The sequence below is a fragment of the Melopsittacus undulatus genome, chromosome 4 (assembly GCF_012275295.1).
Source record: "Melopsittacus undulatus isolate bMelUnd1 chromosome 4, bMelUnd1.mat.Z, whole genome shotgun sequence".
Classification (NCBI taxonomy): Eukaryota; Metazoa; Chordata; class Aves; order Psittaciformes; family Psittaculidae; genus Melopsittacus; species Melopsittacus undulatus.
The window spans coordinates 17,825,415-18,113,157 of NC_047530.1; the positions used below are offsets into that span (position 1 = coordinate 17,825,415).

Consider the following 287,743-nt stretch of genomic DNA (forward strand, 5'->3'; position numbering starts at 1 on the left):
GCCATTGTCACTGGATGCATCCATAAACACCACCACTGGTATTTATAATCTGAGCAGAGTTACAGGAAATAAAGGCCAGGCTGGTGGGGAGAACACCTCTGCAGGCAGACACACCTGAAGCCAAGTTCTGTGCTCCAGTTCCTACTTAAACCCTACTGCTAGCTGATTAAGGTTTCTCCCCTTGACTCAGATCCTGACTGTTGGCTCCAGTCAGGAGGAAAAAGCTGGGGGCTTAGGGCACCCTTGCTTCGTGTTGCTGTTCTGTGCGCAGCTGCCTGCACCCCCTCCAGCTGCCGCTTAGCCGAAAAACAAGTCTCTAAATGAAACGTAAGTTCTAGACTCTGCTGGTGGGGTCTAGATCGGGTCGGGGTTCTGGCGAGCTGGCCGTGGGGCAGCGGAGCCCCCGCAGCGGCCCTGATCCTGGCTCCAGCACGGAGCAACAGCTCCACCGTGCGCAGAGGCGGGAGCTCAGGACACCGGCTAGGTGCAGTTCCCATCTGGCACGTTTATGCTTTTTTCATCTTGTTTTTCTTCTTTCCCCCCCCACTTTATTATTATTATTATTATTATTATTATTATTATTATTATTATTATTATTATTTAATTTTACTATTATTGAATAAAAAAAGCAAGCCAAGAAAACCCCACTGTTTCAAAAGGCATCTTCTCACCCCCCACACAAGGAAGGGTATCTTCATTATTGCAGAGCTAGAGAACCCACTGCTTGATATTGCCAGAATTACAGCCTGCTGCACTGCATTTGTCAGAGCCTGCAGTAATTCTGCGTGGGCTTGGTTATTTGCTTTTGCCCCATGTTTGAATGCTGACGAGGGACACAGGCTCTCACTAATGACCCTCTTCTGTTTCTTCTGAAAGGACAAGGTCACAGATTTGTCATTGTTTTGGTTTGAGGGCTACAATAATTCAACAGCTGGAGTTTGCCTCTTGCCAAAGCAATCTAAACACAATAAACCACAAAGCCATATTTTGTGCTCACTCAAATATGCTTACTCAGTGTCCAATCCCATCCTTTTGATAGATGTCTATGGTCGGTGCCCAAAACGGCCAGGTCAGGGCTTACCCAGGGTAACCTCGGAGCATTGTGGGAGCGTGTTTCACATCCACAAAGCTTCGCCAGGAGCTGGGGCAAATGCTCGAGCTGAAGCCTGGGCAGTAATGCCTGTGTGATGCTGGGGTATTGGGATATATGTATATATATCACTGATAGCTGTGATGGGGCAGCATCTGAGGCTGCTGCTCCTGCTGGGATGGGGAGAGCTCTAGGCACACCCCAGGGATGATGTGTGTGGGCTAAGGGCTGGCAAACCTCATGTCCCAGGCTGGTGAATTCAAACACAGGGCCATGCACATAAGGAGGACCTCTGGGGCCAAACTGTTCACCACTCCCTGGGGTTCCTGTCTGGCTTCGCAGTCCTGTAAAAGGTAAACCTGCCTCAGCTGGTACATCAATCCTAGGTCAAGCTATGAGGTTATTTCTTCCTATTCTCTGGCCCATCGTTGTCCTTACTGCAGTTGTTTGCAGGGAGGGGAGTGCATTGATTTCTTCAGTGACCTCCGCAGGTACTTTATGTCCATGGATGCCCTTCCCCAGGGAGGTCTGATGGTCAGACATGCCTGCAGCCCCTAGCAAAGCAGAAGTGGGTGTCAGGCCAAATCCGTGACAAAAATCCCATCATGCACCCTCCCATTTTTCTCTCCCCCGAGATGTCTCTGGCTCAATTAAGCCAAACCATTCCAGGAAAGCGCTAAATCCTGCGGGTCTGAGCTCGAGGAGGGAAGCCCAGGTCTTTTGATGCCACCTTGTGGAAACCTTGCTATCCTGCCATCGCCAGCGTCTGGGGACAAGGCTGTGTGCAGCAGGCTGGAGTGTTGATGGCTGGGGAATATTTTGGGGTGAGGTTGAGGGCAGCTGATCTCATTTAGCCTCAGGCATGCACAGAAAAGCTCCTCTGGAGGAAGAGGCTCACCGCAGCAGAGTAGCCATGTGAGGAAGTGCAGGATGGCCCACTGGCAGTTGGCATTAGTTGTGTTGTTATTGCAGCAGTAGTGAGAGGTGACATGAGGCTCGTGAGCCTTGTGTCAGATCAAATGATACACTCATGAAAATCCAGATCAGCTGTTGGGCATGTAAGTGTGTGCTTTGGCTTGTGCTCCTTGTACTCCTCGCTCCTCCTGTGGCAAGTGGCATGGCAAGAAAAGCAGCTGCTCTCAAAAGGATGGAGCGACCTCGAGCAAGCCTTGAACAAGCTTTAGGCACATAAATCCAGAACTGCAGTGAAAACCTTTGTAAGCTCAGCAGCCAGACAACGAGGTCCAAATCCTTGTCCACGCTGCTTGGAAAAGAAAGTCCCCCATGCTTGCACTGCTGCCATGCCTGTGCTGGCCTGGGCTGAGCAGCAGCCTGCTGGCCAAACCCTATCCCATGGAGAAGGGTAACTGGGTAATTCACTGTGGGACCATGTTACCAGGAGTGTCCATGGCATTTTAATATCTGAACAGCATCAAGGTTCTCATTAAATGCAAGCACAGGTGCTTTCAATCCATAAAATCCAGCCCTCAAAAAAGAGGAGGGGCTGTGCATACCCCCATCCATTGCAGCCCTGAGAGCTTCAAATACATTCTTTCCAGGAAAGCACCCTTGCCAGCAGGCTACAAACTGCAGGATGTGGATTTATTCAAGGGTAGGAGGGGAACATCTCTGCTGCTGTTCAATCTGGACAACAGCAAAGTTGAGAATTTTCTTCTGCTGCAGTTTGCCAGGTTCCTGCTTTACTGCCTCCAGTATGCAAAGAATTTGGCTAACCTGCCAGATAAGTCAATGCCTGAGTGTAGCTTCTCTGAAAGGCAGGCAGAGCTTTTCCCAGCCATCACACAGCATCAGATATCCCCCGCATCACAAAATTTGCACAATCCGTGCCTTAAATCTTTCTGAATGTCTTGCTTTAATATTGCTTGATGACATGCCACTCAGTATTCCAGCTCATATCAGTATCTTCTGATACCAAGTACAAGCATCTTATGTAATTTTTAATTTGCAAAGTATGGGCAATGAAAAGTATCTTTAAAGTCTGAAAATAAATAGGAAGATGATGTATTTTTGTGTATTTTCCTGTATTTAACTTCATCTTCCCCTTATGTGGACATGGTCTGATTTACAGTTTAGAAACCACAATAACTTTAAGAACAGCAAAGGCTGCGAATTAAATTACCATAAATCAAATACAGTCAGTAGGACCTGGCTGATTTACGCCCAAGTTGTATTTCGGGATATTGGCTCTTCCAAGGTGCTCTCTCAAACTCATATTGCCACCTGGGGTACTTTGGAAGAGTAAAACCCACACAGGAGGTCAGAAACAAAATAGTTCTTGTTTTCCAGATGCAGACCTGGAAAGCAGCACAATTGCTGCTCTGGGAGGGGAGTCCCAGGGGTGCCACTCTACCATTTGCATGGTTGAAAAAGGGATTTATTGAGAGGATGAGGAAAAATCTGCTAAATTCTGTCCTGTACCATGAACCTGCAACATGTTGGATACCAATAAGTGTGAAATCCCACAGAAAGAAGACTTTAGCAATGCCAAGCCAAAAGCTGTGAAAATGTGACCCTCTGAAAAGTTAGGCTAGGATTTCTTTTTCAGCAGAGGTCAGTCTGTAGCTTGGTATAAATGTTATCATCTGAATATCCCTTGTTTGTGCTATTTGAATAGGTACAACATAATTTCATGTTTTCTTTTCCTTTGAAAACCTTCAGGATTGAGCCACAAATTGTATTTTCACATGAAATTCAGCTCCTCTGCTCAGGAGACCATATAGATGGGCAGTAATATAATATTCCTGCCCAGGTCTGGCAGAAATGCATCTGCATTCATAAATTTAAACATCTGGCTCTACTGCAAAGTAGGTCAGAGCTCATCTGTCACAGAAGGATTCGTCAGAGATAGGGGGAATTGTATTTTCTCCCTTATGTCTCATTTGTTTAGCAGCAAAATAAGAGCAGCCATTCCCTCCATCGGTGCTGGGAGGTGGTGGTCGTTCTCCAAGGGTACAAATATTCCTTTGCAATGGAATTAAAGCATGATTGGTCCCTTACCTGTGTGTCCTGTACAGCTCCCTTTTAGGTGACGCTCCTCAGATTGATCTGTGATGCCACACCAGCCCAGCCTGCTGCCTAAACTTTAGCACAAGCCAATAGGAAGAAAAGAACATGGCATAGTCTGTATATCAACTGGTGCTGTGGCTTCTGCTGGGTGTTCGCAAATGTGCTGTGGGCAAAGCTATCACCCCATCAGGTATGACTGTGACCTACTCTGTGTTGACCAGCTCTGGAACTTCTCTGTCTTTAATCTGAGCATCATTCCAGCCTGGGAAAAAAGGCTTTAAGATAAATTTTATAACTACAGAAAATGACAAGGGAACAGTTTCTTGAATCAGCATCTACTGGAAAGTCTCTCTGACAGCCTACTCTGGAGGGCAAAGCCCCCAGGTCTGGATGTAAGCTCTGTAGCTCCTCAGTGTGGTCCCTAGCATCTGGTCAGCACTGCAGCATCAGCCCATTACCTCCAGCCCCATCAGCATTTGCCCTTCCTCATGATGTCAACAGAGTCCCCCTCACTCCCAGGTTCAGCCCTTGGCACAAGTGTGGGGTATCCTGCCCAGAAAGGTGCAGTAGGAGTGTTTTGAGCTGTGTCATGGGATGTCTCAGCCCAACTGCATTGCCCACCCCAGGCAGCTTCCAGGTGCTGTTCCTGCCCTCACATTTGTACCCGTGCCCCTTTCCAGGAGCATGTCCCAGAAACCCTTCAGGCATGTCCCAGCCTAAGGGAATACCAGAAGTACATACTCCAGTCCATAGACAGCACAGCAGGGCCGCTGTTGTCTTCCAGGCCTGCCAAAACCCCCAGCAATTAAGATCTTTTCCCTGCAGTCAGCAAAGGACTCTGTGGTTCCCAGCGCCGGCAGCCCGGAGCTGACTCAGGGGTAGGTGAGTGCATCAGGCTGAGCCCCCCGAGGGGGGTGCTGCTTATGAAACACACCAGTGGCCGTGCTGCTGGCAGCTGCTTCCCTCTAGAAACAGCCTGGCAGGGGAGGGCTAACCTCTGTCTCCTTCTGGGAAAGCTGGTGTCATTCCCACAAGGGCGCTTCCAGGATAAGGCTCGTCCAGTTTTGCATCCCTGTGCTGGAGCTGGTGTTGAGCACAGCAGGGTGGCAGGGAGGGTAGTGGTGGTTTGGACTCAGAGCAGAGCCTGACACAGCAGTTTGGCTCTGATTTACTGTGGAGTTGAAGAAAATTGGCAGCAATCAGTTCAGGTCTCAGCTTCTAACGAGGGTTATTCAGGTAAAACCAGGGCAATGGGTTGTGAACGATCCTGGGGCCTGAATAAAAAGCTACTGATGGAAGAAGAAATGGGGGAATGTTGAAAGGTGCAGGGAAAGCTTCAGCCATGAGATTGAATGGACAGATAAGGACTAATAAATCCCCCTCTTTCTTTTTACAATTAAGAGGGGTCAAAAGGAAAGTAGGGAGTGGAGCCTGGATGTAAACACCCATCCATCCCACAAATGGGATGGGCTACCAGGCCAGCTTCCAGCTCCTCTTAGAGATTTCAGTTGTGTTTTTTGGAGGAGGCTGGCACTGCCTCCATGCTCTCTGCCAAACCAGAGCCCTGCTGGGATTGCAGGAAGAAACAGTCCCTGCCCCATCCCTTCCCCAGCCTCTACAAACACGGCTGGCACAGGGCTCAGGCATTTGCTGCCTTCAGTTTATTTCCAGTTGGCAAAACAGCTTGGGAGGAGAAGGGCTGGCTCTGTGGAGCAGTGGAAATCTCGCCCTCAGCCCTGCCCTGGTTCTCTCTCCCTGGTGCAGGAAGGAGCAGGCAGGACATGAAACGGGCGTGAGGCATCTGCAGGCATGCGTGGGTCTCACTTAGGGATGGAAAACAGCTATGGAGGAGGCTGAAGTGGAGGATGGAGGGGTGTGGAGAGAGGGAAGGCTGCTGCCTTCTCCACCAACAGTGCCAGCTCGCCTGGAAAACTTTCAACAAAATTTCACATGAACAGTAAAAAGCAACAGAGGGGACCCAGCATCCTTGCTGTGGCCAGGACCAGAGCTGCTAGTGGTCTGTGGGTGCACAGAGGCACCAGGGCACAGGCAGCACCAGCTCCAGGAGCATAGTGGTACCTGGGGACAGACCTCACCTTGGCTTGTACATGAGGTCATGGACCACTGAGGACACCATCAGCTTTCTACAGCAAAGTCAAATTCATTTCAGCCCTAGAGAGGGTCAACCCTTTTTAAAGCGGGGTGAGCTGTATCCATGGAGCTGAAGTGTGGGTATACCCTTCTGGGGGCTGTATCCCACAGGGAAGGCTTGGAAATCAGAGGAGGAAGAGACAAGCCCCAAAACCATAAGAAGATACCTGACATACGCCCTTGTGCACGTATGGCCATGTATTTTCAGCCGTCACCTGCTATGAATGATGGCAAGCAATGTGTTCCTACTCAGGGATAGGGGAAGTCAAGTCACCCCCTGATATACATGTATGCAGATGCTTGTGCAAGGGAGGAAAAAGGAGTGGCAGAAAAAACAGTGAATCAGACAAATGAGCCTATTTTGCCGTTAGGAAGGACAGGGAACAATGCCTGCGACATTGGAGATGTCCCACACTGTAAGTTATTTTCTGGGGGAGGCTGCACTCCATTTCTGAATACAAACAACCAAATTTCTCCACATTAAGACATTAATGAAAGTTTCCCTATGATTTTACAATACTCACTTTCATCACAAGCAGTGAGCAAGCTACAGAATATCAGCCCTGCCTGTGGAATAAAAAATCTGGAAAAAATACACATGCAGAACACTTGGTTTTATTACCAAGTTTTCAAGCAGGAGGGACATGACTTGGTGCCTGCAAAGTGAAATATGTACATTTCTTCTGCTGAATCAAATTCATACTAGATTGGGAGCCCCAGTCCTTGTGGTCAGATCCACTGAGGAGCACCCTGCCCTCATCAGCCCTTGGATGGGGATCCCCATCCCTGTGCATCGTCCAAGAGCAGCTGCCATTTGCGTGGGGATGTGTTTGGTCCAATTCCAGGAGCTGATGTCTGTAGCACCCACACAGCAGCTCTCGTGAAGCCGTGCAGACAGCTGGACCTTGGCCTCAAACTGACCAAAAATTAGTTTGTTTTGGTTCTTCTCAGCAAACTGAAGTGTTTTTCATCTTCCACCCCCCCTGAAACCTTAAGGATCCTGACAGCCTGGGCTGTTGTGTCAGTTGACTTTTTAATCCAAAAATAATAATATTTTTAATGCAAAATCCTCAGCCTGCTCTGTTTTAACTCTCCCCAGAGCCCCGTAACTCTGTGTGTGCAGGGATGCCTTTGTGTCCTTTGGCACACTTTTGCATATGGAAAGAAGAAAGAGCTTTTTCCCTACCTGAATGTTCTCTCCCGTTATTTAACCTCTTTGAAGTTGAGCAATATAACCCCCCCATATCCAGGCACAGAGCTCCCAACCAGCCCTTTTAAAGTCCTAAATGTAAATTTCTCTGTATCCTTACTGGAAATGTGTAAGGCTGCTCCAGACTATTGAGTTGCTCTCAGGAATGAGTGGTTCTTCACGTAAATACCTATGGACCAGGGAACAGGTCTGTCCCATCCACAGGGTATGAGACTCTCCTTGCCTGGGGCTCCCTTGCAGACACAGGGTTGCACTATGCCTGTGGCCATATGGCTCTTGGCACCTCACCAGTGAAAGGGCTCTGTAGGATGGGAAGAGGAACAGGGATGAATGCCAAAGGAATAAAATAAATAAAAATCTGTGCCCTTGCACTGGAATAAATAATTTAACAAGGGAAGACGGGACAGTTCTTGCAGCAAATGCAGGCACATGCTTGTGCTTACCTGAAACTCAGCAGCCATGGTGGGGGATGTGAGACGTCTGTGGGTACAAGAAAATACCCAGAGCCACCACAGATCTTTAATGTGTGATATCACAGTGCCTTTTTCATGCTGCCTCATTTTTCCTCCCAATTAGACACAAAATGGAGCAAAAGCTGGGCATGGGGAGGAGGATTATTGTAGCCCTGATGGCAGCAGGTGAGAGCAAAGCCTCACCCACTACTCTGCTCAAATGCATCCTCAAGAGGGGGCAGTGACAGACCTCAGTCACATATGTACTCTTAGACTGTAGGCCCATGAAGCAGCGTAATGGCCCTGTTCATTTGCTCCATGGCTATGTTGTCTTAGCTGGGGCCCCAGAAAAGCTGGAGAAATATTTCTGGTGAGTAGAAGAAAATGCAGAGAGACATCAGGCACAACATACGTGGGAAGGTGATGAGCATGGAAGGAACAGAGCTAGACTTGGGTGTATTTATCCTAAAAAGCATCAAAAAGAAAACTTAAGTTTTAGTAGGCGGAGGCACTGAATGGCCATGCCTGATTCACAAGATACTCCAAAGCACAACTACCCTGGCAACCAGGTCAGATGGAGACATGGGAAAAGCAGCTCCCAAGGCTGCTAGAGATCCTTCACGTGACCTTGGGCACATCATGTTTGCTCCTTTTAGTTCCTCAGAGGTGGGCTAGCTACTTTTCCCTGGCCTTCTTTACCCTTCTGCTAGCTCTTCTATTCATATAGCAGCTATGCTCCTAAATGGGACGAACACTCTGCTCATCCCTGGCAAGCAGTTAAGATGTCCAAGTGAGAAAGAAAGCAGGGAGGAAGGCATGCTAGAGCACCCAGGCCTTCTCCTCTGCTGGACCAGCTCAGTTTCTTCAGGTGGTGGTCCAGCAGCTGGTCCCAGCCCAGCTACATGGGCTACATTAGTGTAGCCTAGCTACACAAGCCCAGCCCAGCCTGCCTAGTCCAAACACAGACCTCTGCCCAGCTACAACCAGGAGGCACCTTGGGAAAGTATAAAAACAAGCAGTGAGAATAAACATCCGGATGAGGGCTGAGGAGGGAAACCAAAACACTGAGAGAAGCCAGGAATAATAAGAACCAAAAACAAATAGAAAAGAGCTAACAGGAGCAGCAGATCTAAAAATAAAATGAAAGAACAACAGGGTGGAGGGACTGAGATATTTCAGGGGACTGGCAAAGTGTGTAGGGCTTTCAGGGCTCAGTTTTACAGCCGTGGGGCTCAGCTCTGTGGCAGAAGCAGCTTCTCCTCTCACTGCCTTCTCTCACAGATGTTGGGGAAGATGGAGAGAATAGGCTTGGACTCCCAGGAGCTGTCTGGATAGCAGCAATGACAGCAGCCTGCTGCCCACCCCTGCCACATCTCCCCTTAGGGACAAGCATTTTTGCTATGGAGGAGCAGGATGCAGATGTCCCAGGAGCAGATGCCCCATCCAAACCCTTCTCAGGTCCCATGAGAGGACCAACCCACCAGTGAGCTGGCCCATAGGGCTTGACAAGGCCAGGACCACATCTGCTCAACCCAAGCCTTGGGGAAGAACACATGTCTCCTGTACACCCCAGATTAGTGGTGTCCTGGCTAGACCTGAACCCTGGTTATCTTGGGAACTGTCCTGGGATGGCCCTGCAATACAGAGCCATTAACTTGCTCTAACATCTATATCCACAGATGAAACCACTGAAAACAAAACCCCTGAAACATTCTTTATTTATTCAGATTCCCTGAAGCACTTCAGCCCCTCAGGCCTGGATCATATGAAACCAATAGGAGAAAACAAGTTTCTTTCCATCCGCCCAAGGAATTAACTTGGCTTGCAGCAGGAAGGCTGTACTGGACGGACTCTGCACCTGGCTGGCAGTGTGGGGTGCACAAACCTCTGTAGGGCCATTTCAGAGATGGGCGCAGGGCCTTTCAGAGATGAGTTTAAACCTTCTCCTGGGAAACCACAGCAGGGCTGCTACCTGCCACCACATTCTCCAAGCTGACCGTAGGGCTCCTGTGCATAAGCACCTTCCCTCCAAGGAGGACCCAGACCCCTTTAGGACAGAGTCCCTGCATGGGACATTGAGACATTTGCTTTTTCTATGGGGTTTCCCCCATCTTTCACCTGTTGTCCAGACTGGGAAGCTGTCACCATCAACTTTCTCTGTCACCACTGCTCCCCTCACCCTGGCACTGGTGATATGGCATTTCCATGGTGCAACTGAAGGAGCTGCAGGGAGTCTGGGAGCAAGCTGGAATAAAAGAATACACTTGGGCCATCTCTTGGCCTTTGACTCAAAGCAGTTCCCCTCTCCTGAAAGCAAGATGAACTGTGTTGTGGTGCTTCTACCACCAGGCCCACCATGCCAGACCTCCCCTTTCATGGATGCCGTCCAGCTTCACCAGGGCCGCAAGTCCGTGGCCACCTAATTAGAACCAATGGTGAATTGTAAAGATGGGGGAAAATAAAGCAATAAAACCAAACAAAATCAGTCTGGAAGGAGAGCCAAGGAGGCCACGTGCCAGGAAAACGAACCATTTGCCAGTTTGGCACAGAGTGAATGCTTGGCCTGTTGAGATGACATGCTGGCGCAGGGTGTGCTGAAGAGGCACTTACCATTTCAGGGGGAAAACAGAGGTAGGAAAGGGACCAGGGACGAGGACCAGACAGAGCCCGAATGACAACTGAATCCCAAACACGTATTTAAGCGTGAAGATGGGTGTGGTGGGGGATCAAGACACATCCCTGCCAGGGACTTGGCTGGTGTTTGTCAGCACAGCCTCATGAATGACAATACTGCAGCTGCTACAGACAGGCTTCCACCATAACCAGAGCTGGAGATATACAGGGCAAGGGACAGTGCTCACCAAGCCCATTGAAAGCACAAAGGAACAGGAAAGGGATGGGGAGCACACTGTGAAAGGGCATGGAAAATACACAGCCAAGAGTGCACCAGACTTTGGAGTCAAAGGTTCAAAAGATGGTGAAGGTCTCAAACCCCTTTGCCCTGTGCAGGAATGAGACACACAGATCAACACTGGGAGGTAAAGTAGGGGTGCAGGGCAGGCGGATGCCCAGGTGCTCCCCATGCACACCACACCCTGGCAGGGCAGCAGCCCATAGGCCCTCACAGAGGAGGTAGGGGGGCTGTACATGACTTTCCCCACTTCCCACCTCTGCATGCTGGCAGAGGGCATGGGCTGCTTTCCAGGATCCAGTCTGTCCTTGGCTCTTTTCCCTGGCTCCCCAGGACACAGCACAGCAGACAGTAACATGCCTGCCCCTCCGTGGGCTGGTTTCTTATGACCCAATGTAAGGACCCTGTGAAAGTAGCAGCCGTGGCCAAGTTTCCCCTTGTTTTTACTTTCCTGGTTTCATTTTGTCTGGGTCCAAGTGGTGGGTTTTGAATCCAGCCTTTCCCTTCTGTGGCTCTCCCCACTGGTCCCAGCGGTGCTGTAAGAAAACGTTAAGTCACAGGCAGCCGGCACCTCCCTGGCTCTGAAAGCTGCACCCGGCAGGATCCCGGCCAGACCCTGGGATGGACTTGAAGAGAACTAATGGAAATGCACCACTACTTTGAGTCTTTGAGTGCTGGGTCATTCAATGTGTGATTCTGAGCTTTCAGCGTGGGTTTTTTCCTCCCCAAAGTCCCCCTTTTCTGTCCGTGCCCTTCTGGATGTGTGGCCACACCAAGGCTGGGCCCACCGAGCTTTTCCAACAGTTTTTTCTTAAAAAGCCCAGCAAGTTCCTCCACTGGCCCTTATGCACCCCAACCCCTGTCATACACCGACACAACTGCACCCTTCACCCTGCAACCTGCTCAGGATGAGGCTCTTTGTAGCCCTCATTCCCAAAAGCATGTTTGTGAGACACTCATGCGCTTCAGACACTCGCCCTCATGGGTAGAAGTCTGAAAGGCAAACACAGGCTCACTGCTCTCTCTCCACCGCAGCCAGATTTGCTGGGGCTGCGTCCCCTCCCCTCCTCTCCTCTGAGCATTGCCTGCCCAGCTGCACAGCATCCCTGCAAGCCGACAGGATGAGTGACGGGTAAACAGAGCTTTTCCATGGAAACATTCGTTCAACAAAGACTTGCAGATTTTCATGGCTAGTATCTGGTTTCCTCCAAACTTTTTTGTTGTTGCTTCTGAAAGCTGCCTGGCCGGTCTAGGTCTGGCTTTCAGGAGCATTTTTCCCCCTAACGCTTTTCAGCAGCTTGGTTCTCCCTGCTCTTTTTTCTTTTCTTTTCTTTTCTTTTTTCTTTTTGTTTTTCTTTCTTTTTTTTTTCTTCCCCCCCTCCCCTCCCCTTCATCCCTTCCACCACTTCTTTAGGTTTCCGTCCTTTCTTAAAAACACAAATGGAGGTGATGGTGTCTCTTTTGGGCTTTTCTAGAGGGCACAAACTCTCCTCCCTGAGAGATTAATGATAATGATGGGTGACCCAGGAAGGGACACTTGGCTTTTTGTGCTGATAAAACCTTGAATGGGAGAGGTGGGACTAGGCAACCTGCTCTGGGCTACCCCTTCTAAAGGACACACAGAAAGAAGCGAGAGGCTGTCCGGAAGGAGGTAAGAGAAGATGCTTGCAGAGTGCTTGTGTCCACAGGGAGTGATGTGAGAGTGCGAGGACGTCGCCCAGCCCCATGGGCCTATCTCACTCCATCCCTTTAGCTCGAAGCTGCCTTTCTCCCTCTGGCTTCTTCGTGCTTGGCTTGATTTTCCCCAGGCAATTCTGCGCTCATCCTTATGCAGACACGGGTTGCTCCCTGGAGTGTCCCCGGCAAGTGCTCCAGCAGCCGGCAGGGTCCCCGGCACAAGGAGGAGGTGACAGCAGGTGGCACTGCAGCCCCAGAAAAGCGCAGGAAGCTGCTGCCCAGCAAGGACATGCTCCCACCCACATCCACACTCCCACGTACACTCCCACTCCCAGTCCAGGGCTCAGGGAAAGCAGCCCCCCTCCACTGCGGGGTTAACCCCCTGCTATGGGACCCTACCAACCCCCATGATTTCATGCACTATGAAGAAGAAGAGCTTGGGGTATTATTCCTAACCCATGCCAGAGCAGGGTGTCTGGGGGAAATCAGGTGTTTAGTGAGGGTTTGGTACAGGGTAAGTCCTGGAGCAGAGAAACCCCCTCCTTACTCTGGGGGGAGGTATGACTTACTGCTTGCTATCTGGGGTACAAGAGGCTAAACATGCCCTTTGGTTGCAAACAGGGAAAGCAGGAAGAGGCAAGAATTCCAAGAAATCGAGGTAGCCCAGACAAAGTGCAACCACCAGCTGCTGCATAATGGGGGGAGTTAGGGAAGAACCTGAGCTGCTGTAAAATCGTGAATGTGAACATAGAATTAAAAAACAAAACTAAACATACACCAACATCTTTCCATGAACTATACTGATTTATGCCAGTAAATTCATACCAATCCCTCCAGTTGTGCTAAGAACATAACCAGGGATGTGCCATAGCCTCTATTCCCATCCTATAACCACTCTGAATTCAGGCTTTATTTTTAGCCCAGCTTCCTCGGGGCTCTGTCTGATCTGATCTCTCTGGAGAGATTTATTCCTGCTAAATGCCACCCCTCCCACTAGAAACTCCCATTCTCAGAGTGCTGCTGAAGGGGTTGACCTTGTTGAGCAAATTTGAAAGATAATCTGGTGAAATCTGAAACAAAACTGATGGCCAAATAGAGAAGAGAGACACCTAAAACAGCATCCCAGGGTGAGATACACAAGTGGCACTCAGATATCAGAGTAGCTGGTTGGTGGCCCAGAGGATGTCAGGATTGCTGCAGAAGGAGAAGAGGGTGATTTTCTTTCTTCCTTTGATTTGGCTGGTGTAGTATTGCTAAGCTCTTTGTGACTTGCTTTCAAGCAGTTTGCTGTGAGCATTCAGTGTTGGTTAGTGGTGTTTGGTCCCGTGATGTTTTTTCTGGCCAGCAGTTGGTTGAGCTCATGTCTTGTAATTAGTGGGTGGGCTTGAGGAGACCACTGCGGCTTCCGATCTCCCAGGGAAAGGGAGAAAATAACCAGGATTAAGGAATTTTAGAAAATTACAGGCATTTTCATTTCACATAAGCTTTGCCAGGAACACCAAGCCCAGAAGGATGGCTACTGCAGCATGCATTGCCCATGGGCAGGACTAAAGGACTTTGTTTCTCATCATAGTCACCCAAATAACGCTCTGTGTGTGCTTGTGTGTGTGTGCACAAATACAGCGTTGTCTGCCCAGCGGTCCACGGGCCAGCGGTGGCTGTGGGAACATGGTACCTCTACAAGATTAAAGGAATATATTCCATCTGCAAACACAGTTTTACACAGATTTCTTTTTCACAGCAGGATTGCTGTAACTGGAGGACTTGGGGGATGCAGAGGGATGTTAAAGCAGGGGAGCACTGGCTCTTGCTCGTTTTTAAGGAGGCCGATCTGTTGAGGTGACAACACTGTGTGTCCAGACCAGCCCACCCTGGCTGTCAAACCCCACTTGAGCTAATCCCCTTCTTGCTCACATGGTTTTTCCTGCAGCAGAAAGAGACTGAAAGCCAACCGCAAAATCCCCAGGAAAAGGCCAATTTTTAAGCTGAAACAACCGAGCGAGAGCCGTACGAGAAGACATAGTATTTTTCACTAGTGTCTCTATTTATCCCTGGTTTAAGAGTCTGTCAGGAGGTTGAGACCCTAGTTCCCCAGCCTGTCTCATCCAATACCCCAGGGGACATTTCCACTATACACATTCACTCAGCAGCATCTAAAACTGATGAACAGTCAGTACTTGGCACTAAATGCACAAAATAAATATAAATGCTGTTTCAGTTGGGCATCTATGCTCCTGTTTCTGTTGCTTGGTGCCAGATCTGACCATTCTGTTCCCATCTCAGAGGAAGAAGGCTGTACCTCCAGCATCACCAAGCAATCCCTCGCTGCTATGTTTCCAAAATAACAATTTTTTTTTTCTGGCAAGATCTGATGACAAGTTTTGTCTTGAGAGAAGGACGGATCTGACATTCAGAGCAGAAAGGATCTATCACTCAGGCGTTAAGGCACATGCCCCTAAACATGGCTTTTTGAACTACAGTAGACACAAAATAACAATGTCTACCTTATAACTGCAAACACGAATCTAATCCTGACTTATCAGGCAAGTTGTTCTACACAATGGCTCTATCAAGTGCATTTATCTCTCTACATACATGTATATGTACATGATATGTTTATGTATTCTGTCTCTCATTCAGAGTAGGTATTAATCACATGCTGTTCCACCCAAACAATGTTAGAAGTGGCCTATGTCTCTCTGGTGATGACTGCTTCCACCATCACCCATGTGACTCTTGTTTGCAGGCTTGTTGCACCAGAGCTGCCAAATGCTAGCTCCTGGGCCCTAAAAGGAATTTTTGCTCAAAAAGAGCCAGGTTTGGGCAAAAACCCATTGGTTTTCTACAGCAGGGCTTCAGGCAGCAATCATCACCCCATGGGGACATCTCACCCTGGAGGCAGTGCCCTTCAGACATCCCTGCTGTGCTGCATGCATCCAGCACAGGAGCAGCACGCTCCTTCAAACCAGGACTTCTCTCTGTTTCTCTCTCTCCCCTTTCTTCTTATTTAGCAAAATAACCCTGTGATTATTTTTCCACATGAAAGTGTCTGCTGTTCAGGTGGACAATCTGACTCCAGCTGAGCTGCCTGGAATCCCTGTGGTTTTGATTTTCAGTGGAGAACAATCTTATCAGCCCAGATTGTACACAGAGATAGGGAGCCTTCGGGTAGGGTTGCATAAGCACAGATTGCCTCAGCTGGGATGGGGAAGCCTCCACTCACTGTATTTATTTGTTTTCCCCACCGTGGGTTTCAGGTTCTCCTGGTGACCACCATTTCAGCTCTGTTTCCCCACTCATTGTTTGAGCAGCCAAGCCTTCCTCATGGATCACTGGGCAGGAGGTTCAATTTAAATCTGGCCTCAGCCCTTGGCTACTTGCATATTGCCTTGAGAGGTTTCTTGCATATAGGGGATTTTTTCCCCTCCCATTATGGTTATTCTCTGGGCAAGGGTGGGATAGCCCCCAATTTGGGATGGATGTGATTCCCCCCCCTCCCTTGGCACACCCGTTTTGGCCTCTTCCTCTCCTGTCAGCTCCTCTTTCAAATCTGCCAGCTGCGTGGGCACCTTGTCTCCGATTGCAAAGGCAGGATATACGGTTTCCACGGAGGCCATCAGCAAATAGCTGTGACTATGTAATGCTGGCAGAAGAGGCGGAAGAGGACAGAGAGGCATTCTGAGCAAAGCCAAGCCCCAGAACATCACCCAGAGGAGCACCGAGGGGTGCAGACTCTGAGACTTGGGCATCTGAGAACAGCACATGCTGCAGTGTTGACATGGGGGTCCCATCCCATGTCACACAATGTTTCTCTCCCAGGGCAATCCCTTCAGGTGACACCCAAGGGCACAGGGTGGCAGGGACCGAATGCACCCAAGTGACCTTCATGCTGATGCTCTGAGATGTCACTGGGCCCTGGCAGGAAAAGTTACCATACAAGTCAGAGTGTGTCTTTTGGAAAATGTTTTATGTTTGGAGTTAACCCTGCAGTGGCATGGGAGCCACATCATGTATATTGAACTCCTTTTTGCTGTGGGAAAATCTTGGTCTTGGCCCAGTTAGAAAACCTCCTAAAGGCCTAAAGGCCCCTCTTTCTGTCTCTTTTCCTCCTGGTGTGGAGAATTTTAAGAAATCTCCCTTGTACCGATGCCTTCAGAACATGTAACATCACCTTTTTTCTTTCTCTAGGACAGATTACTAAATTTAACAGGTCCGTAAACCAGAAGGGACCACTGTGATGATCTGGTTGGACATCAGGTGTGTCATTAGCCCAGATCAAGCCTACTAAACATCTCCCAGAAAGTCATCACAATGTGGGGCATTGTTTCTCCTCCTTTGAAAATGTACACTTCCCTTTTAGGCTTGAATTGGGCCATGAGTAGATGCAGGGTACTGGGGTGACCAGCTGCTGACCATCCTCACCATGATCACCATGCCTGGTGTCACAGGCTTTGGCCACACCACCGACCCCATCAGCCCAGTACCAAGTTCCCACAGACTGGCTGCAACTGAGCAGGCCAGGTTCTTCCTGGAGGTGTGGAGATCAGAGGCAGAGCAGAGGTGGGGTCTTGAGCGAGCAGCCTACAGCTCTCCATCACCATGCCCTTACTTTGCCTTTGCCCTCCTGGCACTTCCTTGAACCTCATCCAAGTTACCCTTCAGACCTGGAAGCCTCAGAAGCAGATCCTGCACACAAAGGTAATAGATGGAGCTACTACAGCCCATGGTGGCAATAGCTTCTTGGCCAACATGTTGCACTGGGTATGTCTGTCCACTTCATTAGGCACTGTGTCTCCTGGGGACAGCACAGCTCCAGCATCCCCACATCCTTTGCTCGTGCTTTTCCTCCCAAGAAACAATACAGCCTCCCTGCCAAGCACCTCCTGGGCCTTCAGGGATATTCCTCCTTATGCTGTCTCAAGCCTCAGCATCTCCCCCTCCCACAGGGGCAGCAGCAATGCATGTCCCAGCCTGAGCTGTCCCAGCAGTATAAAACCACCATGTGCTTATCTTCCCTGTAACCCAATAGACTCCAGACACCAAGGGGACCAGGGCATCCACAGCTCAGCTCCACTGCAAAGGGCATGTGGTACAAACCGCCAATGGTCCTGTGTACCAAAGGTTGGAAACCACCATACCAGGGGCAGAAATGTCCCCTGCAGCTGAGCACTGCTGTGCCCACACACCATTCCTGGCTCCTGCTCACTTCACTTCTGCTCCAGCAGAAGAGTGACACAGGCAAAGCCCTGCTGAGGCAGGCAGAAGACAGCCTCTGGCTACAGAGAACTGAGCAATCCATAGCCAAATGGTTGGGCAAGTTCTGTGGTTTCTTCATGCGGGCACCTCTGCCCAGGCCCAAAGGGCTCCCAGCTGGTGCTCACTCCCTCTGGCACACTTTGTCTCCCTGCTTCCCAGCCGGCTATGGGAGATTAGGCATATGAAGATCTTAATTCCTTAAATACAACTCTGGTTTGTTTTAGCCTGATACAGCCCTTCTCTTGGATGAAGCACACACCAAGGCTATGCCCATCCACAGCCATGGTGTTGCCAGAGAATCCCTCCCATGCCCACAAAGATAGCAGTATGGGTCGCTGTGATATCCAGCACCCCATACAGGGCAGCAGGAGTGGCATCCCTTGGGACTCAGGAGAAGCATCCTGATGGCTTGCAGATGTGATTTCATTTTTCAGTTGTTTCTAATTCACTTGGGTAGTTGGGTTGGTTATTTTTTAATTCTAGAAAAGAGACAATTTCTTCAGGGAGTGTTAGCCACAAGCCTCATCTGGCATTGTGTTTTAGTCAATTGGTTTTGTCTTGTATTATTAGGAATATTGTATTACATAATGATAAGTTGCATTGACTTATTATGGGAACTATAAAGGGAGGCAGCCCTGGGCACGTGGAGCACCAGCAACCAATGCAGGGCAGCCACCCCTCCTGCTTCATCATCTGCCTTTACTCTGACCTTCAGCAGTCCTGTCATCTCCCTGGGTCTCAGTTTCCCCTCGTTTAAAACACTTCAGCTATTAGCTGAAAAGCTTTTCCATCCTTAAATCAGAAAAAAGAAAGAGTTTTTCCCTTTTCTTCCATCCTAAGAAACAGATATGAGGATCTTCTACACCTTTTCTGTCACTGCTGAAAGCCATCAGAGTCTGAGCAGGTTTGGGACTGTAGCAAAGCAACCCTGATCCTTGCAGAACTAGGCTATGGAAGAGAAGCTTCCCTGCCAATAGAGAGGCAGGGATAGGAAGATGCTGCTCTGCCCATGGAGGCATTTTCCAAAAGCAATGGACAAGTGAAAACAGGAAAATGTAATTGAACCAAATCTGCCTCTTTAACCTGATTATTAGAACTGGGAATACATACTTGAGAAAAAATTCAACCTCTCTTTAAAATCTGGAGAGGTGGGAGCAAATGCTAGAAACCATGAGTGACAAATCCAACTGGAAAGAAAGACAGGGTGGCAGGGGATGGAGTTCAGCTCTGTGCCCTCTTTCCAGACAGCTTCCAACTGCTGTTGGGGGAAGAGATGATAATCTCTGGGGAACCTGGTAATTTGCTCTCTCCATCTGAAGATAAAAGCAAATTTCCATAATCAGAATTGTGTCCAGGTCCAGTTGGGAAAGATGATGGTGTCTCAGTTTGCTTTGTACACTTGAGAAGAACCACAGCTCCTGTAGACTCAGTGTCTGACACCTCTGCTCTTCCCACAGAGCACCTGGTGCCCTCAGAAAACTGACAGCTTTGGCCCCAGCAGGAATAGCAAAATCCACCTTTGAAGATGGATTGATGCAGCCAGGCTGGTCTAGTACTACTTGGCTGTACCCTTATTGCTCCTGTTGCTAATGGCATCCACACCCATCAGGCAGGTTAATGCACCTCCCTCTGAAGGCAGTGTATGCAAGCACCCAGCCTTCGGCAGCAACACCCTATAGTGGGCACTTCCTCAGATGCAAAACCACCAACGAAGAAGCATACTGGCTAGGCAGACAGGGAAGTTTTCTGTCTGTGCCTGTGCAGTGTCCGTGAGCTGCTCTCCAGAGAAAAGTAGGAGTAACCGGGAAGCTCAGAGGTGAAGAGTTATCTCAGGCATGTGCTGTTTTCTTTACAGATCTGCAGAGTTCGAAGCACTTCAATAACAGTTAAACAATTGTTAAATAGTACTTTATCTTCAGGCTGGATAACAGCACAAGCAGCTGCTGGCTGCCTAGTGACAGGCAGCTCAACAAAACCATTCACCCAGGAGGGAGTCTGGATGCCTTGGCCCAGTCCTGCCTGTACCGCACACCCAGCCTCATTCCAGCTGCTGACATTTCCAAACCTGTGTGCTCAAAATGAAGCCCCAGCATCTGGCTGAGCAGGCCTGGATTGCAAGGTAGCAGAGCACAGAGGTCCCCTAACCACATCGCAGCTCCAGGCTCCAGCCATTGCATCTGGGGATGCACAGGCTTTAGGGAGCCAGGCCTGGAAATGCTGTATTTAAATCCATCGGCTGAGTGAACATCGGGCTCCATCCACAGCAGGCCTCTGTGGAGGATTTGCTAGCACGTGGCTCAGGATAGTGGAGGCTGAAATTAGGACCATTCTTGCCCCTCTGCGGGGCTGGGGAGGCAGCAGGGAAGGGGAGCTGGGCAGGGGCTGAGCAGGCGCGCGGCCCATGCATGGCATGACACTGGCTCAGTGAGACCAGGGAAATAAAATGGGGGGGGGGGGGAGGGAGGGTGGAGGGGGAGAGGGCCTGGCTTACTCTCCGGGTGTTTGGTTTTATGCACTGCATTTCCTGGTTGGGGCATCTAAGCATAACCCCTACCCCAGGCTGCCCTCAGCATGGAAGTAGGCTGAGAGAGGCATGCTGCCCGTCTGCCTCCGCAGGAGGAAGAGGCTCTTATGGTAGAGGTGACCTTTCTAAATCCCTGCTTTGGACAGACATTTCCAATAAGTGCTGAAGAAAAGCCTGCCAGTTCCAGCTTTCTCAGCCTGCTCTCCATTTTCCTTCCATCCTCTCCAGGATGAATTTAATCCGAGAAGGTTCCTTTGAGCTTTTGTGTGTTGCTGGGGGAGATGTGGGCGCACAAGGGATCGCATTACAACTTTCATTTCCTGAAATGTTTGAGGGAACATCCAGGGTTTTATCCACACATCAGGCAAAGTTGAGAGCTCGGATTTCAGGTCTTGTCACTCAGCTGTCACCAAACAAATGAGCCTCTCAGAGCTGGAGATGGAGGGAGCTACCTGCTATTCATGACCCCAAAAGCAGGTGATCACTCATGGGAAAAGCAGGTAGAATTAATCATTCCGCTGTTCTCCATTTCCTCCACTTTTTTGGCTGACCTGGACACAGTGTGAAATTTGTCCTGGGGGGTGAACAGGAGCAAGGGGGGGATTAACTCCTTCCTGCCAGTGGAAATACAAAGCAGAGGTGGGTGAGAAACAGCCCCAGGCTGCCTCCCCAGGCTGGCTTTGCTGTGAAAAGCTTGCTGCGAGGTCAAGCCTAATAGAGGAGAGCTCAGCAACCTGCGCCTGGCTCAGCTCCAGGGCCTCCCTGCTCCCACCTGTCTGCCCCGGCCCCTTCCCCTGCAGGAGGGTCATTTCCAGGGAGGGCCTCGGCACCCTCCCTTCCTTCTTGCCACCATTCGCCTGTTGGCAACCTCATCCTTCTCTCTGTGAAGTAAATAGAGGGTCGGGGCATGGAAAGGGCTGTACTGAGCCGTCCTGCTCTGCAGCCGTCGGGCCTGGCAGCAGTCCCGACCCACAGTTCTGTGACGAGTACGGGGAGGGTTTGGGCAAGGGGGACATCCCCTGGCAGCTTCCCACTCCAAAAGTCAGCCCTGCCGTTGCCTGTGCGCAGAAAGTGCATCTGCGCTCTTTGCTTTGGAAATAACCCTGGTTTGTGAGTCCCTGCTTGGCTTCCTCGCTGCTCAGGGCTGGAACCTCGGGCAGTATTTATCCTTCCTCTTCACCGAGTGACTTGGGGAAACAAAACCCAAAACAAAACTAAAAAACCTAAAACAAAACAAACAAACAAAAAAGAAAAAAAAAAACCCAAACAAAAGCCTACACCAAAAAAACGGAGCTAGAGCTTATCCATCCTCAGGACCCAGAGCCCGCAGCTGCTCACCTTAAAAACCTTTCCCCTGTTCCCTGGGTGGATGTCCCTTTATGCCCTAGGGGCTGGGAGCAGCTGCGCGGCTTCGTGGCAGATCACGGAGGGGCTGGTTGAGGCCCCCACCAAAGGCGACGAGGGTCCTCGGCAGGGCCAGGCCACGGACCGTCCAGTCCCTGGGGTCCCCGCGGGTCGGGCAGCGGGGTCCGCCTCAGGAGGCCTCCGGGGCTGGGCTGCCGGGGCTTGTGTGGCCGTGCTTGGGGAGGTCTCCGTGCTCCCACCCCAGAACGTCTGGTTTTGTCCCGGCTCCACCCGCGGTCGCTGATGGGCACAGACAAGCAGATGCGTGTCCACCAGTGTGGCTTGTGCGCCCAAACGCCGGACTTGCGCTCTCCGCCCTGATCCCACAGAGCCACGCTGGATCCTGCCCAGGAGGGCTGGGGGCCCACATCGTCCCAGCCGTACCCCACACCCCCCTCCCCCCCAAAAAAAAAGAAAAAGGATTGTGGGCGCAGGAACCCCTGCAGGAGCTGGGCTGGGCAACGCGATGGGGAAGCCGGAGCCGAGGAGGGCGGTGGAAAAAACAGATCCTAAGCCCCGTCCCGGAGCGGGGTGGGGGGGGGGGGGAATCCGCGGAGGGCCCTGTAGCGTGTCCGTGCTCCCGGGCCTGAGCGGGAGGGACGCGGACCGCACCGGCCTGGCAGGACCCTCCTGCAGAGGGTGACATTTCTCCATGGCCCAAGACCCCGAGAACAAACACGGGAACGACTTAAATAAACACGCACTTAATGATGCAAAACGCTAACGGGGGGGACCGGCACCAGCTGCCGGGCCGCAGCGAGGCCCCGACGGGGCGGGCGACGGGAAGGAGCAGTTCCTTCCCGGCCGTGCAACCCCCAGCAAGCGGCTCTGCGGGTGCCCCATCCCCATCCCCCCTCGGTTAGAAAGGCACCGGTTGCCTCCTCAGCCCTGAAGCGCCCGCCGGGTGGGGGGTAAGGGTAGGCAGAGGGACAGGGGCTCGCTCCGGCAAATAAAAGCGCAGCCTGGGTGTTCTGCCATCAGCGTTGTTTAATTTAGATTGTTTAGGTACAATATAAAATAAACCTGAAAGCACATGCGATTTTTGGTAACAAATACTCGTCATCCGCCGGCTCTCTGCAAGCCGGAGGGGAAAGCGGAGAACGGGGCCAGGCGGGAGCGGGCAACGGGGAGCTGCCGGGGCGGCCCGAGAAGCACCCGTTCGGGGGGAAGCGGCCGCCAGCTCTTATTAATTATTACCCTAATTTTAGCCACATCGATGTATTTCACCACGGATTAGAAGGAAGCCGGGGGTGGCGGGAGCTCGCTCGCTGCCTGCCTCGCCCGGCCGCGTTAAGACATAGGCACTTGGTAAAACTCTAATACTGCAGCTTTCGCCTTTTTTTTTTTTTTAATTTAAACTACATCGAAATCCTTCCGGTAAGGCTAAATATGAAAAATGTAAACGTAACTCCCCTCCCTCCTCCCGTCACAACGCCGGGCTCAGCGCAACGAGTCGCTCCCTCTGCCCCCGGCCCAGCTCAGCGCCGGCCCCGCAGGGACACACCGGGCAGCAGCGGGGATGCGGAGGCCGCCCCGGCCCCTCCGCGCCCGCGGGGCTAGGATTTGTTTGGGTGGAATCGGATCCAGCTGGGGTTGGGTTTGGTTTTTCCTCCCTTTTTTTCCCCCCCTCTCTCTTTTTTGTAATTCCCGTTGGGACCAGCTGGGTTGAACTCGAAGGGCTGAGGGTTTCTGCCGCTCCCTGCGTTTGGCTACGCGGAAAAAAATAAAAAAAAAAAATAAACCCCCCAATCATGGTGATGATAGTGGGACACACTGGGAGGGAACTGAACCAGGAGCCGACGTGAGGTTGTGTGAAAAGAGCCGAGAGTCCCGTCAAGAAGCAGCGGGTGAGCTGTAAACCCGGGTGCTGTCCTCTATGTACAACCCAGAACCTCTGTCCCCGAGCGGAACCGCCGCTCCAGACCCTCTGCCAGCCCGCCGCGGGCCTTTAGGATCCCAGATCCACCAGGCTGGACGTGAGAGGTCCCAGCAGCGAGTCCTGGAGCTGGTGGCCTTGGAGGCTGTGAGGGGTCTGGGATGCGGCCAAGCCGCCCAGGGAGTAGCCGGAGCTCCTGGCGTGGCTGAGGTTCCCCTGCAAGAGCAGGACCGAGTTCTGATCCGGGCTTTGGGGAGGAGAAAACTCTTCCTCGGAGCTGGACATGAGGGGTTTGCTCCCATCCAGAGGCGAGAGTTGGTTCGGCTTGTTGGTGGCCGCGTTGTTGTTTTCCGTGTTCTCCCTGCAGAAAGGCAAAAAAACCAAACCCCACAACGGGGACGTTATGGCGGGCGAGAGGCGCCGGGTATAGGCTCTGGGCTGATGCCCCCACTAAATCCTTCGCATTCTATTTCATTGTGGCAGCAGATGCCTCTCTCCGGAAAGAAAACAAAAATGTAGAACAGCCTAATATTTTTATAACGGACGCTCTCAATTTCTTTTTACCCTCCTAGAAATAGGTGTGCACCGCACAGCTCGGTAATGCGGGTGAGGAGGAAACGTTGGACGGGGGGGGTGGGGGGAAGAATTCTTTCTCTTTTTAACTCAAAATGAAAGCGCGGCCCAGGGACGAGCAGGGTGAGGAATTTTCTCTAAGACGCTCGGCGAGGAGGTTGCTGGAGGAGACAAAAAGCGGGGCGCTGCCCTCTGTGGTTGTCGGCTTCGCCGGGCCGAGCCGCTGCTTCGCAAGGAGGCCACCCGGGCGGCGCCGCCGGGGGTGCCAGGGGTGGTCTCGATACGGAGCGGCTGCTCGGCCCGGCCAGCACGTCCTCATCCCGATCACCCTCCGGTTCCTTCCCTCTCCATCCTGGGACTTCTTTCTCCTTCTCCGGGCTTCGGAGTTACCGTGCCCGATTCCCGGCAATACCCGACCGCTTCCCTCGGAGGCTCCGGGACTGCATCATTCCCAGTTTACTCCGGGCGGCAGACAAGCAAACAAAGACGGCGGAGCGGCCTGAAGAGGCCAGTGAGGGACTTGCTGCTCCCTCCGGGCAGGTGGGAAACGGGGTCCGGTGGATCTCGGGTGGAAAATCCACTCGGGTTTCCGCGAAAGGGCAAAAGGCAGGGCGGTTTGGGGGGGGGGTGTAGAAATGGATTTTGGGGAGTGAGTTATTTTCGTTTGAGGGAGCCGGGAGAAAAGGGGGGGGAGGGAGGGGATGCGGGGGGGTGGCACGTACCTTTCCTTCGCCTCCGCCGCTCGGTCCCGCTGCCTCCGGTTCTTGAACCAGTTGCTGACCTGGGTGGTGGTGAGACCGGTGGCTTCTGCCAACTCCCGCTTCTCCCGGGGGGACGGGTAGGGGTTGTGGGCGTACCATTCCCGCAGCACGCCCCGGGATTTCTCCTTGAAGCAGTAGCTGGTTTCCTCGCCGTCCCAGATGGTGCGAGGCAAAGGAAATTTTCGGCGGACGCGGTATTTGCCGACGGCGCCCAAGGGTCTGCCCCGCAGTTTCTCGGCTTCCACGTAGTGAGCCTTCAGCCAGAGCTGCTGGAGCTTGGGGTGGTTGTGTGGCGAGAACTGGTGGCTCTCCAGGATCTTGTAGAGCTCGCGGAAGTTGCCGCGGTGAAAGGCCACCACCGCCTTGGCCTTCAGGACGCTCTCGTTCTTGTGCAGGTGGTCGCAGGCCGGCAGCGACCAGAGGAACCGGCCCAGTCTCTCCAGGTTCCCCCCTTGCTGCAGCACCTCGCAGACGCAGGCGACCTGCTCCTGCGTGAAGCCAAAGGACGGTAGCATCGACATGGCCGGGCACGGCGGCGGCAGGAGAAGGAGGAGGTGTCTGCAGGCACCCCGCAGGAGCGCGGCTGCGGAGGGGTGTGGGGAAGCCGCCCGCCGGACCCGGTGCCTGTCCTGGTCGCGGCCCCAGAGCGGGCAGACGCGGCGACAGCCAGGTCTGGCGGCCGAGCGGGGATGCTCGTCGCGGCGCCGGGGGGACTTTGTCCCGGCTCCGCCGCCGCCGCGCTTAAAGCGCCCGAGCCCCCGCGCCGCGCTGATTGGGCGCCCGCGGCTCGGCCCCCGCCGTGGCGGGCCTGGCCCGACCCGGCCCGGCCCAGCCCAGCCCGGCCCCCCCCAAGCCCAGCCCGACCCGGCCCGGCGGGCAGAGCCTCGGCACGGGCGGGCGGGGCCTGGCGGAGGGAACCCGGCCCCGGCAGCCGCGGCTGCGCTTCCCGCCACCGCCTCTGCGCGGGTGCGGCCCCGGCCCTGGCCCTGTAGGCGGAGCGGGGGGAGCCCGGCTGCCCGCGCCCCCGGGTGCACCTCGGGGAAGCCGCTGCCGGCGGATTTGGCGTTTCTTTCCCCAACTTTTCTTTATCCACCCCCCCACCTCCTGCTATCCCCAGCCCGCTCCCTTCCCCTGCCAACCCGTCCCCTACTTGATTACCATAATATTGGGTTGAATAAATAATGCTTTAGTGAGGAGCTGGGTGATGCGCGGGGCCCCTGCCCCCCCTCCCCCGCCCGTGCGGCCCTTCTGGCCCAACTCGGCCCTTGGGGAACTCGGGGGGGGCCGCGGAGTCTCGGGGGGGGCCGGAAACAGCGCAGGCAACAGAGCTGCACGGGCCGGCGGCACTTTAATTAGCCTAATCCTCATTTGCACACCTCGCTCAAAAGCAATTATATAAAAAAATTAGAAAACAATTAAGCTCTCTAAACAAAGATAATCCATTGTCAGTAGCAGGGATGGGCTGGGAACTGAGGACAATGCGGGTAGATAAGGGCAGGGGAGCGGTGCGAAGGGGGTGTCATTATGGCTGGATTTATCTTTGATTAGATAAGACGAAACCCGTATTTCAAGCAGGCTCCAGAACACTTTTGATTCGAGAACGAGTTTGCTCCGGGGGCTCTAATAACCATCGCGGGGCTCTTTAAAACCTGTTTGTCTTCGCTAAAGACATTCGGATTTATTTGACTTTAAATGCTCAATGTTAAGAACAGTCTATCCGCGGCAGAGGCAGAGAAGGGCTCTTGCTGCCCGCTCCCTGCCCGCAGCCTCTGCCCGCGGTACGATACGGGAAAGGCCGGTCGCGATATTTTCCTAAATCCGGATTGTTGTGTTTTTTTCGCACGTACTTCGAGGAGCGGGGCTGTTTAAAATAAGCCTCTGCCACCCAGTCTGTCCAGTGACTTTACTATGCGCGCTGGAGTCAGGGCGCTTCTATATCCCGTATCCGTGTGTCTGGTAATTTTCCCTTACCATTTTATTTTAGTACTTATGATGTTGCAGATGAAGTCTTAAAGAGCTGCAATGTCCTCCCAGAAGGAATGTCTGCTTGGAACAGATCCTTATTGACAAGGCAGCTGTGCGGGGACCGGAACGGAGCCTTAAACCCGGCTCTAGAATCAACTAATACCCTAAAGTCTGGAGCAAGTGCGCAGAATTATAATGCCTGGGCTCGCACACCCCGTCCTGGAGGAGCAGCGCCCTGCTCAGCCCGGGAGTTGGGCTCTCCAGTCGTCCTTTCTGTTCGCATTAATTTGTATTCTATCATTTCTTTCTAATAAGGTGCTCAGCGAAAAGCACGGATCTGAACGTTTATACCGTCAGGACGATAAGGAGAGAAATGCAGATGGGGCTGTGGAAGCTCCTTGTCATTTACTGAGAGCTGGTTTCTCTTGCTCTCACGTTTCCCCTCTTTATTTTTTACTTTTTTTTTTGTTTGTTTCCTCCTTTAAAAGGCCGATCAAACCAAACACCGCTCTTGGACTAAGCAAATTATCCCGGTGCTTCCAGCAGTGAAGCGGGCAGGGCGAGGGCTGAGCTTCCCCGCGATTTCTGAGCGAAGCTTTATTTTTCCGTATCACCAAAAATTGACACAAGGAGCGGACAGACTCGCCGGGGTCTACCTGGGAGTTACACACAACAGGCGGGACCCGGTCAGCATCAATGTTAATTATTGCGGGGGGTTGGTTTTCATCAAGAAAAGAAAGATAAATTTGAAACCTTTCACTAGAAAGAAAGGAAAGAGGTACATGAATTCCCAAAGCACCCATCCCATTTAGCCATTGAAAATCACCCAGAAAGAAAATAGTTTCGAGCCACTCTAAAGACAGAAATAAAAAGAAATAACAAATAAGCAAATGCAAATACAGAAATAACAGCAACAACCCATCGGCGCGGAGCCGCAGCTGCCCCTCGGTCGTTGTTTTCGAGGAAAGGAGGGAATAAGGAGCGGCCCGACGGGATCATCACTGTCCCCCGGCACCGGTGGCTTTGCACAGCCAACCCGTTTCTCCCGCCGGGCTGGGGCCTGGCACCTCCGTATCCGCGGAGAGGAGGGGGCCGGCCGCGGGGCCCTCCGCCCGTTGCCTCGCTTGTAGGGGCACCCATCTGCTCGGTTTGTGCGGGAAATTTAATTTATTCGCTTATTTTTTCGATGCAGTGTTATAGAGCGCGGAGCGGGGATGAGGACGGGTCCCGTGCAGCGCTCAGCGAGTTTTCCTTGATTTCGCCAGAAATGTTAAACAAAGCAGAAAAAACAACCCGAACACGACTCCCATACCCCCCAACCCCAGGCCTTAGAAATGAAGCTCTTCCCCAACAAATATATATATATATATATATATATATATATATATTTTCTTTAAGTGTGAGGGTCTGGAGGAAACAAACAGCGCAACAAAATCAAATCAGAGACATTTTTATTTTCCGGAGCCCCGTCTCAGGGGGATGATAACCGGGGCTGGAGCCGGCGGGGCAGTAACACAACGCTGCCGCTTTCCGAACCTTTCGAAGGCGAAATCCAAAACCGGCCCATTAAGTCAATGAGGTTTGTGTTGTAGAGGGCTCCTTTCCCATCCACTTGCTGTTCTGAAAAATAGATCGCATTTCGTTATCTGGAGTGAGGATCTGCAACGTGATACCGGATCCGCGCCGCCTTCTCCGCCGAATGCGCGGGGGAGACAGCCAGCGCCCCGGCTTCTCCCGAACAATAAAGGATTTGTGTTTTCTTTCTCTTCCCCCCCCCCCCTTTTATTATTCTATTTTTTTGATGAGGAAGGACAAACCCCTCTCCATATGCATGGCTCTTCTCTCGCAGAAGCCTTTGGCCCTACGCGCCTGCAAACCGGTGTGCGACCTTTAATGACTCGAGAGTAAATTGCCCTCCAGGCACCTGTAAAAACAAACTCAAGGGGGGGACGGGGACGACGGAACCGTGTCCTAGCCCGGGACCCAGTGCCTGCGCCCCGGGTACTCGATTCCTAGCGCCCCACCCCGGGAGGGCCAGACCGGGCCGGGGCTGCCGAAGGAAGGACCGGCCGGGCTGAGCCGAGCCCAGATGGGCCGGGGGACATGGGGCAGTTTAAGGCCTTCCTGGCGTGGTAGTGGCGAAGGCGATCCCCAAGGCACAAAGGGCTCTTTCTTTGCGCACTTACCGGGACATTTTTCAAAGGATTAGAGGTGATTACGCTTTGGTTTGGGGGTTTTGTTTTTATTTTTATTTTCTCTCCGAGATAAGTCTTTCTGTCCCCCCCCCACACACTTATTTCCTCCTGCTTATGCCGTGGGACACCCCTCCCCATCTTCCCCTTTTTCCTGCTCCCCATTGTACCCTCTGGATGCTGATTCTTTTAAGCTATGAAGAATTTCCTTTTGGGAGGTGAAACCCTCCAGCTCCTCCTGTTCAGAGGAAAGTGCTAGTGATGGTAATACAGGGTGACACTAAATAAACAGTTAGAGCAGAGCTGGAAAGATGGAGTTAATTATCCAGTGAGCTACATTTAAACCGAGACCAGGAGGGGCTGATTTGTTTTGGCGCAGGGAACTGGGAAGGAGACGAGCCACCGAGGTCTCCTTGCTTCTCTTTAGAGGCTTCTTAATTTGTCCTTGCAGTCGCCAGCCCAGGGACCAGCTGCCCATGGCCCGGTGGCATAACCCGGCAATGGGCCGAGGTCCCGACGGCCCCCCGCCCGGTGCCCGCCGCCCGGGAGGGGGCCGGTGCGAGCCGTGCATGGGAGCTGGCTAGCTCAAGGGGTCTGGAGGGAGGGGTTTCCCCACATTTGTTTGCTTTTTCTTCCTCAGAAGTTAAATAAATTACCGTCTCTGCGGCCCGCCAGTGCCTGCGCTCCTCAGGTAAGTCTGCATATGAGCAGCAGCCCCGCGATGTGCTTTTGTGTTTTAAATTTTCCCTCTTTGCTTCTTTTTCTCCTTTTTTCTTTTTTTTTTTTTTTTTTTTTTTAAAGAAGTCTGATATTAATAATCCCCGTATGCCCCGCTTTCCGGGTCATTACGGTACTGCTGGTCTCTAATCAATCCTAATGCGATGGCAATTGGAGTCTCTGATGAATGCATCTCAGGTTTCTTGTAATGGCTCTACCACATTTTCCTGGACCTCCTTCTTTAACCTGAGATGCCAGGGGGACGTCTCCGTTCTCAGCTGCTGATTACTTCAAGATGTTTGGGCTGGTGTGGGGAGAGAGGGAGCGAGGGAGGCAGTCTGCCCCTGAGTAATCTGGAACTGAATTGGATGAGCCGTTTCCTAAATCAAAGGACAACGGCAGGGTTTAACTCCTTTTCTGCACGGAAGCCCACCGGCTTGCCTTCCAGCCGGCACCGGCTACGCTGCATCCCCCCCGTGGGTTCCTGTCCGTGTCCGTGACACGACCCGCGGCTACCCACACACCTCCGGGGTGCTCAGCTCCCTCCGTAAGCTGCGGATCCCTCATACAAAGGCGGACCCCTCATCTCCATCCTCTCACACCTCCCAAGAATCCCCGTGCTGCCGGTTGGCTCCATACCCCGCACGCAGGGAGCTTTGCCCCATGCTGTGGGTGGGAGCTCCAAGCCTAGGATGGGGGAGGAAGCTTTCCGCGGTCGCGCAGGGACCCACGCAGCAGCGCGTTATTACCAAAACTATTCGCATTTTCGCGGCATTGTTTTCCTCCCATTTCTCAGCATAATGGCATTTGCCGTAACCCGAGACAATGATAATTGCAATTTCTGCCCTTTTTTATTTTCTTTTTATTTTTAATAAGCTAATGCAGCTCAAGTTGGGCGCTGGCTGCCGGCTGCCGCAGGCGCGGCATCGATCGCAGACTCCCCGGAGCACCGGAGGGAGGTTCCGCCGAGGTGCGTCTCCTCAGCAGGGGAAAAACACTCTCCGGGTGCCCCTCTGCAGCCCCTCTGAGGCGGAATATGCTCCAATGCAACGCAACAGCTTCGGCTGCGCTCCTATAAAACGAGGGTGTGCTGGAAGGGGGGTTAAGTGTTTAAACGAATAATTCAGTTTCTCCGCCCTTAGATGCGATGTAAAAATTAATCCCCAGCAGAAAAGCAGCGAGCGTTGAAGGCTGTCCCGTCTGCCGCCGGGTCTGGCCCTGCGTGGGGAGATCGGAGCGCGACCGCCGCTGGGATGTCCGTGCAGCGCGGGTGGGTTCTCCCTGTTCCAACCCAGCGGCGCCGCGTGGCCATGGGTGAGTCACTCGCTAAAGCGAAACAAACCATGGACATTGCCTGCCCTCCGCGCACCCACGCGTGGACAAACCCGCGGAACCCTGCGCGGTAACCTTAGGGAGAGAAAGCAGGAACCAGGGGCACGGCAGCCCCCTCTGCACCCACGGGGTGCACGCACGGCGACACCCGCCCATCCCACCCGTGGCAGGGACATTCCCCGTCCGCACACGGGCTTTCCCTGTGCATGGACGGGGCTGAAGCCGGGTGCACGGGAGCGGCGTCCTTCCTTAGGTGATGCTGGGACAGGAGGGTGCAGACACCGGGAAAACCGTGAAAACAACAACAACAAAAAAACAAAACCCAAAACCAAACCAAAACAAAAACCACGAAAAAAAAAACACAGAAAAACCCAACACCAAAACCAAAACCAAAAAAAAAAAAAAAAGGAAAAAAAAGGAGAGAAAAAAGGGTGCATGCAAGGCATTGCAGTGATTTTCTTACTAAAAGCTGGGAAAAAAATTGAGAAGGGGGTTATGAAAGCCTTTCTGGAAGGGGGTTGCCAGGCTTCCCTGTCAGCTCCTGGCACTGCCCAGGTCAGGAAGGGCCCCCCACAGTCAAAGGGGGCAGCCTCCAGGGGGACAGAGGGAACCCCATCACCCACCCCGAAACCTAGGCCTCACCACCTTGTCCCTGCAGCTGCAGTGCGATTCAGGGTGCAAATCTGCCCCTTTTAGGTACAGCTCTGTGTCATCTTCCAGCCCAAATCCATGACCTGTACCCAGGTGATGAACAAAGGTACTGCCTGGAGGTTGGTGGGGTGGCAGTGGGGCGCAGGGCAGAATTTACATACAGGGCTCAATTTGCCTCTGTGCTTTGCATTTGGGCACTGAACAAATATATTCATTGCCAGGAGGGCTGCTGGCTTTAGTTGGGCCAAGGGAAGAGGCACTGTCAACCTCTTGCATGGGCGCAAGTGTGATTTTGGTAGGGCAGCTGGGCCCTTTGGCTGGGCAGCCTGTGGGGATAAGGGGTCGGGGGATGAGGTTTGGGGGCCCATCCTGCACCCTCCGTCTTGGTGGGTTTCTGAGTGAGCTGCGGGAAAGGGACCTTTCACCCCTCATTAGTGATGCCATTAGTGGCTTGGCAGAGCAGAGCTGAGGTCATGTTACATATGGCACACAGTCTGTTCAGCGCCGGCAACGCCAGCTTTGAAATTTTAGAGAGGGGAAAGGTCACCTTGCGTAAGCCGAGGTCTGGGGGTCCTCCACTCTGTCTGCGCCCTGGGTGGGTCTCCATATGCCTCTGTTGTCGCCAGCCTCGCTCAGTCTGGCCTTGGGAGGTGCTCAGCCTGCCTTCTGCCTCCCGAGTTCACAGGGAATCACCTAAATGAAGGGAATACTTTCATGCTGCCTTTCCTTTTCCTTTACAGAAAGTCTCCCCCAGCACTGTTGGGTTGGTTTTTTTCCCCCTCTTTTATCTTCCCAGCCTAAACCCCTCTCTAACAACTGATTATTTTCTCAAACAACATATAACACAGCTTTCCAGGAGAAAATGAGTTGTCTCTGTTTATCAGCAGATCTGCCAGACGGATAAGTTTACCCTTCTCAGACCTGGAGATATAATTTCATAGACCTTCAAAAGTGTAGTGCTTCCATGGTGATTAAAACTTCTCACTCCTGAATCTTGCTGGGGTATTTCAGGTTTCATGCCACTGGGTCTTAGAAAAGCACATCTGTACAGTTGTATTTCTTTCTTCTGAACAGCCAAAAAAAGAACAAACCCAGTATATTTTTGTTTGGAAGTACAGAACACATTACGTTAAATTAGTTCCTCGTGTAATTCACTATGCTGAATTTCAGTAGGATCCTGCTGGGGCTTCATCAGAAATGGTTCCAGAGTTGGTGACTGTGGGGAAGAACTCACCATTTTCCCACTCATGACAGCTGACAGTGTAAGTTGTGTCCCCTCTCAGCCCTGCTGCAGAACCCTATTTTGCAAGCTTTATTTTTTAAATATGCAGGGCCTGATACTTAAGCTCTTAAAGCAACTTAGATGGGCGTTTCTGGCACGCAGCTGTTGCAGAAGGATCTTCAAAAGGACATTTGCTTCTACGCAGGTCATAACTAAAAAGGCTCTAAATGAAATAGATGCTTATCTTCAGAATCCAGAGAAGCTGGAGCTGAACCAAGACGCGGTGCAGAGCCAGGATACACCTTTCCGCCTGCTCCAGTGGGGCATCTGAACAGCCGCATTAAAGGGAGCTCATTCTGATTTCCTACTAATAGGACTCCTTGTGTGGATTTTAATTTTTAAACAGGCATAGTCTTTGGCTGCCTGAAAGAGAGGGCTTGGGAGCAGAGGTATGACACTACTTATTTTCAGAAATGGAGATGCTGAGATCTGCCTATAGTTTTTGACATAAACAATGTTTTTTCTAGCATGGGGCTAAACTGCACTCTTAGTTATTGAGTGCAAATCTGTCGATTTAAATGGAGTTCATTGCAAGTGGGAGTGGGATTTAGCCATAATTTTCCGCTGCTGTCTGATCACTGTAGTCTGAAGAAAGCAACATATGTATAATGGTAGCTGAGATGCAGGAGAGGTGGAAGCTTTCTACCAATGAGAACCACATTAAATAATTAATTCCCAATTGCCTTTCTACATTAGTGCTTTCAGCTAAAAAAGCTGATCGGCTTTGTAAAGCCCCAGGCAACGAAACATTTGGTGCATTGTCAGTCCAAAAGTGGAGGTAATAGATATCCAGGGTGGCTGGAAAAGTGTTACTCTCCATCCTGTCATTTACATATTCCAGCTGTGAAGCCTCATTCCTCATCCCCTCTTTTGCCTTGCTTTAGTTTGACAGGACAACATCTCTTCTGAGGTGGCTGCTGAGGAAGCCAGAAGTGTACTTATTTTACTAAAACGAAAGGAACTTCATGTTTGAGTCTAAAAATGGAGTATATCCCTTTCATCAGCAGACCAAACCTGATAGGTTAAGAAGGAAAAGGTTGAATTTCTCCTTCCTTTCCCATTTTCCTCCTTACCCCATCTGCTGGTCCCCCAAGCTCAGCCTGTCATCTCGGGTCAGGTTGGGATCTTCAGGGCTCGTATATCATTCACAATAAAGATCTTGCCGTGAGAAATGAGTTAACAAGCCTTTTGATGTGCAAGTCATCAGAGACTGCTCTGCTCACCTTCTGAGATAAATATACGTGTGCATGTGTGTATAAAGCTGAAGAAGAAAAGGAAGCATTGGAATAAATTGCCTGGGGAGGTGGGAGATTCTCTGTTAAAAGCAGGTCTAGACAAACATCTGTCAGAAAATACCGCCATCTATTTGATCTTGTCTTACAGCTGGGGAAAAGACTGAATGGTCTTTTGGTGGTGCAAAGCCCTTTCCAGCCCTGAGAGACCATAAGTATATGCATAAATAAGTGTGCATGTGTGTCGGTGATTATCTATCTGTGTGTGTGCATATATATGAATATTCCCACATTTTTTGTGACAAGCTCTTGGCCTCCATTATAGCTTGTGGCAGTGAATCTTGTAGGCTAATTACACATAGGTTTGCTGTCTCTCGGTTTCATTAAATTTGAGTTTCAGTTCCATTTAATGTCCTTTGTACTTTGAATGTATCAGATCACAATGTCTTATCTACCAGCTGTATTTTTCTCCCCTTCAGCTCTTTTAATTCCAAGTGAGGTTCCTTCAATTCTATGAGCTTTTTCATGATTCCATTTACTCCCAGAGCACATCTGTGAACCCACTTGGGGTTACACTTCTTGAGCTAAAGTTATAGATTAGAAACTTTATTACTAGACAAAATAAATGGGTGCCTGGATAAGCTGTTTGGCTGAGCAATAGGACAGCATGAAAGATTTATTTAGGGTTTTTTTAATCACTATTTTTGCATATGATCACTTTCCTAAGCACCCCTGTGCTTTAAAGACAACATGGTCACAGTCGATGGTGACATCTCTGTAACTTCGTTCCAAGCATGCAAACCTCAGCAGGACCCTTGGTGCTGCGGGCTGCATTTGAGGAGTGTGTTGGCAGCTTGCTTATGTTTATGCATGGAGGACAGGCATTTATCAAGGGCAGGGACTTGTGGTCCTTTACACAGGAGTCAATATCAAATGCCTCTATTAAAATTCATTTGAAAGCAAGTTTTATCATTGTGACACATAGGGGCTACCCTAAAGACAGGGTCCTGGGTGAGTCAGCATTGGAGATAGAGAAGCTGTTCCATGTTAGAAAGCTTATATGCCAGGTAGGGGAGAAAAGGATTTACAGGGCTGATGGAGAGGAAACTATAGTAATTCCTCTGTCATTAGTCCCAGAGCACACTTGTGCCATGCAACACTGTGATTCCCTATGGCACTGACACCTCCTAGAAGCTGTGTCCCTGAGCCATGCAGAGTGGAAGCATGAGGTGCTGCAATGAGTTGCAGGGATCAACATCAAACTTTGTAGCACAAAATGAACCCTGAATTTCTGAAGGCAAAAAACTCTCTGTGGTCTATGCTTTTAGCCCTCCCTACCAGTAGGTGACTTCTCTTGCCAGTCTATCTTGTCCTTCCAAAAGCTCTGTCCCCTATAGAAAAAGCATGAGTACAAAGTATAGCAACCACATGCACTAGCTGAAATCACCAGCTACTGCAGCATATATCAGTACAGAAGATTGTACTCTGTGATGACCATGGAGGGGACACCCCCTTACTTCTGCCAAGACCAAAGCAAGGCAGCAGCTTCCAGCCTGGGGACAGGCATGGGCAGTAATCCCTGACACTGCATGAGCACAAGCTGCCAGAACTCATGAGCTTGTCCTTGGGTGAGGTTTGAAGAGCAGCTTTGAGTTTAGCTCACCTTTTTCATGTACCCTCCTGGCAGATGTTGAGTTGAGCTCTTCTGCATGTTCATTCAAGGAATGCAAGCAGCAGGGAGAAGATAATTTATGAGCTCCTTGGGCAGCATGGTGTACAAAACCAGCAGGGCTCTTCCACAGTGTACTACATCTCAGCTCATAGTGGGATGCAAACAAGTTTTGACATCAGCAAAAGCAACTCTTTTCAACCCAGCCTCTGGCAGAACTTGGCTGGGCAGCTGAGTAAAGGGAAAGGTGAGAGAGGGGATTGTGACTGTCCTCTGTGAACACATCCAAGAGGAAAGGGCTATTTAGGGGGAAGGACAAAACAGGCGCAGGACGACGAGCATGGGCTGGCTGTGAGCACGCACAAGCTGGATGTCAGAGTAAGGTCTCCAGTCATCCATATGTGGCACTCTGCAGCAAAGGGTGATAAAAATTGCACTTTACAAAGGACCTCAGTATACATATGAAAGGGCTGAGACAGGGTATTCCCCTTCTCTAACCCTTAGTATTAAAGCATCACTTTTCATAAGGTTTGCTTGCACAGGGTCAGGCAGGCACGACGCCAAAGACAGAACTTCCTGGCCAGCAGGTCCTTATTTGCTGTTCTAGAAGTGGTGCATTTTCATGCACCAGAGGCATCATCCATATCAGATAGTCTTTTCGGAGGAAAGCTGGTGAAGGAAGGGGGGGGGGTTGTCTTCCCCCTTTTTGTTTTCTGCATTCCTTTTGCTGGCAAACCATTACCATTGTGGCTGAGGTGGTTTGTCTGATGCTTCTTGGGTTTGTACTGCAGCCAGCACTTCTGATTCTGTCTGGCCACATATTGTATTTGGCTGGTTGTTTCTCTTTAAAATTTTCTCTTTTGTTTCATTTCTTTTTCTTTGTGGCATTTTAATATCTCACAACAGGCACCTCTACAAAGAGATTAAAGGTCTAAAACTGTACAAGTATTTCATAGACAAGCTTTAACGCAGGTAACAAATAAGAACTCCCTGTAAAAGAGAATTTGGGGAGGATATCTTGAGTGTGGGTAACATTTCTAAAACATTTCTTCCACAATACTGAAGAATTACAAACAATTCCTGAGCAAGAGTACATGCAAACCAGCAGGAGTTACTCAGGTAATTAAAGATTTAAAACAATTCAAGGAAAAACTAGGAGAAAGTGAAGCTATATTGACCTCAAATGGTTCCTACAGTGATGAAAGAAAGTTCATATACATTTGTATGGGGAGTGGATGCAGTTCAACAATGGCAAAGAAAGAGAGGAGCCACAAATCCTTTATGCTATTTATTTGTTCAGCCCTCTGGTAGAAAAACCATTGGAAATGTAGTTGGGGCTGTCTGGAACTGGCTCTGCACTGCAGACCTGGCCTTTTTACTGAGCTTAGTGAAAGCACTCCAGAGCCTTGCTTGGCCCTGGGAGGAGCTGGATGTTCAGCATTGCACAGCCAACAGACTTGTGTAAGAAGCAGGGAGATCAGGAGTAGTTTTGTCCTATTGTGGACTTTTGTAAACACCGTTTATTTCCAACCCCTTCTGTTTGGTGACTTCAAGTAGATCTTTTCCCTCCCTCACCTTACAGGATTTGTTTTTTGGGGGAACCACAGTTCCCAAGTTCTCCTATTATCTTTTGAAACTTTCCAGCTGGGAAGTTTGGGGAGCTTCTCACCTGGCGGGGAGCCTTTTCCTTCTGCACCCATCCTCTCCTGCCTGGCATAAGGAGGGGGATACCTTAGCAGGTGCTGGAAGTCTGCAAGGGCAGGTTGGGAGTGACTGCAGCTCAAAGCCCTTCCCAAGGGCTGGTTTTGGCACGTGCCAGCTTGACACAAGGGCACAGAGAACGCTTTGCCCCAAGAGAAGAAGAGCATAGTCCTGGCTGCATGAAGACAGCTCTCCATGGAGCTAGTGTGCTGCAGGATGGGCTGTGGCTGTGGTTATGCCGAAAGGTGCTCAGTTACAAGGTCTCAGGAAAGTGGAGAAATGAAAGGCAGGGGGATAGGAGCATGGATTTGGAGTAGCTAATAAATGCACAGCTTGATTAGGAAGTCAGAGCCAGGCATTTGAGCCCCGGTCTCCTCTCCTTTTCCAGGTGCTGACCCCTCTTGCCATGACTGTGATGTAGGAAGCAACTGGAGTCCACTATAGGAAAAGTAAATATTGTTGTTTCAAATAGAAAATGGTTTTATTCTATAGCAGAACACAGGGTGCCTTCTCTTTGAGAAGCCACACTGAGCTCAGAGGGGGGGGACTGTAGCCCACACAGCTGCCAATTAAGCTGCTCTTTCTGATAGCTGCAAGTCCTGCTGCCTGGAATATCACCTTAAACCCACAGGGGTTATGTGTGGGGCTGGTGCAAACATGTCCTTTGGTTCCAGAGACTGCCCATCACCTCCTTCCTGTAAGCAGGTCCTTTGCTAAGGTTTGGCTCAGTTTTGGGCATGGTGTCCAGGGCAGGATAAAGTTGCATTGATGGGAGCTATACAGGGCATGTTGCAGCTAGGAGCAGACACAGGAGCCAGTGATGCTGGGGGAAAGGAAGGGTACAGCCTCTGCCTTTTCCTACTGAAGCTGTGTGACCCTTAGTATAATTGCTTTAGCTCTGGTGGCACCATGGTGATTTACAGCACTAATGCTTTGATCCAGAACATGTTGGACCATGGGACATGAATTAAAATGTGAGAGATGACTGTAAAGCACAAGTTTCCATTCATGGTCAGCTATTTAGTGAAGACATGAGTGCAACCAGGTGTGAAGATCTTGCAGGAGATCTGAACAGATTTGTTAGAAAGTGAATGTGAGCACAGCAGAATAATTGCTATTAATAGGATTTACACAGATTAGTAAAATAATCTGTGCATTTCGTATTGGATTTCATATTATGGAAAGGAAAATTAAGCCACATGCCATGCAGACCTTTCAGGCAGTGATTTGTGGGTGTCATCTATTTGTCGGCAGAAGTGACTGCTCAGAAAAGTTATGGCAGCTCCATTAGTGAGTCAGTGACACCTGCTGTGAACCCAGGCAGGGAGAGTGTCTTGTGGGGTGCAGAGCTGTGCTGGCTGATTCAGTAGACAACAAAGGGAGCAGCATCACAGTCATCGCTTATGCAATGGCTCTTAAAGTGCACTACTGGGTGGAAAAGTGTCCAGGCTTGACTGCATCACCACTGGTGCAAAGTGGTCCTCCCAGATCAGCTAAAATTAATAGGGAAGAGAGATGTGAAGAAGAAAGGTTCAAAAGTAATGTTTCTTCTCTAGACATGGCCTGGAGAGGAGCAGATCAACTCAGTAAATGTTATTGAAGTGGGAGGGAAAAAGCCTCTTTAAAAGGGCAAGGGCAGAGTGTTATTGCTGTGCCCTGCTCATGCTCCTCCCGGTGCCCTTGTACAGGAGGTGAGAAGTGGGCAGGAACAGAGAGGTAAGAGGCATTAGCACAGCTTATGGAAGCACCAAGCACCCAGGCTAATTTTGAGATGTCATTTGTCTAAGGGGTAAGTTGAATAGTATCTTAGAGATTTATTATATATGTTACATATAATCACATGTCACATATTTAATTCATTATATTAAATATATTATATATGATTTATATATACTATATATATAGTGTGTATGTGTGTGTATATACACACACATAAAATACCTGCTCTATCAGTAGGGTCTAGCCTCAGTACTTCAGCTGTGCCATCCCACCTGGGTGAATCTCAGCGCAGATGAGAATTTCAGTACCTCTCACCACAGGGGAGGGAAGTGCTGTTACTGCCATTGTATTGATGGGGAGATGGAAATCCAGGACTTCTGGTTCCCAGTGGTTCATATCTGCTAATCTTGGAAGTTATTGTTCAAGTTGCCTCTGAGTCAGGCTTGAAAAATAAAGGATAACCGACCTTCCTCCTTGTGCTCCCTCTTCCTTTGCAAAAATACAAGCTTTTGGAACATTTCAAACCCCATTATAGAATCATAGAATCAAGCCATTTGCTTATAATAATTATGGCTACACTGAAATTCAGGTTTCTAGGCAGATGGGTATTTACGTATGGTGTTGAGCTGGGGCTTTGAGTAACCTGGCATGGGACTGCATGTGCTGCCAGTCTCAGTGGCAGCTTCCAGGCACAGTGTGCTCTGAAAATCCTGCCTGAGTTATACAGGAATGAATTTGCTTGAATTCCTTAAAAACAAAACTGGTCTTACGGTTTATAATACATAATGCATTTGTAATGCTGTTTTGGGGGGTTTGTTTCTAAGCCAGTGAAATGTTCCCTTAAGTTATACAGAGGTGTATTTAAAAAATAGCTACTACATTTACTAATTAGACTGCAATAGCCTAGTAAATTAACCCAGAAGGGATTCACACACATAACACCCCTATGCAGGGAATGACATTAGCTTCTTGAAGGCTACTGTAGCCCTTGTCCTCCTCTTGCCCTTCTCCTCTTGCCTATATATGTAATAATGTTCCAGTTTAATTTTAAGTTTATGGAAATTTGGATCCAAAGGCTGCTTTGACATGTATTCTCCTGAATTTGTAGACCATTTATTAATTTTATTTATGAGCTGCTACCTTTTTGATACCCTGGTTTATTTTCTTGAAGTGTCCTGTTGCACACAGTGCTGTGAGATCCAAAGGTTCGGAGACTGAGACAATGCTGGCTTTGAGATAAAATTCTTATATTCCATTAGATAAATATGATATACCCATATTTATACGTATTCTGGTTTGCAGACCTTCAGCATCTCCAGATTAATTTCTATTTTTCAAATACAGGAACTTAAGAATGAAGTTGAGCAGGAAGCTGTGGCTATACCCCCCACCCCTCACCTACTTCCCCTCTCTCACCAAGTACTAAGTATTGCAAAGCTCATAAATTGTGAAAGCTGGCAAATCAGAACATTGCTTAAATTTAAGACTGAGACTTGGGGCCGGGAGATTTCAATCCTGTATTACCTGGAATATATCATTACTGACAGACTTGCTGGGATTCGGTTTCTACCAGCTATAAAGTGGGATTCTCAAATTATGTCATGACAGCCTAGTTGCCTTTGATGATATGATATGCCATTTGGAAAGGGGAGAACCATTAGATGTGACACAACTTGGCATCCATCAGCCTTTTGATGCTGTTCCATGCCCTGATGAACTGAGGAAATGTGATCTGGGCAAAGCCCCAGTAGGATGGGTGGGAAATTGTTCTGAAACAGTGATTATCTTGTGGTTCCAGGTCAAAATACCATGATATCTTCATCAAGGGCTTCTACTCAGCATGACAGGACTTTTTATTGCTGGATGATATTTTCAGGAATAGCTTGGATGTCGGAAGAAGGTGTGCTTCTGAAATGCAGAAAATACACCAAGATAAGGAAAACTAGAAGTCAAGCTGGTGATTCTGCCTGAGTTTTACAGGGTAGAAACTTGGGTCCTAAAACACAGGCTGTCATGTCTGTAATGGAAGTAGAGCTTGCAAGGCAGGAGGCACTTCTTTTGCTGGTCTTGGCTCCAGTAAAACCTAAGCAGGAGTGCTGTTTAGTTTTGGGTGGCTCCAGTATTGCCTTCCAGTCTTTGAGTCTCTGTTAGCAGCTGCTTATTTCACAGGGATATTTAATTTATTATGGCTTGTAAAAAGATTCTAAGATTTGAGAACAGTTAAGAAATTAACAAAATAGGCTCTACACTGTACTTTAATCTGAGGGGTTAGTCCTCCACCCCTCAGCAAATGACTTCCTTGTTCCTTGTGAGTGCTGTTCACCTGAAGAAGTCTTGCTTTTGTAACCCAAATTATAAAGACTCAGAATTTTTGTGTGAAAATTTAGAAGGAACAGGAGCATTCTGAGCCATCTGTATATTAGCAATACTTGCTGCTGTTACTGGGTAACAAACATAAACCAAGAGCCATTGGTCAGGTAGTCTCATTTGGTGGAACTGATGTTTCCAAAGGAAGAGGATGAAGCAGGTTAGCCCTGCCTTTGGTTTGCCACAGAAGAAACAAAGAGTCAGTAAAGAAGCTGTTCCCAGAAACTAAGGCCAGAGGGGTTTACTGAGACTGCAGCTCTGATGCTGTGTGTAGGAAGTGCCAAATGTCCGCCTGGCACCGCTGTACCATGCCAGTAAATTGTCAGCGTTTCCCTGGCCGAGCCTGGGGAAGGCTGTCTGGCACGGCCTGATCTTTGTCCTGAGACCAGGCATCCTGCAGCACTGCTGGCTGGTGCAAGGCAACCATGCCCAGTATGCACACCATGTCCTGTGCTCCAGGGAGCGCTTCCAGGCAGGCTGGGCTCTTCTTGATAAAGTGGTACCTGGAAATAGGTTGCCATCAGCACCCGCTTCCAGGTACTGTTGGTTTTGGAAGTCCTGTGTCCCACCTTGCAGAGGTGCAGAAACAGCACAGTGTTTAGAAGCTCTTGGGAGAACATTATTCCATTTCTGGGCAAAAGGAGGAGAAGGGCTATTGCAGCCTTCAGGAAGCTAATATCATTCCCTACATAGGGGTGTTATGTGCGTAAATCCCTCTACATGTAGATAATATCACACCCTCAGAGTGTGCAGCTCTCTTGCTGATACTGCTCAAGCAGGCTTCTCCTCCAAGCGTGGCACTGATAGGGCCATTAACCCCTGCTGCCATTCTGCCACAAGCTCTGAGCAAGGGCACAGCATGCTCTTGCACTTTAGCAGCAGGCCAGGAATCTGCACCTGTCTGGGGGTCTTCACCCTCAGCCTGGTTCACTCACTGAGTTTTGGGACCTGGTTCTATTTAGGCTACATGGAGATCACATAGCAGCCTTCCAGTATCTGAAGGGGGCCTACAAGAATGCTGGAGAGGGACTCTTCACTGGGGACTGTAGTGATAGGATAATGGATAATGGGTTCAAACTTAAACAGGAGAAGTTCAGGTTAGACATAAGGAAGAAGTTCTTTACTGTGAGGGTGGTGAGGCACTGGAACAGGCTGCCCAGGGAGGTTGTGAATGCTCTATCCCTGGCAGTGTTCAAGGCCAGGCAGGATGAAGCCTTGGGTGACATGGTTTAGTGTGAGTTGTCCCTGCCCATGGCAGGGGGGTTGGAACTAGATGATCTTAAGGTCCTTTTCAACCCTAATTATTCTATGATTCTATATGTTGCCTGCAAGAGGGAGCAGAGGTTTTCTCTTCTGCAGGTCTACAGTGAGTCTCAAAAGAAAGAATTTTTCTTTTTTTTTTTCCCCAGCCTTAATCTGGTCAGTGCTAGCTTCCACCTGCATGCATACAGCACACAAGACGATGTTTTTTAACACAGCCTGTATATTTGTGTGTCAGTGCAGATGTGCTTGAGTTGGTAATGGAAAAGTGTTGCCTTTTAGAACTGCCTTCTGATAAACCTACATGCTTTCCTTTGCTTAGGGAGCAGTATATAGCAAAATCCCCAGCATCTTCCTAGGACATGAGTATGCTCTTAGTTTGTCATTTGTTCTTGGTTTATTATTTTAAGACACGACTGGCTTAGGACATGCCAAGAGTATGCACAGCTCAGGCTCTGGACTAACCCATCCTCACTTCCTGTGAACGTATCTCTGTCAGCTCCTTGTACTTTGTGGGAGGTGAGTTGAACCTTTCTTGAATTGCCTTGATCTGGAAGTGTGTGGCTTTAGAGGCCTTCAGGGTCCATGTGGGCATCACCTTGATACGGTGATTCAGGCAGGAATGGTTTATTTGAAGCCTGAGTGTTTGCCAGCTCAGTGATTCTGGGGCCGGTCTAGTTATCGATAGGGCTTAGCTAGAGGCTTATGTGGCTGTTGGTCGGCATCAGAAGGTGGCTGTAGACATAGTAAATAACTGAAAGAAGCAACCTCGGCTTTGGCATAAGCAACAAGTCCTCCTGCTGCTGTCAGAGGGCATTGCGTCCGAGCCGGATTTGGCTCCTGGTGAGGCGGAGTGAGCCAGTGGGCAAAGCAACAGGGGGAGTCAGAGACCTGGCTTTGTCCTCTGCCTCTGCCACCACTGCCAGCACCCCCCTTCCGGGTAAACCACCTCTTCTCCCTGCGCTCCTCTCCCCTCCCAGCTCTGGTTGCTTTTATTTCCGTGTACTGTAAGCTCCTCAGGGGACGGGCTGCATTTTACAGCTGCAAGCAGTATAAGGGATACCACTAACACTGAAATAATTGGCTGTCAGCTTGCAGAGTAGAAAAGAAAATGGTGCGGTGTAACATTCTGGAGTCCTTTTGGGTAATAAAAGATCTATTGCAAAGCACTTTGGCTGCAACAACAAAGCTTATTGATTAGCCCGAAGTATTCCAAATTGGGTCTTTCTGCCCGAGAAGTAGCAGGATGAAGAATTAAAGTACTTACACAAGAGAATATTGTACATGAGTTATTGAGTAACTATCAGCTCTGCTCAAGAGCTGCTCAGTTCCTCTGGACTGCTTGCAACTTCTGAACATTTTATCTTTTTTCCTTCAGCATTTGCAGGCGTGTGCCAGCTTCTGTAGCATATAAACTAGGTGCTATTTTTATTGAATCTGGCTTTAATGTAGTAGATTTTTCACACGTGTGTTGGCTTTTTATTGTTGGTCTCATTCCTGAACTTTCTGGCACCTCTAAGTGTAAAGTCAGTTATGCACACATTGTTTGGCAGATGAATTCCTATTTCTGGGAATCATTTTCCTTCTAAAATGTATTTTTTTATTAAAAATGTGATCTGTATCCATAACCGAGATATAATGGCCTAAGACTCCAACCCAAAGATTTCTGCAGCCAGAGATCACCACAACAGGGGATATAGCCCTGCAAGAAGACCTCTGTTTTCCAAGCTTTGAGCATTTCTGTTAAAATCTTGTTTTATTGACTCAACCTCTACCTCTTGGAACTGAAAAATTCCCTTCTGATCTGGCACCGGGGAAAATCCAGCCAGAAACAGACAATAAAACCTTCAGTCTTCCAACACCGTCTCCCTTCCCAGCTCATCTCCCTGCTGTATCAGTCTCACTGAGCCTCTCTACTACCAGCTTTATCCCAGCTACTGCTGTGGCAGCCCCTGGTCTTCTCTCCAGCATCCCCAGGCCCTGTGTGGAAGGCAGGGGGTTGGTAAAGCTGGCTGACCACCCTTCCAAAGGTGCTGTCCCCTTTTTCTCCATCTGCACACAAGCTGTCAGGGAAGAAGTAACTGGGGCTGTGTGTGGTTTTCTCGCCCAGGGTGACCTGGAACACATCTGCAAAGCTCTCCAAAGTAGCAGGAATGTGCTCCGTTAGGACATGATTCATCCTGCATACCGCATGGGTGGCTGCTCAGGGAGAATTTTGACATTTGCATACACTGAGACTTTCCACTTCTTGGTTGCCTTCAAACCCCTGCACTTTGTCTGATGGAGCATGCAGGGCTGCACAGGAGCCCCCATTCTGGAGGGGATCTCTCCCAGGCTGGAGCTGACCCAGCAGGGGCAGTTCTCCCCCTGGCTGCATCATGGGGCAGAAATGAGAGAAGAAGCTGCTTACAGACAGATTGAAGGATGGCTTTAGACGTTCAGCCTCTGCTCCAAGTAAAGCTGGGATAGAGCTGCTGTCCAGGGGTTGACTGGGAATTTGGTATCTGCAGGGCAAGAAAATATCAGTCTAACTGCTGGGGCAAAACCAAAGCGTTGCAAAGTGAAGCACTATGAACGGGACTGAGTCATGAGTGTTGCTTCTGGGAAGGAAAAGGAGTTGGGCAACGAGGCAATTGTCTCTCTCTACCTTAAGGCTGCTCCTGCTTAACTGGATTTACCTTGGCAGCTGCAGAGTGCGAGCTGGGTCAACCCCAGGCGAGAGGTGAGCGATGTTCCTAGGGCTGGCGGCTGCTTCCTGCACTTTGCCACCCAGACTGCTGTCAGCAGTGCTGCATGGAGCCACCAGAACGCAGCTGCGTTAACTGGGAAAGACAAAGGAATGGTGGATAATGGTATGGAAAGGTAATGTCTTAAGTGATTAAAAATATAATTGTCATATACAACTGGTTCTGACTATTTTAAAAAACTGATCTCAGAGACCTGACCTTGCTTCTTATGGTCTAAATACAATTTAAGGGGTGAAAGGGTGGCATGTGCAGGCTGTTACGTATCTCTACTGTAAATGTACAGTACATATATACAGGTTCATGTGCTTGAACTTACTGTTAATCATTTTGGCACCAAAACTGTAACTAGGCAATCCTGGTACTTGGAGCACAGATCTAAAGTAATGTAGTAATGTGTTTAAATCCTTTAATATTGAGGGAACATAAAACTTCAGGCTGTTTTCAAACGGCTGTCAAAACCAAATCTAATACCAAACGCAACATTTAAAAGAAATTTTTCAAACAACACAAATCTAGCAGATAGGAATTTATCTACCCCAGAAGAAACTCTGACGTAGAAAGTGTCCCAATGCTGTGGAAGCCATGAGTAAATATTGACTCATCCTAACTAGTAGGTGGAAACGTATTTCAATAGTATCTATCTAATTATGGTATAAATTTGGTTTAGGACACAGATTTAATAGCTAGGTTTGATACAAAATATAAGATTCATGTTTTTTAATTTAGTATTTTAGAAGCAAAGTTAGGCTTTGCCAAAACCCACTCAACAGAAAATCTCATTCCAGCTTAAGTAGACTTTTGACCAACTTCCTGGTGAGCAGGTATTTCTAGTGGCCATCACCTTCACAATGAGTTGTTAAAAACCACCTCTACCTCAGACTGATTTTCTGATACCCAATTCAAACCTCCCACATTGTAGGCAAACAGAAATATTTACACAAGGTGTGTATAAATATAAAGTTTATTCAGTATAGTGTTTAGAAAAATAAGTTCACATCATCTCAGAATACAAATAAAACACTTAATTGTCCAGGCACAAACCCCTATTACAGTACAACAAACATACATACTTTAGATCTCTTTGGTTGGGTAATTAAGCACAGATATGTTTGATGACACACTCTGGGGTGGCATCACCTAACAGTGCAGTAAAGTCTTCTGATTATTTCCTCCTCTAATGTGTACATTCCGCTTAATTTTATTTTTGTTGTAAGGCACAATAAACCCATATCGCAGAAATAACTGGTTAGTTCTGGACAAACAGTACATGCAGCAGAAGAACAAACATCCTCTGAATGTGAATCCTGAAAGTCAGAAGATTCACCCCTTCCTTGAGTTCAGAAATTTAAGAAGCTACTTTTAAACTATATGAAACATACAAGTAAGGTATAAAATATCCTTCAAGATAATAACTGCTAGGAGATACAGGAAGACTTCAGGTCTCCTTGCTTGCAAAATGTCATTACCTTTGTTTCCAGAGTTATAAAACTACTATTCTTTATGAGATGCTTCTCAATCACAAGCACTCATGCCCCGGAGTCCTGCACACATATTTCATATGAAAATGGAGGCATGCACCTTCCTGGTTGTTCATCTGCCCTTGCTAAGAAAGATGCACAGGCACTGGTTCCTGTGCACACTGGCCAAATTCTGCCCTGCTTTATTTAGCTGAAAACAGTTATTGAGGTGAATTTGCAGGATTTGAAGAATCTGTCCATTATTGTCATTAATCTGGGACTGACAGTAATAACAATAAAGATGGTTCCAGCCTTTTTTTTGTGTGAAGTAGCTTTCTGAATGCATCTTCCTGAATCCACAGGTAGGGTAAAGCAGTAAATTAAAGAGGTATATGCTTTGATCGACCATGATCATTCAGCTATAACTGAGTGTCAGCCTTGTGCACTGGTTCATACTGCCACCATATACTGGGTCAAATCCATCCCTGATCCAACTCCAGTGAAATGAATGGACCATATTCTCAGCTGGTGTGAAAGAACATTAAAGTCAAAGGAACTGTGCTAGTTTAGCCCAGCTGAGGACTTGGCCAATAGCTGTCTGCGATTTATGTGGCTGAAATGTCCTTTTAGGTAAGACCACAGGAATAATGCTGCAAATAGTCCAGAAAGAGCGCCCAATTTAAGTTATTTCTGGCTCTCCACAAAACTCTGGGTGAAACAGAGGCAGCTTTAATTAGAAGTAGTAAAGAGCAAAGGGTTTTCTAACACCATGTTTTGTAGCATTTGCTTAAACTTTAAGCATCTTTTTCAAAGCTGAATCTGGGAGCAGAGAAGTAGTAGAAATTGGCAATGTTTCCTGTAAGATTTCCAGTGGACTTACAAATTGCAAACGTATATGAAGCTGAAATGATTCTTTATTCTCGTCTGTGACAGAGAGGGAGGGAGTGAGGGAGGAGAAGGAACACATATGCCAGATAGACATACCTTCCATTTAAACAACAGAATGTGTTAATAAGGACTGTCTGTGGAGCGTGGACACTCACTGTCATTTATGTGTGTGGGTGATAAGCATCCATACCCCCTAAACACCATGTAAAATCCTCAGTTTGGGGATCAGTGGAGCAATGCCTTATTTACAGCAGCCAAAGATCCAGCCCCAGACGCTTTTAGGGGCTTTGTGTACTGTCTATTTAGAGCAGTGAGCCTGCTTGAGGGCCACATAATAAAAACTGACCCTTATTTTACAGTAGGAGTAAAACTACTATTTAAATATCTATTTTAAAAACACTGTACCGTGCAATGAGTCTTTACATTGTGCATATGTACCTGCAGAAAACATGAGGTTATAACTACCTTAATCTGGAGGGAATGACACTTTCACTGGGAGAAAGAAAAACTTAATAATAAGTTACTTGATAACTGGAAGACTAGAATAGAATAATCTTACTTTGCCCCAAACCACAGCTGTTATGTACATCCTCCACTCCCACTGAAGAGTGGGAAGTCCCCTATTAGAAGTACCAAACACTCCAAAATGCACATCACTGTAACAACATACACAGTTTTCATGTCAACTGTGCTGCAAAGCAGTGAATTCAGAGGCTCAGTAACAACAAATGCAAAGGATGAAAAAAAAAAATAAAAGTAACAGGTACTGGTGGAACACCACAGTCTTTTCAGTTATGAGACCAGATCACATTAACAACTGATTTCATTCTGAAATACTCTCTAGCTTGCCTCCAAATATAGTCTGAGCTTCACCGACCAAACATTAAGCCAGAAACAAGTCCTTCAGAGCCACACAATGCTCTCCATTAACATGACAATGATACACAGTCCTTCCAATTTTCCAAACAGTTGCACAAATCCAGGCAAAGCAGCTACTGTTATTGTCATCATCATCACCTTAGTTTTATGTGTGAAGAAGAGGTGGGAAGCAGATTGCTCATGCTGGAACCCAGCAAACAGATAAACACGCAGAGAGAACTCTGGCCTATCTGGGTCCCTGCTCACGTGGAGATCCCCTGAATGTCAAGGGAATTTGTGCCAGGGGAAAATACAGCTCTATGTTCTGCTTGTGATAATCTCCACTTTAAAGCACTTGCCTTAAACACTCTTTTTGCTTGGGAGCACGTGAGGACAGCCAACTTCTAAGGGGCTGTTTCTGTTTGCAGAGCATCAGTGACTCAGTACAGCTGCACAGTGCACCCCTTGCACACTTGCTCTTCCCCTTCCCTGTACTTTTCCCTTGGTTCTGGCTTGCAGCATGGACTCCAGTGCTTACCAACAGAGCTCAGACTCAAGGTTCCACAGAATACCTTGCACGCTGCATTCAATATAGTGCAAAACAATAGCGAGGATACCTATGCCATGCTCATGGTGCACAGAAAAAAAACATTCCTCAAAGGCTTTCCACAGAACCAGTTAACAACCAAGACAGAAAGAGACTGGGATGTGCTGCTTATCTATTCTTTTTCCTTGCTGTTTTTTTTGTCCTTTACAGTGATCTTGTTTTGTTCTGAGCCTGGTTCAGAACCCACAGAAGCTTATGAAAACATTTTCCATTGCCTTCCAAAAACTTCAGATCAGGCCCCTGACGAAGATGAATACGTGCTTTAGTTATCGTATATATTCACATTAGAATAAAAAATAATAAAACAAAACCACAAAGATTAACGGCATGTCATTTTCATACATCTGCATTCTTATTATTAAAGCTTAAGGATGTGCTTTTCCATGCTACAGAAACTCCTCTGGAGGAAAGGTAAGATCTGTTCGACCTGCCCATAGCCTGCCTGCTTCTGTGTCCCCAGCAAGGCACAAAGATGCGAAAGGAGAGCCATCACCAGCCAAGCTGAGACCACGGCTGCTCCCACAAGCCCTTTGGGGCAGCTGCTGTTCCCACCATCAGCCCCCACGCTGCTTCTTCTGGAAGATTATATAAATGCACACTTGAGTGCACTCCTGGATGGAAGCCTGCTTGCAAGAAGAACAGCTGAAGCCCTCCCACACGGGCTTTTTGGCCAATGTGGTCCACGTAGACATGGGGCTCCCTTCCCTGGCCTACCCATCCAATGTTTCCTGCTCAGCTGCCCGAGGCTGGAGCCAAGACCTCTCCCTTGGTGTGATGGCTCTGCCCATGGTGCCCTGCTGACGTGGTGCAGAAGGACCTATCTTTGGCTCTCTGCACTGCTAGCAAATGTCACTCACGATGACTGAAAGACTTAAAACTCTTCTTACTTGTGCAAGCAGGGGCACTGAAGTCAGCGGGTCTACTTGCAGAAGTAAGGCATCATGATTTGGCCCTGAGGACGGGTATTTGCAAGTCAGTGTTTTTATTCCTCCTGCCACTGTGCTTTAGTAACAAAGATAAGGCCACTAGGAAGAAAGGCACATGGAATTCTGTAAAAAATACACAAAAAGGTTCAACTAATTTGCAAATTACTAACAAAACAAACAAAAAACCCCTGAACACAAAGACAGAGCGGGTAGAGACAGGGGCCTCCTGGGTTTGTGAGACTGGGAGTTCATTTTCTAGTGTCAGTGTGATTAACATTTCACTTTTACAGTCTATTGCTTGAAAAACTACAAAAAAGTAAAACCTTGTCAGAAATAACTATGCTTACTTCCTGCTCAAACAATAAAAATAAATTAAACAGCCAGAAAACATTTTCCTTTTCAATGCATTGTGTCTAAATTGAAAGGGAACATAGACCATAAATAAAATCCATTGTACTAATTTTAAAAAAGTCTCCTTTATAAGAACTAAAACAATATTTACATTCATACTGGAAAGAAAGCTTCCGAGTTGCATAATTAGAGTTTTAAATGCTGTTTTTTCTGGTGCACTGACAAAACGCTAGCTGTAGCACTTACAAACCTGTAAATGTTTGATGCAAGATTTTTGGTTCGAATGCAAGTCTGCTGGGAAAAAGCAAACACACCAGTAACAATATTATTGATGATTTTGTTTCACTTTTTAACCTCAAACAACATAAAAGCCGGTAAGGTATCGTCTTAAGAGTTCCTTAGAAATTTCTCAATGCCCATGAACTAGAAGTAAACAGCAAAAATGACTGCATAATTTCTACCTTTTTGGAGTGAGATTTGTGTTTTCTATCTAACATCAGGAGTGTATACTTACTATTGAGAGTATGTTGTACTATGGAGAGTTTAGTTAAATTATCAGGGTAGTATCTTGTAGTCAAACCTGTACCCATTCGTTCAGTACTTGCTCTGGCATTTTCTTTCTCCTTTAATCTGCTTAAAAGAGAACATTGCACGCAAACCAAGTGCGGCAACCTAATTCCATCGCTGGAGATTCCTCTGTACATTGATGCAGATCACTTAAGTGTTCCTCTGTTTTCTTTAAATGAAAAAAACCCCAACCACCAAACAACAACAACAAGAAAAAAACAAAACAAAAAAAGAACCCCACTTGGTGTTTGTTAGGGCCTCAACAGGAGACTTATCTATTAAAGACATAAAGCAGGGGAAAAAATGTTACAAGTCTTGCATATCTTCATCCATCTGAACTGTCTGCAGTTTGGCAAGTTCTTTTTTGTCCGTTTCCAGTTCTTCACAAACTGTGTCAACGATGTTACTCATAACATACTTGGATTTTGAATCCAGCATCATTAAATTGCCAGTTGACTTACTCTCAGCATTAGGTAAGAAATTCTCTTTGATGTCAGGTACAGCTTGCAGAACTAACCTGTGCTCTCTGACAAAATCTTGATGTACTTGTGCAGAGGGGTGGCTGACACGGTCACCACTTGTAGAAACTATTTCTCCAAGTGTGGGCTGTGCTGTGGAAATGGACAACAAATCTTGACTGGTAATGAGGGAACAGTTCTGAAGGGTTGCATAGTTAGTGTTGCTGATAGATATCACTGTAGAGGTACTGGTCACGGGTGATGACATGGACTGGCTCTCTGAAATACCAGAGTTCAGTTCTGCAGCATTTAAAAGAGTAGGTGGTGTGAGGGAAAAATTATGTGAAGGTGTTACATTCACTAATGAGGAAGCCAGGGACTGGAGTCCTCCGCTGGATATATTTTCAGAAGACATGTTTACATTTAGTTGCGTGCTCTGACTGACTGGCATCAACTGAGAAAACACAAGGCTTCTTTCCAGTCCTTCTTGCTTGACAGAGCCTACTGCCTGGCCTGAATTGGGAACTGTATAAACGACTGCACTTGGAGTGAGGGGACTGAAGAAAACCTTTCCCTGCTGCACTGTTGAAGATTCAGTTGTAAAAGTTCCCCCATCAGATGTGCTGGGACTTACTGAAACATTACCTAGAAGAAGGGAAGCAAAAGAAAGGAAAATATAGATTATAGTTTGCAGACGGTTGTGGAGACATTTTGTTAAGACATTTTAGTCTTTTTTATGTTTGCAGGACACACATACACTATTATATCATGCAGCACAGAATCGTGTTGTTTGTAACAGGTGAGAGAAAATCTGGTACGATGAAATAAAAACTGTTACTAGAAACTGCTTTTAGAAAGAAATTAAAAAAAAAGAGAAAAAGAGAAAGGGTTCTGGTATATTAGGTATCTTTCAGGCTCTCATTAAGGGGCAAACAGTCCTCAGCCATGTGATTAAAATGAACGTGCTTTGGCCTTCACTAGTTGCCACCACTCAATTTCTATCTAAAAATAGAAGCATGAAAGGCTATTAAAGATAGTTCAGTGACAGACTACAGCTTGTGTGTGGGAACTTGAGGCACATCACGTGAAATCCACTATTTCTGGGCAGAACCTACCTAAGCCAACCTGTAGAGAAAACAACAAAACCCAGTAACTTCTATCTGGCTAACAAGGCAGTCCATCAAGCACTCAAGAAGTATTGCCTTTCATCCCACTTTATCACTTATTTCTAAAAGCCTAACCCTACCACATCCATCACGCTGTGTAAAAATCATGCAGCAACTGCCTACACTTTTTGAAAGCCATAGCACTGATGCTGTAGTTAGACAAAGCAAGAAGAGGTGGCCAGAGATAATCCGAAGTTGGTTTTACTGGACATGCCATCTAAGTTGCCACTATAATTCCAAAAATAAGATACACTGGCTCTTGGTACTGGGTCCCAGTTCAAACACCTCCCTCTCACAAAAGCAGTTTAATTATAATTTTAAGAGGCTACAGTTGGAGACACCTAAAGTTTTTAGAATAGTACTGAAGATATATTTCTTCCCTGGGAAATATTTTAGCTCCCTATTAATTTATGGTAACCAATGACTATTTTTTGGAATATGTGACTTGTGTAAACCAGAGTAGAAGTGAGGCGATTTGAAGTTACCTGGTGATATCATTTATTGTACCTTACTTAAAATACCCTACAGCACACTGCAGTTGGACTAAACAGCCAGCTATCCATCCATCCCGCATTAAGAAAACCAAACAGAAATCAAAGCAGCAAATATGGGTCTTGACTTTTCTCTGCACGTATGGTGGGTCATTCTCCAGTGGGAATTCATTATTTTTAGCAATGGGGAAAATTTTCAGAGAGGACCTTACTATGAATTTTATGACTTTCAAACCCAATAGTTCCCCATTACTTAAGGGACAGATCTTACTTTCTCACCTTTGCTGGCTATCAGTTTATGCCTTGGAGCATGTGGATTAAATGGCTTTTGTAATGGCACATGGTATTCAGACTAAATGTCTTCTTTTTTCCATCTTGGTTAGGCTATGTACCAGTAACTTCCAGTGACCATGTGTGTCACATTTTAGGATCTAATAATTGTGCATCCATTTAAGACTTGTTTGTACACCTTCAGTGTTCCTTCTCATATCATAGCAAGAATCACTGCCTCTCTATACACATTTAATTCAAATAAGCTAATGTGAGCACAGTTTCATTTTCATTATAGTACTCACAGCTCCCGAAAGTAGAGAGATTCATTCAAGTTTAATCATTTTCATAATCAAAGATATTGTGGCTAATAAGTAATAAAGCTGTTTGGTTGTGCTTTATAATCTGCTTCAAAACAATGATCTGAGAACTAGGTTTGTACTCCCTGGGATTCTTCCTGGCTGGCTACAAGTTTCAGTCTATGGTATGTTAAGACAAACTCTAAAGCAAACTTGGGGAGGAGCCTGCACACTCGGCACGTGAACCTGCAATGACATATTTCCCTTGGACTGAAGACAGTTCTGTCCAAATACCCTCACATTTCACACCTACAAGCTATTGCTTATTTCTGTTGTTTCCCTGCAGTTTAATCTTTCTTAATTAGAGGACAGAAAATGTACCAGCATAACTGTTTGGTTGTGTTGTGTCTACAGTCATTGAAAATTTGCTTTTATGAAATTATTTGATTAAAAGAAAAAAAAAACCAACCCCAGAAAAAAAGAAAACCAACAAAACAAGCAAAAAAGCCAAACCAACCACCAGAAGAACAACGATGGTAACAATTTCCAGCTGCTGTTAATTTTCATTTTTGTGAGCCTTCTCATTAATTCAGTGGCAAATGGGAAATATTTTTAATTACCAAAACGTGTAAAATTTACAGATATTTGTGAAGGCCGGTATCACAGACTTCTGAGAACAGCACGAGATGAAAGGGGTGTAAATTACCAGACTTCCTTCTCTGCTTTTCCAAGAGGAGCTCAGCCTCATGTCACAGTCTGCTCATGAGCATAACACAATATAACGGAAGTCAAAAGGTATCTTTTGATGTACTGTGCATAGCCATGGTTGGAGGAAGGGTACCACAGCTTCTAAAATGCTAAGTGTGCCTGATTCCAACTTGTTCTCATACCTTTTACTGTTAAGAGACAAAACTTTTACCTTGTGAAGCTGCCACAGAAACAGGAGGCAGCTGCAGAGAAGAAAACCCAATGCTTCCGTTCAGCAGCTGGCCATTTGTTCCGGAATTGGGGATCTGGACAATGCCATATTGGTTTATTTGGACAGGAGCAGTAAAAGTAACTACAGAGCCTCCATCTTGTGAAGCAGCAGTTTGTATGCTTTCCCTTTTCACCTCTGAGCTTGGTATCAATCCCGGGAATGAGACTGGGATGTTGCTGGGGCTGAAGGTGGCTGCTGTGGCATTGGGGACCGAAGCTTGAAGGAGTTTGAAGTCCTTAACATCTTCTGATGAAGATGACAGTATATCAGTAATGGATACCCCATTGCTCACGACACTTGATGTGGTTTTGGGCGAATTTAAGGTAACAGTCTGCGAAGCCCCCACGCTGAGTCCATTGAGAATGACACCATTGGGTCCCTGAAGAAAAGAGCTACCATTGAGAAAGACGGGAGAGGTACTGGCAGGCACGAGGTTTCCATTCAACAAGACACCAGATGAGCTCAAGGCTATTTTAGTGTTTCCAAGCTGCTGCATGTAGACGGGCTCCATGTGGCTAGGAAGGCTGAGACTGGTAACGCCATCAGATGAGCTGGAGAGTGGATGGGGAGATAGATCCTCCTGCCCCTTACTGGATTCATCTTCTGTGCTAGGGTTGCCATCTGACTCACTATGGGAAAAGATGAAGAGATGACATTGCATTACCACAGCGTGCCAGCAAGCTCTGCAGCTTGGAGGGCTCCTTGCTTTGATACAGTTTGTGAGAGTTTTCCGAAAGAGGTGGGTTTTTTTTTGTTTTGCCTTTGCAAGGCACTTTTAAACGAATTTCAAGTCAAGGGGAAGGTTTCTTAGAGAACTGCAAACCAAACTTTCACTTAAGAGAAACTTTACAGCCTGGGTTACGAACATGTACATAAATCTCTCCCCCATCCAAGTGACCGAAGGGGGCTGCCTCGGGCCTCCCTCCGCCGGCCCAACGTGCCCACACGTGTGGGAAGGGCCGCAGCCATTTGGTAAATCCCCGGGCGGCACCAGCGGGAGGGAGGTGAGAGCGAACAGACCGGGAAGCGCCGCCCGACCCCGGGGGCCCGCCACCCCAGCCCGGGGGCAGGCCCGGCCGCCTCGGACTGTGCAGGGGGCCGGTGGTGCTGGTGGGCGGCCTTTGTGCCGCGCCCCTCGGGCCGCCCCAGCCCCTCCGAGCCCCTCCACCGGGGTTGATGTTTCCTGACTGGTCCGCCCTCCACTGCATTTTTCGGTCGCTCCCTCCCCCTCGGCGCTCGCCCTTTGAAGTGTCCTGCGGAGAGGCGGCCGCGGCTGCACAATCGCGCCCTTGGTTGAGAAATGCCTTGGGGCCCTCCGCCACTTTTTTCCCTCCTTTCCTCCCTTCTCCCTTCCTCCCCCCTCGCCTCTCCCCTCCCTTCCCGTCCCTGCCCCGGGAGGAAGGAGGGGGGCGGGAGCGGGGAGGTCACCTCCACCTGCCTGCCTCGCGGCGCCGAGCCCCCGCCGCGGCCCCTCCGCCAGCGGGGAGGGACACACGAGGGGGAGCGAGGATCCCGGGGCGCGGGCGGAGCGGGGCCGGGCGGGGGAGGCTCTCCCGCCCCGCGGAGAGTGAACGGCTGGGGGGCTGGAGGCAGAGGCCTGCGGCCGGCCGAGTCCGGCAGAGCCGCCGCTGAGGCCCGGCGCGGCCGGCCCCGCTTCCCCGCTGAAACCCGAGCCCGGCCCGCTCCCGAGTCAGGTTTCAAAACAGAGCGAGCGGCGGGACCCCACACCCCCGCGCGTCCTGCGGCCGCGTCAATGATTAACTCTGTCAGGCGCGACAATTAAATAAAAACAAGGAGTGGGGGGACACAAACACTCCCCCCTCCCGTCCCCGGAGCCCCCCGCGCCGCCGGTGTCCGCGGGCTCCCGGGACGAGGCGCGGGACGGTGAAAGGGGCGGCGGGGCCGGGAAGTTTCCCCGCGCTGTCTCGGCGCGGCTCGCGTGCCTGCGTGCCCGGGCCGGGTGGGTGTGTGGGAGCGAGGGAGCGGGGAGGAGGAAGGAGGGGAGGACGAGGCGCACAGAAGGTAAGCGCCATGTTTGCAAGGGAAGAAAGAGCCGGGAGAGGGAAGGCAGGCGGGAGAGGGGGCGGGGAGGAAAGTTTGCCCTCACCTTTTGGACTGGGTCTCGGAAGGGTTGCGGTCCCGCTGCCTGCGGTTCTTGAACCAGTTGCTGACCTGGGTTAGGGACAGCCCGGTGATCTTGGCCAGGTTGCGCTTCTCGGCAGGCGAGGGGTACCGGTTCTGCTTGTAGAGCTCCTTCAGAGCGTTGCGGGACTTCTCCTTGAAGCAGTAGACCGTCTCCTCGCCGTCCCAAATCGTCCTAGGCAAAGGGTATTTCCTCCGCAGCCTGTACTTGTCCACCGCCCCCAGGGGTCTGCCCCGGGCTCGCTCCGCCTCGGTGTAGCGAGCCTTGTACCAGAGTTCCTGCAGGAGCGGGTGGTTGGAGGAGTCGAAGTTGTGGCTCTCTAGGATGCTGTAGAGCTCGGCGTAGATACCCTGGTGGAAAGCCACCAGAGCCCGGGCTTTCATTAGGCTCTCGTTGCCACGTAGCAGATCGCTCGGGGGCAAAGACCATAGGAACCTGGCTAGGCGGTCCAGGTTCCCACCTTGCTGCAGCGCTTCGCAGACGCAGGCGACGTGGTCCGGGGAGAAAGCCAGGGGGGTCTGCGAGGAGGAGGAGGAGGAAGAAGAAGAAGAAGAAGGAGAGGAGGCAGCGTGGTGATTCCTGGCCAGGAGTTCCGTGTGGAGCAGTACCTGGTCCGCGGTTCCCTCCTCCGTGGCGGCGGCTGAGCCCGTGTGCTCCATGGGGAACGGGGCCGCGGCGGGAGGGGGCGGCGGCGGCGCCGGGTTGAGGGCTCCAGCCGCGGCCCCGTCGGGGGACACCTTGCTGGCTTCAGAGAGGATTTCCATCACATTTTCCTGCTTGATCTCCACCGCGCTCGTGATCTCGTCCGTGGAGGAGGCAGAAGACATACTTCGGTTTGTTTGGGTTTTTTCTCTTCTTTTTAGTTCCCCCCGTCCCCTTCTCCCCCCTTCCTATCTTTCTGTAAAGTCCACTCCTCCTCCTGTTTTCGGCCGGCTCTAGCCGATCAGGTTTCCTCCCGGCCACGCAATAACCATTAAAGATAGCTGCTATAGCAAAGTAGTATAAACGGGCTCCTCTCCGCAGCTCCCCCCCAACGTGACTCCCAGCCCCGCTGCAATACTATATGGCACCGCAGCCTGCTGGCCCGGCCGCGCCCGCCCATTGGCTGCGCCGCGCCGGGGGGGCGGGGGCTCCCGTGTCTCCAGGGCAACCGTCAATCAAGCGGCCCCGCTCCGCTCCTCTGCCCCCTCCCCACCTTCACCTGGAGAGCGGTGCCCCGCTGCAGGGACGCGCCGCGGGCGAAGGGAGGCGGGCAGTGGCTGTGGGTCCCCTCACCTGCGCTGCCCAACCTCGGGTGGGGAGAATCCAAACTCGCAGGGGCAAGGCGGTGGTTACCCGGGGTGAGGCACGGCACCTCGGTCTCCTGTTGATTATTCATTATAGGGGAGGGCCCCCCCGGTTACAGCCGGAGCTCTCGGGACAGAACACACCGCTCCCCCGTCCCAGCGGCAGGCCTGGTGCAGCTCGTACCTGCTTGGCCCAGCCGTCGCGGCCCTGCCTGCCGCTGGCTGGCTCTGCCTGGCAGTGGTCGTGGCCAGGAGGGGTGCGGAGCGGGGCGGGGCGGGCCGGGCACCACGGCAGGCGGAACGAGCGGGGCGGCGGGCTGTGCCGGCGGGCCCCTTTGGCAGAGGCACGGCGCGGCGGAAGGCGGAAGGCCCGGATGGAGGCAGCGGGAGGGGAGGGGGGGGGGAGGCAGAGGAAGGCAGCTGCAGCCATGGCCATGGATATGGATGATCTGGGCTGTCCGCGGTGCAAGACCACCAAGTACCGTAACCCCTCCTTGAAGCTGATGGTGAACGTCTGCGGACACACGCTGTGAGTAGAGCCGCCGTCCAGTCCTGGGGGGACCGGAGGGAAATGGCCGTGGTGAGGGAAGAGTGGAAAGGCTTCCCGGCCTGGGCACGGGCGTGGTGCCTGGCGGCGAGGCCTGGGGGACGGCGGCTCCCCAGGCCGGTCTGGGGGTGACCCTAGCCTAGCGGGGCTATTGGTTGGCGGCCCGGGCCCCGGTTTGCCTCTCCATGCGGGAGCGCCGTGGCCCATTGGGCTTCGGGCCGGGGCCGGATCGCGATGTGGATGGGTCTGAAGAGTTTTTGGCTGCATCTCTAGGGAAATGCCAGGGAGGAGGGCAACACACAGTACTCGGATCCTGTCCAGAAGGCGTGTGGGGTTCGGGCTATGAAATGGGAAACGTGGAGAAAAATATTTTTCTCATCAACGTAAAAACTTGTTTGTATCTAATATAGTGTTTGGGTAATTAAGGAGGAAGAAAAAAGAGGATTTTTGTTAGTTTATTTGTTCGTTCGTTTTTCTGGCATGTGAATTCTCCTGATGAGTTATGCTTTGTCTGAAGGTCTGATGCTGGTTTAAATGTTTTGAAAATCCCCCTGTGAACCTGTGCTGATGGTGCTGTTTAAGCATTCTTTTTTTCTTTCTTTCTTTTTTTTTTTTTGCAACGAGAGTCATAACTTTTTTTTTTCTCTTTTCCCAAAAATGAACGCTTAGATAATTCCCACCACAGGCTGTAGCTGATGTAAGTCACACATAGTTTGAACTCTCACTTTCACATCTGGATATTTTTCTTAGTTGGTGTGGAAGTTTCAAAGGATCTACTCAAGTTCTTTCTAGATACGTGCAGTAGAAGACTCCTACTGCTGTAGCTGTTTATATTTTTAAACTGCACATGAATTGCATACAGAAGATGCAGCCTGAAAGCTTTATTGAAGTTGACGTAGGTGTTGCAAGTGAACTGGATTGCAACAAAGGATTTATGCAATTTTCTTAGAAAAAAGTGTTAGTTTTCCTTTGATCCTGTTCTCTACAGCCACACAAACACTTCTGCTGCCACAAGTGAAAGTGTGTGGGAGAGTCTAGATGGTTTCCTGGTAGTGGTGGTGTAGGAGAAGGCCCCATCAGGAGTGCTCCTTTGGTGACAGTGATGCTGGCTGCATGGAAGAGCAGCTTTAGTTGGAGTTCAGAAACTTTTAAGACAAGGCTGTGCAGTTTTAAAATGGTGCCTTTATCTTGTATTCCAGTGAAGATCAAAGGGGTAGTGATCTTGATAATCTGCTTTCAAGCTCCTCTAGAGCCACTTCCAGCAGAGGACAGCATGTTTCAGTTTGCTCTCCTACTTTGGTTCTCAGTGTTTGGTTTTTCTTCATAGCTGAGCTTTGCTTGAGAAAATTAGTCATATTTTGTGCTGTACTGGGTCCAACTGCTGACACAGTATTTGAGGTTGATATCTTTGTTTTGGTTTCCTTGTGTCTTCTCAGGTGCATGAAGACTGGCTCTGCTTGCCTCAGCTCTTGTTGTTTTCACTTTTGCATTTGGCAGATGTTTTATCCAGCACTGAATTGCTAGTCTGGATCCAAGTAGCCCTGGGTTGAGGCAGCTAGTGTCTCTGCAGGGTGCTTGCTGGGAAAGGGCTACCAGATTGACAGGCCCACCCAGACTGACCTTACCTGGACACAGCAAGGTCTTCTTAGTCCCTCCTTTACCTTCCCAGCAAAGGGTGTCTGTGCAGCTGAGCATCACTGCTTTAAAGCATATGTGTAGGTAAAGCTGAAGTCACTATGTAAGTAGGATCACTGGATTTCTTTGATTTTGTTGTGATTAAGGTTTATCCATCTTGATGCGGTTCTAGTAGGTCACTTTTACTCTGTCGTATCCTTGCAATACCTCCTTTAAGGTTGTGTTTTTATGATTGCTTCCATATGATGTTACAGACCCTTCATGCTGGAAGTAATTTCTTTGTAATGGTCAATAAATTATTGTAATAAATAATCTAGAAGCTGGAAGCTCAGATGAGGTACCTGTGAATGAAGTATGAAGGGAAAAGTGGAGGTAATTGACATTTGTTCTTTCATAAATTCACCGTGTTTCAGGTATAAGGAAGGAATACTTAACTAGTTCTCAAAGCAAAAGAGCTACATAAGTTTCTGATGGAGATTTACCTTTCCTAGGAACACTATTAGAGTAATTTGCAGTTCTTGCCATTAAAAATCCTAGTTTCTAACCTAAATTTATTTTGTTAATTTAAGCATTGAGTAATTCTAGTGTGTTTTATACACCTTGTGAACTCTTTATTACATGTTTTCTGCAGGAATGTGTCACGTGTTTTAGGGGCTTTCTTTTCGGTGTTTTCAACACAAGAAATCCTGTTCTTTCAGTCTCTTGAGTGATTTTTATTTCTTATATTTTACATTTGTGGGCTGTTCTCATTGATTTTCATGAGTTTTTTCCACTTGGTTTGCATTTTTCTGGAGCACTCGAACTGGACAGAGTGCTCTGAGTCATTAGTACAAGAGGCAAAGTAAAAAATATTTCATATGCTTTTCATATGATACCTGCATTTCATACATCTCAGTAGGACAATGAGTCTTTAAGGATTTTTTAGTTTTTTTCCTGTGTGATACATGTGATTTATGTTTAGCATAAACGCTCGATTCTTTAGCACTTTACCGCTCAGTATATTTCTGGGCAGACCAGTGTTTATATTTCCCTTCACTGTGCTGTTACACGGCTGATTATTCTTACTGTTTTGCTCTGTCAAACTACATACTGCTTCAGGTGACTTTTGCACTTGCTTCAAGTCACTTTGGATTCTAAGTCCTTCCATCCAAATGATTGTAACTGTTCCAGATTATCCTCTGCTGACTGAAGAAAAAGACATTTTTGCCCTGGTATTTTCCAATGGATAATTTATGGACAAGATGTTTTCCAAGAGATTTTTGAAGTTGTTGCTTGTGGCTATAAGAAATCAAACTGAGGAAGAGCAAAATACGGAGCTGCTTACAGTAAATAGCCTCCCCTTTCCCCTCTCCCCCAAGTTACTTTTTATAACAATGGGGAATGCTGAAAGGTTATAGACATGTGAATGGCCTTACTATCTATTTTCTCTCTGACTGAAAAAAAAGCTTAGTTTTCTCAAGATTTGGGTTTCTAATCCTCTCTCAGTCCTTCAGTATGTACTGTATTTGTTTAGATTATATGACTGTCAATTTAAGACTGTCAAGAGTCCAGTAAAACCAAAACTATATTGCCTCTAGTTGCTCTTTTGCTACCTACATGGTTACGGTGTCATTGGAAGAAATTATATTCTTTTGATATGATTTATGTGTGGGATCTTGTCTGCTTCATTATCTTAAATATGCAGGAGATAAGTTGTTTGTCTGGTTATTTTTTTCAGCATCTTCCCAGGGATTGATGGTATCCCTGACTAGTCCATGTTTCACTGTGTATTTGGTTCCTTGTTCTTCTGTGCAGGTGCTTTTGCCCTTCTTCACGCTGTTGGAACATAATGCAGAGAGGAGAGATGATCTTTGATAACTGCCTTTGTCAGTTTTCAAAGGGTAAATGTTATGTCTATCAGATTTGAAAAACCTGAAGTACTCTCTCTTTACTGTAACACCTGAATATAGTCCATAAGTTTATGGAAGCTTCTTGTCTGCAGAAGCATATTGCCTTTATCATCCTTTCTGTTTAGGGTTTACTGATAAACATGTATGGGAAATTTCAGAGCCTTGACTTTGTTGTCTTGGGAGTTTTGGAGCAATTGCTCTAATGCATTTCCCAGTTCTGGCTTGTGTTCTTGCTCATTTTGCTGCGATGTGAGTTACATTAGCCAGTTAATCTGTTTTAGTGAATGAAGATCAATGCAGAAAATGCCACAAGTGCTTTGGAATCATCTGTTAGAGATTTTCCTTCCCATTGAACAGTGAGTTAATGCACTCCTACTTTAACTGCTCTTTCATTGCAGACGTTGTGAAGGAATATTTTCATGTTACCTTTGATATGCCTGCCGGTAGTTTCATTACTGTTGCTTTGACCTTTCCTATTTTGTGAATCCTGCTGTATGCTTATTAAAGGGACCTTTAGTGATTTGATTTGTACTTGTGCAAAATCTCTTGAATTTTAAATCATTAAAGAGCTTATACTTCACTGCAGTGATTTGTCAGTAAGCTTCACATCTTTCTCTGGGGTTTCAGATAGCTTGTGGTTTTACCATTAGTTAATTTTCTTTATTTTGTGGTTCTCTGTTTTGCCTTTCTGAAGAATTGTGAGAGTTACCTTTTTATGCCTTCTGTCAGCCAAGTTGTTTCCACTTTCATGTTCTTAGCTAGTTCCTCCCCTTTGGTTAGAATTAAACTAGAAAAGCCTTCCTTTTAATGTTTTTTTTTTCTTTCTATTATTTTTTTTCCCTTTTTTTCCTTCTCATCTCCTGCATAAACAAAGTTAATCTCAAAGCGTTTGAGAACTTGTTGGGCAATGTATGTCCTGTTTGTTCCTTCTTCTTTGGCAGGTGTCTTCAGTGAAGGTTCTTCTTGCTACAAAGTCTTGTGCTTTGGAGGTTTGGAAATTAATTCTCCTCTTCTGTGCTTTAATTTAATTCTGTCTCATCTCAGGTAGATCCTGTGTGTTACAGAGTGCCTGTGCTGGCCTCATCTTGCTGTGACCTCAGTCCTGCCAACACATTCATTCTGGAGCTCAGCACCACATATGCTCATAGCACTTCTCCCTTGTCCTTTGCATATCTTCCTGTGTCAATGTGCTGGACCCTATGTTGGAAGAGCTTGCAGTGGCTTTCTCCTAATGCTGCATGTTTGCCATGTTCAGTTCCTCTGTGATCAGTGGGGCTCTGGAATGTGTTCATGTCCGCCTGTGGCAGAGCAGGGGTCAGTGCACTGATAAGCACAGCAGTGCTGCAGTGAAGATAAGTGGTAGGCAGATGAGTGTGAGAGGATGAAATTGGACGTTGAGTTTCAGTTGTAAACATCCTTCAGGTTGGGCTTCCATTGCAGTTTATTCTAAGAGAACCATGCCAAGCCTTACAATTACAGGATTTTTTTTAAAATTCTTTTTCCCCAGGGCTTTCTTCTTAGTATTTTGTTTTCCTTGGTTATTGCTTCCTGACCAGTATCTCCAAAAGTGTAATACCATGTGTTTTTGGCATTGGAGTAATGTTGAATAAGCCTTTTCCACTATAAATCTTCCCTGTCAGTGGAAGGGAGGATGATAAATTAGCAGTTAAAAGTTGTTCTAGGATGGGACTTAGTATGGAAATGTTCAGTTCAAGAATAATGAATGCCTTTTTAAGTTTATTTTCTCAAGTATAACTGAGGTTCAAGGCATTGGATACTTGGCTTTAAAGATGCTTTTGTGCAGGGCAGAGTGTGTCTAATAAAGGAGCAATGCTTGATAAAAGTTCTGCAACACATTAGTTTCTAAGGTGCACTGGTGGCTTTGCCTTCTTTTAAAAGTTCACTCTCAGGAATTATATTCAGAAGTCTTTGTGCATGCATGACAGTTTTTGATTATTCTCACAATTCCTAGTGTCTTTTCTGAGCATACAGATGCTGGGTGCATGCTTGCCAATGAAGTTGTAATCCACCTGGCTTCATTTGAGACCATGAATTATCTCTTACTCTGCCTGGTTGGGTTTCATGGCTTGTGTTGAATTTTAGGAGGCAGATTAAGCATAGCCCACTGATTTACTTACATAAAGAGGAAAGGAAATGCATCCACCGAAACCTGCATTAAAAGAATGTTAAGGTTGTTACTGCAAACAGGATTGGATAAAGAAATTTACTGTTGGTTGTAAACTTAGACCATATGGTCTCCAACAATCAGACACAAAAGTCTTAGGTGAAAAAGGTAGTTAACTGGGGTTGCTGGTTCAGCTTTGTTGTCCCCCTGCCTGCTGTAGGAAGGAGAAAGGAAATGGATACATAAAGCTTTTTCTTAGGAGCCAGTCCTGCTGCCCCAGCTACCTATAGAGAGAGGAAACATGAATGTCTGCAGACCAGCAAAAGAAAAGACACTCTTTCCTCACTAATGTCGTGCCAGCTGTTGTATTGCCTCTGGAAAGCGTCTTTCCCAGGCTTGATATCTCTGGAAGACAGGACGCGGGTACCAGAGCAGCCTCCCCAAAAAACTGACAGGCTTGATTTCAGCTGCTGCAAGTGTAATTTGTTTGTGTGCTGCTGCAGTCTTAGATGGTAGTTAATGAACTTGTTCTATAACTGTCTTGTTTGATGTCTTTTTCCTGTCCACAGGAGATTTATGGAAAGGTGTCAAGGCTTCTTACTAAGATGTCATTTGTGCCTTCCTTTTCCCAGAAGGAGATGTGTTTGTTTCTTGCCTTATTTGTTATAAGGCTTCAAAATGAAGATAACATAAAAAAGCTTGCTATCTCTAGGCCTAGCTTTGTATTGCTTGGGGGAGGTACCAGTTCACCGAATTGTGTTGTGGGGATTCTGTAATCTGCCCTGTACCCTGTTATATATATTCCAAGGATTCATTAGGGGGTAATTGTGTCCTCTGAGAAATCTTAATTGTGGTGCTAATGGCTGCTAAAATAAAGAAACAGAGGTAATTATTTGCTTAGTTATTTTAATGTTAGGTGCATTTGGAGTTTTGTGGCTGTCAAGCTCCCCAGGAGCTGGAAGTAGGCACATCCCCGGTGGATTTGGGGGAGTGGGGACTCATGCCAATGCATGGAGCTGGAGTTGTTGGAAAAAAGTTTTGAATCTTGTTTAATCTCCTTCCAAGTGAAAGGATCACTTGGCTTCCTATTGCATTCTTCTCTGCAGTGTGGTTCAAGAAAATGCCTTTCTTCTGAGATGAGGGGAAGCCCTGGAGATTGTGGAAAGTAAAATAAAACTGTGTTTTAGCCAAGTAAGTTCGAGTGAAGTATTCCAACTAGAGGTAGGCAGTGAGGATCTATCAGACCTGTAACTTTTAACTTGAGCATGTGGGAATTAGGTGCTTAAATATGTATTTGAAATTTATTTGACAAACTTTTTTCTTAAGAAAATATCTTAAATGCAAGATGTACAAGGTCAGTGGTAGTGTATTTAAGACTGTCATTTGCAATGTAAAGATTGGCTGTGATGTATATGATTTTTAATCGTATTTTGTTAATACAAAAGTGGGGTGTGGGCTCATGAGTACAAACACTATTTACTGGACTCATGCAAGAGCTAACTCATGGTACTTACTGGATTCATGCATTTTGCTAACCTGGCAGAAAATGAGAAGGTTTTTTGGTAAGTTAATGTGCTGGTGTTTGTACAGGACTAGTGAGTTGAAGTGGCTTGTGAATACTTAGGCATCAGAGATGGTGCAAGGAAATCTGTAGGAACATGCATCCACAAGTAAGGTAAGAATAGGGTTGAAGGAAGACACAATGTTGATTTAGCTTGCACCATTTTGTGAAGCTGCATGCTTAAAAAGCTGGCTTCTCTGGGAGAGCAAGTGCTGTCTTTTGTCTTTTGGCTTATTTTTTGCTGCTTTTGCAGTATCACATCTCAGATTCCTAAGTGGTAGATCCTCACTTGCATGAAAAGTATAAGTAATCTTGGTAGACAGATTTGGATTACATACAGCTGAAAATCTCAACCAGAACAGGAACTTAGTGTGGTCCTAAATGTGGCTACTTTGCTTTGGTGAGATAAGTAATGAAAAACAGGTAATTAATTCCGAGTGATTTACATCTCTGAGAGAATTCTCTTTGTTTCTTCTCTGCGAGTTGGACGACACATCAGGTAAGTTTTATGCTCTTTTGTCAGATGTACCAGCTAGGTTAACTGGTGCTTGTGATGAAGTAAAATTACTTTTTAAAAAGTGGAATAATGTATTCCCTCAGAAAGAAGACTTTTCCCTGACTTCTTGGGGAATAAAAATCTAGGGCATCTTTCTTCTTTGTCTTCTTGTTTTGTTCTTTGTCTGTTTTTTTTATTAATTTGGATTAGATGCTCTTTGGGCTCTGTTCCATCCCATTACTCTTCCAGAGTCTCTCCAAGTTAGTCGTGGGAGGTGATTAAACTATTGCTGAAATACCCAAGAGGTTATTTCCTCTACCATCCAGTTTTGACAGTGAATATTTACTTTAAAATTTGGCTCTGAATCATGATCTTAATACTTCTGATGAAGTGGTGTTAATTCCTCAGTTATTATTATTCTTTTGTTTTAAAACTGTTGTGTTTAGAAAATCTTCTTCTCATTTCTCTGTTGAGATATCAGTTGTCATGTCTGCTTAATAACACTTCTCTGCTTAGCAAAGCTTGCAGAATTCAACTCTTCATTCCTGACAAGTACTTTTCGGAAATTGAAGTTGTGGTTCTGCTCTGAGATGCAACCTTGGCAAAAGGAAAGCTATTGTTTATACCCTGGGATCTCCAATTAGTCAACTGAAAAGTAAAGTATTTTACTTTGATTCTGAAAATTCAGTCTGGCTAAATGTGCAGCCTGGGATCCTGCAAATGGCTATGGGGTTTGGGTGCCCAGCTTGAGGAGTCTGCAAACATGCCCAACCCTTTTCGTCAGGTAAATGCTTACCAAAGTAGGGTTGAATGTGGTAGAAGTCCAGCATGGGAATGAATGGTCCAACATAGGTGTGGTAAATCTCTATGCCTAAAATAAGTGCTTCTCAAAAAGAAGGCAAACATGATAACCTTTTAAACAATTTGGTACTAGGTGGTTTTTTTCTTTCTTATACTTGCATCTACTACGTTAACAATTCAAGCCAAAACAATTTTGTCTTACTTCTGTGTGGCTGTATTAGCTGCCAAATGTTAGTAAGTGATATGCACAGGTTTAATATTTATGAAATTAGGCCAATTTATTCTAGTAATTTTAAAAAGGCCATCTCAGTAATTGTAAATTCACAGCAGAGCAGATCTGCAAGTGCCCTGTTAGAATACTCAGAAGTTGCATTTATGTGTATGCTCTTTGTTTGGGGCACCGGTTGCTTTTTCCTCAGGACATCTGAAGGTGGAGTTTGAAGAAAAGCTAGGTCAGCATTTTGGAAGCTGAACTGATTTCTCCAATATTCAGATCTGGTTAGGAAATTAAGAAATAGAAGACTTCTTCCCTGATACGGACAGGCTATGGGACAGGCAGTGTGCTGAGCTTGATTGGTGGATGCTTAAGTTTTCATGTTGCCGGTTCCCTCTACTTTTGTCTTATACATGACAAAATTAGACTTTAAATGTTGTAGCTAAAAATACTGTAAAGCTATGTTCTAAGTTTTTCTTCTTTTGGATATAACGCATATTGGGGGAGAGAATGTACTGGGAAATTCTTGCAGATTTTTTCATGTGGAATGCAGCTACGTTGAGAAGTGAGAAGAAGATGCTTCTGCCACAGGCAAACAATGAGTAAGTCATCTGGTCTGATCTGGATATTGGCTCCAAATTGGAAAACACGTAGAGAATGATTTTTGCTGTTCCCACAGCCCTGCCACAGTGATGAGTGTTATGGTTAAATTATGTTTATGTATGTGTGGAATTCTGGCCTTACTGTGGGCCCAACAATTTCCTAAACATTATAAAGGAAGGTAAGTGGTTCTGCTGAGAGTTAGGAAATAGTGGGATGAGGCACAGTGAGGAGGAGGTTCTCTGCCCCCCCCCCCCTTATTATTATTATTTTTTTTTTAAAAAGCAGTGTTGAGGTAAAAGTTCCCCAGCCCTAAGAATGTTCCGCTCCCTAGTTTTTATTGATTCTGAGCAGTGCGGCCAGGTTGTCAATCTCACTGCCAGGGTGGCAAAGAAAGACTGCTATTCCTAGACAGCAAAAGGCAAGGGAGTGGTTCGGCTAACGCTGATGCCTTTGGACTGCTGAGCCAGAATGGGAAGTGTTAGGTCAAATTGGGCAGGAAAGTTTGGCACTGGGGTTACCAGTATCACAAGAGTTGCTGGCAGAGCTGGGGTGAATAAGGTAGACCTCTGGTGCCAGGCAAGTACAGGCAGACAGATGTTAAACACCTTTGTCATCCTTACGTGCAATGAGTTGTGTTTTCTGTAAAGAAAAAAGGTATCTTCGTGGGAATTAGAAGCTGCAGAGTCTGCAGGTGTAACTAATGACTAAGTAATCTTCAGTGTGAGTATATGAATAGTCTTGTGTAAATAGAAGAGTTCAGATTCTTCTGGGATTAGCTTTCTGCAGGTTTGAAAAGACTGAAAAATAGTCCTTACACACACTGGACAGCATCAGGAAGGACTGTTGGTGGCAGTTGTATAGTTGATAAACCTGTGACTGATGTGCTGTGAACTGGAGATGGGAAGCTGTCTTTAAATCCTCAAGATCCCTTTGTTCCAGGATAAAAACAGAAAAGTTACCTTTCATTTTGGATATGGTTGTATTCTGTAAAGTGAGAGAAGGAGGCTAACAGGACTGAGGGCAATGCCAAAATGATGTGATGTTGCTGTGAATGTCATCAGCTGAGCAGGCCTGGAGGAATTTAGGAGCTGGAGAAATACTTGGACAATATAGTCTTGGAGCTTAATCTAGAATTGCTGTATTTGAACCTTTTTGTTTCCAGACTTTAAATGGCCTGAATTTTTGCTAAACAGATCCTTGTTTTCTATCTATGTGCGTGGTTTTGGGGAAAGGTAATATAGGACAGAACAGCAGATATAACCAGAATTGTCTGTCTCTACAAGGGCAGTATCTCAATGATGTATGAGCGGAAGAGCCCCTTGGAGATTTGTTCCTAGGGATGAGTTTAGGGAATTCAGACTGCATGGGACTGGGTGGGAACCTTTGTTGCCAGTTTGACAGACCTTGGAAAGGAGCCTTCTCTTTTGGAAGGAGTGTGTGACTGGGAAACATCTTGTGGCTCTTGGGAAACTCTAAAATGCTGTTGTGCAGTTGAAAACGGAATTTGACTCCTGGTCTTATTGTGTAGCAGTAAATGAAGTGGCAAAGATCATGAAGGGGGACTTGCCTAGAGAAAGGGATATCGGGGGTATGACTACATGAGGACTTAAGAGGAGTAGTGATGAATGGGCTGGAGAAGGATTTAGGACTGTCTGGGAAGACTGACAAAAAACTGGAGCTAAGGAACCATAGAGGAAGATGTGAGGTTCTAGGAGGATGAACGCCTGGGGAGTAAGCAGCTGTGAGAAAATTGGAGGTAAGGATAGTGCACAGCTCTGTGTGTGTGTGCTTGCATGTGTGTGAAGGGGGTGTAGGTGTCTAAATGAAAATTAGCTGAGCAGAGAGTCTGTGCCTGGATCCAGAAGTCTTGCTCAGGGAAGAAGGAAGGATGCAGAAGGGGTTGTCACTCCAGTATCTTGCTTTTCCTTATTGGGCTGGAGCAGCACCCAGGATATTTGAGGCACTTTACAGAGCCCCGGGGTGCAGTTGGCCAAGTTCTTGGAGCGCAGCATTTCACAAGGGCCCCTGCTGCACCCATTGGATTTCCCTGCAGGAGCACAGGCTATACGCAACCACTCCTGCATTCCCCAGGAGTTGTGCTTTGAGCAGAGGAAATCCTATATAGCACTAATGCTCTAAAATCACTCAATCACTAAAATCACTAAATCACTCTCAAATCAGCAATGTGAAATTTGGGCATGCTTCAGGCATTAATTATAGTGGCTTAATTTCCTTGTCTGGTAATGTGGGGATAATACTACCTCATGGTGTTTTTGAGAAGGTCAGTTATTTAATGCTGACTATGCATGCCAAAGACAACTGCAGGGGGAAGAAAAAAGTAAACATGTTGAAGCAGGGTTTGAACAGGGCAGAATAAACAAGGATAAACTGGCATTGTTTGAATGTTTGGTAGCTGGGTGCTGCCTATGCAGATGGCTGAAAGGGGTGGCAGTCCTAGCAAGTTCAAAAGAGCAACCCTACATCTTGGTTCCTGGAAGGACACACACATTAATTTTAAGGAAAACCTGTAATACCCACTCAATATGTTGTGCAGGCATGTTAGAGGAATAGCATGATATCAAGGCCTCTACCCCACTGCCTGATGTAGTTTATGTGAGGTAATAGCTTTTGAGGGGAGGGGGTAGGGAGTAACTGAGTAACAGCTGGATTGCATAAGCCTTTTTTCCAAAGGAAACTGAGCTAACTTAATGTGAATATATAATAACTTTATATGGTAGTGCATGACCACAAGAGGGATCAGACCACTTGAATTGTCACTTTTAGGTTTCTGAGTCTGCATTCTTTCATGTAGCTTGGTTTTGGGTGTTTTACATACAGAGATTTTAATTGTCTGATCTGATGATTATAATACTAGAAATCTAGTTGAATAGTGGGCTTGTGCCTAGTTTGTTTTTTGTCCCAGGTCTTTTTCTTGGTTTCAGTCTGCAGTAAGGCTGTGTTACTGCATGTCTTAGGTAGTTTTACATTTCTACTTGCAGAAGAAGTTAAGTCTTGTTTTTGCTAGGTAAGACCTAATTTCCAATACTCTTGTTATGTTTTTGACTTGAATATTTTAAAAACATGACTGTGCCATTGAGTTCAGAACCCGTACAGAGTCTGTATTTTATATGAGCTTGATCATTCAAACCTGATTTCTGGGTTTCTACCAGTTCTGCTCTTCTTGAACAGTAGTTGTGTAATTAGCAAATGTATACAAGATAAATGCTGGTCTGGAAGTAAATCATAATCTTAAGGTCCTTTCCAACCCTAATTATTCTATGATTCATTGAATATAATGACCACAATCACTTTCTCTTACACCTGATTAGTCCAACATTTTATTTTAAAATCCATCAAGTTTTTAGGGATAGGAGAAAGATGCAAAGTTGCCTGAAGGAGAATTACCTCAACTTACTTCGTTCTACTCTGTGTCCTTCCCTCACAAATATAGAAGCAGCTATATCATTGAAAATTTAATGAAGCTTTCATCAGTATAATGCTGTGCCTCTACATTCTCTGAAACGTATTCATATTTAATGAGCTTCTAGTTCTAATTTCAGGTAACAGGAACAACTGAATGTAACCATAAATCTGATTTGTTTGTGAACAGCATGTCCCATGTCATTTACAATTCGTACTCATTGATGACCAGTGTGGTAAAGTATGGGGAGAGTTGTACCTCTGAGCATCAAGCAGCTGCTATTTAAGTTGGCTTTTGACTGCACTTGGTAGTTTGCTAAAAATTTTTTGACCCAGACCTTTATTTTTTGCCCATAAAAATCAGCTTCAGAAAGCAGAAGTAATGACTTTAAAGCAATGAGGTTGTTGTCCCAGTGTCCTAATCGAGTGTTTAGTGTTCTTGTTGGTGTTTGTTTTGTTTGTGTGTGTTTTTTTTTAACTCTTAGCAAGCGTAAGGTTGGTTCCTTAGTTAAAAGGTACAATAGTGGGAAAATACTTTGGATGTGTGAGGGAGCTGGTAATACTGAACAAAATATAGAATTATGTATAATCGGTTATGAAAGATGGAAATAGCCTAGGGATAACTGTGAAAATATCCTACTGTATCCTGGACAGTTTCAGACTGAAGATTTCTGCAAAGCATTGAATGATGCTGCACTGCTAGTCTTGGTTGGAAGGAACATCAAGACTTGTTTTACTCTTTCTTACTGAGAGTGAATCATAATTCTGAAAAGATGGTATTCTTTACCAAATTTTATGCAATAACAACATCTATGAGTACATGATTACATTTTCAATTAGAATAAGAAAACATTAGCATCGAAATGTTGTTTTGATTGTGTGAAAATATTTTATTGTAATATCTGCATTACTTAATTTATGGTCCTTTTATCATTTCTTATAATCATAACTGACATCCATTAATATTTAATTGATATTTTGGAGTTTAATTGCAGAAATGGGCCATATATAATGTGATGCTGTTGAATATAGGAACATAAAATTTAATAACCAAAAACATTTTCTGCAATTCATAGTATTGCCTTTGTAATAATACAAAAGGCAGTGTAGAGAATGGTATTCACTCCACCCCTTTCTTGGCATGCAACTTTCTATATCATCTGTTAAGAAGTCTTTGAGAAAGAAATCATAATATAGTACCGAAAGAAAGCTGTGCTTGCATGGCATGTTTTAGTATCCCAATTGCTTTTGACTGGTCTTATTTTCTTGCATTAGTTTCCTCAGCATTTTACACTATCAGGGCTAATTGGGATTTTTTCCCACATATTTGTTTAATCCAACTTTTAATGCACATTTTAGCAGCCTCACAAATGTAACGCTGAGTGTATTACATGGGTATTCTTACCCTTCCAGGTATGTGTAGCAGCCCCAGGATTTTATTCAGTCTTTCACAAGACTTTAACAGTTGACCTTCATGGTCTCCTCCAAGAGCAGATCAAGGGGAGTTGTCAGACTGGCAACTTTCTGGAGCTGGTGTCCTTGGTGCTGCTAATGCGCAGCCCTCCAAGTGCCACTGGCACAGGCTTGCAGGGGGCGTCTCTGAGGGGCGTCCTGCACAGTCAATTTAAGATAAGGTGGTAGTGGTAGACTTGGAGTTTGTGTTAACGTAGTCACTTTTGATATTTGGCTTGGACTTTATACAAGAGAAGCTGAAGGTGGTTGAGATGAGGGAGAGGTGCAGGGTTTTGTGTTTTTTTCCGTTGCTTTAAATAGTGCCAGTTCAAAGGTCTTAAATGGCTGTCCCTCATAGTCTCTGAGTGACATCAGATCTTTTACTTGCCAGTCTTAATCACTGACCTCTTTTGACTAGGTCAGCTTTTGAGTAGGGATTGTAATAAATGTACCAGTCCAGCTTCATTTTGCAACGGTAGAGGGTTTTTTTTGTGCAAGTTTGGAGGGACTGCTTTAATAAAACACCCATTTATTTTCCTTTCCTAACTTCTGCAGACATTTTTTTTCAGATTTTTTTTTTAAGATAATTTGAGTATTTTACCTAGAATCTCTTGAGGTATGTATAAATTGCACATGAAAGCTACATTCCGAGCATTGTTTCCAAGTTTAGTACCCAGAAGTTAGAAAATGCTAAAAGAAAGATTCCTGTGTGTAGTCTTAGCTTGGTTCCTCTGTATATATGGTAGCATACTATTATTGACATAGAATGCTGTTTTTTTGCCTCGCAGGATCTGTTTTGTACCATATTCAGACATTTTAATGAGTTATTTTAAAATCAAGTTATTTTCTGGCCATATCGAGTATACATAGTGATTTCTTTCCTATAGTACTTTGTGTCTCTGAATGTAAAACCTTTTATGCCTGTGTTTTTCTCCTGTGATGTAAAAACATTGCTACCTCAATCTTACTGATGAGAAAAAGAATTAAGATTTTACAGGGATCTCTAAATTGTCAAGGGTGTTATAAGGGGAATGTTAGAGCTTCTTTCCCATCTGTCCTTCATCTTCAAACAGACAACCTGCTTCCACAGCAAACAAAAATAGCCTTTTGAGAGCCTCATAAGGAAAAATGTTAAACTTAGACTGTGCCAATCCTATGAATAGTTGCTGGATGTTCCAGAAAAGGGTATTTGTGTTAGTTAATGTAGTCATATTTCAGCTTTGCTCTGCAGTACAGTTTTGGAGTTATTTTAGAAGTTTTATTATGTATTAGAACATTGAACTCATAGATGACTGATGAATTGTGCAACCTAGTTTGGGCAGGTAATACACTAGATCATCTCAGTGCTACTGAGCAAGATTAAAATGGAAGTTTTGGTCCTGGGGTAAAGGAAACTGGGTATAAAAAGAAACAGAATTTCAAAAGGAGTGGGTTTATTAGAAGCATGCTATGTGGGGCTTTTGGTGTGGGTTTTTTTTTTCCCTTTGCTTTTCTTACCCCCTTGATTAATTTTTCTGTTATTTATCACGCACAGTCATATCAGCACATCTGAGGGACAGCAAGCTGTGATGCCAGTGCAGGTACGGGGACGAGGTGGGTATACATAGCAGCAAGGCCTGTTTTGCCACCAGAAAAAAACCTATTGTGCAAGTGCCTCTCTGTATGTGTCTTGTGTGGGTCCTTTGTGTGTTTGCTGAGACACTTTGGCAGCTGTGTGCCTTTATATGTACATTTTGACTATGCATTTTAAAGCTTAATTGTGAGCAGAAGACTTGGACTTCACCAAGCATCTGTGATACTGCCCTTTCAGTGGTGGTGTTACTGCTTGCACTCAAATTGTTACAACTCTTCCTGCGTTCTGCTTGTAGTACGTTATGAGCTTTGCAATTGGCCTTGTTAGTGTAAGATATTGTTATGCTTTGTACATGAAGACATCAGACTCACTGGTCATGTCTTTTATGTATAAAGGTGATGGGAAGAAAGGATAAGCAGTGGTGCGGTGAAAGAAAATAAAAAATAAAATGCCTGGCTGCATGTTTGTTGGCTACCACTTGAGCCTCCATGGTCACTTCAGCTAATTGAGGTCCAGATGTTCCCTGCATCACTTTGTTGTGTTCCTACCCTCTTTTTTTTGGTACTAGATGGTGAACCAGTTCACAGAGGTGATCCATTTTAGAGTTTTAGACTAGCTGTTGGCTGAATTACTCCTCGTACTGCTCCTGGGCGCATGTGCTGTTATACAGGTACTAGGACTTGAATATAGGATGGGGAACTGTAACAGCAGAGATTTAAAAGTAGGATAAACTACTGTAGGACTAGACTCTACCTTGCAGTTGCAGCAGCCATATATACCAGATTTTTTTTTTTAAACCAAAACCAAACCCAAACAAACACACCAAAAAAGAAAAAAATCTCGGCATTAGGTACTTGTATCTGTTGATAGCTTTGGTGCTGTGCCAGGGGAGTTCTGTCTTGCTAGCATTCCTGCAGCCTAAAGTTGCCACTTAGGTGTGTGACAGCCATGCAAATAAACCTTTGATCTCTGATGATCCCATGCAGTTTCCTCAAGGCATACTGTGGGAGTTAAGATGTTTGTTTTAGTTGACAGCCTGAGCAAGCAGAGGCTCTGTTTTTCTTTTGTGCACACCACATGGGTTTCTTGGATTTGGGTAATTGCAAGGAACTGTCTCCTTGTGTTATGTAAAGTTTATATTTCTGAAAATAAAGGATCGCTTGTGGATTACTGGAGATGTTGCAATCTGAAAAGAGCTATGCTGGGGAGGATACAACTTTCTCCTTGAAGTAGGGAATGTTTTCAGACCTCTTCTCATTCAGATATTTTCATAGTCCTTTCAAAACTTGGGCTTGTGGTCTTCTAGCATTGTCACAAGCGGGAATGAAGGCTGGTACAAGGTATAGCTCAGGAGAATGGTCATTGCACAATATGTTACTTGGTAAGAGTAGTTTTCATTTTGCTTGTTTTTCTTCTCTATGGCAATTAAAGTGAATACAAATCAAAAGCTGGTCATGGGAATGGCAATGAAGCAGGTTTAAAATTAATGCATCACAACTCATTATCAAGTTGCTTTTTCTCTTTTTTTTTTTGAGCAATGTTTACATTGATAATAGGCAGAGGACCTTTCATGAGTCCCAACTCAGTTCTGTGCAAGGAAAAGTGCTTGAATTAGCTATAGTCTTAAAAGCAAATAAATTTGAGCAGGGGAGGTGAAGATATAATGGGAACAAGAAAAGCACAATTTCCTCGTGACTTAGTTCATACAGGGTGCTTGCTCAGTTTTATGCATTATTTTTCAGTGGAGCTGCAGGATGTTATGGGGAGTAATACTGATGTTAAAGCTTTGTGGAGTGTGGGTTTAAGTGTTCTTTGTCCCTTGGCTTGGGAAGCCATCCCACAACTTTGGTCTGCAGTGTGTGCAGGTGGAGAGGAGGACAAGGAAAAATCATACTCCAGTTAGGCTCCTGAAAGTATTTTGTGTCCCCAGAGTGTGAAGCTTGGGGTCTTTTCAAAGGGTAACAGATGCTGTGCAGGTGAGTTAGCCTTTTGTGCTGAGGGCCAGGTGTTTGACTTATATTCAAGGTGGCATGCTAGGGCACACTGACATTCATCACGTTTGTAAACACTTCTCAAAGTTGAGGAAGGCTTTTGTCTTGTAACTGGTTTTCTTAAATGTTCTGGGAGTGACTGGCTTGACACATTTTCCCCAGGTGGCATCAGCAGCCTATGAAATACAGAGGAAGCATTTCTACTGTGTGACCTTTACAGCAGGGAGATCTTCAGGAAGGACAACCAAGAGTGAGTGTCTGTATTTTTGGCACTTTGCCCAAATGTGTTCACTTTCGACTCCAGAACAGGGAATTAAAGGCTCCATATCTTGCACCAGTCCTTTGGGCAGTGCAGTTCCTGTCCATGTTACTCTGCTGTGTGTGAATTTGTTGGTTGACAAGTCATTCTGCAGAACAGGAGGAAGATAACTTGTTTTTTTCAATCGTGGAAAGATTGTTACTGGTGTTGCTGAGTGGAACAGAGCAGGGCTGAGTCTGTTGTGCTGAGTTTTATGTCAAGTTTAGGCTCTTGCTTTTCTGAAAGAATGCTCAAGTTTCCCTTTATTACTCCTTTATAGTCTTTGGTTTTGAACAACGGTTCAAGAGTATTTGCCTGCAGGAAAGAACAGGTGAAAAGTAGTTCTGATTAGTTTTCCCACAATATTTGATGTAAATATGGCCTCACTGCTGGGACCGCTTACAGAGCGTAATGTTGGGCAGTGCTAGATACACACACTTTGGTGCTATGGAAAGCAGAAACTCAGTTATGGGAATTATCCAGTGCATGTAATAAGTGCAGGTTTCTCAGGTGTCTGGATCTGTCTCTTGATTTTATTTTCTTTTGTTTGTTTTCAGTAGGCCATTGTCTTGAGGGGCCTGGTTTTGCAGACAGTAATGAACAGTTTTTGTTCACTGGTGATACCTGGGGGACTGTTCAAATAAGTGTATGGAGCTGAATCTAACACCTCCTTGAAGCCCACCAAACACTGAGGTTTTGTTTCCCTCATTGAGACCTGTGTTCCCAGAGGCCCATGAAGCTGGTTTGCCTCTCCAACAGTAGCTGCCAGAACGATTAGGGTAGAATTTTTTTCACAGTATAAAATGAGCTGAACATTTTCACATTTTGACGTTGTGTCTAAGAATATCTAAGCAACAGTTTACAGCTTATACATTTTTTAACTTACCTGTGATGAAGTATTGAGTTTTTACATGCCTTTTAAATGGCTATGTTGGGGGTGGGAAAAGTGACTTAATTGTATATTGTCAAAACAAAAGGACTTCTTTTGGCATGGACATGTAATGCAGCATTTAGCTTCACTTGAATCTGGTTTTGCTAAAAGCTGCAGAGCAGAAATCCCATGGGTTTGACTTTCGCTGTCAACTGCTTTCTGTGTAGGTGGGAGCATGATGCAGGTGCTGGTGACAGTTTGAACCACTTGACTTTGTGCTCAGAGTGACAATTGCTGCCTAGCTAATAGAACCAAAACATACTATTATCTTATTAGTGCATTCCCATCTTTATGCAATTAAACCACATTATATTTAAGCTGCCTCTGCTATGCACATTCCCATAGTTTTAACACTTTATCATTTAAAGCCGATGAGAATTTGACTGGGACTTAATTCCATGTATATGGTCTGGGTAGCAGTTGAGTGTGATCTGTGTGGTTGTGAGCAGCTGCCCTGAAAAGTGAGTGTGTGAGTAAATATTGCCAGGGTCTCCAGCAACAGGTAAGGGGGAATGACCAGCAAAGAAATACACCTTTGTGAGGGAGAGTCCTTCTTCCATGGGAGCAGTTTCAGATAAAAGATGAAAATTTATCATCTTGGTATTCACTTGCATTAAACTTACGTAAGGATTGGTCAGCAAGGAAGTTTCCTCAGTGTTTAATAATGCTGAAGTGTTTAACAATGCTGATTTCTACAGTTCTTAAAGAAAACCGAGTTGCCTTGGTTCCATTGCGTGAAAGTTTGCAGCCAAGTATTTGGCAGTTCTGGAAACTATAATATAAATTGCTATTAAAGGTGATATTTTGGGGTGAAGTATTTTTTGAGTAAGCATATACATCTTTAAACCCTCTGAGTCATGTATTCTATTTTTTAATACAAAACAGTTTTGAAGACTCAGCATGTCATTGTGGTGGTGATACGGCACAAAGCACAAGGTGGCATATAGAGGCTTCCTGAAAGGAGGGAAAAGAAGGGAGAACCTTATGTACTTCCCTAGGATCATTAAAATGACACACATTTATTTATCATGACCTTGTCAACCCTTGTTGGCAAGCTAAATGAGGTAGGGTGATGCTTCCAGTTTTGGGGCTGGCTTCTGCTCTGCACTGGGTTGACTGAGGAAAGGTGCTATGGTAGGGCAGCAGGTAATGGTTATGCTTCACCAGTACAGACACAGGTGTGTTTCTTTTTATGCTGGATTCAGTTGTCTTGGGAATGTGGCCTCATCTTTGTGATTTTTTGTAACCAACTGTAGCATGTTTTTAACTGAGGAATTTTGTTAGACTGGTTAATGTTGTCAATTGTATTCGAGTTGTGCTGCAGTGGGTGTCACCAAACTTGTTTTACAAGGTTTCCAGGGAAAACACCCAGTGTTGTGTTTTCTGCCCTGGGTATGCTGATGGGCTTTAAAAGCAAAAGGCTGCAGCTGCTTTTCAAATAGTTCTGCTATGCAATGAACTACATCATGAACTACAGCCTGTGCTGGTAACTGAATTGTTTTCAGGGTTTAATTATTGGGTGCATGATAGCTGCAGTAGCCAGGGTGCAGTCTTCAATATTTTTTGATCCCTTTTTGAGTGGTAAACTTCGCTTATGTCCTTTGTGGAAGTAGGTCAGATGAGCACTTCTCTGTAGCATCATAATGTTTCTTGGAGAAAATAGTGAACAGTAGAACACTTTGTATTTCCATCCAAAATGTTGCATGTGTGTTTAGGGGGTTGAAGCAGTTGGGATTGTCTTTAAGATTAAAGTTGCAAAGTTAAGGAAGTGGTTTAAGGTCATGGGAATCTGTGAGCTTTAGAGAATTTACTGAAATTGTATTGTGAATAACAGGCACAAGGATTTAAATGAACTACCCTGCTAATCAGAGGTATTGGTGATGGCTGAAGGCCTAATTTTATCCATAAAGGGGGAAACAAACTCTTACATGGGAAAAGTTGTCTGTGTAAGCATTTTACAGAACAGTCATGGTCCTCAGTACACAACTAGTTGCCTACCCAGATGTGTGCCACAGCACTCAGCTTGTGCTTTCAAATGTGAAAAATTCAGACTTCACACAACTGTTCTGAAAACTAGTCCCTAAACGCTGGTGGAAGGACCCTTGTTTGCCTAGGTTATCCCTGTTGAACATCAAGGACGATTTCTGTATTAAGCTTGCAGGAGTGAGCCCAATAATTCATAATAATACATAATGCCATAAAATGGTGAGAGTAGATAATTCACATCATTGGATCTTCTTAGATATTAATTTTTGAGTAGAAGAAATTTATATTTTGTGCATACACAGTTTGCTGCGGCTTAGAATGTTAAAAGTGGTCAGTATTAAGTGGGTATCTCCAAAATATCAGCAATTGGAAGGGTCATTGCTTTCTGAAAAACTGATCCTTTGCATTTTGGGTTTCTTTACTTGGTCTCCCAATCTCTGGTCATTGTGGAACCTGCTAGTAGCTGTTGCTTTCTTGGAGGGTCTGCAGAATCAAAAATTCATGTGTAAAATAGTTATATTGATTTATTTTTTTTTTAGTGGTGGATGTAGAAATCCTTTTCATTATTGTGTATGAGCTGTTTATTTGAGTGAGGCTAGGAGCATATAGAAAGCATAAAGTTCTATTCAAAGGCTTTCAGTCTTCTTAGAATTATGTGCTCAAGGGTATACTCTCCTGATTTGTGTTGACTACTTTAGTGGCACTAGATAGTATCAAGTGCTTACTGTGTGTGATTTATATGGATAAGGAAAATACTATTCACTGTTTTGTAGACCAGGAACAATGTTTTTTGCACATGGCTTTAATACAGCTGTTGTGAGCCTAAATAAATGCTGTTTTTGAATAATGCTCACAGATCCCATGTAATTATGAAGCACTGTGGTGTTTATGAGAGAACCTGCAGCATTGTTGAATGCTGCTCAGCTGATGTTTGGGTAAAACTGATAAGCTCAAATATTGTCTGGAACTGATCATCTGAATCTTGTGGCAGATTTCCATTTCCTTACTTGTTTTCAATGGCTCTTTATTTAATCAGGGTAGTTCTACTGATGGGCCATGGTGCCCATTATAAGCATAAAGTTGTAGCCATGGATAATGGTGGGTTTTGAAAGACTTTTTTTTTATTTATTTAATATTTCAGTTAATATTATGCAAAAATAAGAATGGACAAAAATATTCAAAATGACTAGGTTAGACCAGTCCTACAGAGGGTGGAAAGTAGGGTTTATGCTGGAACAGGCACTGGGAAATACTTCCAAGCTATTTCCACACACAAATAATGAGCCAGGTGCAAATGCCCAACAAATCCACACTCTGAGTTTGGTGTTTATGCATGGGAGGACCTCCACATAACAAAGAACAGTTTTGTGTATGTTTATCTGACTTCAGATGGTTTAACAACAATATGATTGAGATCAGCTTATGGATGTTAGGAGACAGCTGTGTGTCATCCTGTCCCTATCCTCTGCAGTCTCTTATCCTGGTGTCCTCATGCAGTGCTGAGTAACTACACTGGGGTGTTCTGGTTTATTGTTGCATAGCTGGTATTGATATAAATACAAACAAGAATATAATGTGTTTTACTAAATACAGTAATCTTTTCTACTTTTGCCTTTTTGATCCATTAATCCTTGATGGTTAATATATGCTGTCTTGCTTCTCGCTCCCACATTATGCAGCTGATTCTCCTCCTTTTCTCTCCTTTTATCAAATATTGAAAGAACAAATATGCATCACAAACTTTCATTATGATAAAGTTGTTTGAAATATGCTGCAACTTAGAACAATTTTTGTTATGTTTTTGGTATGGTGAGTAATGTATTTGCTTACTTAGCCGTGTTTGATAACTTGTGAAGCTCCTTCTAACTTCACTGAAGTAGGGCTGGGTTTTTATCCCCTGCAATCTGTAGGAAATGGCTGAGATGCCAGCATAGCTAATGAATGTCTGACACATCCTCCTTATTTTTGTTTAAAACCTTCCTCTAAAAGTAGCTGCATTGAATGTGACCTTACAATTTAACTTCAGAAAGTTTTTGTGGTGTTCACCAACTGATTTAATGTACGAAAATAGCAATTGCCATTTATTTTTAAGCTTGAGGAAATAGCGTTTTTTTGTTGTTTTTTTTAATAATTAAATTTACAATGCAAAAATATGTTCCCTACCAGGCTTTAAGTAGGTCAGGATCTCTACCACCCTTAGAAAGGAAATTGCAACCTGACCTGCACAATGGCCAGTGTGGGGTGGCGGAGGAGGTTTAGTGAGTTTTCCCTCTTTTTTGAATAAATCAAAATGTATTTGTTTTTGAGGTTGTTCCACTGACCACATGTTGTAGGGTATTTCAAGACATCTCTGAAATATTTATCATGCTGTGTCACACTACAAATGTAATCTTAAGGTCTCCACTGTTTATGAAGCGCAGTCTATATTTTATCTCCTGCTGAGAAAAGATGTGATAATGGTTGTTTAGGGATTATGTGAAAATGAAGTGAGGAATGACCCTTAAAAATTGGTAGGAAGTAGGAGATTCCCAAATGAGACTAGGGATGTGGGGAAGCTGTTTAAATTGCTACTGTTGGGATTTTTTAATTAATATCTCCTTTGCATTTACATGCATGAAAATTAAGATTGGTGAGATAAAGAAGCTTTTCAGTAAAATGCAGTAAAAGGCTGTTGGGTTACAGAAACTAAAACTAAAGCTGTAACTGTAATGACTTACTTTTGTTAGTGCTGCAGTTTCAGAGACTGCAGCCACAGAGTGTAGTAAAGGTCATTAAGGGCTCTGAGAAGTGATGTGATGCAAACCAGCTTTAGGAACAAGGCTTGCACAGACATTCCTAAATAAGCTATCCTTGGCAAGGGGAGAGATGCCTTACTTCATTTTGGGTTCATTCTTTACATCTCCTTGAACTTCTTAAAGTTAAAAAACAAGCAGGTTTGTCAAAACCTTAGTGGTGGGTTGCAGAGCTCTCTGTGGCCTGTGGCACATCAGGGGCAAATGTTTTGCAGATTTCTCTGGACAGTGTAACACATGGCTCAGCAGAAATGCAGGGAATGACCCTGGGGGTCCCTTGCACCTCTGTATTTGTGTGTGATTACACTGAAGTGAACTTGTTTAGCAAACCCTGAGTGGTTTGTTAGTTTATATATACATACATATATATAAAATCTAACTTGTATATAATTTTGTGTATATAATTTTTGTTATATGTATCTTGTGTGTGAAAGATTTTTCAAAAACAGAAATGCACAAACCTGTCACTCTTTCAAGCAGGTGTTTTTTTTGGTGGATTTTATTTATTTATTTATTAATGCTAGTCTTTCTTTTTAGCAGATATTTACCCAGGCTTATTTTTTTAAGGATTAAGTCTGTATTTTGATGGAAGAGGGCAATAAAATGTTACTTGTTTCTTCTGATGAGATTTTCTGCAACTTAGTGTTAAGAATGATTTAGATTCTGCTCTATAAGGTATTTAAGGACTGCAGAGAGATCATTCTTCCTTCTCTGACATTCAGCTATTCAAATTGTAATAGTAAAGGCAACAGAGATTTAGCAAGTCATTCTAATGATGCTTTAGGGCAGGAAATAGATTGAAATTCCAGTAGGGAATTGAGATATGATGTAAAATTACCTACACTTGTCTAGGAAACTGGCCTGCTCTCAACATCAAAAAATACTAGTGTTCAAAGGCTACTGGTGCTTTTGGTCTGTCCCATTGAAAAGGCAACAGTCTTAAGAAGCAGTTTGTTCCCTAAGGCTGTACTGGACTAATGAAGGGCCAGGAATGATGATTTGTTGAGTCATGACCACCACCTTGTGCTGCACAAAAGCTCATACTGGTGACCTAAGGCATGGTGTAATACAAGATGTACAGAAGTACTCATCAACTAATACGTACTTGTTACCAGAAGATTTTTTTTCCCATGCTACTAGAATATATATCCATATTAAATTATGTGTACTGTCAGAAATAAGACAAGCTGAGAATGCTTCCTCTCTCTGGTTCTGAAAAATACTTGTTATCCTGTCTGCTATCCTACCTGTTCTCACATTGCTTGTAACTGTGCATTGATTCATCTTTCTAGATGTGTTTATCAAGCAGCTTTTAGGGTACCCTGAAATAACAATGGACACTAAGGGTTGTGTTCTCTCTTCTGTTACTTTTGGATAAAGCTAAAATAGCTGGGTATGCTGTAAAAGCTTTGGAAGAGGGGAGAGGAGGACAGATTTTAATAAACAGTATTGGATGCTATTGAATTTAGAGCTTGGGAAGACAGGAACAGCTTTTTATGCCCTCCCACGCAGTGGCTATCTCTCGTAACTTAGTTCTGGGGTCTTACTCAGGCTGAAAGGACCTTTCTGGGGACCCCTGTCTATGCTGGGCATCTTCACAGATGGGTTTACTGTGATTATTTCCAGTGACACTGGTGAGGAGTCCTCTTTGAGGAGAGGTATTTCTCCTAGAGTTGAGTTGTCTTGCCTCACATATTATTACACAGTTGGTAAAGAGTGTGCTGAATGCTGGGGGGAGAATCTTCTATTGCCAGAGTTTTTGACAATGTGATCTTATAACAGGTGAAGCTGTTCAGAGGTTGCCTGATGTGGTGCCTTCCTCTTCCCTTGCTTTGCAGCCTGGCTGTGCTGGTGCTCATGTCACATGTTTGCAGTTGGGGTGCTTCCCTTTGTCAAAGTCCTCTCAGTGTCAGTACATGGGTGGAAGCTCCTGAATGGGGGTATTTTTGGTGGGATGCCCTAACCTGTCTGAAGTCTGCAAGAAGTTTGGGTGCTCAACTTGTTGGGACCTGGAGTTCACATGAGGGTTCTCCTTTGATTTCGCTTTGAGATCAGATCAGCAAAGCTGTGTAGTTTTGTAGTGGTTTTTACAAAAGTGCCGGCCTGTGCTGCTGGGCACTAAACTGCATTGACTGGTACTAAACATAGTCCTTGTTCCCTGTTCTTTTCATGCTTTAGCTTTCTGAATGGTTGAGTTCTAAATGTCTGGTTTTCAGGTCTTTCATGATAGTGGTGTGATGTGCTTGCTTTGCCTGGGATTTTATATATGACAACATCCCACTTCAGCTTTCTCAGTCTGGTTGCTCATTCCTGCCTGCAGTTTGCCTGTTGCTATGTGCTAGTATAGGTATTTGTGAACTACACTCTCTCCATTTGGTGAACCAAATGGGAGAGTTCATCTTGCTGAAAAAAAAGCCTCAGTGAATAACCATGTGGCTGCACAGATGTTTTTCTGGCCTGCAGTAGAGGACAGCAGGAGAAGGACAGTGTAGGGTGGTATGAAGGCAGATCGGTAGCAGCTGCTTTGGTATGGGTGCTTACTTAATATGTAGAAATACAGTTTTGCTGTTCCAAGGTTCCATATATAAACTCAAAGTTGTCAGGACTTCTGTGGCTCATTGAAATGAGAGTTGGTCAAACCATTTAGTTTGGTCTCTGATTTCTGACAAATTACATAAAAAGAAACAGTTCATTTTAGTGTATCAAAAAAAATTTGTGCAGGAGCTCCCACATACCAATTTGGCAGATTATTTTTTAAGTCTTTTCAAACCAAGGAAGTTTAGTGATAGAGGACAGTTCTTTGTTACACATTGCTTTTTGAGCACTGACAGTATTTTCAGAGCTATTCAGAACATGGACAATGCAGTTACTGCTCCAACATGCTGTTTCTTTTCAGTTGTTTTTAATTGTGTATACACACACCCACACTGTCCCTCTGTATTTGAATAGTTTAAGGAAACTGGATGATGTACTTTTTATACTTTGAGTGAAATACAAGCCCCTGCTCTTGGCAGAAATTTGTCTTGGTTCCTCCCAAAAGCTGGGAGAGACGAGCCAATGTATAAACGTCATTCAACAGGTACACTTGCAAGAGATCGGTAAAGGTTTTGATTTTTGAGAGAGTGTTTTAAACACTTGCATGTGTCCCCTTGAGACTCCAAATCACTGCTGTTTTTATGGAAAACCTTGGTCATATACCTCATTCTCTTACAGATGTGTGTCTAACCAACTTTATTGTCTAATTTTTGAGTTCAGACATGAAATATGGGAGTGTCTTGATGACAAGCCCTCAGTATTGTGATCAGGCTATCCCATCATGCCAGCTTTTAATTCCCCAACCTCCCCCCCTTTTACTGTATAGCTGCATTTCCTTGTCTTGCTTCCTCATGCCGCTGTTGTGCTCTAAAAGGCATTGAAAGTACAGAACAGAAGATTTTACTTGTTTCGGATCAAGTAAAAACTTTGTCTTGACTATTTTGGGTCCCCAAAGTGTGTATTTTCAGTTGTCTGTGTTTTAGTTTTTTTCCAGCATGATTTCTGGTGTATGCAGGTGTTTCATAAGACTGGTCAAGTGAATGCTCAAAATACTTGAGCTAGCAAGACCTGTTGTCTCTGGGGGCAGTTCAACCCACACGGTAGTATAGGACTTTCTCAGGAGTCTCACATGGATATGGATATGGATATGAAAGGGGCAGGGAGCAACATGTATTGTGTGAAATTTGGTTAAACTTGTTAGCAATAAGTGTGTTTGTCTTGTGACACAATGAGCAATGTTGAGCTGGATCATGTCTAAAAAAGCAGTTTCTGCATTTGGGGCAGACATGGAAAGTTTCGAAATTGTGTTGTAAGTTCAGGTGTGCTGTGGGCAGCTGCTAATCCTGATAGCAACACTATCTGATGTTTGTTGAGAACTCTGAAAGCTTGCAAAGGTTCTTATTCAAAGAAAATAAAGCATAATAAAAAGGTTATTGACATAGTTGAATTATTATTTAGTGCATATGTTTGCCCAGTAGACTGTAATGGATTTGAAGAGGTTGTTTTGGTACATTGGGTGAATTCTTGGCTGATTTTATGCCTACTCGTTGTGAAAGCACTTATTTCTCAAGGCCACACAGCTGCTATTGAAGTGTCAAGAAGTGGCCTGTCAAGTATTGGCCTGTTATTTGACCAAGTTGACATAATTGTGCTGTAAGACATGTTTTTTTTTATGATTGTGTGCTTAATTGGCTAGGCAGCAGTATCTCATAAAGAACCACTTTAATTTAAATACCTATGGAAATATTTTCTCTATACTATCCAGACTTAATACCATAAAAGGTTCTTTACTTCTTTTTTTCTAGGAAAAAAGTAAAGGCTCATCTGTGCTGGATAAATGTGAGTTAAGTTTCAGCTTGCTGCAAACTCTCTTGTCAGGTCCAAGCCACTTGAAATGGTTTTGTAGTGGAGATGTTGAAACACAATGGGTGGTGGAAATGTTTCTGTTTATTAGTAATTGACTCAGTATGTCTTTTTTTTTGTTTAAAATGTCAGTCATTCAAAGCTGTAGTTCAACCAGTACCTGTTCGGCTTTTTTTTTCTGGTGAGTGCAGTTGAGATGAATTGTTCTGTGTACTGTAGTATGTATATGGGTGTTTGGAAAACAGGGTTAATTGTGGCTGAGTGTCTATGAAATTTTTGAGATGTCTGGGCTCATTTAACTTAGTCCTTTCTGCAATATGGAACAGAACTCATCTGACAGAACAAAAGAGAAAGTGTGTGCATACATCCTTTTGTCCAAAAGACATAAATAGTCTAAAAGAAGGCATGTGATGCTAAGAACTGACATGATACTGAGTATTGGCAGGTACCAAAGTTTTTTTTCTGTTGTTGTTGTTTTGCTTGTTGCTTAAAGGTGGGGTTAAAATCAGCTCTCTGGAGTCTGAATGCTAAATTACATGTTAGCAAAATAATCTCAGATTTTGTCTTGCTGTGTATGTTGCTGTGGACTGAACAGAGGGGAGCCACAGGCAACTGGAGATAGCTTGTAAAAAGTGTTTAAACCCCCCAAATTCTCATCTGTTGATTGAGTTGTGATTTCTGCCTGAAACCCAAGATGTGTCTTACTGACATAACAAGCTGTAATCTCTACATGGCGTGTGGGCTGCTTGTGAGAAATTTACTAGTTGAAGACTGACCTAGTGTTGTTCTTTTTTGCCAAATAAAGTTTTGCAGTTGTCTCCTTCCAAAGTGAGAACAGCAAAATCACCATTGGTAGAAGTTCAAAGAATCTGAACAGAGGAAGAGGGAAAGAGTAACTGGTGTCTTTTCCCAACCCCCTCTTGTATTTGGCAGTCAGTGACAAGATGGCCCAAAACACATAGGCAGCTGCTTCGGCAAGTACTTGAATAAAGATTTCTGAATTTCTGAGGTTTGAAAAGGAAAAGGTGTATTTTTGTTCCCAACTCTCTGCTCATCTGGGAGCTACTGATCTCTTAAACTCCTTTAATCCAAGGCTCTCGGAAGCATTTGGTGTTATTGCAGCCACGTGTATTTCTCTTTTCTCAGCTTTTGATCCCTAACCTGTAACATGGAGAAAATTACTTTTGATCGGTGGCTTTGGTTTTTGGATCATTGATATCATCACAGTTACAGACTCTAGGAAGAACCTGCCTATTAGGCTGTGCCTATTACTTCATTAGCCTAGAAAATAAACCTGCAATAGCCTACTGCATATAGTAGACGAACCCTTGTCTATGTAGCAGAAACCAGTGTGGGTTATGAGGACTTGGTAAATGTACTGAAGGTTGCGAAATAAACAGGTTTGACAACTGCTTTCTCCAAATTGGGCTGTTCTTGTCTCATTTCAGGAATCTTTGTTACAAAGACACAAGGTTGTCTAGCCCAAGCTAAGCAAAAAGCCTGTGAATGTTTCTAGAAGCATCTTTGATTTAAAATCTAAATTTCTTTCTGTAAACTCTCTTATGTGTCTTTTTCTATTGGTTCTTAATGTTACCTTGTCATAAATCAAGAGTCATTCAATTTCTGCAAGTAAATTTCTCTCTGATATTAGAGTTGAGGAACAAGTGAAAACACATCTTTTTTGTGATGATTCTTTCCATTCCATTTGTTCATGGTTCAGGTCTTGGCTATATGGTGAAGGCTGCATTATTGGTTTTTAATCTAAACTGATTTTTCTGTAGAGAGGATCATTTGTTTTATGTGTTACTCTAAGTAACAGAAATCTTGCCTATGGAAGCTAAAGAAGAGAGGCTTGGAGAGTCTAAATATTTGATATTGTTTAATACTTATATCTACTAAAAATAGCCTTTGTAAAGAAAGGTAGTAGCTCATTTTGTAGTGTACCTAGTCAACAGCAAAGCTGTAAAGATTTCTTTTCTGAAATAATTAATGGTTGTGTATGGGAAGTCCTGCAAATTTCTGTTATGTTCAGCAAAATCTAAAATTTTAAAAGAAAGAATATCTTGTAGTCCTGCTTGTGAAAAAAATAGCTCTTTCTTTATTCTGTTTGCTCTCTTGCCAGCCAAGCTAGAAAAGTAAGCAGTGCTATCAAATGATGCTAATGTTGTGAGCCATTTTCAACCAGTCATTGTCCAAGAGGCTTGATTCCTTATCTGCCATCACACCTCTACAATGCCTATGTGTCCATATGTGGGGAATGCAGGGCACATATCTTGTACCCTTTGAAGACACTATCCAAAACAAACAGTTCCAGTAAGTGTAATTTAGTTGATAAATATCTAACATTTTTCTGGAGAGGATCCTCTGCTTGTCTTCTGCAATGTACCAAAACCATTTTTAGTCCGATCCTTATCCTGAAGTCCTTGAACACTGACAAGAGGACATGTAGTGCTATTTGTGCACTAGAAACCATCTAGATACTTTATTATTTGCTTTCCTCAAAAATGTGGTGTCGTTTTAGACTGCTTAGGGACCAAGCCATTTGTTTTAATATTTCATTATATATAATGGGATAAAAAGGGATAGAAGAGAAGAACAAGACAGCTTAAACCAGTGTCTGTGGAAATGAAAATGAACATGCTCATGTTGATTATCCTTATGTGCTAGACCAGGAGACTTTATTGTTCCTTGAGGTGTTGTGATTGCTTTTGTTGGTGATGTTACATACAGTCTTCCCCTCTTGGCCATGCATATGTAACTCCCTGAGCATTTTGTATTAATACCTGCATCCATATGACTCTGCTCCTTCCTCCTCAGGGGAAGACTCATCACACTTCTCCCCTGCTCCAGTACAGGTCTCTCATGGGGTCACAACTCCTGCCAGCAAACTTGCTCTACTGTGGGCTTCTCTCTCCGTGGAGCACAGGTCCTGCCAGGAGCTTGCTCCAGTGCAGGCTTCCCACAGGGTCACAGTCTTCTTTGGGCATCCCCCTGCTCCTGCATGGAGTTTTCTCCAGGCTGCAGGTGGAGATCTGCTCCACCATGGACCTCCATGGTGGACACAAGGAGGCGGGGGGATATACTGCCTCAAGATGGTCTGCACCACAGGCTGCGGGGAAATCTCTGCTCCAGGGGCTGGAGCGCCTCCTCCCCTTCTTCACTGATCTTGGTGTCTGCCAGGCTATTTCTCTCATTTATTCCTACTACTTTTGCCTGGCTGCTGTGGCTCCTTTACAGTAACTTTTCCCCCTTCTTAAATACATTATCCCAGAAACGCTACCACTGTCACTGATAGGCTCAGCCTGGGCCAGTGGTGGGTCTGTCTTGGAGCTGGCCCCATCTGACATAGGTGGAACTTCTGGCAGCTGCTAGCAAAAGCCAGCCCTGTAGCCACCCTGCTACCAAAACCTTGCCATGCAAACCCAATACATCAGGGTAAAAACTTAAATCCAAAAGATACTGAAAGATTTTAGTGAGTGTATGAAATATAATACAGATCACAGAGGCCGTACAACCTCAGTGCGAAGAGAACTGGCAGTATTGCACCGTGAGTGCGTCATGTAAAACTGTATACTCAGTATTGAATAATGCTGAACAAGGGGGAGGGAGTTATCCTGTACTTTTAAATTTTACAGTGCGAGTTTTTTTCTTTGTTTTTTTTTTGTCACATTTTGAAGTCTTTATTTTGAGACATGAAACAATTTATTAAACCCATCTTTGAAATCTGCCTTCCTGGTGTTTGCGTCTGCTCTGACTTCATTTGTCTTCAGCACTTGTTTCAGAAGGATTCAGGAGATGTGTTTTTTCCTTCCTCAAGAATTGGGTGGAAGTGTGTGGCTAAACACATTTGCCATCTCTAGGAGAGCAGCTGCAGTTTGTTGAGGGAAGGATGACAGACTTGCTAAGAAGTAAGCTTGGGATCTGTGTGTGTTAAACCTACCTGGAGATACAGAGGAGGCAGGATTTGCCTTTGGCAAAGTCTGCCCTTGGCTTGTCCCATATAACCTCCTTTGAATTCAGAAGGAATTACCTATGAAAAAATAGGAGGGTGGATGTGAATGAGTGAGAATGGGATCACCTGACACAGGGTTCCTATTGTGAGGAGTTAACTCTTTTCTGTTTTTTTTTTTTGCATGCAAAGCTGTTCTCCAACCTTAGAAACACTGGTTCCAGTTTGGGAAGACACTGAAACACTTGTACAAAGTGCTAAGTGTTCTTCCAAGAAGGGGTTTTTCTTTCCATGGTCAAGTCTTGTGTAAACTTGAAATGTCTCTGATTTAGGGGAGTGGAGCAGGGAAGTGGTTTCAAGTGCTACTGTCTGCATAACGTCTGCACATGGAGACCCCGCACTGTTGGTCCTTAGGCAATACAATGATTAAAAAAAAACCCAAACAAACAAAAACTCCAATACAAACACCTGCACTAGGATTTACCTGCCAAGTTCTGTAGGTTTGCACTCCCTTTTTCCCCCTCTCTGTGCTTTGGCTGCTGTGTTCAGAGAGACTCGTAAACAGCACAAGCTGCCAAAATGAAGGAGACCATGAAACTGTCCTTATGTATAGGCCTGTTGCATGCACAGACAGGTTAGGGGAGGAAGGAGAAAACCCTTTCCCTGCCTTGCCTTGTCTCTTGCATTTAGTGCTGCTTCTCCCATAACAGTGAGCTAAATTATTTGCATAATGATGTTCAGTGACTTACGAATTTCAGGCCTAGTGCGCTAAAAGGTTTGAGCTTTTCCTTCCTAGATAAATTGCATTTAAATGTTCTTAGTTTTCTGACTAAAGGAATTCTGGAGCAGGAAGACATCAAAGTAACCTCAAAGCTTACTCTTTAGCGTGGCAGCTGCTGTGCATTTTGAAACTGTAGTTCTATTTGTATTAACAAAAAGTTCTATTTTATTTTTTAATTGTAAGATACAATTGTGTTTGTTTTGCACTTTCTAATCTTGAAAACAGAAGCTGGGTAAAACTGGTTGATCCTAGCCAGCTCTACCTCTGTAAGTGCTGGAACCAGTTTAGTTGGAGGTATGTCAGCAGAGTGAAAGTTTTGGTTAAGATCCTTTGCAACCATGTCAGTATTGTTTCTCTGAACTTGTTTAGCTTTTGTGCTGGGTTGGTGAATGTATTGTATAGCTCATAGCTCAGCCCTTAATGTACAACTACTCTGGCTTCAGGATAGCAAAGCTATAAATAGGGAGTCTCTTGCCTCCCCTGCAGTAGGAAATGACAGCAGCAGGTGTCATCTGCTTGAAATTTACACTTTATTAGTACCTAAGTACTTTTTTTTTTTAAAAAAAGGACTTTCTTGTTGTGTGTTCTTCCTTTATTAAATGCCAACTTGGCTGGTTAGCAGGCATCTTGTTAAAATCTGAAATCTTCATTAAGAGAAAAGAAACAGAAGCAGAAAGGTATTTGTTTATTTCTGTGCAGCCTTTGTGTAAAGTATATTTTATGTGCAATTTAAAAAAGTGGTAACAGAAGGCACAGGAGAGCTGCATAATGCTTGTTGCTGGTTAAAATGGTATTTGAATTCTTCTAGCTGTGTTATGCTGGAGTTTAGCTCAGGTTTGTTACAGCAGTTCCTGTGTGGTACTACTGGTAGATGCTTGAAAGGCTGTGGCAATACTTATATTGCTGCTCGTGCTGAATAGTACCTTGCACTGTGAATGGCATAAAAACAATAAATGAGGCTTTTTGTGCAGCAAGGTAGTGTGCAGAGTAAATAAGGATATTGTAGTCTGGTCCACGTGAAATGAATCTGATGGTGTTACTAGACAAGCTTGCCCTTGACACAAACCCCATAATTGTGTTTGGATTAATTTTTAGTCTCAGCAAAGAGGCAGAGTTGTTTGGGGCAAGCAGAATAAATGCATTTGCACTGCTGAGATTGTTTCCTTTCAGCCAGTTTGGAGCTCCCTTTCCTTCTTGCTACTGTTGGGTGCTGGAGAAATAGTGAAATCAAGGAGAGAAGCACTGGCACTAGTCCTTACAGTGTGTATGTAAACAACATGTAAAGGGAACGATCCTGTGTTTCAGTTACTGTTTAACATGCATCTGCCTTTATACCCCTTCCTTTCTCCCACAGATGCGAGAGCTGTGTGGAACTGCTGTTTGTGAGAGGGGCTGGGAATTGCCATGAGTGTGATACCCTTCTGCGGAAGAGTAACTTCAGGGTACAGCTCTTTGAGGATCCTGCTATTGACAAGGAAGTGGAAATTAGGAAGAAAGTGCTGAAAATGTGAGTATCACCATTTAAAAGAACAGAAGGCGGATGTATTGCATGAATCACCATTTAAAAAAATTAACTTACTCCTAGAAGAAAAGCGGAGATAATTTATTTTTTAAAATGACGACCCATGAAACTGAATCCATTTAATATAGAGGAATTTCAGAGAATCTGATTTTATGCAACAACTGAATTCTCAATTTAGCTTTGAGGGATTCCTGTGTAACATTAGAAAATGTTGGGTGTTTCTGTGTGACCTTCTTTGGTGAAGACTTGCCTCCTAAATGGAGGTGATTAGGTATTGCTTTCCCCTTCAGGAGATGAACATGGTAGTGGGGCAAGAAACAGGCCCTTGATTGGTTTTGTTCCTGGGGATATGTTCTCATAGTTGATGGCCAGTTCCCTTCAAAATAAAATTCACAAGAGAAGCTATGTTCACATTGTTTTCTACTTCACACAGCAACTGCTAGTAAGGAAATGCTTCCTTAGGAGTCTTGTATTACTAGTCTGTCATGCAGATTTGAGAGCTCTTGGATTTGAGACAAAGGAGATGTAAAATTGCATCTCACTTTCTGTGGCCAAGAAACAATGTTTTACAAGTAAAATAAGTGAGCCAGATGATGTTTTGATGGAAGAGGGTCTGTAGCCTAACAAACCTGGGGAGACTTGCGTCTGCAAAAATGTATGTACAAGTAAAGTGTAAGCTTGGCAGCATTTATCTAAGGCTTAGTGCAATACTTAATGAATCATGAGATGCAGGAAACTAAAGACCAGTTGGTCTCACCTCTGTGCCTGGCAAGATCATGGGGCAAATTCTCCTGGAAGCCATGCTAGGGCATATGAAAAACAATGAGGTGGCTGATGACACCAAGCTGTGTGGTTCGGTTGATGCGCTGGAGGGAAGGAATGCCATCCAGAGGAACCTTGACAAGCTTGAGAGGTGGGCTGATGCCAACCTTATGCAGTTTAACCATGACAAGTGCAAGCTCGTACACCTGGGTTGGGGCAATTCCAAGTTCACCTACAGGTTAGGTGGAGAAGGGACTCAAAGCAGCCCTGCGGAGAAGGATTTGGGGCTGTTGGTCGATGAGAAAATGAACATGAGCTGGCTTCAGTGTGCACTCACAGCCCAGAAAGCCAACTGTATCCTGGGCTGCATCAAAAGGAGCGTGACCAGCAGGTTGAAGGAGGTGATCCTGCCCCTCTATTCTGCTCTTGTGAGACCTCACTTGGAGTATTGTGTTCAGTTCTGGTTCCCTCAACATAAAAAGGACATGGAACTGTTGGAACAAGTCCAGAGGAGGGCCACGAGGCTGGAGCACCTTCCATATGAAGATAGGCTGAGAAAGTTGGGGCTGTTCAGCCTGGAGAAGAGAAGGCTGTATGGAAACCTCATAGTAGCCTTTGAGTACCTGAAGGGGGCCTATAGGGATGCTGGAGATGGACTCTTCACTAGGGACTGTAGTGATAGGACAAGGGGTAATGGGTTAAAACTCAAACAGGGGAAGTTTAAATTGGATCTAAGGAAGAAGCTCTTTACTGTAAGGGTGGAGAGGCACTGGAATCAGTAGCCCAGGGAAGGTGTGAATGTTCCATCCCTGGCAGTGTTCAAGACCAGGTTGGATGGGGCTTTGAGCAACCTAGTCCAGTGAAAGGTGTCCCTGCCCATGGCAGGGGGGCTGGAACTAGAGGATCTTAAGGTCCTTTCCAACCCAAACCATTTTATGATTCTGCAATTCTGTATGATATTGCCAAGATGTGGGGAAATTTTGTCATTGACTACCAACATGGTAATGGGGAAAGTAGTAATAGTGTTTGTGTTTGATGATAAAGTCTACTGAAGTTAAAGTCAAGCTGGAATGAAGTCAACTTAGTTGATTAATTATGAAATATAGTTAGAACAGAAAGTATTATAAAATGCTTGGTTCACTTGGATTTGACAGATTACTTTTTAGTAAGCAGAAAAAATGTCCCCAGTTTGGAATTTGGGTGGAGTTCTTGGGTTTAGATTTTTATACTCCTGGTGTAATGTGTCTTGCTCCACAGACCAGGCAGAATCTCAGCTTTATGTCTTCTTGGGAAGAAAGCCCAAAGTCTTGACTTTGAGAGGCTGTTCACATTCTAGCCAGTTGTCCCTTCATCTTATTAATTTTTCCATCTATCAAATGTTAGTTAAATGAGTTCTGGAATGTCCTATTTATACACAATAAGTGTGTAGCATTTTGAGTTTGCTGCTGACATGCTTTCTGTTGTTGGTGCAAAGCCAAGCTCGTTTTTCTAATGCTTCTAGAAAAGCTTTTCTTCTGGGTGTTACTGTTGCCTCTGGCTTTCTTAACAGGTTTCTCATGCTAAAGGGCTGACTTGGAACTAGGGTATTCTAGTCTCTGTTCTCCTTGTTACGTGTAACCCTGGAAAAGGAATTGTCAATTAGGAAGGAAAGATAGCACCTATTTATGCCAGGCTAGCTCCTTTCCTTTGAAAGAATCACTTCTATCTCCTCTTAAGGATTCTATTTGTTGGTCAGTTGTGGGAGCAACAAAGCACATTGTTGATAAAAATAGGTCAGTACTTAATAGACTTGCATCAAGAGTCTTACTGAATTGAAATCACATTTTTGTGTGTTTATATAAATACTTGTTTCTCTTTTCTCAAAGATACAATAAAAGAGAGGATGACTTTCCCAGTCTAAGTGAATATAATGATTTCCTGGAAGAAATAGAAGAAATTGGTAAGTCCTAATGCTTGCATTTTTGATGTGCTGTGCTCGTGAGACCATAGCTTTTTACCTTCTGACTCAGCTGCCCATGAGAATATCCAAGTTGAATTTCTGTAATAGGATTTATCATAGTATCAGATGTTTATCTAATTACCTTTTTCTGTACATTTTTAATCATATTTTCTGAACTGTAGGGCATTAAGGAAAATATTTTATCTGCCAGAGAAAAAACCCCATGATTTAAAGAGGAAGCAGTGCTTTATATCTGGAAAAGAAAGGCTTGCAGGGCATTGCCTGTGCTGCACTGGGAAAGATTAAACAGAGAAAAGGAATTGAAATTTTCATTACATGCCTCCATTAGCTTTATCTACCATGACAGAAGCCATATGGTGTCTTTCATCGTTTTTGCTTCTGCAAGTACAGTAGTTGAAGCTCCTTTGAAGCTGATGACCTTACATACCACTGTGGTAGCATTTTATGTTGCTGTGCAGAAGGAGAAGTTTTAGGAACAGACATTGATTTCTTTCTCTTTGGATTAGTTGAAGCAGAACTTTGCCCTCTGGGGAAAGGACTATGTTATCAACAGAGTTTATTTTCTTCTTAGTTCGGGTGATGTGATTTATGGTGGAGTGATGGATTTGGCTTAGAAAAACAAGGATGTGTTCAAAGGAGTGACTCCTAAATAGTTTGTTTCTTGTTTTTATGAGCTTCTGAGGTTTTTCCTTTTTTTGTGTCCTGGAGGAAGAAGAGGTGGCTTAGAACATGTAGGAAGGGGCAGTGAATGTGATTGGAAGGGAAATGTGGAGATGCCACTCCCTTTCAGCTTCTCAGAGGAGCCCTTACTCCTCTTTGCATTGTGGTGTTTTGTAGAAATGTATCCAGTACACTTACTGCTGTGAGTAATATATCGTGTTTTTGTTGGCCTCAGAAGGATGAGGCTGGAGAGCTAAATTGTGTGTCTGGGAAGCACCAGGCGCACTCTTACAGCTCCAAGTATCTGGAGGAGATGATGTGGGTGTAGTTCTGTTTGCATATTTTTTTAGATGGCGTGGGGGAAGGATGAAATGAGTAGAAAGAATGGATACATCTTAGCCAGAGTATCCGGAAGAATCTCTGTGCTCATGAAAAGGAAAACTGCTTTTTATTTATGTAGCATTAAGTACAGGTTTCCCACTTTCTGCTGTTGGAGGGGTTTTTACCATCTCCAACAAGGGAGCTGAAGTTTTGCCTGAAATTGCCTTAACCTCATCCATTTGTGCAAAATGTTACTGTTCTCCAGCTCTTGGGATTAGGTTGTTAAATTTCAAATGGTTCCAGAGCTGACATTAGTAAGTTGATTTAGAAGCAGCAGAAATCATGTCTGGTCTTTGTTACCTTGTGAAGAAAAGTGAATTTGTCTATAATTGTGCTGGCCCTGCAAATGCACCGTGAAGCAGCTCAGCAGATAAGATTTAGTATTGGAGTTAGTTGCCTGAAAGGAACGTCTAAAATGCTAAAGAGGAGTGGTAAGTCCAACTACCTCCTAGTTTCTTCATGTAGCAGCCAGGGTAATGAGAGGAAATAAGGGGTGCAGTCAGGAGGCTCTTAATTTCCACTGTCAAAGGGGTCATTTCTGCTGTACTAACTTCAGGCAGATGCAGAAGCCGGGGAACAGGTGAGATTCAATAACACTTCCTAGGGAAAGAGTTCAAGCCTTGTTCTCCTTTTGTCACAAAGCTCATTGCACACATCATGTTCTCCCCAAGCCCTTCCCTGCGTGTGCACATGGACAGAGTTCTCCACTTGACAGCTGTAACACTATTGCTGCGTTATTAGAGTTCTTCCAGTGGCTTTGCTGTGCATGTTGCATGTGGTATGACTGAATGATTTGTTAAAGGTGCCTTTGCATTGTTACTTCACATTTTACTGTTGAGAGTAGTTATTTATGTTTTTTGAATATGTGAATTCCCTGCTTGCATGTGAAAAATTAGGCTGGAAGATAAGAAAGAAAGTAGTCATGCAGTGCAAAGTTTTGCCTTGTGGAACCAATGTACAGCAGGTTTGCTGGTGGCCGTTGTTGAAGCTGCCAGGTAAGGAAGCTGGGGAGCCAGAGAACTGCACTTCCCCTTTCTCCCCTTACCCTGAACTTTCAGTTTTTCTGCAGGGGGGGTGAGGTGCAGCTTTATCCTGTTTTCTCTTTAATGGCAAGCTTCATTTAGTAAGTTGTTGTGGGGGTTTATATGAAGTAGTTGCTTGACAGAGACAAAATGTAAACTCCTGTATAAGTACACTTCACATGATCCTAGCACAATAGTTCTACCAAATGTTACAGGTAGGTCAGCTCCAACATTTGCAGCAATTGCACTGTCTTACTCCATTGATGTGATATATGACCTCACTTGAAACACATTTTCCACCTTCATATCAGGCATGTTATACCTACAGACTTTTTCTATTTAAAGAAAAGAGTTGGGTGGTACAGCGGAAGTGTGTGTGTGTGAAGGTCAAGCAAACATTAGGGGAGTCACCTCTTAAGATTTCTATTATAAAAAACACATTTTTGAAGTGGTTTAGAATGTAGCTACTAAATAATGCTTTGGGCTAAAATGTGTTATACAAGGCTTTAAATAGAAACCACATTTTAAAGCAGGTTTTCCCCAGAAACTAAAATCATTTGGACAATTTGAGAACATTGTAAACACAGTTTGTTGTCATTAACACTTGGAAGAAAAATAAAATGAGAGGGTTAAAACCTGCCTTTGAGAAAGGTGTAGACAGTATCTATCAAGTAAGTCAGGTTTATGCCCATATAATGAGAGGGGTAAGATTAAACCTTAGAGTGTTGTTGCAAGTTACAATCTCTGGACATAATGCAACTTCTGCTTTTTCTACAAGGAAAGAGTTTCTTTCACTGTTTATTTCTTTCACACATTATTTCTTCCCCGAAGTATCTTCATAGCCAGTTTTTCCAAACCTTTCCATGTAAGCTTTCTAGAGCAGAGCCTGCCTCTGAGCATGTGTGCACACACTGTGTGGCACCATTCTCCTGATACCTGAATGAGGCCTCTAGGCATTACTGCAAAAGAATTGTTAGTGGTAATTACTGCTTTTTAAAATCATTCAGTACATTTGGCTTGGAAGGAGGCTGCTGTATTTGTGCCCTTTGGATTCCTGTATCTCATTACTCCTCTACGACTTTATGCAGTATGGGCTGCCTAGTGACTTGTCTTACTCGGAACATTTATCTCACAAGCAATCCTTGGATAGGAATAATTTCAGTATCTATAATCACTTGTGGGTTTTGTTTATTGTTTTGTGGTTTTGTTTTGTTTCTTTCCTCTGTGTGTGTGCGTGAGGCTGGTATTGCTGGTCCTGGCAGTGTGAATAACCCAGCTTGGAAGGTGAGTGACTTGATCAGAGGTAGATTTCAGTCGTCTCACCTGTACAATGATTTTGGTATCACACTGCTCTAGTCAAAATGATCTTTCTTAGACTAGTGGGGCTGAGTGATCTCATTTATTACTATGCTAAGTTATTTTTCTGGAAAATTACGCAATAAAAGAAAACTGAGGATAGACAGAAGTAATTATTAATGCCTAACTAGATTTTTCTGGCTTAGCCGTGGGTTTTCTTTTGTTTCTGATAATTAATTTGTTATAATCACAGAAATGTTAGTTGGAAGAGACCTGTTAGGATCTATTTAATCTTTTCTCCCCCTCACCCCTCTCCTACTTCTCTTTAAAGTGCAGGGACCACACACCCAAGTCACCAGCCAAAGGTGCCACAATAGCTCGGGGCTCCCCAGGCAGGCTGAGGGTGAGAGCTGGTGATTTATGGTGGTCAGTTTGTAGTAAGGTGAGAGGAATATTGTTTATAACAAACTGATACGAGTAATATTCAGCTGGCTTATACCAGCAATGCCAATTGTCGTGGTTTAAAACCAAGTCCGCACAGCTCGTTCACTCACTCCCCCCTTGCTCCCCCAACTCCGGGAGAGTTAGGAAGGAGAATCCAAAGAATGAAGCCCCCCAGGTTGATATGAGCACAGCTTAATAGCTAAGGCATAACATAAATCACTACTGCTGCTACTACTACAAATAATAATGATAAAGCCAATAACAAGTGAAGAGAATACAACACCTCACCAGCCACCGACCCATAACTCACCCCACCCTGCCCGGCCGAGCACTGACCAGTATCTCCTCCCAGAGTTCCAGCCCTTCCCGGTCTCTCCTGGTTACATCCTGGGTATGACGTGCTATGGTATGGAATACCTCTTTGGCTAGCCTGGGTCAGGTGTCCTGTCTCTCCTTCTTCCTGGCTTCCCCTCCTCCCTGGCAGAGCATGAGCTCAGAAAAGGCCTTGGACAAACCAAACATTTGAGCAGTAACTCAAAACGTACCTGCTATTGGCAACTGTTCTCAGCCCGAAAGGCAAAATACAGCACTGCACCAGCTACCAAGAAGGAGAAAAATGACTGCTACTGCTCAAACCAGGACACCAATCAAATAGATCTGCAGTGTAGCAGAGTAATCATCGGCTATCTTGCCAGACAGGGTGTGTTCCTACTGCTTGAATAATAATGTTACCGTGTAAAAAATATTTGTTGTCTCTTAAGGACATAGGAGAAGTCTCAGAAAATTTGCAGTGTCCCACATTAAACTTAGGGAGATTTTGAAGGACTGAAAGTCCTGCAGTGGAGTGACATTCATTTGTAGTGCTTTGGCACCAGACAAATTACTGTGCATGCCATGTAATTAATATTTTTGTCTGATTTTCTTTTTTCTAACTGGAAATTTTTTTCCCATTTGTTGTAGAATTGCATAATGAAAGTTTTTGTTCTAAAAAAGCAGTGAAAGCCTCCCTGTAGAGGCTGAATTTTAGTAGCAGCGAATTTTACCTAAAAAGAATGAAATGTTTCAGAAAAACACAATAGTCTTCCTGTTATACTTCAACAGATGTCTCAAGGCAAGTCATTTTATAAACCAACCAATGTGAGATGGATAAGTAGATAAATAATTGTTACATACAAAACAGCTTCTGTTTCTTTTCCCTGAAGGGTTTCAGGCCACTTCCATCGGCTTATGCTATATTTCAACATGGACAAAGTAAGTCTGGCTTCTCTTTGAAACCTTTTCAAACTAGCCATCTGCTTTGCCAGTCATATTCAGATCTATACCAATATTTTTGTAGGGGTTTTTAACTCTTTATGGTTCTTCTAGTTTCAGAATTTGTTTTGTTGTGTTTTTTATTTTTAATATAATTCCTCCAAATGTGCCCTTTTAAAATTATATATACCCACCCTGACAAAAACCCTGGCAAAGATGTGAGAAAAGCCTGTGAAGACTTTCTGCCACAGCTACACAACAAAAGCCCATAAAAGTTTCCCACCACAGGCATTTTTATTGTAGGATGGAAGATGCTATTTTCACTTATTAAAGGACAGCTATTGATACTGATGCTGATATAGAGATGTAAGATCTTAACACTGTTGCAACAAAATGTGGTTCTTCAGTATTTTAAGTCTGAAATGTGGATGACTTAGTGTTGATGAGCAGATGCTGAGGACCAAGGTAATGTTCCTCTTCGATGACCATGTATAAATATTCAGTGGGAGAAATTTGCTTTGGCCTTTGAGGGTGCTGAAGGTATGAATCTTTCTAATTGCTGGTCTCCTATGGTATCCTCAAGCGACACATTAAGATGGATAGAGCAAAATCAGCATGGTATAAGCAGATGTGATTGTTGAGAGGGTTTTACCTGTAGTTTGGTTCCAGCCACAGGATGAAAACAGAAGGGGAAATCTGTCTTTCACCTTGCTGCTAATAGAGCAGTGGGCGTTTAAAGTGGCTACTGAAGATTTCTCAAACATTGATGCAAAAAATATATCTCTTACATGGAAATGTTACTATATATCAAGTAGCAAAATAAACCCAATTTTGTAAGTAGTTCTAAATAAAGGCGGGTATCGGCACATGTTTAAAACTTTCCTGCTTTCCCTAGTATATCTTTTAAATCTTACTGCTTTTGTTTTGCAAACCTAAGTTTTGGCTAGTTGAACCTATTAAAGGTAGCTGAGAAAGAAGAAGAGAAACCTTGAGCGTTTCAAGTAGCAGTAGTTGCAAAACTTGGATAGATCCAGCTTATTGCTGGATTATTTTTAAAGAAATACCAAAGATGTTCAGGAGCATAAAGAGGCATTTGGCATCTCCTCATGCTTCTCCCCTTGCACCTGGAGGTGGCACCTGGACATCCTGCTAGCACAGCATTTCTCAGATGCTATTTCTTCCTTGTGTCCTCACTGAAGAGTTTAGAGAGCTGGTTTGTGGATTTAAGGAAGTGCTGACATTCCCATGCAGCTGCTGTCATTGCAGAGCCTTGGTCTGATTGTATGCCAGCATCTTCACATGACAATTCTTCTGTGCCATAATACCCAAATATTAAGCTGCTTGTCAGCTGGGAACTGTAAGATGGAAATTTGGAGGTCAGTTTGGAAAATATTATGCCTTTTGGATGGGGGGAAAAAAACCCAACTAAAATCAAAACAAAAAAATACCCCAAACCCTCCCAAACAAACAACAGCAAAAAAACCCTAAAACATTTGAAATGGATAAGTTGTTTTCCGAAACCAAGGAGCTGATCTTTGAATAGCTTGTTTGGGTTACATCAGTGCCCAGAGATTCCACCTGAGACGAGATCAAGACTGTGGGGATAGGTTCTGCATATGCACAGTACAGAGATACAGCTGTGGATCTGTAGGAAAAAGGAAGCTTTATACCTCTACTCCTGATTCTTATTGGTGGGAGACCTCCAGTATAGAGGCCTGGTTATCTGCCCGGGAACAGTTGCGAAGCTGGAAATTGAACTCTGGCACCTTTTCAAATTCTTAAATGGCAAAACCAGTCTCCATCTCAAATCTTCCTCCTGAAGTGCTGAAGTGAGGGTGGTGGGGTGGAGGTGGAAGAGTTCAGCTGATTTAGGAGCCAGGCTCAATTAAATTGTCAGTCCTGTTGATTGTGTGCATTATTTGGAAAAGAAAAGGGGGAATAAATACAGCTTTTGGGTTGAGTTTTTTTTGTGGGTTTTTTGTTTGTTTGCTTTTTTGCTTAAGGGTAGGGATTTCTTCGTCTGTCTCTTGCCTTGCCCTTTTAGCTCAGTTAATGGGAGGACTGGGTACATTTGGTAAGAGGGAGACAACATGGTGGTTCAGTACTCCTGAAAAGAGAGTATTCCTATTCCCATCTGTACACTTTTAGTACTTCCCTTGTACCACCTCTGGCACTTGCCTGACCCCATTGTTGAGCCAGTTCAGGTTACTGGAGGGTGTCTGTTGACACTGCAAAGCATCCAGGGTGTCCTGGAGTCAGGCCAGGTGAAGGAGTGAGACTTCTGCCTGGGAAGAGGGACATAAGAGCAGGGCTGCCGCTTTTGAACAGTACAGTTGGGTTTGAGAACTGAGCTGCATCCCACAACTTCAGCAAAATGTCCATTTTCTGTTTTCCCTGCCCACCTCCATTTGCTCCCTGCGTTGATTTCTTGCTGTTCGCTTTGCTGCTAACGGATTTACTAGTCTAGGCTATTCATGGTTTAGTTTACCTAGAACCCTTCTAAAAGCTCATTTTTTGCTGTGTGGAGAGGATGAAAGAAGTGATGTAATCTTTACCAAACTGAGATATGTGCTATACTAATGAGTATCCACAGACTTCATGCTTCTTCCTTCCATTTCTCTCTGGCAGCCTTATTTATACAAATGACTTAGCAGTAGTGCATGTGCCCAGGGTTCATTTGGATGTAGTTGCCTGAAAACCTAGGAGGAGGGAACTGAACCATAATCTTGCAAATCCCATGCTAGTTTTCATTAGAATCTTTTTCCCTTCCTTGGAGTTTGACTTAACAATGGCATATTGATTGCATATTCTTGCAAAGTGTATTTATCAATGGTAGGACAAATCTCTCTGCTGCTCTTGTAGATTTGCTGCAGCCACATGACAAATGCTCTTCAAGACCTTGAGTGCTGTATGTTTGCAGTCTTCCATAGCTTTAAGGCCATGGGCATGAGCCCAGCATCCACTCTGGATAGTGATCACCAAGCAACTTCCCTGTGATAATGGCTTTCAGTTGGAATTCACTTGACCCACAATTGAACCAGTGACCTGAGGGTGAAGGCTCAGGCATTGTATCAAATTACTAATCATCCAAACCATCTACAGCTTTCAAGCTGCTGATGATAGAAACTGTTCAATTTCTTGAGGTATCTTCTGTGCAACGTGTAGATAATTGGGAATGTTGTGCTAAACTGTGGAGCTTGCTGGCTGACCCTGCTTGCTCATAATTTTATGTGAGATACAGTCTTATCAGTATGAAGAGATATCAAAAGAATGTCATTTTACCTATGAATCTGGATGCATCTGCAGATGCTGCATAATAAAAGTCATTTTAAGTTATTGAGTAATATGAAAATTTTGTGTATCTGAGAATTTGAACGGTCTCTAGTCTTTGTGCATTAGATAATCTTATGAACTGGAGTGACTTAATTTCTAACCTTGTCTTAATATGTGTATGTGTAGTCTAATCTAATTTTACAGGTTACTGTTCTTAGTTGTAATGCTACTTGAAAAGGTTAATGTTTTACAGATACTATGAATAATAATATTATTCGTGTGTATCATTATCAATATAAAAAAATAGAATGTAAAACTCTAATTGTCATCTACAGATGTATAAACCTACAGGAGCTCTGCTAACTGAGGTTGTGTTTAGCAGGTTGTGTCTTTATTTGCACGGCATATTTAAAGAAATTCTGTTGTTGCAATGTTTGTATCTGGTGCTAGAAGGGATAGAGAACATGAGAACATAAGAGTAGTATTTCTTTGTCATAGTCATGCATGCTGACCTAATACTTTTGCTTTCTGTCTTTCTAATATTTATGTAGTATATAACTTGACCAACAATGTGGATTTGGAGAACACCAAAAAGAAAATGGAACTGTACCAGAAGGAGAACAAAGAAGTCATTCAGAAAAATAAGATAAAACTGGTTAGTTACCTTCTCCTCTGCCCTACAATTTTTATTCATTAGTTACAGAATTAAAGAATTTTCGAAGTGCTTTTGGTAATGTCTTAAAAACAAGTCAAAGCTGAAGGCACTATGCAGATTTCACTTCCTATTTAAAAACTGTAATATGCTTATGTTCTGTGCTACTGATATTTAGTGCTGTGTAAAGAGACTACATTGAGAGTTGAAATGTAGTCATGCTTTAGTTTGGGAAGGGCTCGAAAAGAGGGGCAGGGAGTAAAATCTGCATCTAATACATCAGCACGGCATGAGTGCTGGCAGTGTCATTGGACAATATCCAGGAGAGACAAAGTTCATTCCTGTACCAGGACAATCATTCCTTTCTCATCTGAAGGAAAAAAGGAATCCAGATGCAGATATTATGAAGTTCTCAGGAGAGAACTGTAAAATTGAGGGAAAGCATGGATCAGGTTTATGAAAAATCTAAAATGAAGGATATTGAAACAAACATTAAAAGTTTTGTTCAAGAGCTGATAACAATAACATCAAGAGAATTATATATATGATCTGTATGCAAAACATACAATTCTTTGAAGATCTGTTCATTAAAATACAGCTTAGATATAATTTTGTTCTTTAAAAATAAACTTGTGTTTCTTTCTGTAAGAAAAGTTTAATTTGTTAAATATCTTTTCAGTATAAAAATACACATTGTTATTAGTTCTTGAAGGAAAATGTCTGCCCAGAGTGTGACATAACAAGGTTTTATGTTTGTATTACAATTGCACTAAGGACTTGCTTTCAAATCAGTAGGGGAGAAATCCTCACTTCCGTGAAGTCTGTGGCAAAACTCCTAGTGGTTTCTTTAGCGCTAGGATTTCACAGGAGGAGATTGGAATCTGAAAAATGTTTGTTTGAACCTCTTCCTTTTAAAGGCAAGGAAATTTCCCTAGGGGTCCATCTCTGATCTGTTATCCTATTTCTGACACTCTGCAATATCCTGTGCTTCAGAGCTTGAAGAGACCTGCCATATCTTTGGCTACATGTCTTACTTTACAATGTAGGTGCAACCTCTCAGGGTCAAAATGAGAATAGTGAGCTTTGCCTTCAGCCCACCTTCTGTTCACGTACATGACTCGCAGACAGCCTGTGCACTAGCTGTGTGATCATATCAAGCAGCACAGTAATACTCTCTACCCACCCAAGCCCCCAGCATCTTCTGTTTTCTGTACTCTGGGGTCTCGCTGTGTCTAGAGGCTGTCTGGTGGAAGCTGGGCAAGCCTGTGTGAATTCAGACTTACTGGAGATCCATAGACATTTCTTTTTTATTTATTTTTCAACACTTGAAACTTTCAGCATTTCTTTGTCAACAGTTGAAACTTAATAGTAGACTTGATACAGTTGCTATTACAAAAACTGCATGATCTTGGCCATAAATTACCCCTCTCCCAAGAGCTGCTCTTTTTGGCAAGTTTTGGAATGTCTTTACTCCATAAATGGTAAAAGGTGTCCTAATTTCTTGCCTGAACTTCTTATAGCCAGTCACTGTAGCTTCATTCTTGGACTCACATAAATTTTCCTGTCCACTGTAATAGCCTGCTTCTGAGGAATATAAGTATTCTCTGTTTATACTGGTGTTTTTGTTACCCTTTGCCTGTTTTAGTTTGAATTTGTGTTTGGCAAGTGGAAGGGACCAGAACTGAAAGCAATATCGTAGCTAAGATCTTAACAGCCTCTTGCAAAAGAACACTGTTTTCCCATCTTTACTGGAAATATGTTGACATGATCTAAAGACTTGTAGCACTTTTACCCGAGGTTAAAAATCAGTAGTGGTCAAGTAGTGCATCATGGTTTTTCCTCATTGGTTTTGAGCTGATGAATTAATGTCTCCAAAAATCTATGGCCTTGTAAATTATTTTGATCTTACTTCTGCTACTTCTTTCCCCACAAGTATGTCATTGTTTCTTAAAAATCAAAATATGAAGTTAGGGAACCAGCCACCTCAGGATTTAAGTGACTGCTTGTTCTTCTGTCAGCTCTGTAGCCAGTTCTAATACCCTTGCTACTTGTGGACTAACTCATCTGTTAGATCTGTAGATTAAATGCAGGACCATGTGGAGAAAAAGTTTAAACAGATAGGTTTGGATGAAAAAGTTAAGAACTCGTAGAGGAGGGGTTCTTGTTGTAAATTTTTATATATGATTGTTGTGGTTTAACCCCAGTTGATAAATAAGTACCATGCAGCCACTTGCTCACCCACTTCTACCCCTGTCCCAGGGGGGATGGGGAGGCAAATCAAAAGAATGTAAACCCCACAGGTTGAGATAAGAAGAGTTTAATAACAAAATTAAAGTATAATATGCTACTAATAATAATGACAAGGAAAACAACTAGAAGAGAGAATATAAAATTAAAAGGAGAAAGGAAAAAAAAACAACCAATCCAGCAGTGATGCACAATATGATTACCACCCACTGACAGATACCCAGCCTTACCCGAGCAGTGATCTTCCCTCCCAGGTGACTCCCCTCAGTTTATATACTGGGCATGATGTTCTGTGGTATGGAATATCCCTTTGGCTAGTTTGGATCAGGTGTCCTGTCTGTGTTCCTTCCTCGCTTCTTGTGCCCCTCCTCACTGGCAGAGCATGAGACTGAAAAGTCCTTCATCAGGGTAAGCATTACGTAGCAACAGCTAAAAACATTGGTGTGTTATCAGCATTGTTTGCAGGCTAAAGCCAAGACACAGCACTGCACCAGCTACTAGGAAGAAAATTAACTCTGTCCCAGCCAAAACCAGGACAATTATAAATTCTGCTTATCTACATGCATAGAGTCTTGCACTCTTGAGTGGACTACAGTTTTTCCAAGTGTGCCTCCTTCCTGCTGTTCTCCAGTCATGAGACATACGTTTATTACTTCCTGCTTTGTCACTAGATGTTTAATTGCAATTGCTGCTTTGTTCAGTCTTGAAATAGTTTTGTCTGAACTCTGTGATGAGTGTTTTTCTTGATTGTCCTTTCTTGAATGTGGTGAAACATTATTAAGTTTTCTATTTTCTTCTTGCTCTTGTCATCTTGAGTTTACTTCAGGCTTCATCATGTTGATCTTTTTCCTTAGATGTTGAGGCGGTGTCTAGATTATCTTCAAGGTTGACACAACCATTGCTGCCCATTGAACTCCTCTCCATTCTGTTTTACTGTTTTGTTTGGTCCTTCTTTCCAGAAGGAATTTGATCTGACTTGTGATAATTCTTCCTTTTCTGTAGTCTGATCTGGTTTAGGTTTCTACATCAGTTTACTTGTTTCTGACTATAACTTTTTTTGGGCTGGTTCTTCAGACCATGTCTTTGAGCACTTCTTTACCAGGTTTCTTCTGTTTCAGTGCAAATTCCAGGCAGTCTTAAAATATAAATGTGGAAGAGGCTTGGAATGTCTTAGAGACCCTAAGCTCTTTAGTTCTGTTGACTGAACTAACTGTATCCTGTAATTCTCAGAAATAACCTCAGTCGGCAACTTGGGGATTTTCTTGTTTACCTGTTTCCTTTCATTAAATGCAAAGAGAATCCAGTTTCAGGTGTTCACTTGTTGGTGACCAGCTCTTTTCCAGCGTCACTGCTATAGTTAGTTATAAATGAAAGCACCTTTTGCTGGCTCAGTGGCAGGTGGTGAGGTCTGACAACTCTTGCATCCAGGAGTAACTGGGCCTCACTGGTACCCATTGGTTTGATCTGCCTGGTGAAAGGGTGTTTTTCAGCATATTCTGGCCTCTATCAGTTAACTATACTTTATGTTACAACTTTGTAAGAACAGATGTTATCAAGCTCTTGGCTGAAATGATGTTTTGCTGAAATGGCTCCTATCAATAAATCATCTTTTTAAGTTCTATGTAATTTTAATTATCTTTGCATTTTTACTGAATCTCCTTTTGCTTTAGTATTTTCTTTTTGTGGGGAATATTTGGACAATGTTGACTGTGTATTTTGTCCTATACCTCTTACAACCAAACTGACATTCTTTTGATTTCCTCTTCTGTATAAATAGTTTAATCCTTTAATTTTCCCCTGTCTGAGCCCTCCTCTTTTTTCCTTTCTTTTCTTTCACTGGGATTTTCAAATACAGGCTATTAAGAAGGTTAAAAAAGGCTTCTCAAGAAATAAATCCTGAAGCAAAAACTAGTCACTTTGTCCTAGTTAATCTCTTTATTTTTCATCTTGTGTCACATGACTATAATTCAGATGATAGGAAAAAGTCCTTGTTTTCTGGGAATATGACTTTTTTAAAGTTTGCTCTTAAATATGTTCTAGCTTTTAAGCTTTTCTGTTAATATTCACAGCTTTGTAATTGCTTATTTTCCTCCTACACTGCTAATAAGCACACAGTGTTGTTTGCACAGAAGGTGCAGCTGACGGGGGGGATGGCAATCAGGTATTGTGGGGTTACATTTTCAGTCACCCCACTTGCATTGCATGAGAATTAGAATGTGTGGAAGCAGAGAGGGGTTCCTTCTAGAGTGAACGTATCACAATGTGACCCATTGTCATCCTCTGCTATATAAAGAACCAAGACTCAGATGATTATATCCAACTGCAGAGTGCAGCAAGGGTAACTTTGCATTGGACAATAAGAGGAGGTGGAATTATCATCCACAATCATCTAATTAATGTTTCAGATGCGGGAGCAGGAAGAGTTGGAAGAAGCGTTAGAGGCAGAGCGACAGGAAAGTGAACGAAGGCGACTGCTCATACAGAAAGAAGAACAAATACAGCAGATCCTAAAAAGGAAGAATAAGCAGGCACTCTTGGATGATCTGGTGAGTAACAAAACCAGAGGCTTTGAATGCTCAGTAGCAGAGCAAATAGCAATTACATTGACATTAATCTGTACTGCGGTTAAGTCCGTGGCATTAGCACACCTGCTTCTTTGTTTCCCTGTCTTCCATGTTTTGTGCTACTCTTCTCTCACTTATTCATTTCAATATTGCAAAACATTTTGGTTTTGCTAAGCTAAGGACTAGAGGAAGAGTGCTTCTGGGATTCATAGACTTAGTTGGGCGCATTGTCCAGAATGTCCAGTTCTGGTTAGAAATTAATTCTAGGAAAACTTCTTGGCTGTTTCAATGCAAAGTTTATTCTGGATAATGTTCTAGCAAAGAAAAATTAAGACTTTTTTTTTGTATTTGAAGAAGGCTATTTTCCTGCTTCTGCATGTTTTGATTTTTGTGGGTATTTTTTTTGTTTGGTTTTTGCTTATTTTGTTTTGGTTTTTTTTTTTCCGAGTGAGTTTCACTGAAATCTCTTTTTCTGTTGCTAATTCACTTGTGGAGGTATATTTCAGAAATGGCTTTCTTGTGTCCAGCCACTCTAGCAGTTTGTGTATTAGCTGACATTTGACTGTGTATCAGAAGAAAAGCTGGTATAAAAGTCTAGGTTTCTATTTAATTCATTGTTAATATGAAAGCCTTAGACTTTGACTGTAATCAAGGATGACTTGCATTAGCACAGCTGATATGGTGACTATTCCACGTTGAACCTGATAGCTGAGGTGTGCAGTTCTGTCATGTCTGAGGCCGTGGAACTGCCTGCTTCGTTTGCCTTCAGCTGATGACAGTTGCTTCTGCTTTGGTGCATGGCTGGTCATGCAGTTTGTGAGGGCACTAAGGGTAATACTAAGTTGGTACATGTGTGCAGCTATGTCAGTGTGGTTTAAAGCTGCTTGACAGATTTAAACCAGAATTTTTCGTATTTCAGTTTATCTCACATTTATATAGTGTTAATTCCTGTTTTGTATTCTCAGTTCTTATTCAAGATATAGATGCTTTTCTACTTTTCCTGGAAAAGTAGAGTTCATCTTTGGACCAGTGCAGGAGGCACTGACATGAAGAGAGAGCATCAGTCTGCAATTTAGGTGTTTCAGGGCCTGCTGAAGAGCTGCCTTTTTCTAAACCAAGAGTCCTGGCAACCTGTCATTGGTTTTGCTGAAAGGAACTGGTGTTTTTTTATTTTTTAATTTTTGTAGACAAAAGCAGGGATGAGCAGAAAGGTTCTTTGAAAATCCTTCGAGTCTATAACTTTGCATCCAGCAGTCTCTTTTCACATTAAAACTGAACATGCTTATAGTCCATGCTATTACGAATAGTTTGAGTAGTGGATCAATGAATAAAAACTCCACTATGAGCTTGAATTCGGTAGTTCAGAACAGAGGTTTTGAACTGGTTTTCGACTTATTTCAATCCTGTTCTAAAATGCATTCCTATCCTACTCCTAAAGGCCAGTGTGGTGTGTTGGTTTTTTTTTCTTTTGTTATTTACTTTACACAGCAGTTGGTTTTACTGGAAACCTACTTCTCCAGATGGTTTGTGGAAAGAATGGCTATAAGTAATCCCTAAACCATAACCAAAATAGGTTGTTTGGTAGTTTTAACTGTGATTGCACATGTATTACTATCAAAACATACCTTTCTCTCGTTTTTTGAATATTAAGATGATTTCTAAAGGCTGAGGAAGCAAGCCAGGCATTTTTCAGTTCTTTCTGTTTATCAAGGGGCATAAATTTGAGCTGAGACTTGTTTTGTAATGTTAAAGGTTTATAAAACCAGCACTGAAGTGTTTGTATAATGATTTACAAAGTCTCACAAAAAAAAATCTGTTAAAAAATAAACATTTTTTATGGTCTCTGAATCCCTCTAATGCTGTGCTGCAAATCTGAAGCTAATCATTAGTAAAACTTTATTGAGAAATGCAGCGAAAGCCAAGCATAAGTAGTAGCAGTGTAAAAAATTACAGTTAAAAAGAATTAAAAAATCTTGTATCTATGGTCAGTACTGTGCTAAACCAACAAGATTTAGGTTCTTTTGATTTGATGAGGTGAGTAGCTCTGGAGAGGACACCTTCAGCACCGGAGCATGGGGAAGTTGCGATGTCCAGAAGTCTTGATTCTGAATGGCCAGAGCCACCAAGGGAGCCCCAAGCTCTTGTCAGGCCTTGCCCAGGAGCTGTCAGCACTGACTCATAGCTGGCAGTTCCAGGAGTGCTGACCACCACTCCATAGCAGATAAAACTCAGGGCATGGCACAGCAGTTTGCATGGCCAGGGTGAGCAGGAGGGTTCTGGTAGCTTGTCAGGCTTCAGAGGTGAGCTCAGCCAGTGGTCATTGAGACAGTGCTCTAGGATGGCATCATCTCAGCAGAACGCAAAGGAAGCAAAGTCCTCTGCTGGCCAGAAAGGATGTGGTGACCCAGACAGAGGTCCCTCAAAACCTCTGAAGCTAGGGACCAGGTTAGGAAAGCTAAGGCCTAGTTGGAATTAAACTTGGCTAGGGATGTTAAGGATAACAGGAAGGGATTCTGTAGGTATGTAGAGAATAGAAGACAGACTAGGGATGACGTAGGCTCCTCCGGAAGCTATCGGGAGAGCTGGCTACCCTGGATTTGGAGAAGGCTGAGGTTCTGAATGGCTTCTTTGCCTTAGTCTTCACTGGCAAAGGCTCTGACCACACCACCCAAGTCTTGGAAGGCAGACACAGGGCCTGTGAGAATGAATACCTTGGGCCCATTGTAGAAGAGGATCTGGTTCGAGGCCATCTTAAAAACCTGAACTTACACAAGTCTATGAGACCTGATGAAATCCATCCACGGGTCCTGAAGGAGCTGGCAAATGAAGATGCTAAGCCACTGGCCATCATATTTGAAAAATTGTGGCAGTCAGGTGAAGCTCCGGATGACTGGAAAAAGGGAAATATAACCCCCATTTTCAAGAAGGGGACAATGGATGACCCAGGGAATTACAGACCAGTCAGTCTCACCTCTGTGCCTGGCAAAATTTGGGAGCAAATTCTCCTGGAAGGCATGCTAGGGCACATGAAAAACAGCAAGGTGCTTGGTGACAGCCAGCATGGCTTCACTAAGGGGAAAGCCTGCCTGATCAACTTGGTGGCCTTCTGTGATGGGGCTACGGAACTGATGGACAGGGGTGGAGCAGCTGATGTCATCTACCTGGACTTGCGTTTGAAACTGTCCCACACGACATCCTTGTCTCTAAATTGGAGAGGCATCAGTTTGATAGGTGGACCACTCGGTGGATACAGAACTGGCTGGATGGTCGCATGGAAAGTGTTGTGATCAACGGCTCAATGTCCATCTGGAGACCAGTACTGAGTGGTGTCCCTCAGGGATCTGTGTTGGGACCAGTCTTGTTCAAGCTCTTTGTCGGTGACATGGACAGTGGGATTGAGTGTGCCCTCAGCAAGTTTGCTGATGACACCAAGCTGTGTGGTTTGGTTGATACGCTGGAGGGTAGGAATGCCATCCAGAGGGACCTTGACACACTTGTGAGGTGGGCTGATGGCAACCTCATGAAGTTTAACCATGCCAAGTGCAAGGTCCTACACCTGGGTTGGAGCAATCCCAGGCACAGCTACAGGTTGGGCAGGGAAGAGATTCAGAGCAGTCCTGTGGAGGACTTGGGGGTGTTGGTCAATGAGAAAATGACCATGAACCGGCTGCATCAAAAAAAGTGTGACCAGCAGGTCAAAGGAGGTGATCCTGCCCCTCTACTCCTCTCTTTTGAGACCTCACTTGGAGTATTGTGTGCAGTTCTGGTGTCCTCAACATAAAAAGGACATGGAACTGTTGGAACAAGTCCAGAGGAGGGCCACGAGGATGATCAGGGGACTGGAGCACCTCCCATATGAAGACAGGCTGAGAAAGTTTGGGCTGTTGAGCCTGGAGAAGAGAAGGCTGCGTGGAGATCTCATATCAGCCTTCCAGTATCTGAAGGGGGCCTATAGGAATGCTGGCTATGGACCCTTCATTAGTGACTGTAGTGATAGGACAGGGGATAACGGGTTCAAACTTAAACAGAGGAAGTTTAAATTGGATATAAGGAGGAAATACTTTCCTGTTAGGGTGGTGAGGTACTGGAATGGGTTGTCCAGGGAGGTTGGGAATGTTCCATCCCTGGCAGTGTTCAGGACCAGGCTGGACAGAGCCTTGGGTGATATAGTTTAGTGTGAGGTGTCCCTGCCCATGGCAGGGGGATTGGAACTTGATGATCTTAAGGTCCTTTCCAACCCTAACTGTTCTATGATTCTATTCTATGATTCGAAAACCATGTAGCCACCCACGTGTCTGGCTGTAGTGAGGGCCAGAACCTGTCAGTGAAGTTGGATTGTAGCTGTGCAAGGTGTGACCAGGTTGGTGATTTGCTCTTCATGGTGGCAGAGCTACAGGAAGAGGTGGAATGGCTATGCTGTACTCTGCCATACCTTAGAGAAGCAACCCAGCCACCCAAACTGAAACAAATTAAGGATCCACTACTTTTGCAGTTGGAAGCAGGTTAGTCCTCAGAGTAGATGGTGTATTATTCTCCAGCTTATGTCACCTTCCCAAGTACCTCTCTACAAGATTCGAAGCCCTGCTACTTTCCTGAGAATCAGGAAAGTGAGGAAGATGATGAAGTAGGTAAGTGATCTTCCAGGTTAGAAGAGTCAACACAGAAGAGTCAGGGAATGCATCATATCACGACCAACTCTAGTAGGAAAAAAGGAGGAGTGGTTTTGTTTGGTGACTCCATCCTAACGGAACAGAGGGCCTGATAAGTGAACCTGACCAGACTCACAGAGGAATCTGCTGCCTCCCTGGGTAGGGTAAAGGTCTTCACCAGATGATTCTTGCATCTTGCTAGAAATGAGCTGGGGTAGAATGTCAGTTTTGGAGGCCAGATCCACAGGGCAGTTTATGTGCATCCATAACAATGCCTGCAGCAACAGACAGAAGGAGCTGGAAGCCATAGTGCAGCAGGGAATTCGTGGCATAATCACCATCACAGAAATATGGTGGAATGATTTATATGATTGGAGTACTGCCGTGGATGGTTACAGGCTCTTCAGAAGGGATAGGCAAGGAAAAACAGGTGGTGCACTTGCACTCTTTATCAGGGAGTGCATTGACTACCTTGACCTCAGTGTTGTGAGTGAGAAGGCTGAATGTGTTTTCCAAGAAGAGAATTTCAGTTTCAGTGATTAAATCCTAATGAGTGAGGAGATTCACAGTTTCTCATATGTATTATTTATAGTATTATCATATTGTGTAAAGGCCTCATTATTTTATAAAAGTGTCTGACAATATCATCCTATCTTCAAAAATCTTACAATTTAGGTAGTCCAGGGGCAGGGAAAAGGGCACAGAAATGTTTGTTATTTAATATGCTGTGCAGCAGGCTCTGTTTCTTGGCCAGCCTGTGCAGTGTAGTGGCTTGTGCAGAAAGAATGGGCCTTGGGCCAAGGCTTCATGAACCTGTCCTCAATGGGGAGCAGGGAGGGGGAGGCCAGTGTCACTTGCTGGAGATGTGAGCAAAGCATTGCTAGTGGCTTGGGCTCTGCAGGCCACTGGAAGAGCAATCAGGTGCTTTGCCTAGGCTGTTAGTTGATTTGCCTCCCAGTAATAAATTAGGCAGATTTTATACGACCTTCACTATAAGTGACTTGTTTTACAATAAACCCTCTCGCTTTAGAAGCAAATCTTGTTGAAATTTAGACTTGTAGTCTCAAATGCAGTTTTATGTATTATTGGGAGAGTTGTGCGTGTATTTTGTTTTGGGTTTTTTTTAACCTTCCACTTTGGTTAATCAGGGCTGAGCAAAATATTACAGCACTTCCTTTATTTACTGTATAAACTCTTCCACCTGTGTACAGAGGATTATAGATCTGCTCTTAAATGTCTTCTGTGTTGTGGGACTTGCACTCTCCTGTTCAAGAGCCCTTACTTCCCAGGCATGAGCGAAATGGCATTGATGCTCGTGGCAAAGAGTCAGGTTTTTCTTGGGCTGGGGTATAGCTTGGAGTTGAGTGATAAGTAAGGTGCTTTAAAGATATAAAGTGTCTCTACTTTTACCAGAACCTCAGAAGTTTTGAGAGAAATCTTTCAGAATTTTTTTGCATGTAGCTAGCTTTGTTCATACTGTTTGTTTTCCCATAAAAAAGAATTTTTAGTTTGGATAAGTTCTTAAAGGATTGGACCTTTCATGTGTGTTAATAGTTAACAGAAGGGTTATCTGCGTATTTGAAAGGACAAACAATGATGAATGTGGTGGCTTGCTGGCATGGTGCGGGTTTCCCACAGTTGTGTAATCTGGTTACTGGTCATTGTGTGAACTCTTTAGCTGGTAAAAAATTTCCTTTAGTTATTATACTGGAAGTGCAGTGAACATTTAAGGAATATGAGATGGCAGAATGAACCAGAGGCAGCTTCCCACTCTTCAGTTCTCCCCCAGGATATTAAAACTGATGATTGAAAGAGTCCAACATCCTTAAACTCTGGTGACAGCTAGCAGCACATGCTTCTGCATGGTGATTAGACATGTACAACACTTTGAGTCTGCAGACTGTAAATTGGTGCATTTGTGGTCCAAATTTTCTCCAGTTATAAGAAAATTAGATGTCTCATTACTGCAGTTTAGGCTTTTAACCTCTTCCTTCTCCATCTCCCAGGTAATCATAGAAATGTGAGTAGGATCCTGTGCCTTAGTTGTTGTATTTGTGACTCTGGACCAGATCTTGTTGTATGAAATTTTTTTTTGCTTTTAGCACTTGCAATCTAGCCATAAAACAGAGGGAATGTCACAAAAATTTGAGAGGAAAAGAGGGCTGGAGAGTTATGTGAAAAGTCAGTGTGCAACATGACCATTTTCCATGATCACTTAAGATTTCTGTAGGCTACCATCAACACCAAGGCATCCTGCAGCATTAAAAACTTCCAGCTTCTTACCCTGGAAATGAGTAAATGAAAATTACAGCCCAGTTTATTAAAGCTTGTTTTGTTTTATGAGAAACAAATATGGTTCATAGTTTAATATTAGTTTGGTTCCATGAAACAGAAGTCTGTGTGACATTTGAGGCCTTAGGGATAAAGTACTGCTCTAGAGCAGTCCAGGAAGAATCCATCTGAACTTCTTCCTTGCTCTCAACACTAGGGTCATTCTGGCTAGGAAGTCTCAAGACTTTCAGAGTGTGTGTGCATAATTGCGTTAATTCATTAGAAACTTATTTGGCAGATAATTTTCTGATTCTCTCAAAAACACAGTTGCATATATTATGTTAATAATCAAGCTGTTCTGAGAGCTTAAGTAGTTCACTTGCTTAACTACTCATTTTACTACTTATATATATATATATATATATATATATATATATATTTTAAAATTGGCTGGCTTCCCTAAAAATAAGTTGGTGAAGGAGAAAATAAATATGCTGTTGGTTGCACTTACAATAGTGCCATTGTACAAAGCAGAGCAAGGATTGTTTCCAAATGGCCTCAGGTGAAATATAATGGGAAACAATTTCAAACTGGTCTGAGTTCATTGGTATAAAGAATGTGTCTTAGATAAACATCTGATCCAAGTTATAATACTTGGTATTATTCCTTCTCTGATTAAGTTCTAATTTTTTAAATTTTATTTTAATAAATATAGTTACATTGGCCAGTTGGAATAAGGAGCCTGTTATATTGTCTTTAATGTGGATTCTATAAAAATGGTTGTTTGCAGGTTACACTGATTTATGGGGTTGCTGCAGCTTTTTCTTATTACTGAAAATGATCGTTTTCTGTAAACTGTTACTCATAGAGAGGATACTTTGCATTATGCTGCTCTGCTGGTGATGGCCTTTCAGGCACAGCTTGCAGTTTTGAAAAATATGCAGAGTTAATTAACAGTTTTTGGGTTTAGCATTCAATATTTGTTCCTCATGTTTACAGGAGAAGTCCAATCTTCCTGCTTCATTGCTTTTAGCTCAGCATAAGGACAGATCTACTCAGCTAGAAATGCAAGTGGAAAAACCCAGCCAGGTCAGACCAGTCACGTTTTCCACTGGGATCAAAATGGTAAGTCTTGCTTGTTTGTTTATTTATGTAATTTTTAAATGCTTTTCAAAAGACTGAGGATTTCTTTATATGAAATTTAGAGGTTCCTTAAACCTAAGTTGCATATTATATGAAATAGACTCTTCCAATTAAATATGTAATTATGAATTAATTAAAAAATTTAATCATTCTGCTAGTTAGTATATATGAAATCTTTTCATTGCATAGCTACCAAAAAACAAGCTTTATCTTTATCCCTGCAAGCTAAAATTTTGGAAGTTCCAGGACAGGCTGCACTTTATTCAGATTTACTTTAAGCACTGGAGTAATTTGTGTGTGTGAGACAGGCAACTTCAAAAATGATGCCAAATGGTTAAGGATTCTATTTTCATTGTTATTAGATTCCAGGAATCAACAAGTATTGTTAGTTCTGTGGTGGCAGGTAAAGATCTGTCAGCATTCCTGTTCTTTATCATGACATGGTACAAGTACACATCAGCCTGGCTATGGAAATGTAAAGTTTGGTGGGGTAATGGGGGATGTGAGTGTGAATTACCGGTCTCTTTTGCACTTTACTGTTTTGCTGTTTGTTTTTTTTTTTAAATCTCTGCGGTTTTTTTTTTAGACTTTGTATTCTAGAATTGTAATGGTAAATGATGTCTTGAAAATAACCAACAATATTGACCTTCCTCAACAAACAAAAAAATTCAGCAAAGCAAAAGCCCTTGCATCAAATTAGCCTTCCATCAGTTAATCAACTTACTTTGTCAGGGATGTCTGTGCTGGGTTCATTATCCCCAAAAGATTCACAATGTAGAAGTGCTTGCAATTTTCCCCCCATTCCCTCCTCTACCCCCCTAAGTAGTTCCAGGTTTTGCGAAGTTGTGCAGATTATTTTCTTGTTTTCATGTAGTATAAACTGTATCTTCTTCCTTTTGCTTTTAAAATGTGAGTCTGGGGGATTTTCTGTTCATGTAGGAAAGGTTTGTTGTTCTGTTTAAAACAGTTCTAACTGAATGCCTGTACTTTTTCTTGCTGTTTAAATATATTGTCAGAATTTCTTAAAGCTGTTGGCCTTTCTTCTGGGAAGAAGATTAGTATATACTACATGATGAGGATAATGGAAGTACTTTCTAATGCATCTGTAAATGGATATTAAATGCAGTATGTGTTAATGGTGATTTCAGATCTGTAGCCCTAAATAAACTTAATCCAGGAATGGTGAAAGACTTTGATGAGGAGATTTCTAGATCATGACATTTAACTCTTAATGTTTGGAATAATAGGGGATATTCCAGGTAACTGATTGTTACTTTATCAGTGTTCAGAAAGTTTGAATAGATGCCTAATTTAAGTCCCAGACTAACAAAAAAAACCCCACCCTGACTGACCCCAGTCCTAGATTAAAAAAGAACAAATGATAATAATAAAAAAGAGTAAGTACAGTTAAAAATAAAGTATAGGAATATTTGATGTTAGTTACTACTGTTGATGGAAAATGGATTACATCAAGCAAAACAGACTTTACACTGATAAAATCACAGGTTTTGAGGAAGATGAACATTTTCCTATTTTCTTCATAGGTTGCTTGATTTAGTTATTACATTAGAATTATATAGAAATTACATTACACAATAATAACAATATTGAGATTCTGCAAAATAAATTAAGTGGCTAACTTGTAATTTCTGAAGTAGTTACTTGTTACTGCAGCATGGGAATATTTCTGTGGGTGTTCTGCTAGAATGCAGTTCAGTGTTTTGAAGCAGATGTGGAATTTCTGTGGATGACATGTAAGTTGGCAGTTTACAGGGCTGTTTTGATAAGCTGGCCTCGTTTGAATGAAATATGTTTTAATATGGCTAGATGCAAAATTATAAACAGAAGAGTAAATAACAGGCTCTGTGTAGGGGATTTGGAAGTTTAGCTAAGCAACTTAACCAGTTCGATCCTTAGCCACAGCATGTGTATGTGGGGGCCTTGGGTGTATGAATATTGCAGCAATAACATAAGAAAGGACTTTTCCTTTTGAATGCAATATTGGGAAGACTGATGGACTAGAGAGTTCTGCTGACTACATTTTTGAATACAAAAATCAGAATTCAAAGAGGAGCTACAAAAGTCCATTCAAAGGCAGAAAGATATGCTTTGTACTGTGTTCTCCCTCTTGTTTAAGAGAAAGTTAAGATCATAGAATGATTGACTCAATTTACAGTATGATATGACTCAGTATCAGTAAGTACCTCCTTAATTTAACACAGAACATACCAAATCAATTGCAATTAACAGTAACTAGCAAGAAATCGGTAACCTTAATTAAACACATAGGATCAAGGATACTGAAGGAACAAAAAGACCTGAAGTTCACAATGTTCCACTGGTTAATTGGCTGCACTGTCCAAATTGACTGTGGAATTTAGTGAAATCTCTAATTGACGTTTTCAGGTTTACGACTGGGATGTTCCTTGGAAAGTTACTGTAGTCAAATGCAAATTGTTCGACTCAGAAGAGTTTGCTTTGTAAAAAGCAGTACTGCTTACTATAAGTGATTTGCTGTGGTTGATGATCCCTGGCAGTGTATTCTAGTGACAGTGTAAAGTGAGTTCCCACCTGGGCACCTTATGACATGCTTATTTTCTGGCTTGAGTGTTTTTCTAAAATCCTGAGATGCTCAGTCCATTTCTTTTGCATAGGTGTACACTTGAAATGTGTAGAGCTGTTCCTTCACTGCCCTTCAAGGAAGCAATGCTCTATAGTTGCTTTGGCTTTGTTCCTCTCTAAGCCATGGGGAGTACCAAGAACTTCTTTAAAAATACAGTTCTAATTAATGCTCAGTTTGGTTTGAGTTCTGCAAATTAATTATAGTTCCTGTGAAAAGTCTGCTTTGTGCTCACTGTTACAGTTTTGACAATGCACATTTAAGGAATCACTATGTATGTTCTTCCTGTGTACTTTTATTTTTTCCTAATAGTTTGGCCACTGACCTTTTCTGACAAGTATTTTCCTTAATTTTGTTTCAAAAGATAGAGCCAGCTGAGATGCTGGCTAACCCAAAGCTTGTGTTTACACAAAGGCTATAAGAATCTGCCAGTTGTTGCAATCCATGTTGTTTTTTTTTCTCAGCCTGAACATGAGTGTTTTTCTTCGGATGGTTTTGGTCAAAGATGTTCTTCAGCCTGACTGATTATCGGACATGCTTCTCGGTTTCTGAGCTCAGGCATGCCCATTCTAGTCTCCTAGGGAATGCTCAAGGAAGTGTGCTCATTTAAGGTGTCATATTAGCGTTGTGCGGTTCCTATGCTTGCACGGTGAGGAGGCAGTGTCTTTCATTTGTAAGCTAAGCAAGAGCATCCCCTATAGCACAAGACAATTAGCTCATGGGAATAGGGTGTCCTTCACTTTTCCCTTTGTTTTGGGTTTTTTTTTGTTTGCTCGTTTTTTGTTTCAAGTGGAAGCTGATTTTTCTTCATAGTTTGCTTATTAATTTGTGAATTCCATTTCAGTAAGTTGTCACTTTTGTGCACAAAGCGTGCCTTCCTAATCAATTTGATTTGCCTCTGTAAGTGGTGTGAGAAAGTGTTTCAGAGTTTTCTGTTTATTGTGCTCCTCTTAATGAGAACTCTACTTTGGGCATATCTGAATATTTAAAACAATTATGAAAGCTACTCTCAAATCAGTGTAAAGCTACGAAGGAAACTGCAGCAATAGTTGCTGCAGTTGTGCTAACAGTTGTTGCAGTAGTGCTAAAAATACTATTTTCTGTCAGTGCTTGTGCCTTAGATTTTAGTAGCTGTCAAAAAGAGCAAACCTTGTTGGAGATGAATGATATTTCTAGTATTTATAGGGCTTATCAGGATGTACAAACCAAATCTAAGGTGTGGCAATAGAACTCTTCTGTTTCTTGGTGAATGGAGTTACGATTTCAGATTGTGAGGTGGCTTTAATGTGAAGGTAGTTTTAATGTCTAAAAGAGGTGCTCATATGCATTGCAAACGAATGGCAGTTTGCAAATGTAATAGTAATTTATTTCATTACAGTAATTTAGGGGTTTTAATGTTTCTGGTATTTACAGGACTGTTGGAGCCTTTTGCTGCTTGTGGATCTGTGCTTTACATCACCATTGCGGTTAAGAAAAGCTTTGAAGTGTTGATGTATTTAACTTAAATTAATTGAACTGGGAACATGCAAACCTTTGATACTGTGGCCCAGCTATTTACATGTTTGTAAAAAACATGAACACCTTAGCTGGGCTCAGCTGCGTTTCAAGTTGTATGCCCTGTCCCTTTCCTGTTCTTCGTTTTATAATGTTTCTTGCTCCTTCCCCCAGCCTCCCAGGAGTCTTAGCCTCTAGTGACGGTATTCTTAAAGTAATTTCATGTAGTTAAAAACTTAATTATGTCTAATTGGATTGCCTGAATATGTGGGAAAACAACATAGGTGTCCTCTGGCTGCCACCTCTTGGGAGAGCTTTCCTTTCACATTTTATACCCAAATACCTCTAAACTAATATAATGCATCCCTGACTTCCCAATTTCTGTTACATTTTTTGTTTCCTTAATTAATAATTTTTTGAGTATTAATAGAAATACTAGTGCTTTGTGTTGTACATGCTTCGTCATTACCAAGATGGTTGCCACCCCTCTGAATTTGTGGCTTAAATAGATGTGTCAGGGAGGGAGGGGAACCAGGTGCCCTGAGGGGATGTATTTGCCCAGGATTAGACAGTAGAGCAGCAGCGGAAGGAAGAATAGGATCCAGCCCTACTAAATTCCTAACCTTGTGTCTCTTCCGCTGCGCGGGGCTCCATCTCCTGTCAACAGGACCCCTGAATGGCAGCAAATTAAGAGTGAAATATCTGCTTCAGCTTCTACTTCCGTGTCCAGATCACAGCAGTGGTGTTTACATTTAACTTTCTATGTGTCTGAATATTACTAGGGTTTTATCCCAGTTATTGTAGTTTTCAGGCTATTCGTGAGTAAATGCTGGGGAGAGCAATGTGCAGTCTGAAGCAGTTAAAGCTTGCAGGAGGGAGCAGTCGAATCAATATTTCAGAGGAATGGATCTGTGTCAGACACAGGATGTCTGTGACACTTCAGGAATGCACGCTGCCACTAAGCTGAGCATAACAAGTGTTAGGGAATAGATTTCGTGCAGTGTTACACTTGCAGTATTATTCTAATGGGAAATAATGTTCTTATGTTATGTGGAGCTATTTCTTTTAGAACACTGACCTCATCAGCTCAGGTCAAATTAAGTGTTCTTCATTACTGCCTTTTCCTGCAATATTGCTTCCTGTGCAAACAACTGCTCAGCGGCTGCTCCTGTTTTTCAGTCTGTTTCTTTTATAGCTTGTGGAGCAATTATCCAAAATCCTGTTCCAAATGCAAAATAGTCTGTCAAAATACGTTTTTAATCAGTTGTGCTCCTTCAGAGTTGCTTAGACATATGCCAGGTACCCTGAGGTAAGTGAAGTGTGTATCACACTGTGGTTTAGCTTGTAACTATTCTGCAGCTCCTGAGAGTGCTTTGCCACCCTTTGTGCACGTCTAGGAACTGTTTCAGCCTTGCTTTGCCAGTTCTTACTGCTCTGGTTGGGTTGGTTGGTTTGTTGGTTTTGGTGTGTGTGGCTTTTTATTTGTTTTGTTTTTTTTGTGTTGTGTTGTTTTTTTAAGTGCTTTTAGTACTTGCCTAAAGTTAATAAGTAAACAAAGAAATAAAAGTCAAGCCTATTTCCTTCCTTCACTGTTAGCTCAGCTGGTCTATCTGAAACACTTCAGATGGAATTGATTTCTTTGAGATGTATGCCAGTCTGAGTTTAATTGGTGTTTTGTTTTTAATCTCTATTTGGTTCATACTACACATTTCTCTTGCACGTTTCTTTTTGCAGATGGGTGGAATATATTTCCCTTTTCACAACACTTAATAGTTCAGAATCACAGCAAAATCACAACACTTATTTTCAAGAGGAAGTAGTATGTTTAGGAATTCCTGTTGGAATAGATGTATTTGTTTTAGAAAGGGTGTATGTAAAGGTAAAGTTTTCAGTGGTGATGGGCATTATCTAGACTTCCAGCAGGAGTCTGGCTGAATCCATACTGCGAGGCTGCTGCGCTGCCCTGCAGCCTTGGTGCCTGTGTGTGCGAAGGCTCAGTGCTCAGGCACTGGGGGCTGGGTGTCAGTCCCATGAAGCAGAGTCCATTGCAGAGGAAACCCACATGTGCTCGTGAGAGGGAAGTCTGTACTCTTTTCAGCAGGTCTCTGGATGAAGATGCTGAGAGAACCAGCATTCTTGCCAAGCAGCTTTCCTGTAGTGGAGATTCACAGGGGTGCATATTTGAAAGCAGGTGCATGTAGCCCTCTAACACAGACTCTGCCAGTGGGATTCTGCAGCTGCTAAGTACCTTCTCTTGATTCCTAGTGAGAATATTTATTGCATGTTGCTTTAGCTTTGAAATTCTGTCATCAATAACAATATCTTGTTTTAACAGTAAGCAGTGCATTGATCTGCTACGAAGGATACCGGTTTCTGGAAAGAAAACAAGGAAAAGAAATGGTGGCTGCTGGATCTCCAGCATCTCTGACAGTGAATGTATATGGAATTCACATACATGAATTGCGGGACACCAAAAGTGCTGAATGGTAGCATTTGCATTAGAGGTAACATGCTGGATTTAAACTATGATCCAGAGTCCTGTAATTCACATAGAGCTCACTTAAATCTTACAGGATTATGTATACAATATTATTGCAACTTCCAAGTAGCATGATGGAGGATGATTAACAGTAATAAATATATTTGTCATACTAAATTTCTGGCCAACTATTTAAATAAAGATGTTTTGTTAAGAGTCAAGCACATACATGCAGAACTGTGCTTAAAGTTTTTGAACTCTGGTTTTGAAGTGTATGCCAGACAAACTTTATTTGAGTGATCTATCACTGAATGCTTCCTGTGCACTCCAGCCCACAGACTGAAGTCCCAAACATTTAATTGGGTTCTGGCCTTAGTCAGTAATTACTGTTATATCAAAGTGCATAAACATGAAGCACATTATGTTGACTTCATGATTTTTTTTTTACTAATGTAGGTAAGAAATATTTAGCTTTTTTGTTGTTTTTTTTATGGGGGTGGAAAGCAAAGTAAATTTTACAGTATTTATTATTTCCTCTCCCTTCATTTACACAATGCTGACCTTGGAAAACGAGACTGGATTTTGCAAATGCAGTTCTGTTTCCCTATATCTCTTTGCAGGATTTCTGTTTGGAATGCCTGAGGAAAGATGGCATACTCAAAATTAAGTTGTTTAGTGGACAGACATAATCAGAACTGCTTGAGTCAATTCTGTTTTACGGTTGGGCTCTTTCATACTGCTCTGTTAGAATAAATACTTGTTCATTTGCTTTACGGCTCCTTTACATAGCTAAAGCAGCAGATGAATATAAATACACATATGAATATAAATACAAATTAGGCCCATAAGTTTGCACAGCTGTAATGACTGGAATTCAGTAAATGAATTAGTGCCAACACTGTTAATTGTATGGGGGTTAACAGCAAGACCAATGTACTTGCCAGTGAAGTGGCTGTAGCAGTGGAGCAGATCTATGCTTCAGCTGTTAGTTTTTGGAATGGAACTGGGCATTTGGGGTTTTATGTTTCTTTTATTTTTCTTTTTTTTTTTAAATCTCCTGTTTGATTTATGGAGTTGCTCAAGAGCTTGCCTGAGTCTTTACCATCAAATTTCAGAAGCATATCTGTGTGTCATGCAGTGTGTTCTTTTGGTCCCCTGAAAAGATGCTGCTTAGGCTGAGGCTTACAGGGAGGAGGTTGCTGGCTGGGCTCAGCCAGGCTGCTCCCCATCTGCATGGGAGCAGGCACTGTGACAGGAGCTGGGTTTTAGGTCCTAATGTAGGATGCACAAATTCAGTCCTAAAAAGCAGCTAGACTTGCCACTAGCTGTGATAACACAAAGACATGTTGTAAAGTGATCTAGGGAAAATGCCATTTAGGTCAGCCTGAGATCTTCCTGTTTCTGAGCCTTCTAGCTCTGAATATGCTGTTGCTTGAGTAGGTGTTACTGTGAGCAATAAGGAGAGATCTGACTGAAAGAAAGAAGGTGGCTGAGAGGAGAGTCCAAAAAAACAGCTGGCAGGGAAATAAAGAATAATAAAAAATTTCTCAATCACTGTTTGTTTTGGAAAGATCATGCTTTAAGCACATGGAAATACTTTACACATTTGAGAAGTGCTGACTTCCTACATGCCCTGTGAAGGAACAGCAAATCATTCATATAATGTAAACACATTTATAGATTGTTCCAGTGTAACTTTTTTCAGTGCTGCTGTACTTTTTAACAAGATACAATTTAGTGCATATACGCTCTTTTGATGCTATACCTTGGCTGAGAGTTGCAAACACCATACATATTAGAGTTTGTGCTAAATGAGGAGCGCAAAGTTACTGAACCACATTTTTAATTCAAAAAGTTATTAAATAGTGTTGCTTGATGCACTGCTTAAAGGTAAACATACCAGAAAGTAATGCTGGGGTGAAACAGAAATAAATAGCTTGTCTATAAGTGCGAGTATAAGCAGTCTCATTATGTCTTGATAGAGATGATAAAAAAAAAATAAGAGCAGACAAAGTTCTTCTGTAAGGGTGGAAATTTAAGTCAGGAAAGAAAAATCAATGAAATGAGAACAGCCTTGGTGCCAAGATTGCAGTAGGTATTTGTGGAATTGTATAATCATAGTGCTGGACAGGGTTCTTGAGAGGCCGTGGGGTTCTTCCCCTTGCTGCGAAGCAGAGTCAGGGGTGCTACATGACAGGTACCTGCCAAAATTTCCTGGTCAGCCTCTGGGAGCATTTATTGTTCTTGCTTTTACATATTAGGGGAAACTTAGTAAATGTACATTTCCTTGACAGGAAAGGTAAGGTCATTTGATGTAAGTTTAATTTTCTCAATGTCTAGGTAGGTGCCAAAAGCAGCTTGTTCTCTGCCTCTTTGTAGGAACTTTTGATGTACTTGAAGATGACAGTGGAAAAAGGACTTCACAGAACTAAATATTTTAGAATTTAGATCTTTAGAAAAAAATAGTTCAGATGCCTTTATTGTTACTTAACAATAAAAGCATCTATTTCTTCTACAAATGGTTGATAGACTGTCTCCACTGTACAGGCTAGATGTAAAATGGCATTCATCATCCGGAATGAGGACACTTTAGAGAAGAAAATTCTCCTAAAGAGAGCAATAAGAACATTTAAAGAATTGTAGTAAAAGCAATGAATTATTTGAAGCCATTTAGGCAAGCTAAAGTAGTAATTTTCTGTATGTGCATAGAAGAATGTGTTATCTTTCTGCCGTCATCCTCTTTTCTTAGCACTTCTCTGCAGTTGTGAGAACATTGCATTTTTCTTCTAATCCTTTCTTCTGTTGCTGCTGATCAAAGTAGTTTTGTGTAATTTCTTCATCTTCTCTATTTTCTACCTGGGGAAGAGCTGGTGGCCTGGAATGGCAGAGCTGGGCTAATGGCTTCGCAGATTCCTCTGAGTCAGTGGTCACTTGGGTTGTATCCATCTCTCTGATTTTGAGAGACTTGTTTATGAGGCACATTTGTGCAGACTTACCTCACAGACTAGTTTGATTCCTGGTTATTCCATTTTTCAATGAGCTGGAGTCCATTTTCTGATGTTGTAGAATATATTGACCTTGCAGCATAGCTAGAAGATCAGTCATATGCCTGTATCTTCTTTCTCACCTGTTCTCAGTACCTCCTGCAGACAAATTTTTGGTAAGCACAGGCTGCAGCTGGCTTTTCTGAAACTTGCCAGACTTAAAAAGTCATGCAGGGGAGCCAAGAGGGGGACAAAAGGAATGGCAATAGTGAGAGGTAATCCCTGAAAGAAATGTGGCAGGGATGTTATCAAGTCAGTAGCAGCAGCAGTGGTGTCATGGTGGAGCATGGGTTAAGAACTTGGGGTGGAGAAGCAGGTGCTGCAGGTGAGATGGATGGAGGAAGAGGTGGGAACTTGGATGTGAGGTGCTTTGGAGAGAACATGGGGCACGGGCCATCACTCTGATGGGGGAGATTTGGGGCAGTTTGGCAGAAAGGCAGAAGTGGAATGGGAATTTCTAGGAAGAAGGGCAGAGGGGCTCCTGCATGAGACTGGGAAATAGGGGAGCTCTGGGACAGAAGGATTTAGGGGATTGGGGGTTTTTCTATTCATCTGTTTGGATTGGTTCCTGTGTAAGGAGTCTGGTCTGTGAGGGCAGCAGTGAATGGTGTGTGTACACTTGAGTGGTTTCAAATCTGACCCCTCCACAACTTAAGAAGGGTGTTGGCTGTAGGCAGGGATGTACATGTAAGACTTGTGTTTTCCACTTGTGTTAATCTGTATTACGGTATGTACCAGCCTTGCTAATATATTAATTCTCTACAAGGGAAAGCACTCAGTGTGTTGATTGAGGCCATGCTCTGTGTGTGCATGTGCCGCCTTTCTACACCTTAACTTGTGCCTAAGTGAACACAGTAGATAAATGAATGTTTGCTACAGGGTCTCAGAGGAGTTAGCTTTTGAGTTTTAAAACAGCACATATGTGAAGTAAAAATACATTTACTCTAGTTTTCAACATTCAGTATTTATCAAAGATGCGCTCTTATTGTGCTAGGGTACTTGCAGCAAAAGATACTTGGATCAGAGAGACAATGGTCTGTACCAAGGAGACTTCAGAAGTAATTTTCCTCTAGAATGTTTGTTCAGGTGCAGAGGGTAGGAGAAAGGGATATTGGTTTAGGCAGTTGGCATTGGACATCAGAAGTTGAACTTCTCTATATGTACCTAGTCTGGACTTAGCATGTCAGGCAGGGTGTCGCTGGAAAAGAGTATTGACAGCACTGGCTACTAATGAAAGAGGAATAATCCTCATGAAGAAATGCCTTGGTCTCTGAAAATTTGGCTTATTTTTATTCCTCTTTATTTTTTAAGAAGAAAAATGTGGATAATGTAGTATATCAGAGATTTAGCTATTTTAATTTATTGTTCTGCTTTGCCTGAACATAGCTGCTATACAGGTAACTTGTATTTTGGCAAATAACAAGGCTCAGGTGTAATTTCTGACTTGTTTCAGTTCAGCAGAATGTATGGCAGAGCACTAAAATCCTCTGCCTCTTGCAAAGTGGATAATAGCATGTTAATAGGCTGTATTTTATGTGCCATTTTATGTGCCCTCTTTTTATATAATAGAAAATACGGGCAGATTATTGTGACTGTGAAGAAACCTGCTTTGACTCACTTAGATGTGTGTAGTGGTATGGGCAGGAAATGGAAGGACAGAGAGCACATGTGGAACAGTCTATCTAAATTAGCTGGATGGGGGCCAGAAAACTGGAACTTGCAGCATTTGCAGTGGTTAGTAGAAAATGAAGTGACGGTTTTGTGTAAGAATAATGACTCTTTTATTATTCTGTGACAGTGAGGTAGATCATGCAGGAGACAGATGTGATGTTTGAAGGAGATGCATGTAGAATTGGATGACAGTAGAAAGGTAAGTAGGCTGGAGGGAGGAACAATTTAAAACTGAAGGTTGTGCACAGGAGGGAAGGAGCATATATTTTTAGGTCTGAGGTCCATTCTGTTTCATCTCTTGAAAGAGAGGCAGAAACAAAGAGAACACGGCTGTCTTCTTCAAAGCACAGAAAGAGAATCACAGAAACATGATCCTCTGCAAGATTGTCAGAGGCAGTGCCCAAGTCAACAAGAGCTGCTGGTCTATGCCATGTAGGCTTGCTGACAGATCTAAAAGGCATCAATGTAGGCATCTGATCCTTGCCATCGTTAGGCAGCCTTTGGCACTGGGGCTTAGAGCTCGCCTGCGTTTCTGTAACTGCAGGCACATGTGCATGGCTAACATAAGAAAACCAAGCCACATACATTCAAGGCTATATATAAAGATGGCTGGCTTGTAATGCTTCCCTGTGATAGGCCCTTGGAGTTCAGACAACCAGTGTTTGAATAATCAGTAAGTATTTGAAGAATTTTCAGCCTTTCCACGCAGGTGGCACTTTCTGTAAGAGCGTTATGGTAGTGGCACTGGGAATGCAGCGTTTTCCCATCTTTCATTTGGAGTGGGATTTGAGCCAGATCATGACTGCAGGTTCAGAAAAGGGTTAAACTGGGGAGTTTTATTGTTGGACTTTCCACCAGCCACACATAAACTCTGATATGGGTAGAGTTGGAGAGCTTCTGTGTTGTCTGCTTGATAGAGGAGATCTTGGTATAGATCTTCGACATCCAGATCCTGGTGCTCAAGGTCTGTTGGCACTATCTTGGCTGTGACTGCACAGTAAGGGATTTCCCTTTGTGGTTGTTCCTAGTGAAACATGAAAGAGGGCTTAACTTGAGAGCTGATAGGATGTAGAGGGGACTACAGTGGGAACTTTAAGTTTCCTTAATCTCCACCACGTCAGTTTTCATTTACTCACCTTAATCCATCTCTTTGTGTGATGATGTCTTGAGCTTGAGTTCCTATTTTAATTTATGTAGGATTTGAAGCCTAGATGGCATTAGAGCAAGAATTCATCTCAAATAGGGCAATTCTGAAATCAAGTAAGGCAATTCTGAAATCCGCTTGGAATAAGAGGTAAAAAAAAAAAAAAAGAAAATATGCATATGCTAAAGCCTAATGCAGTATCAGCTTAGTTTCATTGGTAGTGTTGTGTACAGCATCTGCTTTATGCTATTTTTTAATGTGTTTTGTGTCAGGTTAGTTAAGTTAATTTGAAATACAAAATTAAACAGATGTTCCACTTTTAAAATAACAGAAATAGTCTTGAAGACTGCTTTTAAACTCCCTGTAACTCACTCAGGCTGTAACTGAGTTGCCAGATATAACATTGGCACTAAGTCTGTTTATCATCTAATTTAAAAAAAAATGGATTTCTTTTTAAAGGACCCTGAATAAAATATGGTTGGTATCTAGGTTATTTTGTCATGAAGAACAAAGGTAAAAACAGGGAAACCTCTGTCTGCAACTCTGGAGCTGTGGAAGTGCAGTGTGGAGCTGGGAAAGATGGGAGTAGAAGAGTGCATTTTCTTACATCTTTTGTATGGGGAAACTTGCTGTATTGCATTCTGTTGTCTTTGTTTTTGCTGACACAAAAGGAGGAGCAGGAAAGCTAAGGAATGGCTAGCTGAGACTTTTAGGAAGGGGAGAGAGAATTCATACCTGACACCGCCTGTGGGTGACAGGGGTAGACACAGCAGTTCTTTATTTATGCAGTCAGAGGTATGTGTGTGTGCATTGTCAATTGTCTGTGACAGCTGGTGTTGAGGGGAGAGAGCTTTTTAGGGGAATTCAGAGATTTAGATCAGGGAACATTTGCTTCAATCAGAATGCTTCATTTCCGGTTAATACCAAGTGATTGTCAAATAAAGCTAGTTCGAACATGATTTTGGGACTGGATTATCAATGCAGCTTTGGAGGGTTATTTGTTTTGGGTTTCCCAGTTTCTCCAGCAGGGCATATTTTGCTGAAGGATCAATTAGAAAACCCAGAGGAATGTTGTTGATGTGAATGACAGAGTTACTACTCTGACCACTTTGGCAGAGTGACTGAATTTTTTAAAACTGCCTCTTTCACAATTCTTTTATGCTTTTATATTTTTTTTATTCTGTTAACTTTTTTTTTTTAATTACTTGCATAAGAGCATGCAAAGTATTAAGCTAAGACCATGGGAAGTGACTTTGTAAATACTTTCTTATTGTTCTGAAATCTAATTAAAAACTTGCAAACTTCATCATTCATCATTTTACCATAGGAGCGTATTTCTTATGAAGACAGTCTAATATCCTGCAGCAAGTTCATGGCATTACAAGAATAATTAATGGACCCTTTTAGGGCAGTGTGTGTTGCTACAATGTGGAATAATACTTCAGTGTTGTAAGTGAATGGTGTGCTAGGAAACACTAATCCCTCGTGTATAGTAACAGGAAGTATAAATATTACTTATTAATAATAATATAAAACACCTTCGCACACATGCTTTTTTTCTGGGCATTTCTAACTTTTTGTAAACAGTGAATTTTAATTACAGAAAATTGGTGAGAAGCAAGAATGGTTTGTATAATTAAGAAGATCTGCTTATTTAAAAGCTTTCAGAAATTCTAAGAGATGGAACTTAGCTGCATGAGAGGGATGAATGTTGTGCAATAATGCCCCTTCATTCCCCTTTCATAATAAATCTCTGCAGAGTATTCATCTAAAGGGCTGAATGCCAAAAAGAACAGGTTCGACTTGTCTGTGAGGATTTACACCACAGTAAAATGCACAACTGCTTTTGTAGAGGTCATTGTGAAGGTCACGGAGCCAGCATGCGGCACTGAATGGGAGCAGCCTGTAACAATGGTGTGAGAGGTTGGACTGGGTGAAATCAGTATTTAAAACCTCATATGAATAAGCTGGAATCATTAAAGCACATGATTTCAAAGCTCGTATGTTGTTTTGCAAGAAATGTATGGTCTCTTTTCCAGAAGTTTACATCACATACCCTCTGTTGAATGTCCCTTCTGGGTCAAAATGCAAGAGTGTGCTCGATTCTTGACCATTAACATTGATATAACTTAGCATGTCTAATATAAACACCCTCAAACCATTAACGATTGCCTCTACCCAGTTTTTAAAAACCCCTCACTGATACTGAAGTGGATTTAATTACCTGTAATTTGGCACACCTATTTTTACAAGTGAGGTCTGAGTTTGACCACAGGGTCACTATGTCTTTAAAAATAAAAGATGATCATTTCCAATGGCAACCAGCCATCAGTGGGGTTTAGTGCAGAGATTAATTAGTAAACTTTGGAATGCGCTACAACAAATGCAGCTGATTGGCAATAGCATGTGGAGCAGCAACTGGTGGAAAGCTACTGCTGCTGAGCAGCAGAGCTATTTCCAAAAAGTCTTAAGAGTTGCCGTGATGTACTATGCTTTAAATGGCACTGTGCTGATTGCATCAAACCACCAGTTTTCTATTTGTGCAGTTTAGTAAGCGCACAAATTAAAGAAATTGGATGTGCATTTGGAAAGAAAGTGAGCTGTCTTTTATTGTTTTGATGTGATTAGGTGCATCCCATCAATAGACAGTGATGGTGCCCTTGAACATGAGTTTACAGAGGATTGTGGTTTGTCTGCAGTGTGGTTTGCAATTTTAACTAGGAGGACAAGTATCAATGGTGCTGTAGAATGTTGGGGTAGGAACTGTTTGAAAAAGATGCTGCAGTAAATATGATTTGATTCAATAGCTGTTGCAGTAAACAATTTCTTATAATTATAGCCTACTTTTAAAATTTATGTAGATTACTGAGTGTATGTGCTTGCATGATTTATAATTGCTTGCTGACTTACTTTTAAGGTTTTAAATACATTAATTAGAGAAATTTGGAAGCATCCTATGTAAATTAGCTTTCTAAGGTTGCCTTTTCTATTTGGTATGAGTAATGGATCCCATTACGTATCGTCCCTAGTGGGACTATTTTCTCAATTTGTGTAGGCCACGGGACTGGGGCCCAGATAGTAAAATTAAGATGATTTATGTAATAAGTAGCTACTTTTGAGAGCTGACTTGGAAGCCCTATATACTTTTTAAAATCTCTTTTAATATTATTGTATTAGTCTCTTGATGCCCACCTTCAATTAGAGGTATGGTCAAGCATCCATTTAAATCAGTAAAAAAAACCACCTCACACCAATGTCAGTGGGTCTTTGCTTAAGAAACAGCCCATACAACTTGACTAGCATGGTAAAGTTCATTTTACTATATGTATCCTGAGTATTTAGTGAAAGGCTGCCCTTGTAGACTGATTAATGGTATTGCTGAAATAGTCATATGAAATTTTTGATGTAAAATGGGCTGAGGTGCTTGATCTCATAAGATATGGATCATCCTGGCTTTGACCCAGAAAACCCTTAAGCATGTGCTTTTGAATTAAGTAAGCTGTAGTCCTCTTGTTTTAACTCTCAGCTCTGTTACTTTGTTGCATTTCAGTCTTTAGGACACATTGATGTATTATGGTAGATCTGTGGACCAGGCAATAGAATATGATGGTGTCTTACCTGGTTGTGAGTTGCTTGACTTCTGAGCTGTTAGAACGGTCTACAGAAGGACGAGGAACAGAGACCATAGCTGTAGGGGTGCTGGTTGTTTCTCTGGAGGCCTGTTTCTGCAAGCCTCTGCTTCCTAGACGGTTGTGTTTATTGCCATAGGTAATTGCAGTGAAGCGGATGGGCTCAGTTTACACTGTCAGGTTTAGGCTTGCTCTGGCTTTGTTGGACTGGACTTGCAGGCCATACTCCAGACAAAATAATTAGTGACTGCTCCTCTGACTTTGCGAGGTTCTTTGTGTGCTTAAAGCTGTGTAGTTTTCTAAGGTGAATCAGTGTTGCTGAATCTGGGTCTAAGCCCCCAATAAATATGATAAAATTTTCTGATAACAAATAGATTTGTTAGCCTTTACATGAATCCTCCGTGAAGCATGCGCACAGGGTCTTGCAAAACATTCAAACTGTCAGCACTTGGGAAAGAAAAGACAAAAACCTGTTATTATATCGTATGTATTCTACAGTTTCTGATTTGCTCTCCTTGATTAGAGTGATAAAGTATCAGTTACTCCTACATGTGTTTCATCTGAAGTGGAACAGTGATGCAGATGCACAGTAGCTCAGTGTTGTTGGATGGATGGCTTCCAGGTAGATGGAGGCTTGGGCTAACTGGCCTAGAAGGCAATTCCCTGTGGTCAGTCAAAAATCAGCACTTGCTGGTGAGTCTTGAAGTATGTGTGTGCATGCTGAGTCAGTCTCCTATACCTGGATGATTGTACCACAGATTAGACTCAAAAGGCTTGGCAAATCCTATTTGTGTGGGAAGCTTAAGCGCAAAAACTTGTCTAATTTGCTTTATTTACATCAATATAATCCTGCTTGAGGCCTTTTGGAAAGCACATCTAAGTGAACAGTGTTCTAAGTTCTGTGTCTTTCGTGTTCACAATAAAAGCTAGTTTCATTTGAAAAGAGTGTGCTTATGGTTTCCTTCTACAAACTTTTGATATATTAAATGTGGAAGAACTCAGTTCTCCTGCATGCACACATTGTCTTTTGTGAAATGTGTACTTAAAAGATTTAATATCTTCAGGTTTGCTTTATGATCAGCAGTTCTTTGAACTTGTAAGCAAGAAAGTGTGGATAACTTCAAATATCTATCTGAAGTCTGATTCTAAGGAATGCTTATGTTGTTTTTGACCTTATAATGCGAAGTTTGATTTCTTTCTCAAAGTTGCAGTATTCTTGTAGAAATGTAAATACAGTCTGAATTTTTTCTAGGTAACTTTTAAATATGTTCTGTCTTAACGACAGGGACTTTATTCCAGAGATCCTGGATATTCAAACCATGGAAACATACTTCTGTTCATAAGGGCCCAGATTTAGTAGCTGATGTCTAAATTGGGCAAGCTCATTTGCATGTGCTTTCGTTCAGGAGATACTGTGCTGGTTTAGACTCAAATACAACAATTTTTGGTAATTGTGAAGCTTCATTGAATAGAGAAGGGCTAAGGGTGGAAGCTGAGTGAAATGATTTAGAGTTTTATATAGGCACATAAAGCTGTAAGTTGTCTCGTTGTGTTTCGTTTTGGAAAGCACTTATTAACTGCTTTGACATCTCGCTTTTATTCTTGCACATCTGCTTTAGATTGTTTGCCATAAAAGTGTAGGAATTAATCTTGCCCTCGTTTTTGTTATTGCTACCAGAAACCAAACTATTTTTATTACTACTTGTATAAGGATTTGGACCCTGAACTGTTTTCAGAGTTGAGGAGCAAGTGAGTTTGTATTAAATTTTTTCCTCTCCCTCACATTCACTCCAAGCTTACAGGTAAAGTTAATTAAATTTGAGTTTTTAAGTGCACAAAGATGTTAGGCATGGCTTGTTAAACTCTGTAGTAAGTGCTACTTTGCTTTATTTGGTCCAATATTGAAAATTTGAAGGAAATTCAAATGATCAGCTAACGTTAGTTTGTTTCTCAGTTCAGCAGCTGCCCTGAGCCAGGGTAAGATATTTGCATCATCTGTGGAGAGCTAGAGCTTAGTACATATTTTACTATATGGAAAAAATATATGAAAGTCAAAGAAGTGAAAAGCTTGCTGCATGTTTATTCCTTTGATTAACAAATGTTCTTAATACTGGTTCTTGGGGTTTCCTTTTTTTCCTGTTTATTTCCCAAGAAGCAGTAAGTAGTGGTGGCATGCGATGTCAAGTGTAAGCAGACTGCATTTGAGTGCTTTCTTTCCCTGTGTTGTGTATTATTAAATTTCAGGGCATTCTGCTGGTGTGGGTTCATCCAGTCCTTATGTCAGAGCATGCAGGAATCTTCCTTTCTACAATGGACGTCTTGTTTTTAAGGCAAAACTGTCTTGTTATAAGCCTATAGCAGGAAATACTTAGGCAGCTTCTGAGTTGCTCGAAATCTGATGTTTGTGATGCAGTTGCTGTCACAGCAGTCTCCTCTTTCAGAATCTGTGGCGACACTTGGATTTTTTTTTTTGTTTGAACACAAGTGTTTTAGCAAAAAAGTTCACAAAGGAGCCAGTGAACAAGATAAAACAGATGAGGCATCTCTTTATTTTATAAATAGATAAATAGGATTTTTCTGAGACTAAGTGAAATCACTGTGTGATTTTATCATTGTTTTGCTGCCAGGTTCTGTTTGTTGAAGCAAGGTTGTAGGTTTTTCATGGCAGGAACTGTTCCTTTTTCTTTGTACTAAGGATGTCTTAGATGTTTCTGGTTATTGTGCTTCAAGGAGTTAAAAAGCTGCAGCTACTGAAACCAGTGTAATGCAGTGTGTTAGTTCTTGGGTACATGGAGGCGCTTTTTGCAACACTCTCGGGATCCGCCAGAGCTTACAAATAGGTTTCTGATCCCCTGAAGTTCTGTGAATCCTGTCCAAAGTACTGCTAAATTTGAGGTGCCATTTGAAGTGTACACAGCTTTAAAAGCTGTCATGTGCCTGTATTTCAGATTGAGGCTTCATTTTGATATAGCCATGTAAAACACAGGTGGAAACTTGCACAGAAAGAAACTAAACCTCTCTGGAAGGACAAAAGAGTATATTTTGTGCAGATTAAAAATGCAGTTGCTTCTGCCCCTAGAAACTTTTTGTTTAGTTTAACAAAATTAATGTGCATTTTCAGAGCAGCGCCATGAACCATGTGTTCGGTTTGCAGTATGTCTCTTCCTGCCCTGAGAATATTGACTAATGTGTACTTGTGCACTCTTCATGCAAATCAGTGGAAAAAAGGCTATAAATAAACTACTTTCCACTTTTAACAGAAAATAGTAATTTCTAAATATATAACTAATAGGTTTCAGTGTTCATTTAAAATTTGTAGTAAATGTAGTCTACAAGTATAGACAAGTATATGAAGATGCATCTCATACTACTAATGTCTGATGACACTTTCTTAATTTTCTTTAGACTTCAATTTTTTTAAAATGCCTCCTTTTCATTTTTTTTTGCCTGTTTCTAATTATTTACTCTGCTATTCTCCCTGTTTTTCCTATTCCATGATTTTGCTTTCATCTGCCTTTTTTGTCCTTTTTCTCCATATTTTATTCCCGGTTTTGTCCATGTTGCTGTAAAAACTAACATGCTTGCTTTTGCAGACAGTTATCAACTGTTAGCAGTCTCTCCTTAAAATCTAGCTATTCATGGAATCTCACTTTATTTCTTTCTGTTATCAGCCAGACATAAGCCATGTTGAATGAGATGTTCTCCATCTTTATCAACATTTATTTGGGTCGAGGCTGTATGCTCAGTAAAGCAGGGAGTATGTCTCCTGACTTTCACTCACTCACACACACACACAGAGTTTCTCATCTTCTATAGACTGAGGTCAGCTTTCCATTTGTTTTTTTTGTTTTAGCAGTCTTTCTTTTTAAAACATCCATTGGACTCTGCATTCCTTAAAAAATAAGTTGTATACCTGTGGCTGTTTGCATGTGGGGAAGCTGATTTTGAGAATCCAAGGAAAGAGCAGACAGTGGAGTACAGCAATGTAGGGATCTGTGAGCTTCTGCTAATAAAGCAGATAATTTTTGCAGGTTCCACTGTTTTTTCAGGAAATCCTAAGTAATTTTCTTTGTCATGGAGGGCTCTTATCAGCATAATACTCAGTTTTTCTGCAATAAAAGGAGCACCAGTAGATTCAGCTGTACCAAGACTTAAACAATTGCTGCTGGTGGGCAAGCAATTGCTGTGCTCTGACCTCCACTGCTGTGTCTGTCCCTCTCCTAATGTTATGTATCATGACAAAGTAGCATTTGCCAAACTGATTTCTATGTCACAATAGAAAAATTAGGCCCGTAATGTGGGTATTTAAAACAATATTTTAAAGCTTTTAATCCTGTAATTACACTGGCTACTGTGGAGCTTGGGTTTTGTTGATAGCTAAATCAAAATGATGGAGGCTCCAGAAGTCTGATGGTAAAAATGGAATAAAAGTTTGCTTAATTCTGCTTAATGTTGTATTGCTAACATAGCACATTGGGAATTAGCACTAGGTTTGTGTTCCATAGTGCTGTGTAACAAACTCAACAGAACATTGAGTTGAAGTCACCTGTAGTGAAATGTTCTCTCTGAAAAATGGGAAGAACCTGTGGTTGTACCCTGAGAAGGGCAATGCCAAGCCCTGGGAGAGCCACAGTAGGAGGAAAAAAGCGAGATCTGATAGTGGGGTTTGCAGATGCAGTTGGCACTCCTGGTGTGTCTGAATACCACATAGCAGCCAGTTCATGGCATGTCTCTTCAATATACCTAAAAGTGAGCAAACCGTGCATGCAGGGTAGAAGTCTTGGCAACCAGAGCAAAAGGTGCAGAAGCAGTTGAATTCCTGCATGCAGCACAATGAATCACACAGAAGTTGTAAGCGCTTAGGAGCTGAGACTGAATTGGTAGCACAATTGAGAAATGAGTGCAAAAAACCAGGAGGGGTGACCTGTGGGTTTGTTAGTTACATGAAGATGCTGTTCTGTTTTATTTCTTTGTTTCCAAAAATGATGCTGTCCTGTGTTCTGGGCTGCCCTTTGAACAGTGCTGGAAATTTTGAGGAAGGCTTGGCAGTTCCTGCCAGAACTATGGAGTCTCCACTAAAAACAAGCAAGTGACTCGTTGCAGCAAACATCCAGGCTATCCCCTGAATCCTAACTGGGCTTCAGCAGCCGGTGCTGGAGAGGACAGTACCAAATAGGCGCTGTGATGCATTGATGTGAAGAAAAGGGCACCGGGCTTTTCTGTGAAGAGAGTAGTCACTAAATCCTGGTACTGGCGCTGACCCAGAAGAATTGTATTTCAGTATGTTAGATGGACATGGGCTTTCTTCCGAGAGATTAGAGAAATGGGGCTTTTTGGCAGGAGCTTAAAGATAAGTCTTGTCAGGTAATTACTTCTGTCAGAAAGTGGTAAAGGAAAGTTTGGAAGCAAGTAGAACTCATGGTGTGATTTAACCCATTTTGCTCCATGGTTAATTTCCCTGGTACCCGTTTGTGTGTAACAAATCCCACATATGTGATCGCCTTTGTTAATAGCTTCTTGAGTGGTGTTGATCTCTTGCTTTGTTCTGCCATTCCTAAAGAAAGCACATTTTAAAAATCTGTTCTGGCATTTAGAAATCAAATTAAGTTACTGTGGAGGGGAAAGAAAAAGTCCAAATACAGTCATATTCTTACTTGGCATCTGAAATCATCTACCCCAGAGAGAAGGCAGGAGGGTGGCCATCTTGTATCTCTTGTCCTGATAAGTATGATTAGATTCTGTTTTTGAGAACAACAGAAAAACTTACTTTGATTTTGTTGGTTTCTATTAGATCATTTGTTCTCTTTCTGTTTCACTGCTGGGATATCCCCATAGCACTTTGCATTAATTGAGTAAAGAAATTAGATTTGTTCTTGATTTTCAAGAGCAGAAGAAAAAGCAGTTGGTTTCAGATGTTTGTCTTTGGAAAAGCCTCACTGGCATAGGAATTTTAGGCTAAGGAATGGAATTATGCATTTTAGTTTGACATTCTTCATGTTTATTTAAAAAAGCTGTGGAAGACAGGCAGGGTAGAGGTTAAAATAATATTAACTGAGCCCTCCAAATCTATCAGTTTCGTTCTCCTTTTCCTGAGTGTTACTGTAGTCAAAGTAAGTAGTTAATCAGAATCAGAAAGCCATATTAGCATTGCTGACATGGATTTGCCAGTAGTGAACTGGGAGAGTAGAAACTGGAGGAAAAAAAATCTATGCAAAACAGCCCAGCTTTTGGCTCAGAACACATTGCCTAAGCTATTTGCGTTAATATTGTTCTGTAAGAAATTCCGTTAACACATGATCTTTCCAAAACCTGTGTTCAGTTGTGAACTTAACAGTAAAATAGTTTCCTAAGACTGCTTATACTGAAAAATTCAAAGAACTCATAATAACTGTTTTAACATTCACTTGAAAGCATTTGGATAATTACACCCTTAGATGATGGCATATCAAAAAGGGGTTGGTTAACCTTTCTGTTGTGTCACATACAGTTGAAGTGATGCTCAGCATGTGTTTTAGCAGTGTCATGCCCTGGCATCCCATGGTGCTTCGGCTTCTTTCTGACTAGCCATGTGCTTCTTACACCAGGCAGTGTAAGAGTTAAATGAAAAGAGCATTGCTGCAAACTGGCTTAAAAAGACATAGTACGTAAATATTACTATTTCTGTTATCTGACTTGTGCTGTGTTCTGGTAGTGTGGTGATAGCAGACCTGAGCAAGTTCCTAAGCAGAGAGAAATTAAAAAAACAGAAAGTTTGGCTACATCATCTAGTCCAGCTGCTTCTAGTACAGAAACATGCTTTGTCTGTACAAGTTTTACTGACCCCAGTCTCTGGCTTCTGTCTCTTGCCTGGGGATGTTTTTGTGGCATAGCTGTTCCTCCTCTTTCCTCCAGTAGTGCATTTTTGGTGTCAGTCTCCTTTCTCCTCCTCCTTGGCACTTGAGAGATTTCTGAGAAGACTGTCAGTTGTTATTTCTTTTTGCTGCTGAGGGAAGGAGGTGAAGGAAGGCAATGTCATTTTGGAAGCAGGGAAAAGGAGAGACGACAGGAGGGGAAGAAGTGTGAATGCTGCACCTTGCTATGTTATTTCTGGACTCTTGTGTGCTAAAATAACCTCTTTCTGCTAGCAGGCAAATACTGATATACCCGCATTTGCCAAGAGTTCTTCCCCCAGACCCCTGTGTGGAAACTGCTCAGATACACTGTAAATTTGATGCTCTAATAGCTGCAACTTTTCCTAAAAGGACATAGATTTTCTTTAAAATTAACTCCTTGTTGCTGCAAGAGCAGCTCTTTGTGTATAATCCATAGCTTTTTTTTTGTTCAGTGCCATGTTATATCACAGTCTGAAACAAAAATTATCTGCTGCTTTTGTTTCTTATTACTTAAACTGAGAGGCATCTCAAACAGTATACCTAGGATAGTGTAAAATAAGCCAGTCAATTTTATTTCTAATGCAAAGACATTAAAGGGTATGTATGTTAAATAATCCTCTATTTCTCTCATCTAAAACCATGCAGTACGTGAATGGAAAGTCATTTGCTTACAAATCCATTGCTGTGCAGTCTTTGCATAAACAAAGTCATAAGGATAAGCAAATGCCTGCCTTCTAATTAGCAGTGTGTTTTGTGGTTCCATACATTCCAAAATGTAATGGACAGCTATGCTGCTTAAAATAATCAAAGAGAAAAAAGTTGTATGCCACTAAGATAGGGGTGGGAAGGACAGGAGGCAGGAAAATCTGTTGTCTGTGTTCTTGGAGGCCTTTTCTGTCTCCATTTGGATACTGTCAGCTTCTTTTACACAAACATTACCGCATCTAAGGGGAATTAAAAGTACTTACCCATGACCACAAAGTCAAATCTTAGGTTTGTCAGGAGAAAGCAATGCAAAAGCAGGATCTTGGACCCACTGCTTTCATTTTGGTTTTAACATGCTGATAAATGCTTCCTAGTGTTGGGAAGAGGTAGGGCTGGCTGTCTAGGTGGAATACAGGAAATTTTAACATCTTACCTCATAGGTGTGGTCTTTAGATCTGTAAAAGTGCTGTGTTAAGTCCTAAGTAACAGAACTGTCTCCTGTGATGTCTCTACAGCTACACAACTTCCCTTTTATACCAGTCTTCTATGAAATGGGCTAGGGACTGCTCAGGACAGAGGCAAAACCAATGTGTTAATTGGTCAGATAGCTTTTAACTGAGATAATATTGGTCAAACTGAGCCTTTTAACTTCAACAAGAGTTTTTATAAATGCACCTTATCCTTACATCAGTGGAAACAGGGAAGGCAACACTTTTCACTGTTAAGTTTTCATAGGTTTCCATCCCAGCCTTTTTGTACCAGTGTGTGCTGTAGCCAGTGTTGTGACCACACTGTAATTGTGCAGGGCTGACCAAGTTGGAAGCTGGTGAGCTTAGAAGCCTGTGTAGCCATGCCTCTGCACTGGCATTGCAAGGAGTCAGCAGCACAGATATATCCTGTTCACAACCTAAACAACTACAGAGTTGATGGGCTTGCAGGGCTTGACCAGGCTTCAGCTCCTTTCAGTAGGAATGTACGTTGTAACTTATGCTTATATCTAACCTTTTCCTGAATCAAGGCAGAATAAAATCTGGTTTGTAGGAAAAAACCTCTCAGTCTAAAGGCCAGACAGCTGTAGGGCAGAAACAACAGCTGATCATGTTGGGATTTCCCCCTCAACTCCATTGCTAAGTGGAATGTAATCCACAGTGCCAAAGCCTATCAGCTGAAGTTGTGATTTTGCAAAACAAAGCCAAATGAGATGTGTCATACAGCTGCACAGTCTCCTTGAGGTGCAGATCTGCTGACTGGACACAAACCAGTGCAGTCATTTTGCCATGCAAAAGTATGTACTCCTAATGTGTGCACCTTGTCCCAGGGTACAGGTGAGAAAGACACAAAAATCAGTGCTTTGAAACTGATCTTGATGAACCAGATGGTCTGCCACTCTTTAATGGTGAAAATATTTAACTATTGGAATAACTTACCTAGCAGTTGTGCCATGGACCTTTATGATCTGAAATCTTTAAGTTGGATGCCTTTCAAAAGAAGGTGCTTTGACTGAACAGTCCTTGGGCTTTTTACATGCACATGAAAATGTCTTGGCCTGTGCTGGACATAAGGTCAGACCAGCTCAAGGATGGACAGTTCCTCTGTTCTCCTCCTCTTCAGATGATCTGCTCTCCAGGTCACCATCCACCACACTGCACCTCACTGAGAGGTCCCAGCATGGCTCAGTGACTTTTCCTGAAGCAAGCATTTTTTCCCCACAGTACAGCTGGGAACCCCCAAATAGCAGAAGACAAATTAAATGTTTTCAACCTGTCCTCCCAGGAGTTCCCAGAAATGGGCATCTGTAGCAGCATAAACAGAGGTGTGGAAAGAAGGTTGTGATGAGCCCAGTCCATTTGTCAGGAGCCTTCCCGTGTCTCTTGGCCAGCATTGGCAGAAGCTGCTCTTGTTAAAAAAGTGTTAGGAATGCAGCAGTGGCAACTCTGCTAACAGTGAGCAGCTGTTCTGGTGATGCCCTCCAGAGATGTGGCTCCTGCAATCTGAGCTGCTCCCTTTTTCCACACACAAGTAATTTCCCAAAATGTTTATCATGGTTTTGAACTTTGCCTGAAACTGAATTTTCATTTCTATGGCTGGAACGAAATTGCTCTGGATTTTTTTCACTCACCAGATGGGGGTGTGCACATATAAGATGTTGGTATGTCCTTCCCTTCAGTTTGGTTAGAGAGAAATATACAGTTAGAAATTTAAATCTAAAAGTCTTAGTTATACATTAATGTTTTACAATGGGTGTAATGTGCCCCACATGTATGTAATTACAAGTTATATTTTTATGAACTTGAATAGATTGTAAATTGACAACTTCTTGCAATATAAAAAGACCCTGCAGTTGTATCTTAAACATCATGAAGTGAGGTTAACGATAAATTTTTAACCTTTCTTTCCATACCTTTTTCTTTTTTCTTTATTTGTATGTGTGGTTGCCTGGTTTGAATGGTGCAGCAGTAGTTTGTGGCACAGAAATAACAGCATGCTAACCATGAAAGTTGACATGACTCATGGCTGAATTGAGAATTCACCACATCTTGCCTTCAGGAGACTGTCATGCTAACGGTGGTAGCAGCAGCCCCTCTGGGCTCCCAGGCAGTGCAGAAACAGGCTAGAACTGTCTGTTCTCTTGTCTTTCAATGGAAAACCTAAACTGCTGATATTTCCATAGATATCAACATAGATCCATAACAGTGTTTCTCAAGGACTTGCGTCTTCAATTTTCTTGGCTATTTTCTGCAACTGTCTAAACAAAAATATCTATACTCCAAATTCAGAAAGGTCACTGTCCCCAACCACAAATTTAATTATCATCTTTCCCCTTCTAGTAACTCTTTTTTTGTCCTCTTTAGTTAATTTTAACCCAGTGTCCCACATTAGGAGCCTTTAGTTTCCACTTTAGGGAGCAAATGCTTACATGAGTGGCCCCAGGGAACTGAAGCTCAGTAAGTGATCACTAGTGGGAAGCCAGGGTTATGCATGATATTATACCGTGGAAAGCTTCCCATCTCTTGTTGCAGACAAAATGTCTACAAAACCAATACTACTACTTTCCTAAATTCCTGCATTTTGCAGATGTGAAGCTCAATTTCTACAGGGGAAGCCAGGCTGTTCTGAGGGAACTCACAGTGCTGTCTTTTTGCTGCTGCTGCTAATTTTCATGAGCACCGTAGAATACAGTAGAAAATTGAAACTGTGTGAAAGATCAACAAATCAGTGTAGCATGTCATGCAGCAACATCTGTTAACTTTGGCTCTATCTCATATCCTCCTGACCCTTCCTTTCCAGCCACAAGTCTCCTGTTTTGTGTGAGACTTGGGGAGGGGGGGATGTCTAGCTGTTTCTCAGTGGTCTGAAGGGCTTGCAGAAGTACCATCTGGAATGAAAGTTTTATGCTTGTGTGTTTCTATATTTTTAGTTATGAAACAAATGGGAATTTGCTGAATGAATTAATTGTATTGTGCTGTGAAAATCTATCTTGAGAATTGTTATATAGGGGAGCTTACAGAGGCTGCAGGGAGAAATGAAAGCAGCCTCCCATTCTAATTAGGGCTTTCAGGAAATCATCGATTACAGAATCAAATAGGGTTGCTCAGAGACATTTGTTTGATATTACTTCTGGTAAACAAAATTTTTTCTAATAATAATTTTACTGGTGACACTGGAGGCAGCTGCACTCTCTAGTGGTACGCTTGCCTTCAATAAAACTCCCCCCTTTCCTCCTACCTTGTCTATAGAGTTACAGCTAATGAAACATTACTTCCAAACTATAGATCTCAGTAAAAAAATTAAATGGTGAAGAAATGGGCAATATAATAGACAGTATGTTTTAATGGGATGGTCTTTGCCTGGACCAGGTTAATTGTATAAGCTTATTTCTTGCATTGCATTTAAGAATAGTCAAACTAAAGCCTTGACCCGATATGTAGAAGTTTCTTACCTTTTTTCATTTTGTGGTGGTTTTTTTTTTTTTTTCCACAGGGTCAGTCTATTTCACTAGCTCCTATTCCAAAACTAGAGGAAGCTTTGTATACGTATCAGCCTCTGCAAGTGGAGACCTACGGACCGCAAGTTCCAGAGCTTGAAATGCTGGGAAAGCTGGGGTGAGTAACATAGCAAGTTTTAATTCCAGTTTCATGGCATGATAGCTAGGACTGTTACCATCTTCAGCTTGCCAACACGTAGGGGTCTTTCTTTTTTTTTTTCTTTCCTTTCTCGTTTTTGTAAGGATCTTAATGAAATATTAGACTTCCTGCCCAACCAACATTTTGTTTGGGTGGATAAGCTGAAATTTTTGGTCCTCTAGCCTTTATAGATCTATTGAGAGCTGGACTGGATTGCATTAGTGTTTTTAAGGTTGTCCTTGGCAGTCATAGTGAAGTAGCTGTTCATTTTCAGTTGCACGGTATTAAAAAATAAATAAATAAAAATCCGGGGCTTAATATACCCAGCTGTAAGCCAGTAAAAATATTAAAGTTGGGCTGTTTGCCATGGAAAAGGGTAGATTTACTTGTCGACTGCTGTCTACAATCAAACTGCGTTTGTGAGAAATGAAGCACAGAGCTTAACTTTGTCAAAAGATACAATGCAGGGCTGGTCCAGCAGCTTGGCGGCATTGTGCTGTGCAGCCATGTTTGGAAAGGAGTCTGGGAGCCCTTTGTGCCTGTGTGACGGAGGCTGGGAAGTCCAGAAGTGACGCATCTGCTCTCTAGAGACCTGTTGGTAGGTGAAATGCCACCTGAAAAAGTGTAACTACTGGGACATTGAGTGTCACCCAACTCATCATAGCCTAACTTTGAAGGGCAACAACACTTAGAGTGCCTGGAAGACTATGTGGCAGAATGAGTATGCAGAATTGCAGGGCAAGAAAGAGCTTAAAAAGTAACAGTTTATGTTTGACTGTTCAATATGAGAAAATTGAAGCCACAAAGTGCTGAGCAAAGTTGGAGCAGTTTAGTATTCAGTTTCAGAGACCACTGAAATCCAAACAGGAATCACTGGCACAGGAGAGATTGTATCTCATCCAGAAAATTATAGAGGTATATAGACTTTATTTAAGTAAATAAGTAGCCTAATGCCTCAGAAAACTGAAGGCTGTCTGGAACTGAGGTTGTCCCCATTTTTGCTGTTTCTGTGTCTTCCTGATGCCTGTAACTTTTATCTCATATCAAGCTTCTGAGACCAAATATTAATTAGCAGTTTAACCTTGGGCAGAGCCAGATTCAGCCTTCACCACCTGTCTGGATGGAGCACAGCTGTGAGGGACCTCCAGTGTGAGGGAGTTTGGGGCCCTCTTGGCCCTAAGCTTCATCACAAATGAAAGTGATCAAGGGGAGATCACTTGTGCAGGGAGGACTTGTGCCCCCGTAGGCGAGTGCTGGTGTCCAGATCAGCAGGAATCCTGTATGTTCCATGGCCATCCCACCGCCTGTGACACTGGCTCAAAGGCAGCCCAGCACCTTGCAATACAAAATCCTTTTAATTGTAGAGTCTGTATGTGAGCATATTTGAGCAACATTTGCAAACAGTGCTCATAGCCTTTTCTTAGAGATGCTTTTGCATGTGTCATTTCACCCCTCTGAGTACAGAGGCTCTGGAGTTGCTGGAGGAGTTGGCAGTGGTTTTGGTAGCAAGGAGTGGTGGGTCGGTGGTACACACCAGAAAGAGTTCCTCTGAGGCTGTTTGCAGTGGGTTGTCAGATTGTACAACTCTAACCCTGTTCCATGGGGTGTCTGAATACCTTAAGCCATGCAAGGCGCTTCATTTATATATTTGTATTTCTGTGTTTATGTGAAATCGTGCATTTCCTGTTGATGATGAATGCTTAACTAATGTGCCTCAGTCCCTGCTTTGGGTTTTTTCAGGCAGCTGCATACAGCTGCCTGGGTGAGGCAGAAGAGTTGTGCACAACGTTATCCACTCCTGTTAAAGATTTTTAGTTTCCTTGTCATTCATACTTGTACAAACACAGGTTAAATCTTCATGTTCTCATTAATAATTTTGCAGTCTTGTTAATTACTGCTGCTAAATAGTTCACTTGAATGTGCAGGCTATTGTCATTGAGTTTCTAGAGCTAGAATTATTGCAAAGGTGCTGCTGAACTGGAAGCTTTAAATTCACTTCTGGTAGCAGAATTTAATGAATTTTTTAGGGTTTTTTTCAAGATACAGTTTATTATCTTCAGAACACTCAGTAAAGTGGGCTTTTTGAATATTCACATCTTAACCTCTTCTGTAAAACTCACTCCAGATTTCAGCATCATTGTTGCTTTTCTTTCATAGAATCATAGAGTGGTTTGGGTTGGAAGGTCCCTTAAAGATTATGTGGTTCCAACCCCCATACTGGGATACTGTCCTCTGGGCAAGGTTGCTCAAAGCCCTGTTGAGCCAATAACGGTTGTTAGAGACATCTGGCAAGAAGATTTATAGCAAAGAGCAAGAAAAATGGTGAATACATAAGGGATCATATAAAAGCTTTGTTAGGGATCTCTTATAATTTAATTTTAAATTTGCTTTTTAAGATGACATATAGTATTTGCTCATTGGGTTTTACAAATAACTTGCGTACAGTCCAGTAAGCTTGATTCAGCATCCTCCTACTGCTGAAACTGTTTTCAGTTTCTCTTGGGGATGTAAATTTTTTTTTTTCTGTGTACATAAACATTTAACATCCTTATGATGCATTTTGTGCCATTGTGTTGGGAGTCTGAGAATGGTGAAGAAATAAATTTATTTCCCCCTCAACACAAACGATTGGTATAGTGTGTAGGGGCTTGTGTCCTTCAACACCCTCAAGACTCCCCATTTTTTAATAGAGGAAGATTTTCTAAGAGTAATGAAATATAGTCAATAATCTTGAATTACATGGCTTTCTGGGAGCAACATGTATTACAGTAACTTGTAGACTGTATTTAACCTTAATGGCCGTAGGAGTGAAGCATTATTGGAGCCTGCCTCTGATAGAGGTTCCCTTGACTACGCATCTGTGGGATTACTGCAGGGAAGTCTTGACACCTGGTGAATGTACCCTGAATATGCCAGGTTGGTAATGGTCTGATCTGTATGATAAAGATCACTGTGGGTGTCCAGGCCGTGAGGACCAACTCATGACTATCTTAGATGTCAAATGGAAATACGGCTTGAAGAAGAAGGGAAAACATGTATGAGGGCATCTCCCAAACCTGTGGTGCTGTCCTTGGAGAAAAGTGTTTTGGATCACTGTAATGTGCCTGTCCTGGAGGCAGGCTCTACAGCTGCCTGTCAGTCCATGATGAGTAATAGTCCTGGTCTGCATGTCTTGGTCGGTACTCTAAATTACTGAGATGTTCAGTGATGTGCTTTGGGAAACTGTTGGTTTCTGGTTTGAGTTGAAAGCAACCTGCTGATAGGAGTCATGTTTAGAGAGCCCTGTGTTATCAAAGGCCCTACTAGCACTCCTGTGACTGGAAACAGATTGGTGTACTTTGACTAAAGTTGGGAATGTCATTGTTTGGGTCAAATTGGTCCAAATCTTTTCAACTGCCAAAGTCATTGTAGGGCTGTGTGACCTACCATGCTTTTCAGGGAATGGAGGTGTGGGGTTGAGAGAGGGAGCAGAAGCGCCTGGATGCTGAGGCACACATGCCATTAGTTTACTTTAGAAGTTTCCTTAGAAGAGCAGAAAAAGCCTTTGCCCTCTTTCCCCCTCTCCCCCATGTTTTAGCTGAGCACACTGAATTTGTGTGGTTGGAGGTCTGGATTTTTCTTACTGCAAAACAAAAGAGAAGAAAAAATATAACAAACTTTGACATGCCAAGTAGTGAAAGAGCAGAACAGGATGGGGATGGAAATTAGTTTGTTGTTTTAAAAATGTATGTTTGTTTTGTAGTTTTGATTAAGGCAACCAAAACAAAATGCAAAACCAAAACAGAAAAACCCACGGATAAAAATGATGATTGGTTGAGGTCCTGAAAAATGTGAAGACATTCTTGGCATTAATTGTAAGTATGCATGGCAAGCAGGAGCAGCCACACAGTGTTCTCACACCAAGTATTTACAGCTGTGGAAGAGCCATACACAAGCTACTTAAAACCTGACAATAAATTGAAAATCTGCTGATGTGATTAACATTTTGGGTAAAGATGGGTGAGCTTTATCTCAAAGTTTAGAAATAGTCTGTTGTAATCCAAGTGGATTGTACTCTTAACACAGTCATATTCTCGCAAAATAGGGGCAATTTACAAGTAAGATAAGAATTTCTGTTTGCTCTCCACTTTAAAATTTTCTGCCTTTACAGAGAGCTTTTGTACAGACCTTTAAACCAAGTCAAACCTGGGCTGCTTAAAATAAAACTGCATTTGCCTACTTAACTTTCTCTGGAGAGCTACATCCTGGATATATACATGTGAATATAAATATCAGGTTTACTCCAAATATCTGTAGTTTTCTTTAGGGAAAAATGTGACTTCCCTTTCATCTATCAGCTTGTTTTCATGTACAGTCACATTGTTAGCAGTGCTTCAGTTAATTGGCGTTTTGTTTAAATATGATGCAAAAAACAGTGGTGAACACTAAGCTAATGAGGATAGGTAATATACTTTGATAATTTAAAAGCTAAAATGACATTTAGGTTAGATTTAAAAGTTAAGGACAAGTACTGAAGCAAAATCAGAGTAGCGTGGAAGTCTGTACATACAACAAATGTTTTTTAGCCCACTGTGATTAATAAACAATGGATTGTTTCATTACTTTTTTTCCTGGTGTAGGACAGCTCAGTAATTTTAAATTTCGAATTAAGATGAGGTTGGATTTCATATCTGTTGGAGCTTTGTAAGCATTTAATTTTTAACCTTTATTTCAAGTGGAAAATTTCTGCATATTTCTTTTTTGTACAGTGTTGTAGAGTAATTTGAAACACATGTAGAGTTCTGGCACTTACTCTAGAAGTGACTCGTGTAACTTCTTTGCTGTCAATCATAATGATTTTTTCCTTAAGTAAGGCAATAGTAAGGATGCTCTCCAAACTCTTCTTAAGCCATAGCTGATCTGGTCTTTGGCCAGACTAGTTTTTGCTAAACCCCTGTCAGTGTCTCTGTTGGGTTCAAGACAGTGAAATAACTGAAAATTGATCTTGAAGGGGTGACAGGACCACTGGGCCTTAAAAGTTGTAGCAGGTGATTTGTCACTGAGGTATGCAGATATTTCTTGAATCTTGGAAAAGGAGAAAAGCCACAAATGAAGGGCTTACTTGATCTGCTTTGGACCATTGATTTTGAACACTGAATTCATTCTGCTCCTTTGAATAGAATAGTTTTTCAGTAAGCTCAGTAGTCAGAGTCAAAAGATTGAGTAAAAGCAAGGAAAGCTTGTCTTGCTTTGGAGGCCAGGAGAGGGCTGCACTCATTCTTGCAGTAATTCTCTTGGCTACCAAGGCATATGGTCTAAATTTCCCAGTGTCTCTTATTGCTGTGCCAGATGCAATCCTCAGTAGGAAGATTTCTGTCAGCCGCAGTGCCTTTTGAATCTGTCACTTAATGGATGAGAATTGGTAGGTAAGAAGTGATCATGGCTTTAAAGACAGTCACATTTGCATACAGCCTTTTACAGTAAACTATTTTTTCTTCATTTCATCATGAATAACTGAATAAAAAGTATTTTATGGATACACTTTTTTGGAATAGTGAATATGGCCAAGTGAGCAATCTGTTTCAAAAGAGGATGGAAGGAAACAGAACTGTGTGTAAATCATCTTAATTTGGTTTTATTCTGGCTGTCTCTCATTTTGCAGGCCCTCCCTAAACTTCCCTAGCTTCATACTTCTCATACCTCTTGCATGGTGCCTATAAAGACTGCCTAAAGAAACTCTTTTGTATTGCTTTAGCATACTGTAGAAATCCTATAGGTTTTGTTGTAGGATTTTGGAAGGACGCAAGTTCAATATAGAGGAGGTTGATTAGCACCAATTTTTCCAGCTGAATGGAAATCAAGGAAAGGAGTGCAGCTTTTAGTAAGTCTGAAATTTTACTGTTTAAGAAATCGGCTTTCTGGCAAAAATGTCTATGAGCATTTCAAACGACACCCTGTAGTATATGGTGTTTTGCATGGAGCTCTTCTGTCAAGGTCATTAGCAATTGAATATATTAAAGGTGGACTGCTTATGAAACAGAGTTTTGCTTCCTGCCCGCCCACCTGTGGGTATAGTGTGGGTTCTGTAACTGTAAAAGGTCTCAGGAGGGTTATAAAAGCAGAGAATATGGAAAATATATAAAGAAACAAAGAAGGAAGCCTGCATACACCGTGTAGTTTCTTATATGTAAAGTTGGCTGTAGTTGTATATGTGTCACTAAATTAACCTCAAAAGCTGGCCATGACAGCAGAATGTCCGTAGTAATTGTTTTTGTTGGCGTTTGGCTTCAGAATTAACTCATCGATCTAGCATGAGTCTCTGTACTTGGAATACTGGTCTGTTAATGTTGTTTTACTTCTTCATGCAATCATGGAAAAAATATGTTTCTGCTCGAAGCAGTTGTCAAACAAGCCTCTTTCATCGACAATCAGACACAGGGCAGCTGAGTAAGGCTGTTTAGTCTAGAATAAATACTCGAGAGATTACAAGGTCGCTGTAGGAAATGTAATTATACCATTTATTCCAGAACAGTCTTTTTGTAGTGTGGGCTTGCAGAATACTAAATCATGCATTTATTAAAATACATATAATCTGAAGGAAAAAAAAAAGGCAGGACTTTAACATAAGGAATGGAGAATTGTCTGGCAAACTGTACCGCAGGATTAACCAGTAAATACTGGTGTTTTTTTTTTTTTACTGAAAATAGGTAGGAAGCAAACCCGGAATTGTCTCTGCAGGTATAGAAGCAATGCTATGAAGTAGGCAGCTAAACTAGTTTCAGGCAAAGTTGTCTGCTGATAGATTATAATGTGGTAGGAGGCATCCAGCAGTTGTGTGGGCCAAATGCACTATATACTGTACTCTTTGCATTTTGCCAAATCAAAGCCTTATTACTACCAGCCTACTTTAAAATATCTGATTGTCTGTGATAGTTCTTACCTGTTACTGAAAGCCCTGCTTTGTTTTCATCCCTCCCTTCATCCTCTGCATTGATACTGCTATTGATGTATCGTTCTCCAGTGACTTTGTGCGTTCGCAGACTTGACTCCTTTGGTTGTCCTCCATCAGCTTAGAAAAACATATTTTTGTAGACCTCAAGTTTTACATCTTCTGTTGCTTCTGTAAAGTTACGTGGTTTGAGATGAGTAGCTTTTGTGCTATTTTCTTTTTCTTTACTTTTTTCCCTCCTTGCTTCTCCTGCATTCCATCGTATTGCCCTGTGAGTCCCTCTGACTCCTCAGCCAGATGTATAATTGTATTGGGAATTGTGTAGTTCCCCCAAGAAAAACAGTATGTTTTGCATGTGCAGGAGGGATCTTCCCTGCTTATCTGTCACTTCAGCAACAGGAGGGCCTCAATTTCCTGTGGCAAAACTCATCTGGGGGTTTTGGGACGAGCCCCTAGATGCTTTCTTTAAGCCCAGACTACAGAGAGAGGAACATCTTTGCAAGAAGGAGTGAAGTCTCTCTGATGATTGTTATGTAGAATATGGGAGCACACTGAAGACCACTGCTGAGAGGAGGAAATCCTCTTAATTAGCATCTGAGCATCACTCCTGTTGTACTTGGCCGCAAAGAATAGCAGAGATGTCACAACAAGGAGCCGCTCAGGGGCAGTTGAGGCAAACACTCACAGCTTTCTGAAGGGTCCTCTAATTTGCCCTCTATGGCATTGTAAAAATCCATTGTAATAAAACTGCAAGAAGGAAGGCTGAAAAGAGGAAGAGGCTTCCCAGACTCTCCAACATTATTGCTTCAAGGAGGGGGAGTTATGTGTAACATTTAGACTCAATGGGATGGCCAGCAAAATAGATGAAAATAAAGCCAAAAATGATGCATCTTCTTGACTTTGACACTGATAAACATAATTGTGAAGCAGCCTTCCAAATGAAAATTGTTTGGTTGGGTATCAAATGGCTGAATTCCACGTTTCCTGAAATGGCAGAGAGACATGGGAATGTCTTGCTTGAAGCTTTGTACAGCTTTTCGAGCTGTTGCTTGTGATTCTTTAACCCCTTTCAGATAGCTTTGTTGTGGCTTTCTTCTTGATGAGTACCATTTCTCACAATGATCAGGAGCCTTATTGGTGCCCAGAGAAGCTGCATGGGGTGAGACATCTCACAGATGTTCTACCTTCCCAAGAAAAGCTTCAGCTGGAGCTTGTGAGCACACACAAGACCAAGCTGTAAGAAATAAGACTGCATTGGTTCTGGTGTCATGGCACAACTTGGAAAGGAGAGGAAAACTGAAGCTCTTTGGGTCTTTGAAATTGAGAGATGTCCAAGGACAGGTAAAAGGTTATTGTCTTGTGCGTCTTTGTAGTTAGAGGCTCATGTGTGTTGGGTCAAGAGGGCAAAAGAGGAACCCAAGCCTTTTACAAATAAACAAATGCCACAAAAGCATATCTGTTCTTAGCTTTGTGTGTTCTGGACCCCTTTTATTCATCATAAATACTAAGGACATAAGGTGCTTTTAATTCAGAGTCTCTTAAATGCAGTATTTGCAGGATGGGTGTACGTTCAATGAATTCTTTAAATACTAGTCATTGTAATCGTCCACTGCTTTCATTTCAAATAAGCCTTTGTATCAAATGATTGAGATGTTACCTGGTTGCTTGACACCTGCACTAAGGTTGCTGGCAATGCTAAAGCTGGCTTGTGGTGCTGTCTGTGCAGTGCTTTGCCTCAGCTGGTACACCCCACAGCAAGACCAGTAAACCTGTCCATTTACACACATGGAGTATGCAGTAGCATTCAGTTGAGCTGAGAAAGAGAGACTGATCCCTGAACGGGCAGCAGTCTTGTGAAGATTGGTGGCACTAAACAGACAGTTACAGAAGCCATGATTAATTCAGCGTAGTCTTAAAAATGCTCTTTTTTTTCCTTCCTTGGGTTAGGGACATAATCCATGTTTCCTATCATGCTCTACAGCTTTGAATTGTTTTCATTTTCGTGGGGCTGCCTACAGGGGTTGAAGAATGTACCTGCAGTTAAGTTGGCTGGAAATTACATACACGCATTTAGGAACTGGTTTTCATGGCTTTGTATTTAATGCCTTGCTTAATAGTTAGTTGAAAATTCTTCTAGATAAACAACACATGTAGAGCCAGACTTCCAGAAGGAATTGGGTTGTTTGCTTCTCTCTCTTCCAAACTTAGGCATTCAAGTTAGGCCACATTTGTAATAACAAAATAGGGGTTTGAACATAATCGGACTTCACAGATGAACTATTGCTGAGGCTTGAAGGTAACGCCACTGTATTTTTGTTTCTTTACCTAACTGGTATTAAATGTAAAAACATAAATCCTTTTCAGTGGGAGAGGAGAAGGGGAGATGGTTTTCATTTGGCATAATTTCCTGTGAGACGCAGTTCTAAACAAGGCCCATATTTACACAAGACAATACAGTTTTACATGTACTGGTATATCCAGCACACTTTAAAATTGTTTAGCCAGCCCCGGGTATTAAATACCTTCACAATAAATGTGTTTAATAAAAGTAGATGAAGTTTGAAATAATTTTTGAAGAATTTTACAGTAGAAACACCAGTTAAATCAACCCCACTGCAGTAATAAATGTCACAAAAACAATTAATTATACTTGCTTGCCACTGCAAAATCAATTGTGTAACTGTTCTTCTAAAACTGACTTTTACATTACTAAATCCTAAACACTACACTTCTGTAACTTGTCAGAATCAGGTTTTGGTTAATAGATATTTTCAGTGATGTAATGGGAACTTCTGGCATGGAGTCAGAATATAATGGACTGTGATTAATGTTTTAATAAGCACTTTTCTTCTACTTATGATGCAGCAGTGAAATTGTTTCCTGCGTAGATTGATAGAACAGCAGGTGTGCGTACATACTTTTTTCTTTCAGTGAGAGTAAGTTTTTCAATTCTTCTGCTTGAAAACATTTAATGTTTTTCCTTGAGTCAAGTGCTGCTGATTGCGGGTTTTCAGTTTGTTTGTTTTAGATCCAGCTATTGCCGGTATTTGTCATGGTGATGTGGAGGGTGCCATGGAAACCGTTTCAGTACTTAAAGTAATTGCTTTGCAAAAGGGGAAACTCATTAGTTTAAAAAATAGTTTTGATATATCCATGTTTTCTTCAGTGAAAGGATTTGTTTTAAAATAGTGTTAGAGTAATTCAAAAGTGTGTGAGTACTAAGTATTGTGTTGAAAATATTAGCAGGTTAGATTTATGATTTAAGTTGATGTAATGCACTTGCTACATGCTTGGTTACTTTTGAACTAGAAGTGATTGTGTTTTTCTATATTGGAAATATTTCTACTTAAGATAAAAAGTCTATTTTAGTAACTGTTTTTTAAGGACCCATTAATCCAGATTTGTTGCAGGGATAGGTTTTTTGCTTAGAGTTCCAGACTTCTGTTGTCTTGATATATTCATGAGGTGGTATTTCTTCTAAGATGCTGCTTAAGGTGAACCTATTCTCTATGCTCTTAACATTGTACTAATTTCAGGGGGTGGTTGTGCACTTGATCTCCACTATTCCTCAGCAGATGAATATATATAAAAAGAATACATTTATGCACAACACAGAGCATGACGACTACCTTCTGTTTAAAACAAAGTAGTCTCTCTTCTTTCCTTTTCCACTGTGCTTGTAGGCTGGATAGTAGCAAGGAGAGAGGAGAAGAGGGTGAACCCCGTAGAAAGAAGACATCCCGTGTCTTAGGTACTGCTGGCATTATTCCACTAGACTCTGCTCTCTCATTTAAAAAAGTCAGGCAAGCCTTTCTGGAAAGATAGAAAAGGTGCTGTGGTCCTGTCTCCAGTGCAGGTGCTCTTCTCTGTTCTCTGTTGACGTTAATTGAGATTCAAGATAACAGGTAGTTTCTCCATCTGTTTGTTCTTTCCCCAGAACCTGGGAATCTTGGTAACTCCTCTGTTCCCAGAAGTATCAACACATGCTTTAATTTTTCCATCAACTTTGGAAAAAATGCAGATATCGTTGGACTTGTGTTTTTAATATTTATTGAGAATTTGCCAAACAGCCTCTATACCTTGGTTTTATGCCAGCTCTCTGTACCGGGGGAGCATCTGCCTTGCATAGAGAAGGTTAGTAGTGTATTTCCTTTATTTGCTACTGCTGCGTTTATCTAGTTCTCCCTTTAAAAAGATGCAGAAGGTGAGTTCTGGCTGCTATCTTTATTTCCTGATTCTGTTCCAGAATTCATGAGGAAATGCTCATGAGTAAAGCCAAAAAAATCTACACCTCTTCTCCCCTTCCTGTCATTAGAAGGTTCCTGCTCTCCTCCTCCGATTTTCACATTTAGGTCCTGATGGATTGGGCAGATTTTTTGCTCTGTGGTCATTGATTCTGTTAGTTGTCGAAAAGCATTCCAGAAATGAGCGAGAAAAGGAGATCTGCACTCTGTGGCCATCTCAAACTTGGAAGCATAGAGCCTCTGCTGTTCCAGACACTCTTCAGCACACAGTTTATTTTGGAGCTAAAGGTCCCACAGATACATAGTCTGCAAACAATCTAAAATAAGGAAAGAAAATTATGCCTTTTTTCTTCCTCTCCCCCCCCCCCCCCCCCCCTTTTCTTTTATTCCATGATGTAGGTGCATCCTACTTTTTTTTTTTCCTCACCACAGGAGAAGCAAATACTGTTTGGAAGGTGTGAGTACAATAGGGAAGTTTGCTTTCAAAAGTCTGCTGTGAATGAGTAGTCCTGTGCCTTGAGCAGTCCAGGCCACAGGGTCTTTTTTCTTGACTTTTTGGCTTTTGTCTAAGAGCAGACACTAAAGTTACTGTTTTTGTGAAACTTCTCTCTCGTTCTCACTCACTCAGAAGTAATCTACAGACTTTTTAGGTCTGCTGTATTTGCTCTCTTTATCCAGGCCTTAAATGTGCTTGGAAAAGCATGGGCTGCAGAAGAACGTAAAAACCGGTGTCATCCAATTCTGCAAATAGGTGAGCACTCAGTAGTGTCGTAACAGCTGGTACTGACCCTGGACATGACAGCAGTGATCATTCAGTGCAACAACTGCCCTCCTTGCCATTTTTCGTGAATTCTCGCAGCCAGACTCCTACCCTGCCTTCTCCCAGGAGCCACACGTGTCAGTTCACGTGTTCCCTGACTTGGTTTTGGATGTAGGGTCAAGCTGCTGTTCTGAAAAATTCCTGTTGCTTGGGTGCTGAGGGCGGCAGCTTTAAAAATAAATGAAAGCTCATGGAGGTCCAGTTCTTCTTCTGGAGGGAATTTATAGTGGCTTTGGCGGGAATAAGTTTAGATCTAGAGAGAGGCCTTTGCTCCTACCCTTGGGCAGTATGTGTGGATGCTACTTTCTTTTGCAGCACAGTGGGTGAACTGTGTGTGCTCACAGGCACTTTCGTGTAATAGAGGAGTGTGCTCGACATGGCTCAGGGATGTTTGCAAATGGAGCAAAGGAATGTAGCTACCTGTATGACAGAGAGCTGTGGCAGTGAAGCAGTGTGCCAGTGCTGCAGGCTGTTCATCAGGCCCAGTTAGTAGGTATTTGGCTTTGCTGGGAGCAGTTGGCTGGTAGTTGACTTTCCTGTATTTCAGAACAGAAGTACTGAAAAAATGGAGCTATCTGCTTAGATCAACTGCGCATATGTGCTGTGGTAGCAGGTTTTACAGGCTGTCTGCCCTGGGAATTTAAGATCAGAAAAGAAAATCAGTGTCTTTTCATGCTTTTTTTATCCCCTTAGAAAAATACTTGGTGAATGGGGCTAGTAAATATGTTGGACTTAAATACTTGTGTACATGTCCAATTTGTGCCTTCCTCATGCATGTGCACACATCTTGTTTCCACGGGAATAGCAGTGCAGTAGTGGAGTTTCATGTAAGTGTCAGCATATGCCCAGGAGTGAGAGGTAAGTGCAGCAGGGGTTCTAGTCTCAACCTCCACAGAAGTCTGGAGAGTATTTGCTGCTTACAGTAGGGAGGGCCACATAAGATGGAATGGCTGGGTGGGGGTGATAATACAGGCTACTGGCATTTTCAAAGAACAGTGCATCTTCTCTTTTGGGCTGCTCTGAAGGATAATTATTTGTAACAAATCCCAGAGGTTTTGTTGACTCATGACTTATATTTTGGTTTTATTCAGCATTTTTCTGCCCTTTCTGAGGGCTTCAACAGCTGAAACAGCATTGTCTTGCCACACGGCAGTTTCTGCTGAGCCTCATGTTTGAAGTGGCAACACTGCTAAATAATTGTGACTTGTTTTTAGAACAGCATGTCAGCTGCCAGTTTCCTTAAGAAAGCGAAAACAATATGAAAAGCAGGAACACAAATAAAGGAGAGGCTTTAAAATCCTTCTCATGTAAAAAAAAAAACTCGAAAAAAACAAACCCAAAACAAAACCAAAAAACACCTCAACAAAAAAGGTTCAGAATATGTGCTACGTTTAGCAAAATATCTTGAAGTAATAGGAAAGTGACATCTAAATAAGTATGTGTGCTCCTTGATTCCCTTCACCTTCCTTCCTCTCCCTTTTCTCCAGCCTGCCCATAAACTCATTGATTACATTTTCTCTTAATGAGCTGTTCACAGAAATTTTGCCTTTTCCTCAGGTTTGCATGATCTCAGAATAGCTGCCACATGGTGAGGGTAATATAAGGGGGAATGAGAGCTCCTAGAAACTCCCTACTTCCTTGCACAGTGGTGAAGAAATTGCAGTGAAACCACAAACTCTTCCAAGAAGAGGGTAGGATTTAGGGCATCAAAAATAACTGCTCTTAGAGCACAGTGTGGACACTCAGAAGAGCTGAAATTTCTGCTGGAATGATGTTACTGATATATGTGCTTCTGTGTGCATATGTGTATATGCATATATCATTATATATAATTTTACATTTACAGTGTAATAACTCCTTGTTACTATTGCTGTGATATTATTATGTGTTTCTGTAGGCAGTGACAATGCATTGATTGTTTTAGCAACTACAGCTGCAGATAGGTGTTTTGCCCCAGAAGAGAGAAGCTCAGAGAACTTGTTGGAGGAAAACAGGTTGAGTACTGAGTAGACAAAGGTAGCATTTTCTAGAGCAGCTAATTGAATGAAGAATCTATTGTGCTAGTTTTACTGAACTGCAGGCTGTGAATTGGTTAAAAACACTAGCTCAGAACAATCAGACTAGAGGAGGAAAGATGTTGGAAGCACAGTGTTAAAGGATGTATTGGCGAACAGGGCAGTGTGTGCTGTTTGTTGAGGTACTTGCAGAACTGCAGAGGAGGAGCTCAGCCACCCAGAGGGATGGATCAGATCTGATCCCATCCCATATTCCTCTATAGTCTTCGTTAAATCAGACTAAAATCCTCAAAGGCAGTTATGCACCAAAATACTTTCCTTGGTAGTTCAGCATCACTCCATATGTAAATCCTTCCTTTTTTGTTTGTTTTGTTTTTCCTCCCATTTCCCTACTTGTATTACTTTGTGTATGTATCCACCTCCTTAGCTACAGAAGTAACCAGAGTTCAGGTTCTGTAAGTTGGCCACTGTTATCTCTGTGGTGTTTCCAGTATTTATTAATTTGTGCAGTGCTGTGACTTGTGTGATGTGTTCTTTGCTCCTAGCTGCGTGACCTTTGCTATTGAACTGTCTATAGCTGGAAGAAGTCTGTATTACTAAATGCTGCAGATTAGCCTGAATAATTTATCTGTTTTCCCAGCCCCCTCAGATTTTTTGACAGCTGTGCCTTTTACAAGGAGTGACTTTCATATTTTCTTTCAATCGTAGATGAAAGTTGTTGAGGATCATTGGGATAAAACGAGACCCCTGCAGGGAAAATACCTTGTCAGATAATGAATCCCCACTTTTAAACTTATTTCTTGAGATCTGTGGAAATTGCACTTAAATATTTTTTCTAGGTGTAGCACCTATGAAACTAATTTGAATGTGGTACTTAAAGAAAAAAAAATGCTTGTTTTCATTATAAACCTAAAGTTGGGCTTGATGTTTTCATTGAGATGTGTCACCAAGAAAATTAAGACCAGTGTTGGTTAAACAAATCCATAGGTCAGTGTACTATGTATTCAGCAACAATGCATTAAGTGGACAGAGCATATAGAGGAAGCTTTTGTACTCTGGAGGGATTAAAGGATAAGACTTCTGATACAGAAACACAACTAACTTCAGAAAAAGACCCATAGCATTCCTGTGGAAGTCTTACCAAATCTTATTTTCCTTGAAAATATAGAATGTACTTTTTGTACAAAAAGTAAGAATTTTGCATCGATGCAGCTTTAACCTTTATAGAGTTATATGAAAATTGTGTGAAACGGCACTGGTGTTGAAGTACATGTGTGAGCTGTGTTTGAGATGGCTTCTGGAGCAGCTTGGACTTGCATATGCTCCAGAGGATGTTAGAATAGCACAGAGGTCCTATGGGAGGAGCTGGATCTGCTTCTCCTATAGTTTCTGCTACTCCATAGCCCCAGCTGAGGGAACCTTTGTAGTACAAGAAATTCTGAGGTGGAGCAACCCCAGGCACAGCTACAGGTTGCGTAGAGAAGAGATTCAGAGCAGCCCTGTGGAGAAGGACTTGGGGTGTTGGTTGATGAGAAAATGAACATGAGCCGGCTTTAGTGTGCACTCACAGCTCAGAAAGCCAGCTGTATCCTGGGCTGCATCAAAAGGAGTGTGACCAGCAGGTCGAAGCAGGTGATCCTGCCCCTCTACTCTGCTCTCATGAGACCTCACCTGGAGTATTGTGTGCAGTTCTGGTGTCCTCAACATAAGAAGGACATGGAACTGTTGGAACAAGTCCAAAGGAGGGCCACGAGGATGATCAGGGGACTGGAGCACCTCCCATATGAAGACAGGCTGAGAAAGTTGGGGCTGTTCAGCCTGGAGAAGAGAAGGCTGCGTGGAGACCTCATAGCAGCCTTCCAGTATCTGAAGAGGGGCCTACATAAGGATGCTGGGGATGGACTCTTCATTAGGGACTGTAGTGATAGGACAAGGGGTAACGGGTTGAAACTTAAACAGGGGAAGTTTAGATTGGATATAAGGAGGAAATTCTTTACTGTTAGGGTGGTGAGGCACTGGAATGGATTGCCCAGGGAAGCTGTGAATGTTCCATCCCTGGCGGTGTTCAAGGCTAGGTTGGACAGAGCCTTGGGTGATATGGTTTAGTGTGAGGTGTCCCTGCCCATGGCAGGGGGGTTGGAACTAGATGAACTTAAGGTCCTTTCCAACCCTAACTATTCTATGGTTCTATGAAGGGCATCACATTAGCCCATAGTAGATTTATGTGCCAAAATATTATTGAAGTCGTTGAAAACCTCTGTAGCACTTGTGTGGCTGATAATACGATACTTCCATGTAGCTACTTTAGTCATCTTACTAGAGTGCTTGCCCTGCTGATGAGAGATCAATATGGTCCTTTGCTCTCTTCCCTTAAATCACATCAGCAGCCTGTCACATGTGATGTACTGTGCTTGACCAACTCAATAGAAATTATTAGCTTTGTTAGTAAAGAAATTCTACTTGACCAAACCCTCTTTCTCAATAGAATGTCTGAGTGTCTTTGTGTAGAATATAGCTTTTTACTTCGGTACAGGTCCATGCCCAAATAAAAGTGACCTGTTTTCCTCTGTAGTAAGCTCTTCCAAGCTGCTCATGAGCTTAAAACCTGAGAAGTATAGGTCCAGAGAGACCATGACATTGTTTCCTTATTACACATCTAGTGAGTGCTCCCCATTCCTGGCTGCCATCTGGGATAGCTGGAGTACTGGTCCAGTTGCTTTTAACGGTTGATTACATGGAAATGCATTTCAATAGAGAAGTTTTTTAGACACCTGCATTATCTACCATGCTGCTGTGTATTCATTTAGCATTCATTTTAATGAAGAACTGCATTAAGCACATTGTATGCGTTATCTCTCTTCTGCTTCCTTTAATTAGGAGGTTTATACATTGAGGTACAACAAACATTATATTTGGGCTAATGGGAAATGACTTTGGACTTGAGTTATAGTGGTCATAAAACATGATGAGATTTGGCACTTGGTTTAATGATGCTAAAGAGTGGCATGACATGTAATCCGGTGACATCACATTGTATGGTGATGCATAAAGCCCTAGCGTGTTATGTAGTCGTAAGAAAACAAAAAAGCTTGGTTATAACACTCATTGCATGTTTGTGCACAAACATGCATGCGCCTGTTTAAGCTGTATGTTAAAGCAGTGGCCCGCACTGTTTCTTAAATTTCTCGTTGTAACAAGGAGTTTTTATATATTAATGATAAGAGAAATTAAGCATTTTAAGAGCACAAAGCAGGAAAATGATCTTTAATTTTTTACAGATGTTTATGATGATGGAAGACTAAAGGAGTTTCATAATGAAAGAGCAAATTGCATGGAAGAAGTTAAACTCCAGTACAAATATACACTGTACTTTAATATTCTAGGGGAGTGTATTGTGTACTAATATAAAAATCACGCACATTTTGTGTTGCAGCTTTCTGACTTGCCATAACTATGGAACTTCCCTTTAAAGCACAGTGATTTCTTTAAAACTTGTTTGATCTGTCCAGTAGGTGTAGAAGCTTATGTCAGACATGAAGATAGCAGATTCAGCTCTGACAGATGATACAGACACAGTGAAATTAATTGACTTCAAGATTGACTTGAAGGTAGGCTGAGAAAGTTGGGGCTGTTCAGCCTGGAGAAGAGAAGGCTGCGTGGAGACCTCATAGCAGCCTTCCAGTATCTGAAGGGGGCCTACAGGGATGTTGGGGAAGGACTATTCATTATGGACTGTAGTGACAGGACAAGGGGTAATGGGTTGAAACTTAAACAGCAGAGGTTTAGACGTGATATAAGGTTTAAATTCTTTACTGTTAGGGTGGTGAGGCACTGGAATGGGTTGCCCAGGGAGGCTGTGAATGTTCCATCCCTGGCAGTGTTCAAGGCCAGGTTGGACAGAGCCTTGGGTGATATGGTTTAGTGTGAGGTGTCCCTGCCCATGGCAGTGGGGGTTGGAACTTTATGATCTTAAGGTCCTTTCCAACCCTAACTATTTTATGATTCTATGACTTCAGCAGGGGAGAAGATTCTTTCTTCCAGTTATGCCAAATGCTGGACAACTTTCCAGAGGTGGGGAGGGACACATGCCTAAAGGATGTGCACAGAGTGCTTTTCTAGAACATGCTTTCCATGCTTTAATTTTACTTTTTTCTTATTTAAACTTTCAAGGATAAAGATATAAAATCAAACTAGATGAGTTGCATCTTTGTTTTGGGATTCTCAGACCTTGTAAATCCATTGCCCTTCTGTGCTCCTCTTGGATTTTTTACCTGGTTTTGTGAAGATAGAAACTTTCAGGGATCTCTATGAAGCAATGAAGTCCTGGCTTTTAATTTTTCTGCCAGTTTTAGCTGTTCTGCTTCTTCTACTTCCTATCAGTATAATTTAAACCCTGTCAAAGTCAACAGGTTTCTGTCACATTCTAAATTTTTAGTATTTGAAAGGCAAAGGAGAGGACTGGACTTTTTACTTGATTCGTTGATCCCTGGTCAGAGCTATAGCCTGTCTCATCTGAAGCTGTGCAGTTTTGTGTTCCAGCACCACATGATTCTGTTACAGAAATTTCCTGTCAGTAGAAAAGGAGCCAGCAAGGCTGTCATGGTGTAGGGGTTATTGTTTTGAGGAATACAGCTCCCCATTTTCTCCATTCTGACACCCTTCCCTCAGTTTTTGGTTTTAGTTAGTGTTTTTTTCCACTGCATGAGAAGTATTTTTGCCAAGAAATGAAATAGTATAAATATTAAAATAGGGTGGATATAGGCAACTTTTTATCCCCTATCACATTCCTCTGACATTGTGATGTATGACAGAGCACAGTGGTGGGCAATGCATGCACATGCATGTTAGTACGTGCACACTTTTGTACACTTAGCATGCCCAACAGCGTATCCATACTGCAGTTACAAGGATCTGTGTCTCTGTGATATATTAAAGTTCATCCATAGCGAGACTGGGTAACCAGACCACATTCCCTCTCCCTGATGAGTTCTACAGGTAGTCACATGTTGCAGCAGAACAAAGATAAACCTGTCACAGGAGAGAGTTTTTGCCAGTGAGGAAGACTTGCCTGGCTGGTAACTGTTACGTTTTTGTCCACTGGATGGGTTTCTTTCTCACTGGATGAGCCCTTTGAGTCATTGGTTAAGGTTGCAAGGTGCTATGGGGTTTTTAGGGGGAAAAAAAAACAAGAACAAAAGAAATAAACCTGTCTTTTTTTTTTCTTTTTTTTTTTTTTTCCACAGTAAAGGTGGAATCTGTTCCCCATGTCCTTTTCTTTTGTAGCACAACTCTACTATATATGGTTGGCCTTTTTGTGTCTTGCTGTTCAGTAACTCCTCCGGCTTTTTCAAGAGTATGTCGGTAAATCTGACACTTTATATTTTATGTGGTTGGAGATTTTTGTTACTTATTGCTGGGTTTTGCTTTACAAAAATGCTTAGAAATGTACAACACAAGTCCATCGTACTAGGCAGTGTACAGTGATTTAGAGGTGTGTGGAAGAACAGTTCATGCCCCAAGCTGCTTAGAAGTGGAGGGTGCCATCTTTAAAAGAAAAAATAAACAACCCCCAGAACAATAACAAACTAATATAAAATAAACAGCGACAAACAGCTCCCTTTTATTTTGCTTGCACTTGACTCTCCTCCTACTAAATGCGGCAACGCTATAAAAACTTCTCATTCTTATGGCTTCTCCCTGTCAGTATTAACTTTTCCAGATCTTTCAGTGGCAAAGAACTCCATTCCGTTTGTGGGTTCCAACTTTTTACTCATCCTTGCATCTGGTTTTGTTGCCTTAAAACCCAGATATTTTCAGATTGACACAATATTGATCATAGTTGCATTTGGTTAAATTTGAGGTTAGTTTTACATGAGTCGGTGATGAAATTTCATGTGACTCTCTTTTGGAAATCAGGCATTCATTATCTTGAAAATAATTTTTTGAGAAACTTTATTCAGCCATTAAGTCTCCTCATACTAAAACAAGCCCTTAGTGTGCATAATGTAGATTTGGAATCATGGTATGTTTGTGTTTTCACATTTCTTGGAATGTGCTTTCAGTTTAGTTAAACAACATTCTTTTTAAGGCATAATTTTAATTTTTTAATTCTGGCAGCAAATGCTGTAACCCTAATTATGCCATAAGCATTCAATGTTTTTCCATCATGAGCTGGCTATAATCCCAGTTCTGGAATACAGCTTTCTTGTTGCTCTCATTTCTTCAAGCGAAGGTGCAATTTTGTTCACAGAAATGATTTCTTAACTAACATAAATGGGAGACTTTATTGCATACTAAAGCAGTTTGAAAAATACGTATTTTCTTTTGAAGTCATAAACGATTTTTTAACTTTTCTTAAAGGAAATTAACTCTTAAGAATTAGTTGAAGTAGCAGATACTGTTCAGAAACAGACTCGATTCTTGTACATGTAAATATTATGCTCACTTAACCATCTTAATAAAAAAATGGGGATTAGTTAAACCAATGCAATCTAGTGGCATTAACATACCTGTTTGTGTTGTGGATTTCAAAGCTAATCAGAACCCAGTACTACACCCCAGGGTGTAGTAAGCAGTACCGGGACCAGTATTGCTTAGCATCTTCATTACCTGGGCTGAAGAGAAAGAGCGCACCCTCAGCAAGTTTGCAGGTGATATGAAGCTCAGCAGAGCAGCATGTGCACCAGATGGTTATCCTGCCCTTCAAAGGAACCTTGACGGGCAGGAGAAATGGTCAGACTGCAATCTTCTGAAGTTCAGCAAAGAGAAATGCAGAGTCCTGCACCTGGGGAGGAATAATAACCCCATGCGCCAGCACAAGCTGGGGACCGACCAGCTGGAAAGCAGATTTGCATGGATGTCCTCGGAGCGTGCCAAGCTGACCGTGAGCCAGCAACGTGTCCTTGCAGGAAAGGAGGCCAGCGGCCTCCAGGCTGCATTAGGTAGAGTGTTCCCAGCAGGTCAAGGGAGGTGATCCTTCCCCTCTGCTCACCACTGACGGGAGACACATCTGAAGTGCTGGATCCTGTCCTGGGCTCCTCAGTGCAAGAGAGGTGGATAACTGGTGAGAGTAAGGACATGGGGTATCTGTCCTGTGAGGTGAGATTGAGGGAGATGGAACTGTTTAATCGGAAGAAGGGAAGGCTCAGAAGGATCTTGTCAGTGTGTGAAAATACCTGATAGAGGGCAGAGAGTAAAGAGGACAGAGCCCAGAACTACATGATCTTAAGGTCCTTTCCAACGCTAACTGTTCTATGATTCTAGAATTCTATGATGAGTAATACAGCTGTGAGTCAACCTGAGACATCAAAGAGGTGATCTAGTTATAAATTGGCTTTCTGTCCCTGTATCACCCTGTCAATTATATAACTTCACTACTGAGTTTAAACTTGCCAGGAAGAAACAAGTACTGAAAGAAAAAATTACCTCTGCTTATAAAATAGGAGCAAGCGGTCATAGTGTCCTGCTGGTCCCATTGGAGTGGTCAGGCTCCTGTGTGCTCCTTTTTCTGCTTCTGGAGTAGGATGGCTGTGGTGGAGGGAGCAGTGGTCTGAGCCAGGACAGCTTTCCTTATGTTAAACGCCTTTTTCTGGTTCTCACATGAAGTACAACAGTGAACTTGGATAATGCCAACCAGATAATAATGCACTTGTCTGTAACAAAGCAAATGGCACTTTTTAGCAAAGCGAGAGTGCGTTTTGTGCCTTTGATCTCTATGAAGTGCTCTGATGTGGTGAGATCATCTTGATGAACTAACAGTTCTTTCATTGAATTTTATGTTCAACCAGATGCAAAAGGAAGGAGGGAAAAAATGGAATTTAATGTGTCGTTATTGTGATAATTCATTTCAGTCAACAGTTAGCTCATTTTTCAATCTTGCTGGACAGGACTTGGTATTTGAATGAGATATTGGTGAATGACTTTAGTTTTCACCAAAAATTAATGTCTGTCACCTGTTCACTGTGGGGCTAGTTTTGCTTTCCAGATCAGTAAGACTGCCAGCTCCCCTTCCAAAACTGATTTTCTTTATCAGTGTCTTGATAATCCTTCCAGTTACTGCTTTAGAGGATGTGGGAAGAGGAAGAATATCTGTTCCCTGAAGGTTGCTGTAAACCAGTCATTGCTTGTGTGATACTTGATGAATGAAATATTTCCATACACCATAAAACTATCTCAGAGTAAGTCTTGAGATGTTAAAATAATGGTAAATATTCTGTAGACTAACTCTTGCAAAGGCTAAATAGCCTGGCCTTGATCCAGGAAGGTACTTAACAATGTGCTTAACTTTAAGCGCATTGAATATTCTTACTGGCATGAGTGAAAAAATCAATGAGACTGCTCACATGCTTAAAATAAGACATGTGCTTAAGTGTCTTTCTGGACCTCAGCCAGAATGTTCAGCCTGTGAGATGGGCTGTATTCTAATTGTGGGCAAAAGCCAGTAGTGTTTCATTTTGCTTGTCTTGTGTGTTTCTGAAGAATTCATTGATATTGTCTGTGTTTATTTTAATTGGTCTCCATTTCCCATCTGAACCCTACCAAATCCAAAGCTCTCGGAGTAAAATAGATGTGCAGCTTAGGGTTGTCAAACAGCTTGTCAGAGATAGTACTTAGACTGTATATATTGCTATGGAGCAGGAACTGAACTTCAGAAAAGCTGGGAAAAGATGAGGTGAAACATGATTGTTTTCTTTGGTAGCCAAGGTTTTAATATAGAGAGAAAATGAAGAGGAGAGAGGAGAAGGGCTGGTGACACATCACACCTTTTCAGTTAACATAGTTGCTTCTTAGGAAACATTAAAGAATGCAGACAGATGCATTAATAATCTGCTGGCAGTGGCTGTAGCCTTGGCAAGTAGACTTTTCCTACCTACTATTGATTATTCTGACTCTCAGGCAGCAATTTGCAAAGGGTGGCTTGATCCCTCACCCTCAGAATGGGCAGTGAGATGACTTGTCATGGCCAAAATAATTTTTAGTTTCTAACCAATCCGTCCTGTTTCTTCAACAGCATCTTTTACTGCTTAGATGACAATTTCCACTGCTGACAACTGTGAATGATAAAATATGCTATATTTAAACACAAAGGGCCTCCATGTCTAGAGGTGCAAAATAACCCACCACAATGCTACTGAGCATTTCGTTGGCACCAGCTACACTTGTAGAACCCAACACTCAAGTGCTGTAAATCTGGGACGTTACTGGTTGACAAGTGTAAGAGCAGTGGAGCCACAGTGATCTAGATCTTTGCTGTCAACTCTAACTTACGTGGCAAAGGAAATAGCGTGTTGTTCTCCCAGCCCTTTTGGTTGTCAGCATCTAGACATTGCTTATCTTCCGCTTTTCTTCTCACTGTTTACTCCTCTGTTTACAGCTTCCCCCTTACATCTGACGTTGCTGTTTGCTTTCTTTTTCATCCAGGTTGTTAGAGCCCATGCAGCAAATTCTTCTTTGTATACTGCCTTTGAGTTGTGATTGCTGGTATTTCTTCACTTGCCTTTTTTTACTGGAAATTTTTTTTTCTACCCTTTATATATTTGATTTAGGCAAGAGAAAGAGAAACATAGGTTAGTTGGAAAGAGGGTGGCCACAGTAAATAAAAGTCAAGCATAAACACTTCTTAAAGGATTAAATATGTAAAAGTAGGATAGACCAGTTGGCACCAAGAAATTTTGTATGTCATTACAAAAGTATCTCTGCAAAGTGCATCTCCATGAAGGAGCAGCAGCCATTTTTAGGAGACCTCTTTCACAACGAGTCTTGAGCAGTTTTGAATGAGTTTGCTTGAGGGTTGTAGGTTTTCTTTCAGCTGCAGAAGTGTGCTTGTTACAGCACTCCAAGATGGGTTTCAAGTATCTTTCAAGGTAACTAGTAGTGTATGCTTTTATTGTGTACTTGCCCTAATGACCATTTATTTCTTTAAACTGTGAATGCCCCTCTTACTTGTGTAAAAGCTTAATGGAATCACCTGTCACATACAGAATTGCACATGAATTGAGTAAGAGGTGATTTTAGGCTCCAGTTTAGAAAGCGTTTTCAGATTCAGGGATAGCCAATGATCTTTTAAAACAGTGAAATGATGTGCACTACAGGTGTCAGAGCCAGAATTAGAACTGGAAGAGCAGATAGAAAATGGATTTTATAGCTGTTTTGCTGTCAACTGTTTTCCCCTTAGCTTTTCTAAAATCACCTATCAAAGCTGAAGTCTAGGTCAACGAGTGTGTTTGTCAGGTGTCTTCAATGTGACAGAGCCTTCTGCCACCTAGTGTTAATGTGAGTTCTCTCCTCAGCAGGATATCACCAGATAATCTATTAAATGTAAGTATTTATTAATAATCCCCCCCCAATCGCTGGGCACGCTCAGTAAATGTTTGAAAATGCATTTTCTGCATCAGAGGGTTTGATAAGCAGTTCAGTCAGTACACGCAACCTCTTTACATACACTTATTAAGGATGCAGTTTGCAAGGTGGGTTGTTATACAGATAACTCTGTTAACACTTTTCTCCCCCAGCTGAAACTGAAAGATTATTCTGCCAAACTCAGCACACTTCTGTTTTCATATCTGTGCTTCTGCTGGTTCAGGAAACTGTGTTAGACTGAAAGCAGCAGAAAATAAAAATTAATTCCACAGAAATTAAATAAAATAATGATTCTATTTAGACACTTGACTCATTGTCTTTTTAGAAGAGTAAAATGAAAATCTTCCATCATCACTGCTTTTTCCCCTCTAGAAATTCCATCAGGGCACAATAGAGAAGGACAATAACATCCAGATAATTGCACTCAGATTTCACAATAGAAATGTCAAACTGTTAGAATAGAAAAATAGGCTTGATGATACTTTGTATTTAAGCCAAATAATAATTGCTCCTACCATATGTTGACAGATAGAAGGAAACTGCTTAGAACCGAAGGAGTGGGTTTTTTTCCTTCATTCCACGATACAAATATTCTCAAGGTAACAGAGCAACTCTTTCCCTTCTCCTCTCCACCCATGTGAGCTGTCTTCGACTGTTCTGTGATACAGAGTGGGGCTAATCAGTTCCTTTGCAGGTTGGTGTCTGAGAGCTCAGCCAAAAGGCAGTGTGTGATTTGGGCAGATGATCCTAATTCTTAGCCCAGCTGTAGTTTTGAGGAGAAGCTCTTGCTCCTAGCTCCTGCTCTCCTCGCTTTTCTCCCTGGCACCTCTTCCAGGTCTTCCTGAGGAGCAAATGCCAGCATGGCTGAGAGCTGTAAACTTGATCCTTAACATCAGACTGAAATGCTGACCTGATCAGCAGCAACCAGAACCTGAAGCAGCAGAGGGTCTAATGCATTAGTCAGCTGCAATACCAGGCAGGCTGATTTTTTCACCTTCTTTTGACCTGAAGAGTCTAATCTTTAAATAGCATCATTCAAACTGCAGTCTTTTTGCTTTCAACAATTACGCTTTTCAATAACTTTGGGTTCTTACTATCTCAGATGAATAACTACGAGCACAGAGCTCTATGCTCGTAGTTATTCATTTGAGATAATTATTAGGTTTGGCAGATTACTTATCTGATCAGTATCAGAGGTTAAAAACCCTCTACAAATTCTTGCACATCTTGTGCTATTTTGTTTGAGTCATATTAAGCTGGAATTACCATGCAACATGAATTCATTGCTACTCTGTCAGAACAGAGGATGTTGTGTCACAGTGAAAGCAGGATAGACCAGCTGACCTGGGGAGACAGTATTTCATTTTTCTTCATTCATATGGTGTTTTTTTTCTATCAGAAGCAATTCTGGGGCAAAGCCTTTGTCTGTGGTAAATGCCTTCCTGCTGTTGTTTTGCTGCTCTCAGTCCTTTATGCCAGTGGGGTAGAAGGTGGTGTTTCTTCCCCCTTAGGTCCAGCCTCATTGTTCTCACTGAGGTTAGTGCCCTACAGTGGCATTTCAGAGCCATGCACCAGAGCAAGTAGTTGGAGGCAAACTGGGGGAAGGTGTAGGGCCAAGGCAGGCTGTTGACCTCTATTAGTCTGCAACTTGACTGTGACTGTCCCTGACACCCAAGTCCCCAGGGGCTCTGTCCTCTCTTGCTGGGACTAAAACACAGTCCTTCAATGTGAAGGTGTGCTGGCCAGTCCATTTTCCGGCCTTGGGCCCCAAGCCAAGGTCCTTACTAGACCTTCTGGGGAAAAAATACCTCCTCTACTCACAGCAGTCTCTGTGCTGCACTCTGAAGTTATGGTACAGTCATGACCATCTTTGTGATCTCTTGCCACAAATGTACTGAAAAAAGGGGGTAGAAAAAGTCTCTGTGCATCTCCATCCTGTTCCTGTAGGTGTTCCTGATTGAGTGCTCTGTTCAGAAATGGCTTCGTTTGCTTCACAGCTGTGTAATTTACATGGAAGCTGGTCCAGAAGGAATCTCTTTCATGTAGCTCACTCAAAGCCCCATTTCATCAATATGGATTGCTTGCTGTGCACTGGGGATTTATGGTACGCAGTGGGGTGTGCGGAAGTCAGAGTTGGAGAGTGAGGAGCAGTAGGGAATTTTTATGCTAAAAAAAAGAATCTGTGTGTCCAAAAGAACTATCTTTCAGAATAAAAGTTGTGATCTCTTTTTGCTTACAGGGGAGATGCTGTATTCATGGGATCAAACCCAGGGAAATGTTCCCTTAGCCATGAGGAAAGACACAGTGATATCTTTAAGACTGAAGTTGCTTATTCTTATAAAGAAAAAAAGAAAGATAAGCCTATGAGAACAATCCTGACTCAGGCAGTAAGTTACAAAACAATGGCTAACTTCATCAGAGTAATAATAAATATTTAAACATATCCGTGTTCTTCTGGTGACCTCCATCCTAAATGTAATTGTGTGGAGTTGGAGACAGTAGGAAAGATGAAGAATTTGAAGATAGAGCCATGCCAAAACATTTCCACAACATGTTAAAAAGAGAGCTACTTTGCAATTAGAAATGATGGCTTAGTGGTCTTTTTAGCCATTGAAAAGGAAGAGATGGGGGATCATAGCTGAGAAAAGGCCCTTGTGTACAATGACATTCTTCTTGGGGTCAAGTACAAGTGGAGCCTGATTTAGTCATAGACTAAATGTAGCTGCAGTTCTGCAGTCCTCCAGAGTGTAATCTATACTAGTCCTGCAGAGTGAGTGCTTTGCTGGATTCCAGCTAGGACTGCAGTGTCCTTGTTATGCAGCGAGGCCGCTCAAGGGTGTTAAAATGCTTACTTGCAGTTGTTGGAGCAGTTTCTGCCATGGCAGATTGATTTACTGTATCTGGAAGTTCAGACCTGGAAACGTGAGCGAGGGAGGATGCCTTGGCCACGGTGGTGAGGCTGGGGTGTTGAGAGGACAGGCAGCTGGTGGCTGACCTCAGGAAGATGACAAATGGGGAACCAGGTGCCTTGCTCATCCAAGAGCACTCTCATCCCCTCTGGTACCAGAGGCCGAGTTACGGAAGTTGCTCTTGCTGGAGGAAGGCTTCCTGTGAGCGAGGCTTCTAGAAATAAACATTAACCTTTTGTTACCGGCTGAATGAACAGGGATATGAATTCAAGCAGCTGTTTGGGAAAGCGTTTAGGCAGAAATCCTCTCGGTTTGAGGGAAAGAAAAAATAATCAAATGGTAGTGGTTGAACATGCTTGTGGAGATGGTGTCTGAAACACCAGCAAAAATGTGTGGTGCTGAAATGTGTGGTGAGCAACAAGAAGCAAACAGTTTATGCAGCATAATCAGTGACGATCCTTGAGAGACATGTATGAAGCCATTAAAACAACTAAAGATACTACTGGGATGAAAGTGGGATGTGAGGAACTTCCCCAATAACTGAAGAAAGTCAGGATAGAACTTGTATAAAATATCCTTTACAGAGCTGAAACATGTGAAGAAAAAGAAATTGCATAGCCTTTAGTTTTATTTTGCTTGTAAAGGATTCATGTTTTGCAGGTTATGCTTTCCATTTCCTATTTTTATTTTGAAACAGGCAGTTACCTGCTAAAACAAGGAGAACTTTCAGATATTCATTGTCTTGAGTCTTGCCTGTAACAGCACAGAGATCTATAAAGCAGGTTGACTTAAACAGTCTGAGAATGCTTCCTTTCTCTGAACTGGGGATTATGATACACTGTAGGAGCTTCAGGGTTTTATTTAGTTGTTTGGGTTTTTTTTAAGTAAAAAGCCAAATCAGATTGATTTCTGTCATTGCTTTAACTTTTGAGAGTGCTAATTAAATGTAGTATTTGATTGTTATCAAAGAAAATTCGCAGACACCCATTGTGAATTCTGGGCTCACAGGAGGTGCAAAATGTGTTTATCAAACATGCATTGTATTTACACGTGAGCTCTTGAGCATAAATGTGTAACTTGTGGAACTCAGTGGAAAGAGAAGGTTTATTTAACTTGTTAACTTTGTTAATGTGCTGTTTACAGGTGAAGTTTGATTTGCAGGTCCTCTGAAGATGGGTACAGGTCAGCTCACAGCATTTTGGGAGTTTATTACTCATTTCAGAGTGCCCTATGTCTGTAGTCTTTACCTCTGTAGCCTACAGTGCTTTAAATCAATAGCCTAAGTCTGTAGTACTTCGAGTCTGTAGTCTTTCTCTACGTGAAATAACTGTATTAGAGCTAGTGCCTTCTTGGGTAGGACCCTGCAGTGACACTGGAGTTGTCTAAAAACTGTTGTTATGGCAGTGCCTGCAGAAACCTGCTTGCACAGCCTGCGTGTGGTGTCCAGGACTGCCAGCTGGTGGCTGAGAAAATGCATATTAGGTCAGAGTAATACAAAGCTTGCTTTATTCTCTAAAACCTGTCTCATCATTTACACTTTAAAACATCCACTTTTAAAGTTATTATATCAGACAGCTTTTGTGGGGCAGAAAGCATTTCCCTTTGTTCTTTGATCTTAATTTCACCATGCTTTTTCATCTTACCTGTAGGCAATAGCATTGGCTTCTCAGTTACTCTAAAGGCAAATGTTTAGGTGTTAAATAAACATGAATGCCTGATTCTGGTATCATGTCTGTTTAAAACTTAGCACAGCAGTTGAATTGGTAGTTGAGTGCTAGGAAAATGCCAGAGAACGAGGTACTCTCTATAAGTTTTCTTCCTTTAAGTTTTTTTTACAAGTAGAAGAGTTGGGGGTTTTTATGCCACATTGACTACTGAAGATGTATTTTGAGATGGCTGTCTAGAAAATTTCCCTCCATTCTAGCCCCCATTGTCTTAGTTTTTCAGTGGAAATGTTGGGTCTCTGGAGTCTGGATTTCATCACAAAAAGAGGAAGTTTTCAGGGAAAATAGTATGGTAAAATATGATTTTGTTCTCTTCCCCCCATGAAGGGTGACTGGTTTGGTTTTGTGTGCTTGCATTGAAAGATTTTCCTGTTGCAGGCTTCGCAGTTGTACTCACCAATGTCGTAGGTAATTTGTAACAGTATCTCTGGTATGGATAATGGAATATATCTTACAGTTTAAGTATGTGTTTCTCCATTTGAAGAAGAAACAGTTTATGTGAAACATCAAATAAAAGTTACTTAGTTCTTATGTTAAATACTCCAGAGATTCTTTTATGGGTCATGCAGTAGCTGAATGGTAAGGAGTGAAGCTGCCTCTTTTGGAGTGGAAGCGCTGCGCATGAGGTGCTGCTGGGTTGCTCTTGCAGCAGGGCACCTGTGGCTTTGAGCTGCCATTGTCTGAGATGCTTGCCCTTTGGTGTAAGGGAGGAGTGGGGGGAAAAAAGGGAGGAATAACCTGTCACTCATCTCTACCTTTGGAGTCAGAACTGACTTTATCAGCAACAGCTATATCTTGCTTTTCTAGGCTTTTTTTCCTCCTCCCATCTCCAGTAGCAGAACTCTGTGCTGTTCCACTGTAGCTGAGGTGTGCTGTGGCAGCCCTTCCTTTAAAGAACTTTGTGTCAGCACACATCCTTGACATGTACTCCAGCACAGAGACACTCAGACAGCATTTGAAACAAATTGCTAATTAGAAAAAGCAAATGGAGGAGGCTAAAAAGAATCACTTTTTTATTGATTTGGTGGGTTGGGGGTTTCTTGGCTTTCCTCCTGGGAAATGCTGTTTCTGTTAGAACAGAGTTCTTTGCTTGGAAGGCACAAAACTAAGAACTAAAAGTTCTGGTAACCATGACTCAGTCTTGCAAGTAAGAAATTTTTCTCTTAAGTATTCATTGTAATAAATAGAGACCCATTACAGTCAGTAGGCATTTGATTTTGAAGCATGTATTGCAAGATGAAGACTTATTGGAAAGTTGATTGAAGTTTCCCTATGAAGGGAAATACTCAAATGTCAACTAAGTACAGGTATGTTTATTTCCAAGCATTTGGAAAAAACTGTCTTGGACATTTAAAGATTTGGCTGGAGAGGGTGCTGGAACATCTAGTCTAGGTCATGCTTGCCTAGAAAGGTAGAACCAGATGATCCTCGAGGTCCTTTCCAACCTGCTGTTCTATGATTTTATGATTGAAGTAAGGCCCTGGAAATGTTGTCAAAGATGAAGTCAGTTGGAACCAGGGGGCTGGCTCATAATGCCAACTGTGCTTTCAGCAGTCCACTCTAACAGCTGCAGCCCCTGAATAAGAGCCTCTGAATGGTGGCTTTACAAGCACGCTGTAAACTTCTTTACCTGATCACGTGCTGGTCTGAATGAGAGTAACTCCAGGCACAGCTCTGTGAATCAGTATGAATAGGTGACTGTTCTGTGGCAGCTTCTTGGTGTGTGGGTATGTGAAATAGGCTGAGCAAGCCTGTGACATGGAAGAGCTGGAGCCTGGGACACATAATGACACCTTTGTGGGCAGTTTCTGCTCACTAAGCCCTCAGAAAAGTAGCGCAGCTCAGCAGTATTACTACTAATAAAAAGATAGGCTGGCTTTACTAAGCTGAATCTGAACTAGTGGGTCTGCTGTCTGCAAGTAGGATTGCTCAGGCATCAAGGGTGGTGGTTATGGTAGCTCTCTTTTGTAGGCTTTTTCAATAGCCAAAACTCCATTGTGGTATTTAGGGTGACATTTTCTTGCACCCCTGCACTATGAGGCTGTATTTGGTCTTCTCCTGCTGCAAGACTAATGGCTGACATAATCTGGATAAAAATATATTCTTTTTCTGTCTGTCTTGGGATCTGTCATATTTGGAGTTCATGGTGCTTAGTGGTTTCTTGATACTGATTCACACTGATTGCTGCAGTTGTATAGGCAGAGGCTCAACAGCCAGAGGCATGAAAAGAAAGCAAAACAAGTAGCATGCCCCCCTTGGCTGGTGCAGTGGGAATCTCCCTGCCTATTTGCTGGTGCCTGCAGCAAACCCCACACCACAGTTATTTGTTGTGCCTTTTTTGACTTCCTGGTCACATTCAAATCAATGTAATTAAAATGGTTCTGCTGTATTTATCAACCAAATGACATCTTGGTTCCTCAAGGCAGCCATGGACCTGTTCCTTTCCAGGGATAAGTCTTCCCCATTCAACTAGTAAATAGATATATTTTTTTTTTTCCCACTTAATACTTGTGGTGGTAAAGGAGAAGAGTGGCTGATGGTAGGTGCATTGCTGCTGTCAGGACTGGAAGTGTGACGTGGGGCATTGAGCTGGGCTTGTGAGGGGCCCTTTTGGAGTTCATGGTTGTGTTAAAGTTTCAATATACGTTGGAACAGGCTGTGCTGGCTGGTGGTCAGCAGGAATTTCTGACACCAGTACTAGCTGGTTGGTTTGTTAAGAACTGAATACCAAGAACGCCTGCTGAAATAGACAAAAGACTGCTATTTGCCTTCTGAAGACCTGGGATCAGGCTTGTAGCTAGGCTGTGGAAGGATTAATTGCTATTCTGGACTTCTTTCAGTATCAGTTTTGTGCTGTGCTGGTTACAGTCTGCAAGGTTTGAGTAACACCTAGCGAAGGCCTGTTCCCAAATGAACTTCCCAGGGCTATGTAATGAAGAACAGCAATGAACTCAGCTCATTTTATAAACAAATTCTGCTTTGGCTGCATGGACTGACTATGTGGTAGAACTGGTTCAAACAAATCACAGTTGAGTGGTGGATCTCAGTTTCTTACCTGCTCAGGAGCTTAGAGTAACCCAGGCTGTGCATTCCTCAAGAGAAAACAGGCCACAGAAAGTTTATTATGTGCTTCCCTCATCTGATAAGACCCAGTCTCTGCAGTGATATTGTGAATAATACATTGATAGTTCATCTTAGAGACTTGGTAAATCTAATGAGAACAATTCTCTCTAGAAAGGTTCAGGAATGCAGTGTGTGCTACTGCGTTACTAATGCTTTACACAGTTTTCTGGACTGGAGTATTTTCCTGCTTTCATGCAACCACTATTTATTATTTATATGACGAATCTGGAAGATTTCCCAGATCTAATGTCTGCCCTGTTACCTTCTGTCTTGGATACTTCGGATAATCAGATGAGCAGTAAATCTATTCTGTGGAATAAAATTACATGATCTTTTTTTCTTTTGCCAAACAGTTTTTGAATGATTTTTCTTTTCTTCACCCCAATAAAATACCTAATACATCAAAAAAAAGTACAATCTGCTTGCTAAATACACAGTACTCCACAGATATCTCTAGTGATGCATCTGCAGGAACACCAGTGGAGTATATTTATCTTAGATAAATATACTTGTGTTAAGTGGTGAAGGTGGTGTGAAATAATCCTAAGCACTGATACTTACAATTAGGTGGGTGAAATACTATGTGTGGCGGGGGTGTTTGGCTTGTTGGTTGGATGTTTTGGTGTGTGGTGGTTTTGGTTTGGGTTTTGTTTTGGTTTTCTGTTAGCCTGGTTTGATTGTGCTGTTTCTCCATCTTCTCTGCTTTTGAGGTCTTTCCTGAGCACTGTGGTTGGGTTCTCTGTGCCTCAGAAATGGCCATGCCAAGGGGTGCTGAGGCTGCCTGGGCAGTGGGTGGAAGGGCACAGGGAATCACACTGTTGTGTAGTTCTGTGACGGTCCCCATCACTCCTGATGAAGTGATGGTGACACAGCCTTTGGAAAAGAGAAAACGTGAAGGAAACCTACTTCCAGGAGTGACCAGATTGATTGCAAGTCTCTGCAGCAAGTATGAATTACACCTCTTGCCTTGAAAGCAGGAGGCTGTTTAAAAATCGTCCCCCCACTCCCTGCATGGTGATGAGAAACCAGAGGTCAGGAATGAGCCCCCTGAAGGCTCATGAAGAACAAAATACGATGTGTTTTAATTGACATGAAAGGTTAATGGGGAAGATCAACATCCAGCGGCTGCAGCTAAGGAAAGGGAACTTGTTCGGGCAGAGCCTGAAGTGGTGTGCAGCCATTACAGTGGGAAGTGTGAAACCATGGGGCAGAGAACACACAGCCCTTTAGCCTTGCTCAGAAATAATAGTGCAGGCTTTCCTTAACTTCATTCTACCCTCAGTAAAAACAAGTTACACTAAAAAACTCTGCACCAGAAAAAGCAAACCTCTCCTTCCTGGTTTCTGCTTATAAGATTTACAGATACTTAAAATAAACCTATGAAAAACAGACCTAGTGTGCTGGAATTTGCTAACTAGTGAGAGCAATTACATCCAGCTCCCAAGACCTAACGGAGCTTGACTTTTTGGAAATAAAACTTGGCAGGCGCTTCTTCCTGCTGCTGTTGTAAAGGTGTACATGAAAAGATGTGTTGACCTCTGCCAGAAACCCGGGGAATCCAGTTCAGAGAGATTCTCCTGTGAAGGGCACAGCCAGATTCAGGCTGCACAGATGGTGATCAGTGGGGAAAAGCTGGCAAAACATTCGCTTCTCATTGTGTGGCTTCAGAGTGGCAGATTCTTTGCAATTGCCTGGTGTACCACAGTAATTAAACAGTCAAGAGCAGTAAGTTCAGATACTTAACAAGAAAATAAAGACCTCCCTTGACAGCCAGCAGCTTGTCATGCTTGTTCCACAGGAGGAAGGGTAATTAACACAGGTTGCCATAGTAAAAGTTGATCAGAGTCTTTTTATCAATGATTTTGTATTGCTTCAGAGATCACATACCAATTAACCATAAGTGCTGTAATAGCTGTAAATCAGGTTGTGTTACGAAACTAATGCCCCAATTTCAGATGACCTAAAAAAAGGAAACAATAGACTCTGTCTCTCTCCTTCTAGTGTTGTGTAAGTAAGAAATGACAAGAAAGGTAATGAAAAACACAACCGACTTTTGTTAATGCAGAAACATAAAGTAATCCCTTTTTTTCTCTGGACTGCTCCATGCAGGAGTGGAAAACTGAAGTTTCTGCAATGAAAAAAAAAAAAACATGACAGATGTGAAATCTGAGAGGGAATTGGTTTTTATAAGACTCTCTGGCTTGGAGGGTGGAGATAGTTTCACACCAGCTTTTCAAAGGAAATTATTTGTTGTTGTCAGTATTCCTTCATCATTACTGGCTGGGGGAAGGAGCTCTTGTTTCATACAGCAGTTGTAAAAGGCCTTTGGGAAGGATGAGATTTTTCTCCTAAAATATTAAGGGACAAGTAATAACAATGTCAAAAAAAGAAGTTAAAATCCATTAAGTGCATTCTCCCCCAAAACCGGAGCTCTCTGCAGATCAGCTTCCCCTGTAGATGAAGAGAAAGGACTGGTTTATGCTGCCATGTTTGTCAGTTCCCTTTGGACTAAACACTGTGAAGTGGGTTTGTGCCCCAGGGTCGCTCCTGTGCTGATGGAAACCCATGTCCAACAGTGAGGCTCTGGCCCACATTGGTACCAAGTAGCAGAGCTCACCTCAGCCCAGCCACAGGAGGCAAATTCAGTCTCTCAGCTTCAGCATCACCAGCAATCACTAAGAAATGTTGCTCATGTCTGTGCATTCTGGTTATTAGGTGCAAGAAATACAATTTTTAAACTGTAATTAATCATTACTAAGTAACCTCTTTTTCTACACATTTATGGCTTCAATGGGTATGACTGTTTATTATGTCTTACCTATAAAATCTGACCTGTTTTATATACTCTTTATGGAAACAGTGTACAGTCATAAATTAAAAGATGCAACTGTTTTGGATATTTTACTGGTGGTCCTGTATTTTCCTGCCAGAAGTGCAGCTGGTTTAGGTTTCTCAGGATAACATTATAAAAGGCTGTATGCATTTTGCAAGTTTATGCTTGAATTGCCAAGCCAGAGGTGGAGTGACTCAACCTTCCCAGGAGCAACATGTACCAAGCAATGAATCAAAACAGCTAGCTGAAGCTCAGAGGCTCACATGGCCACTCCGAAAAGCAGTTCTCATTTATGATATTTTACCTGGTGTTCAGAATCTGGGGCTGTCATTGTGCTGATTGTACTGGGCCTGTGACTGTCTTTGTATTTGAAATGGTTTTGGTGCAAAACTAGGCAAGAACCTGGTCTTATATCTGTCTTACATGGGATGCAAGGACTTCTGTCGTTAAAGCACTGAATGAAAACATCCATATACCCCTGAGCAGATATCTTTACTGGGAGCTTTTGGGTATGAGCCCTCAGAAGGGGCTGAGGGGAGCCAAGAGCTTGCAGCAGGGCTGTCACAGGCAGCATGATTCAACATCAGCCTGGCTGGTTTGGTGTAAAATTTGGTGGAAAAGATGATAGAATCACAGACTGGTTTGGGTTGGAAAAGACCTTAAGATCATCCAGTTCCAACCCCCCTGCCATGGGCAGGGACACCTTCCTCTAGACCAGGTTGTTCAAAGTGCCGTTCAACCCGGCCTTGAACACTGCTAGGGATAGAGCATCCACAGCTTTTCTGGGCAACCTGTGTCAGTGTCTCACCACCCTCATAGGGAAGAATTTCTTCCTAATGTCTAATTTAAATCTCCCCTCTTTCTGTTGAAAACCCTTTCCCCTTGTCCTACTGCTACATGCCCCTTAGATGATGATGATGAAGAAATCATGGTGCAGTTCAGCAGCTGCTTTAGCTAAAATGACAGCCTTCCACAGACCTAATTCCCTGGTGTCAGTGGACTTACTGCAGATACAGATAGGCTTGAGGGCAGAAAGTTTAGCCCTGTTGTTATCAGAGTAACTGGAATGGTTAGCTCTTGGGAGTGCATAGTGCTAACTGGACAGAGCTGAAACTCTGACTCCTTGGGGAGTGCAGGAAAGTTTGTGTCATCATCACCTTATAAGAAAGAAGTGCAGCCCTGCACCCAGAGCAAGTACCAAAATGCAACCCAGTGAGTGTTCTTAACCCTGTGCAGCCTGTTGCCAGAGCCAGGTTTTTCAGTGTTTGCTGGGCAGCTTGTCTGAAGGTGCATCGGCATTGCCATCATTTCAACTAGTAAAGCTTTATACTGATCCTTTCATAGGCGGCTAGCAGTGGGCAGCTCCATCTCCTTGCTCTCTCCCAAAAAGCATCTTTGACCTGACTATGCTGAGAAGCACACAGGTGTCTGATGTGTTTATTTCTGCTCTGAAATGCTGCTTCTCTTTGTTTCAGGTATCTCAACCATGTGCGAGCTGCCTCTCCGCAGGATGTTGCTGGGGGCTACACTTCCTCTCTTGCTTGCAGCCGAGCCTTACAGGATGCCTTCAGTGGTCTTTTCTGGCACCCCAATTAGCCAGCATGCATCAGCCTCTGATCAAGGGACACCAAACGGAGCAAGGAGTAAAATTGCTGCCATGTGCACAATGGCTACACCGCAGTCCCTCTTCAGTGTAAAACCAGCTGTGTGTAAGTGTTAGAGGAAATAAAAGCCTTTGTAAAATGTCAATGCATTTTTGTATAGAGGGAATCTCATTAGTCATATAGCACATGCAGTCATGGAGCTGACGGAGGCTGAAGCATTAAGCCATGTCTAATGGAAGATGTGAATAACTCGGCTGTGTATGCTTGAGGTTTAAAGAAATACACTTGTATTTCTTTCTAAAGCCAGACTTCAATAAAAAAGTTTGTGGTTTTACTCTTATTGCAGGGTTTTATCTGCACAGGCACTTAAATGCCATTTTGATTATAACATTTAGTGTCAGTAATCAAGCCTACATTTTCTTCCCATAAAACTAGTTTCTCCAGTTTAGTCAAGTGGGATTTTCCTCCTGCCAGCTGGATGAGATGAGAAACCTTGGAACTCTGCTGACACAACTCTTGTGCAGGATCCTTACCAATGTCCCTTGGTTCTTACCTTTGTCTGGAAAACAGATCTTTAGCTGGAAGTCCTTCAAGTGAGTTTCTCTAGAAGAAATCTAAGAAGCCTTGATACAAGGCTAAGTCATGAGTGTTGTCAAAATTGTGGTTGGTTTTTTTCCCTGATAAGCTCCATTTGATTCAGTTGTGTGTTCAGAGGTTCTTTGAGCAGGAACCTCCATTTGTTGTCTGGCTTTTGGGATGACACTTGTCACCTTATCTGCTGTTTTTACGTGTTCCTTCCCCTCTCCTTATAGCAGAATGTAGACTAATTGCAGCAGAGATGGTCTTCCTGTGGCAGGACTGGTCTTTGCCATGTGTGTATAAACTGCAGGAGACTGGAAACTGCTCAGGATAGCGTGTGCCTCCAGAGTAAAGCCTGGCCCACGTTTTATGGGTCATCTGTTAATAGCTGTTGAATGCTGCTCTGAGGAGTGCATTGAATGAATGGATTTTTTCTGTGTTGTAATAAAAAGAAGAATAAGCTCTATTCCAGACTCAGTGCTTTCTTTGCTAAGGGAGGTTGAGGGAGGTGCCAAAATTTCACGGAATCATTAGGGTTGGACTGGACCCCTGGAGATCATCTGGTCCAAACCCCATGCCAAGGCAGAGCCACCTAAAGCAGGTTACACAGGAACATGTCCAGATGGGTGGGTTCTGAATATCTCCAGAGAGGGAGACTCCACAACATCCCTGGGCAGCCTGTTCTGTCTGCTCTGTCGCCCTCAATGTAAAGAAGTTCTTCCTCTTGCTGAAGTAAAACTTCTTGTGCTTTAGTTTATGGCCAGTGCTCCTTGTCCTGTCACTGGGCACCACTCAAGAGCCTGGCACCATCCTCCTGGCATCTCTCTTTGAGATCTTTATATGCATTAATGAAATCCCCTCTTAGTCTGCTCTAGACTAACCAGGCCCAGCTCCCACAGTCTCTCTTCGTAAGACCCCTGGCCATCCTTGTGGCCCTTCACTGGACCCTCTTTAGTAGCTCCTTGTCTGTCTTGTACCGAGGAGCCCAGAACTGGACATGGTATTCCAGATGTGGCTTCACCAGGGTCAAGTAGAGGGGGAGGATCATCTCCCTTGACCCTCTGGCCACATTCCTCCCCATGTCCCCAGGATGCTATTGTCCCTCCTGTCTGCAAGGGCACACTGCTAGCTCATGGTCAACTTAATCTACCAACACTCCCAGATCCTTCTCAGCTGAACTGCTCTCTCATAGGTGAGCCCCAGCCTGTACTGGTACTTCAGGTTCTTCCTTTCCAGGTGCAGTACCCTGCACTTGCTCTTGCTGAACCTCATTAGGTTTCTCTCCACCCAATTCTCCAGCCTGTCAGGGTCCTACTGAATGGCAGCACCACCCTCAGGTTTATCAGCCAGTTGCCTAGCTTCATGTCATCAGCAGACTTGATTTCTTCTACATGCTTGGTGATGACTTTGAGAAGCTCTTCCTGTTATCCGTAATGTTCTCTGCCAGACTCAATTCTTAGTGGGCCTTGGCCTTCCTTGTTGCAGGGTATCCTCTGCATACCCTGACAATGCTTCTAGGCTCACTTGGCTTGTCCCTTTTTCCACCCCCCACAGATTTCTTTCTTACAAGTTTAAGATTTACTAACCCATTTTGTTGATTAAAGCCAGATTTCTGTTAGTGCAGGAGTGCCAGGAAGTCCTAAATTTGGACTGTGAAGCAGTGCGCAAGAAGGGACCTGCAGTTTCCAGCAGTAGGACAGGCCCCTTAGTGTGGATCACAGGGTGGCTACATTGTTCCAGGGTGGTGAGGGCCATGTTGCTACAGCAGGGTTCATGGAGGGTGCTGAAGAACAAGAGCAGCTTTTGAATGTTCATGAGAAACCTGCAGAGCAGGGTAGGAAATCACACAGCAGTGTCAGAAAATGTAGCAGACAGCAACCACAGCACACACTGCTTTTCCAGGAGCAGTGGCTGGTGGGAAGAGGGTACAACATGCCTGTCATTGACAACAGGATGACAAACAGATTGAAGCTGTTGAGATAACTATTTTAAAGGGCAGCAGAGGAATGCTGGGACTGGAGCAGCATGCCAGGGAAGGGACCTATACAGCAGCTTTCAAGATAGGAGGAGTGAGTCATGATGATTTTTGACCCCTGGTTTGATAAATGCAGTTCAGGGACAACAGACCTCCAAAGGCCTGCTCAGAAGCCCTGGCTGCAGAGCCAAGGGAAAGGCAGTAATACAAATTCCTTGGGCCTTACCAATTGTTTGGGTGAGAAGTAGGACACCAGGCTGCAGGCCCCAGTGATGGAGCCGTAACAGCAGGACCAGGAGATGGACATTTGCTCACTGAGCTGCTATGTTGGGACTGAAGGAAAATGTCTGAAATTGAGAGGCTGAACCAAGGCCTCTGTCCAAATAAACTGTTTGTGGTTGACATTGCCCAACAATAGTCTGGATGTGTAAGTGAAGGCCATCAAAGGCTTTTCAAATCCCTGCAGAATACAAGCAGCCAGTCAGCAAGATCAGCCAGGGACTGCAGCACAGGAGCAGCTGGACGCAGGGGAAGGCTGGGAGGCAGCAGGAGCAGGGAAGCCACAGGAGGATGTGGTTCAAGGCAAGAGACCACTGAGCCAGGTACTGGGTCTTGCACTTCAACACCTGCGAATGTGCCAACAGTGTTACAGTCTTCCCTGCTTTAATGGTGGGCAAATGCTAAGTTAAGAGCCAACTGACTACTTCCAATCCCTAAGTACATCTCAGTGTTAAAAAGCGTTTCTTACTCGAAAGCCTAAGAACAAGTACCTGTGGCTATTTGGGCCTTCTTGTATCTTGGGTCAGGTTTTTGAAAGGTGATGTCACTTACATAGGAGCTGTTAATGCATCTGCAAGCAGTAATCCCATATTCTTAGACACAAGACCCGTTTGTCAGAGAGAATCCAACCAAGGGTTATAGAAGTCCCAACAAAATACAAAAATCTGTTTCCACCACAAGCCCCAGATTATTAAAGAGACACAGCAGAAACTATCCTGGCCTGTGACACTGATCTACCATGGGGTGTGAAATAACAGAGAGCAGAAAAATACTAAAACACATTTATTACATAAAAGCAAAGTTTTAATTTTTTGTAGTAACAACAGTTTCAATCTGCTCACCTATCCCACAGTGAAAACCAAGAAAAGGTAACTGCAGGAAGTGAGGCTGACAGATGAAAGTTGCAACATGTATTCTGCACCTTGGCACCAGAGATGAGCAACACAGGCAGTATGCTTCAAATAACTCAAGGAGTAAACCAGAGTGTACCTCTTAAACTACTGAGGTTGTTACTGTAACTCGAGTCCTCAGCTCAGAAACTTCTCTTCAGAAAACTCACTCCTGGTACACAGACGTTTGGAGGCTTGTTTTGCTGGAAGAACATTAAAAGAAGTTAATTATTTAATGTACACTAAACAGACTGAACTAAACCACAAACCATGTAACACTTCAGGGATTTAAGAGGAAGAGATGAGAATTAAAACTGGGATTGTTAGTCATGAACGAAAACTGTTAGAGCAGTAATGGGGATTTTTACTAAATACTTCCAAAAAACCTGTATTGAGGTACATTTTGACCTACATCTCAGTGCTACCCAATAACAGTGTAAAAATGAGTTTCATGGCATTAAAGTTTCATCAAAACCTTCTTTCCTCCAGTTCCTGTAACTGTAGGCTGAAAGTCTCCTCTCTCCCTCCTCCTCACCTAGTGGAAAGCCCAGTATCACTGAAACCAATGAGCTTCTGCAAGTGCTTCAAGAAACAAATTATTATATGAAAAAATAAAACTCACATACAACATTAAAGATCTCTAGTTTCTCAATTAAAGATACCTGTTTCTCAGTTAAATTGTACAGCAGCTGATTCTGCTGATGCAGTGACTCCAGACCTAAACTGAGTCAGCACAAGCATAAGGGTGGTCAGGACTGGGACCCATCTCTTGGAAGCATGCCATTCCATCCTGGATGAAAATGAAGCTCCAGTTCTGAAGTATTCAGCTCATAGAAATGTGTGCTTGGCATTAGACACTCTATCCTCCCCTAGAATGTGATCTAAGGCACAAAGCTCTGGTTTATGGCCTGTGGGATGATCCTATCCAGTCCACCATTTTTTCTGTGGAGCCTCATGCTGGGATCAGAGGAGCGGACCGCTGTCACCGAGCGCGCATGAAGCCCTGCAGCTGCTGCACATGTGCAGGCTCCAGCCAACAGCCTCTGCACTCCACAACCGAACACAGAATCCTCACCATATGGCTGCAGTGGCCCACAGGGCTGATAAGGTGGGACCAGCCTGAGACAGCACAAGGTATAGCCTGAAATCCATGTGCCACACAGAAAGTTTGTTCCTTACCTTCGTCAGGGCAGGGCCTCTTGTACAGCACATCTGCTGGGATCTGGAAGCTAATGCACAGCATCTCCTTGTTGGGTGCAACATTTCTAACCAGGTAAGTTGAACAGCACCCATCCAAGGAGGTTCCTAGAGAAGCTTCAGCTCGCTCTTGGATGTCTTTGGCTGGGTTCTCGTGCTTGGAGAAACCATAGCAGTGCACCATGGGAAGGCCAGCAGTGCCACATGGTTCTCTGACCAAGAGATGCCGGAAAGCATCCAAAAATTCAATAGCCAAAGCTGGCAAATTCATAACTATGTGAAAAGAGGTTTTTTCTTCTTCTTTCTGAAGTGGGAGCTTTTTACTTAGTTCTTCTCTTACTGGCCCCAGCAGGAAGTCCCGGCCATCCATATTGAACGCTTTAATTTTGTCATCTACTTTGTTCAGTTTGCAGTTGTGCAGGAGCCAGTTGTAGGATTCAGGATTGAGATCATTTGCAAATACGTGGCACTTTTTCTTTGCTGCTGGAATAGCAAAAGGTCCAATCCCAGCAAAGACATCAAAAAGGACATCACCAGGCTTCAAAAGCTCAACGATACGGCTGTGTTCAGTGGAGAGACGTGGGTTCCAGTAGACTTTAGAGAAATCCAATTCATATGCTATATTATTTTCCTTGACCTGAAAGTCCAAAACATTTGCTTAAGCCTCTGTGTTCAAACTGCAGGCATATTTAAGCACTATCAGTAGTTAAGACAGCTAAAAATTAAGGTGCTTTATCAAAATGTAATTGACATTTGTCCCACTAATAGTAAACATGAGTCTTGTATAAACAGATCTACTCAACAGAAATAGCCATAAGGAATAGCCCAGCTGGCAATCCAGATGGCTGGCTTATGGATGTCTCAATCACCAGGTGGAAATAAAACAGCAACTTAAATTTACCATTTAAAAAGATAATAATCTGAGTCTTTTTTTGTGGCTGGCTGACAGCTCCTTTATTGAAAGCAGACCTTGGGAATATGCCTTGAGCTCTCCTCAGTGGAGTCCACATAGTAAATAAGCGTCTGAGAATGATATAGCACACAAATGGCAACAGTCACCCAAATTCAAAGTCCCTGGGAGCCACCCTGCAGTTTGAAAAAATACCGTATTTTATCTCTCAAGGTGACAGCATCTAGAAACTGATACAAACCCAAACTTTGGGATGAGCACTACCTTAAGAACAGACCTAAAAAGAAAACATATTCAGATGAGAATGGGATGCAAGATAATACTTTGCACCACCACACTTAGATTTTGTATCCAAATCACTGCTTCTTTTGCTTTGCCAGCAAGAAACATACTGAAACATCTGTGCTGCTCAGTGTGCAGCTCAGTGGTGTGCTAGATGTGTGCTCAATGAGCTAATACCCTCTGCATAGTGTTTGACTGTCACTTCTGCCTTGACAATTCAAATGCCTTCTCTGTGCATGTACAGGATGTTCTACCAAGCTATTCAGCTTTTTCATTTAGTAATCTAATATTTTCTCTTCTAAAAGCACAGAACTGCTAACAGTTAGGAAAAATATTTTTTGGTTGAACCAGTGGCCAAGTTTACAGCTAAAGCCAAGAAACCCTGTGTGGCAGTTATGTAGTTCTTTACACCTGAAAAATGTCAAAACACAGGAGAAATGAGGTTGTCTTGCTGCTGGCTGGAAAGGGAAAAGGCACAGGCAAAATCTTGCCTACGTTACAAAGCCACTGAGATTTAGAAACATATTCTCACGTTCCATACCAGCCACTGCACAAGGCTTGGTGAAATGAAGAAACAGCAATTTCTTAGATCAAATCCACAAAATATGCTGGCTTTAGAGTGAGCAACATCCCCTACTACAAAGTTTGTAATTAGTATGTCTGCAAGAAACCTGCTACTGTCACATATCAGTAAAATATCATGACATGCTGTTCTAGATCATTAAAATCTAGGCTGTGAACTTCAAAGAATGCATATCTTCATGATCTTTATGGTTGTGAGTTTTCCCTAGGCAGACCAGGATGAACGCAGAAGTAACTGCAACTCTTACACTCTAAAACAGGTGACAGGAAGGGCACCATGTAAAGGATCAGTTTTAACAGCATCTCTTCAGCACATCTGTCCAGTAGATGTCTTTGGGTTTTAGCACATTAAATTTAAAATAAGAGGAGAAAATCAACTGTACCTTGGTTACCAGGTTGCTCTCTCCAGCAAGCACTTCCATTTGAAAATTTCTGTATGTGCTGTCAATAATATTGGTTTTATTTACTACACAGGTGATGCCTGGGTTCTTGTCAATTATAACTTGGCCTGAGAGAGGGCAAAAGATATTCCAGTTAAGGGACCAAAATCTTTTAATGCCCTACAAGAAATACAAACACTGCTGTTTACAGTTAATTAAATTAAAAGTATTAGAACAACCTTCCTCTGATGATTCAGAGTTGCAGATGCAACACCTTTCTAAGGCATGAACTTTACCCTGACCCAATACTCCGTGTAGTCTCAGTGAAGTGAGACTACAGTTACTGTAAGAGGAGACACTACACCTTCTGTGCACAGCTACAGCATTGGCAAAGGCTATTTAAAGTCAAAATACAATGCAATGAAAAGCCCTAAAAGGTATTATTTGTACAGGTAAATAACTTATCAGTAGAATAATTGTACAGTATCTTTTTAACAATATATTAAATATATTAATTACTTTTTTGAGAAGAGTTCTTTTACATACCAATCAAATGTCTGTATGGAAGCTGATGGTCTCTAAGATTCAAATGAGCTATGTGACCAACACGGCTAAACCCAGAGGTGACTTCTTGACCTTCAGGAAGGACTGCTCTAAGTATCTCCTCTGACTTGAAATTCTCATAAGTCAGCTCCAAGTTATACTTGGACACCTCAGGATGAACATTAAGCTGGTTTAATACCTCTTGCTCTGATTCTCCCAATGAGAATTCTGGTATTTTATGAGGATCCAGAATGAGAAATCTACTGTTCTCATCTCCTGGATCCTCAACCACTCGCTTTAGACCAGGACGCTGGAGTATCACGTGTTTTAGAGACTTCAACAAAGTATATACAATTTCTGTCTTGACTTTCAGAACTGGAACAACAATTGTCCTTTTAAAAGCTTCTCTGTTGAGTTGTGTCATCCCACGCACTCCAGGATGCGGTGAATACAGTTTGAGGTCAGCTTTATCCTCCACAGTGTCAGGCATTGTAAAAAATCTGTATTTTCTAACTACTACGAAGAGCCCAGGTATTATGCCAGAATATTGAGCCAGCAGTGTCCAAACTGCTGGAAATGATGTATTTGCTGCAGCTGTCCTAAAATTATTAGTTTTCAGTAGTCTGGCAGAGTATCCCAATCTCCATAAAGTCCTAGAAAAGAAATTATTCATTTTATAGACATTATGTAATCATTCCATTAAAAAGGCTGCAAATCACATGGATTTGCTGTTCTCTTATACTAGAATTTCCATCTGTACCAAACAATCCACAATAGTAAAGCTCTTCATTATGAATTATATACCACAAATTTCTGTCCTCCTGCAAATGTACTTTTAGACTTCAACATTAACTTTAAGCAGTGACATAATCCCCTTGTGCCAAGAAACAATGACCTCCCTTTATTCTAATAAATGAGATATTAAGCCCAGTAAGCCAAATGGAAAAAATTCTACTGTCTTATTCCTACTGTTGGGTCCTTTCTGTCTCTGATAAGATTCATTACCAAGCAGTGATTGCTAAAAAACAGTTATTAGCAACAGTGGTCATAATCACTCTTCAGCAATTTCTGCCTCCAGGTTAAGGGGTTACACACTCCACAGTGTCTTTGCTCCACAAACTGCACATCAGAAAGACCATTAATTAAATGCAGAATTCCCCTAAAGGTACAGAGGAGCATTAGTAATGTCTGTTCAAGTAACTGAACTCCTCTCTACAGTTAATAGGATGGGGACTTGAAATGTATCGTAATGCTACTTTTTAAATAGTTTCCTACACTAGATATGGTCCAAAGGGGCACGACTTTTCTGACTCATCATCAGTGCTTCTAGATGGGAACTGATGATTTAGGTGCTGTGAGAGGCTGACATTTTTCCTCACTTCTTGCAAGTTTGTTCTAAGATTGGTGGTTGACAAGAGAAATGCAAACTAGCTCCAAAAGGAAACTGGTTCTCTTGCCTGCTCAGACATCTACACCCTGATGTACAAGGCACTGCCCTCCTTCAAGGGAACAAGCCATATATACGGTCTCTTCTTCAAAAAGGAGCTGAGCACCAGCCCTAGCAAAGCTGAACCTGCTCCCATCCTCCCTCCCCTGCAAATCCCAGCTCCTTGCTGAGCCTCCCTACATCTCCCAGCTCATTTCCCTAAGACAAGTTTTTGGCAACACACGCCTTCTTTCTCTGTTGACAAAATATAAACATTCCATTCTTCATGTCTGCTACAGAGGAGAAATCCTTCATCCCGAGGCCTGAGCATCCCAGTGTTTTCCTCAGACATTCCCCTTCTCCCTAGCTGGAAACTGCTGGTCTAGCTCGCACGGGCTTCCCGGTGTTAAGTAATGACCAGTATAAAAGTGCGGCTGGGTGTCACTGCACCCACGCCCTCGGAAGACGACTTCCCACACTGATTATGGAAAGACCTACCTATCCCTCCTAACCGAGGTCCCCGTTTGCCCCATTCTGCACCCAGAGTAACCTGAGGTAAATCAGGAAGAAGGGAGCTGCTGAAGGGCTACTAACCAATCCCCCCCACCTCTACCAAAACCGGCCGACCATCACATACAAAGACCGGCAGGCCCTCGAGGCCCCACCCGGGGAAGGGACCCTCGCCGAGGCGGAGCCTCTCCGGGGTCACCGCCCCTCCCTGAGGGGAGCCCCACTGACAGCCGCCGCCTCAGGCCCACAGCGCCCGGGCAGCCCGCTGCTGGCGGAGCTGCGCAGCCCCATCCTGAAGCTGTTAGGCCGGGGCCCCCGAGGGCACCCCCTGCGCCAGGACCCCCTGTTTACAGCCCTCCCATTGCCACAGCTACCGCCCCTCAGCGCCCCCGCCCTCACCTCATGCCGAGCCCCGCCGCGCGCGCGACCTCACGTCATCGCCGCGGCCGTGACGCCACGTGGCCGCGCCGAGGGAGAAGGCGGGGCTGGATCGGCGGCTCCGCCCCCTCGGCGGCGGCTCCGCCCCCCGGCGGCTCTCCCCTCAGAGGCGAGGCGGCCGGGCTCGGGGTGCTATGGCTGTGCCGCAGCGGGGGGCCGGGCCGCTCTGGGCCGAGCGGGGTTGGTACCTGTCCGCCCGCGAGCAGCCAGAGGATGAGGAGGAGGCGGACGAGGACGGGGAGTCCGCCCCGCTGCTGCTGCCGCCGCCGGGCAGCGTGCATGTGAGGGGGTGGCTGGCGGTGCGGTGGGGAGCTTTGATGGGGCTGCGGCCGCGGAACTGCCTGGGCCCGCTCCGTCGGGGGGGCAGCGGGTGCCGGCTCGGCTCTCTTTTCCCCGAGTACTCTGCCACGGGGTCCAGGTCCCCGCGGTTTGCCGCCTGCCCTGGCCGTGCTTGGCTTGTTAGAGACGATCGGGGAGCGCGGCCGGGCAGGGTCCCGCGGGCTCAAAGGTCGGGCGGATCGGTGTAGGGTAGGTGGGACTGTGCGGGCCGGCTCCCGGGGGTGATACCCGGCGAGCGCTGCGGGAAGGACTGGGCAGCACCGGGCCGGTGAAGCGGAACACCTGGGGCTGATTCTGACCTGTCTGATCTCTGACTGCCGAGCGCTTGGGAGGGCTGTCGTTTGCTATGCTCCTTGCTTCTGTAGGGACAGCTTGCTTTTAAGCATAAACCTCGTTGCTCTCTTCTTGAGAACTAGTGTCGCCGTCCTCAGGATGTAGACGTCTTGAGAGCCTTATGGGACAGCATATGTTATTATATACGCACGAGGGTTTGTGTGGTCTTAAAATGAGAAAAGATGCTTTAGTATCTACGATTTAGGTTAGGGAAAGGAAGGTTCACTGTTTCCCCCTCCCTTACATTCCTCCTATAAAAGGCCAAAACACCTCATGCACCAATTGTCCTTTGTTCTGCACTTTTCACAGGATTCTCAAAGTCATGGTTCTTCCTTTGGTTTCTCAGTATTTAATTTAATGAATGCTATCATAGGAAGTGGGATACTTGGCTTATCCTATGCTATGGCCAACACAGGGATCGTGGGGTTTAGGTAAGTGTTCAGTTTGTACACATAGTTATTTTTAAACTCAGCTTGTATTTTTAAATGGAACAAAACTTGATTACTAAGACTCCTGCACAAAAACTGGAGAGGAAATAAATAGCTTGTGCTTTTCAGCATTGTTGAATAAGATCTTCCCTCTTTCTTTGGTTTAGTCATTCAAATCTGGCCTAATTTAAGTACTGACCAGACAATGCATTAAATTGCCACATGGTGGCAATTTCTTGGCCATTACTGTTAATAGATTGATATTTACGTTCAAAGGTGCCATCTCTTTTAGTTCCAGAAATGGGCCTTCGGAGTAGGGTAGCTGCATATCTGGAAACTGTGAATCTGCTTATCTTGTTGTTTGCACTTCTGCTTGCTGTACATACTGACCTATGGATAACAGAGCCAAAGTGACCAGAATTGTCACTTCTACCATTTTCTAAGCATTAGATCCCAGTTTAGATCCACTTCACTGGGAGATAAACCTTTGTCTGTGTTTTTTTAGACACACTCTTATGTTCTTTTTGTAATTGATCTGTCAGGCTTTCACTTTCTATAGTGTGTGACATGATTTGGTGAACAATAGAAAAAGCAACTTGGCAACTGTTGTGAAGGTCAGAGACCATATGAGCCATAGTCAGCAGATATAAGCCATAAAATGAGGAAATCTTGTCTTGTGGTAGCTTACTTCTTGCAGAAGTAGTTTTCTTAAAGTGCATCATTTTATAAAAGTGCTTTAATTGTGAATATTTTGTGGTTTCCAGTATCTTGCTGCTGATTGTTGCTGGCCTTGCTTCTTACTCTGTATTTCTTCTGCTCAATATGTGCACTCAGACTGGTAAGTGAAAAAGATTTATCTCTGAAATACTTCCTCACCTATATCACAATTATATGACCCAGTATAATTACTGTAATTAGCAGCATGTTACCAGATAGCTGAGTCTGATTCACTGAAGTTGTAATATTTAATGTTTTTGACAATTACTGTTTGCCATTTAAAAATATGATTTTGAAAATTCTTATGAAAAGTCAGTGCCAGACTGACTGGTTTCTAGATTCTCAGTTTTTATTTATTTTTCAAAATGCCTCTTTCATCTTTCCAAAAAGATAGATCCTGCATTTCTGTGGCAAAATTATTTTGGTGCTGATGAACTGTGCTACTTCAGTGTGTACTGTTGCTCTCAGTGAAGGCTTAAGAGCAATAAAATAGCAGTCTTCCATTCTTCTATTTGTAGATATATTGTTTATGGTTTGAAAAGGATACCTTTTGGGTTTTGTAATGATACTGGATTATCATAATTTTCCTGGCACTTTAAAAATGCATGTTTTTACAGGATTTTTTGATACCAGATGAGAAGTCGCATTGCAGTCCTTAGTAATTACATTGCTTTATATTCAAAAAGCATATTCAAACAGCAGCTTCTAGTATCTACAGTCTAATCTGATAATTTGTTTTAATTCTTCTTTTAATTGAAACAAGCCTAGTTCCTTGAGTTCTTGTACACAAAGATCACATTATAACAGGAAATCTCCATCTCTTTCAGTCACCTGGTTATTGTTTCCCATTCATCTGTTTTCCTTTTTTCAAAGGTGGTGGGAGAAAGCTTCTGTTTCTTTCCTTACTGGCTTTGTTTTCTGTAGATAGCTTTGGTCTCTCAGATGATTGCTTCCTGATTCTTCTTAGATCTGCTGCGCCTGTCTTCATCTGTTGAGTGATCTTCATACATTCTTTAAAAATATTCTTCAGAGGTAGGGTTACTTTTATGGTTGATATTTTTGGCTGCTTGATGATTTGGGATTAAGACTTTGATAATTTTTGTTCTCCTCTTGGAGCTCTGCTTATTGGAAAGGAATTGAAACCTGAAACAAGTAGCTAGAAAGATCCATAAGAGGCAGAAAAAGGGGGAAGTTAAGGTAAATTTTTATGATCTTTGTTCACTTCTCATTTGAGGCTGAGAAGTTCTGTATTACATGAAGTGGTAGTATGTTGTTTGTTAAAATAAAGGGATCCTTGCAAATGAACTACTGGTGAGAGAGGGAAATTAAGGATTTAAACGTTATGAACTAAGAAAATTTTTGGTGTGATGAACTTGGAGACCTAATACACAAGAATAGTTTAACTCCTGCATTGTTGTCCAAAGGAAGCGGTCCACCTCAAAAAAGCATTTTTTAAATGCACACAACTGAAAGCAAGGAATACCACTGAAAGGACACAATGAAGTATTTCTCTTGAATGAAACTAGGTCTTTACAGTTAGTAATTAGTTATCAGCTAATGTTGTCAGGTAGAACTAACATGAGGACTATGTCTAGATAAGTTTCCTGGATATATGGCCTTCAGTGTTCTAAGGTTTTTTTGGGTTTTGGGTTGTTTTTTTTTTTAGCTTTCAAAATAAGGTTTCTCTCAGACTATATTTTCAGTAATTCCTGCAAATCATTGAAATAATTCAATGTTATATAGCATTTCATGTTTTTCCTTGGAATGTTGTCTTTAAAAAGCAAGAAATACAACCTGTTGTGTCTTGACAAAGCAAAATCTTAAGTATTTGCTTCCAAAGTAGGTAATTCAGCATTTTTTCTTTATAAAACTTACATGCGTTTGTGAACAATGTTACTATATTAAGTTTAAACCATGTCAACAGATTGGAAAGATTTATTTTTAATTTATTTTTTATATAAAAAAATGAGCTAGACAAATTTAAAGGATCAGGAAGAAAAATCGTTGGAAGGGTTTGTAAACTATTCTATCAGACTTTCAAATTGTAGAAGTAATTCTGGGAGAGAGCTGACCTATAATATACCTTCTGAAAATTAATCTCTAATACTCAGTTTTAACCAGAGATGAGGATTTATTAAGCACAGGCATTTTGGTTGTAGTTTTAAAATTAAGCATCTTCAATTTTTAAATTATGTTGGTTTGGACTTTGACAAAATCACATGATCTGCATAGGCTGTAACGCTCAGCAAGAAAAATATTGCCAAGTGTCAAGTGCCGGATTTTGATTAGTTTAGTCCATGTTTTCTCCTGGTGTTAATTCAGTATGACCTACAGTGTTTTGGGGTTTGGACTATCAAAGGCTAAGCTTACTCTGTGAATTAGAGGAATTTGGAATTGAAGTGGGATGTACTTCGAATTTTCATGGCTTTTATGTTTGATTTTGAGTTGGTCATGAATATTGCTGGTACCTTACTTGCCAGTTTCACTTTACATTTAAATGGATAATTTCCAGTTAGCGTTAGTGTAACAGATATCAAGCCAATCAGGCAGAACTCATTTATCTTTACAGCAATTGTCCTTAATTTTTTTGTTCCAGATATCCTTGAAATTACAGCAGTAATGTGATTTAAGCATTAGTGCTTCCCAGTGTTCACAGGACTAAATTGATTACCGAAACAGAATTACTATAGAGAATACTTTAAGTTTTCATATTGCTGTTTGGGTTTCTGTGGAAAAAAATGTTCTTTTTTTTCCTTGTCATACTTGTATGCCATGTATTTGTTCCTCTGTGGTAAAACCAAAACCAGCTCTCTCCTCAGTACATTCAACATTTTACTGATGTGTATTTTATGCTATTGGAAATAGCATTCTAAAATGCCTTTTTCATTCTTGGTGGGTTTTTTTGTTTGTTTTTTGTTTGTTCTTTTTTCTTGTGAACACCATTTTATAAACAGAAATCTAAGGAAAAGCAGAGGGTGAAATCTAGTAAGATGTACTTGTTTAATTACATCTCATATTAGTGTAACAACAGAGAAGAGATTAGTCCAGATTTATGCTGAGCACTGACTCTGGCTCATTTAATTTTGTCATTACATTTATTTTGTTAAAGCATACTGGTGTAAGTAGTAGAGTAGAATGTGAAACATTGCCCATGAGAAAATCATATGAGAGAATTAATGAAGGTTTTCTGTTGGCTTTGTTTGGGTTTTTTTGTTTGTTTGTTTGTTTTTAATTCTGGAGCATGGCTCTGATTGTGTGCAGATCTTCAGTGAAATAAAAGCGCCTAAGCTTGGGCAGTCAGCAGTGTGAGTCTCCAGTCCTGTCATCTGATCTCTGTGAACTGTCTGTCTCCTGTGTGTTGTTTCATTTACTTCAGTGGGACTTCACTCAGGTGTGAAGGTCTGCCCCCAGCAGCTCAGATTGCAGGGCAGAACCCTAGATTAGGATGTGATGGGAGTAGAAGCAGTACTGTACCAAAAAGAACCAAAGAAGAGAAAGCAAGTGTTGCAGCAATAAAAAGATGTGGGTTTGAGATTAATACTACCCTTTGAGGCATTTACAACTGTGGGCTGTTTTATTATATACTGAGAAAGTAAGTGGTGTTTCTGAGAATACTTTCATCTTTTTGATATTGCTTGAGTTTCTCATAACAAAATACAGAGCAACAATGAAAAACTTTAATATGATTTCCTTCTTTCTGAGGAGGGATTGGTTTGAGTTACCAGCAATATTAGAAGTGAGCTTCAGCTAAAACTTGACAAAAGCGTAGAGGAAACCACAGGCTATTTTAATGTGATCATGTAAGTCAGGTGCAGTTACGGGCAGGATTCTTGGTTTTGCTTTGTGTTTTTTTTTTTAACTAATATATTTCAACTAGGGAAGGTGTTTACTTTCAGCTCTCTTGAAAATAATACTGCCAAGTTTTTGAAAGTGGCAAGATGGTGATTGATGTTTATTATATTAAAAAGAGGAAAACTGATCCTTTGTCATCTTCATTGAGAAAAAGAAAGTGTAACAAATAAAATATGGGAATATCTTACATCCAGTGGTTGAGGCTAACTTCAGAATTCTTCATCTATAGTATCACTTGCAAACGTCTCTGGGAGAAGGCAGTTTGCCATGTCCTACTATTTTTTAAAAATATGTTACTATTTTTAATATTCAGTGAAGTTTCTGAAGAGTCTCTGAATGAACAGATAGCTGTATTTTACAAGTGTATATAAAAGCTGTTTTGTAAATAAAAAAAATACCGTACATTACTCCTTTAATTCTGTCCTGGATTATATTCATTTAGGAAGGGAAAAAAACCCCAAAGCTGGAGCTCTTAAGTGATTTTTAAAGTTATAAATATCTTAGCTTTTTTTCATTTGCTAACAGCTGTCACTTCTTATGAAGACCTTGGCCTGTTTGCATTCGGATCACCTGGAAAGGTGAGTGTTTATTTTCAGCTTTGTATTTTTCTGTTTCATGCAAAGAACAGTTGTCTATCAGAAGCATAGTAGAGAGAGCTAAATGAAATAAGTAGTATGTTTGCTGACATCCTAGTATACTAAAAATCTGTTACGTAGCTTTTTGCTATGTTTCAGTTAGCATATCTGGTCTGTGAAAGCCCAAACTTTAGTTAATTGTAAAATAGACATTCCTTAAATGCAAGATTTTGTGCTACTTCCTTGTCAGTGTGTTTATTTTTTAGTTGCATATACAAATGCATGCTCACTGGGATTGTTGTCAGCTTGGCTCAGCAATCCATTTCAGGTTTGTTACAGTCCCATTGTACCTCTCCTGTAAACTGTTAAGAGACAGGTAAGTGTTAGTGTTTAACAGGGATCTAAGATAAGTGCTTGCCTTTTGTGTAGTTTCCATAATAGGAACAAATAAGAGTGTGTTTAAAACATGTTAACGTTTTTGTTTGTGTTTAAAAACTTTTCAGATAAATGTTTCTTACATGTGTTCACATGATTAAGAAAAAGCCACCAGCAAACTAATTATTTTTGGTATGATGTGAGCTGTGCCTTTTTAGTACTGTGTACTGAGCCTACTTTTCCTAACAGCATTGTCCAGTGATACTGGGTGCAGAGGAAATGCTGTTTATGAATGCTGCATATTTAATATTACTTCTGTGCTCTGTGTTTCAGTTATACGATACTAAAAGCAAATTTGACCACACAGATGTGTGATTTTAATGGTTTACTAAAACAATATAATTTTGTAAATGTAGTTCTGCTTAACAGGCTACTATTTATTTTCTTCTGGTTTAGTGCAACTGAGATTTAAATGTGGGCTGTTAAGTGTTTGTAAGACTTCTGTAAGTATTAATAAACTGATATGAGTGTAGTCTGTGAGGACCAGTATTTATCAATCAAAATTAAGATGTGATCATGTGAACTGCAAGACCTAATAAAGCTTGATATTAGCAAGCTATGAAATAAAATTACTTTTCTTATAGGAGCCGATCTGTACACACTAGCTACAAGCCGTTAGATGTAGAAGTCATAGAAATGTGGAGTTTAAAGAGATATTAAAATGTGCTTTAGTCTGCCTTCGCTCTGAAGCAGGGTTAAACATGCATAAACCATTCTGGCAAATGTTTGTCTAATCTGTTCTTCAAAAGCTTAAATGAAGGAGACTTCACAGCTTCACTATGTAGTCAACATCAGTTGGGTTTTCTTACTCTCCCTAATACATTTTTTCATAATTTTGACTTAAAATAATTTGTGCTAAAAGTCATCCAGTCTAATTTTCAGTGTGCATGGAAAGCACTGGAATATTTCTAGTTTGGTAAGCTGTTGTTTTGATAAAATAATTAACCAAAGTCTACCAAACCTTCCTGCTGAACTGACATTTTCTGGAACACTTATCTTTCTCTACGGAAGTATCTTTGATATTTGTAGATCTTTCTTAAAACTTGCCTGTGAAACGGAACACAGTAAGGTGTTTGAGAACTTGACTGTATTTTAGATAGAACATGGCTGGTAGGTACTACATCCCAAAGCAAGATTTGAGGTTTCTGTGAGTGCCTCAAGCTACTTGGCTGTGTTATCACAGACTATTTTCTATTTGCAGTGTAATAAGTCATAAATCATATATTTATGAGATGCACTTTCTGAATGCATTGTTTTTCATGGATCTTGTTGATTCTTAGACTTTTTTCTAGTTTATCACAGCCATTCTGAATTCTCATCCTGTCCCTAAATGCTCCTTGTCTCAGTCAGGCACAGATGGCTTTTGTTTTCCTTTCTTCTTTAAAGCAGTACTTACTCTTCCTTCACCTGAGTTATTTCCTAGTGATACAGACAGACCACTGCAGGACCTTATTTAAACTGGAATCTTAGGCTGACATTAAGCTACTGGTTAACTGATCTTGAAGTACAGCAGTTATTCAACCTTAAGGTGATTTCCTGTCAAACATATTTTTTGGAGATTTGCAAGATTGGTGGTTTTCTGCTGTTGGCAGTTTGCTGATCCTCCGTTTCCAAAAGCATGAAGTATTTGTTTCCATCTATGGCAAATTCCAAGATGTCATACTATTTTTTTTCTTTTTCCACTTGACCTAGTGACTTTTGAACTGACTGGATTAATTTAGAATCTGATATGATTTTCTAGGTGACTAATTGAAAAGCAATTCGAAAGTATTCAAAAAGTAATTCAGAAGTACAAATTTGCTTTTCTTCTCTTAACTGTGGCTTAACTTTTTCCAAGTTGACTTAGTGGTAGTACTTATGTAGGAAGGTCCTACTATATTAAGAGCAGCAGTAAATAAAAACTCTGCTAGATGATCGTACTATTGTAGAACTGAACTGAAGAGAAAAGCTGGGAAAACTTTAGACACTTTTAGGGTTGTTGCTTTCAGTTGGAAGTTAATGCTTTGGATTCATACAAATATTTTAATAACTTGTGATAATTTCTATTCCAGTATCATAGAATTATAGAATAGTTAGGGTTGGAAATGACCTTAAGATCATCTAGTTCCAATCCCCATGCTGGGGGCAGGGACATCAGTCCAGTATGAATAATCACAAATGCTAAACAAAAGTCTATGTAGATTACAAGTTTAAAAAATAATGACATTCGTGATAGTTAAAAATGTTAAATGGAGTGAGGTAGTAGCTTGTACAAATCTCTGCTGGCTGTGATAGTCTTTTCAGAGGCAAATGTTCATTTCATTTGCACTCACCTAATGTCAGTGAGAATGGGATTACATGTTTTCAGTGATGTAAAAACCTCATCTTCACTACAGGCTTCATGCTATAACTTCTTTTTTGTCACTTCAGAATCAAACGTGGTCTTTTGGGGGAGACTTTCTGCTTTCATATTCATTTTAGTTTGTGTTAGCTTCCATGTGTTAAACTCTTCACTAAAGAAAAGATGCCCTTCCTTTCAGTACTAGTTATCACTCTTACATCTGGTCTGTTTAAGATAATACATATGTGGTTTATGACTGCCATAGTCATACGATTTTAGTTATCCTTACCCTTTCTAAAGAAATCAATTTTTTTTTATAGGTCCTTGTTGCAACTACAATAATTATCCAGAATATTGGAGGTAAGAAACTTCATATGCTCAGTATTAACTGAGTATAATCTCTGCAGTCTACAAAGCTCCACAAACACCAAAGGCAGTAATTAGATAGAAGTGTTCTTAAGAGACTGATTAAAATGATAGAAAACTTAAAGAAAACATGATCATGCTAAATGGAAGTGCTGTAGTTGTGGTGTAGATGGGGAAACTTCTGAGGCTGGATTTATGCCCGATACTGTGTCACAGGATGTGGAACACATCCATTATAGCTGGCATTGCTAGTTGGAATTGACTGAGGAAGCATAATCTCCTGTCTGCTGTTCCATACATTTGCATCTGGTAGTTGCTCTTTATCATATCATGTGTTTTCTCTTTTGCTGTTAGAAATTACTTACTCATTTTAGTGATTGTAAACAACTGAGTAGTTAGCCATGAAGCTTCGTATGTTCTTTATTAATGGTAGCTTTTTATTTTGTTAGTTCAGTACCTTGAGGTTTTGGGGAATTGTTTAGTTTGCTGACTTCCATCATGTGGGCTGATAATCTATGTTGTCATATGCTGGACTGTCCATTCACATTAGTGGAAATATTATTTTGTCTTCCTTGGTGCATGGCATAATAAAATAACACTAGCTGTCTTTGTACTGAAAAATCACTTAAGCATCAAACTCTTACTCGGGTATGTTCACATCCTTAACAGTTAGTAGTGCCCTTAGAAATGTCTAAAAGTAGACACTGTTTAACAGAACAATTTCAATTTTTATTTGGGTTTCATTGTTTTGGATACTTTCTTTTAGATGAGGGAATTATGTGAAAGCTCCTCTTCTGTCCCCAAGAAGATGCACATGTCCATGTCCATTGACAGAAGGAAACAGCATTCCAGTGCTGTTGTGATTTCCTTTAGGATTATCTGCCAAGTCCAGACAATTAGTGACTGCTGGGTTTTGCAACTCTGTACAGACCTACAAGTAGACTAAATATCTGCTTTTGTTAAAATTGGAATCTTTTCTTATACTAAAGGCTCCAGTAATAAGAACTGTCTAATTGAAATGGCCTTAAAAACCCAAGCATTAGTTTCAGGCAGGAGTGAACATACTAATTCCAAGACGAAGGATTATTTACTCTTACAGGATTTGGAGGATGTTCTGTAGCAACAGATTTTTTTAATTTCCATCCCTGTTTCAGTGAATAAATGGACAGTACTGGAGGAGGAGGAATACACAGTACAGGTTCTGAACCCGCTGAGACTGTATACAGGACTCTGTGGTCAAAGGAAATACAACTCTCCTTTCTTCCTCATAGCAGTTCATGACCTTCTCTGTGTCATTTTCAATAAAAGTCAGCTCATTTACTTTACAGCCCCGAACTTGTGCACACAGGATACTATCAAACTGCTTCATCTTCTGCAGCGGCCTTCTCTGACAAGTTGGGCCTGGTTTGCCAACTAGCGGTTTTCCTTTTAACTAGTTAAAAATGTAGGGTTTTGAAAGTTGAAACTCTTCTGTCAAATGTTTTTAGTGACCTTGTTTTGGTGGAAGCTTTCAAAATTTTGATTTGGTTCTGGTTCCAGGGGCAAAATATTTTTCATTGAGATGGTTCATGCATTCAATATGTTCACTTGCAAAGATCAGTTGGTTTTCAAATGCACTGAGAAGAGAAAGCTGATTATCCTTCTCTGATGTGGTGCTAGTAGTGCCTAAACATGCCCCAATCTGTGAGGAACGGTGATCTATGGAAATATGGATTGTAGGCTGAGCCTCCTTGGCACCTTCTCCCATACAGAAGATTTATTGTTGCTGTCATTGCAAGGAGTTGTTGCAGCTTCTGACAGTATTTAGATTTCTGTTTAGGAACAGAGCTCCCTGGCTGTGTTATTTCTCTCCTTAATAACTGGCTTTGGCAGAGTCCTGTGATGCCACAGTCCAACTCAGCAGAGCAGCAGCGTCAGAAATTGTCTTCGAGGATAACTGTACTGCAGAATTCTGTACCCTCTCACAGAGCTTTAACTCTTGAAGAATTTCATAGAAAGAAAGGGGTTTTATTTTCTTGTCTTTTTGGCCCTTCTGCAAATTTTAAATGGGAGTGATGGAACTGTGGAGCACAGGTTATTCTGAATGGGATCCATGCTGGAATTGTTAAATACGGGTTCTGCCCTTAGTGCACTTCGGGTGTTCTGTTCTTTTTCGTTTCTGTCTGTTTGAAGGAACCAGCAGCACTGTGCCAGGCAGGCAGATGTCCAGCCTCTGTCAGTGTCTTTGATTTCAGAGTAAGGCTAAAAATAAAATTGTTTTCTGTTAGCTCTTCCATCATCAGACCTGGGTACATTGCATCATACGGTATCTTATTTCAGAAGTGATTGGGGAGCATGAGATAATGAATGATGGTTTGTGGTTAAAATAAGCAACTTTACTAGGGTTATTGTCACTATCTGCATCTAGTCTGAGCTTTTATACAGTTTGGACTGTTCCCTTCTAAAAATAATTTGAGTGCAGAAGCTATTTACATTAATTTGTGGTAGAGAGAGTGTTTTAGTAATCATTTTAATATAGTTATGCATTCTAATTTGTCATTTTTGGCTTTCTAAAAGAAAGCTTGAAGTGCAAGTTTGAATTTGACATCCTAATTGCACACAGCTACAGATTTGTGTAGATAGGGGAGTTGATTTTTCTACTACCAGGATACCAAAGGAAAAAAAAATGAAGTTTGTACAGCTATGGGAAAGCATCTGTTGGTCAAGTATGGAATTTAAAAGCTTAAAAAAAGATTATTTCACATACATTGCTTGGAATCTTAACTTGTATTTCTAACATGAGTGCTCAACTTTCCTGCAGATTTTTAATCATCTCTTGGAACACTGTGTTATGTCAATCCCAGTATCACAAACGAAGTACCAAGGATTAACTAAGGGTGCATCAGGATAATGCATTAACTTTGCAATATCCAAATGTGAATTGAGGTAATCTTAAATGTGACTGAAAGACTTCATGGAATATATACAGATTCTTAACTTAGAGTGATTAAACTACAAGACTATTTGGCTAGCTTTCCTCATATGAATAGGTATTTGTTCTTGCAATATAGATATTTGTTAATAAAGCAAAAGCAAAACCAAAAGGTTGAATAGGATGGCCAGTGCAACTTAGTTTTTATGTTGTTCCATTTGTCAGTGTTTCGGCCCGGTTCAGCAGACCTTTAAGTAACTAGTGATTAGTCATATGTGAACTGCCTTGTTCTTGAAAGAGCTAGTTAGTGTGTCTGTGGGGCTGCAGAGTGGACACTAGAAAGGAAACTTATCAAATGGCATGCTACCAGGCTATTGTGTTCATCCGCTCCTCCCAGCCCTTTCACCCCTTGTTTTTAAGTGGAGTGATCTTCAAAATGTCCATTTCTTGCCTGCTGTGCAGACAAGACCTCAAATGCTTTAAATGAGAGCGTCCTTGGGGGACCTGTATGCCTGGAGGTGCAGAAGGAGCAAGGGAAGCTGCTATCAAAAACTTGAGTTACATGGTTCTGCTGGCTCTGCCGGCAGTTTGTCATCCTTCCCAGAATGACTGGAGTTGGAAGGAGTCCCTGCTATTGTTTTGATAGTGTTGTGCTTCTAGGTAGTGATGGATGAGGCACAGTGGGCAAAGCCATGGCTCGGTGTCATGCAGCCCATCCGCTCTCTTGTCATAGAAGTTCTGTGAGCTTCCTAGATGCTTTCCAAAGAGGAAGGATAGACATTTCCTTTCCAAAAAGGAAGATAGGCATTTCTCCTGGAATTGTCCTTGCTGTGAATGTGACTGAAAAGGACAGTCCACAGCTGTGTGTCTGAAGGAAAATCGGTAGGAATCTCAAAGCATATGTAACAATGTTAGAGAAGGAATTAGGCTGGTGGAAAAATGGTGACAAGCACAATAAAGTATTGCACAAGAGCAGCTATTAGCCTGTTGCCAACACTAACAAATCTTCAGCACTGAGGTCTAGCAGGAAGTATGGGGAGAGTTTTACAGCATTCTTCTCTGAGCTGCGGGCTGGTATCAGGGGAAGGTCACCATTGTAGGGAGGTATGGCTGCGCTCACAAAGTCTGGTAGCCGTAATACATACAAATGTAAATTGGAACTGCTGAGAACATGAGTTTAATTATTTAAAATTTATTAGCAGTGGGGTTAAGTGCAACAGTAGAGCCTGCAGTGCCACTCTGTAGCATAGGTGGTCTGCTTGAGGACTTCTTGCAACAGGCTTTTATTTTTTCTCAGTTTCTTTCAATGGGCTGAGGTGCGCAGGGAGCGCTTGTGCTGCAGCTCAGTGCGAGTAACTTGCCTTCCTTGGCTTGTACCCTGGTCATCATTGCAGCTACTCCTCGGAACTGAGCTTTCCAGACACCTACCTTAATTTTATAAAGAAGTACTCGCTTTTTAGTATAAATACAGTTTAATGAAGTGCACTTTCTGTAACTGGTGCTCGCAGATTTTGTTTCAATATTCTGTAATTAACGTCCTCAAAAGTATGAGTTTTTGTTCTTCATAAGAAGAAATAATAAGGAAAAATGATTGTTCCATATCTCTGTTTTATCCTCTGGTCTGCCTGAATGCTGTGGGCAGCAAACTGAAGTTACGGGATTAGTTCTGATGGGAGATGCTGTTCTTTGGCTGGATTTTATGGTCTGTTAATGCAGTCAGCGTGACAGCCAACACCCGGAAATCCCGCTATAATTGTAATCCATGCTACATAAGTATTTACATTTGGGTAGCGCTCATGTTTTCAAGCTTCTCGAAGCAAATGGAGGGGTGTAGTCACGGGAAGAAGCCTGTGTATACGCCAGGGCAGCCTGTGGGGATGGCGCGTCCGGCGGCGAGGCCAGGCCCCGCTCCCGCACCACCATCTGCTGGCCTCGGCGGGCTGCGCACCCCGGGGCCGCCCCGCAGAGCTGCCTGCAGCAGGGCGCCTCGGGGACCGCCGGCCGCCTTCTGCCTGCCTCATACCCCCCATGGCTTTCCGCGAGGTAAGCTACCGAGTATTTAACTTGCAGATCTGGTTGGGGAGTACATGCGTGCTGTGAGTTAGTGCACAGAAATGCTGTGCATGGACTAAAGAAGGCATTGTTCTATCAAGTTAAGTGGGCATTTTGGTTTTGCGAGTTATTTTCTCGTGGTGGTGTTTTGTTGTCTTGGTGTGGGTTGGTTTTTTTGGGGGGGGGGGTGCTTGTTTGTTGTTTCTTGTTTTGATGTTGTTTTGTTTGTTTATTTTGGCAGTTTTTTGCCTACAGTTCATCCCTTCTGAAATATAGTTTCAAAAGGAATTACAAAATTTGTCTCAAACTTAAATGGAGCACCTATTTTTTGAGATTGGAGTGGGTGGGAATAACCTTCTTTTGTAAGCAGAGTACAGTACTCTACAAACTTTAAAGGTAAATGCATGGTGCAAATCATGGGAGAATAAAACACAGCCTGTTACATGCCGAGACTTGCGTTGTTAATACCTGAAGAAATTACTGAGCTTCCTTTAAGTGTGGGAAATCTAATTCTGTTTTGAAACAAACTCGAGTGTTTGTTTTCACAGTGCGGTTTGCTTTTGACCTGAAAGCCTAATTATCCTTACTGATTCAAAATGAGGATTTCCAGTGCAGAGCTGCCTTAATTAAGGGCAGGTTTGTCAGCTCCTGTACTAATTTAACAACTGATGACCCATGCTCTTGTGTTTTTTGTATTACAGTGAATGGTGGTTGGAAGGTTTGGTAATGTAAGGAATATTAAGCTTGCTTTAAATAAATTAATAACCAAACAAAACTACCACCACCACCACCCCCCCAAAAAAAAATCAGAACACAAAAAAAAAACAACCAAAAAGCAGCCAAACAACAAAACAAACCAACCCACCCAAACAACAAAAATCCCAACCTGCAGCTGTTTTTCAGAATGGAATGTATTACGGTCTGTGTAGAAAACCTTTCAGTTTTATTACCATAACTCTACAAATAAACTGTGCAAATACAATTCAACTAATGAAGTTTTACCAAAATAAATCTGCTGCCCACATGTTCCCCATGGAATAAGTAGGATTTTTTTTTTTTTTAAGTTTGCCATAGGTGAATTCCACAATATTTCAGGTAAAAGCTGAAGTTAGAAAGACAGGGAAGCAGGGAAGCAGAAAATCAGCAGGATGACTGTCCATAATGTGAAGACTATCAAAGAAGTTGACAACCTGTTTCTGTTCTAAAAACTTCTGGATATGAACAAGCATTGCATCTCCTTTTACATGCTCCATTCTACGTCTGTATTTAAAAACAAGTAATCCAAAGATGTCTTTTTTCCTTAACCTTCCACAAAGAGGAAACTCTAAAGCCAGTACATCAAGTAATTGGGAGACTTTTTGGAATGAATACCTCATATTTTTGTTTTTTTAAATGAAAACAAAAGAGCATATTCTTAAGGCCATATGATGTGATGGCCGAAATAGTTGATGGTTTTCAGCAGCATCCATGCATCATCCCTGGTGTTTCCACAATTCAAATTACTTAAGAGGAGCTCACTGTGATACTGAAGTTCTTCCTATCTTGCTATTCCATTCTAATTCTTTGACAGGAATAATGGGTGCTTACTGAAATCCTCTCACTTTCTTTCTTAAAATCCTTTGCTTTTCTTTGGAAGTTTGTAACTTTGTTTGGATTCAATTTTAAACAAATTTCATACCAGCAAAGGGAGACATGAACCCAGAGAGGTTTGTCACATACAGTTGCTAAGGAAGATCCAGCTTGGTTGGGCTGGAGTGTGCAGCAACTGGTAGTGTTTATTCTGCTATTTCTGTCTCTCAGCCTCTAATCTTTTCAGTATTTTGGGGGGAAATTGGAATCTTACTGACTGAATGAGAGTTACAAGCATTTTCATTTATCTTTATTATCACATAAGTATTTGTGAGGAATCTTTGCCTTACCTGGTATTCCTCCAGATGAGGCTCAAGATTGCTCTACTTTTCCTGACTCCCAGATCGGCATCCCTCTGTTTTGAAGCAGCAGCTGAAGAGCCGGTTTGGCTGTAGTGATACACTCTCTTTTTCTCCGGCCCCCTATTTTCTCCTTTGTGAAGTTTGGAGGGTAGCTTGGTTCCATTTTTGCACAGGGCTTAATAATGTAAGACATCTTTATAGCACTCTAATATGATCAGCTGTAGAGGTAGGTTAGAAAAACTAACCAGAAGAGTTAGATTCAGTCCCTTCAATTAAATGATTTGAAGGGATTTATCACCAGTCATTTTCTAAGGAAGCAATATGGTGTATTTTTTTACACATAAGTTTATTGTACATGTTTCTCCAGCATAATTGCTGTAGACTTAAGTAATAGATTTCTTTTGGGGTAGGATAGTGAGGAAAATTTATGATGCGTGTTCTGGTGACCAAAAAGCCACTCAACATATTTGATTTTAATACTAGGCCACTTCAGAAGAGGTAGTTTTTGAACAATTTTAGAAGTACAACCTTGGCTTCCCTTTTCTGCAGCAGCTTGTGGTTGGTTGGCTTGTTTGTTAGTTTTTCAGGTAGGGGCATGTATTTTCAATGTTAAACAGTATTGTAGCACTATAAGGATATTCTGAATAATGTGTGCATGGTATGTGTATTTAAAGAGTCATATCTTGTGGTGGCACTACAGGTTATAATAATGAAAGTGTAAAACAAGTGTTTCATATTTCAGCAAACATAATTATTATTTTTTTCTGTCAAAGAGCTTAATACTAATATTTTAGAACATGGCAAAGTGATGTGTATTTTAAGTATGTAATTTCTTGCTGCTTTTAAGACAGGGGTAAGCCTATTGAATAATAAGTTGGTAATATAATTTTTATGTCTCCTGAATACTGTTTTATGGCATTTCTGTGTCATAGCCTGTTGAGAAGTTCAGACCTGTTTAGTTCTCCATCAGGTAGCTCTTAGTGCATGCTGAGAATTATTTTTAAATAACATTATATATGCAAAATAAGGACCTAAAAATTAGAAGTGACTCTCTGAAGGTTGCTCATGTTGTCATAGGTCAGTACTTGCTGCATCTGCATATTGCTAAAGCCTCAAACTCCATCAATGTACACCATTTGTTCTACAGGAAACCTGGCTCATTCATTGCTAAAGGTAGATATATCATGTTGCAAAGAGGTGACATGAAGAAAAGGTAACATTCTTTTTTAACTTAGAGGATGAGAATGTGTTGCAAGAGCAGTAAGTGCTGCTCCCTTGTACTGTGTGCATGCACAGAGTTCACAAGGGTGAGCTCTAAAGAGAATGTTGGTTTTGACAAATTTTTTTGAAGGTTTGACTTCTGATGGGGAGTGTAGGTTTATTGTAATTTTTGTATGTGATAAAAGGTGCCTCTGAAGTTAGCCATTGAAACACTGAAGTTATGACAGAGGAAGTCAATATTTCAAAGTGGAATAAATCAAAGCACAAGGTATGCTCTTTGTGTTCTACTTGTGTCACAGTTTAGCCTTGTGACTCTATAATCTCTTCCTTCCGTTACACATTAAGTCTGCCAAGGATAGCTGATGTTTAATTTTTGCTATATAACTTGGCATGGTTTTGGTTGTGGTGGGTGTGGGGAAGTTCAGTAAAATTTCTTATTTGGGGCAAAGAATATATGACTTTTTGTCTGTCACTCTTTATTCCTACTTGAGATAATTTTTTCAAGTTGCTGTGCCCTTTTTGAAGATGTTTTGCTGCTTTGGTTTCAGCTTTAAAAAAACAAACTAACAATGTTCTTTCCTCACTTTGTAGTCTGTTTGAGTTATACAGTGGTTAGTGTCTCTTCTTTCATGCTGAGTAAAGCTACAAGGGGCTGCTGCTTCTGAGGAGAATTACAGCTGTGTTTATAAGTAAAGGAAAAAGCAGGATTTGACTTTTTAAACTGTATCCCAGTCAGGTTTATGTGTGAGGTTAATGTCTTGCCTAAGCATCAGGGTATTTATCCATCTTGTAGAACAAACAAATATAAACTGGGGGGGGGAACCAACAACTCTTACTATGTGAGATTGTTTCCCATATGCCCAAAGAAAGTTGCATACAAATGTTTAGCATGTGCAAGTTCCTTGGTTCATGATTGGCTCCCTTAGGAGTGGAATTCAGTGAAATTGGACTCCTCTTTTAAAAACAAAGAGTAAGCGCACAACAAAGGATAAGTGATCAAATGATTAGCCAGAGGGTAATAGGAATGCAAGGGAAGAGTGACAGATTGCATATTAGGAGGAAATCTGAGCTGGAAATTAACTTGAAGCTTTCTGCAGCTGAGGCTGCAAAAGAAGCAATTTTGAAATCTTTCTGAAGGACATAAAGAAATGAAAAGTATGACTTGCTTGTGTGTAAAGTATTGTATAATACAAGAGAGAAGGCAAATGGGTACATAAAGTTCCATTATAGTTTAAAGGAATTTTTCTTCTCTTCCTTGCCCCACTGAATTTTTAAAAAATCTGTGTTTGCTTAGGATGAAATATGCATCTGCCTGTAGCTTAGCGTGAGAAATTGTGTTAATTTACTTACAAATTCTGGTGATTGAGAAATATGCATGTGGTAAGGTTCTCTCTGGTTAAATCTACATCCTGTTGTATGCAAATAGGAGAGTAAAGTCAGGACAGAAGATAAATACCCCACCAGACACAACTGACAGCTACATGTCAACAGGGAAATACACTTGAATACTGGAAAAAACCAGAGCTTTTAATTAGGAAGAAGTGAGTATTCCCTTATTTAGTGACCTACCAAATGGTTTTAATTTAACCTTGCGGTAGGTAGATGTCACTTTGTATTAATAGAATTCACTTTTTTTATAGAGATCACATTACCTTTCTTTAGAATTTAAGTAGTGCAGCAGTGCATGGGTACACATGGGATTTTTAAGGTTCAAAATATCCCTTTAAAGAAAAAACCTCACAAGCTTATTCACAAGTCAATTTATGGAAGTTTGCTGATTTAGCTTTTTAAAATATATGTTTTAAAGCAGTGATAAATACACTGCTGTGAAATTCTAAAGAACTAGTAAATGCAGAACAGTAAAATTTGTATACAACAGATGGTTTTTGACAAGCTTTAAATGTAAGTAAACTTTCATTGGCATGTCACTAAAATTACTTGCTGCTGAAGGATGGAATTAGTTTCATCTAGGTTCTGATACTCACTGAAGCTGTTACAAAGCTTGATTTTTCTGAGTAATTCTCTGCTGGTTTTTGATTCATACGAACACTTGCTGCTTATGCAAAAAAAAAAAATACACGACAGTATGTGAAGTTACCAGGTTAGTATAAGTTGTAATTTAAAAACCCTTTCATTTGTGCATTTGAGTCTTCTATACATTAAAGAAGAAAAGTGATACAGTGAAGTAGCCTTTGGATTTATGTGTATGCATCTTTACTTTCTTCAGAATAGAGTTAATGGACAATTTTAAGTTGACACTCCTATAAGCGTAACTAACAATTTCTCTTCTGATTTGCAGTTAATGTTGTTGTTGTTGGGATCATCTTGATGGGGGGTTTAGCATGAGGAGTGGAGATCTGTCACTGATAATCCTCTTGCCAAGCCATGCAGTATATAAAAAAAACCCACCAAAATTCTCTTTCAGGTCCTATTCTTTACCTTTCTATCATGTATTCATTTAGTACAGCAGCAATCAAACAACAATAGAAACTATTTTAAAAACCTGTATTGTACTGATAAAAATAAATGTTATTATATACTCTTGTCATTAATGATGTCTTAAAAAGAGTAAAGAGGAAGAACTGCTGCAGCCAAGTAAGCTGTGTCTCTAGCTGGTAGGTCCATATTCCCAGGTGAAAGGTCAGGCCTGTATTTTATATTGTTCTGCCTTTCAGTCTTTTAGACTATGTTTTCCTTGTTTCAAGTCTCGCATTGTAACAATCTTTTTGGAGGCATCAGCTAACATCAATACAGTACTCAGGGATTTGCAGCTATTTTTAAAGGAAGTAGATGAGAAAATAAATTGATTCTGGTGCCATGGTGTCTAATATATAACTGAGATGTTCCAGTCATAACTGTAGTCATGCTAGTTGTTACAGTCAGATACTGGTATCCCTCTACTAAATCTGTTTTGCTTCTGTTTGCAGCTATGTCATCTTACCTTTTAATTGTCAAGTCTGAACTTCCTGGTGCTGTTGCAGGATTCTTAAGTGAAGACAAGAGTGGGTGAGGAAAAATGTTTCATATGTGTTCTGTGTTTGTCTTGAAGAAACAAGTTGCTCAGTACTCCTGGAGGAGATGGGTACTGACACTTCCCTCTGATCTCACATGCTGAAAAAACTAGTTATTTACAGAAGTTCTAGGAATATGAAATGTATTTGGCATGTGTAAGCCTTGTGCAGCGCAAACACATAGAGCATGATTCTTCCCTTACGGTTTCCCATCAGATGACCTTAAAGTCTGGCAAAACTTCCATCTACAGGAATGCCTCTTCTGTAAAAATTTTAAAGGGGAAGCAGAAGGGGACAGGTGGGAGAAGAGAAACATTTAAACTGCTGTCATGTTATCACTTCACATATTTCAAAACCACAGTACAATAACCATCAGACATTTAAATTTCAGTATTTTGCTGTCTTGCCCCAGTAATTGGACTTGTCGTGGGAAAAATGCCAGTTTTCCAGACTTGATTTATAATTCTCTAACTTGGCTTCCAGTAAAGAAAGCTGTATGTAAGGAGCATGTCTCTTGGATTTCTCTCAGAACTGTCACAAAAAATATCTGTGCTGAGACAAACATTGCAGCTTCAGCACTGAGATACCTTGTTCGAGTTGTCCCAGCGCTGCTGTCATTCAGAGCAGTGTATATCTTAGATTGTGTTACGGCCGTTTTCCCAAACTGCTATTTTCAGATGTTTTGAGTTCAAAACTTTCTCTGGATTGACATGTGGTGAAATTGTCTTAAGGCTGTGTGATGCTTATATTATTCCTGAATGTTGTGGGTGAATTTTCAGTTCGAAGATACTTTAATTCATTTTATATCTTGCCATTTAGAAGTTTTCCATTTTATAACGACCATTTTGAGAAAAGACGTGGTAATCTTGCTTTCTGTCCTCCTGGCCCTTGCAATAATAGGTTTTTAGTAAGAGACTTCTTTTTCCTTTAACCATTATATTTTATATGTTATTTTTTTTATGTTTATATGTTGAGTCAGCTAATGTACCTCTTGCAGGTGTGGTAGCCATAAGTTTATTTGGGTGCTATTGCCTTATCCTTCAAGATCATGCTTTTAACTCCACTCTTCATACACAGTGATATTGAGCCTGCTACTGTATCTGCTGTGTGTGTGTTCCAGTCTGTCTGTCCCCAGATTTAGCACATAACGTCACTTACTACTGCTTTTAATTTTATGTCAGCACTGTTTGTGCAAGGTGATGCGTTGTTTATCAAGGTCCTAGCACAGATCTCTAGATGCAAACACTGGTGAACATGCAGACTGATTATAGTGATTTAACTAGATATTGCAAATCATCTGAACTGTTGTAATAATGCTCAGTGTGCTGTCAGCACTGCTACCACCTATACTTCTTCCTTAGCTGAAATTGCAGTTTGAGATGGGAATGAAGTTCTAAAATACTTTGCATTTAGAAAGAGCTGAAATTGTCCACAGGAATAGTTAACTACAGCTCGAGTGGTAAGCTGAATGTCAGCTGGGTCTTGTCCTGTTTCTGCCTCTGTTATTGGGAGTTCTTCCATTAAGATATTTATTTGACACAATTTGAATTCTCTGTTCTTTGCCCAAATGATTGTTTCAGACACAGTCCATGGTCAAGGAGTATTCCAGGTACATGCATGCTGCTTACCTTCTCTGTATGCCCACACCTGTGTTTCATGTCTTGCTAGATTAATTGCCATGGTAGATCATGATTTTATGTTTCTGTTTATTTCTTCACAGATTTTAAGAATAATTTTTTACTGACCATTTTTTAAATTGCAGGAAATAGTTCATCAAAAATAGGTAATCAAATATTAAGCCTAACTAGCAACTTATTTGTGGAAAGGGCATAAATGATGACTAGTTTAATCAAACTTCAAGTGGACACCAGCTGAACCAGATGTGGTTGCGCAACTGTTTTGTTAAGTCATTATAATATTTGATACTCTTTAATTTGGGTGCAGAACTTATGTTTAACTGTAGTTAGAATGCATCAAAAGTGTCAGTCTATCTGTGAAAATATTTTATATGCATAAATCCTTCCAAGCCATACATTTGGGAAAGCCATTTAAAGAATGTTTTGCACAGTGAATTATTTTTATAGATGAAGGTTAGCAGGTGTGCATGTGTTTGAAAGGCTCTGAGCCAGTGTGTAATGCGTCTTGGTGTCTTTATTAAAAAACAAAAACATACTGCATGAGCACTTATTAATTGCGAGATGAGATGTTTGTCTGTCTGCATAACCAGAATTCCACATAGTTTTGATGACATGAATGTAGCTTCAAATGGGGATTGTGTTAAAAAGTTATAATTTCTGAGCCCTCTGTTAACATTTAATGACCCTGTCAGGAGGATATGATTGATGCAATTAAGTTGTCTTGCTTGTGTGTTATATAATTGATATGGACTGAGAGTATGATCCTAATTTAGAACATATGAATCTCTTGTCCTGTTGCATTCAGGAATGAAATTAAAGCAATTTATAAATGTCTGCTTTTACTTAAAATATGGGGGAGGTGGAGGAACATCTGCATGCCAAAGCAGTTTCAGTGGAGTCAAGGATTTATATTTCATATTTCATATTTGGAACACTCTTATCATATAAGATTATATTTGCAGATCAAACTGATTTTAAAGGCAATGTCAAAACATCCTCTTTTGGAAAATAAGTGTACTTCTACCACAGTATTTTGAGGGGAAAGTGGACACATTTATTGCTAACTAGTAAATGGTCCACTGTTGAGATTTTATGAGATCTTTTAAATAAAAGAACTGGTATTCCAAAAAAATAAGAAGTTTACGAAATTGTTTTCTCCTTCCCATCACCTCATTGCAGTCTTCCTCCCCACCCCCACCACCGCTTTGACGCCAAAAAATGTTTTTTCATTTACCATGAGGTAACCAAAATAAATTTCCCTCTGTCCTGCTGAGCTTATGAGCTACGATGGCAACTGTGGATTTCCTGCATATTTGGAATCAGGAGGCTTAAACCAGAGGTCCCACATGTACATCTAGTGGAACATTCATTATGCTTTTGCATATTGCTATGTTATTATTATTTCTAACCTGAAAATCCACCATACAGAAAGAAAAAGATTAAAAATACATGTATGCTAAATGTGTAAAAACGTGAAGAATACTATAGCAGGGAGCAGATCTCAGAAAGCTGCTTTCTCACTGTAGCAGTAGCAGACCTGGGCTAGTAGTATATATTTTATTTATTTTTAAGAATGATATATTTTGAGTATTTTTAATGCAGGCTTCTAGGTTACTTTGATGTGGTGAAGATGCCCTCAAACTTGAAATTTCTGTGTTAATACAGTGTGGGTTTTTTTGAAACAAAAAATGACACAAGTGGTTGTCCATGATGTATGCCACTATTTAATATATGTATATGGTGATTTTTATTTTTTTTTTTAAACACAGGTGTTATGCTACTTTACTTATGATAACTTGAGGTGCTGCCTGTTTATTAGGTGCTAACCATATCCTGGACTAAATAAACTTGAAGGTCAAAGGCCAAGGTGTTTATAGGTAGTAAAGTCAGAGACTGATGTGCAAGATGTTTATCAGGACAGGATATGGTTATTGCCAGTTAGGGGGAGCCACCCCCAAGATGTTTCTGTTTTCTTAACAACTTACCCATCTGTACTTTCCTCAATTTGCAGATGAGATTTTGATACTTTGAAGTAAAATATATTTGAATAGGTTTTTTTTAAATGTATTAACTTCATACACCTCTACCATGTTTTTTTCCACATGTATAGTTTTATGTTTAAACATTATAGCAGCTTTCAGTATCATAATTTCCATCCCCTTTAATTCTTGTGTGGATGTATGCAAGAAATAAGTGATCACTTTGTGCAAAGTTAAAGATAAGAAAGTCCTTTTTATTGCTGTTTGTTTTCATATCTCCTCTGGACAGCAAACATTTCAAATTAACTGAAAGTTGACTGACTTATTTTCTTCTGTTATTTGAATGTTGTGATGGTAGGTGTAACAAAAGGTGGGCAGAAGAGAAAGTTGGTATGTTTAGACAACATAAGCAAATTTCCAAACAAGTAGTTTGAGTAGCTTAGCTTTCTGTTTCACACCGCTTGCAAATGGTCAGGAACTAAGGTCATGTAAGAGTAATAAACTGTAAGGGAAGTTCAACCGTAAGTAGGAATTGATGTTGCTCTTTGTTACAATTGTGTAAATATGCAACTTGGTGTAATCCAAGTAGTTTACTCTACAAATTTCCAGTATAAATACTTACGGAGTATGAAATGCCCTTGCTCTTGGATTGTTGCTTTGAATAAAGGCAGGGATTTGCATGTTGTGCTGCTGAGAAATAGCTTTGCACAGATGAGGCTCCTGATCCGTGCAGACTCTTGCTTATGGAACATTGCCTTCAGTGCTGGTTTGTAACGAGGAAGCAGAACGCCATCCTGTAATCTGGGAGCTCTGTTTTATGTCACAATATAGAGACCAGGAGTACAGATTCATGTAAATAACATGTGAGACTGGAAATTATTTATTTTTCTTGTCCTCGTGGCTATTTTGTTTAAGATCACAGTGTTAAAGTAGAACATATTTTTTTAGGACTCGAGCTTCATATCAGATCATAAGTAGATTTTTCCGACAGGTCTTGGTACCTTGATGGCAGACTGCTGTTACTGATTACTTCAATCTGCATTGTTTTTCCTCTTGCGCTTCTTCCTAAAATTGGTGAGTAATTAAAGGAGAGAACGGAATATTATTCTACTTTAGTAGCAATTACAATTGAAGACTTTAAAACCTTAATGGGTTGGTTATTTATTTTAACTGGCAGGGGGCTGGTGATGGTGGGGATTATTTAAGTTGTTGCAGTGTGTTCTGCCTTCCAGCCCTGCCTAGTTAACCTATTACTTGGGTTGCAGTAGTATTTTGTCTGCAATACTAAAATAAAATCTTTACAGCAGAACATTAAAGAGCTGCATTTACTTACAGCATGCCATTAGTGGTAAGCCAGTTCTAATTCTGCCCTACAAAACTACATAAATGATCTGTGACAGGCAGTTGGAATGTTGTTATTCTGAGTCCTAAGCCCCAGATACCAAGCACTGTAATAGAAAACATGCCTAAAAAACATGCCTAAAATGTAAAGCTTTAGCTGTATATTAGGATCACTTTCCTTATAAATTCTCTTTTATTTTTACTGTTATTTTACAGGCTTTCTTGGCTACACAAGTAGTTTATCATTTTTCTTTACGGTGTACTTTGCTCTTGTGGTAAGTTAGATAAGCTGTGCACAGATTACTTTTTTTTTCCTTATTGTTTGAATGTTTTCATTAGCCTGTTTTGAAATTAATTGTCTCCCCTCCCCCCTTAAGTTTTTATATGAAATTGAGAGTTTTCTGGAAGTTCAGTATGTGCTTGCTTACATTTGTTTTGCTGAGGCATGGAAATGGAGATGAACTTTGAAGCATGTGAAAAGATTTAAAATAATTATATTTTGAACTGGTAAATGTAACAACATTTCTGTTTTGCTGATGGTGCAGTGGAGGGAGCTGGCACATACACTTTTGTTTCCCTACTAGTAATGGAATGGAATGGAATTCTGTTTTCTTAGCTTCTAACTATTACTTACTGCAACTAGTGCAGAAGAAAATTTAATATACTCCAAATAAATTAGATTTACATGTATAATAGAGTGACAGAGTTCAAAAAAAGGCAAAGAAAACTAGAACTTCATTAAGGCGGTTTACAAGATTCATTAATACGTCAATGACCTTATTCTTCTTCTGCACTGAAAGGAAAAGTTCTTTTCTCTGAGCCATATGGAGTTTTTTGACCCTGATGTTCACTCTCTCAAGGCCTGTGTGAGGTAGATGTTTCCAAATACCAAAAGTGAGACCTGCCAGGCAGATCTGAGAAGGAAAATGTGCCTTTACGTTGTACAATTTTTCTTTTTACAGGGGAAAAAAGTGTATTAATGCACATGTGTAATATGTGGTATGACCAAGCAACTCACACTCTGTCATCTAGGTATAGAAATAAGAATCTTATTTAGGAGCCTGAAAAAATGTTCACCTTCTTCCCTGTCATTCTGGCTTGCATTGGCTTGCATTTAATACCTGTTTTGCAAAAGGATAAACAGAGTTGAAGGCAAGTTGAACAAACATGCCATCCAGGAGACCAAGGCAATCCATTAGGAACTAAACCATGTGATAAAACCAAACTTCAAAGCTGTCAAAACATCTCCCTAGGGTATCCCTGGAGAATTGCAGTGTTTGTAGAACCTTGGGAAGTATTCTTCCTAAACTGAACATTGAAGAGCAGCCACAGCCTCTCTGGAGCTAATGGAAATTCATTTATAATATTTATAAATTGCCTTAACTTTTGACCTCTCTCCTAAAATTTAACTTTTTTAAAAAAAAGGAAAAAAAATCAGGAAAAGCACTGACTATAATGCAGAAATAGGCCTTTGGCTGAAGGTATTTGTAAGAGTTTCGAAATAAGTTCAGCTCCTGGATTTCAATGCGAATGAGTATGCATCTGTGAAGGAAGCTGTTGTAATGGGTAGACACATTTGAAAACAATTTTTGGGCTCCAGAAAGGCCTCTGTGTAAAGAAGACTTGTGTGGAGACATATTAAGGTGGGATGATTTAAGATAGGGTTTAGTTTTGATTCTCTAGCAAAAAAAAGTAGGTAGAAAGTGCTAATGGAGGAGTACACAGGCTACTGGATTTCTTGTGTAGTGGTTGCATCTGTATGCTTACTCTGTTGTTAAATGACAAAGAAACAGCCATAGTAAATCTGAGGTCAAAATATTTTAAAGCTGTTATGGATATTTAAAGAAAACTGATACTGTTCACAGCATATTCTGACTTTTCTAGGCACTGGAACTCAAAAGCATTAACTGTGCTTTAGTTTTCGTATCTAATTGCTTTGAAGTGGATGATATGTGCTGTTGAAATGGTGTTTTAGTTTGCACAATGTTAATTTCTGTATGGAAGATATGTTTTAATTTGTTCCAGAAGGAAACAGCCATACAGAAGTCATACAATTGTATTTTGCATGTACAATAATTCTGTGCATTTTCAAGTGCATACCATCTGTTCAGCTTTTTGTAAGCAAGGCACAGTTTTAATAGAGCCTCTGGAAATATAGGCATAATAGTCAGTCTCAGCCAATATAGTGTAGTGAGTGCACAGAGCAACAGGTGTAGAGGCCTTTGTTCTCTGTACTCTGCTTTGACAGGTCACGGGTCTGCTCTCTGTTGCTTCAAGTATCTTTTCTTTTAAAGTTAATATACTGGCTGTAGTCCTCACTTGGAAAAAAAGGTGAAAACACTGAGATGAGCTCATCTGGGAGAAAACAAATACATATAACTGTTATTTCAAAGCCAGATTTGGTGAGGTCTGAGCACTTTTGTTTCTGATTGTTGAATACTTCCCTGACTTGAATCCTAAGTGAAAGGAAACTAAATGTAATCCTTAAAAGATTTCCCCCTTTTTTTTTTTTGTGGAGACAGTGCTATTGGTAGCTTGTTCAACAAAGGTATAAATGATTCCTGATGATTTTTTTCTCAAACTCATTTATGTTCCTAGAGTAAAATATGATGCTTATCGGGAACCTTCCGTGTGTAATGAACAATGCTAAGCATAGAGATCCCCTCTTTGTTGAGTGCTGTCAGTACTGCTGGGATAAAGGGATTCCTGCTTTCCCCTTGCAGGGTAGAAAAAAGCAGTATCGCTGAGAATATTAGAACATTTTTAGCCTATAACTTTTTAGTTTTTTGCAATGTTTTTGGTGTGGCTTTCTATTTCCACTGGTATCTCTTTTTAGGTCTTAGTGTTTTTCACTTAAACCTGAATGTTATGCTCAAAAGAATGTTTATATGAAATGGGCCTAAAGTTCCAGAGGAATGTTATGCTGCCCGCATGACCGCTCAGCTAACTGGGCTGTGCTGCCAACTTAAAAATCTCTTCCTGTTGTGGGGTGGGAGGACCTCATTAGGCTACAGTTGGAAACCCAAACAGATTTGAAAAATTAAGGAGGTGGGTGAATATAATTACAGATTTTAAATGCACCTGGTGCATTTTATTTTGTCTGATTTATTTCCATTTCAATCTGTTCTTAATCTGTACTAATTTTATTTTAGAAAAATGTTTCTTTGATTTTTAGGTTTGGCTTCTCTTGTCCTTCCTCTGCAACATTTATATAGAATTTTGCTCTTTAGCTTGCCGGAAGCCCTGTCCCCACCACTGCCAGGACACTTTACTTTCCCTGAAGCTTGCCTTTTAGCTTCATGCCTGTTTTCATTGCTCAGGAAGCCTATTCCATCCTTAGGCAGAGTTTTTCCACAAAGCCTTCTGCTTTGGGAGCCTTCAAAGCCTCTCCTCTATTTCCCCTGTCTGGGTGCCTTTAAAAATACAGAGATCTCCTTGAAAAAATATTTTCCCTTCTTGCTCAGCCTCATGAATGTCTTCAGCTAGCCAACATGCTTGGGCTTCCTGAGGAGTGGGCTTCCTGAGGAGTGGGCTTCCTGGGGTGATAGCACAGCCATGCATCTGTGGTTGTAGTACTGCAGCAGCAGCCTGGCTTTGTCTCAGTTCGTAGCTGCTCACTGTTTAGTGTGCAAGAGACATGAGCAGGGGTGACCCATGAGACAGTGTCATGCATATGTAGGATACAGGCCAAGTTATGCTTTAGTGCTTAAAGTCCCTTTATGCTTTAGTCCCTTTCCTTTTTCTCCTGTGCTTGTTCTTTAGTTGAACTTCTTGATGTACTACCACCATGTTCTTATTTCTTCTGACACCCTTCCTCAGATGAGGTTGCAGTTCTTGTGGCATAGATGGAGACAGTTTAGCTGGTCAGTAAGCAGGTAAAACAGATCTCCTGGTATAAAGCAGTGCCAGTTTAGTGTCAGAATCATGGTTGGAGGATTTCCATTGAGAATCCTACAAAGATTGCAGACTGCTGTTGGGCAAGCTACTACCTAGTTCCATACCATGAGTTATTGTGAGTTGTTTTTAGTCATGCAATTTAAGGCATGTTACTGCCACAGTGGACTCAGTGTGCTGTGTACCTGTAGTTTCCTTTCCCTGTATTTTGAACAGAGGTAACATTTGTTTGCTTCTTGTGGCACTGATGACAACAAGGAACATCTAATACTTACCCTCTGGGAAATACCACTTGGCTGCAAGCAAAAAGTAGTTCTCTGAGCCAGGAGAAGCACTCTCTTCTGTGTTATTTTTCCTGTGAATCTGAGTCTTTAATTAAGTTTTTAATTATTTGCTCTAGGCTTCAAAAGAATTATCTAAAGCCAGGCAGCTACAATAGGAAATTAATTAGGGTGAGGCGAGCAATACGACTATCATTTTAAACTAGGCATCCGAAAAAGGAGGTAAAATTTCTTATTTTAATTTCCCTTTGATTTTCAGCCGTGTTACTTGGCAGTCCCTAAACCAGCAGGGTGTAGCTAAAGCCTCCATGACATTCTGGGACAATAATTGCATTTATTGTTTTTTCCTTTGCTTTCTAGTCCAAACCATATGTTTCTGCCTTTTAAGATTAGCCCTAGGCTCTGCTCTATCTCTGTTAAGGGGTTGTCTGCTTAGGGAAAGAGCCTGGAATAGCTAGCACAACAGCTATTCTGTATGGGAGGCAGTTAGTGTGGAAAACAGAGGGTGAGTGTGGAGCACTGGTTGTATTTCAGTTAATGTCAGAGCTCATTTCAGTGCACCACCTCCAGATAGGCACGCCATAAGGCTGCCAGCTGTGCACAGTGAGCAGCTGTATGGAATGGCACTGACAAGTTTTTCTGTCAGTTTTCCTTCTTGTGGCCTATCTATCTACCAGTCAAGCCTGTTCATTTACTATGGATGTAGCTTCCTCTTTATATACCAATAGTCTGATATTTTAACTACATATATCTAAATTTAAACTGATTGTTAGGGTATCATTCATACATTAAATATGCTGTCTTTGCAGATTATGGTTAAAAAATGGTCAATCCCTTGTCCTCTGCCTTTAAGTAGCGCTGTAGAGACCCTACAGGTAAAGTGCATGCTGTTTTGAAGTTCTAATTTTGTTAGCAACTAATACTTTTTTCTTTCTTTTTTTTTTTTAAGATTAACACTTTCAGAATGACTTGTAATTTAAATTCCTTCTTCTCTTAATCACCACAGAAACTAAAAAGTTTCATGTCTGTGGTTTGGGCTTATTCTTTCATTATGCCTTTTTTTGTATGTATGTCTTACAGGTTTCAAATTCTACTGGGGATTGTAAAGCAAAGCTCTTTCATCTTTCAAAAGAGGTAATCTCTATTAACAATATGCAAACTTAAAGGGGGGTGGCAGTTTTCATGGAATAGGGGTTTAAACTCTGTACAGGATAAGCTATTCTTCTGTAAAAATAGTTATAGGGTGCTGAAATATTTCCTATACCTGCTGCCAAGTGTTATCCAGTCTCACTCTTTTTTATATGAAGGCTGGCTGTCCAAGTTAGCATTTATGAAAACATTTTACAAAGTATAAAGTATAACAGATGCAGCAGTGGTCAGCCTCATGATGCAGTCAGATCAAGCCAGCTTAATATGCCCTCAGCTGGAAGTCAGTGCTGCTTGGCTGTATGCACACTTTTAATTCCTAGCGAGGTAGAACAGGTTTCCTGAAACTGCCTGGACCTAGCCTTAGTTTTTTCTTACCTGAAGCAAATTATTCAGGCCTAATGCAATCTTGTGCATTTCACTGGATGCCAGCTCTGGTATTTGTTGATCTATGTGGCAGTTAAATCATATCATCATCCATCAAGGCTTGCAGGAGAGGAAGTATCATGTAGAACCCTAGTCTCTCTGGGATGAACAGGAAGGGAAAAAGGTAAGAATGAATCTGGCATATGACTGTAGTGTAGTGGAATTTAGGAGGGACAAGGTTGTACTTCTCTGAAAAAAACAAAACCCAGCCCCACCCTCCTAAGAAAAAGCTGGGTGAATCTTGGGCAGTGCAAACATGAGAGAAATGTTTTCTGTAGATCAAAGAAGAAATTTTACTTTGACCAGAAACATCTACCATGGGATTCTGGCCTTTTGTGCTTTGAAGAATCTTGGGATTCATCTCTACTTCTTTAATTTTAACTTTATCAATAGGAAGTGGCATATTTTTACCAGTGTGGGCCTGATCATGCCAGCATGGAAGTGTGTTACAGTTCAGCGTACTCCACTTGGCAGTTGAAGCTGTAGTAGATGATTCGTCTCTTTTATTGCAAGTTTTTGGAATTATTTACCACTGACTGTGTGGCTGCAACTTTATGTACCTATTTTAAAATTTCAGGTGCCAAAGCATGTAACATTTTTTGAATGCCGTATGCAAATTTTTGTTACGGAGTAATAAGAAAAAAGTGAAGTCAGGATGAAGGAATTGGTTATTTGACAGGTAGCTATGGGTATTAGAATTTAGGAAGCTTCTTAGAAAATCCCATGAATGATTCACTGACTCTGGGGCAAATCTTACTCTTTATGTAAGCACCTGGCCTCAGTATAGCTAAACAAGAATCTTTCAGTTGTCATATACAGCGTGACTTCTGCTCATGAAACAGTAAGCTGTCACCACCACTTATTGCAAAGGTCCTTTTTTTGTGAAATAATTCAGATGCCATTCTTTATGGTGGAGATTTATCCAAAGCATCAATGTGGAGAGATTTCCACTGACTTCAAGCACTTGAACCAAATTCTGAATTCATCCACATATTTTTCTAACCATTTGTAATAGCAAACAATCTATAAGATATTTTTCTTCTATTTTAGAGTGCTTATGCAATACCAACGATGGCCTTCTCTTTTCTCTGCCATACGTCAGTCTTACCCATCTATTGTGAGCTCCAAAGGTAATGTATGAAAACACATGCAATATTAAAATGTGATAGTATTTATGTAATATTTTCCCTAAATCTTGAATAAATTTTATTTTCAAGTCAGTGCATCAAAAAATGCAAACTAGTAGTTTCATGTATTTGGGAAATGTACAGTTTTAGCCTGTACTGGCTTTTCCTCTCTTACAGGAGAGAAAAGTAGCAAATATGATTCCATCATCAATGTCAGTACATTGTCCTGGCCTGGACAATCAGGAGAAAAAAGGCCATTTGCTAAGGTACTTATTAGTTAATTTTTATTGCTGTAGCTGAATCTGCATTTGGTCACATCTTATTCAGTGGGGGGTTTTTGACCCAGATTCTGTTCCTGGCTCTGAATATATGTCATCCTGTATAAATTCAAATTTTGATTTAAAAAATACTCTGGAATGTCTGAATTTCCTACAGGATGGGGATGATGTTTCTTGTCTCCTTTGAGACTGCTGTGAAAAGTGCCCTTTAATGATCAAATTAAAAATCATTTAAAAACCCCTAAATATTACTGACAGCACAGACCTCAGCAAATCCTCAGTTACTATAAATTAAGCCAATGCTCTCTTATGAAAGGCAAGCTGCTCTGGAAGTTGTATTGTGTTTTAATAGTTCATGATACAGATTCAGCAGCACTAATTTTCTGGTTTTTTTGTGTGTGTGTTTTAGTCCATCCAAAAGTAGAATGCAGAATGTAACTGTCACAGGAATTGGTCTGAGTTTCCTAATTTACTTTTTGTCCGCTCTGTTTGGGTACCTGACATTTTATGGTAAGTATATTCTTCAAGTGTTCTTTAGAATGAAAGCTAATAATAATGACAAATGCATTCTGATTGGTGTACTTCAGGCTTTTTCTGTGCACTGGTGTACTTGAAAGCTCTGAAATTTTCTTTTGAAGACTTAAGAATTTGCCTGACACTGGAAAGTGTTACAGTCTCATTGACTTCTCAATGAGTAATGTAGCTAAACTTTGCAGGGTTTATGCCCTAAAATGCTATACAGAAAGATGAACCATCAGCTGCCGTTTAGGGATGGTTATGTTCTCTAATACTATGCAATTGCCACTATACTGCTGGACTTATTGTCATTTATATTCTGAGAAGGGATTTATTGTGATCTGTGAGAAATTCTGCGAACTGGTAATAGTCTGCTCATCCAACAAGGCTGAAAGGTCTGTTCTAAGACTGTGTCTTCTAGGGCATTTATAATTTAATTAACCTGGTGATATCCCAGCACATTTTTTGTCTCTGAGGCTGTTGCCTTTCATGAGAGGAATTTGACCCACAGCAAGCCAGCCCTAATGTTAGGGAGGTGTGAAAGTTTGCAGCATTTTTTCCTTGTCTGATACAGCTTGGATACAAAGCACGTATTGCTTTTCTGTTCTGTGTTTGTATTTTTACAACTCAGTTGGAGCTAACAGTAGCTATTGCACTAGAAATCTGCTGTAAGTGGGGGGAAAAATCCCATGAGTCATCCACTTTAGGAAAGCTTTATTTTAAAGGATTGCACAAAGTGAATTCTTTGTGATATCTTTGTTCATGTGTAACATAAAGACAACCTAGAGAAGTCCAGAAAAAGAATAATTACAAGGAATATGAGAAAATTAGAAGGTGCATGAAGACATACCTACTTCTGTGTCTTGACTTCAGTGAAGGGCAATGACAAAAGACTGGGGAAGGATTTAAAGATTTAAAAGGATAAGCATGGAGCTGGGCTTCCTCTAGCACATGCTCCTGGGCTCCAGAAAGTTGTGTTGATATCTGATGTAGGAACTCAGCCAAGAAATGCACAACTCTTGGAGAAGTTGTCGACATAGCACTTGATGAAGTAAAAATATACTTTTTTTATTTACGAAACAGAAAAGTGGGTTGCATGTAACACTTCCCCTGACAGATTCTGTAGAGATCTTTCATTTTTCTTTGCTATAAAGTTTATGTAGCAGTGTGCTTCAGTACCAGTTCACTAACTCTACATTTGGACTTTTGAATACTTATGGGTACAGTTTCTTTTGAGTTTAAACATAGATGACTTTGGTATTCTTGTATTTCCCAAGAACACAGAAAGATTTTAGACCCGTTGTCTACATAGTAGCCTTTTTTTTAAGGGTCCATCCTAACCTTGACAGAAGTGTCTATTTCATACAGCAGTTTTGATATCCTGTCACATGTCAGTGTGATGTCTTTCTGAAGAATTGTCATTTGGCTCTCTGTATCCTGCTGTAAATTGGTTACTACTATGTGGTTTTGCTCACATAGCACACACTATCAAATTGAATCACCTCTGCTTGGTGATCATAGAATCAACTAGGTTGAAAAGACATGTAGGATCATCAAGTCCAACCTTTATGATCTGTTTTCTGGAATAATTTCATACAGATGCTATCACATAAATGCATCACAGTCATCTGTTGGGAATCTTTTAATGTCTTCTGAAACCTCACCCTTTTTATGAGATTATTACATGCTAACCTGTGTTGATTGGAATTAATAAAATTACTTACAAGGGACAGTAAGGCAGTAAGACAGAAGAGTTCTGGTTAGAATTACTTTTCCTTTCAGAGTGTTTTGTAGTTCTTGATGGCCAGGTTGAGGTAGTGTCCAACAAAGTATCAAGAATATTGGCTTTCAGCAGCTAATAATCCCAGATTTCCATAGAGTTTTGTACCTTTTTCCCCTAAGTATAAGGGTATATCCGTCTGTAACTGTCTGAAAATGTTAATTTGACACTCACAATCCTTTGAAAAATTATATGGGGAATCTTGAAACCTTTAATAGCATATAGGCCGCTATTAGTGTTTCCTGACTGTCTCCATGTGGTTTGTAGGAAAACCCAATTTTGAGTGACACTGAGAGATTGAGCAGGCAGTGCAGGATAGCCATCTGGCTCCACATGAGGGCTCAACAAGGAGTTTAAAAAAGAAAAAAAGGGAGGTAAAAATTAAAACAGTAATAGTCCTAGAAACCATCGGAGTTCCTGTTGCCTTTGCTGTGTCTTTGGGACAAGGCCCTGACTTGTTCTGTAGTCTGTTTCACTGGTACATTTCTGTTTTTCTGCAAGCCTGGTTTCTTTCAGTAACTTTCATAGACTTGAGAGCCAAACAGTGGATGTCTGAGAGAGTTTATTTTGGTGTCATGTCATCTCCCCCCTCCTTGCAAGCTTTTTTTTTTTTTTTTACTTTCTGGTTTTCTTGCTTAATTAACTTCTTTAAATAGTGAGAATCTGTTCCCTGTTCCTAAAACACCAGTCTGAGAAAATTAAAGCATTTTCTTTTAAATTGAAAACAAAAGGAGAGTTCCCTCTTTGAAAACAGACATGCTTCATCTTTCTGTGGTTCAGATGGTTTGTTCTGTTCTCTGTGAATTTAAAACATTGTGCTGTGACTGGACCTTGGAAGCTGTGGTCCATTCTGAATTCCAAAAGCACTAAAGTCAACGTCTGCCACAGAATACCCCCAAAAGTCAGGGCAGTACTTGCAGAGCTTTCAGAGCTCTGGCTTTTGCTGTTAACTTAAAATGTTCACCTTAAAGTGGCAAACTCAAAGGTAAAGATTGTTTGGGTTTTGTTTGGTGGGATTTTTTTTTTTGGGAGAGATGGGGATCTTGGGGGGTGGGGTCTTTTTTTAAATGAGAAATATCTGTCAAAAGTGTAACTGATGCTAGTTATTATTGTGTGTCATCCAGCAATACATTGCTAACTATGGCCAGTAAAAGCACTTGCACTAGCATAGTTTTGAACATTCCCTTCTTCCTTTAAATTAGAATTGTAGCTTTTCTTCCAAACCATGAAATTCTGCCTTGTACATCACCTAATGTTTCAGGGGGAGGGAGGGTGGGGAGAAAAGGAATGCAACTTAGAAAAATTAATTTGCTTCTGGCTTTCTAGTTCAACCCAAAGAATCTAGTGTTGAACGTTTCAGACACATAGAACAATCATAGAATCAACTAGGTTGGAAAAGACCTTTAAGACAATCAAGTGCAATCATTACCACAGAACTGCTGAGACCACCACTAAAGCATGTCACTGAGGGCCTCAGCTGCACTGTTTTTGAAGACTTGAACACAGTTTTTGAACACAAGTTTTACTTGGGGCCTGAAGTCACCACATGTTTCTTTTGGATGCTTTCTCCTTCATATTTGTATCTTGTAGCTTTGGCTTCAGCAGAGGCTCTCCAGTGACTTGCCTCCTGAAGTATTTTCAGTTTTCTGGAGGCTGCGTGTCCTAGTGTGTCAGTAATGCCAGAGCATGTGCAACTACTCCACGTTAGTCACAGGCAAATTGATCAGTTTGAATGGAAGCTTAATATGCATTGTTCATTATCTTAGTTCTCAAATTATTAACAACGTAATTATTTTTTTGTTCTTGTTTTCAGACAAAGTGGACTCTGAATTGCTACAGGGTTACAGCAGGTACCTGCCTCATGATACTGTCATCATGACTGTTAAAGTAGCCATCCTGTTTGCTGTGCTTTTGACAGTCCCTCTAATCCATTTCCCAGTAAGTGCTCCTCAACATTTTGAAGCTGGCAGTAAGCAATGGTAATGCTAATGGTTTGCAGACTGCAATATTTCAGTCACATCTAGTCTTGTGTATCGTATTCACTTGTCAGGTGATTGATCAAAGACCACATATTTGCATATGTTCCATGAAAGCTCAAAAATAACAACTAACCACTAAGCTAATTTGTGCTCTCGAGACAGATTTCAGATTAAAACTAGGCCACAGCCTTGTTTTTAATTTAGAGAATCCAGAACTTCTAAAGTTTATTTAGTTTGATTTTTTTTGCCTTTTTTTTGTTTTGTTTTTTCCTTACCCCTTCTTAAATTGAATTTTGCTGACTTGGTTTTTCCTTTCTGCATACACGCACTCACACACAAACACACTTATATTTGAAAACTCAATTGTAAATTAGAAACACATATTGACCTGTTTTACCAAAAAAAACTACTTTAGATGATCAGTACCATGACTGAACTGAAAATTCATTGTTAGGACCAAAAAAATGTGTGCAAGCAAAACTGTGTATCTGTAAGTAGAGTATAGAAGCTGGCAACATGCTGACATTTGCTACCAAGCATGCTTAAAGAGACAAAGCATTATCTCCCAGACCTTTTTAGTCCCTGCAAAAAGGAGTAATTCCTTAAGACTAATGGCCATGTGATAAATACTGCTTTAATACTAAAGTAAACTCTGTGCTACAGAAAGGCAAAACATTTAACTGTTACTGAATTTTTTGCATTTTGATTTTTTTAAAATATTTTTTCACATCTTGAATGATGTCATTCCTAAGTTTATGAAACTGAGGTAAGATTAAGTGTTGTATTTACCTATGCAATGTTTCTCTTCATATCATGTAGGCAAGAAAGGCTGTATGGATGGTGTTTTTCTCTCATCTTCCTGTGTCGTGGATTTGCCATATCCTTGTCACTTTAACACTGAATACAATTGTTGTGTTGTTTGCGATGTACGTGCCAGACATTAAAAATGTATTTGGAGTAGTTGGTAAGTTGTTGTGGTTGTTGATTTTTTTTTTTTTAGCTTTTCTTCAGGAAATTCATTAAAATAATAAGTTAATATACTTTAATCTTGCCCTAAGTAAAAACTCGCTTTCTGTTTTTTTAAAGGTTCAACCACATCAACATGTTTGCTTTTTGTTTATCCTGGACTATTTTATCTTAAACTTAGCAGAGAGGACCTTTTATCACGACAGAAACTTGGGGTATGCTTTTTCTAATATGTGCTAATTATATTCAAATGGACTCATTTTCTATTCATCTCAATATGCTGTAGAGCACGTAATCCAAGGGACAAAGTTCTTGCTCACAGATTTTGTGAATTGTAGTTAGAACATTTTGCTCTGTTTCTCATGATAACTCTATTCTTTCTGAAACTCCTCCTCCACAAGAGAATTTTGACTAGTAGTTATCCATATGCTGGACTGCTGAGCTGAATACATGCTTTTCCCTATAGTTTTCAGATGTTCACTTTTAATCCAATTTCTCTTCAGTTTTTATGCATTACTCTGATGTTGTCTGGGCAGCTGGGACAAAGCCAAACTGCATTTAAGTGAAATGGTGTTTATGCTTGGTTATTATGTAAGCCTTCTCAGAAACGTCTTCCCCACCCATCCCTTTCTTTTTTCCCCCTCCCCCCCTTTCTTTTTTCTTCTCTTTATGGTTTCTCTTTTGGTGTAGTAGGTTAAACTCCAGCTGGAATTTGTGCAGCAGCCTGCTTTTTGCACTATAACTGTCTTCATTTTAACAACTGCTCAGCAAAGCGACTTCATTACAGTGGCTAAAATGCTGACAAGCTTTTTATGCATAAGTCCTTCAACCATTCTTACAATTCAAAGGGCTGCTCTTTTATTGACAAAATAAGGAGTCTGAAAAAGCGTATAATAATGATGTTCTCGGACTATTTAAAGTCTTGACTAGTTCCAACAGTTTTGGGGCCTTGTTATAAATCGGCAGGCAACCATCTCTTGAGTTGTAGTTTTATAATCATCTAGCTATTCAAAAATATAGAGTGCATTGTAACTTTAATTAAATTTTGAGTCAAATACAAATTCAGTTTCTTAATTTATTCAATTGTATCTGCAGACAGAAAGTGTGAGCAGGCAAACTAACTTCTCTCAGAGTTCCCAATGAAACTGTCCCAGAGAAGGCTCAGTTTAGTTTTTCCCTAAACAGATACCTTGTGTTTGAAGACTCAGTAATCTAAAATATTAAAGATTATTTTAAAAGACATTACTTAAACGTGTTCTTACAGGATTTTTTCATCATTAGTTCTGATCCTTAGAAATAATGTAAATAATTGTTTGCTTTTCTTTCTTGACAGGCATGTGCATTGGTTGTTTTTGGTATTTGTGTTGGCCTTCTCAGTTTAGTTCTAATAATTTTCAATTGGACTGACCAGTAACAGATTGTTGTTAGTGTCTCAACTGAGCTTCGGAAGGACAAGAACCAGAGACATGTCAAAACTACCAGGATGAATGCTGGATATCCTCAGGGAAACATTGACCAAAGCTATCTGTGGAAGAAATAATGCTGGTTTTCACTGCATTAGTGATGTTCCCTTAATCTTGAGTCACTCTCTTCACTTACTGGACAAATTAGTCTTTGCCATTCTAAAATAATAGTTTTTAATTATGAAATCATGATGGGTAAAAAGGTCTCTTGGATTTCTGCAATGCAAAAATGCTTCAGTGCATGTGGTGGACAAAGGCAAAATCCTGAACTAACTTTTGTTTCAAAGACAATGAGTTGGATAGATCTGCTATATAGATATGCTACATCAGTCATGATGTGCATATCTTGATGTGCGCATTTAGGGTAACACACACATTGTCCTAGACAGTGAAAGATTTCTATTGCTTGAATAATTTCCAAAATTTCAGCCAGTTCATATTAAGAACTGATTCCAGATGTTTACCCTAATTTATCCTAATATGGATCCAGAAACCAACTGTCTTAGCCCAGTTTAATGGGCACATCATGATAATATTTGTTAATTGTTTTTTGAAACACAGTTTTTATACTTCCACATACTAGAATCATACTGAAGTAATTTTTAAAATAGGTTTTGCCCATTTAGCATAACAGCTTTTAGTAGCATTGGGAAGTATTTCTATTTTGCTGTTAATAATAGACATTCTTCAACTAATATGTATTTTTGGATATTATTCAGTGCACCTCAGTATTTCTCCCAGTGAAAGACTTCTTTTGTTTTTATTATTCCTATTTTTACAAGTGTTTCATATTTGAAATAGTGTTTCTATATTTTATGTACTGTTGTATATCAGGTTTGGGTTTGAAATGTGAAATTCTGCCTCTGTTGAAGACAAAGGACATCTTACGTTTATGGAACCCTAATTTTACTTTGTATCTCTATGAACTTCCATGTATTCTTTTATAACTCTTTTCCTTGCATAAATGAAATGTGAATGCAGTTTTCAACACCCAGCCAGGTTCTGTTAAACATGGTATTGAGGAGCCACCATGGAAGTTTCTCGTATTAGTAGAAAAGTAGTAAAGCAGTAGCTGATAGCATGGTAAGGTTTTTAAAATTTGTTTTTATCAGATGGGATCTGATAACTTTAAACTCTCTTGAGACTGGGCTATTTTATGCACTAAGGAAGAAGCTAAGCCTCCACAGAAAGGGCATGTGAAAAGTTAAGAAATCAGCCTCAAATGGTAAGATTGAGAGATTGGGAAAGATCTTCAGTATTTCCAGATGCAATCATTGTTTGAATTAATCTTAGCACTTTCACATCTGGGAAGTGGAATAAGACACAAATGAATTATAGTGAAGTGATGCATCTGTGCAATATAAAAGCAGCATTTAAGTAAGTTTTCTGCCCACAGGGTACAGAGTTAGCAAATTAGTTGACGGTTGCCATAAAGTTCTGCTGAAACAGTTCTGTTAATATAAATGCAATTGAATGTGCTTGATCCTCACTTGACTGTAATAGGGAGGAACAGCAAATAGCAGAGTTGGAATTGTGTCCTTTATTCCTGAGATGACAGGCTAGGATTTCTCATGCCAACAGGTCACTCGATTCTCCAGGGATTTATAAGATACTCCTTGGTTTTGACAGATGGCCTGAAGGCACCCAGGTGGTGCAGCTTGGTACTGCTTCAGGAATCTTTTTTGCTTGGGGAATATCAGGATTTTAAAATAGAATAGACATTTTGACATGTGGTGAGGCTGGGGAACAGACATTTGGTAGAATCCCAAAGAAAAGGGTCCCAAAGAAAAGATTGCAGTTAATTTTATCTAGTAGACATTCCATGGCACAAGATGAACCATCTAACAGTTTGTCAGTACCAGAAACAGCATGTCCAGTCTTGGCCAGAAGTTCGCAAGTACTGTGGCACTGACAGTGGCTTCTGACAAGTGTGTTTTACTTACAGAAAACCAGCATGACCACAAGATGTGACATGTTACTTGCAAAAAAAAAAAAAAAATGAACTGAGTGAGCTCACTCAGGGGACAAGAAAAGTGAGAGGAGGGTGCTAGGACTGGGATTAATCTTTTTCAGCAGCAGCAGCCATTAGGTAGCACAAAACATCATGCTTTGTCCAGCAGTTTTGCTTCAGCAGGTTGAAGTGTGTGTGTGCACATAAGGGGTGCCTCTAACTGGAGAGGTCTCTTGTCTCCTTTGATCAAGGGATTGAGCAGATTTTCTCAGCATTGTGGAAGTATTCATGGTTGAGGCTTCCTCCCCATCTTGCCTTTACTCTTGCAGGTCTCCCAGGTTGTTTAACTCTTGATAACCAGATGTAGCTGTCTTCCTGCCTGCACCTACCGTCTAAAAGCTGTGTTTCACAGGTTTTGTTACACTTTAGGGATTTGGTCACTCAGTATCTCTTGGCAGTAGTGCAAAAAGCTAAATATATACCTCATAAAAATGTACCTTGAGAAAGCGATGACAGCTGTACATCAGGAAGTGATTTTCTGTCTGACTGAACCAAAACATTTTAGGAAACCTGGAGACCCTGCGTTCTGTGAATGAACTGCAAGGTGTTCTGGGTTTTGTTCTGTTTTCTTTCCAGACACTAGAGTTTAGGAGGAATATTTATTAGAAATTTCATGGAGGTTGTTTCTCATTTAGTACATGCTCTTGTAGCATACTGTTGAGTAAAACTTGTAGGATATGACTGCAGTCACTTTATTTTACATTCCAACCAGCAAGACTTCTGTGAAGGTACAGAACGTTGGCAAAGCTTTACTAAGTTCTTTCTCTTTCCTCCCCCTGAAAAAGGTGAATCTCGCTGTGCACTGTGATGCTCTCTGTACACTGTGATGCTGTTTTCACACACAAGCAGTTGGCTTTGTCTGCATTGTCTTGAAAAATGTGACAGAGAAAATATCTGAAATAGTGTTAATTTTACAGCTGATTCCTGTAATGCTATGGAAATCACAGCATCATTGCTTTTAATCCCTGAGTGTTATCATAACTAACCTGGCTATTACCTAATTGTCCTAGTAGACAGACTTTAGAATGATGAATACCAGTGTGTGAAGTTAATACTTTGTGAGAATGAATGGAAGCAATTTACACCTCTGCTGGAGCTCCATTATTACATTTTGTTTGTGAAGCAGAAAAGATAGCAGCACAGGGGTTACAGAATGTAACTGAAAAAGAGTTAGAAATATGGCTACTTTTAAGTTTCTATGATACATAGTTTAAAATATGGAAGGAGGGAGAGAGCCAGAAAGAAAAAGAACAACTTTTTCCATACTTACAAAAACGTATAAATGCTTTCCACAGTGAAAAAGCAGAGAAAGGACTTTGGGTTTATCCTTTGCATCCCTCACAGGAGAATGTTCTGTTTGTTGTGCCTGCATAAGCGTTTCACTACAGTTGTGCACTTATGTGCATTTTTTTTGAGCAAAACAGGCTTCCAGCCTGGAACTCTGTGCTCCCTCAAGTGCTGATAAATAGGTTTTTTATTTATTCTTGTGTACAGGGTTGGCTTTTTTTCCTTCTGAATTTGAGATTTATGAATTTCAGCGTTCTGCTTTGTTTACCTATGGTTAGCATTTTCTGACCTTCTTTGCTGAAGATTTGTCAGGAATGGGTGAAGGGGCCCACCGTTTTTCTGAATTCGTTGGGAAAGGTTGCCTTTCCCTAGCTGACCAAGAACAACAATGATGGGAAATGAATTGGTTGCCTTTGGTTTGTTTTCTCTCTTTCTCCTGTTTCATTCCTGTCCTATTGAAAGCTGGTCAAATTTCAGATGGACTGTGGTAAGCTGGGTGTGGAGAGTGGCTTTTATAAACAGCATTGTAGGAACCAGTACTGCAAAACAAAAGCACTCTACACCTCTTTGTTTTGTGGCAGATGCTCATGCTTTATTGCCATGTTTCGAAGCAGTTTGTATCTTAATATATTACTTTTCATGACAATAAATATGTTTAAAATTCTCTTGTGTGTCCCTGTATAGTGAAAATTGAGACACTGTGAAACTGTCCCATCCTCTTTCTGTCCCTCCTTTCACCTTCCCCTTCAGTTTTTATTAACACCAGTTGATGACACTAGACAGGAAAGTGCCATTAGCTGAACAGTTCAAGTTATCACTTGGGAGTGCAGCCTGGGTGTGAGGGTGTGGGTCTACGCTGCTCCATCCATGTCCTGCAGGCTCAGCTTGCACCTAGTGCACAGCTCATGACTGAAGGCCAATGCTGGCCATGGCAGACATTTTCAGTGTGCCCAAGTTGGCTTTTTTTGTAAGAGTTTGTCTATTTGAAATATGGAGATAGCTTTAACTTTTGTAACATGGGAAGACTGCTGATTTGGAGTTCTTAAATCATTTAGGTTGTGTAATATACTTAAGGTGCTGTATTTCCAACCCTAGCAATCTTAATGAGGATGAGACCATGATGATGCAGTGGGATCTGTCTGATTGAGCTGCTGGGACAAATGTTAAATCCTTGAGCAGCTCAGCTCACAAGTGCATTGTTTGCATGAGAGAGAATATGGGCTTCAGCTTTATTACTGTCTTTCTTGTGCTGCACAAAGTATCATTTTGGTATGGATCTGGAAGTCCATGCCCCTACAGCTTTAGTCCGTGGTGCCCACATGGGAGCTGTCAATCCATGCTTGCGTGTTCCGAGACTCCATGGGCATCCCTTTTGGACAGGAGTGGAACAGGGTTATGGACCTAGGTGGGTATTTTGCCTGACCCACTGTGGCAAGTCTCATATAAAATAAATTCCTAACATTAATTTTGAGGATTATTTATGGCAAATATGGAACATTTTTGTTAGTTTCAGCCAATGCACATTCAGCATTGCACCAGGTATGTGAGTGAAGGCAGAAGTCTGGCTGTTCTGGACAGAAATATCATTGCCTGTTGGACCTCCTTTCCTGATTAAATCTCATTTAACACTTTACCTGAAATTGTTGGCTTACAGTTGCCTTACATGTTGAAAGTGTTAGTTTCGGTTGCTCTGCTCACTGAGAAGCCTCTGGATATGTTTACTGCTACTTCCTTATGATTGCCAGTGGGAGAGATTTTCAGCATTATGGAAGTCCTGCCTGGTTTCTGCAGTTTGTGGTGGCGGTTTTGTAATTTGTGTTTCAGTAGTGATTGTCCAACCACACTTCGTGTGGAACTGGAATTATTACATTAATAGCTGGATGTATGTAGAAATTGCTTAACTCATGTCAAACCTGTGTGTCGTACAACAGATGTCCTCTTTCAAGTTTGCCCTCCTTCAGATTTGTTGTGGAACAGCCAGGGCATGATTCAAAACCCCTAGAAAATGAAGACCAGTACTTGTGTAACTCACGGGATTGTCATCTTTGCTTTGTATGTAATGTGTCTGCTCGGTGAAAGAAAAGGGACTGCTGACTCTGCAGCTGGCTCTGGACAGGTAGCAGTCATGCTGCTAGCCCCAGCTCAGGCTGTAGCTTGGCTTTGACAGCGAAGGGTGTCAATCCTAAAAATCATGCCTAGTTTGATGGCAGTAGAATAGTTGTGCACTTGTATGTGTTTTCCTTCATCAGTGTGGTTGTGTGACCCCTGCTCTCTTCTTGCTGAACCCAGCTTGAAATGGATATGAGATACAGTCTGGGGAGCCGTTACAAATTGTTTCTTCCAGACCTGTCTGCTTTCAGTGCTTGATTTTACAATGAGACCTTCTCTCCAAAAATGATGCAGAAAATAACTTGTCCATTGAGAACTGCACTTGCTATCCTATCAGGTATTGGTTTCATCAACAGCAAGCCTGCCTGTCCTGTGCTGTTCTGCTCCTCTCTATGAAACAAGAGGCAGCAGAAGAGATATGGGACCCTAACCCTAACCCTTGGGATGGTGCTGCTTTGAGATGGGTGCCTGGCTGGCCTGGCACATCAAGAAGGATGAAAAACTCCTGGAAACTCTTTGGGAAGGGCAGCCTCATGCAGCCAGGTGAGGTTCAGCAGGGAAAGCAGATGGCTTTGGTAAGCAGAAGTAGCAAGCAAGGTAATGGCTGCCCTGGGAGGGCTCTAGAGCAGGGCCCTGCTTTTTGCCCATAAATCATGGTGCTTTCTAATAGATGGGAGTGTGGCTCCAAGCGCTTTGAAAGGTCTAGGGGAGTCCTGAATAGAAGCAAAAAATGAAAAAAACCCCAAAACCCTCATTACTGTGCTGCTGGCTCAATTCCAGAGCTGTCTGAATGCTCACCCACATGGAAAGGGGTATCAGCAAATTTGCGTTCACTTAAGAATGTTTGTTCCGACTAGAGCTGGCACCAAACAGCACAAACCCCAAGTGCGATGCAGAATTTGATCTTACACTGCACCAGCTTCTCATACCTGGTCTTGTTGCTGAGTGGGTCCTGCCTGTACTTGGCATTTCCCTTGCCTTGCTGCTTGCGTGGTGGTGTCTACAGCAGCCAGGCAGCTCTCTGCACCTGGTTTAAATTTAAAGCTCGTTTACACATGATGTCACACTTTTATTGTCAGCCCAGAGAAGGTCAAGACAGTTTGGGGAAGGTTTGCATTGTTGAGCCTTTACAGCACTGCCATTAATGCCTTCACCATCTGACTTACATTTCAGTTCTCTGGCATGATGCAATGGAGGCACTAGATACATAGGATAAATGGGGGTGGTTGGCACAGTGGCTGAGCAGCCTGGGTTGCAGAATTACTTTCCTGGAGATCAAGGGTGGAAGTTACTGCTCCATGCACCATGTAGCAAATCAAGGATCTGGCCAGAGGAGGGTTAATGAGCCCTGGAAGCTGACGATGTTGTTATGGGCTGTTGCCTTCCAGGAGCCTGATCTTGCTGCTCCATTGACTGGTGGGGGACAGTGTTCCTGTTATCCTGGTCTCTCCACAGTCCAGGGTAGCTCCATGTCATAATGGGATTTACAAGCAGGGATGGAGAAGAGATTTGGGATGTGGTTAAGACAGCACAGAACCCATAGGGCTGGAGTTGAGAGCCATGAAAATCTCAGGCTTTATTTTTACCTTCTCCAGGGCTGCTCTGCTGTTTCATTTTGTACGTCATGCTGGAAGCAGGGCTTTAGCATAGCATTTCCTGAGCTGGGTTCACAGCTCATGGCTGTGAATCTCCTGTAGGAAGGGTTTAAGTAGCCTTTGTATTTTATTGTTCCTTAGAGGTCTGACACTGGGGATAGCTTGTGAGATGTGTGCTCAGATTCTTGCTTTGGGATTTTGATGAGAAACTTCCATGCCTGCTAAAGAGAGAAATGATGCATGCTTTTAATTGTCTACAACTCACTTCTTTCTCCAAATACACAAATCATTATTTGATCCTTCAGGTCTAAGCTTTGAAGAGCCTGAGCAGTGAAACAGAGTCAGCTTCATGTTGGTGGGTACCAGATGCAGAGTCTGTGCCAAGGGGGCTCCCTGTTAACCCGTGTGTGTATGGCATTGAAGTAAACTTGTGAAATAACACTGGTCTCTTTTAATTGCCAGTCATCGCATGGTCATAGGAGGGCTCCTCACCATGAGCTTTGGGCAGGAAGGCAGAGAAATTTCCATTACTGCTCACTGACTGGGTGCTGGCCAAGTTCTTTGGGGCTTGGAGCTCAGAAGTGCAGAGAGCTATAGGCAAAGTGACATGTGGTGGGTCAGAGATGTGGATGGAAGGTCTGTCTGGAGATGACTTTGCTTAAAGAGCAAAAGCTAAGGTCTCTAGAAAGCATCTGAGACTCAGCACTTCCATAGACCTTTCCACTGCCCAGGCTCCAGAGGGGAGTTAGAGCCTTCACTGTCTTTTTGATGTTGCCTACATGGCTGAATGCCTGGGTTGCCAGGCATATTTCTCTTGAAGGTGATATGTGGAATTTATGCCCCAAGCGCTGCTGCATCTTAGAATCATAGAATAGTCAGGGTTGGAAAGGACCTTAAGATCATATAGTTCCAACCCCCCTGCCATGGGCAGGGACACCTCACACTAAACCATATCACCCAAGGCTCTGTCCAGCCTGGCCTTGAACACTGCCAGGGATGGAGCATTCGCTACCTCCCCGGGCAACACATTCCAGTACCTCACCACCCTTACAGTACAGAATATCTTCCTTAGATCCAATCTAAACTTCCCCTGTTTAAGTTTTAACCCATTACCCTTTGTCCTGTCACTACAGTCCCTAATGAATAGTCCATCCCCAGCATCCTTATAGCCCCCCTTCAGATACTGGAAGGCTGCTATGAGGTCTCCACGCAGCCTTCTCTTCTCCAGGCTGAACAGCCCTAACTTTCTCAGCCTATCTTCATACAGGAGCTGCTCCAGTCCCCTGATCATCCTCGTGGCCCTCCTCTGGACTCGTTCCAACAGTTCCATGTCCTTTTTATGTTGAGGACACCAGAACTGCACACAATACTCCAAGTGAGGTCTCATGAGAGCAGAGTAGAAGGGCAGGATCACCTCTTTTGACCTACTGGTCACTCTCCTTTTGATGCAGCCCAGAATACAGTTGGCTTTCTGGGCTGCAAGCACGCACTGAAGCTGGCTCATGTTCATTTTCTTATCAACCAACACCCTCAAGTCCTTCTCCATAGGGCTGCACTGAATCTCTTCCCTGCCCAACCTGTAGCTGTGCCTGGGATTGCTCCAACCCAGTTCTTTAGAACACTGATGCTTTTATCCCTCCTGGATGTGAGCTCTTCTCAGGAGCTACGCAGCACAGCAAGGTCCGGCTTGCAGACTGTGACTTGCCAGGCACAATAGTAACAAAAGGTGAAGAGCTAAAAGCCCTTTCATTATATCAGTTCATAGTTATCCACAAACTCTTGTCACAAGAAAGTGGCTGCTTAGGTTTTGGTGGGCACTGAAACTGGTGAAGGGCAAAGAGAGTCATTCCCATGGCACTCTGGGGTTTCTGGCTGTTGCTGCAGCACATCCTTTCCCAAAGGTCAGAAAGGGTTCGAAGTGCGGATGAGCAAGAACAGCCTCAGCTGTTACACAAGCAATGATACCGTCAAGGGCAACCAGGCCTCTGGCACAACGTGATCACCAGATGGGATTAGGGAGAAAGGTCTGTGTCTCAGGGGACAGCATTGCACAATGAGATGTGCCCCATGAGGTCTGTCATGCTCCCTGGCAGGGAGCTGTGTGGATACGGTCATTTTTGGTGCTCATCAGATCCACATCCAGAATGCCTGTTGAAATGGTATGTTATTTGCTTTTTGGTATTTGCTGGCACAGTTTCTGCTGCTGTTTACAGGTTGTTTCTTCTGGAACCATCTGAGCAATGGAAATGTTCGGTGCTTTTCCAAGGGGAGATTACTCAAATGATGGTGGAGAGACATTATCTCGGCCTGGCTGCCAAATGTTAGTTGAAGATGTCTGTCTTGACATTCCTTAATCTGACAGTTCAATTTGGTGGGTCAGAAGCCAAGGAATGACATTTCCCCAGTGGATGCAAAGCCTCAGGCTGGAGCGACATGGAAACCATGGACAGATTTCCCTCTTTCCCCAAATTCTGAAAGTCACTATCTAATGTTCTACCAGCCACTGAAGCTGTTCCACCAGGGCAAGGGGCTTGTGTCTGCCATGTCTTGTCTAAACAAGGCCTTTCCCTTTGAGTGGAGGTGTCACAGTATGTTCTCCAGCATGCTGCAGTGGGGGAAATATTTGGCTTGAGCATTTCCCCACTGCCTGTTGCCCGCTCTGCAGGGCTGGGATACAAACATGAGGGCTTAAGGGGTCCCAGGAGAGACTGAGTGGAATTTCTTGCTTTGAATGAACATTAATGCTGAGAAATTGAGTCTTTTAAAATTCAATGCTAAGCGCAGCGCTTTGCCAGGCATAGAGAAACTCCATGTACTTTTGGGTTTTTATAGCTCAGTGTTGGGCTCCAGCACCTGGGATTTGGGGGACTGTGGAACCAGTCTCTTGAATGGTGATTTTGAGGGTTTTGTGTATATTTTAGCCCCAGCTTTGACATGCAGGATTTACCTCTCCTGACTTCAGGGAGAGTTGGATTGGTCCTTTGAAGGTGTTTGCTTTAGGGATCTTCCTAGCACACAAGGATACCAAAGCAGCCTTGGCCATAACAATTAACTTGGGAGAGACTTATAAAGTGCTTAATTTGCCTTCTATTAAAATTCCTTGTTGTCTCTCCAGTCCCTACAGCTTGCTGTTAAGAGATTCAGAGGAGTGCTGCAGAGAAGGACTTGGAGGTGTTGGTCAATGAGAAAATAAACATGAGCCAGCTTCAGTGTGCGCTCGCAGCCCAGAAAGCCAACCGTATCCTGGGCTGCATCAAAAGGAGCGTGACCAGCAGGTCGAAGGAGGTGATCCTGCCCCTCTACTCTGCTCTTGTGAGACCTCACTTGGAGTATTGTGTGCAGTTCTGGTGTCCTCAACATAAAAAGGACATGGAACTGTTGGAACAAGTCCAGAGGAGGGCCACGAGGATGATCAGGGGCTGTTGAGCCTGGAGAAGGCTGCGTGGAGACCTCATAGCAGCCTTCCAGTATCTGAAGGGGGGCTATAAGGATGCTGGGGATGGACTATTCATTAGGGACTGTAGTGATAGGACAAGGGGTAACAGGTTCAAACTCAAACAGGGGAAATTTAGATTGGATCTAAGGAAGATATTCTGTACTGTAAGGGTGGTGAGGTACTGGAATGTGTTGCCCGGGGAGGTAGTGAATGCTCCATCCCTGGCAGTGTTCAAGGCCAGGCTGGACAGAGCCTTGGGTGATATGGTTTAGTGTGAGGTGTCCCTGCCCATGGCAGGGGGGGCTGGAGCTAGATGATCTTAAGGTCCTTTCCAACCCTAACTGTTTTATGATTCTATGAAATGAGCTCTTGGGAAGCTGAGGATTGATGTCCCTCTCTGTGCTGCAGAGGGAGCACACTTGAGTGGAGAGGTCTAAAGAGTGGAATCTGATAGATGTTGCCTGTAAAAACAGGTGAGGTTTTGTTGGTAATTTGGTGAATTTAAAAGCTCTTTGTTGTCCTGTGCCAACTCAGGGGCTTTGAGTGGTGATAAAAGGCATGACTGGGTGTCATGGGTGCCTGAGGGTCAGTCCCCTTTTCTGCTCTTGTCCTGCTGCTGCGAAAGTGTGAGAAGCATAAATGCCAGAGGCTTTCAATGAGGCCTGAATCTTCAGGATCCAACCCCTCAAGCGGGACTCTTCCTCAGGCTGGGCTCTGGCACATCCAGGCTGGTCCTGGAGTGGCTGCAGGACTGCTGTAGGTTGTTCCAGCTACAGAGAAGCCAAGGCTGCAGATCTCCAAGGTAAAGGGATGCCCTGGTTGTGCTGTCCCCCTGGGCCAGGAGGAAGGTGGCCAAGAGTGAATGGGAGGGGGGGAGTAAGGGGACAGGAAGGATTTGTTGGGTTCCCTCTTGAAACTGCTGTTTTTCCAGCCCGGAGCAGAGTGTACATTCAAAAGCACATTGCACCATCCCTGTTGGGCAGGGGGTCTGCAGGGCTGGGGACATCAGCCCTGCTGCTCTGCCATCTTCTGTGTCTGAGGCACCTGTGATGGTTGCCTGGTCTGCCCTCCGCTGCCTGTGATGGTCCTGTTGGAATCTCATCTTTTGCTTTCAAGGAAACCAGAGGAGGGCCTGAGGTCAAAGCCTGTCACTCAGCCCCTGCTTGAATAGGCTGGAAACACGTTTGCCTGTCCCCGAGGGTCCCGAAGAGCCCCAGGGGATGGCTGAGCAGGTTGGAGATGCTCCCAGCATCAGCATGGCACCTCCCAGGCTGCTTTGCCAGAACAACTCCACCAGTGTTAACACAGGATTATTTGACCATTGTCATTTTCTGGAGACCAGGCACAGTTGCCAACTTCAGCCCCCGTGACAGCACCTTGTTGGGCACAGCAGCTGCAGGGGTTGGTGCTGCAATGCTTTGGTGTCCACTGAGCATCACTGAGCTAAAATGCAGCAGGTGGCTGTGGCAGCTGTATCCCACCTGGCCTTGGTATGGGGACATGTATGAGGCTCAGCACTGTGGTGGTGAGAGAACGAGAGTATAGGCCCATTGCCCAGGATGCTCTAGAGGCTGCTTGCCCTTGCAAGAGGTCTTGGAGCAAAGTAAACCTTACTTCTAACTTTCCTTACCATGTGGTTAACATTAGGTGGTGCCAATAGTGATAAGTAAAACCTAACTTCAACTAGGGCCACAGCAGCAAATATTTTGACACTTCACACCCAGGCAGATCTGTTCAAAGTCTCATCTTTTCTGGTTTAATTGGAACTGGAGAAATGTCCAGGTTGATGAAAGCAGCAAGTGTTGTTATCAGGAGCTGCTGAGCAAACAGAGTTTAATAGGATAGCACAACACTTTTGCTTTTATTCTCTGTGAAAAAAGGCTGAAATACAAGGAGTGGAGCCATTTGCTGAACCTGCATATCTATTTTTACTCCCTTGCTCCATAATGCTCCTAGAATAAATTTTTCAGTGCACAGCAGAGTAGGAAAAAAAGAGTGCTGATGGCATCTCTACTATCCCCATTGTGCTGCAAGGAAAGAGGGCAGCTGCTTTGCTGACCTGTCACTTGCCTATACCCACATTCCAGGTACAGGGGCCATTTGCTCGTTGGGGTTTGCTTGACAAAATGGTCACTGGGGTTTATATATAGATCCTGCCTGTCCTGCCAAGTTGCCTTGAATTCTTGCAAGTTAAATGAGGTTGGAAGGGGTGGGAGAGGATCAGCTGTAAAACGGAGCCGCTAATCTGCGGTGCCTCCGGGATGTCCCATTGCCCCCGGGGCTTCAAGCATCTGTGGGCATCCTGCTGTGAAGGGGAAGCAGGTGGTGCTCGGTTGATCCACAGCGGCTGCGGCCACCGCCGGGGTGCCAGGGGCTTGAGTGATGAGGGAAGGTTGGGAGGAATATTTATAGCTTGTTACAGAGCTGGGCCCGGGGGGGTGACTGCCATCCTGGAGATGTAAAGGACACAAGTGTTCAGGGCAGCGCCCCAGAGACAGTGGGATGCAGGGATAGGGAGCACAAGTGTCCCAATGGTGAGGGAGAGGGGTCTGCTGCCCATGGGCCCCCCCCAACTTGCTGACGTGAGTTCTAGTCATCGATGTGTTGTGAGCGGAGCAAGAGAAAACTCTTGGGGCTGGGAGCACTGCTCATGCCCAGCGATGCCTCCATGGGCAACCCTAGCCCATACTGAAGCCTGCCCTTGGCTTGGGATGGGTTTGCTGTGCCCTGGGCACCCCTGGAGCTCTGCCCCTGGCCTAGAACACAGTTCCAGCTTAGCAGCTGCCCTCTGTTTATCTGCGCTGTTTCTGAGGATTGCACGTTTTCCTTTGGATCGTGCCGTTTTGGTTGTGCTGAAAACCCCTCAGCAAGAGAAAGGTTGTTTTAAGGTAGAAAAACGTTGCCCTGCCCCCCAGCAGCATCACAGTGGGAAAAGCCCAAAGCAGCCCTGTGCCTGCAGCCAGGCCCGCGTCTGCCCCTGGGTGTCTGCTGTCGTCCCCTGGAGACTGGGAAGTGACCAGCAGGGACCAGGTTTGATGTTAGTTCTTGTGTCTGCATTGTCTAAGTAATGATTTTTTTCTTTCTGAAACGCTATGAACATTTAGCATATTTTTTACCCTTCTTTGAAGAGGACAGATTACATTTATCTCCTTCAGAATTCAAGTATCTGCTACATACTTTCTTTAATGGCACTGATACAGGTTTTTTTAAGTGATCCTGTATCTGTGTCAAAATAAGACTCCAAAGTCCCAAGCATCAGAATTGTGCCATATTGCCATTTTTGCTGCTTTGGTATGAGTTAGCAATGCCTCACACTCAGATAGAGGTTTTAGGTTCTAAGGTTGTGGCTGCAGACAAAATTTTGTCTTTGAAACAAAAATTGGTTTACTTGTGATTGTAGAGCAAATTGGGGACACAAAGCACTGTGAAAGTGTGCTCAACGCATTGTTGTGAAAAGCCTCTTGGTATGTAACACCAGCTCACAAGCAGGGTGGGCGGTTGACTCACGGGCTTGGGTTTGGTGATGTCCTAAGTGGGTCCTTGAGCTTCATTTACAGATGAGCTTTTGAATTATGAGGCTGTGAGAGCAATTGAGGAGAATGGCCTCTGCCTACCATGTAGGGCAGGAAGCTACATCAGATCCTTCAGTGAAGAGGGGAGTGAGCTCCTGGGCAGAGCTAAGGGCGTCCCTTCTACTTCTTGCAAGAAGGGGTGTGTGTGTCCTATGACAGAGGAAAGATGCTGAAGCTGCTTCTCTGTGGTGATGCCATGGGACTTGGGATGGTGGGGTTTGGGTTTAGAGAATATGACTTCCCATGCCCTTTGCAGCCACTGCAAGTGAGCAGTGGTGTTTCATTCCTCAAACTTAGTTTTTTCTCCCACACATGCATTATTTGACTCTTCATTGATACATGCCTTGTTTACTTTGGTTTTTGGCCAGCCCCACTGGTAACTTTTCATTCCTCCCAGGGGTATTGGTTCCAGAGACCTTTTGCTTACAGACTTCCCCATTTGTCCCCATGCATGGATGCAGATCAGGCACCTGCCTGCTCCAAGATTCCTCTGGTGTGTGTGTGCCCTGGAGCTGTGGCTTTATTCCTCAGGGAAGTCTGACTTTGCTTTTAGCCCTGATGAATTCATCCCTTCCTGCTCCTCAGGCTGCCAAGCCCAATGCTGAGACTGGCCAGGCCTGGCAGCCCTAGGCAGAAATATCTGAGCTGTCAAAATCCACACCAGACCATGAGTCATGTTGCCTCTGCCACTTCATGCAGTGGGATTTGTTGGTATCTATATGCACCAGCCAGTCACTTCAGTGTTCCCCTGCAGCAGAGACATAGTACCTGCTGAAGGGATCATGCATTCTCTTGGGTTTGGCCATGGTCAGTCTTCATCCTGGAAGAGGATGCCACATTGTGGTTATACCTTGCTTTTCTCCAGCCTGCTGGTAGCCCAGCCTTTCAATAAGTGCTGATATTAAAAATGTGAATAAAATGTTTTGGATTTTCTCTTTTTCTCCTTCTCTTCTCCTCTTCTCCTCCTCTTCTTTTCTCTCCTCTCCTCTCTTTTCCTCTATTCCTTTTTCTAAGCCTCATAACTTGGTCAGCTCCTGCAGTGTTTTCAGAGGTACTTGCCTGCATGTTTTCTGTGTTGATCCAAGCCCATCAGTAATAGAGCTCTACAAGATGTGCTTATTGGTGGGAAGAGTTTTGTGCTGTTCTGCTCGCACACTAGGACTTGAGGAAATGTTACCCAGATCTTTCTGAAAGGTTTGTGTTTTTATAAAGAATTACATTGAAAAATTTCAAACCCAGAAGCAAAATTTCCCAAATATCCCACATGACTGAAATCCATGGGAGGTGATGGAAGTTTATCTTGAGCCAGTACATTATCAGTCAGATATTGCTGCTTCTGCGATGCTAAGAGTAGCTGGTACCACTGATGGGACAGTAAGACCAGGGTGTCCTTTTGCTTTGCTCAAAAGTCCTTAGGTGTCTATGCTATGTCATAAATTATTTTGAGGGATTCCCAGTAAATTTCATAAAAGCTTTCATTTTATTAAAGAACAACTAAGTAATAAGGTTTCATGATGTGGCCTCAGGTAAAACCACTGTGCAGTTTGCCTGTCTAAGCTGATATATCTGAAAGAAACACTCAGGTCTGTATTATGCTTTTATTAGTTTTGGGATGTTTTTTTTCTGTTTTCCAATATTGTGAACCCAGGAGCACCAACTGCATAAGTGTCTGTTCACAGCATGAGTGAGTCTCGGTGGGAAACAGGTTTTCAAGGATGACTTTGAGGCATGTTTCAGCCTTTGGTGACTGTGGCTAAAGTTGTTCTCTGCCTATTCCATCCTGATATGGCTCATGCAGAGCACAGCATGTTTCATCTCAGTGTGGCCAATTCCACCTCTGAGACTGGCATGGGAGGTTAGGCACCGAAACCCTAGAAAACTTGCACAGCTACATCCCTTTGTGCATCTAGGATGGAGTATGGCTATATCCATACTCCCATAAATAACATGGGCATGAGAGTAGGTCTCTCACAGGATCCCTTTGAGTGTGCTCTTTAGACTGTGGCAGCCTTCAGAGCCCTGGAAGAGACTCCTCTTCAAAGTTGTCCTGCATCAAGGATGGGGCACATACCCCACTGAGAAGTATTGCAAATGCTATGGAATACTACCAGCAGTGTCTGTGGTGATTGGTGGGGTGATTCTGCTGCAACTTGGATGTGAACCTTTAGCTCTGTCTTAAAAATGCACATATATTCCTTTATATCTCCTAGTTCAAACATCACTTTCTGAACTGTGCACCTAGAAAAATCCTGGTTTGTGCTTTGGTGCTCTTCCTTTGTCCAGCTGTGAGCAGCAGCACGTCCTATATACACCACTGGGGCAAGAAGGTAGAGGTTGCTTTCATTCCAGGTTAGGTGCATTCACAATGCAACCTTGACAGGGGTGATAGCTCCCCCGAAATTGCAGAGTTTGCTAATAGGTGAGCACTTCGTACACAGGTGATGTAGTGAAGCTGGTGCCTTGCAACTGGCTTATTTAGTGCAATAAAAATATATCGGGTTCCTAAGATGTTGACCAATGGGTTTGGGAAACAGATGATTGATTCACACAGCTGAGAAATAGGGACTGTAATATGTTTTGCCAGAGGAGACCAGTTTGACGGATGAGTTCATTTAAGGATTATGCTATAGATAGAGCTGTTGACAGAATGAATTTGTTTTTATTTTTCATCAGTAGGTATAACACAAAGCAGAACTAATTGAAAGTAGTTTCCTTGTGGCATCTGGTTGTGTTTCTTGCTTTAAGTCTTTCACACGCTGTAAAATTACACCAAAGGCTTTTCTTCACTTCGATTTGTTTTCCAAGTTTTCCATCACTGCTTTTCAAATGGGCTCCCAGTGTGTCGGACACGTTAAGGAATTGCAGACTACACAAGAAACAGAGCTGGGCTGTCATTTCTGTTTATTGCACAAATGTTCTGGTGCACATCACAAATCCACACCTTGAGCGAACACACTGAAGTGTCCTCACCTTAGGGCTGTTGGCAAAGCTAAAACATGAATGCCCTTACAGATATTTTTGATGGCATTTTAAGCTGTGACCTGTGCTAAATATCATTCCTATGTGGACTGATCTCTTTCTGTGTAAGGCCCGAACCTGGAAGGTGATTATGTTTACCCAAGGAGTTGTTCTGAGGTTGAAGGAAGGTGTTGAGTTAAGTTCTGGAAATAGCTTTTCCAAGCAGCCAGAGAGAACAAATCCTGGTGGTTCTTCAGGGATTTGGCTTGCTGCATTCACTGCTCTCCCAGTTGGACTGCTATCGCCTGCCTGGCTCAGATTGGGTGATTGCATTGGGGTCTCAGCTCCGCAAGTGCTTCCTTTGGCTATTTGTGGCTGTTGTGGGGCTGCACTGGAATCTCTGAGCTGAGATCATGCAGGCTGTTGGGGTAGAAAACTGAACTATGGTTCAAACCCATCCTATGGATTTGATCTGTGGGTTTTGTCTTGGCTTTTTTTCTCTCTTTCTTTTCCAGTTGTGGTCAAATAAGAGTTTTCCAGAACTGACTCACGTAGGGTCAAAGAACAGGAATGCAGCAAGCACAGCGGCGCCTGCCAAACTGATGGATTTGCAATCACAAGGGAGAAAATACCCCAGGTCTCTGCCACTGTGTCCAATACCTGAGAAGAAGAGTCCATGTGATTTCAGGATTATGTTGCAGGCTAAATTCTAGCCTTCACTTGGCCTCAGACCTGAACTTTAAGCACCAGCCAAAACATAATCCAAGTTTGAGCACAGGCTATGGGTCTATCTCATTTTCTGCTTGTCATATGTGCAGTCATTCAACAGAAGCTGAAATGTATTTTCCCTGCCAAGAGCCTCTGGTTTCCAAACAACTACATCAGCGCAGTGAATGATGGAGTTTCCATCAACTGCTGTAGGCCAAATGCAGTCATCTGAATTCAGGTCTTGGCAGGTATAGAAAGCTGGAGTTGTCAGTGATTTTTATATGAAATTGTACCTAATTGCGCTTTCTCATTCTGTGTGTTAGTTCCATTAAAGCTCTTGGAATTGCAGATGAATGGGAGCTTTTTATCTCTTAGCTAGTGAGATTTTCTGTTCTTTAATTGACCTTTAAAATAATTTAGTCTGGGCTTGGATCTGGGTTAAATATAGCTGGTTATTTTCACTCTGAGTATGTAATACATGAAAGAACCTAGGTATCCTTTGAATGTGTTTTGACAAGCGCCCTGTCTGTGTGCAGGTATGTATTTATAAACATTTGTGCTGTCTGTATTAAAATGACACTTCCAAAATCAAGTGCTTTCCCTCCTATAGCAAAATATTTGTACAAAATGTGATGGTAGGCTTTAAAAAAAACCAACAAACAAACAAATACAGGCAGCTCAGAAAAAACGAAGACACTTGTTGGAAAGAAGCTAGCAAGGAGGGAACATGGACTGAGCCCTCAGTAGTTATGAAGTGAACATGGAGCTGTTACTCACTTTAGCCTAGAAAACCAGGACTAGATGGTGCCTAAAAAAATTGCTCAACAGCAAGGTTTAAAGAAGCAAAAGGAACCATTTTTCTAACAGGCTCCATGGCACTGCGGGACACTTTGCTGTTGATGTTGGGGTGGCTAAAGCTTTCAAAGGATAGGGTTAAACATACTCAGGGAAACCAGCACAGACAGTGCCTGTTGACTGCAGAAGCTGCCATGGGTACAGCATCTGCCTTCTGAAGATCCTAAACTACTGTGGGCTAGAAGGACACTGGGTGTGGTACAACTGCTCTTCCCTTTCTGGTACTTGTTTCCAAAGCATTTATTACTGACCTGTGTCAGAGATGAGATGCTGAACTCCTGCTCTTATTAAATATGATCATTCTTATTTCCCTTATTTATATGACAAGACTATGAATTCCAAGGAACTACTGCCTGCAAAACAGAAGCAAGATCCCAACAGCTTCTTGCTCCCAGTCCTTTGCCAAAGGTTGATCTCAGTTCAAAAAAGAGCAATAAACCCAAACAAATAAACAGAAAAAATGAACAGCCCCCCACCCCCCCCCAAAAAAAAGAGAAAAAAACACACAAAAAGAAAGAAAAGAGGGAGAAGAAATTCAAAGTATTTGGCAGCAGTTTCCTCTGTGTTTTCCAGACACAAAGTCCCTCTCCTTTGACCTTCTTTTCCCTTCTCTGCCTGATAGCAGAGATACCTCATGTGACATGGGAACCCCTCAACTTCCCACATTCCAGACATGAGAAATATTTAGCTGATTTATTTTTTTCCTGTGCCTGTTACTTCAGCTTCCAGTCTTAGAGACCGCAGGACAAACCAGTGTGAAGAGGAGTCATGAATACCAGTCTCCAGCAATGACAACTGTCAGTGTTCTGAGTGCATTAACTAAAGTGATGCCATGAGTTCTGGGATCAGAGCCTGGAGCATGGCTGAGGTATTTGCTTCAGTGATGCTCTGTGTCCTGCAGATTGCTCTGCTGGAAGGTTTGTTCAAGCAGATGCTTCCTCTGGGAGCACTGCATGAAAGTATCTTTGTGGCATTAAAATGGCGGTACTAGAGCTGGGTGAGGAGATTGAGGTGTTTTTGCCTCTTTGAAAGATGTTGCTGGGATAGCAGGGTACTATACAATAAAACCTGAGATTAGCTAGGGAGAGTTTAGGTTCAGTCATGCTTGTACAGTCTTGTAGTTCATAGGAAGAGGGCCAGATTCCTGTAAGCAGATGAATCCTCTCCTGGTGCTCACTATTTCTGATGTATTAAGAGCCACCAGGAATCCAACATGTTAATACTCAGCCAGTGAATGTTTGCATATTGTGAATATGCATTTATTTGGAACTAATTCTTCCCTTGTAGGCCTTACTCCCTGGAAAGAGAGAGACAAAACAAAACAAGCTGTTGAATCTAACCCATAAAATGAAAAATTGTCAAGGGGAACCAAGTCCTGTGTAGCAGAGGAATCTTCTGGTTCTGGAAGTACCTATGGCTTTGAGTGGTGACAGAGCCAAGACTTAGTCATTTCTCACTCTTCTAAGAGCCAGTACAGGAGGCATTTGGCTAACTCAGGAGACACCCACCATGTCCTTGTGAGCTGGCCCACTGTCTCCTGGAGCAGAAACATATTGGAAAGACCTTGAGCCTCTGAGCAGAATCAGATTGAATGTGATTTCACACACCCATGTTTTCCTACCTGCCTTTTATCTCCCAGTCCTCACTTCTTGTTGTCACTTCTCTCATGTTTGACACTGGAACAAGGCCCTGTCTCTGATTGTTCAAAGCTAGTGCCCGAAGCTGCAGCCTCCCTGAGGAGCTGGCTCTGGTTCATCATTATGCTGCTATTTATGTAGCCATTTACACCTAGATTCCTACTCAATTGCACTCTGCATATATCTCTGGTATAACAGTGTCTGGAGTAGACCAGCATCATGTCTACTCTGCTTCCTACTGCCTCTGTTCTCCAGAATGAAAGACTTCATAGGGAGTGCTCCAGGGGAGTTCCACTGCTTTTATCTTTTCCCTTGACAACAGGGTGGGACAATGCAAAAAGCTCAAGTCCAGAAAGTGTGATTTCAGTGGTGAGAGTGAAGGTGGGTGTATCACATGCACTCCTTGGGAGGACAAGGGATGGAAGAAAAGGTAAAAATGACCCATTCTCAGATAGTAAAACACAACCTCTGGTCTACTCACTTAACAGCCTGTGATCTGAGTCATCACATTTCCTTCTCTTATAGCTGCTGCTGCTACTTTTCAGGGGGTGGAAAGCCTCCTTAGCTCAGACCTACCAGTGCTACTTGGCAGCTGTGGTGATTTACAGGAGAAAAGACTCATCCTCTTCAACTGTCAAGGCAGGATCTCCAACTTCAATGGAAATATTTTACTCTGTAAAATGATTTAGTGCTCAAGCACAGGGTGCTAATTTTATCTTTTTTCCCCCTTTGTGCATGGGATCCAGTCTGTCATGGGCAATCTGCTTACAGAGCTACAGTGTCAAACAAGACAAGTGAAAGCTGCTTCATTTTTCATGAGCCCTCCTGAGCAGTCTGCTGGAAGACAACTGCATAGCCAATTGCTGTGTCCATTTTGCTGGCACCTCCACCACTTTATGCAATGTCTGAATCTCAGCAGGCACCTCACACCTGCTAATGGCTTTGCAAGTCAGCCAATCAATTGGTTATTTATGGCAGGCATGTCTCAAAACTGTCAGGTCAAGTTTTCCTACCCTGGCGTATTTTGTTCAGAGGAACATGTAAATCCTCTCCTGCCATTTGCCTTCTGAGTGTGAAGCCAGTGGGTTAAAGTTTCCAGTGATAGCAGCAAACTGTATTTTAAAGGCGTTTTCTCCTGACAGTTAGGAGCTTGGGCACTTTGTGAGTCATGGATCAGTTCATACTGCAAGATTTTAGGCATTAAGTTCTCTTTCTGGTGTCCTTTAACTCCAGAGTTTGAAGTCATACCCAAGGAAATTGAGACCTCTCCACTGTTCCAGTGTTTTTCTATTTAGGGCGCTTTTCTGAAATGTCACGGTGACATCTTAATTAGGTGCTCTCAAATGAGATACAAGAAAGGGTGAGGAATTCCTGCACTTGCAAAGTTTCATCCTGCAGCTCTGAAATCTGTAAGCTCATGAATGGGAGAACGAAGCTTTTTATGCAAGTGAAATCTGGATTTTGTTAGCAAGCCTCTAAAGACTGTAATGCTTCAGTTGCAGCTGCGCACATGTAGGTGCTACACCAATACGATTCAAAATTAACCAGACTTCCCAATCTTGAAGGCTTCTTAGTCGTGAAGACTTAAACGCTTAAACACAGTAACTACCAAGGAATAACTATTTAAAGCAGCACCTACGATGCACAATGGACACCTCAGTCAACCACAAACCATAGGGTAAGGGACACTGTTTATAAGTGGATGAGACAGGATCACAGCCATCTTTCTGTTCAGCCTATACTGGTATCTTCTCAACATATATGCACATTTAGAAGTGGAAAAAAAAAATTAAAAAGTCTTGTAAAATCAAGTGAGGGAAATTAAAAAAAAAAACCCACATTTTCTAAAGCCATGAACATTGTGCTACATTTCAGTGATTTGAACAATAAATTGCTTACAGAAAGACACTAATTCTTGATGACATGAAGAGGAGGAGATCTTGTTTGCTCTCATTTCAGAAAATAAGCCTTTTCCCATCAGGATCTAAGCAATCTGGTAACTGATAACATACTGCAAACACACCTTCAGCTTTCAACATTTCTAGAATTTGGAAAAGATAATCTTGCAAATCAAAGCTCTTCAAGTGGCTTTGCCCCCAACACTTACAATTAAAACTAACTCAGCTGAAGATAACAAATACCTGTCTGCCAAAATTTGTACTGATCCACAAAATCCCATATAGATAAAACCAGGGGTACCTTTCTCTGCCTGTGACCAGCAGCCTGCGCAGAACAGTATGGGATTCATTGTCTTCCTTTTCCCAGAGCTCTCAAGAAGTGGTGGCTGGACCTGCTGAATGGTGATGAGCCAGTTGTAAAGGTAAAGACTGACTTTTCCAGCCTTTTCCCACCCTCCAAGGTAGTGATTTATGGGCCTCATCCCCCAAGAAATTAGTTAAAATCTTGGCATTGAACCTTCAGCCCACACAGGATTATTTGAGGACAAGAGCACATGAGAACAGGTCTCAGGTCCCCAGCCTTGCCCTCTGCATGCAGCCTGCTTGGAAGAGACCATTAGTCCTGGGTTTTCTCTGGAGAAGAGGAGGAGGACTGACTTACTAGAGCAACTTAAAATATACTGAAATCATGTGGTCTTCCAGTCACCACCTGATGGAGTTACATGAAGTTATGCTCATTTAGGTTCATGCTCTGGAAACCATAGAATAGTGAGGGTTGGAAAGGACCTTAAGATCATCTAGTTCCAACCCCCCTGCCATGGGCAGGGACACCTCACACTAAACCATATCACCCAAGGCTCTGGTCCAACCAGGCCTTGAACACTGCCAGGGATGGAGCATTCACAACCTTCCTGGGCAACCCATTCCAGTACCTCTCCACCCTAACAGCAAAGAATTTCTTCCTTATATCCAGTCTAAACCTCTGTTGTTTCAGTTTCAACCCATTACCCCTCGTCCTATGACTACAGTGCCTAATGAATAGTCCCTCCCCAGCATCCCTGTAGGCCCCCTTCAGATACTGGAAGGCTGCTATGAGGTCTCCACGCAGCCTTCTCTTCTCCAGGCTGAACAGCCCCAACTTTCTCAGCCTGTCTTCATACAGGAGGTGCTCCAGTCCCTGATCATCCTCATGGCCCTCCTCTGGACTTGTTCCAACAGTTGCATGTCCTTCTTGTGTTGAGGACACCAGAACTGAACACAATACTCCAAGTGAGGTCTCACAAGAGCAGAGTAGAGGAGCAGATCACCTCCTTCGACCTGCTGGTTACATTGTAATAAAGGCCCATCTCCTTCATGACATTGAGGGTGACTTCTGCTGACAAGAGGAATAAATTCCACTTATAAATTCTGTATTTGCAAGATATTGTGGCATTTCTCTCTTTACAAATGTAGACCACTTAAGCTCTGCAAATTTTTAGGGCATGGGCATTTGAGAGCACAAACTGAAACTAATGAGAAGATATAAACACTGAAGTGTTAACCCTTGAGTGACCTTTGAAACAGCTGCACAGGGAATGTGGAGCTTGGAAAAAAAATGCCTCTTGTGACACTTCTTTAGGTGATTGGATGAGTCTCTTCAAAGGTGAACAGGTCCTTGTCGGAGGGTGGCAATGCAGAAGAACATGTGCATGTATATAACTCATTGATGGAAGTCAAGGCAGGCACCTGGAGAGGCTCTGGCAAATGAAGGTTCCTTGGCTGTGATGTGTTATCAGCTCCATGGCTGCACAGGGAACAGCACTGTGTGTGTGGTGGAAGTTTTAAAAACCATTTTCATCAGCGTGATTAAATACTTATTACATGAGTCAGCCATACGGGCTTCATTAAACCAGTGATCTCAGAGGAGCCTCCTCATCTGTTTATGAAAGCCATCTGGAATTACGGATAGTTCAAGAGAAGGAGGATGAATGCAGCTCAATGTAACAGAAGCCCTGCTCCCCTCTCTGGAGCCTGTCTGCACCAACCCATGTTGCACTCCTCGACCCGCACTCAGGAAAAAGGGCTTTTATTTTATTTTCTGCACATTTTTGGGCAAGAAACCAAAGCCTGACATGACTTTAACAGTGAGACTTTAAATATACCCTGTTGGGATGTGACACAGGCACCTTTTTCTGGTGGCAGGATATAACACAGCTTTAAAAAAAAAACCCATAGAGGCAAGCTTTTGCACTGGAGGCAAGTGTACCTTGAAAGGAAAGGCTTAATGAACTTTAACCAGCCTTCCAAGATCTTTATTAGTTGCCCCTTTATCAAATTAAATTCACACTGTGCTAGGCAGCTTAAATACTGCAAGTTGATGTCATGTGCTAAGTGCCAAAGTAGGCTTTAATTGGCTGTTTAAATGAGAAAAGGGGTCCTGCTGCGCAGCACATGCACGTACACACACACACACACACACACACACAGCAAGGGGGGTGTGCGGGCTGGAAGGAGTCTGGCTCCAGCCCTGCCCCTGCTAAAACAGCAAACAAGGTACCAGGATTTTCTTGCACTAATGGAAAGTATTTGCTCTGTGTCAGCCACATGGCCAGGCGACTGAAGGACAATTTGCAGGAAGGTCCCTAAGCTCTGTCCCCAGGGTGACAGGTGAAGCAAAGTGGCTTGTCCATAGCTGCAAGATGGTGTGCTTCAAGGTAAGCTGGGATGAGATGCTCGTTCCAGAAATGTTGTCCCATGGAGTTATTCAGAGCCAGCTCTGCCTGAGCAGCTTTCCTGAGGAATGCCTGCCGATCAGACTGGCAGGGTTTTGGGAAGAGTTTTTGTATAGGTACAGCTCTGTCTCATATATTGTGAATTAGTCACAGATGTCAACAGGAGTAGCCAGATCAGTAAAGGCCAGATGAAGATGAACGGGGTCACCTGTCCTGATGAAGAGTTTTGATCTTAATATGTTACAGGGGCGGCAGTGGTGACTGAGGAATTAAGATTACAGACAACTCTGACATTAAAAAGGGGAATCCTTTGTCTTCCCAATGGGAAGCTCCTGGCTTTCAGGAGGACCAGTTAGTCATACATGGAGAAATCCTGCTGGGTTTGCTTGCACGGGATCATCCAAGATGACCACTCAAGTGGCTAACCCCTCTAACCCTTCACAAGAGGAATGAAGAATTAAGTGGCATTTGTGATTCTTATTCCTGCAGCCCAGATGCAACATGGGGGAAAGTGGTGCTGGAACTTGCTAAGTTTGAACAGTTGTTTTCTGTTAACACATGGCCTTAAAAATTAGATTTGAGAAGCTTGTTAGGGAGCTAGTGTTAACATCTAGTCCAAGTGCAACTGGGCCCATCTGGGCCACAAGCCTCCCTGCTTTCCCTATGTAGCTACATCCTCTCACCCCTCTCATCTTTCTGTCCTCTGAGTGCCCATGCTAAGCTTTCGCTTGAGCTTGAGCTGCTACGGTGGAAAGCTCCAGTGTTTCCTGAAGACACTTTTCCTGCTCATCCTGACCCATGGTGCTGAGAAGCAATGGCAGTGAGCCTTCAGCTTGCTTTCCACAAGACCCAGGATTGGGGAGCCATGGCTTTGAAGCACCCTCTGCTGCTATCCTGCTGCTCTCCTGAAGTGATATTGGTGATGCCTGGGGAACTTTGCAGCAGGGAAAAGCAGCATCATGGACCACAAATCTCTTTTTTCCTCCTTTTTTATGCATGCAAAAAGCGTTTCTCTGTGCCAAGAAGCCTTGAGGCAGATCTGTCATGCTCTCTTCCTTCCCGTCTTCTTCCCCACCCTTCAATTCCAGCCCTTCTCTGGTTTCCTCCCAGCTCTCTCCTATCTCCCTTCCTGAGTCTATGTTCTCCCTCTCTTTCCTACAGGCAGGAGGAGAACCACTTGCTTCCTGCATTAAGCCGGACACTTTGGGGAACTCCTGTCTCCTCTCTGCAACTTGCAGTTGATTTTATCTGCCCCCAGGGGATGGTTTTCATAAGGCAGCAGTCAGTGTGGAGGTGCAGAGGCTTCCGGCGCTCACAGTAACCTGCATTCCAGCATTAAAGATAATGGATACAATGGAAAATCAATGAAGAATATGTAACTTTATCCTATTCATAGCTTCATATTGCATTACACCATTGCTTCAGATACATAAAAGTGATATACGACTGAACTTGGCAGGAAAGAAAGAGCACAGGAAACAAATATCTTGGGTAAGACTCACAGTCTGGGTATTACCTATATAGTAAATAGGCCTGAATATCTTTTGGTTTTCATGAAATGTTGCTTCATAATTATTTTCTAGTAATTTGCAAGCATGTAAAAAATAAATCAAAGCTTTTTTGCATATTATAGATTTCTCATAAGGGAGGTAAGAGAGAGAAAAAAAATGACTGCTTGAGTTTCCAGCCTCAGCCAGATGCAAAATCTGTCAGGAATACTGCTTTTTCATATTATAGGAGCGGAGGAAATCACTGCTGCTATTATCTGCCCTTTGGTCAGCAGCATATTCTGCACCTTGGCTAATATGCCTTTGTGGTGCAGACACCTGCACTTTTTCGAGGAGTTCATCTAATTACAGGGTAGATGAGTCGGGCTGAATTCCCTATGGGCTGTATTCAAAGATAGGAAGTTATTAATACTGATTAGCTGAAAAAGTCCAGGTCTTCATCAGGACATTTCCTGGCTAATATTAGACACACCTTCTGTAGTTTAAGGTGTGATGGCTGATAAGAACCAGTAGTACGGCAGCTGAGGTTTTACAGCGGTGGGTGCAGCACTGGACAGACTGTCCCAAGAGGTTTTTTTTTCATACACCTTTGAATGAATTCAAGCAGACAGGCTGGAATAAGAATGGGAAAATAAAGGTAGAGGGCACAGCCTGGGATGTGAGTCCCTTAGGAAATGATGAGCCATGAGCACAGCTATGCCTCCGGCCTTGATCCTTGGCAGCAGAATCATAGAATCATAGAATAGTTAGGGTTGGAAAGGACCTTAAGATCATCTAGTTCCAACCCCCCTGCCAGGGGCAGGGACACCTCACACTAAACCATATCACCCAAGGCTTCATCTAACCTGGCCTTGAACACTGCCAGGGATGGAGCATTCCCTACCTCCCTGGGCAACCCATTCCAGTGCCTCACCACCCTAACAGTAAAGGATTTCTTCCTTATATCCAGTCTAAACCTCTGCTGTGTAAGTTTCAACCCATTACCCCTTGTCCTATCACTACAGTCCCTAATGAATAGTCCCTCATCAGCATCCCTTTAGGCCCCCTTCAGATACTGGAAGGCTGCTATGAGGTCTCCACGCAGCCTTCTCTTCTCCAGGCTGAACAGCCCCAGCTTTCTCAGCCTGTCTTCATATGGGAGTTCCAGTCCCCTGATCATCCTCATGGCCCTCCTCTGGACTTGTTCCAACAGTTCCATGTCCTTTTTATGTTGAGGACACCAGAACTGCACACAATACTCCAAGTGAGGTCTCACAAGAGAGTTATTGGGAAATTTTCCCCTCAATAGAAAGAAATATCTTCCCAAAGGAGAGCTGGAAGCTCCTAGGAGATGTTGTTCTAATGCTTAAGCTCCTTGTTTTGGAAGAAGATTAAAAGAAACTTAGCTATTTAATGAGAATAAAGCAGCCATAGCTAAGATCTAACAATGGGCACAACAGAGACCTACTGGGGGCATGTTCCCTGCACAACCCCTGGGATAATTAGAATTTGGAGACAGAGGAACCCATGTGGGACTGAATAAGATGAGGCAGAAGGGTCTATTTCAGGTCTTCCACCAATTTGCAAATACATGCTAAGCTCTTTGCCACCTCCTCTTTCACCCTTTGGTTGTCTTCTCTGTGTAGGCTGCCAGGGCCAGGAGCTGTTGGTAATGTCCCAGCTTCATGCTGGGGGTATGGTGGGTAACCTAATCTACTCTTCCTGTCATCACTCTGAATGAACGGATGGACAAAGGGATATACTGTGGCACAGTGGATGGATGGACAGGACTGTGGTGGCAGTGGTAAGTTCACCTTGTGCCTGCCTCTTGGAGTGACGTGGAGCTGCCTGTCTGACTGAGCAGAGCAATTGTGGTTCAGACAGAGACACCTGGCCTAGCTCTAATGAGGCAGCAAAGGGGTGGAAATAACGAGATGGCATGGCTGGCTCCACTGTTGACAATGGGGACTTCACTGGTGTCACGTGGAAAGTTTTCAGATGATAAATCTGCAGAAAAGATGGGCAGCATGATGGAGATCTGTCCAAGTCATGCAAAGTTTAATATGGAACACAGCCAGACAATTCTTCAGATACAAGTGATTATACCTTAAAAAATAGATAGAATAATGAAGTCCCAGCAACGAGATTTAGAAGCCAGAGAGACAGAGATTAAATGTTTTAAACATTTGTGAACCCAGTCTTGTATCACAGATGCCTTGATGTTTTATTTCTTGATTTATTTGACTTTTGCAAGCCACAGAAAAATTGTGTCTGATGGTTTTTCTTTTTCAGTTCCCACTACTGAGCTCACAAAGCTTGCCAAACATGGAGAACCTCACAGAAATCAAGAAGAAAAAGCTTCCTGGCTAGATTTTCCATTGCTTTCTCAGCTGTACTGTGGTGGCTCCTCTAATTTACTCTGCAACCAGAGGGGACAACTGTCCACAGCATGAGCGTGTGAGATAGGAGACAGTCGCTGGCACATAGCACCACAGCTGCTCTGGAATCTAAGGAAATTGATTTGAGGTGAAAGGACTGGGTTCTATTCACACACTGGGTAAATAAGGAATGCCTTTACTGGGGACCATGGCATTGCATGAGCACAAACTGGTGAGAGAAGGGAAAGCAGGCTAAAAAACCTGTTTGCAAGGCCCCTCAGTTTTATATTCCTAGTCACACCTGTAGAGCACATCCTATGAGCAGGAAATTATGCTGACTTTCTCCCTTACTTTCCTGGTTTAGATTTCAGCTCTCCCTGTGTAATACCAGCTGGTACAGATAAAGTTATTTTGCAGTATGAGGTGTGTGCTCTGTGTGAAGTTGCTTCTCCAAATAATTTAACTAATGTGTATAACACTATCCTCTCTGTAAAAGGCATAAAGTACTATCCCCACTTTACAGGTGTGAACATCAAGACAATTTGGTCATGGTGTTGAAAGGAAATTATGTTGAACTGGCAGCACTGAATTCATGTAACTTATCTTACTTCTTGACTGTAGATCAGAGTTCATACGGTCATGTTCTATAAATACCTGCCAGCAATTATATGTGGGCTTCATATGAATGTAAAAATCCTACCCTTTCTTCAAGCTTTCGTTCAGTGGTTGAATGTATACTCCTTGTACCTAGTGCTGCTGCATTTGGTCTGAAAGTCCATAACTTGAGTCACATACACAAACTTTAGAGATAAGATTGCCAGAATCTGCTGCTGGATGCTGCTGCCCAGTGCTAACCTGCACTTTTCATGTCCCAGTTGCAGATGGAAAATCTGAGCTGCTTTGGCCAGAAGCCTATCCTGGATTTGGATCCTCCTTCTGCCTTCCCCCCACAAATGTGCAATTACTGTTCTGCTTTGCAATACAGAAAAGCAAGATACTCCTGTTTCTGATGGCTGGAACTGGAATGGATCTGATTTATAAAGCAAAATGGCATGCACAGAAGTAGGCAAGGGGGGGGGGGGGGGGTGGGGGGCTTGAAATCAGTGAGAAGTTACTTCTAGGGAATCAGGAAAACAACAAAGGGTAGGATTTCTTCCTCAGTGAATCGCTTTTGCCCAGGAACATTTTAGTCCTAAGGCAAATCCAGAAACTGTTGTGAGTTTATGACATATAAGTAGTATCTTGAAAGTTTACAGCCGATTGCAACAGACTGAGATGACATTTAGGCAGCTGAAGCCGCATGCTGAAGCCACATTCACTAAGTTTTGCAAGGAAAAATATACTGCCTGATGGAAATGTTATGCTGTTGTTGGGTGGCAGCTTGCATTATTATTAGAGATGGCAAGGATCTATGAGGCATTTGTACTTGAAATGAGAAATTTTAAGCAACTTGGAGCTTACAGGCTGGGCATTTCTTTGCTTGCTTTTGTATTGCTTGGTTTTTCTGTGTGTGCATATTTTAGCTAATGCAAAAATAGAGCCTCTTTTATTGCAACATTTCACAGAATTTTCCAGCTTAAATAAGCCAGTTTCCAAATCAGAAGGATAAACCCCGATGAAACGTTGGCTTCTAAATGTGAAATTTTTCATTGTCTACATTCCATTGTCTTTTACAGGGAAAAAGAAAAATTCTATAATGAAGGAAATTTACATTGTAAGGGGCGGTGGTGTAGCCATCCTCTAGGAAATGGTAAAAAAAATGTGTCAAATTGAGGAGGGTGTCTTTTTCCACCACTTCTGCACAGTTCTGGTTGCCTTATTCTGCTTGCAGAATACAATCAAAGACACCCAGTGGGTATAATGGAAATGAAAAATATCTTTGATTTCCAAACCACGGCTCATCTTTGAGGGGCTGCCAGGTCTTGTGTTACTGGCGACTGTGTAAATGTAAGTGGTATGTTGCTTGTCTTCTGTATGCAGAACCATTGCACTCACTCTGTCGGCAGCCAGCTCCCATCTCCCAGCCCCGGCTCCTCAGGGTGTTTTTTCCTGTGACACAGGGTCTATTCTGCCCCATGAACCCAGCACCATAATCCTACTGGCACAGGATTTCTCCTAGAACAGGGACAGGGCTGGAGTGTCTTTTATCTCCACATGTGACCTGCTCTTATCCTGTCCTGTCTGCTGGAGACTGAGACGTTGGAGAATGCTGGCTATAGGGTAGAGATGATACCTATTGCTGGTAAGGTCTCTGTTCCCTGCCTCTCTCCCACAGCCTGAACCCAGTACTGTGGTCCTGGTCCCAGAGGGGAGACACAGGAAAAGAGCTGTGCATCCATAAGTATATTGCTGATGTAGGACCACTGACTGCATGATCTTGCATTAATAGGAGTAATAGGGCAAAAAGGACTTTAGCCCTTGTGGAGGTTGCCTGGGACGTTGTGGAGTGCTCTGGAAACAAGTGTGAGATGTCTAAAGTGCCAATAGCCCCAAAGGGTGCCACACAGATAGATCAGGAGTTAATCTGGAGGGAGAAGGTATTTAGGACCCTTCTTCCAGTTAGTCAAGGCCACGGCTATCACAGCGGATCCCACTTTTCCAAATAAGGTTGAGAATTTTCCCAAGAATTCCAAAGGCAGATAATATCTCTGCAGGTTTGAACACTGGTTCTTTCCAACCTGAGCCAAAAGTAAAATGGAGACAGGAAAAACATCTTCATTATAAAATGCTCATCTCCCTTTGCATTGATATTTTCCCCCTTTATTTTTTTTTATGGTATGTAATATGTCACCTCTGACAGAAAGAGGGAGAGACCCAGTGCCCCACAGTGCGTTTACAGGGTCATATGTTCCCTGCCAGGTTCTCAGAAAGAAAAGAACAAAGTGGACAAGTTCAGATAAGCAGCGTTTGAGTTTTGTCTCAAAGGAGTAACAGACAGAAAAGATTTTTCAAATTAGGTGCTTCAATGGAAATACTGGCTCTAACCCAGAAAATCCTTGACTATATATGGACAGAGGCTGAAGTCTCCTACGTTGGAGATATTCAAGGCCAGCCTGGACAAGTTCCTGTGTGATGTACTCTAGGTTACCCTGCTCTTGCAGGGGGGTTGGACTAGATAATGTTTTGAGGTCCCTTCCAACCCTTGGGATTCTGTGATTTTGTGAATTGTAACACCTGTTCTAACATCTTGAATATCAAATTTCATCCCTTTACTTCCTTTCTGAGTTAAATAGTTTACATTTCACTAAGATTTGTGTTGCATGTGCCTAATGTAATAGTCGTCTACCCCCACCCCAAGCTCCATCCCTTTATCTGAAGAGATGACAAGATACAAACCAATCCACCTCTGCCCTCTGGGGACTGTGGCAGTGATTAGGGGCCTGCACCTAAACATGTGTAGAGCTGCTGCTGTGGATTTGCCTGGCTTTTGTATCTAGTCCTTGCTTCTCACTGTGGCATTTTCTATGTAAAAGTACAATTTAATATGCCATCACTTCATCTGCTCAGACATTTTACACCGTATAACAAAGCTGCATCACTGACTTCTTTCAAGTGATGTGGTTTTCTTTTTTTCTTTCCAAGAAACCAAACTCAAACTTTGAACCAAAACTCAATCATCTCATCTCAGATTATGCTGCATTACAGGAGCTACCATTTCTTATGAAGCACTGTGGACCTTCTAGACAAGTGAATGACAGCACACATTTAAACTCCTATATCTCCTACATTTTTTACTTTAACTTTACATAGAAAGAAATGTGGTGCTTGCCGGTCCTCTCCTCCTTTACTAATGCCAGATACATTTTTTCTATTATGCTCTTTCCCCGTGCACAACTTAGCACAGAGTACTAGATGCTGGAATAGAGAATGAGCAGCTGCCCTGTTGAGCACTTCTCAAAACAGACTACATCTATCTCTTTCAAAAATCTTCCTGCTATCAGGACTAACCATCAGAAGGTGAGTGAAGACGACAGTTATATCGTCTAAAAATAGATTGGTGTAACCTGGGAAAGCCTAAAAATATAGTCTAAAAAAAGACTGATGTATTTTCTTGTATTCTTCCAGTTATACAGTGCTTGATGATGCAGAAAATGATGATGCAGCAAATGAATTCCTGATTCTGCAATTGCTTTTTGAGGGGCTGAAAAATTGCCTGACTAAAGTGATGGAAGGGTCATGGAGGACAGTGCAAGTCAGCTTTCTTGGTATGGGAGCTGGGCCAGCCAGAGAATTTGGCTAAAACAAGACATCTGTAGCACTTTCCTGCACCCATCAGTAACTAAGAAATGTGAATAAGGGAGGATTTATTTTCTCAAATAATGCAAAATTGCCCTAGGAGGGGAAGAATTCTCAAAGGTTTTTTAGTTAACTCATCATTATGGTTTAAAAGGCTGACAGGGAAGGATGAACACAGATGGGTTTGTAAGGGATGAACCTGAGTAGCCCAGCACTGATACTGCTGCAAGATGTACTGCCAGGCTGGGGGGAAAGCTGAATTATTTAGACTTTGTGCAAGTCTTTGGTATATGGTTTAGCACCAGGCAGTAGCCTGGAAAAAGTCAAAATCTTGAGGGAAGGGAGATGCCCTGCTTGCAAGGGTGGAGAAGCAGAGGACATGTGTGCTCCTGGCACAGTGAGTTCTTCCAGGATAAATTGGCAATGGATCTGTTTATAGATTCACAAGTGGGCTTTGACATTCAGCACCAGCAGAGAAAAAAAGCCACTCCAAGAGGCTGTGGAAATGGTTTACAGAACATGACTTGGTCTTTGCTTTTATTCATTGGAAGCAGCAGCAGCTTTTACAGCGGGATATGCAAGTAGATCATTCTGGATGTAATGCTGCTGAGAGAGGATACTTGGTGGCCTGTGACTTGAAACACTGTTCAATCCCTGTAAAACAAGAAACATTGCACTGGCATAAAATTGAGTACTAATAGTTCTGTTTGTTACACTCTTTCACTTCGCAATCAAAGGGAAAAAAAGTCCTGGCTGCAGAAGGAGCCTTTAACCATGTAAAGTAATCTGGAACAGAATTCTGGAAGTGCCCAGCATAAGCTTTTCCCCCTACAGGGGCTAGAGAAGGAGGTGACACAAACCTGAAGAGTCAGCTCGTGGTTTAGGACATGGCAATCAAAGAGCAGGAGAGGCAGTAGGCTGGCAACTGAACATAACCATTGGGAGCACTCACAGGCAGTGAACACAGAAATGTGAAAGCAGGCAGAGAACAAGGGATCCAAACCCAAGCCTTTGACTGGTGTCAGAGGTGGGGGAATCTGTCCAAAAAGGACTTAAACAAAGATTATAGACTGAATCTCTGGGGTTTGAGCACAAAGACTGATTAGCCAGGGTGGCAAAGGAATTACTGATCACTCTGAATTTCACTAGGCCAGAGTGAGGAAAGGTGTTCACAACAATTTGGCATAAATTCCCTTTGTAACATGTTGTTCAGGGTTGGGAGGGCAGGTACACACACCTTATTTGCAGTCCATGACTCCTTTTGCCTCCAGGGACAGAAACAATCCTAACAACTTCCTCCTGTGATGGGCTTCCAAGACAGGAAAAGTGCAGCATGACTGAGACCTGCACAGAAGTTCAGGGAATCTGGGCTTTTGTGGGGCAGAATATTGTAAAAGGTGGAATGACTACGAAATATGGCTGTAGTAGATATATGTGTGTAGGGGCAAAGAGTTGAAGACAAAGGTGGAGTGCAAGTAAGTTCTCAGAATTGTCCTTGGACTGTCCCAGCACAGCGTGGTACCTCCAAATGGGGGAAAACAACCGCTCAAGGCAATTTCTGAAAAGAAATTAGGGTTTACTTGCCAGATCCCATGGAAGTATAGATCTTAAAACTGGTCCAAGTACTGGCAGAAGCTCATTGCTCATAAAGCATCACTCTGCCACTTACTGGTAATGAAAGGAGAAGAGGCTTTATGCACTACTGAGAAAATGGATTAACTAAGCGTAATTAAACCTGCAGTAAAACCCTGACCTTCATTCAGTTCTTACTATGAAATAAGCTGACAGCATCGGTTTGTGACTGAATGCTGGAAAGCTGAATTTTAAAAGATGGATACTGCTTGGATCAAGAGATGATGTTCAGAATGCCATAGTAGATTCATCTGGGCTTTCCTTATTCTGGAAAAGTAGTGGTGGATACAAAAACCAGGAAGAGAGATGTCCTGCCATTGGCACAAGACACTCGTTTTAAAGAGATGGCTTTAAGCTTGAAAATCCACTGTCCACTAAAGAAGAGGCTGCTATGTTGTGTCTTTTGTCTAGTGGGTTGTATCTAGCTGATATTCTGACGCGTGCTGAAGACTATGAAGGGGAACTCATGAGCTGTTTGTAAGTGGTCTGTGATAAGCTCTAGTCAGCTCATCTGAAACAGAAAGAAATGTGAGGAGCCCTGGAAAGAAATAATTTACCTTTCTCACATTGTGGGGGAAAACACCAGGGATGGAAAAGAGCTACTCAAATTAGCCACAGCATGGAAACAACTGGGTATAAACTACCCAGCAATAAAATTACACTGGAAAATGGAGGAGTTCTGTCCTGAAATGTTTTTATAGGAGAAGTGAGAAAGAGTTTATGAAAGAGACAGCAGATTCCAAAGAAAGAATAAATATTCCTCAGAGACTCTCTGAAAAGACAGAACAAAAACAAGCAGGAAGATTAAAAATCCCCCAGGAAGTTTGTATAAGAGATAGCTCAGACTTGAGTTCACGGCATGAAAACATCATGACAAAAAATAGTGGCTCCTGATTACTCTTGTGCCATTTGTAATCTGTCCACTGTCCTTTTCTCTGCTTGGTGTTGACTTGGGAAGAGGCAGAACAAGATGGGCAGAACATGCTGTTCCCCTGGAAAGCAGGCTCCCAAAGACTGATTTGTCTCAGCTTCATGGTGGTGATGTAACTGCTGTCTTCCTTTCTCCAGTGAAACAGCTCCTTTATTTACTGGCAGCTGAAAAAACCAGAGCAGAACATAGGGCAAATGGTTAAAAAATGGGTTGTGAGGCTAGAGGCATATCAAGACATTCCCAGGATATTTCTACTTCCTATGGTAAAGGGGCTGATGCTATTTGATAGAGCAGAGTGGGCAAAACCAGCAAGGGATAAAACAAACATGAGGCACATCCTGAAAAGGAACAAAGAACAAAAGCTTTGGGGCAGCGTGCTAGAGAGCACAAGGCCTATGGGGTGAGCAAAGAAACCACCTCCTGCTGTTTGATCCCACTGTGCCTTGTCACATGGGGATCAGTTCGCATTTCCTAAAAATAAACATAAAGGCAGTGAAGTGGCATCTAACTTCAACTCAGCACATGCATTCTCCTTGTGGAAACACTTTGAAGCCATCCGGGTCGAGGGAGGTGACCGGACACCCATGTACATACATACACTAGCAGTTACAGGTCTCCACATATTTATTCTTTAAAAAGATACGTGCTGTGCAATTGTGTGTAACTGCATCAACAGCAAAACACATCTGCTTTAGCTCCTCTCCAAAGAACTTTACCCCATCCCTGGCAGTTTTTGAGGCTAGGTTGGATGGGGTTTTGAGCAACCTGGTCTATTGGAAGATGTCCCTGCCTGTGGCAGGGGGCTGGAATGGATGAGCTTTAAGGTCCCTTCCAACCCAAACCATCCTATGATTCTATGAGCCTATGAACCTAAAAATCCATTGCCTCTTGGATCTGGTGTAGCCCACTGTGTGCACAAGGTGACCCTTATACCACAAAAAGGGTGCTAAAATAATGGTTTCTTTTATGACAAGGCAGGTTCCCTTTTGTGAAGGATGAACATGAATTTCAGATACTCCCAAGAGCCTGAAATTCCTTTGGTTTCAGTACTCCTGTTTTCTTCTTTGAGCAGTTACTTCTTTTGATCCTTTCTGTAGCTCTTTGTTGTATTTCAGGTTTTGATACCAGAGGACAAATTTTGTGGAAATAGTGACTTTTGAAATAGACTGAACACTTTTGATTTCTTCACTCTAAAATTCATGTCCTCAATCAATGCTGGGTTTGAGGGAATCTTCTTCAATCTGAATGAGAACTTCACAGGAAGTATTTTCCTACCTCCACTTAAAAGTTTGGCCCTGAGCATGTGAACAAAGCCTTTAGCTCTTGATAAATCTGGGACTATATTGAGTCTTAACCACCATGTTCCCTGGGTGTGGAAAAGATTATAATTGCGTCTTGGGATAAACCCCAAGCCTTGCACATGTAACAATAAAAAATGTGTGATAAAATACTAACTTGACCACAGACTTGTATCTGATTTTAGAAACCAACAGAGCATGTAGCGTAAACTAGTAACCGTATTTCATAATATATTCTTGTATGTCAAAGCACAGAATGACAGGGTAGCTTTTTTATCTGTTTCCAGAAATGAGATTTTTCTGATAATCCAAGAGTCCAGCTCTCACTGGTAGGAGTTACTGCTTCACCTTAGAAACTTCTGTGACTCAAAGGGTTTATAAGCCTCCAGAACTGCAATTAAAATAAGGAGTTGTTAAAGAGCTGTAAACCTTAATGCAGTTGCTCCAGAGTGAGACTCCCACTGGCTGCCTTGCCAGCCTCAGGAAAGAATGTGTGCTTTGTTTTGTTTTCCCTCAAACGTGCACTGGGTTTAGCTGCTGGATACTCTTCCAGCCTACAAGAAAGTTCTTCACTTTAGAGTGATTTTAAAGCTGACATGTAGCAAGCTACTGAAGTGAACAGAGCCAGACTTTTACATGGGCTCAAACTTTTTGCTCCTCTTCCAAAAGCATTTAGGGAAACAACCCTGAACTGCTAACTATGGATGGAAATGTGGAATCTGGATTTCTTTCAGCATCCCAGGCCTGCAGCTCAGATTGAGCAGTGGCAGATGCAGGATTCCTGTTGCTGTTCCTAGGTCAGTGCCACAGGGCTCAGACCACCTGCACAGCATCTGAATGCAAATTATTCAAGGTAATTAGCCTGAAGATCTCCACCTGCAGTCAGCTTCCCCTCATTCATAGGAAGTGCTGAGGCTGTGACAAGCATTCTCCTTGGATTTGGGGGCCTTTTGTTTTCTCTGGAGATGTACTGGAGGGTTTACGCATGCTTCAGCTATTGCTGTATGATGGACAGCAGGCTTCGGAATACCACCAACAACCACAAATGATGAATCTCAGGTAACACCAAAGTGCAGATGTACTGAATAGACTGTTGTTTTCTACTACAGAACAACCCCTAATTTTGGTCTGTTCCATGTGGGACACCATTCATGCTCACAGGGCTTGGATACATTAAAATGGAGGTAGAGGGGAAAAAAGTACTATGCTGTATGAGGTCAGCAAAGGCTGGGCACTGCTGGCCCCATAACCCCTGTGAGGTGCAGGGAATTGTGGCTGAAACATGTTATAAGGGACAGTCCCTGCCTTCATGTGTTCAGGAGAGTCAGCTTCTTGGAGAGACCATGCTACACTGCTCTGCAGTGTTCTGCAAGCACAGCAGAGTGACATGGCAACAGGGTACCCCATTTTTCCAGTCAGGCAATGGGACTCTCCTGACTCCACTCTGGTAGGGGACTGGTGACAAACTAGGACTCAGACCTCTAGACTGGCTGTGCCAGAGAACTGGTCTGATTCCTCTGTGCAGAGCTGAGCCACTGCTTCTGACCATGAGGTGTGTGAGCATGGGAGAAAATGGGGCAGCTGTGGAGGAGGCTCTTGTAGGACAGGTCCTGATGGTAGCTGTATAGGCTGGAGAAGCCCATGGGAAGGGTTATCAGTGTGTTTGGATGCTAAGTGATCCAAGATGCTGAGTTCAGTGTTGTGGGAGACAGCAGCAGTGCAACTTGCTCAGATGCTCCCTCTGTCCCAAAGGTTTTATCAATCTCTCTCTGCCGCAGGAGTAACTAGCTTGGGGTTGCATACTGTGTATACTATAACCCTGTATAATTAGGGTTGCATACAGTAAGCAATGCCCAACAGGGTGGCTAACCTCCCATAAAATACGGGCTTTCTCACATGGCAGGTTGAAATCCTGTGCCTTTCTCTGTGGATGCTTGCCTCCCTTTGACCCCTCTCTCAAGCTCTGGCCTGGGGAGCTCTCACAGTCTCCTGGCTGTACCAGGGGACAAGTTTTAATCCTGATACGTGCACTGTGTGATAAGACCCAAAATAAAAGGCATCCCCATGATACAGCCTGGGGCACATGGTCCTCTCATGAAACCTGGGGTGTCTCAGGTGGTGTTTGTCCTGTGTCAGCCTACATGATGAGGATTGCCTCTTGACATGCAACCTGCTATGGGGTAAGTGTAGTGTGTCCTGGGCCTTATTATTTCAGAGGTGATGAGCACAATGGGTCAGCAGCCCTCATGGTGTGCATTGGAGACTCCTGGGGAAGAACTGCTTCCCTGAGCTTCAAGATAAATTGGTGCACCCAGATGGCATCCTCTGACATAGTCTGTGTGGAAGTGCTTGCTCAGGGTGTCAGGGCTTTTCACACAGAGGAGTCAGGAACTGCTCTGATGTATCATTGAGAAGTGTTTTGTGCATCAGGGTTTGGCAACGTCAGATTTCCCAGTTTTTTCTGTCTCTCAGTCTTATATCTAGCAACCACCAAGCATCTTTTGGAAGGGAAGGTATGCCAGGGTAGTTTCCTGGGAGGAAGCAGTGCTCCAGTGTTTTTCAACAGTGGCTTACCGTATGATGCCTTTTCTTTTACACAACAAAAAGTAATGTTTAGAGACAAGCCCAAGCCACAGATTTCAGATCACAGTACAGCTGGGAAGTGCTTGCCCTAGAACAACAGTTGGACTGTACTCAGCTTTCTAAAGTAACCCTGCCCAAAATCCAGCCTCCAGATCCCACCCTTCAGGCTCATGCCTCTTTCTTTAGCAAAAGTGGACATAGAAGCTGAATCTCATTTTGTCTGAAATCTTCACAACACATTCTATTTTCTGCTTTTTCTTTCTTAATAATTCCTTGCTGCTACAAAATAGACTTTTGACCTTTCTCCCTCTTAACCATCAGTTTTCCAAGCCCTGTTCTTCAGGGGTTAAGCAAAGGAGGCCTGAGAGAAACTGCTGCTAATTAACTGTGACAGCTGAAATCCTTGAAATTGCTATTGAACTTGGAACCTTGTGTGCTATTGTTCTTAGCTCCTCTGCTGGAGTCTTGCGTGATGGTGGTTTGGATGGAAACATTTTTGGGCAGGTCCTTGGAAAAACAATGGGAAAAAGCCCTTTTAAACAACCCTGTGAAATCCAGCAATGGCAACACTGACCAGAACTTACAGATTTAATCCATGCATCTGGAACTGAAGGGGAACTTCCCCCCCACGTTGATGGCAAAAGTCCACCTGCCTTTCAGGGCTCAGGGAAGACAGGATCAAATTCCGTAACATAAGGACTAACTGATGGTGTGGTATATCTATCTGAGTGACAACTCATTGAAAATACAGTTTGGGTAAAACAGGTCATTGTTTTCAGCCTACCAGTTGTGAAAGCATCACTTATTGCAAGGTATCTTGGGATCACAGAATCATAGAATAGTTAGAGTTGGAAAAGACCTCAAGATCATCCAGTTCCAACCCCCCTGCCATGGGCAGGGGCACCTCACACTAAACTATACCACTCAAGGCTTCATCCAACCTGGCCTTGAACACCGTCAGGATACTTGTCCACCATTCTTTCTGGTACCCATAATGAGCACAATAGATCTGCAAGAAGGCTGCAGAGTTCAGTCTGAGCATTGAAATTGTCTGCTGGATAGCTTTCTATAATTGCTCTGAAGATGGCACAGAGAGTGTGTATATTCTCTGGTTTGCAGCCATTGATAATCAATATTTGTATAGGTTGTGTACATTTGTTCCCTAACTCCATAGATAGGGGCAGCCTATGAAAATGTGTTGCCACATTATTTCAGCTTTGCTAAGGGATGTGGCTTGTGATCCCTCGATAGACAATCTGTGTCTTTGTGGGATATTTCTGAGCAAAGAGGATTTTTGGATAAGGCCCAATATTTTTCTTCTGGGCAATTATGGTTTTGTGCCCTTTCGAAATAAGAATAACATATCCATGTGCATACTTGTGTGACCCACTCCTTTTTTTAATTAAGATGATGACCAGATTCACATGAATCCAAGCAGAAATACGGGGCAATGTTCACAAGCTGCTTTCTACCTTACGTAGGATTATTTTCTGTTACTACAGAGTAGCATCTTAGGACCCAGTCAGGATCTACTTGCTAAGAGTGTTGGTTGCTGCTGCTGAGAACAGTTCTGTTTGGACAACCTCAAAATGCTCCAGTTGCGACCCACGAAGGCTGCTGTTCTCTAGAGAACTTATCCCCAGATACACCTGGTTGCAGTACAGTGCTATACTCTCTTCCCTATCAAGCAGCACACCACTCTTCAGCATAAATGTATGTCCAGGTATGGGGCAGACAGACATGACTTCCCTTCCTCAACATTAGGTCTTGTATTAGCCCCTGGAACAGGCACAGCTCAGCTTCAGAGAGCTCTGGAGTCTCAATTGACTCTGGATGGTCCATGTAATAAAGTAATAATAATAAAACAAATACAGGAATATGAATCCTGTAAATCGCTGAGAATTTCTTAAAATAAACTGGATCACTTTTAAAGTTTTTAAGATTGATTTAACACTGTCTTTATGGACAGCTTGTTTGCTGTAATGGTATGGCCTAGGCTTCAGCTGATATAAATCCCAAAGGCTCCTATAAAACTGTTGTTTCATTTTTTATTTACAGTCACACTAGTGACACAGTCTCTGTGCTATTTTTATTCAGATAGAGAACTCTTGAAAGTTGTTATTAGAGCATATCACACTCAATTTTTTCTGACCTTGGAAGCAGGTAAGAAAGCAGACCTTTGGAAGCCTCTTGAATTAGATTGATGCACTTTGATTTGTAAATAATTTCTGATTTGCAACTGTGATGGCTCTTGCAAATTTATCAGGCCCTTAAAGTTATTTCAGCGTGTCTGAAGAGCTGATTTTATTTGCTTGCTTTGTGATTAAAACTAATGGGAGCAGACCACAAATCCATGCTGCGTTTCCATATAGCAGAGCAATTACAGAACAGGCTTTGAAAATTTATTTGCAATGCAGCTCCAATCAGATTTTTACCAGGGAATATGCCCTCTCTTTTGCATGTATTCTTACTTTCCATGTGTTTAGAGTGCTCATGGGGTTTGTTTATCCTTTAAAGCCTGGCAAGAACAGTTGTCAAAATATCACTTCTGCTCTTAGAGACTAAGAAATAATGTACTGTCTTGCTGTTTGCTAATTTATTCTTAGCTTGATATGGACATACTTGTAATTGGAAATTTCAAGTTTCCATGGAAAACTTAGCAAAAGTATTTCTGATGATACAGGCAGGACAGTGTATAGCTCTGATTGTGATTGTGTGTCTGTACATGAGAGGAGCAGTAGAGTGGGCAAAAGAGCAAATGGAAAAGTTATCCAGGAAGCCGAGCTGCAGCCAGAGGTGTGCTTAGAGCCCAGCCCTGAGAAAATGACACAGAAAGAGGGAGAGAACACAGCTGAGCAGTTGTTTGCAATATGGCCAGGTGTTGTCCCACATTGCTTGATTCCTGCTTTGCTCAGAGCAACTAGATTGGGTTGATAAAGAGGATTTGAATTCATAAAGGGGTTTTAATTATGGAGTTTAAAAAAATTAAGGTGAATTTCTTCTCTTAATGGAAAAAACTAAATAGATCCTAAATATTATTGAACTGCAGGAAGATAGAGCTGCAAGGAACAGCTATAGGACTTCAGCAGTACAGAACAATAGTACAGTTTCTACGGCACGCAATGACTTTATCTCTGTTCCCTTTTGTAAGGGCAGAATGGCTGAGGGAAAACAGTCACTTTCCTTTTAATACAGCTCCTGCTTGGCACATCAGAAAGCACGAAACTGAATCAAGAGGCCAGCTGCCTGGAGTCATTAGTAATGTGGAGCCAGCATGCAGCTAATCCAGCATGCTGTGGAGCCTGCTGAGGTTCTGTATACCCCCTCATGTGACATGTGTCTGGCTAGGATCAAACAGGGCATATGTCCTGCCATGAAACTGGTCACTTGCATAGATGGGATGGGACTGGACTGGACACCAAGCTGTCCAAACCCATGGAAAAGGAGCATCAGCCTTTGGTCCATGGTTGTTGATAATGGCTAGAAATGTTCATTTTAGAAAATGAGGTAAGTGTAATGTTACTAGAAGGTGGAAAGCTTCCAAGCCTGATCCTGCCTCATGCTCCTGCTGCTCTTAGGCCTGAGACCAGACCTTAGTGGCAAGCTTTACCCTGCAGCAAATATTTATGTGACCTTGTAGTCCCTCAAGGGAAAAAAAGGGTTTATGATGGAAATGATGATGGAGTATTAAGTGCCGTGGTGCTTGTGAGCTGCGCAGCTATAACAACAACCCCCAAAATGGTAAATAGGAAAAAGGCCTTCACTGTCCAAATGGTGAGGCAGGCAATACAACCCTACTGTACGTAACACCAGAGACTTTCAGAATCCTACTCCAAATCTTTTAATACCTTCAGTCCTTAACAGTTCAAAATTACATCATCATTTCCTCCATTTCAGACAGAGCTTTACCCCTTTTGCTTTGTAACTGCAATGCAGTCTAATAGGGCTCATACTTAAATGGAAAAATGTATGTCAAGTCAAAACAAAGCACAGTTTCTAGATCTCCAAAGGGGGTATGGAGAGGGTGTCTTGTAAATCTGTATATGGTTAAAGGCAGTTGCAGATTGACATGGACTTTTTGAGCTTGTCAGTCCTTTTTGTGATGTATAGCTATTGGAGCAAGCTAGCAGTGGCAAGCTGAAGACAATTAATTCCCTCACTTCCTACTCTTATTGCTGAGGACCAGGAAAGAGATGTCTAATCAGCCTTGAATTTGTAAAGACCCAAACCCCAGCACAAGCACTACTAGTTTTCAGCTTGGCCATTTATTCTAAAATCTTTCACACTCTAGTTTCACTAGCAGTGGAGAAGTACAATGAATTCCTTTCTGGTAACCTGAGAATATCAGCTAATGAAAAAAAACAAAAAATGCTCAGCAACTATATTGAATTTTCAGGGATTTTTTTTCACTCCTGTCCCCAACTGGCTGATGTTAACATTTTTCTAATGTCCTTGGGACTGCAGCAAACAGTTTCCAGGTGAGGAAAACCCTAACAAACACCCCAAACAGCTTGAACCACATCCTCAGCTGGCATAAACTGATGCAGCACTTCTTTATCTAGCAACTGAGAAGCCAGGGTACTGCTGCTTTTATTTTCAGCTTTGCAACACAGCTACTGTAATAAAAGTAAGATATTGAGATGAGTTTTGCTCCAAGTGACATCATAAGTTAGTGGGGAGCAAGAAATGTGTTGGCAAAGTTGAATGGGGTGCTGTGCATAAAGTCCGTTTGGCACTAGAAGCCAGACTCCAGAATCCATGGAGATGCATCCAAGGACACAGTCTTGCAGTTTGTCTCTATTTTTTATGAACATCAAACTGATCTGTGTATTTAGAAAAGGAGAAGGAAAAATAATGGTGAAAACACATCTGTAGCATGGTGGCATTTCTAACTATTTAACATGTTTCACTATAAAAGTTGAGTGATACAAGAATTATGTCACTGTCTGTGAAGTCCTACCCGTACTGGTATTTCTAAGCAAGCAGTTCCCCACTGATGTTAGAGACAAGTAATAGGTACATGAGGAAAGGAAAAAGATGTAGCTGATGGAAATGATCATGTTAGACCTCCAGGGTCAGTCCTACTCTTGCATTCAGATCCTTAAGTTTTGGCTTAGATACGAGCAGTTCAGATGTTTTCAGTCCCCTGTGAACATTTGAGCAGCTGAAAATTAGGATAAAATGCATATTGTCTCTAATGAGCAGTGAATGTCATGGCTGAAAGCTGTCACAGGACATCATCTTTCACCCCAGTTGAGAATTCTTCCATCTGGACAGATCTTATGAACTCTTGGCAACTTGGAGCCTTCACTGCAGTATAAAGAAGAGTACATCTGGCTTAGACCCATCCTTTGGTTTCTGTGCTTTTGGGAAAGTCATAGTACCAGCTCACCCCCAACTATACCCTCTGCAGAATAATTCCATATCAAAGGTATTTAACAGAGTAATTACTGGCTTTGGTCTTTATCAACATGGTATTAATTAATGGTTTCTTCCCTGACAATTCATGAGGAAACACATGCACCCACAAATGGGTTGTATAGCACAAGGAGTTTGTGAAGATGGAAAGTTGCATTGACTGATTAACAAGAGAACCTGAAATGAAGTTGCAGCAGTAATCTCTCCTCTGATTTCATAATTAGGTCCCTAAACCTGCTTTCAGAGAAGCAACTTCCTCTGTCTACCATTCCCAGTCCAGACTGTGTTCCTTTGGTGATGCTGGTAATGTCTAACAGCATCTGGAAGGAGGGGGTGACACCTGATCTGAGCATGAATGTAAGTGTCCAGGGAACTTTGCTGGTGAGCACTAAAAATCCTAGGCACTTGCAGGGTACGAAGGTTTTGAACGGGAGTTTGGGGATCTCAAGTTTGGATTTAGATGTAAATGCAAGATCTCTCAAAGGTCTTGGTAAGTATTTGTATTTTACCTGGGAAAAGAGACACTTGGAGAACTGCAAGTCCAGGGCCTTAAGCCTACAACATCAAGTCAACAACCTGAGGCAGAGAGACCCCAAGTCACTAGGGACCTACTGATATCAGTGAAGGCTAAAACAAAAGGCCCTGTTAAAGTCAGAAGCACTCTTAAGTGCTACAGAAGCCTTTTTGGAAAAGCTGACCCCAGATTTCAGTATTTGCTAGCTGTAAGACCTCACAGTTTGTAGACTTTTCAGTTTGGTTTAAAATTACCATGTGGAATTTGGAAGCAATATATTCAGAGATGAATTTTAAAGACAAAACAAAGATAAAGAACCCGGACCTCACTGTTTTGTGTAAACTCAGCAGGAATTGCTTTTTGGGCAGTCTTCCTGTATTTAACAAAGCTACAATACATATTTTAAGTGGCCGTAGTATAAAAAACTTTGCCTGGCTGCAGATACCAGGCTTGGCAGCAGCATGTTTCTTTGAAAAACTTTGAAAGTAAGATTAATGAGGAAGAAGGTGTTGCTAGAGGAGCCAGAGAAGATGGGGATAGATGTTTTTGGAGCATGGACATCCTTGCAGCACTTATCAGGATTTCCTGCTTTTAATTTATTCTTGCATTATTCACCTGGAAAATAAAAAATCCTTAAGTTCATGCACTTCACTGGAACATACTGGTCTCCAGGAGATGTATTAGCTGTTTTCACATGGGAATGGTTACTACTTGGCATCTATTCCAAATTCAAAGTGCATTTGTTCAAAGTCATGTGTGTTGTAGACTTCTCAAATTGAGGGATTTCCAGTCAGGGTGCCTTTGGCCCAGTGTGCTCTGCCTGTTTTTGGCTCCAATACATTCTGAGGTTGTTAGTTCCATATCCCATGATGGGTAATTTTCTTCCTTGGGCACAAAGCCTACTCAGGTCTCTGTGTACCACTAAACTAGACTATAAAGAATAAGTGCAAACCTTGCACAGGAACTCCACTGATCATGTCAATACCTTTTTGAGTTACCTTTTGAAAGAGCATATTTAGTGATGGGCTTTGTGTGCCCTGCCCTGTCATGAGAGCTTTGAGGATTTAGTTCTTCTATCCAGCTACTCTTAATTTTGGGGAAAGGGTTTTTTCATAAACAATAAAATCCTGCCAACCCCTTCACCACATTGCCATGATAAAAGTGTCCATTCAGCCAGTGCAGTTACAACACCTGCACTGTTCTGCTGTCTGGGAAATGTACTGTCTGTCTGCACCTCCAGCTTCCCCAGTGTTCAGCTCCTGTTGGGAATTCTCCAAAGTAAACTCCTTCCTTCCTCTTCTCAGGTGCTTACATTCCTTTTTACTGAGCTCCACAGAGATCAGTGCACTCCCAGTATGAACGATGACACTTATGGACACATGGACAGAGGTGAGGAACACAATGAACATTTTGGCTAAAGTGATGTGGATCCCATGTAGTAGATTCAAACATGAGCCTGAACATCACCATGGGGGTCTTGCTCTTGCACAACACTACAGATGCCTGAAATACAGTCCTTGCCAAGAAGAAGAGGAGCATGAGATAGGGCACAAGACTTAAGTGAGCTCAATCTGTAGGTTACAGCACAGTGAGTTTGAAATGATCCTCTACATTGAAACCTACAAAAACCTCCCTCAGACATACAAGCCTGAAATGGCTCTGTGCATTGAACAGATGGGAAAGCAGAAGTAACAGATGAGAGCTTTGCTGTCATGTTTTGCTGCTGTTTGATGAGAAGTCTTTATCAAGAACAGAAACTGAACCTGCTGTGGCTGGGGCTCTAGGCTATGGGATTTAAGAAGCATGTATGAAGTTTCCAGGCATAGCTCTCCTACAGTCTTAAATAAATCACTCATTTCATTTACAAAAAGCAATTCTAGGCCTGTCTTTATCTGTCTTATCCTGGTAGACTTGAAGGCGCTTTGTCAAGGCCATGGTTTGGAAAGTGCTAAGCAAGTTTGGCCAAGGTCCATAGTTGCTCCTGTAATTCAAGGCAGGAAGAGCAGAAAAATTTAATGACATTTTCCATCAGGAAGGAGTGGGGGAGAGCCTTTCTGGAGCTGAATAATGCCATAGTCTGTATTATCGGCAAATCTAGACTGAATTTTGAGGTAAATACTGTTTCTTTTGTTGTTATCTTTATTAAATGCAAAAATGTGATAACTTCTAAGAAGTATAAAATGTAAATCTAACTGACTTAAGATTCATAAGAAAACTGGTCTCCCATCTGGGAGTAGCCTCTGCAGTTTTTAGTGTAAGAAACAGGCCATAACCCCTTCATAGGCAATATAATTAAATAACAAAATTATGTTAAGCCAGTACTGATGATAATTTCAAGGGATAAGTTTAGTTATTCTGGCTCACAAATAAAAAACAAAAGTAGTTGAAAGTTACAACACGGAGCAAATGGATGATTCTGAATCCTCCTTCTATTGTTAAACTGTACAAATCTATTGCTATTCTAATAAATAATCCCGGCACAGAGCATTTTCTTGCCAATATTTTCAGCAGCAGAAGCCAAGCCAGAAGGTTCTGAAACCAGCATATTGGCATGGATGGGTTTTTTTCCCTCCTTTTTCTAATATACCATGGAATCTAGTTAAATATTTTTCCACTCCTTACTTCTCCCTGCGTCTTCTGGAGAAAATGTGAGTCCTATTTCCTCATAAAAATATCTTAGCATTTGACAGGTTGGGTGTCTTTGATCCTGAAATGTTTTTGGATGATTTTTCTCCCCCACTTTGACTTTGTAATATAACGCTCCATAAAAAGTATATGCATATATGCAACTTTAAAAGGGGCTCCTTATTTGAAATTAAACTTTTACACCAATTAACCTCCTCCCAGTGCACTATAAAGTGCAGTAAAAACAGTGCTCTTACAGAGACCCTTGCAATTCTCAGATTGATGCCTCCCTGGCTGTGGAACCCAGAACATCTGCTTTAAATTAGCTCTGATGGAAGGTCTACTTGTAAATGCATGACTTAATCAGCCTTACTAAAGTAAATGGCACATACTGTAGTGGAGGGTGCTTCAGAGTCAGACTCAAACCTGTCTTTCTTTTGAAGCAGAGAGGGGGGAAGAAAAGGGGGGCACAGAGGGGGCAAACTTTAAACCAAAGGGGATTTCTTTTTTTTCCTTTTATGAGCTGACATTCGCAGACGTGTGGCTGTACCATAGCCAGTCTAACTCCCAAGCAATGTGCAGCTGTACAGGGTAAGCCTTGCTCCTCTCCATGCTCAGATACCCATGCTTTCAAACCCTGCTTAGGCGAAGACTGCAGTGTAGTGGTGTAGGAGTGTTAGGTAGCCTTCTTGCTTGCCTGCAGGCTCTTGCCTGGGCTCCCTGAGAGTGCCCAGCTTGTCCTGGAAAAAAGTGTAAGAGCAGCTCAGCAACAGACAACTTTAACTCTCTGCATTGCTCAGACCCTGCTAACCTTTCCTGAGAAAAAGGAGCCACAGGCTTCCTGTTGGTTTTTAACAGTGAGGATTGTGAAGGGTGAAGGATTGCAGAAGGTCCTTATGAGGCTGAGTGACTGGGCAATAAAATGACAGATGAAATTCAGTGTATATAAACATAAAGTGATGCATGTGGGGAAAAGCAATCCTAGATTCATTATAAATGATGGGTTCTGAGCTGACTATTACCACCAAGAAGTGAACCTTGAATGAAAACATCAGCTCAGGGCTCAGAAGCCACCAGAAAAAAAAAAGCAAATCAAATGTTAGGAATGATTAGGAAAGGAATGGAAAGCAAAGCAAAAATCACTTCATCACTCTCTACAGCTATGGTTCACCCACACCTCAAATAATGTGTGTTGTTCTATCCCCTCGTTTGAAGAAAAGGATATAGTAAGCTGGAAAAGGTTCAAAAAAGGGTGAAAAGGATGACCAAAGGTTTGGAATGACTTCCATATGAGAAATTATTTGATCTGGAAGAGATAGATTGGGAATGGTGGTATGACAGAGGTCTACATCACCACAAATAGTAAGAAGAGGTTGATCAGAGATCAATAGCTCATGTCTTTTCCAGTACAAGAACTAGTGGGCATGACATGCAGCTGGGAAGAGCCAGGTTAAAACCAACAGGAAGTGTTTCTTCACACAGTGGTAACAGCTGTGGAAATCCCTACCAGAGGATGTTATGGATGCAAGAAATTTAGTGGTTTCAAGGGGAGAATGGATAAAACCAGAAGAGATTAATGCATTAGGGAATCAGGAGGTAGGAACTAGAGAAAACACTGCCAGAGGAAATAAAACCTGGAAATACAAGAAAAAAGATCTAGAGAGTAAGAGAACGGTAAGCAAAATGAGAGAAGACATTGAGGAGACAGAAGGACTGATTTGGGACGGGACTACTCAGACACACAAGCTGTGTAAGAAAGGTTGTAAAATACCCGTGGAATGTACAGGGACACAGACTGAAGGTAATGTGAAGAAAAAAGGGGAGAAAGCCATAAAGGCACACGCAAGTGGGAACGAGGTCTGCTGTTTGTCTGCCAAGGAGAGTGAGCTGTATGCTGGGGTAGCAGAATGACACTCCTTTGGGACTGCTCATTACTGCGTACTAGTTGTGCTGAAGTATTCTAAATCTCATACAAAGATGAAGAGGAGGAACCACATTGTAGATGCAAAATGGGGTCCAGAAAACTCAGGAACTACCCAAACTGGGACTGCTTGTGCAATTTTTATTCAGCCCTACTGCTCTTTACAGTCTAATTACTCACGCATATCCTTTTAGCAAAATTAACCCACACATCTCTCTTTCGTCTGCCCTTGCCTGGAGCAGCTTTCATCCCCTCTCCATTCGAATAAGGCTACTGTCTACTTCATGCTGGTTGAACACCAGGGGAGAGGCCACAGAAGAGACAAGGACCTGTTCTCAGTGCCCATGTCCTCATACCCAAATGACAAAGAGACAACCGTTCTGAGTCTCACAGGCATCTATAGCTGCCCTGTGGGGAGGCCCCAATCCAGTCTGAGCTGCTCTGGGAACTATAAGGTCATTGAACATGCTGAGTAAAAAGTTTTTTTGTGGTGGTTTTTTTTTTAACAGATGTATGAAAAGTGTTTTTTGAGCATGTGGAAACTGTGAATTTTCCAGAAACTTCTTGTCTGGGCTGTATGGGGATGTTTTCATATGCATGGCAAAAGTCACCTTCCAACAACTTACCAGCTCTCAAGTTATTCACTCAAGAGGTAGTAAGCAGCACAACAGCTATTCGTATAAATGGCACTAGAATAATTTTAGCATAGATAAAACAGTAAGTTTCTCCCAACCCTATTTTTTTGTATGACACAACTCCTTTGAGTAAATAAATAATTTAAAAAATTCCTGAAGATTCAACCTGAGGTTACTGGATTATATGAGAAATCCCAGTGCATGCAATTGCATTTTCATAAATTATAAGAAATCAAAATCAGGACATTGCAATGACAAATGCTGAGCAATTGTAATAAAACACAGTGTAATCTATCCCACATGTACTGCAATTAACATCAACACCATTATACCATACTTTTTTTCTTTCTTATTTTGGAACTGCCTGTACTTAGGAAGAAAGGTCTTAAAATAACAAGTGTATACACTAAGAACACTGGGAAAGTAGAAAACATGGATGCTATGTTATCAAGCATTACGTATTTCACTTTACATGGCTATATTTACCCTCTACAGTGTGCTACAGGAATGCACATTATGGCATGAGATTAGGTCCTGGCGGATTCATGGGACTTTAATATACATTTAAGTGCTCCCTCAAACTCGATTGAGGCTTTTCCAACCCAGCAATCATATGCTAATACAAATCTCAATAGGCATGTTCATTTAACATTACCATTTGTATCCACAGTCACTGAAGTGGGTAGATAAAGACTTAAAGTCTAAGATAATTCAGGGTCAGAGAGGACCATTAGATTATCTAGTCTTGTTTAGCAAGGAGTGATCCAGTTACTAAGGGTAACGGTCTTTTGAGTACAGTAATTTGAGTTTGGCACAAAGCTAAATTGGGTTTGGCCGGAACCTCTTTTCTAAAAAGGCACAGATCTGAACGTGTAGAGACAGAGTGCCTCTCACTTTCCTGGGGGATGGATCCCTGAAACTATCTGTTCAATATTTCCTTCCAAGAGTCAAAACTTTCTTTCACCTATGGGCTTCTGGGACACCACACTTTCTGGGGATAGACAGCCTTCAGTACTTAGCATTTTGATGGAGAGACTTATGTACCAAGTCACTTCTCAGTCTTCTATTTGTTTGGTTTTGATGAATGAAGCAGTCCAAGCTGTTTAAGCATCTGCCATTTTCTCCAGCCTTTGATCAGCATTTTTAGTGCACAACGTAGCATCCAAAACATTGAGTGACTACTCCCACTCATGTGGCTTACAGTGTTACAGACCACTCTTCCCACCCCACATATGGATACTTGTTCAAAAACACTTCTGAATAGCCATACTACTAAAAGGCTTAGATTTTATTTTTCTGAAAGGAAAACTCTGCAAACATTGCTAGTGCATGTTTGGCAAGCAGCTTTGTCTTCCATTTCCTCTGCTGAGATGCTTGGGACTCTTTGTCTGAATTGCCCTATGCTTTACAATATAAAAATATGGTTTCTGGGAAAAGTCTCCTCTTCCTCTGCTGGTTCCACTCAAAACAGAATTAAACAAGAGTTAAATGGGAGCTTTCAAACACCAGCATTTCCTGGGGGCACGCTCTTTACCATCAATCCATCATTCCTTTACAGCTCATTTTCAGATGCATTTGTTAGAAGTTATTCTCTGGCTACACCCTTCTTTATGTCATAAATCAGTCATTTCTGGCCTGTCTGGACACTGCTCAGTACTCCCAGTGCCATTCCTGCCAGCCCTCACAAAATGCGGCAGGCTGAGTCATACCTCAGCAAAAGGTCTGTAATTGCCTGATTTCATGTTATTTCTTTTCCATTAGAGAGCCAATCTAGGGGTGACCACTTAGATTTTTGAGGTAATGTATATTTAAATAATGCCTTATTGCTGTTATCTTTTCTTCCTTGTCTACTTTTTTCTTTTTTTTCTGTTTTGGTCATTACATGTGATTCTAAAATACATTTATTCAGCGTTAGTCTTTTAGTGTTAGAAAATGGGAGACACATTGATTGGTAGTTGCTCATGTTAAGTTGTTTAAATAGTACTTTAAAAGACATTAAGCAGCATTTCACATCAAAACCCACTCAGACACATGTATTTGGAAAGATACCGACTAGACTTGTATTTCCTGTATTAAAATACTTGTGTAAAAATGTGTTCTTTTAGGATTTATCAAACAAGCAAATGACCCTCTGGGGAGAGTTCCTGGTTCAGACATGAATACCTAAACAAAATCATAGTGAATCATTTGAACTTGCTAGAATTTTCCATATGAAGACCATTATGAATGTATCAGTATTATGGTGTGCACATATTCAATACGTGCCTGAAATCTGTATCATTACAAACTTTTACTTACAAGTAAAAATGCATACAAGAACACCAGGAAGATGTAGAGCGGATATCAGTTCCTTATTCACATTTGGTTTGCTACGTGCTGACAAAATGTTTATCCCAACTTTGCTCCTAAGCTCAGCATCATAAATCTAAGCTTTGCTATAATTTAATTATAATTTAAGTTTTTTTCCTTTTCACATAATTGTTTTGCACATTTAGGGACAAGAAAACACTCGAGTGAGACCCAGGGAGCAGATCTTCGCAGATAATTTGACCCAGGACTTAGGAGTAGGTTGGAAGATGTCAAAATATTTTATGCAATTTAAAAGTCATGTATCTAATTCAGCCCTCAGAGAGATGCACAAAAGACAGGGAATTGGGGCAGACATCGGAAAATCAGGGTGGGAAGAGAGAGAACAGTGTACAGATTTTGAATCAGACCAGGGATTCAGGTCCTGATCTTAAACCCAAGGGAGCTGACGGAAAGATTCCTATTGTTCTCAAAGGCTAGTATTTCCTAATATTAGCTAAAAACATTAGAGGCAATGAGACACTGAAATATCACAAGGGTGACAGCCACAGTGTCTGATACATATTAGAAGGATTTTTGCTTAGGCCTGAATAAAGCTGTGAGACAGACATACAGATGATAAATGTATGTGTGTGTGTGTAGGTATTCAGTGGGGGCTTTATGGAATTACTCTCTTGCTCTGAAGCTGAGGAGTTCCATGCTCCAGCCCCACAAGTGGCCAGCCCTGAGTAAGGGTGATGGGCTAGGTGTACTTCTGGTCTTTGGGCTTTTGAAAAGCAGCTAAATGCCCATTGGGACAAACAGGAGAAAGCTGCCTGAACCCTCTATGACTTTTAAAACCCCTGAAAAATGTTCTTGAGAAAGGAAAGAAGATGCATTTCTCTTTCTAACTCAGGAAAAGCCTGGCAAAAACTGGTCTGAGAAGAACAGTAACTAAAGATTTACTTGCTCATATTGTCAATGATTAGAAGCTAAAGCTTAGTCATTAGGACTGTCAGATCTGGGCATTTGTGGAAAAGAAAGATTAGTTAGGCACTAATGAAAGAGAGAAAGCTATGGCTGACTGGCAGACTGAGTGCTTGGCTAATGTGTGTAGGAATTTCTCAGTGTTAGTCCTGCTAACAGAAACCTCCTGTGAGTAAAAGGAAATGTTCTGGAGCAGGAGAAGAGCCTGGAAGAGAACAGAGCTGTGTCTGGTTACTCTTCAGGTACACAGCACCCAGTAGTGCTGACCAGTGATTATCAGCACAAGTGCCTGAGAAATCTTGGAGATTGCTAAGGTGAGGAATTCACAAGGTTCAAATGAGTTCAATGCCAACCTTATAATAAAACTGAGAAAGGGAGGAAAAAAATCTCCTAGTGCATGTTCCCTGTGGTTTAAATTTTTACATTGTTAAAATTTTTCCATAATCCAAGCATTTGAACACCAGTTGATTTTGGACATTTTAATGAAACATCTCTTTTAGAAGTGATTTATTTTAGGATGATGAGCCAGACAGCAGAGGAAACAGCTCGAGGGCAGCTGAAGGAACAAAATTAGGCACAGTTACAGAACTACCTCCATAGCAGGACTCCGTGCAGAAGGAATTACTGAATTCAGGGTGTCCTACCCCAATTTGCACAGAGACCGCCTTTGCTTTCAGCCCCTCTCAGTTCTCAGATAGAGAAAAAGATACTAAACCCTGTTGCCATGGTTAATGACATGCAGAGGCTAAGAGAGAAGAGGGGCTATATGTCCCACAGCTTGTCTAGCTTAGGGTTTTGGAGAAGATGGGCTTCAGTGGTGATGAGGAGACTTTCCCCTCGGGAGATTCCCATAGATTTGTTCCTTCTCATCAGTGTAGGCTCTTGCCAGTTTGCCATTGCATAGATTTAGTAGGATGAAATCTTGCAGTAAAGTGAATGGAGAGCTTACTGCCTTGTGTAAGCTTACCTGCTGGGAGGATTTAGAAATGAGACAAGAGACTGCAAATCACACTTGAGTCTCACTTAAACTCTCTTGGGCTCAGGAATTTACATCATGGTCCGAGCAGTTTTCTTGAAGTCATCATTGCAAGTTCAGCTGTGCAGTAACAGAAGGGGTCATGTTATGATTTTGTTCAATCAGTTTTTGCTCTCCACATAAAGGTAGATACCTTTTATTACCTCATGTTAAAACTGACCTTTAACATACAGAGATTAATAAAAAATTGAAGCTAATCCATACACAGGTTCATTGTTTCTCTTCTGTCAGGTTTTTGGGGCTGGGAGGTCCTCCCTTACGGTGTCAGAGCTGCAATAGTCTCAGGACACTTTGTGACAGTTAACAGCAGTAGAAACCACCCTTCCCCCGTCAACAAGGGTCTCTTAACGATGGGATTCACATCTCAAGCTTGCTTGGGAAGCACCTGTCCCATCACAACAGGCCTAAATATATAGATTGTGCTGGGGCAGCTTCCCACATTTTTGTATGAATGCTGTTAATGCTTTTGCAGATCTCCAGTTCATATGAGTGTCCACCTTCAGTTAGCTGGGGAAATAGTGCCAAGAATTATGTATATTTTTCTAGTCAATAGTAAAAAATATTCCCTCATGGACCTTTGGAATTCTAGACCTCTGTGAAGGCAAGGCTGATTTGCCACTTCTGGAATGACTGTTAACCACAGGATTTCACTCAGACTGTAATGGAGAGTCTTTGTAGGCCAAATATCACATTAAGTGTCTCTGCAAAAGAGTGTCTTTATTAATTGTTAGTGCTAGCATGTGAAAAGCTTAGATGAAATATTCTGCGGTTCTGCATCAGACATGGGTGTTGCTAGATGTTCTCCATAAACTGATACCTGATTATAATAATGAGCACAGTGGTGTCCAGTGTGGCTTCTTTGCTCTGTTACTGAAATATGAGCAGATCTAAGTTCATGTGAGTGTGTGTCTACCCATGTACTTCTGTAAGTGCAAGAATTAGCTCCATTTCTATATTTCGTTTCATAGGAAGGGCCAATTTCCTGCATTTAATGTCTATCAAGAGTTTCTTTGACTCTGCAGCACGAGAACTCCAGAATTATGCCTTGTAATTCAGGAACTTCGAGGTTTGTAAACACTCAAATGTTTAATTGTTGCCTTTGTTGTTCCATATTTGCTTTCCCTTATATATCTCACTGCTTTCTTTCAGTTAAAATGTATGCTATGATGGCCTGGGATAAAGTATGTAGACTGTATCTGCGTATAGGGTAAGCTAGTAGAAGCTACTTCAGAGTTTCCCTCTCAGGAAGAAGGCTTTGGGACATGAACATAAATCTTTGAAGTATGTGTTGAGCCAGCTGCTACATCATTTAAAAATAGTCAGGTTGGTGCC

General features: G+C 42.5%; 5 protein-coding genes across 7 annotated transcripts; 2 read left to right on the plus strand and 3 right to left on the minus strand.

Annotated features, from left to right (window-relative positions):
• Positions 1–22,731: 22,731 nt before the first annotated feature.
• LOC101873747 (homeobox protein SIX1) lies at positions 22,732–25,693 on the minus strand. The gene is made up of 2 exons (XM_034062006.1): positions 24,874–25,693; positions 22,732–23,939 (listed from the first exon to the last, which is right to left on the minus strand). The coding sequence occupies exons 1-2, from the start codon at positions 25,431–25,433 to the stop codon at positions 23,651–23,653; spliced, it is 849 nt and encodes a 282-aa protein (XP_033917897.1). The 5' UTR covers positions 25,434–25,693; the 3' UTR covers positions 22,732–23,650.
• A 20,998-nt stretch (positions 25,694–46,691) lies between these two features.
• On the minus strand, positions 46,692–58,109 carry LOC101873582 (homeobox protein SIX4). The gene is made up of 3 exons (XM_031049319.2): positions 57,171–58,109; positions 55,004–55,692; positions 46,692–52,503 (listed from the first exon to the last, which is right to left on the minus strand). The coding sequence occupies exons 1-3, from the start codon at positions 58,031–58,033 to the stop codon at positions 51,707–51,709; spliced, it is 2,349 nt and encodes a 782-aa protein (XP_030905179.2). The 5' UTR covers positions 58,034–58,109; the 3' UTR covers positions 46,692–51,706.
• A 787-nt stretch (positions 58,110–58,896) lies between these two features.
• Positions 58,897–183,417, plus strand: MNAT1 (MNAT1 component of CDK activating kinase). The gene is made up of 8 exons (XM_005149622.3): positions 58,897–59,021; positions 93,289–93,441; positions 96,084–96,157; positions 105,057–105,160; positions 109,810–109,950; positions 117,888–118,013; positions 145,671–145,792; positions 182,244–183,417. Exons 1-8 carry the CDS (start codon positions 58,921–58,923, stop codon positions 182,362–182,364), a joined length of 942 nt encoding a protein of 313 aa, XP_005149679.2. The 5' UTR covers positions 58,897–58,920; the 3' UTR covers positions 182,365–183,417.
• Positions 183,418–185,993: 2,576 nt separating this feature from the next.
• Positions 185,994–192,384, minus strand: TRMT5 (tRNA methyltransferase 5). The gene is made up of 5 exons (XM_031049495.2): positions 192,325–192,384; positions 189,993–190,642; positions 189,450–189,574; positions 187,275–187,929; positions 185,994–186,298 (listed from the first exon to the last, which is right to left on the minus strand). Exons 1-5 carry the CDS (start codon positions 192,327–192,329, stop codon positions 186,234–186,236), a joined length of 1,500 nt encoding a protein of 499 aa, XP_030905355.2. The 5' UTR covers positions 192,330–192,384; the 3' UTR covers positions 185,994–186,233.
• An 89-nt stretch (positions 192,385–192,473) lies between these two features.
• Positions 192,474–235,629, plus strand: SLC38A6 (solute carrier family 38 member 6). 3 transcript variants are annotated; one of them, XM_034061988.1, is made up of 16 exons: positions 192,474–192,644; positions 193,345–193,466; positions 194,228–194,301; positions 198,558–198,610; positions 201,683–201,722; positions 212,771–212,849; positions 217,462–217,544; positions 218,028–218,086; positions 222,796–222,861; positions 223,067–223,120; positions 224,609–224,688; positions 225,373–225,473; positions 229,073–229,197; positions 230,058–230,202; positions 230,325–230,419; positions 231,538–235,629. In XM_034061988.1, exons 1-16 carry the CDS (start codon positions 192,498–192,500, stop codon positions 231,616–231,618), a joined length of 1,404 nt encoding a protein of 467 aa, XP_033917879.1. In that variant the 5' UTR covers positions 192,474–192,497; the 3' UTR covers positions 231,619–235,629. The 3 variants fall into 3 exon arrangements, with proteins under 3 accessions (XP_033917879.1, XP_033917881.1, XP_033917882.1); XM_034061991.1 differs by having other exon boundaries at positions 192,477–192,543; XM_034061990.1 differs by lacking the exon at positions 222,796–222,861.
• The last annotated feature ends 52,114 nt before the right edge of the window (positions 235,630–287,743 follow it).

What these genes read in the sequence shown, in the direction of transcription:
- LOC101873747 (XM_034062006.1), bottom strand. Translation starts at nt 25,433, where the DNA reads ATGTCGATGCTACCGTCCTTTGGCTTCACGCAGGAGCAGGTCGCCTGC. An exon ending in GCGGCGGAGGCGAAGGAAAG is followed by an intron (nt 23,940 to 24,873) that starts GTACGTGCCACC and finishes GCCTTTCTGCAG; the next exon opens with GGAGAACACGGAAAACAACA.
- LOC101873582 (XM_031049319.2), bottom strand. Translation starts at nt 58,033, where the DNA reads ATGTCTTCTGCCTCCTCCACGGACGAGATCACGAGCGCGGTGGAGATC. An exon ending in TCCGAGACCCAGTCCAAAAG is followed by an intron (nt 55,693 to 57,170) that starts GTGAGGGCAAAC and finishes CTTTTCCCATAG; the next exon opens with TGAGTCAGATGGCAACCCTA. An exon ending in TTCTGTGGCAGCTTCACAAG is followed by an intron (nt 52,504 to 55,003) that starts GTAAAAGTTTTG and finishes CCCTTCTTCTAG; the next exon opens with GTAATGTTTCAGTAAGTCCC.
- MNAT1 (XM_005149622.3), top strand. Translation starts at nt 58,921, where the DNA reads ATGGCCATGGATATGGATGATCTGGGCTGTCCGCGGTGCAAGACCACC. An exon ending in GGAAGAAATAGAAGAAATTG is followed by an intron (nt 96,158 to 105,056) that starts GTAAGTCCTAAT and finishes ATATTTATGTAG; the next exon opens with TATATAACTTGACCAACAAT. An exon ending in TTTCCACTGGGATCAAAATG is followed by an intron (nt 118,014 to 145,670) that starts GTAAGTCTTGCT and finishes TTTTTTCCACAG; the next exon opens with GGTCAGTCTATTTCACTAGC.
- TRMT5 (XM_031049495.2), bottom strand. An exon ending in AGAGCAACCTGGTAACCAAG is followed by an intron (nt 187,930 to 189,449) that starts GTACAGTTGATT and finishes TTGGACTTTCAG; the next exon opens with GTCAAGGAAAATAATATAGC. An exon ending in GAGGCCCTGCCCTGACGAAG is followed by an intron (nt 186,299 to 187,274) that starts GTAAGGAACAAA and finishes ATGTTCTTCCAG; the next exon opens with CAAAACAAGCCTCCAAACGT.
- SLC38A6 (XM_034061988.1), top strand. Translation starts at nt 192,498, where the DNA reads ATGGCTGTGCCGCAGCGGGGGGCCGGGCCGCTCTGGGCCGAGCGGGGT. An exon ending in CAATATGTGCACTCAGACTG is followed by an intron (nt 194,302 to 198,557) that starts GTAAGTGAAAAA and finishes ATTTGCTAACAG; the next exon opens with CTGTCACTTCTTATGAAGAC. An exon ending in ATCTATTGTGAGCTCCAAAG is followed by an intron (nt 224,689 to 225,372) that starts GTAATGTATGAA and finishes TGTGTGTTTTAG; the next exon opens with TCCATCCAAAAGTAGAATGC.